The 244,037-nt window shown below is 38.5% G+C and overlaps 7 protein-coding genes across 11 annotated transcripts in view; 5 read left to right on the top strand and 2 right to left on the bottom strand.

Annotated features, from left to right (window-relative positions):
- Positions 1 to 10,905: 10,905 nt before the first annotated feature.
- On the bottom strand, positions 10,906 to 68,678 carry BLTP3B (bridge-like lipid transfer protein family member 3B; the record flags this gene model as incomplete). 2 transcript variants are annotated; one of them, XM_080622309.1, is made up of 21 exons in its annotated part: positions 10,906 to 11,031; positions 11,722 to 11,891; positions 13,558 to 13,666; positions 16,596 to 16,852; positions 21,074 to 21,224; positions 22,650 to 22,786; positions 24,187 to 24,362; positions 25,173 to 26,665; positions 28,598 to 28,791; positions 29,610 to 29,751; positions 31,590 to 31,696; positions 31,799 to 31,981; positions 36,205 to 36,288; positions 37,628 to 37,808; positions 39,117 to 39,287; positions 39,846 to 39,986; positions 45,050 to 45,239; positions 46,786 to 46,877; positions 50,007 to 50,045; positions 51,047 to 51,209; positions 68,635 to 68,678. In XM_080622309.1, 21 exons carry the CDS (start codon positions 68,676 to 68,678, stop codon positions 10,906 to 10,908), a joined length of 4,350 nt encoding a protein of 1,449 aa, XP_080478435.1. The 2 variants fall into 2 exon arrangements, with proteins under 2 accessions (XP_080478435.1, XP_080478436.1); XM_080622310.1 differs by lacking the exons at positions 10,906 to 11,031; positions 11,722 to 11,891; positions 13,558 to 13,666 and having other exon boundaries at positions 16,496 to 16,852; positions 22,650 to 22,777.
- Positions 68,679 to 74,283: 5,605 nt separating this feature from the next.
- Positions 74,284 to 85,095, top strand: ACTR6 (actin related protein 6). The gene is made up of 11 exons (XM_080613168.1): positions 74,284 to 75,785; positions 76,335 to 76,452; positions 78,146 to 78,214; positions 79,536 to 79,659; positions 80,485 to 80,620; positions 80,711 to 80,767; positions 81,454 to 81,552; positions 81,740 to 81,818; positions 82,479 to 82,650; positions 83,518 to 83,656; positions 84,688 to 85,095. The coding sequence occupies exons 1-11, from the start codon at positions 75,718 to 75,720 to the stop codon at positions 84,815 to 84,817; spliced, it is 1,191 nt and encodes a 396-aa protein (XP_080469294.1). The 5' UTR covers positions 74,284 to 75,717; the 3' UTR covers positions 84,818 to 85,095.
- A 2,657-nt stretch (positions 85,096 to 87,752) lies between these two features.
- DEPDC4 (DEP domain containing 4) lies at positions 87,753 to 100,812 on the bottom strand (the record flags this gene model as incomplete). Its single annotated transcript, XM_080639155.1, has 9 exons — positions 87,753 to 88,609; positions 90,944 to 91,022; positions 92,466 to 92,591; positions 92,836 to 92,978; positions 95,711 to 95,937; positions 98,039 to 98,225; positions 98,737 to 98,891; positions 99,417 to 99,843; positions 100,728 to 100,812. 9 exons carry the CDS (start codon positions 100,810 to 100,812, stop codon positions 88,395 to 88,397), a joined length of 1,644 nt encoding a protein of 547 aa, XP_080495281.1. The 3' UTR covers positions 87,753 to 88,394.
- Positions 100,813 to 100,976: 164 nt separating this feature from the next.
- Positions 100,977 to 137,773, top strand: SCYL2 (SCY1 like pseudokinase 2). 3 transcript variants are annotated; one of them, XM_080625497.1, is made up of 18 exons: positions 100,977 to 101,092; positions 106,053 to 106,257; positions 111,488 to 111,645; positions 114,747 to 114,891; positions 115,500 to 115,649; positions 116,238 to 116,459; positions 117,325 to 117,441; positions 119,360 to 119,485; positions 120,932 to 121,108; positions 124,376 to 124,498; positions 125,727 to 125,840; positions 126,313 to 126,445; positions 128,269 to 128,387; positions 129,076 to 129,176; positions 129,942 to 130,008; positions 130,140 to 130,229; positions 131,123 to 131,242; positions 131,815 to 137,773. In XM_080625497.1, the coding sequence occupies exons 2-18, from the start codon at positions 106,081 to 106,083 to the stop codon at positions 132,460 to 132,462; spliced, it is 2,787 nt and encodes a 928-aa protein (XP_080481623.1). In that variant the 5' UTR covers positions 100,977 to 101,092; positions 106,053 to 106,080; the 3' UTR covers positions 132,463 to 137,773. The 3 variants fall into 3 exon arrangements, with proteins under 3 accessions (XP_080481623.1, XP_080481624.1, XP_080481622.1); XM_080625498.1 differs by lacking the exon at positions 100,977 to 101,092 and adding an exon at positions 101,444 to 101,453; XM_080625496.1 differs by lacking the exon at positions 100,977 to 101,092 and having other exon boundaries at positions 105,989 to 106,257.
- Positions 137,774 to 150,157: 12,384 nt separating this feature from the next.
- SLC17A8 (solute carrier family 17 member 8) lies at positions 150,158 to 178,455 on the top strand (the record flags this gene model as incomplete). The annotated part of the gene is made up of 12 exons (XM_080634339.1): positions 150,158 to 150,300; positions 157,263 to 157,515; positions 160,044 to 160,162; positions 165,165 to 165,279; positions 165,735 to 165,822; positions 168,484 to 168,570; positions 169,496 to 169,635; positions 171,164 to 171,313; positions 174,443 to 174,575; positions 175,917 to 176,027; positions 177,377 to 177,504; positions 178,117 to 178,455. The coding sequence occupies 12 exons, from the start codon at positions 150,158 to 150,160 to the stop codon at positions 178,453 to 178,455; spliced, it is 1,806 nt and encodes a 601-aa protein (XP_080490465.1).
- Positions 178,456 to 201,464: 23,009 nt separating this feature from the next.
- NR1H4 (nuclear receptor subfamily 1 group H member 4) lies at positions 201,465 to 234,613 on the top strand (the record flags this gene model as incomplete). Of its 2 annotated transcripts, none has more annotated exons than XM_080623189.1 (9): positions 201,465 to 201,549; positions 211,319 to 211,681; positions 216,491 to 216,631; positions 220,219 to 220,352; positions 220,862 to 220,960; positions 222,021 to 222,120; positions 223,636 to 223,782; positions 232,958 to 233,071; positions 234,375 to 234,613. In XM_080623189.1, the coding sequence occupies 9 exons, from the start codon at positions 201,465 to 201,467 to the stop codon at positions 234,611 to 234,613; spliced, it is 1,422 nt and encodes a 473-aa protein (XP_080479315.1). The 2 variants fall into 2 exon arrangements, with proteins under 2 accessions (XP_080479315.1, XP_080479314.1); XM_080623188.1 differs by having other exon boundaries at positions 216,491 to 216,643.
- Positions 234,614 to 241,240: 6,627 nt separating this feature from the next.
- Positions 241,241 to 244,037, top strand: part of GAS2L3 (growth arrest specific 2 like 3) — a gene marked incomplete at both ends in the record, with an annotated part of 10,678 nt that continues 7,881 nt past the window's right edge. The window contains 3 exons of the mRNA XM_080635711.1: positions 241,241 to 241,270; positions 242,192 to 242,360; positions 242,743 to 242,861. Coding sequence (XP_080491837.1) covers positions 241,241 to 241,270; positions 242,192 to 242,360; positions 242,743 to 242,861 — 318 coding nt within the window. The remainder of the gene's footprint in view (positions 241,271 to 242,191; positions 242,361 to 242,742; positions 242,862 to 244,037) is intronic.

Genomic DNA, 244,037 nt, shown 5'->3' with positions numbered 1-244,037 from the left:
TCTGTAATTTACAAAATCCTTACAATTTCTAAATTATTCTTAACACAAATGATGCAGCTAGCTGACTTTATATGGGACTCTTGGGTCTAGCCAGGTTTGATTTTTTTGAATAAACATAACTATTTGGGGTGAAAAAGTAGTTGGATTTCAGCTACCAGGGCCTTTTTTTACAGACCAATTTTGAGGAGTCAGCTCAAGCTACAGTCCCATAAGAAATTTTTTTTTTTTTTTTTAACAAATCAATAAGTAAAACCTGTCTGGACCAGATTAAACGGTTTGAAGGAACCTCAGATCCAACATTCATGCAATTACAATGCTGAGGTACAAGGTGGTGTTTCAGTTGACCTTGGTACTAGATGAGTGGAAAGTACCAAATGTGATGCTAGGAACAATTAAGGGTCTTGAAGCGGGATTTGAAGAGCTAAGTCTGATTTCCATGCCTGGCAAATAGGTAGACACCTGTCTGCACACAGTAGTGAAGATTCAGCACAGCTTCTGGAGAAGCAAGTCATGTCTCATATCTGTAAGTGTTCTTTCAAGAAGTCAAAAAGCACATGTGAAATGGCAGTTTTAAAAACCCTAAACTGTTCTTCAGTAAGGACAATTCTCTTGTGAATGGACAGTCAGTTAAAGGAGGGAAAAGAAAATGGACAAATGGCCAGTTTTCACAGTGGTGACAGGTTGTCAGGACAGCAGGTGTAGGGGTCTCTCCTAGGACCTGCACTCTACAGCAAACAGTCTCTGAAGACAGTAAAAAGTGAAGTAACAAAGTCTGCTAGCAAAGCAGCAGGTTTCAGAATAGCTTGAACTAGAACTGAGTGTGAAAGTGTACATCATAGCATTATTCTAGCAGATAGTAAAATAGAAGGTGGAATTCAACATTGACAAAGGAAACTAATAATTTTCTGTCACAACACAGGAGGGAGATTTTGGATTTCTGTTTTACAGTTCCAAAACTGCTTTCACATCTCCATAATCTTGAGTTTCTATGAAAATGTCCATTTAATGCTTACACGGCAATCAAAATGGTAAGTAAAATTATTGAGAACTATTAGGAAAGGAAATTAGCTTCATTATGGCAATGTATAAAACCATTATGTTCATCCTGTCTGAAAAAGATTACATCACAACTAAGCAGGATACAGTAAAGAAGAAGAGGTATAATCAGATGTACAGTACAGCCTTCATATAACCTAAATAGACTACAAGCCACTTCAGCTTAAAAGAAAAAAAGATAACTATAGGGAGATTCAGAAAGAAGGATATAAAATTATAAGTTGTATGGAAAAGGTAAATATAAAACCATTATCCATTATTTTATCTTATACAAGAACTTTATCTTATACAAGAACTAGGGAAATGCAATGAAATTGTCAAGGGACAGGATTAAAACATATTAATGTATTTTTTCATTCAGACATTTTAATTTAGAATAAGCTTAGGGTTGCTTTTTATTATGTGTGGTTGCGTGTGCTCTTATTCTGATAAAATACCTTTTGGTGTGGTGACTGTTACCTATGAATACACACTGATAGTAAACAGCACAAGCAATAAGTATTTGCTTTGCTCATCATCTTGCTAATCTATTTTAACTCGGGATACTGCCTTGTGTAAGAGTGTAGTTGAATATTGTCTTCATACGTAAATTAAAATACACAAGAGTATTGCTTACTATGTTTTTGTGCAGTACATATACAACCACACAATGATTCTGATATTAAGCGTTCTTCTGCTACCTGTCAAGAGGAACAATTAATACCAAATTTGTCGGAGACAGTGATTTTGTGAAGCTGATACTTTGCTCCTAGCACAAGATTAGGGACCCTGACATATTTTGTTCAGTTAGCCCAACAGTAAAAAGAGTCTTCATTCTTAATTACTTTTCCAAGCCCCACAAAACAATATTCTAGAGTGTTTATTAAAATTTAAAAGCTAGTCCTGTACTGCCTAGGGAAGAAAATTATTGCTTTTTGCATGAGAGGATGTGGTTATGCAGTGAATTTCTAAATCTCATTTATCTCTTGTGTAACTGGATTGCAGAGGAAAACATTAGTATGAGTAATTTGCTAATGTGATGACTCTCTCATTTTCAGCCTTCAGACAATACAATACATTTTGGTCAAAAATAATAATTGGTAAATTCTATAGCCAAGCCAGCAAGTTCATTTGATTTATGTTTATTATTTATCTGAAATGAAGGTGATTACTGACCTCAGGCAAAAAGCCCTACTAATTTTAATTCAGCAGCTAAGTAGCTAAGTTACAGCTACTATCTCAGAGGCAGAAACATACACAAAAATGTATTAAATGTAAGATAAATATTTCAAGAACACACTAGTGTACTGACCTACACCAGAGCATCAGCAGCAAAGGTAGCAGAGAGGATTACAGAAATGCCAGCGTATCCCTGACACTTTTCTAGCTGGTGCGGATTCAGCAAAACACGTTTAGGAATTAATCTTTGGATTCTTTTCCATGGGAAGAAAACCAGTACGGCTATTTGTAATAGATATTCTATTTCCACATTAAGAGGCTAGAGAGTACAGAGACATACTGTACTACAGCTATGCAAACAGGCTGGCATCATCCTAGAAAAATGTGCAGTAATTAAAGCAAAGTAATCTTTAATCAAATAATCAAGTATACCACAAATTGGATCTAAAATATCTACCTCCAATAAAGAGATGCAGTGTAAGAAGAGTGTATAAAACTGTATTAAAGCAGGGTGAATAACTAAAGTAGGATGAATAATTCAAGTAGGAAAATTTGAAGTCACATAAATCTGATAACTGCTGTGACAAATTTTTTTTACGCTTGTTTCTCCTTTCACACCTTAGAACCTGCCAAACACTGTGGTTTCTTGAAAATAGGTTTTGTAATGGCAAATTTGTGAGCTTCTGTGACACTACTGTTTTATCACATCATTCCTTTTCATGATGAAGATACCATAAAAAATGTTTAAAATTGTAACAGCAAATATGGAACTGCCTAGTTTGTTACCATTTCATCACACTGTTGCTTCTCTGAGGGATATCCCTGTGAAGACACTACCCTCCATTAGCCTAATACTTTTCTTATGATGCAGTTTATTTCCCCGCCACTGCCAGTTTAGCAAAGAAACAACAATTCAGATTTGCTGTAGAAGCCAAGTCAATTTGTTTTGTTTCATATAGGATTGCTTTTACACCACATCATCCTTTCCAGTTTTTTTTAATCTTTTGGTGTACTACACTTTAAAATGTACCTCATCTAATGCACATTGTGTACATGTCTTCATGCTATGCAAATACCCTTACCACCCTATTCATTGTTCAGCACATCTCCATTTGCTGTGCATTTGTCTCTTGCCCCAATTTTTAAGCCTCCTTTCATAAAAATTCTCTTTGTTTCTTTTCTACTTTCTTCTCTTCCTTACTATCACTCCAGGTTTCTCACACCCTGTTAGGATGGTTGTAGTGAAAATGTAGATCATGCTTAGGACATGTTTGACTTACAGCTCTGCCTCATCCTCTTTTAAGTATGTTAACTTCACCTCCACTGCTTCAGTCTCAAGGTCCTTCTGGCAGGACCACTGCCAGTCGATCTCAGAACAGTACTATGGGTGAGATCTCACAGTATCTGGTATAACTAAGTCTCCTGTTATTCATAAATCTCACTTGATGTAGGTTCTTCTGATTGGCATAAGAAGTTTCCAAATGTCCTTAAAGTGGGGGGACATCAGCAAAGTGGGAGATTATGGCAGTGTTGGCAGTTGTCAGTTATAGCTGACTACTACATACAGTATTGTGCTGCTCCATGTACAAGTTTCTATCACCAAATGGGGAAGAAGGGGGGGGGGGAAATATTACTGTGTATAATCACTAATTGTTGCTAGGTAAAAATCCTTGGTTTTGACTCCAGCAGCTGTAGATTTAAAGGCAGCCACAATGACACTAAGGGTGACAGCTATTCAGCCAATTAGGAACAAGTTTTCATAACTCAAGATGCCCAGAATTTGTGCTAGTGTACTGTTTTCCCTACACTTATTTCAAATACTCCTTTTTCCTCTTTCCCGGCAGCAGTAACTTGCAGTAGCTAAATAAGGGACATGTTTTACATAATACAAAGACAGAACAGATTAACTCTGTGTTGTCCACCAAAATATTTTCTCAAGTTCCATTTCAAGGACTCTTTTAAAATCTTCTTAACGTTATGGCTTTGAAGGAATACTTTTCTGTTTCATAAGCTGAAAATGCTTCTGGTAATTGCAGAGGAAGGTTTAAAAACCTCGCCATTCAGGTCATGACCACTCTCAGATATCTCTTCAGATGAGTTATGAGTTGGAAACTTAGCTCGCAGTTTTCCATGAGAGTTACATGTCACCAGCTGTTAGTGATTTGGAAGGATTTAGGATCCAGATAAACCAAATAGCTCTTATATTGCTTTGAAGAATTTCTCAATGACTGTTTGCAACTTACCATATTTCTTACATAATCCTTAGATAGGAAATGAAGTGCCAGAGATTATATATTTTTCATAATTTTTAAGAAAGCTGTTGCATAAATATTTTCAAGTACTCAAGAAGTCTGTAAATAGATTTGTGTGTGTGAATATTGCAGAAATATTAAATCTTACGGTTTAGATGCAAATTATTTCTCGGGAGTTTTCTTGCTCAGTTTGACCAGAGAAGCCTCATTTCTACACCAAATCCTGTTCAGGTAAGTGGCTGGGATCATGTTGGTGTCCAGAATTGTCATATTCTGTTACATGTTCTAGTATGTGGCATCGCAGGATGACACCATAAAAAAACCTCTCCATCACACCTATTCTGAGTTGCAGTTTCTGAATTAGAAATAAAAGATAAGTGGAAGGGACAAACCACATTAAGATTCCAGAGGAATGAAAAGACATCTGCTTTCTGTGCAGATGTTTCTATGTTTTTTTCTCTTTTTGACAAAAATAAAGTGACCCCATTCCCACAATAAATTTTATATAGATTGCTTTTCTGTTTAGTCATTCTGCCTGTAAGTTTTTGAATAGCCAAAGAGGATATAAAAAGAAATTACTCCAGATCACTTACCACACACTATAGTGTTAATATAATCTGTCTTGTTAGATTACCATCTGGTGAAGGTGGATAAGGATTACATTTGGTTATTCCCAAAGAAACATAGGAAGCCTCTCTATATGCTGCTTTCATTAAAAATGAGTAGAATAAAATCAGATTTTTTTCTAGTTAGCAAGGAAATGAACAAATAGATTGATGCTATCAAGGTTTATTTGTTCATCTCTGCAATGATAGGAAAACCAGAAGAATTTCCTAACCTTTTTATTTTGAGATGAAGAACAACAAATATGATAAACATTTTGCTATAAAAGGGAAAATATGTACAAAAATGTTTTTTAGAATTTATTTAAAAGGGGAAGAAAGCCCTTCTTTTAACAATGTACAGGCAGATCATATGATTTATTTAAAGAGGACAAAATTAATATGCCATAAAGAAGGCAGTAGAAACAAAGGTAAGCTAATGTAAAAAGTGAAAAAAGCCTGATCTAAAGTTATGTTATGAAATTAAGCATCAAAATTTATAAAACCTCCAAATTGTATTTCGACATTTTCCAGTTTAATGACACTGTTCATCAGTCAAAAGACACACACTGGTACTGACTAGCAAATGAAGCCACAAGTGACTTCTAGGACTGCCATCTAGCGGTGCCACGGCGAGGAGAGCTCTGTTCACCGGGTTTACTCGAGTTCAAAAGAATCAAGTCATAGAATGGTTTGGGTTGGAAGGGACCTTAAAGATCATCCACTTCTAACCCCCCTGCCACGGGCAGGGACACTGTCAGCTAGTCCGGGTTGCTCCAAGCCCCATCCAGCACGGCCTTGAACACTGCCAGGGATGGGGCAGCCACAACTGACTGAAAAATTCCTAATTCTGAGAAGTATTTAAACACTGTTCTTATTAGTAAAATATTAACCATCACAGATTTCAATACGATAATTCTTATTGCAGAAGTATTTTCCAGTGCTCAAAAACCTCAACAGTTACTAGTACAATATAATTACACTGTGATAAAAGTATTTCTGACAGTTACATCTTCCATGGTAACGGGGTACTGAACTTTGCAGACAACATGAAGACATCCAGGTTTGTTCCATAGATAAGCTTTTTAGAGGCTTCTTTATTCAGCACTTACTGGCTCAGACTGCCACTTCTGCTGTGCTCGTTTGTTCACATGTCTCAAAAGTTTAAAATGCTTACTGATTATCTAACTCAAATCATTTTATGGTTTAAAACATACTCTAACCTAGAACTTCTGGCAATGAGAGGGATGTGAGACACATACTTGCAAGGCAGTCTGTAGTATTTGAGAAAATGGAATTCGCATATATATTTTTAAAGTATTAATTTTGGTGTTCAAAAATACCTTTCATAATTAAAATTGTTCTGATATTTTGTATCCAAATACATAATATCCAGTAAGCAGACAATTACACCCACAAAGCGGTTTAAAATGCTTGAAACTTGTATACATCAGTGATTACTTCAGTAGTGACAGCAAGTTTGGCCCTCTACATGCAATGAAGAGACCATCAAATTTAAATAATTCACTAAAATAAATTTCAAAGAGAAAATAATTTTAGAAACGTGAGGTTTTAAACCTTAAGTTTTTATATAAGAAAGCTAAAAATTGCATAGAAATTAATCATACATCTTCTATTTACTACTAATCTTAAGATTTATGCTTTTCTTAACTTTATTGAAAAACAGCTTTGTTCTGTCAGCACAAGACCACTATTCCTAGTGTTTCACAACACATTTTCTGCTCCCCTTACTACTGATTAACAGGATCTTTGTGCTGCTCACACTGTAAGATTCCATGTTGTTGAGAAGTAATACAAGATCAGGAGGTACGCTACCTAAAAACTAAACAGAGTGCATCTTAGTGCAGATTGCCTGCACCATTCAAAGCTACGTTTGCCTCAATACATGAGAGATGTGCTTTGGCAATACAAAGCCTGCTACTAGGTTCACAGTGACAGGTATCTTTGCTGAGGCAGAGGAAATGGGGCTACTCTTCAGAAGCCAGTCAGCAAAAGTGAAGCAGTGCGGGTTGGAATTAAAAAAAAAAAAAAGATATGGTTGTGTTGCAGGGCTGTCAAAAAACTCATTTCCCTGCTGGGAGAGATGAGTGAGTGGATTTCACAGCCAGTACCCACAACTTCTTAATGTATTAGCAAGGTCATTTTCTGTTCCTACAATAAATAGAAAGATGTTGATTTACATCCAACAGCTGAATCAGAACCTGAAGTACCCTCTAAAATTTTCAGATAGCAACAGTAAGCTGAAAACTTACTGCAAGCATTTTGTGATGAATGTTTTCAGAACTGTACAAACATGAGCACATTTTTTATATAGAAACCAGTTTTTCTGTTGTTACTTACCTGAAATCCAGTCACTGTAAGGAGTTTGCTTCTGTGATACATTCACATATTTTGTACTCTTGAAATTGTAGAAGCTTGATAAAGACTTTAGCTTTATTATCACATTTCCTTTTCACTTATTACGAATTTATTACTAATAAAGGTAACCATTATCATGTCAGACTTAGGAAATGTTCTGTAGCTAGCAATTATTCTTTAGCAATCAATTATGATCCCAGTTTAAGACTCCAGGTCAATTCCTAGGGGAGATCGTGTACAAACAGACATGACTAATGGGACCAGGAAATGACTTAGGCAGGAAAACAAAACATAAAACAAACAAAAAGGTGGTTCCCTCCCTGCCAATACTATGCTCCCCTGTGCCAAGAACCATGATGAGTTTAATCCAGGGACTGAAATAATCCAAGAATAGGAATAATCCAGGGACAGTAGTGTCATAAAACTGGAGCAGGGAAATCAGAGAACAGGCATTATGTCTACAAAGCTATCTCTCCACAAGGCCTTTCGTAAGTAATTCTGTAAGGCCACAGAATTATGATTTAAAATTGGTGTTTACCAATAATATTAGAGTTACTGTGACAACTGGAACAGGGGAGAGAATACAGCCGCTCACCACCTGCCAACCCATACCTAGCCCAACCCGAGCAGTGATACGGGCCTTCTGGGTAACTTCCCCCAGTTTATATACTGGGCATGACATGCTGTGGTATGGAATACCTCTTTGGCTAGGTTGGGTCAGGTGTCCTGTGTCTCCTTCCTCCCAGGTTCCGCTCTTCCCTGGAAGAGCATGAGACTCAGAAAGTCCTTGGTTGGAGTAAACATTACTTAGCAACATCATTGGTGTTATCAGCGTTGTACCCAGGCTGAAAGTGAAAAACACAGCACTGCACCAGCTACTAAGAAGGAGAAAAATGACTGCTACTGCTGAACCCAGGACAGTATGCCAAAATGATTCCATGACCTAGCCTGGGAAAGGGCACAGCCTCTTTAAGGTGAGCTAACTCACAAGCTTTATTAGACATTGCAGCAATATTTCTAAAACAAGCTGAATGAGCATTAAGGTAATCTGTAGCTCAGTTTAAATTTCCACAGAAAATCCAAAATAAAACTTGGTATCAGTTTGCCTGCAAGACTTCTGGAGTCAGTTTTCTGTATACACTAGAAGAGCCCTGAGAATGAATTCAGCCTTTTTATTTAATCTGAGGACTTTAATCGCTATGTTTAGTATACCCTGTTAAAGCTTAGTTTAACTTTGTACTTTCAAACATTAATAAACTAACTCTCCCTCTGCATTTTTTCAAAAGCAAAACTCATTTCAGAGTGACGCAGTACTATCGCTCTCGGTAATGTCGAGTCCACAGCCAAGCACATGCATCTCTTCTGACCTGTCCACAGATGATGCTCATTACTGCAAAACTGCCATGAAGCAGAAATCTATTCAGTTATGAGAAAGAAAGTGATCTCCTGAATTTCAACATCTGTACTGAGAAAAGCTGGTTTGGGTGGTTGTTCTGGGTTAGGTCTGGGTTTGGTTTCTTGTCAAAAGCAGCAGGTAGTAGCTTGTGCAGTAATAAAGACAGACATTTGATACTGCTGTTTATTTCTTTTTAAAAATTAGACAATTCTCAATGTATTAATCCAGCAACATGCTACTAAGCACTCTATACATTCCTTTCTTGAGAATAATTCTAACTAGATCTTGGCAGGGATAAACTGCAGAAGAATTACCAACTTTAATAGTACCGATCAGAAGTAAACCAGTTGAGAACTTCTCCCCTGAATCCGACATTACATTTGTGTGAAATTGGCCTACTCTATTTAATGCTGTGTTGTCTTGAATACCTTTTGAAATATAAATAGTTATTAGTTTTTCTATTAGAAACAGTTGTGTGTATATTTTTTCATCTTATTCAGAATAAGAAGATAAAAATTTCCATGAGCATTAAAGGGAGTTTCAACTAGGGCTTCGTAAGGCAGGCTTTAAAATAGTGCCTGAACCAGTTCTTCCATGGAGTTCTTGATTAAAATCTACATACTTTCAATAACTATTTTCAGCAGTGTAAATTATGTGTCCTCCAAAAAGTTTTAATGGAAACCAATTTAATTAAAACTAGTTTGACAGCCTGAATATGCAAAGTCAAACCATAGGATAATAAATACTTTTTGAGATTGGTCTGCGTATCTACAGGCAAAACTTCCTTCAAATATCCCATGGAGAACAATTGTGGTAGCAATTGAAAGATTTTCAGTTGTCAGATTCAAGGTCACTAGTTAAATTATTCAGACATTTTTTACTTCTAGCAAAACCAATCTTACAGGCATGTATGGTTTTGTATGTTGTTTCCTAGATTATTTAAAGCACACTTTTATATTCTCTATTTTACAGCATTGTGCTTTTTATTTATTCATCTGTACCAGGTTTAGCTGAAAATTATTGTTCAATTTGTACAAACCACCCATTATTTCAACTGTGTAATTACATTTCATGTAATCTCACAATTTCATTGGGTAATTCAATGATTCTCTACAGCCTTTTTTATCAAAAAAAGCAATATACAACTAAAGAATCCTTGAAGGATTTCTGCCCTCCCCCCCGCCCCCCAGCATTGACATTACATATTTAAATACATTGGACCAAATCCTTGGGCATGTCTGATGAGTTGTGCTGAAGTCAGACATGCATGCAAAACGGCTCTAAGCTCACCTTTCACAAAGGGCTGGATCCTATTGCAGGGCTGGATCCTCATCTCAGGAGAAAACTGAGGTGCGAATGTCTAAATTACATCAGCTGTACATACAGAGTGGACCTTCATGCAGAAGGAAAGTCCAGTAGTACGCCCTTTTACTTAAATTCTCTAGCATTTACTGTGGTATTTTAGGAGTCCATATGGAAAGGGCATATGGAACTCTCTGGGTAAATTACACTGAATTTAGGGTCAGGTTAGGGCTGGTATTTTAATTTTCAGTAGCTATACTATTCTAGAGGAGCTAGCCCATATCATCATAGTGCAAATGTAACCTCTTGTACAGACACCTTTTGGTAAGAATAAACCAACACAACCTTAACAAACAGAGGTACAGTTGTTAATGAGGCATGGTACATTTTACTCTGTAATGCACCTAGACATTCTTTCATTGCTGAGCTGTCCACTTTTCAGGAAACATTTTAAAAAGAACATCTCCTTTGATAATATTAAAAGTAGATGATATGATTTTTTGCCTTCAGTAAATTAAAGTACAGTATAAACTGATTTTTCCAAAGTTATTTCAGTTTAAAATGGACTGAAAAAAGTTGCAATGTTTAATGATAATTTCAGAATAGTAACTAGTTCACAAACATTTTGTTTGTAATGAGAAAACTTTGTCTGTGACAAAAAAACCCAACTGTGTCTTCCAGCAATTTAACAAACAGTATTTTAGATGCCACCATCACCTGCAGTTCTGTTGATGATGCACTGCACCAACAGAACACTCTCCTACTGATGATCAACATTCATCTTCTTTATACGATGAAGCAGAGCATCTTTTTCCATTTGGATCTCAGCAAGAGCCATTTTGGCTTTGGCTAGTTCCTGTTTGAGACATTCATTTTCTTCAATAAGCTGAAACGATCACATTAGAAAAGAGCTTTATTAGTATTCCTGCATACTAACATTTTCCATTACAGAAACTTTTACAGTACCATATGCTCACATTCACTGCTGAGTGCAGGCTCGTTGGGGCTGAGTCAATTGCGACTGATTTCCAGTCAATAACTGCAGGACACAGAGACAGTTGATGCAGTTACCTCAGAAGGCAAGATACCCAATGTTCTAGCTACACTACTTCCATTCCGTAGTAGATTGGAAATGACACCAGGTTCCGAGCTCTAGGAATGGTTCCTTACCCAGTGGAAGTTAAAAAAAAAAAAAAAAAAGCCAAACTGCTGTGTGAGTTCTGTCATCATCAATTCAAAATCCAAGTGTGACTGAGAGAATGGTACAAGTCTGACTTAACAATCTAGTCCTTTGTCTTTGGCAGTTGTGTTGTACTCTGATGTAAAGGAGAAAAATCAGTCTACGGTGTACTATTACCATATTTAGAAGGTAGTATTAAATTTATTTTGCATGCCTAAGTACTGAACCACACTATAATATCCATAATTCATATTGTCCATATCAGATAAGATTTCTAAGCAGAAGTAACCCCCTAGCCCATCAATAGATCATCTAAAAATTATAATGATTAATGATTGTAATATACTCAGGGAGGGGGGGACATGGAAGAAGAGTGTCAAAAGCAGTTCTTTGTACCTCATTTTTAAGGAAGTCAGCTGAATCCTTCTTTGATTTAGGAGATCTGGGAATTTCACAAGTAGTCTGTGTGGCTCGGTCCTGTGTTTTATGTCCAAGAGGTCCAGCTACTTGCTGCAATGAACTACTTGTATTCTTCATCTTCGACACATCATTTACTCTTTGATTGTCTGTGTCACAGAAAAGACACTTAAGAGCACTGCTTAGGGGTTTTGCTGTCTTTTTCTTTAGGTTTGATTCCTAGCAGCACAAAATTAAAACCAACTAAACAAATATTTACCTCCCAAGATCAAGTTTAAGAATAAAATAAAAAAAAATAATCATACTATTTTGGAGGAAGAAAGAAAAGGAGGCATGAGAAGAAGCAATATGTAGCTTCCAGCTTGAAGAAAATTATCACATATTTATACCAACCAAGACAATCATCACTGAATATGCATTCTGAATAACTAGAAGTTTAAGAACTATTAATATTGGTATTAATATACTGTCTCCAGGTCCAAATCAGAGCTGAAGACTGCATTTACATTTGGAGACATACGGAGATAAACCTATGGATCAAGTTTTTAAATTAGAAAGTAACTTAAATGACTTTGCATTGAAGAAACTTTGTAGCCTTTATAACTGAAGTGTAACTGTAACATCTCTTAAATTACACCGCTGTACAGGAAGGGAAAAGATGAGGGTCATGGTTCTTGGCAGCCAAAAAAATAGTCTGGGTTGGGTTTTTCTTTTTTAAATATTTCCTTCTGAACAAGAGGTTTCTGTTCATAATCCCCTTCTCCTACCACACACACACAAGGACTCAAAAATCTAGCACTGCAGATACATAAATCACAGCAGTGCAGATAGCATTTGACCTATGCCTTTGAAGTCACTGTACCTGAGCAGTCCATGACAAGAAGAGGGATCAAAGTACTTCAGCAAAAAGGGGGAAAAAACAATGAGCTGAAAGAAACCTTAAAACTATGTAACTTCTTACTAAATTACTATTTCTTCAAATGTTTAGTTTAAAAAGATGACCAAAATGCACTGAACATCTTTAAACACTCAAACAATATATTAGATAATATAGAGTTGTTTAAATACAAGCAAATCATGCCATAGCATACCTCTGAGAAGTCTGGCCCACCTTCACTATACCTTTCCATCAGATAGGTGAAGGGGCTATTAAGACTACCCTGCAGCCTCCTCTTCCTCAAGTCATACAACACATTCCATATTGCTGGATTAATATACTCAGGACCTGAATAAAAGGATGGGTGCACCCTCTGCAATTATGTGAACAATACCAAATGGAAGGGTAACTGACAAGAGAGGGGCAAGCCTGTTTTTCAGAGGACCTGACATGCTGGAGAAACAGGCTGACTGGAGCCTCATGAAGTTCAGATGAAGCCAGTGTGAAGTCCTGCAGCTGGAAGTAAATAAACTCTTGCTCCACTACCAATTGGAGACCAACTGGACAGAAAGCAACATTGTAGGAAATGTCCTGTAAGCCTTGGTCAGTGAGAAGATTCATCGTAAGTCAGCAGTAAGTTCTGAAAACAAAGCAGGCACATACAGGCTGTACTAGGAAGGCTACAGCTACCAAGATGAGGGAAGTTATTATTCCCCTATACTCAGCACTAGTGAGACCACACCTGGAATACTGGATCCTTTATGTGACTACACTTAGAATTAAAGCACATTGCAACACAACTTTCACAAATTATCATCAGATATCTTTTCATTATTAGCCACATATTTGCACAAAGGAAAACAAACAAAAAAAGAAACCAGTTTTCATCATAATTAGATTATGATATTGAGATATCAAGATGCTGGAAACACACAAACCTCTAATGAGAAAACAGCCATCATCATTTCTTTCTATCCAGAGTATGTCAATATGAAGTTTTATGGGTACCAGCTCAGATGCCTTGAAATTTTCACGTGGACTGTCATCCTAAAAAATATAAGCATTCAAAAATGAGTTTACTGCGATAAAAAAATAGCTAATCAAAATGTTCAATTAAACATCTTGATTTAAAAGTGGATTTAATGAAACTTGAAAGGGAACACTTCAGAGTAGAATTTTCTAATGGGATTCACCACTGAACTTTTGCTCATTTTTTTTCCCCAGGGATCATATTAAAGGCACAAATTTATCTCTGGAGTAATTCTGCTGAACTCTATATATACAGTCTGACTATACTTCAAAGTATTTTCAAAGACATCTCAATAAGATTATACCCCAACCCAAGACATTCTTAACTCAGGAGCTCTCAGAGTCAGAGATAAGAAGCCTGCACTATGCAGCATCTGATTTTTCCCTTGAACTATTTAAAGATTGAATGGGTACAGCTAACATTCTTAAGCAGATTTTGTCTTTTTAGAATTTAGTTTGGGATGGCGTCAGCTGCAGTTCAGTTATATTACTGTACTCAACAGAAGAGAAACTTCACACATTATTTCTTTTGGGGTCTCCCCAGGAAGTCTTTATATTTCATTATTCCTGTCAAGCAGAATAACACAGCCAGTGTAATCAGAAACTGTACATATCAGCATAAAGCATGTAGTGAGAAAGCTGTTAAGATATAACTGCCAAAGTTTCTTGAAACTGCACTGATATTGCAGTAGAAAAATGCAAAAAAATAAAATAACCTTTCTTAAATTCCAGCCCCACCCAATGCAACACACTGCATCAAGTCTCATGCAGAAGAAATACACTATTTCTTCAAATTTCAACAGAATATTGAATGGGCAATGCAGCATAACCTATGAACATATCCCTTCACTCATTATTACCCTGCAACTCTAGAAATGAATCATCTGTATGTCAAACTTGCAGTTTAGTCAACCATCACAAGCAACTTCACTGTGACTCGTGTGCACTGCTGAGTGAGCACTCTGGGGCTTTCACTGCCAAGTAGACTCCTACTGCTTGTTTATTAATGTATATTCCCCACCTCAAACAGCTGCTTTCTCAATAACATTTTGATGAAATCTGCCTTCTTGCCCATAAATCAGGACAATCCATTTTTAAATTTAGATGTCTATATGTGAAGACTTTCCTTTTTGCAACCATTCATGTGGGCAGGAACAACCCCAGGTTCCAGTATAGGTTGGGGAACGACCTGTTAGAGAGCAGTGCAGAGGAGAGGGACCTGGGGGTCCTAGTGGACGGCAGGATGACCATGAGCCAACACTGTGCCCTTGTGGCCAAGAAGGCCAATGGCATCCTGGGGTGTATTAGAAGGGGGGTGGTCAGTAGGTCGAGAGAGGTCCTCCTTCCCCTCTACTCTGCCCTGGTGAGACCACATCTGGAATATTGTGTCCAGTTCTGGGCCCCTCAGTTCAAGAAGGACAGGGACCTGCTGGAGAGAGTCCAGTGCAGGGCAAATAAGATGATTAAGGGCGTGGAGCATCTTCCTTATGAGGAAAGGCTGAGGGAGCTGGGTCTCTATAGTTTGGAGAAGAGGAGACTGAGGGGTGACCTTATTAGTGTATATAAATATATAAAGGGGGAGTGTCACGAGGATGGAGCCAGGCTCTTCTCAGTGGCAAACAATGATAGGACAAGGGGCAATGGATACAAACTGGAACACAAGAGGTTCCACTTAAACTTGAGAAGAAACTTCTTCTCAGTGAGGGTGACGGAACATTGGAACAGGCTGCCCAGGGGCGTTGTGGAGTCTCCTTCTCTGGAGACATTCAAAACCCGCCTGGACACATTCCTGTGTAACCTCATCTAGTCTGGCAGGGGGATTGGACTAGATGATCTTTTGAGGTCCCTTCCCATCTCTAGCATACTGTGATACTGTGATGTTTGTGATACATTGAAATGTGAGGAACAGATCCACAGCTCTTACAAAAAATCCTTGTCCTACTCCTGTAGTAGAAACAGCCCTAAAGGAGTGCCTAAGGATCATCAGGTGGTGGAAACGCTGCATCACAGAGGGAGGGAATACTGATGCACTTTGAGTAAAACACTGCAGAGATAATAATTGCCCACTAAGTCAAGAATGATCTCAGCAGAATCAAGGCCTTAACCCCAGATGCAAAACTGGAGCTGCTATTCTAGTCCTCAATTTATTCAAAGTTTATATATATGGGTGATTATCAATTTACAAAGCAATGCTATAATTATCTTATCTTTACTTTTGCTTGGGGTTTTGTTGTGGTCCCTTCCCCCAAGAAAAAGAAGTTCTTATCTTTATATTCAATGGCTGTGCAGCACAGAACTCACCATCTCCTTTAAATGTCTGAAAGAAAATCCCCTAGGAGACTTGAGCAGGAGTGTCCTCTTAATGTTACTATTTTATGCTACAGTGGTGAGAAAACTTGCATTATTTAGTATCTGTCTCTAGGTAGGGCAGAAAATGAAATCTCGCTTCTAAGAAACAGTATTCACATGGCTTGAACTGGAATTCCTGTAACCTTTTTCCTTCTTTTGTATGGAACTTTCATTGTAAGAAGGATCCTCTAAGGAGGAGAGAGAATTAACCTCTAAAATCTGTTTTTGTAATTAGAAACCCATTATTGTGCTAAGCTAAAAAGCCCAATCAGAAAAACCCACATGGAGCCTCTAGGAATTTGGTATACCTTACCTATAAAGTTCCCAGTCACTCTACAAAAGAGACTAGGAGTGGAGAAAATAAGTATAAAATATTAATTAATATAAATAGCTTGGTCATGCGTAGAATTCCCCTCTAAGCATACAACAGAGCTAACCAAATCTATGGATTTTTAAATTGTTTTAGTGTTATCTAAAGACCTTCTAGAGGACAACAGCAGTTGCTTTGAAATTAACTATATCCAGATTAGTAGTTTATCATCAAAGAAGCAAGAACACAGTTTTTACAGAGCAGCCAAATGGCTCATTGTTAACATACTTTTAAATTAATCCTTGCATTAGAAACTTTTATCTTCATAGGCATCACTTCTGCGACAGTTTCATCCTCTAGAAAATGCTGAATGTTTGTAAGGGAAGATGTTAAAAATTCAGCACTGAAGTTCTCTACATGACACTGAAGAAAACCGTTTTTTACAGCCAGCAGAGAATGTATCACAGCACTAGGCCCACTTTCCCATCTCAGACTAATCTCAGGTGACGAATTAACTGGTCCAGCCACAGATTTACAGTCAGAACCTGTTGCAAAAGGAAAACAAATTTGCATTAAAATTTTGCAATGCACAAAAAAGCGATTATGATGCAATTACTTTTACCTCTACTGTCCAACTGATTTTCCAAAAGTATTTTAGAAGTAGTATCTACAAATTACAGCATTGCAATTACAGAACTTCAGAGCCATTTTCTTAATCTATCATTTCAAAGCACTAAAGAGAAATAAACAGTATATACAGTACTAGAACCTCACTATGACAACAGGAAAGAGCAATACAGAAATATCACTGTCCACAAAAAAAAAAAAAAAAAATTAGTGTTTCCTCAATATCTGGACAATGGAAAAACATTACTTTGTAAACTTTTCCACTAACTCCTTCATTTTTAACTCAGAAATACATTTAAGTCAGTTCCTTCTCTCAGGAGAGCTGGTATTCTCTTAGAAAGACAGAATTTCCTGACCTAGGAACTAACTTGCTAACACACAGGAATATAAACAGCAATGCAGTAAGATGGATAACATGATCACATGGTGCTTCCATTATTTGGATGGCAGGAGAACTGAACCTTAAAAAATCCCCTAGCAGTTTCAGTATCTTTAACCAATGACAACTGCAACATTGAACTGAACCATTCTAAACTAAACTAAAAGATTTAAGGTTAAACTGCTGGGGAAGGGGGGCAATATTACTTTGTTGTACAAAAAAAGAGGGTTTGCCACCAGAAATAACTACCCCATGGGTCTCTCAAGTAATTTGCTGACTCTGATCCACAGAAATTATTTGTATGACAAAAAGCATATCCACAGTAATACACAGTTGTTATATTAAGAAGCATCAACGCTGTCATTTCAAAGATAGCTGAAATCAAAGTAACCCAAGTAAAATTAACTGAATTACGTCCATTTATATTAGTAGAGCATCTAACTTTCAAAAAGTTTGAGAGAATTAAAATAAAGAAAAGTTTCTTGGTTTAAACTCTGCTCCCCTCAGGAAAGGCCAATGTTTACAAGTTTAGAAATTGGAAAGATTAGATAAAATTAAAAAGAAGACACCTTTTTTTCTATTTTTATTTCTTTAATACTATTCTTTCTCCTTTCCCCATATTATTGGCATGCAGTTTATTGTAATCTCTTCTTGATTTCTGCTTATGCATATATTAGCAATTACAAGGAAGCTGAAGAGAAGGCATACGGGAAATCTACTAGCAGCTTTCCAATATATACGATGAGGTTATAAAGGCAGAGCCAGGCTCTTCAAAATGGTGCTCTTCAGGAGGTTAAGAGACAACAGTTCAAACAAGAGAGGTTCAAACTGAATATAAGAAATGAGGAAAATGTAGCACTGGTGCAGGCTTCCTGAGAGGTTGTGCAATCTCTGCCCCTGGAGGTCCTTTCTTAGACCTGATGGGATAAAGCCCTGAGCAACCTGGCCTGATGTCAGAGCTGACCCTACTTTGAGAACAGGATTGGACTAGAGATGTCTTCACATCGCCTTGTCTCCTCTCCCCTCAATTATCCTGTGATCCCATGATGTGCAGGTTTCCTCTGTGGTGGCTTCTTTGCTGTGTACTATCTACTGATAAGTAATAATGCATGCTGTAACAAATGCAGCATGCTATACCGCTCCATTTCAGAGATAACCTACTCTGAATAATCTGACATGTAATGTAAAAGAAAAACACAGTATGCTGGTGGGCTGCACACTACGTTATTTCTTTTCAGTATATAAAGGTATCCAGGCTAAGCTTTAAAGAAAAACCATCCTGCTTCACAGAACTGGTTTACAAGGCACTTGGTTAAAACTCCAAGGCATCATTGCTGAACACATTACATTTGCAAGACACAAGCTTTCTGATATATGAAGTCTCTATAGATATACTCAGTCATCCTCTTACAGACATTTGCAGCATGTGAGCATATTTTTTAAAAGTATCATTAGCATATTGTTAATTGCTACTGCAATGCTCTAATAACTGATCAGAGCATTAATACTTGAGGATTCAGGTTCTTGATAATTTCTTTGCATGGTTCCTCACTTTACTAATTACAAATGTTACTTCAGCGCTTGAGTAAGTTTTATTAAAAGGTCTTGGGGGGGGGGGGAGATTGCTTTTATTGGGATATTTTCTTTTTGCTTTTGCTCACTGGTTCTTCTAGTTGTATTTTTTTACCATTAACTCATTTAAATAGTTTCTTTTGATCTAATTCCCCAGCTTTTTCCCAACCTTGATCCCCTGGATTTAACTATTTTCTTCCTTAGTTCTTCTATTAGAATAAATGTGGGAGTTGGGGAAGACCAGTGCCCACAGAAGATGCCTAAGTACAGAAAACACAGTCCTACAGTGGAGAGAAGAACAGTAGAGAGTAAAAAAGATGTACATTACAGAATGGAAGTGACCAGCAATGCACAAAAAGAGCGCTGTTGGCCTGTGGAAGCATGGTTAGCAAATAAAGGTCACGTTTCCATGTCTGAGCTTAACCAAGCACAGACCCTGTGAAAGTGACCAAAACTCCAGCTGTGTACAATCACCAGCGGTGGAAAAACCCTGGAAATTAACCAATAGAGATAAAAGACAAGCTGGCCTTGTAGTTGAAAAATTGTCTATAAAGCAGGAACAAGGACCTTGAAAAGAGGATGTACATGTAAACAAAAGAAACCACAGAAATGTACCTGGAATGTACCCAATGCCGTGTATACCAACCACTCACTATGGGAAAACATGTGTACGTGGTAGCTTGACACTATATATATCCATCGTTTGAGCACAATAAACGGATCACTTTTATCAATCACATTGATTGTGTTTGTGTTCCCTCCGTGCGTGACGACATTGGCCTACCCATCCAGATACCCACCAGAAAGAGAAAGGAAGAGAGATGAAGTGGAAGTATTTGGATAGTATATCCAAATTTAGAAGTATATAGAAGTATTCAGAAGTATAATACTATCGTATTATAGTCTTTTGCCCATAAAATAATCAGCCAGTGCACAAGCGTCTCAATCAGCTGAACAAGAGGAAGCGGGTTCTAGTTTTAGACACACATAAGACCAGGAAGGTGGCATGTTATTACTATTTACTCCCTCTTGGTTTTACAGGGGATGTGACAGATAACCAGAAATCAGTTTGCCTGCATATGAACTGAAGGTCAGCCATGAGTCTTCCCTGCTGGACCTCCTTCTTGCCATCAGATGCCTGAATGCAACTGCAACATCATGTAATAGCTGCTCAGTCCGCAGTCTGCTAGCAACTGCTCAGCTTACCAGTAAATGGGTTTTTCAGTTAGGCATCAGAAGCTGTCCCACCACGTACAGCTTCCTGAAGAAAATCCTGCTCCTGGAAGGCTGGAAGTAAATGGCAGCCAACAGCTGCTATAGCTGTTTCCTGGGAAAGGAGAGGAACCAGAAGCAGGAAGCAAGCGCATCAGGGATCTGCCCCAAAAACCCTACAGCATCCAGCAATCCATGTGGAAGGCTGGCAGAGGGAGCAAAGCAAACTGTGACATGAAATGGCATGCTAATACATTGCGCCAAGAAAGAAAACCTTACAGCATGTGAACTAGGTTTTCTGGCAGAGAACGTATACGTACTCATGCCCAGGAAAAACTCTGATGACATACTGGTTGATCTAGTTGTGCAAATATCTGCATGAACCTACACCCTCTGTTCCTATCAAGCTTTAAAAAAGGAAAGGAAAAAACCAACGAACCAATCAAAAAAACCCACAACACCCAAAAACCAAAAAAAAAGCTGTCCTCACAGCTCATCCTTCCTGACACACAGTCAATTTTTAAGTTTTCTTAAACCACAGATTATAAATCGTTTGAACTGTGGGTGTTAAATTAATCTAGAGAAATAGATAATGAAGAAAAGAACCAGCCCTTCAAACCAAGGTACATTTAGCAAAGTACCATTAGATCAGTAAGAGAGTTCTATCTTCATAAAACAGTAACAATGTAATGCAAATTATTTGATTTTAAAAAGAGCAAACTAATGACCAGAATTCAATGCAATGCAGTTTATCCACAGTACCAAAAACTAGTTCCATTTTTATTTCCTTCCCTTATTGTGTATGGCAATCAGGAAAGAAATCAGAGTAGATATTCTAAACCAGCATAAAAAGTATGCTATTGTACTAACATAAAACTGTTTTTGTGCTTTAAGGCTACTCCTGAGTTTTTATTTACTGAGAAAATTGTTACTAGCTCCAGCTTCACAACACTGAGATCTCATTGTTAGTTCTTACCAACAGTTCTGTTGCAAAGATAGTGCCGAACACTGATATTTCCCAACTGATGTGGTATCACTTGGTTGACCTGTAGGCATATTTCTGTATCTTCACCTCTGATGTCAATTTCCCCATTAACACCAAATATTTGGAAAACCACAACAGACATCTACCAACAAAATGAAGATAAAACAGTATAAGATTATAAATTAAATTTACGGTGGTTATTATTTTTTAAAAGTTCTTTCTAAACTTTTTCTCTACAAAAGGAAAAGAATATTTGTACCCATAACCCTTGCTCACAGAAAAGCACAAAGTTTTCTCATTTCTTTTTTCTTTTTGTACCTATTGGCTTGACAATGTACATCCCCAAAGACATACACTTGTATTTATAACCCACTAATATCAATTCAGCATTGGCCAGAAAAGCCACAAGTGAGGCTTTTTCCTCACTCCAACAAAGAAGTTTGTGACCTATGTGACACCTGAAGCTTTCTAAGGCCGCAATCAACTTCATGCATATTATAAGCACAACCAAGCACTTGTGGTGTCGAACTAGAGCAGGTTAAAGAACCAGGCTACTAAACTTTGGCTATCAGCATAGTAGTCAGCCCTTTTTCCTCCATTGGACTGCAATATCTTTCAAAACAATAAGTAGCAGCCAGTTTCAAAGGTCAGCCTTGGTAGCAGAAGATCTATGTCCATCATCATTAATACTACTAAAATGACTTCAGTTATATTCTGCAAGTAGAAAAAAAACCACTCTAACATGCATCTGCATAAAAGTCTGAATGCATTCTGATTTTTCCATGTTACCTATTGCACAGATGATTGAAAATGCATTTAAAAGGAACCAATCGTTTAAGTGAGCTGCTTTTTCTATGTATTTTTTTTTTAAATTAACATGATCTGCAAATATTTTAAAGCAAAGGCAGGATTACATGACTAGCATTAAAAAAGGAAAATACATCAGCAAGAACTCAACAGATTTCAGTCAGCTGAAACTCTTAGGTTGGACCCTGTATGGTATATCAGGGGGGAATCTCTACATATTTCTGTAAATACTGGGCATTATCCTGACATAGTCCTGGACAAGAGGCATCTCTGATCTGATCCAGTAGGGCAGCTGTTTTGCTCCTATTTGCAAATACTACAGAATGCTACCAGTGCTAAGGAAACATCTCCACATCAGAGACATCAGAGTTTTGTTACTTTCTTTTATCCATACATAATGATGTTAAAAAGCTCATTTTAAATATTGTATTCAATCAAGCATAAAAGAACATGACAGTATTATAAAATATTGCTGGGTACTAAAGCAGAAATATTTTGTGACATTTTAAGTGGCTACTGTCATTTATCAACAGTGCCTATACAGGAGATGACAAGGACAGAGAATACTCAGTGTAACTTGGATTGTAATCTTCATTTGTATTTAATACAAGTACACTACACCTACAGGCTTACATAATGCACTAACAAAAGCTACCAAAAAAAGCTACTTGAAAAATCACCTCTAAAAGCATTCATTGTAGCTCTATTTAGAGGTATAATTTGCTGAAGCATGTATTCTAATGGAATTCAACAATATTACCATTTCTTCACTAGGCTCATGGGCATTCTCTGAAGCAGCGCTCATGGCATCTGGAGATGAGCCACCACAATTTTCAATCACTGTGCCTCCTTGATGAGCATTTTCTGATGGGCTTTGATAGTTTGTGGCTGTAATACCTTCCACATATATCAGAAAAAACCCACAGTTAGCATAGCAAAACCTGAATCACTCCTGCATCAAGAACAAATTCAGTATCTGTTACTGTGTGCTCTCTTAGAGAACTTAGTTCACTCTTTAAGATGAGTTGAATGGCTTATTAAACAAGTATTTATGATTGAGCTGCCAAATCCATGCCTCTTACAGAGAGTTCAAAGTTCTAGACACTATACAAGTAAGGCAGGATATAGTGACAAACCCAAAATGGCACTTCACATGCATTATTGAAAAAATTGTGAAAGGCCTTTTTAAGTCTTCCAAATCAAATATAAACTTGATCCAGCCATATATATAAAACACTGCACAGTGCCTTTGAAGCAAATGTTTGTGGATTTATGTTTAGAGAAATAAGCTATATATACTTTCATTAGAGTGATGATGGTAGTGTTTCCCTGACAACTAGAAAGCATGCAGACATAATCTACAGTTAAATATTGTTTAACAAGCTTAAAAAAGAACCATATAAAGGTTATTTAAAATGGAAAATGTATTTTATGGCATACTCCCACATAAGCACATGCAGGAATACTCCTACGATCCAAATATATAACGGGTTTGCAAGTGAAGTAGTATTCTCAAAATTGCTCTAGGCTGAAAAGAAAAAAAGAAGTCATTCTTTATTGGAAGTAAAATTTATCAGAGAAGAGGTACCAATAAAGTCTTATTGTATTTCCTGACATTAGATAATTATTTAATCAGTTTTTCTAGAGAGCTACTAGATCATTACAATTGCTTAAGTCCACAACATTACAGACTATACAGACATAATTACCATATGCCTGGATTCCTCCCTCAGACCAGGACCACACATTAATGCACAGATGAGCAAAAATTGGACAAATACCTGCTGTTAGACAGTCAATAGCTAGGAAAAGCTCCATAATGAACAAGCTGCAAGACTACTAAATCTATCTGCTTGGTAATTAGCATGATGAGTATTAGTGAAAATCCATTTCTTTTTCATCTATTTTTAAAATTAAAGGTTCTTTACCACTTCAAGCATAACACCCATTGAGGGTACAAACCTGTAAAAACAGCCAAAGCAATGGCTTTTAAGCAAAGCAGAGAACAGTGCTGCTTAATTCAATTGCAACGTAGGACTGCAATGCTTTTAGTCTCCTCCAGAGAGAAAAATTAAGTAGCGCTAAAATTAAGTAGCACTACTTAAGTAGCACAACTTACTGCTTTCCTTTGAAATAATGTGTTCTGAATATACTTGATACTACCGACTGGAGAACTTAACAGAAATAATGCTGTAAAGTATCCAGGATTTGCTGCACTACGATCCTTTTGACGGCTATTTTAGTAATAGATTACATTTTCATGTATTGCTTAAAAATATTTTGTTAAACCTACTCACCTTTCTCCAGAAAGCTTTGACTGTCACTTCCATCACTCTCTACCAAATGATCCTCCAGCATCATACTATCAATAGAGATGGTATCCAGAGAGACTTGTGATGGACTTCTCTTCATATTCTTGTAAGAAACAGAGAATGCAGGGAGGTTGGACGGGCAGCGTTCCTTAGGCTTTGCACTTTTTAAATATAAAGATATCAGGAAATTATTATTTCAAATTAAAGGAATTACATAGAAGTTGGTTGTTTTGGGTTTGTTTTTTTTTTTTAATTTATGTAAACCAGGCAACATACAAAAGAAAAAAATCTGATTATTCAATAATCATAGAATCATAGAATAGTTAGGGTTGGAAAGGACCATAAGATCATCTAGTTCCAACCCCCTTGCCATGGGCAGGGACACCCCACACTAAACCATGCCACACAAGGCTCTGTCCAACCTGGCCTTGAACACCCCCAGGGATGGAGCATTCACAGCCTCCCTGGGCAACCCATTCCAGTGCCTCACCACCCTTACAGTAAAGAACTTCTTCCTTATATCCAATCTAAACTTCTGTTTAAGTTTGAACCCGTTACCCCTTGTCCTGTCACTACAGTCCCTGACGAAGAGTCCCTCCTCAGCATCCCTACAGCCCCCCTTCAGATACTGGAAGGCTGCTATGACATCCCCACGCAGCCTTCTCTTCTCCAGGCTAAACAGAGAGAAGCACAGAAATAACATGCATTTTTGCACATATTTGTATCAATTTTTCTCAATACATATTTCATAACATTTAAACTAAAAGTAAAGAGTTCAGATCAGTTAACTAACAGTTCATTTTAGCTTTCATTAAAAGCCAGATATTGCACATCTTTTATCTTTATATTTTAAAAATTTTTATCTACTAGATGTCCATTTCCATTGACCATTACTAGAACTACATGGCCAACAAAATTGATAAATATTTTCAAATAGTAAGCAAACTGATTTAGTAGTAAGTCTTCTGTACCTTGATGCAGACTGGGATGCAAACATTCTAATTGAAGTCACTTTGTCTTTGTTGATTTCAAATTCATCAGTTTCTAAGGCAGTTTCTGTTTCCAAGTCAGTGACTTGGTTAGGGCAGCCTTCAGTTGTGCCTTCCTGTTCGTTTAACTTATTTGAGAATATGTTTTTATCTTTATCAATGATAAAATCAGTAGAATCTTCTCTCTTATTTAAGATGGATATTGAATCTTTAGGATGCAAACTACTTTTCTCACTCAGAGGTCCACAGACCTCCTCTGAATCGCTTCTACTAAAAAGTCCACTGCTTGCTCCTTCACTCGTATCTCCCAAACCTTTATCTGATGCATCATCTGAAAATGATGTTCCTTTCTGAAAGTCTGTATTACTGACTGATTTAAACAAAAGAGGATCTATTAAAATCCCTTTATTAACTTCAGCATTCAAAGGCTTACAGTCATTTACATAATCAAAATCAGTAATACCAGCTTGCACTATCTTATTGCCAACTAATTTTTTCTCTGAAGTAAGAGCTTCCCCATTTCCCAAAGGGGAGAGTTCTGATGCCACGGGACTTCCTTCTTCCACAACTGGAGACTTACAAGGGTTTCCCTGAGTCACTGGATGGAGTAGTAAGGCTACTTCTGCACTTTTAAGTAGGATCCCAATGCAGACATCTGTTTGCTTTGCAGGTTTTCCTGTCACTGCTTCTACATCATTCCTTACGTTTTCCAGGAGCAATACAAGAGATTCATGGAGAAACAGCAAAAAAAGGTACTGGTAATGATTGATCTGCATGCTTACATGTTTCTGAACATGGACTAGGACATGTACATCTGCATCTGTGGAAGAACTTTCAGAAAGCACTCCTGAAGTGTCTAACGTTTGAATGCCATTGGTCAAGGGCTCTGTCTCAGTGCTGTAATATTCCCTAAGAAGTTTTTTACGTTGCAGTCTATTAGCAAGATCACTAGATTCACTTTTTGGAATGTTCAGAGCTGTCTGATCATGGGATAAAAGCTCTTTTTGTGACTTTGCAAACCTTACTGGTTGGCAAATCCAAAGTGAAAGTGGAAATGAGTCCACAAAGCTTATTGGTCGGCCTTTCCCACTTTTTGTTCCTTCATAATCTATCCAGAACTGGGAAAAATGCAAGGCCCAAACATCAGTAGCTGCAGATGTCTTTAATGCATATTTATTCAATTGTGGTATGATATAACCTTTATAGACATCATGCATTTTAGTATCTTGTTCATGAGCATGTCTCTGGAAAATTGGATGCAAAAGATTAAAATTCTTCTGAGACTTGGGAAAAGTGGTGAAAGTTCTACTGAAAAATTCACAGTCTTTGAAGTTCTGAAATAAAGCTTCTAGATCAGAGTGTCTGCAGTTTGGCGAGTATCTTGTATTTGTAGCAATCATCTCTGAACTTTGAATAGAAAGTGCATGAGGTTGATCTTTATGAATTTCAGGTTTGTTTTCAGATGGGATGATGAACTGCAAGAGAAATATGTTTTTCCTTGTCAGAAAATTGTAGATTAAGAAAGTATACAATTAAAGAAACAAAATAATAGCCATGACAGCTAAAATAAAGGAATATAATTCTATGAGAACTCAAGTATACTAACAGGCTCAAAAATTATCATTTGTTTCCTTTTTTTATGAAGGATCTGTGGCATCTAAGACTCAATATTTGTACAAAAACATAAGGGTCTCAGGATTTTTTTATCTGAAGGATTTAGATTTAGGTCAGCAACATTAGCCTCATTTCTTCATTATTATGAGTGCCTCATTTCTTCAACACAGAAACAGCTTGGCAGAAAGTTTCTGCAAGTGTTCCAAGCATTTACAACTTTGAACTCCAAATTACAATTCTCTGCTTTTTTCAGTCTGATTTGTGAAACAGGATTTTTCACTACACTATTTTCTATGTTAAGATACCAGAAAACAACTAAATGTGCTAACACAGCTAATATTCCTAACATTGCAGAACACAGAGTAAGTATTTTGTGACCATTATCTGATAAACATATTTTTTTCATCATAAAATATACCCCAACTCCTAAGAAAACAAAATAGTTCAGTATGCTAAACTTAACTGGCCTATCTTTAGCACAAGTTTTAAAGGAAATACGTATTTTATGTCAAATCCTGTATCTGTTGTTAACATGGACATTGCCCGCATTAGTTTTGCTAGGATCAGCAACACTACCTTCTGTCACAACATCTCCATGATGAATCTAGAAAGATCAGAGTAAAAAAGTCATCCTAAAGACACTCAAAAGATGGGAGTGATGAAGCTTCTTCATGTAAATAAAATGACTCAGAACAAAATAACCAAATATCTAATTATATAATAACTATGGGATCTGTAAACATCAAGCACACCAGTAACAAAATATTCATAAATTGCTAGAAATAATGCAGTTAATACAGGGATGAAACAGTTAATATGAATCAAAGTTTGAGGGACATGAGAATGCTTTTATCTTCTCTTAATTTAGTGGGCTATTCATATATTGTAATTTACTATTAGATCAGCCTGTGTTTGTAGTTGCCTGGTTGTTAGCTCTCAGTAAGTGTTTCCATTCAGTACAAACTACTATTTTAAAGTTCCATTAAATATGTACCAAGAGCATTAGAAGGACAGCCATCTCCCCATATGCTGACTTTAGGACCTTTGAAACCTCTCATGCAGGCACCATCAAAGAGACTCATTGTTTTGTTTACTTCTGAACCTCAGAAAAAAATGCCCAATGCAAACTGGGGGGAGGAGGGAGGGAAGAAGGATGAGGAATTCGTCTGCTCAATAATCCTTCTCCTCCAAAGAAAAAGACAAGGGAAGCAAAAATCTGATGTTCCAATGCACTAATGAGTTCCACTCCTCTGGAGTAAACATATAGAGAACTTGTGTACCTGGACTACAGCCAAGGGCCAGCATGAAACAGAAAATGGTGAGAATGGGGTTTGGAGGCGCAAATAAACCTTCAGAGGAACTGCTTGCTTTACTCTAAGCATTCAGCAGCAAGACAAAAGAATTCTGATATACTACAACCAGAGAACAAGGGAGGGCCCTTGCATTAATTGAGTGCAAATATGTTAGTTATTTTTATTTCAGTGCTCATTTTTCTTTCTTCTGCTATGTCAGCTTCATTGAACACAGTGAAATGATTTGTGAATACTTCCATTCAGGTCTTCAAAACAAAACCAAAATACCCCTAGGACACAGATGAAGTAGTATGTAGGACACACACTTGTATTCAAGCCATCATATTCAGCACAGTTTTCCAGAGGATCATTATTTATGGCATAGACTGCTTGTTCATGTATTTGTCCACATTTTGTTAAGCTGCTTTGCTAACAGCTTTTCAAAATAAGACAGTATTTTCTTCCAAGGAACCACAAAACCCCTCCTCAACAACAACATACCTTTAACATTAATCCATCAATTCTAACATCAACATGCTCATCTGATTTTGAATTATCATTTAACTTGTACATGGCCATGAACTGAATAAGACTCTGTTTCAAATCCAACACAAACTGATTTAGCCAAAGAATACTTCTCTCATCCAGGGTGAACTGTAAAGCATTCAGCTGGCCATATAAATTCGGACATGGAACTGAAAGAGAAAACAAAAAATATCATGAAAATAAGTAAAGTGTTTTGGGGGTGGATTTTTAATTTTTTTTTTTTTTTAATGAGTGCAGACTTACATTTTCACTGCTATTTTACATCAGAGAAAGAATGGAAACCCACTCCTTTGGTCTCAAGGACAAATACATTGTTAGGGGATACCTAAAGTAATGATTATTTCTCACTCAAAGCAACTGAATTTCTGAACGGAAAACCTAATATTAGAATAGAATGAAGTCTGAGGAGAGGGGGAGAATGCTCTCATTACAGAAGGCAGGACCAAGGAGTTTTGCTGTCCTCAAGTCCCATTCTCAAGAAATCCACTGACATTTCTGTATATATAACAGGGCCAACCCCATAACACATTAATAAAAACAACTCCATCAGATCTGCATTGCGTAATAAATACTACTGCGATAGTTTGAGTTCTTTTATGTAGCTAGACAGTGCAACTGCAGAAACAACACATATATGTTGACGAATGAATAACTTGTGTCATTAAAATGCTGTGTTTTCTGACATAAAAGCTGTATTTATAAAAAACAGTATTACAGGAGATTACCAGGAGCAAGGACTGTGCAAATGGAGCAGTGTTGCACTCTTTCCATTTTAGAAAGCCGTTACTTATTTCCAATTGTCAACCTGGAACCAGTATTAAGCTTCATAAAGGTGAAAGTAACACACAAAATTTATGGTACAGTAAAAAAACAAACAAAAAAACCCAAAAAAACCTCCAAAAACCCCACAAAAAAAACCCAAAAAACCCAAACAAACCACCCCAAACCAGAAAATTGAACTTCTTACTAGGAAAGTCCTTTCCATCTGGGTAGTAATATTCAGTGAATTCAATATGAATAGCTGGCATTTCTGGTGGAAGATAAAGTGACTTTTTATTGCAAGAGATCAGAGCTTTAGGGGAAGAACGACACTGGTCTGCTGTTGAAACCTGTAAAAGACCAAAGATTAATTTCATTGGTACACTACATTTTTATGAATTGCTATACATTTGTAGTTCCAAGACATATGCCTAGTAGGGTAACATTCCACTGCTGTTAGATGTAGAACTCCAACTACACAAAGTGCTACGAGACAGACCTAGTCACCTTGTAGTAGAAGCAATCTACATAGAAGTTTCACAAGAAAACTATATAGCATGAACAGTACCAGATCACCTTCCTTCATGTGAGGCAGGAGGCAGCAGCTTACTTTCAAAGGTGTTCAGTAAAAGCCTAAAATGATCTGATATCTTTATTGCAAACACTAAAGTTCCTGCATAAACAATTCTGCTCAGACATGCTATATTTGCATACTGTTTTTCCTTAAGGATCCTCTATCTAGATGATAGAGGATAGATAGCTAGGTTAAGTTTATAATGTCAATAAAATTAGGAAGTGGTTGTTCTGTCACATAAGGACAGATTCCAGTATGTGGGCCCATTCTAGGCTGCATACTGCTAAGCAAGGTATTTAGCATGCTTGGCTATGCCTAAAGGTCTGCTTCACAGGAGAATCAAGACACTATAGAACAGTAAATCCTTCACTTCTGGTTCCTTGCAGCGTAAAATTATTAAGCAAGGAAGAGATCACTTTTTGATATATATTTGGCCTTAAATTTCTTGGAATGTACCCTAGTTTAAAAAGTATGTTGTCAAAACAAAGCTGTTTCATCCAACACTTAGTAAGTCAGACTGCTACTTTGGAATTAGCCAACATACTAATACTGATTATATGATGATGTCTACTTGTATGAGTTTCACTAGAAATAAAGAATATATAACCTTTGTAAGCCTGCTTCACTCTATGTCGTTGTTTCCAAGCTGCAAACAACTCTGTATCAACACTCAAAAAAGTCAAGTAATAACATCTATTTAGAAAAATAGTTTTTTGTAAATTGTATAGAGGTAATGAAAATTTTAAAAATCAAAAATATATTTATGTAGGGAGGTGGAGGAGACAAGTATCTGAGGAGGAGACAAGTACCTGAAGAGTAGAAAGCAACTGAAAGCACCAACAGTACAAAATTATATAAAACCACTTCAAACCCAGATGAAGGCTCCTGGCAGCAAGCTGCAACCTCCCACTCTACCAGAAGCAATATGGCCGAAAAGCATTGAAAAATGGAACAAGAGCAAGTAGAAGTCACAATGACTAAGGGCTCACACTAACCATTTTTGTTAGAACCTGAAATTTAGGGTAGATCCTCCTGTATCACTACCATTCTGCCTTAGAGATATACTCCTTCTCTATTCCAGTTGCCTCCTGTCTGCATGAAAGACTGAATCTGGACCACAACTGTCAAATAAACGTACTTAAACAAATGGGGAATGGGGGCAGAATAATTAAAATGTCTACTCAAAATATCATTGAGGGAGGGAAGGGCTGGAGAAAAAAAAAAAGTAAAATACCCTCTCAATTTAACATCTAAAAAAATCCCATGTCCTTTGAAAAAGGTAACAATAAGAAAAGTATGAAATACAAAACCACATATTAAAATATTGGGTACCTAACACAGTACAACGAAAATATGAAATTCCAAATGTCAGAATTCAGGAAGAACTTGGATCTGAAATATACCTGTAATCGGGTATCATCTAATATAAAGTCAATAAGAAAATATCCACCAATTTTAACAAAGCAGAAGCAGGACCATAAAGGTCTAATCCAATAATGAATGAAAATACTTCTATTAATTTCAATGGTCTTCAGATTTGTCCCTTAAAAAAACACAGTTATTTAACAATCCAGGGCAAAGTAGCCCCAGTTTTACTAACTTGAAGAAATGTACCTGATATATATTGAAATCTGCAAGTCTAACCACAACAGGACTAGACATCAGTTTGCCCTTTGGTTGTTGAGAAGCCCTAGGTGTTCCTTTTGGTATCTGTTCCTTGCCTGTGGGAAAGAATAGTGATGGAATCATTGAGAAGAACAGTCTTTTTTAGAATAGTTTTAACATTTCATAGAATTGGAGCAGTATTGATGCAAACAAAGTACCTGTTTGTAGGTTCTGAGGGGATACAGCAGGTGGTGATTTGGGAGGAGAATCTATAACCTGGTCCTTCACAGCCTGCTTAAGTAATTCAACATTGCTTTTGAATTCATTTAATAATTCTTTGGCCCATCCACTTCTGGTTTTAGTTGCATCACTATAATGCATCCAGTGATCACAGCTGTCTCCTGCAAGTAAGAGGAATGTGGGAAATATTAACTCATTTGAAAATCTGCTTTTAAATAGGTAACAAGTTTCCACTATTTCACAATTCTTCTTCATAATACAATCTTATTATTACATGCTGTAATTGCTGAACAGAATTTACAACAGGCATTAAAACAGAAGCTATATTATATAGAAACACATCTCACTGCTTCACAAAATCACTCAGAAAACAATTTAATATGGCCACCTGCCTTTTAACACCATTAACATGTTGAAAATAGCACTGAATATTTCAATTCAGAGAAATCTGATGACACATTAATGTCATATGTGAGAACATGCAAAAAAAAAAAAAGTTCCAAAAAAAAGAAGTGAGAGCAAGTAACAGAACAACGTTCTCATGCTCACTTTTTCCAAGCTTATCTTTCCTGCCAGAACTGTGTCCTAAGAAGTTCCTGGTCCCTTTCCAGAAAAGTATTCTTTTTGTGTTGGCTCTCTAGCACCTCTACGGCACACAAACAAGAAGGTAATTTCAGTCAGTGCTGCACCATACACAGCCTCAAAAATCAAGCCCAGTAGAAATTCTTTTAATCCTAACATGTTTCTGTTGGTCAGACACTTAAACCTCTGAAAGAAATTCAGATCTCTTCAAATAGTCCCTGTAAAGACAGTCTACCAATGTGTTTGATACTAAGCATGCACTACAAATAACTTCTATCAAGTGATACACCACTCTCTAAATACCACCATGTGAAAACTTAATTTATTTGAGACTTAATAAGGTTTTGGATACTTACACTGGGGATGCGCAGATAATTAAAACAGGTAATTGCTTTTGGAAAAAAAAAAACCTTGATTTCAAGCCTAAATGCGAAGATTTCAGCATAGAAGAAACTATAAGGGAGGGGCCCATCACAAGAGATGACATTTTTTCCCCACCCTCTTGCCTCACAGCCTTTTGATGGTTATTCACATCTTTCAGGGTAAAGAAGATGAGAAAGGAACAGGGAAGAAAAAAAAAAAAAAGAGAGCATGAAAGAGGGCAAAGATACATTAAAATCAATTCCATAAAGTTCGGATTCTCCAAAACAGGGCTGAATTGGGATCACCCCAAGCATATGCACATAAACTCTGAAGTACCTACAGGACTGCAGCGTAATAGGGAAAGCTCTCCTTCCCTTTCTGGGAAGTCAGTACGGGCAGGCGTCTCTCTGAAGTGGCTGCACATTAACACATGAAGCATGAGGAACATGCCAGAGCAGGAGGAATTAGAGATCTGCATGCAGTTGCAGGGCTATGATCTCACTAGGACCAAAGAAACATAGTGAGATAGCACACACAACTAACATGCTGCAGAGGATGGACATAGGCTCTTTGGGAAGAACAGGACAAGGCGGCAAGGAGAGTGAGTTGACCCATCAGTGAGATGAGTGAGAACACATGGTGCTCTACCTTGGGATGGATCATCAGCCAGCTGAGCGCTTACAGGTAGGGATTAGATGGCAGACCAACATGGAAATGTTGCGGCAGATGTCTGCTACAGACCAGCTGATTAGGAAGATGAAAAGGCCTCCTTCAGACAACTGGAAGAAGTATCATGTTCATAGAGCCTGGTCCTCATTAGGAACTTTAGCCACCCCAGTATCTACCGGAAACCATTAGTCTTCAAGGGTCGGGACTAGCAGCGTGAAGTCCAGCTGGAGACAAATCTCAGCTGCAGAGTCTCCACCCTTGGTGCTATTCAAAACCTAACTGGACACAAGTCTGGGAAGGTAACTTTAACTGACATCAGTTTAATCAGAGGAGTTGGATTACACAATCTCCAGAGGTGCCTTCCATTCTCCAACTATTCTACATTTCTATATATGGAGATGTCATTGCCACATTTATCTATGAATAGTGAAGAGAAGGCCAGAATGTAATAAAACAATATTTTAGCGGAGCTGGCACTGATGTTGCTACCATCTGAATTTATTGCTGGTTGCCCAGGAAAAAAAATGCTTTTCAATTTCTCATATTGTCTCAATATATCAGCTTGATCAAGAATTTCCTATGCTGCAAAATGTCCTGCATAATGGCAAAGCAGCAGCTTTCTCTGATCATCATCCAGCAACACATCAGCTGCACAGATAATGGATCTGGATAAAAGCTTGGGTGAAAGCAGGTCTGGGAAGACTACTGGAGTGATGGATTGCTGCATAGACAGGTTTACAACATCCAATAAATCTGGCTTACGTTAGGGTTATCACAGTCAATGGGCATATAACCCGCTTCATTTCTGTTAAGTACTATGAAAGGCTGTTGTTGGAAGGCTTGATTTTCAATGGGTTAGAAATTTATCCTACAGTGATTATGCCTCAAACTCCCTTTAGAGTCTTGCTGAGCAGGGTCTTTTACAAAAACAACTCCCAGCCCCCAAGAACTCAATCTGCAAAACAATTAATTATTGAGGACTTCTTCCTAGCGGATTAACCACAATTTCCAAGACTAAACCCAAAAGCTGTTCCCTAAATATCCCACAGGCCAGAAAGGTACAAAATCAGAAAACTGGTCACCAGAAGCTGTGACCTTGCTGTTAGAAAGTATTAATGTGGTGTTGTCCTTCACTATGCAATATTACAGGACTTCAAGGTAGAAATGCTCTGCATATCAGGTTGATTTGAGCAAACAGACTGTCCCCTCTGTGACAACAGTTTGCCCATAGAATTGCCACACTCTTCTAAAACCATGGGAAAATGAGGACCTCTTAAGTGGAAGAAGAAACTTTCTGGCATGTTCCTTCCCCCTCCACACATACATCCTATAGGATCAACCACCACCACCTTTGGAAGCTTTTTGTCATACCCTATTAGTGAGATATAGATTTCTGTTACTTAAACTTACTTGTACAAAACACTGCTCAAGACTGGAAGGAGAACACTACATTTAGAGGCACCACCTCCGATCTGCAGATGAGCTTTTCCATTTCTGGTTTCACGTAGTGAATTATGTCGCATGCAGTCACTACCTAAAAGCACTCAGTTTGCTTCTAGCCTGCCCATCCAAGAGCCTACAGTGCATGGTTCAATCTGGCTAAAAATCTTTTCAAATGAAAAAATCAGTTTATTTTCCTGATTCTCTGAATTTCCTCTGAGGAGAGCTCACAGAAATCATAGATAGATTGGTCCCTCACTTAGACATTGTAGGAATCAGAAGTGACAGTAAATGAAAAACATAGGACGGGCATGTATTAAACCTCTGTAAAATAGGGTCCTCTCCCTTTTATAGGACAGGAAAGCAATATCACAATTTTCAGAACATATTAGGCCCATAGAAAGAAAGAATACTGCTTAAATGTATTTTTTCTGTGGCTTTGTACGTTTATTTGACCTATACTAAATTACATTTTTTAATCTACAAAAATTACACTTGCTACCTATGAAGGAAATAGATTGACACTACAGGATTCCACCTGCAACCATGACAAAAAAGGCATGAGGCAGGCTATGGCTAATTCACATCTTTAATCTATGTGGATAACCATTCCAAAATGACTGGTCTGTGTTAGTAAAAAGCAAAACAAAGCACAACCAGTTCTGCCCACCAGTTGAAAAACCCTCCACTGTGCTGGGCTGCTTTTGAATTCAAATTCAACAGCAAACTTATTTTGTCACTTCTACATTTTTTAGACTTCTGAAAACTATTTGTAAGAAATGTTTCCTTGGAAATTGCTAACATCTGTTTAATAACAATTCCTTAACAAAAGCCTATACAATGGAACCTCTACACACTGGGATTCCTTTTTAGCAAAATAAAAACAAAAACATTGCTTGGAAATGGATATAAAATGATAGACTTCCACGTGGAAAAAAAAAAAACAACTCAAAAAAACCCCCTAAAACCCAACAGATTGACTCTTGTGAATACCCAATTTGTGAATTCTCAATCTGCCATACTGCCTTCCTCTGTCAACACAGAAATCTTTCCATGTCAGAAACGTCTAAACACTGTTTTGTTGACCAAACAGAACAGTGAAAAGCGTTTGGCCTAAAAGAGCTCATCCACAGAAATTAAATTGGTTCCCAGGTTGTTGCTTTTGTTATTTGTTTTTGCATATAAAATGAAATAAAAATGAGTGTATTTGAAACGCTCAGAACATTATTATCCATGCCCTATATATGTACACACACACCAACAAATTCTTTTAGTATTCAAGGAAGACAGTTACGTTCACAGGTAATTCACAAAATGCTCACTTTGATACCTGCTTTGTGAAATGGATAATAGTCCACTGTTAAATAGCTGAAGGAAAGCTGCATGGCTCCTCCTGTAACACGTCTATTTGAGTCTGTAAAATAAAACAATACTCAGCTCTATACACATTGTATTTAGCATGTTAGTTCTCATGTTGCTCCACTTCTTTTTTAAAAATGAAACAGCTGTTTCTTCCTCCCCTTCACTGACTTTCCTTACAACCTCATTATCTTCCCTTAAAATTCACATACAGGTAGTAGTCACTGGTTTCTGAACATCAGCTAGTTGAACTCAGTGTTCTGTACTCAGACACTCCTAACAACTTGTGTATTGTTTTAAATGCTATTAAAAAGTAAAGACAACTCTCTGAATGCATATTACTGCAGTTTTTCTGAAACAAAACTTTTCATACTGAATGTATGGTTCTGATCAGTATTCAAAGTCAACATTTACAGCATTCTTGAAATTAAATATAATTTATTTGACAAATATTATTGCAGTGAAAAGGTCTTCTGAGAGTTATCTGTTATGATTTTTCCACTGCTAAATTTAAACTTCATGGGCAAAAAATAAATGACTAATAAAGACATCTCACTAAAAATGATAAATCAAAACTGCAGTAGATATACTGCATGTAAGTAAACACATCTCTAGCCAGTGAACTTATGCGCTGCTGTTCTCCAAGTGTTCTCCCTAATTAAGGAAATATTTAATAATAACCTAAGGTTTTCATACTCTTCTTCAGGAGACCTTGTATGCCTCTAAGTTTTTTAGTGACTAGACAGCCCCTTGGATATACACTGATACATCACTCTCTCTGATTGCTTTTAAAGGCATTAAAGAAGTGTCATTTTTCTTCCTTTGTTCTGATTCTGAATATGGCTATGTGCAATAGACTTTCATTTAAAAAAAACCCTGAAGTATCATGCACAAGAATGTAAGGACACAGAACACTTGTTTCATTCTTTCTATGTGCTGCAGAGCATACCAAATTCTCTAAATTAGTAACAGAAAGAGAACTGCTCTTTTATTAGTCTGTATTTTGTAAGAGTATTACAGAAGCAGATCATATAGGACCCTTTCAAGCCACAGTAATGTTGCCACTGCATTCTCCATAACCCAGTTAACTTGCAATATAAAAGAAAAAAACAGCAGGAACAATCAGACTGGACAGAATCAGTTTCTAGAAGATGGAATAAGCACTGATGCTACTAACACTCTCACCAGTTTTTACTGCATTTATTCTACAATAATCATATTTAATAATGAAATGTTATTCTCATAAAGGTATCTAGCTGATTTTAAATCTGTCTACATAGAGTGAAGACAATTCTGAATATTCCTCTAAAATAAAGACTCTTGATTAACATTAATGTATTCTGCAAAATGTATTCTAAAGATGAATATGGTTACTTAAAAAAAAAAAAAATTACCTCTTTCTTTAGAATGGATATCATCACATATATGTAGGTCCAAATGGGAAATTACTAAGTGATGAGAAGTTTCCTTAACATCAAAATCATTAAACAATTTTACTATTGCATCATTTTGATCAGATGCTGCCGTCGTCTGGGGCGCTTTCACCTGCTGAGAGCTGGGTGCAGGGGCAGAACTCTGAAAAAAAATTCAGTTGTATCAATTTATAAAGTTTATCCTTCCTTTCAAGCATAAATATCCTCTTCCTTATTCAAAACAGGTCTCTGAAATAAGGAAAAAACTGCACCAAATGTATTCACCTTGTGTTGTTACAGAGATCTAAGTGTGCTGTTTTGGAATACAACTAAGATGAGCTAATGGCTCAGCATCACAGCGAGGAAATGCCCATTCTCCCCTACCCCTACACTTCTTTACACCCATCACTTGCAGCACTGGTATTTTTCTAACTTCTGAGCAAGCTGCTCAGGGAACTAAAATTGCAGAAAACTCTTTTTTTTTTTTTTTTTTTTTTTTTTTGTTGGGCTCATTTCTGCTAGTTTAGTTCTCCAAACTATATAACAAAAGGGTGAAAGATGAGACACTGCCAGTATCAGGTAATTGGTGAGATGCAAGTACAGGGAATTGAAGAATTGGAACCTCCCTGCTTAAGTAACAGCTAATGGTTAAATTCTTGTAGCTAAACTATCAAATCCCACTGTAAATCATGCAGACCACTGTAAGAACTGAACTCTCCATTATAGTACACTAGCTTCATTGCAAGGGATTCAACAGAAATTACCTTACTCAGTCTTAGTAATAAATTATGTTTTATTTTAATGGGACTACCTTTTATCAGTTTATTTGTTCTGCTTTTTCACTGACAAGAGGTCCCTCCTGTTATGCTCACATAGCCCAATTGGCCTAGTCTGCTTTGCTGAAAAACGAAAAATGTTTACGTAAGACTATCTTATGTGCAGCATCTATACTACATCCATGCCAGCACAAATATGTTAAAAGTAGAATTTTTCACCAGGTATACCAACAAGAGAGCCGCATGATGGAACGCTCCTACTAAAAGCAAATTTTTTGGTACCATGAAAATAAACTCGATAAGCACTTTAAGCTGTTATAGTAAGCATATCTATCCCCACATTAAGGTTACTTTAGTGTGTCTTCATTATTACTTTCATTAATTCATAACCAGAAAATGTCTGGGGAACAAATGTACTAAACAGTTAATCAACTTAACATGTAAGTCTACATACTCTGTGCATGGATAAAGAAATCCAACTTTTCTCTTTCCTGCAATTAATATGAATACACAAAATGTTGTATAATAGTCTGTTACATTCATTCATAAGTAAAATAGCCTGTGATTCATTCCTAGTGTAATTTAAGTTATACAGCTGCATGAACATTCTCCAAAATAAAGTAACACAATTAACTACACTGTGTTGCATTTTAGAACACCTGTTAATTATATAGTGAGACAATCAATTCTCATACCTGTGCTGTTTCAGAAGCCAAGCTTTTTCTCTGTTCTGTTGATTTCTCTATGGCTTCACTAAGAGATTTGGCATACTGCACCATGGCCTTCAACTGGGAATCAGTCAAAACCCACAGCAAATCATCCAGAATCAAAACCAGTTTTGATGCCACTACATTACAATCCTTTAACTGTATAATAAAAATTTAATCAAGTTAAATGGGTGAACTAAATACTTAAATTTCTTAAATCAAATCAAAGAAAAAAAAATTTAATGCAAAAGTACACTTCCTCCAAAATGAAATTTCTTCCACATAAATAACAAACATTTTTTATTTCAAATTGTATTCTTCTCATTAACTAAAAAGTACCTAAGATACAGTATATTTATACCCCACTTTTTACTTGCTTGGAATGCATTAGATATTAAATTGATGCATTTCCCTAAATGTAGGTAATGTTAACATTGTGTGAATCTAGAGAAGTAAAACATGCCTCATCATAAAGAAAGCTCTGCAGATCAAATGATTTCATTAGTAGGACCTGTGCAAGGTCTGCATCTTCAAATTCTGCCTGCTATATTTCTTGTAAACTCTACAGTCTTACTAATCACATTAGTAAAAACTGAGTTCCGGGAATTTTACATTTTATATGGCCTAAATTTAAAACCTCTCCTATGTCCATGTATGCACTAAGAGCATAATTAAAAATTAATTCATAAAACAATGAAAGACGAAATTCAAGTTTACCCTTCTTTTAAGTGTGACCCTAATTTTTGATTGGTTAGTAATCAGTCGAACTGGAGCACTCATGATTTCATGCTTAGAACTCTGGATTGCATCTGCCTCTATTCTGATCATTTGCCAGTTGATTTCTTTAAAAGTCAAAACCTTTAAAGAGAGAGAAAAAGAGAAAAAAACACCTTCATGCAATATGACAGCTTGTGTCTAAGCATGTGCATGTTTATATCTGCACATATATATACACATACACACTCACATACATCCTTCATGCAGAGTCATATGAACAGAACAAATTCAAGTCACTTGTTATTCTACTTAGAGATGTCAGGAAGTAAAGCCTGGATCCTTCTCTCTACCTCCAGAATGTCACAGAAATGTTAAGCTAGTCCCAAGCAGACAGAGGTAATAAGCAGCATTTCAAATATTCAGAAGAAAATAAAGGTTACAATTTTTGCATACTATGTTGCTTTTGAGAGAGGAAAGAAAGAAGATTGTGTGGTTTTGTTTCAAAAAGTTAAATCAGAGTATATAGGAAAAGAGTGGGGAGGGAAGCAAAGCTACAGGATGGAAGAGGTTTTTGGAGTGTTTTATTTCAAGTAAAACAGAAAGTTAAACATTGAGTATGCCATATAGACCCTGCAAGCTTAGAAACATTACATGGATTTCTAGAAGACACAGCAAGCAGATATCCCATGTCTCATCATGGAGAACATCAAATGAACAGGACATTAAAAGGGAAAAAAAAAAACCAACCAAACAACGTTATTTCTAGTTTCCCTAAAACTCCTTCCTTTTTTACTCTCTGAAGAAAAAAAGATCAGCCACGAAGAAAGTGGAACAGGGAAGAGTTTGTTTGGTATGCGTCTTATTTTTCAACTGCAATTCTCTTGTCAATTTGAAAAATGTACAGCCTATGTTCTGCAAATATAAGCACAAACTTAAGTAAAACACAATGTCTTTGGGAAGGAGGCACACACAAAGTGAGCAAGACAAAAAGGCACAGTACAAAGTAGCTTGAAAAACACTATTTGCAGAAAAGCAGAGTAAATACCCTCCTCATCCAGGAGATACAGTATGAATGGAAACTTCTAAAAAATTCTGAGGAGATTTCTTACTACACCAAGAGTGTAACTACAGCGCAAAGGTAAAAGCTTACTCCTTAAAAATATAGTTTAGCACAAGTTATAGTGCAGCACTGGGTTTATTTTTTCCACCTTTTCATGCCATTTACTGCTAACAAATCATTCACTACAGTTTCCAGAATTCAGTGCACTAAAAGACACCACTCCCCAAAGGAAGGTCTGCTTTATATGGAGCAACTGATAGGCATCAAACTCCTCCTAAGAAGCACAGCATCAAAAGATACGGCAACATAAAATTCCATCTGGTCAAACTTTAACTCTTCCTCTTTAAACTTCATTAACACATGAGCATTAGAATACAGATAAGCTGCAGGAAAGATAGCCTGTTAGAAAAATAGTTTGATTTATTGTCCTGGGTTGACAGGGATTAGTCTTTATCACAGGAGCTGAAGTAAAATCAGCTCTTCCACTCCATCTGGGAATCTGCTCACCAGAGACTGAAGCCACAGCTTTCATGGGGTGATCAGCCTTGACCCTTGTTCTCCTCTTCAATTCACACACCCGTTCCTCCAAAGCTGAGGCAGGTTTTTCATCCCACTTTGTCATGTCTTCTCTGTGGTCCCACAGGTAAAACCATAGGGTGGCCCGTGGCATATACCTTCTATATCTTCTCTCTCGAGCAGTAGGACGCCTTCTGTTAATAGCTGAGATGTGTGTTAGTACACATGAGGAGCTGAATAAATCAGATAGATCATCTCTCAATTGTTTGAGATCCTGGGACAGTTCTTCCACAGCTGAAATGATGGAAGAGGTGAGACTGTCTTTGAACTCTCAGAGTTTATGAATCATTTCATCCACTGTTAGCGGTACCATGTCATTCCAGGTTACTGTTGCCAACGAATGGGCATATGATGACGGTGCATTCCATGTAAATTTCCACCACATGGGTCATGTACATTCGACTTCATCTGGATCTATGGGTACATTCCCGTTATTCAGCTTGATGTGATAGACCATCTCTACAACGGCTGATTCCCTCAGAGACTGGATGCCTTTCTCTAGAGTAGTCCACTTGGCCAAACAACTCATAACATCATCCTTGTACGGAAACCTTTCTTTCACAGCTGCCAAGAGCCGCTTCCAAAGGCTGAGGGGCTGTTTCTCTCTCACAATTGCTTTGTCAATTCCCCCTTCCCTAGCAAGTGATCCCAGCTGCTTGGCTTCCCTACCTTCTAGTTCGTGACCATCCCCATTGTCCCAGCATCGGAGCAACCAGGTGATGATGTGCTCCCCTGGTTGACGGGTAGAATGTTTTCGTATATTCCGTAGCTCGGTTGAAGTCCGAGGTTGAGAAGTCACCTCTTCTTCTTCTTTGTCAGGTGATAATGACTCCTGATCAGATGCTGTCCCAGGTAGTAAGTGCATTGCCACTGCTCCTTCATCTTGTTCTTTCATCTTTCTTGTTTTTTTTTCGCTTTTCCCCTTGCATACAGGGCCAACTGATACTGGTACAAATTGGTCCTCTGGTTTAGCTGCACTGATTATTACTGTGGTTGGAGGGGCTGCAGTATCTGTCGTCGGGGTTTGGGTAGCTGCTGTACTTGCCACTGGGGTAGGCGTAGCTGCTGTGCTTGTAGCTGGAGTAGCAGCACTGTCTGTTGTGGTCGAAGTTTGAGTAGCTACTGTACGTGTCGCTGGGGTTGGCATATCTGCTGTGCTTGGAGCTGGAGTAGCTGTGCTGTCTGTTGCTTTGCCCTCAGATCCAGGGACATTTTTTTCCTTTTGGAGGTGCTGGATAGTGTTGAACAGGGCCCTATAAGCATAGGCCAAGCCCCAGCACATTGCCATGATTTGTCTATCTCTGGTACGACCAGAATGACAACACACCTCATTTAAGTGTTTTACTAATTCTTCTGGATTTTGCACTTGTTCAGTGGTGAAATTCCAAAGCGCTGGAGGGGCCCACTGACCTAGATACTTGCCCATACTATCTCACACACCCTGCCACTCACGACTGTCCAGCCTCAGGGGAAATCTCTTGGTCCTCCTATATCGTCACCTAACCCTAGACAAGACCCAAAACTGACTCTGCTTAACTCTTGAGACCAGACGAAATGGTCATGGTAAAACACGCTCTGTATGTGTGCCAACATGGTGATCCTCATCACAATCAGCAAGCAGGTCTCAAGGGTACCCAAAGGCCATTCAAAACCTTCAGGATTCTCAAATGATGCTGTAAATGGTCTGGTGGGGGGGCTGGGAGCGTAAGGGAATGTCTCCTTCATGGGTTGACCACCCAAGGAGGAGAAAAAAGATGTGTAATTGTTAAACACTTCTATTATATACCTCCCAAAGTATAGAGGTGGTAACCACACTGGGAATGCAAGCCAGATCAGTTTCATGATCAATGAGTCTATTGTATTACAAGTCATTAACACAAAATACAATGAAACAAGAACCTTAGCCCAAGGCCCCCAGCCAATAAATACTAACACAGCAAATACTGGCTGTAAGTAAGGTACGACGTGCTGACACCATGAGATCAAGAGCAACAACTTTGAGAGCCAATAAATCAGTATTGTGACGAGTAACTATTAATCCAAAACAATGAATGCTTATCACAAATACAATTAGACACACTTTGGTCAGATCTGTCGTTATCTCAACCCTTTGGGCCCCACATTGGGTGCCAAAAAGAACTGTCATGGTTTAAGCCCCGCTATGCAGTCGCTCTCTCACTCCCCCCCAGCTCCCAGAGGAATGGGGAGGAGAATCGAAAGAACATAACTCCCACGGGTTGAGATTAAGAGCAGTCCAGTAGCTAAGGTATAACACAAACCACTGCTGCTACCACCAATAATAGTAATGATAAGGGAAATAACAAGGAAAGAGAATACAACTGTTCACCACCCGCCAACCGATACCCAGCCCAACCGAGCAGTGATCTAGCCCTTCTGGGTACCTGCCCCCATTTTACATTCTGGGCACGACGTGCCATGGTATGGAATACCTCTTTGGCTAGTTTGGGTCAGATGTCCTGCCTCTGCTTCCTCCTGGCCTCCCCTCCTCCCTGCCAGAGCATGAGACTCAGAAAGTCCTTGGTCAGCCTAACCATTACTAAGGAGCAACTAAACACACATCAGTGTTATCAGTGCTGTTCCCAGGCCGAAAGTCAAAACCACAGCACTGCACCAGCTACTAAGAAGGAGAAAAAATGACTGCTACTGCTGAACCCAAGACACTTATTCTTTTTGTGGTATTTTTAACTAACATTCTCTTGGGGTTTCTTTTCCTACATAAAAAGCAACTACCAGACTCCTTATCTCTGAGTAAACTCTATTCTGGAATAATCACCTAGAAACGGGCCAACATCAGCAAAATTTCAAATACTTATCCCAGGCCAGATGCATGCTAAAATAAGTCTTTCTCAATACAATATATTACAATATAATAATAACAATATAATACTTAAGATCAACCTTGCACTCTACACATTTTACTCTGCTTACATGGGAGAAAGCAAAAGAATGGTGTACAATAATCTAAGACTTCCATGTTAAGCTCTCACAGACAGTAGAAAAGTATGCACTTAACTGCTATTACTTTTTTGTATACATACAATTTAGTTATTCTAAGAAAAATAGTTAACTCTTTATTAACATTCATTTGAAACTGCTTAAAGAAAAATCCTTATTAGGCAAATCCTGGCAAGCAAATAAATAACAGTTAAAGTTTAAAAATAGTAAGAAGAAAAACAGCACAACACCTTATCTTTCCACATTTAATATACCATTCTCTTCTGTTCCAGCACTCCTCAAGTCTTTTCTAGTTTGCATTTTAAAATGGTCACAAGCTTGGAGAAAGTAAGAGGGGAACAGTACATATGCTTGCCCTGGTCTTCACTCTTCCCTAAGCATTCACTTTGCACACCATTTACAGACATAACATTTGATCTGACTCACATCCCTCATTTTTATAACCTTGTGTTCCTAGATTAAATTACTGAGCACAGAATGTCTCTATTCCCAGTAACAGCATGTTTCCTAGACTGTGTAAGGTTGCAATTCAACTTCCTTCTCCTTTACTCCAAAAAAAGAGGAAAAAAGGTTACCAAAAGATAGTAGTTACCTCTCCACGTTGAGCTTCTTGTATTCTGGTAAATCTGAGGTCAGCATGTTCCCAGTTTGCATTTACACTATATATTCTCAGCTGGGAAAGTTCAAATGAAGCATTAAAGGCTTTTGCACCAATCCTTATTATAATGGAGTTCACAGAAACCGAAATGCCTTCTACCACTTTTTCAGCAAAGCCATATTCACTAAAAAGTGAAATGCCAACATATTAAATACACGCCTAATGAAAGGACACAAAGTTTAACTTATTGAACAGCTGAAATGCAACCTAGAATCACAGAATAGTTAGGGTCGGAAAGGACCTTAAGATCATCTAGTTCCAACCCTCCTGCCATGGGCAGGGACACCAACATGAAGCAAACTATAAGATCCTAATGCATTTATGAATTTCTGTAAATACACTTGATCTAGTTTACAATAATTTTACACCCTATGATTCTAATCTCAAAATAGTTACTAAAGAACGTATTTTGGACTAAGATCAACCTCCATGAACTATAACAATAAATGCAATTTTCCATGATGAATATTTCACACATATATAAAAATGCATAAATTAATAGTACGGCATTACATAAAAATCTTACTCTCATGTATACATTAGGAGTAATTCATATCAAATTAATTATTTGACAACTCCAATCTGGTTAGTACTTATCTCTATAAACTGCATTATTCCATCCATTTAAACTAGTGTCTTTCATATATGCAAAACAGTATGAAGTATTTGTTTTGTTTCCTTTTAGAAAAGAAAGGCATCCTAAATGGCAGTTACATTTCTACAAGAAATCAACATGCATTCCAGTATTAAAAAATATAAACCAGTTGCAATTAATATTTAATAAAAATCTTATGTGTTCAGAATGTTTTTGATTAGTGAATGGAAAATTGTATTTTAAATATTCCTTTAAAATCCAATTTTTTTTTACTTTGGATTTTTTTTTCTGCTTTTTTAAAAAATACAGTTTATGCAGTTTGTCATTCCTTTTCCTTTTTATAACTTCCATCCTACACAGAATCTCTATGGCAATGGTTTTCAAGCTGTACCCTAGGAGACAGTAAAGGCCCGTGGACACATTCTACATATTACGTAGAAATTAAAACAAGAAAAGCAATAGCATCATTAAATTAGTTTCTCTATACATGTGTCCCTATGCCCACTGAAAAACGTTTTGGGTCTGTAAAAAGGAAATGATTAGTGCGGTTGTGACAGTGGAAATCCCTGATGTAATGCTATATTGTCCCACCAAATTAATAGAGTTTTGGGCTATAAAGCGTGCACAAATTTCTTCAGTAATACTTGGCTGACACAATTTAAAAAAATGGAACTTTAAAACATCACACTAATAAACAGCCCTTAATACTGGGGTTTTTTAGGCAAAAGGAAAAATAAAAAACAACCCATCACGCTATGTATTTTTTAATGGGAACAAAGGCAAAATATGTTAAATTCTCAAAAACCTTAACATCAACTGAATTTGATGTTTCATGCAGTAGATGCACCCATATGAAACATTTCTAGGAAGTTCCACACACAGTTCAGACATTCTTTCCAGGCCTGTGTCTGGATAGTTCCATTTGTACTATACATGCTACTCCACCCACAGGTAAAATTTTGGAGACATGGACATGGCAAGCTGCAACTCTATATACCTCTTGAAATTTGGAGTTGATCTAACTGCTTTATAGTCATTTAAACTTTTATGGATCAATGTAAATATCATCACTGACCTCTGTCCAGATGCAGTTGCTATAGGAGAGGGTCCATTAGGGGCACGTGGCTCTTCACATGTGCTCATTTCCATTACAACTTTATCCAAGGACTTGAAAAACAAAACAAAACAAAAATTGGAGACCTAAGAGGTAACAAAGTAAATAGATGACATATGAAGAACAAAAAAAAAAAAAACCACCAAAAATAAAAATATTTTGAGAATTTTTTCTGAATTATACGTAGAACATTTCTTACCATGTCAATTTTCACATAAACTTTAATAATGTATCAGAATTATCTTTTTTTTATTTTGTTCATATTAATTTTTATATTTAATGAATTCTAACAGACCTTTCCAGTCAAATACTGTATTACAGAATTCTTGATCCCAACTACTATTATCACACACATTTTCAAAAACTGTATTTCAAAAAGAGCATGACTTAACGCACACACATCTGGGTGCCTGCATGGTTTTTCTGTCAGTAAAATATTTAATACCACTGGAGTTTTCTAAATGGTTCAGTAAGGTCAGGAAATTTTAATGAAAAATATTTGAAACTAGTCCATTGAAACTTGTGATAACAGATGCAATATTTACGCTGCATCTTTAAAACAAAATGTGAATATATATAATATATACATACATAGTATGTATACACTTGTGTGCATATACGAATCCTCAGAAGATCTAGTAAAACAAGTAGTTTCTAAAAAGATATATTCTAGCATAACTTGTGATATGTCAAATTATAGTAAAATCGTAAGGTATTACTGTATTCTTTGTAATTCTGGTGGGAACCTTATAAACAACACTGGGAATTAAGGAAATGGGACACTTAAATCCTATTTTAACTGAAGGCTATATTTAAATAGCAGAACTGTAACACAAATCATAAATAATGCATACTAACAGGGGGACGAACAGAATGGGAACAAGCCAAATGCAAAACCGTATTCCCAACTACTGAATAAATCCAAGATTATCCTAACTTACATTACACGGGTTGTGACCTCTATTTATTGTACAGTGTGGGAAGACTTTTCACTTAAGGCTTATAGTTCTGAAATCTTGTCCCACTGGAAGTTCATTCAAAACAACACCTACTTCCTATCTGGCTTTGTACCACTCCTTCTGAATTCCTTCATTTACCCTCTCTTAGGTCAAACAAAGCACACTGAAAAGCTTCGTCCTCGATTTTAGATTTTTCATGATTCAACCTGCCCTACCTACTGGACTTTATTATCATATCATGTTAATTGTGGATGTCTTCATAACCTACTTGCTCCACAAACATTTTTCTATGCTACTCTTACCCATGAAATGCCCTGACTACCATCTAGAAGTTCATAAATTCTCTACTCTGGATTTATTTATACTTCATTATGTTTTGATGCTCAGCTGTCTCAATGAATAACTCACATTGCAAAACAACAGCAGAAGAAAACAAGAAGAAAACCCCAACCAACTAGTTCAAAGATCGTGGGAGAAAGACAAGATTTCTCCCAGTTATCCTAACATTTTTGGATGTTTGACCACTCTTTTAAGGTGTCTTAAACTGAAACCTTTGGAACAATTTCCCTCACTACATGACTAGCTGAAAGAACAGTACGGCAGTGATTTAAGGAGTTTGTGTAATATAAATAGGAGTTAACAAAGAACAGCTGGATGTAGGTATCTGTCTATTCTTTTCTCATTGGCAAATACTGTACTTTGATAGAGGAAAAACTGATGCATAGCATCCTTGGGTCCCCAAAACACTCCTATAAACTATACTATCATATAAATATATAATGTAAATATATAATATAAATATATTAGATATATAAAATCTAAAATTACACTCTTTATCATATAGAAACAGAAACTGATTATGAGCAAAGATAACTTACTATTTGCCACTATGTTAACAGACAGATTTTCACAAAGGGCAACTCAGCTCAATGACAGAACCTTTGGCTAGACAAGTGGGTTCTAGTTACCCCCTAAGCTATGCAAAGAGGATGCTATTCCAATTTCATCAAACTCTCAGTAGGAATAAATACCCTCCAAAATAGAGGAAGTTCAGTGATGTAATAAGGGGCTGAAGTTGGGACAGTTAAGCCATTGAATTCCCCTCCTTTAGAAGTCAAAAAGCCTGCTGTACAGTCTACCATTGAAAAGTGAACTTTTGTTATCTATGTAATGCACTGTTCAAGGAAAGCCTTATGTAAAGAAGTGTAAAAAAGGTGACCTTGAAAGTTATCTTAGCCTCTAAGATCACTAATGTAAGTTCAACAGGAGCAAAGTAAACAATCAGGCCTTGCTATCTTAAGCCAAAGTATGTAATCATTAAGAATAGCACAGCTTAAACCGATTTTCTCAATTTGGCAATTGCATCTTGCAGTCAAGAGGTTGAATCATCCCACCTCAGCATTACCACACTTTAAGCTCTGTGTGTCAAGGAAGAGGCAGCACAAACACTGGCACATTACAACTAGGTCACTAGCAAATCCATCAAGTATTTAAAACATGTGTTTCCTAAGTCTGATTTAGAACTAAGGAATTGCAAACACATTCAGGAATTCATGGCAAGACTTGGAAGCATGACAGTTAAAGGACTTCATTCCTAACTAAACACAATTAAGAAAGTTTAGCCATCATCAAGCAAATCACTTCTGGTGCTAGCACATTTCTTAGTATACTTAAAAATAAAGAACAAAATTAAACAAATGCAAGAATTAGCATTTCTTCTAATTATTATTGAGTCCTATTTACATATTTTACATCCTGTTTATATCCAGGATGAAACCCAGGCTGTTACAGAAACCCTGTAAACGTTATGTGTATCAGACCTGCAGTAACTGAGATCATTTGGGTGAGTACAGATGTAGAATAAAAACGTCCTTAAAAAAAGATAGCTCTAAAAGACAGGCAGAAACTTGTATAAAGGTTAGACTGACTATTAACTACCCTTCAGGTGAACCCAAATTAAGATGTAACGATTGAAGAACTTGACATAAATTAGCTAACAGTCAAACATTATAGTGATGACACCCAAACCCACAGATTAAGAAAACAAACCTACCAAAGAAAACATTAAGGCATTTTGTCTCAATCTGCCACTACCCAGAAGGCACTTTGTAATGGCCTGTTAATGTTTCAGTTATTTCTAGAGTCAAGTCAAAAGAACTATATAAACATTTGAGACAAATTCTGCTACACAGAGTATATTTAGGAGTTGATCTAAGAACTTACCAAAGAGATAGGATGTGTTTTCAATTTTGTCCATGGTATCTGAAAGGCAAAACATTATTCTAAAGCAAAATAAATATTAAAAATACAGTAAAATAAATATTTTGTTTAGCATCTGGTTTATGCATACAAATTATATTTGCAACTCCTGAACTCAATTATATTACTTTCCAAATATTACATTTACCTTAAAATACTGTAAATTTATGCACACACATAAATTTTAGGTGTTAAAAACGGAACTTCAAAATTTATTTATCACTGAACAGAAAACAGAGGAACAAAATAGAATCTGTGTCTTTAATACTGAGTTGTCAAGCATGAGTAGAAGCAACACTGTCTTCCACATTCTTTCCTTTAAAAGGAAAGAAAATCCATGTATGCGCTGTTGGCCTACAACTGGATGCCAAAGACTAAAGAGATGCCAAAGTTTGACCAGATCGTAACTGCTGTCAAAAAGAAGTCATAGCTTCACTTCTTACTCTCGTAACCTAGGAGAAATGACATACATTGCTTCAATACCTAGCAGCCATTAGGACCAAAACCACAACTTCTTCTAGAATTAGACTGCTTCCACATTTCCCAGAGACCAGAATCCTTTAGAAAAATATCTTTGGAAATATGAAAGGAACAGGACAGAAAGCAATAGAAAGACGGCAGCAAAGAGAAGAAATAATACATTAAAAAATATATATATAATAATAATAAATACTTATAATAGACCCATTACCATGAGCAAATACATGCTTTTATCTCTACCCCTATTTTAGAACATGCAGTAATAAATTCTACTCAGACAATAAATAAATAAATAAAATAATCACTCTATATCTTCATTGTTTCCATACATATTCAATCATCACAGCACTTTGATAGAAAAATTAGTAAGAAATCAGAGCTGGTAACTAATTCCTCAAAAATTTTATCAAGCACTCATCACAATTTTCTCTGAATACAAAGTTGCTTGAAATTTTACAGGGACAGAAGAGAAAAAAGAAAAAAATATTTGGTTCATTACGATTCTGGCACAATAAAATACTCACCCTAATGGATGCTTTATTGCAAAAGACCTTGTTTATAGCAAGCCATGTTGGAAGATCCAGCATGTTCTGAAGTACCTCTTGATCCAGCTCTAAATTGGTCAGCTGACCTTCCCCCTTCAATGTGCTCAGGTTGATCTTGTCAGGTGACAGATTTTTGGTGAATCTAAAAACAAACATACACCTTAAATAAATGCAGATAAAGCAATTAGAACCGTTCCACACAGAGCTGACAATTTAACTTAAAGTAATGGTAAGGAGTGTAAGGAAATCATCTTAGGTGCAATTTCACCCTGAAAAGAAATGCTACCATTAAATTGCTTTGCCCCTCTAAAGTTTTGCATCTCATTAACCCCATTTGCAAATACATGAGATATGAGGCATCTTCTAATTTTTCCATCACCCAGAATAACAAATCCTTGATTCAAAATATTTAACTATTTATTTTAAACTCTATAAGGTAGAGGTGAATCTATTTCAGTCTTCTTTAGTTTTTCAAAAGGAAAAAAAAAACAAAACAAACAAACAAACAAAAAACCTCTACAACTTATACTGTCATCCTTAGAGGAAGCAGGAGTGGCTAGAATTCACTCAGAAGGAGTAAAAAAATCTACTCCTTGTAAACAGTATATTTTTATATATATTTACAGTATTCATTAGATTTAACCACAGAATTTAATCATATAAATTAGAAAAACACACACATATATTTACACACTCATAACAGCATGGTGTATATAAAATATTGGTTGAAAACTTGAAGGTCAATCTGATATACAAGGGCTAAAAAATTTAACTATTTAAAAGAGTACATATGCAATACATTTCATTATACTTTACAGGTGTTGTGATTGGCTTGTTGTTGTGATCTATGTGACTATGTCAGACAGTTCACATCCTTGGGAGATAGCACAGCAAAAATCATGGGTACCCCAGCTGTAGCATTATATCTACCACAAGCTAAAGAAAAGGCTATACTTAACCACACTTGCATTCTGCTATGGAAAATTGTTTCTGCCCATGAACTGGATCTAATTTAACAAGAATGGAGACAGCAATACCAATCTAGAGATAGTTCCAACATCCTTCAAACAGACAAAATATGAGCCATTCCCTCCCAACACGGAACAGGACAGGGAAAGCAATCTCAAAAAAGGTGCATAAATTCTCCCCTCCCCCCTTCTCCATATTTTTATTAATTCTTCTGAGAGTGTTGCTTTGAATTTGTTACCTTTCCTGCAGTCAGCAAAAGCAAAAATGCTCTGGGTGCTGCTTCATTCAGCATAGACCAACATAAAAGGATTTCCACTTGTAGGACTAAACCCTTCATTTTGAAAGTCACAGAAACAAACTCTTAACAGGTGAATTGTGAGAAGGTATTTCAGGTGTAGGCACCTCTAGCAGCAGATCTCTTCCTTCCACTTCCACAGGTGAAATGTGACTGATGAGTGGATTCTGAAAAGCCTGTGGTGTTTCCCCAAAACCCATAGTAACTTCATAATATACAAACACCACATCTGCTTCATCCATCTGCTTTGTCCAGAGCCAACTTTCCATTGATGATGCCAACCCTTCCATTTCTGTTCCAGTTTCCTGCTCCTTCTAAACTCAGTTGTTCCATAGAATACACTTTTGTTTGTCTGTTGGATATTTTCAGCACTTTAGAACTATTTGATACTATTTAATATAACAGGATAACCTTTAGTTTTATAAAGCAGCCTCTAACTTCAGAAATAAAAGATTAGAAGTTGGCCTATATGGGCAGCTAGCCCTACAAAACACAATGTGATCATACCCATTATCTAGAATTTACAAGAATTCAGATCTTCATGCATAAAATTAAAAGAAGAGCCAAGTGACAAAAAGGACAGCATTCTGAATTTAAAATAAATAAATAAATAAATGGCAAGCCTTAGGGCAACCACAGCCTTCCAAATGGTATTGTTCTAGGACCCCATGGTACATCAAACTAGGACATGCCCCACTGAGCCAGAGTACTTTGACTTTTTTTTCTGGTGTGCTTCACAGCTAATGAGAAACTCAGGCAAAAGATGTGCCACAGACACACACACACACTCACTGATAAAATTGTTGCCCAGATAAAATCCACTATTTAGTATTTTAGTATTCTTAATTTTCAATTTTATTATTAAATGTTAATATTATTCTAAATATTATGGTGTTGGAGACGTTTTCTAATATTTATTGCCAGACAAAATCTGAGAAGTCAGCATGGCTTTGAAGTTTGGCAAGCTATCTCTGTATCTAAAGAAGCACTGTACCTGTTGGCCAGTACTGTAACCTAAAATGCTTAACTGCTTGAACTATGACAACTATCATATTTATGATACAGTTTTATGTAAAGCAGAGAAGTACTTCCCATAAAGTTAGGGTAGAGTCATGTAATTCTGAATATGCAGTAATTAGAAATATTTGATTGTATCATGATGCTTCATGATTAGAAACCTTTGGGGAAAACCATTTTAAAATTCTCTATGAGTTTTTCTTATAACTACTCAGAACTAACTGTCATCAACTTCATGATATGCACACATTCTTCTCTCCAACTTGGCACATGCAAACAGCTCCACTCCAGCTTGCCAAATGATTTTCACCCTGGTGTTCATTCCTCAGAGCGAGTTAATTACTCCTGAAAAACTGGGTCAAATGGGAGCAGAAGCCTCAACAATTGGGCCAGTTCCCTGCACAACATCCCATGAAATCCTGACCAATATTTCTTTTCTGGGGAACAGACCAAATATTAATATCCACTGCTCACTACATGAAGTAAGTAAAGCAGAAAAGAGAAAAATGAAAGGGAAGGGGAACAGGAATGGAAATAAAGGACATGGTCAAGTTCATCAAAGCTTTCTGTTTCACTGTTTTGCTGTGCCAGTAAGACATCACTGTTATTGAGGCAATACATTCTCAGTTCGCTAATACCACAAGATAATTCTTAGCAAAACTGTTTTCATGGATTTAGATTCAATTTCATAAGCTACTCTTCCTTTCTCAAAATATACGATTTCAGGTTTGAATTACTATATCCAACAGCATGAATTTCAATTCAGATTTAATATTCAATTTCATAAGGTAGACTAATACTATAAAATATTTTACACTTTAAATGCCAGAATACAGAAAGCTGTGAATATCACAAGCAGCCTGACATATCTCCCTTGTGTGTATATATATATATACACATACATATATATATATAAAATCATATGCACTAAATATTACTATGCAGTTAGATTGATGGTTCAAATTTAATTTACAGAGCACAGACTAAGAGTTTAGTGAAAAGCACAAAAGACTGCACAATAACAACACAGTAGTAAGAATATGTACAGTAATAAATTAAAACCATTGTATTTTCTCAGGACCACAACAGTTCTTTTAGTACCTTCAGTTCTTTTCTCTTTAAAGCAATTAAAACACCTACACAGAAGATGCATTCTTATTTTCCTTGCCCAGTTTTGTTTGTGACAATGCAGGCTTGAAGCTCTGAATGGAACACTCCACAACGCTTGCAGAGAAGATGGCCAAGAAGTGAAACTAGAAATAAAAAAACAGTAGAGAAGATCGGAGAAACACTTCTGTGAAAGCACAAGCTTATGGTTTGCCTAATGAAGGCCAAAGACCACATGAAGCTTGGAGCAGCACGCCACAAAGGTTTAGAGAGAATACCAGATGCTTTGTCAAGTTCATCAACAGGAACTCCAACCTCTGGATTTAACAGAGAAATTACAAAAGTCTGGATCCCATTTGGACATGGGATTCTCAGCTGTTTTGTACATCTAATGAACATACAATCTTTTCCACCAGGCTCTACCATCTGCCTCCCCTGCTTTTTAAATAAAATTCCTGCAGGGATCCTACATGTACGCTCTAATCGTCACAGACTATTAAATCAGAATATGTGCCACATGTTTTGCTTATCATCTTGTTATGAACTAGAACTCGTTAAAAAGATGTGCAGTCCAAAACAACCAGCTCTGAAAAAGGGAAGCAAGCCCTACCAAGGACTAGCAACTGTATCAATAATAAAAGAGCAGAAATGGAACAGATAACTGGGGCTTTTTTCCTGTTAGAGTTGGATTAACCACGTTAGTAGATTACTAAGGAACTCTATATGACTTCTGAAGCAAGAAAAACAGTCATTTTTCAACTGAGCTTCCAAGCAAGATACTGGCCTTCCATGACTGGGTAACAGACAGAGTAAGGTCTACTATCGTTCTGCTCACTGTACCACTTCAAATTTTAAGATTTACCGCTCAAATAGAAGAGGAACAGAACTAACTCTTGTCAAATCTGCCACAGAAACAAAGCATTGGAATCACCAGTGTATGTACTGTTATGGATTATTTCCTCTCATCCCATGTAACACCGCAAATCGAAGCAGATTTTCAGTAATTTGCCTGAACTTAAAAACAAGCAAACAAACAAATTAAATCCCTCCCACCTTTAAATAAGGAGGAAAATACCAGTGTCTCAGAAACAAAACATCACCTGCAAATACTGAGTTCAGGAGCACTGCTATACTTTTCCCCATGGCAGTACATCACAAGTCCAAAATAGCAAGATGCTTTGATCTACTTACATGGCTGCAAGTCCTAGATGAGAAAAAGACAGACTTCCTAGATTAAAAAACAAGTCTAAGCACAATGACATTCAGAAGAGTTCTCAGTAGCATTCTCTTCTTGATCGAGGTATGACAAAAAAAAGAAAACAAAAGGTGAGACAGACTATAGTCATACAGGATTAAAGATTCAGCTGCCGTTAGGTGAATGGCAGACAGATGAAAGACAAGACTTCATAGATGAAACAAATGATTGACCTGTATTCAAACAGTAAGGCACTAATGAAAATTCTGCATGAATGTAATAGACCAGGTGGGAGGGGAGTGGGAAAACACAAACCCCAAGCTTCTGTAAAATATGTCTATTTTAATCTTTCAGACCTGTGAAACAAGATTAGAATGAAGCAACTCACATCTTTTCTTTGTAATTTAACTACTTCAACCAAAAGGCATCACAAAAGCTTCAGCAAAAAAAAAATAACTATACAGTAAAGGCTTAAGGTTAGATGAAGCAATTGGTTAGAAGACTGCAAGAGCAACAATATCTAGTACATCTGAAGGCATTGAATAGATTTAGTGATGCCCTAGAAAAAAATCGGTGAAATAACAGAAATAACAGAAACCTGTGAGTGGATCCTGGCTGTCGTAGGAATATTCTTATTTTAATGCAGTATATAAAAGTAGCATTTCACACAGCAAGAAAACATTACCTATGGTTTATGTAAGATTTGGAGTAAATGACTTTTAGCTCCACCGGCTGAGTTAAAATGTGTAAAAGTTGACAGGTAAGATTAAAGTCATGTTTATCTAGTGCACAGAAAACCGACCTTCTGAGGAACCCAAGACATCAACAAATGGCTCTGCAGCAACAGCTGACTCGATGATGCAAGATACTGAATATTGGAAGATATAATTCATGGAAATTACTGGGTTCTAATTGAAAGATATGTTTTTAGGACATAAAGGTCTAAGATAAGAGACAGATGATGAAAAACTGCCTGGGATACATGAAGGCTAAAGTACTTCTACGCATAAAAAATGAATGGTAAGTAGTACTAAATATCACCACAAAATAACAATGGCATGCTCTCATCTTGGACATTATATCCATTTCTGAGAATTTTAAAACTGACTTAGAAACAGAGGAGATAAACAAAAACATTAATGACAAAGTAAAGAGCACTGCACAAAAAGCTAATTGGATGCTTATTTATCTTAACATAAGAACAAAAACACACTCAAAACTAAAAAAGAGCACATTTAAAGCCAGTAAAAGGAAACACTCAGAACATTTTAATGCCCATGAAAACATCAGGATAGAATACAGTACCAAACCCAAAAGCTTAAAACAATTTAAAAAGTATATCTTTATGCCTACAGCACAGTAGGATTAACCAGACACACTCTGACACAGAAATGCTTAAGTTTTTTACTTAAGAATAGTATATTGCACTAAAAAACAAGCAATTGTGAAAATAAATTTAAATATTTCTGACAAAAAAAAACTCCCACAAACAATGGCACTCCTACAGCCTGCACCAGAAAGAGAGCATCACCATAGCATTGTCAAATCTCACCACCACTGTTAGCAGCCAGTGGGTAATCAGTACGCAAGTCTATAGAGAACATAACTCTGGTGGTCTGAGAGGCTATCCTCCAGCCTTTATCCAAAACCATCCATATCAGCAATGCTGTGACCTGCGTGGATTCTCAAATACCATGCAGTTTCCTCCCAAGAAGCCCTAACAGTAGAGGAGCTACTATAGTTACCCGGGTAACTATAGACCGGTCAGCCTCACCTCCATCCCTGGGAAAGTGATGGAACATCTTATCCTTGGTGCCATCTTAAGGCATGTCAAGGATAAGAGGGTTATGAGGGGCAGTCAACATGGCTTTACCAAGGGGAAGTCATGCTCGACCAACCTCATAGCCTTTTATGAGGAAATAACACGGTGGATGGATGGCAGAGCGGTGGATGTGGTCTACCTTGACTTCAGCAAAGCATTTGACACAGTCTCCCACAGCATCCTCATAGCTAAATTGAGGAAGTGTGGTCTGGATGATCAGGTAGTGAGATGAACTGCGAACTGGCTGAAGGAAAGAAGCCAGAGAGTTGTAGTCTATGGGGCAGAGTCTAGTTGGAGGCCTGTACCTAGTGGAGTGCCTCAAGGGTCAGTACTGGGACCAGTATTATTTAATATATTCATCAACGATTTAGATGAGGGAATTGAGTGTACTACCAGCAAGTTTGCTGATGACACTACGCTGTGAGGAGTGGCTGACACGCCAGAAGGCTGTGCTGCCATCCAGCGAGACCTGGACAGGCTGGAGAGTTGGGCAGGGAATAACTTGATGAAATATAACAAGGGAAAGTGTAGAGTCCTGCATCTGGGCAGGAACAACCCCAGGTTCCAGTATAGGTTGGGGAACGACCTGTTAGAGAGCAGTGCAGAGGAGAGGGACCTGGGGGTCCTAGTGGACGGCAGGATGACCATGAGCCAACACTGTGCCCTTGTGGCCAAGAAGGCCAATGGCATCCTGGGGTGTATTAGAAGGGGGGTGGTCAGTAGGTCGAGAGAGGTCCTCCTTCCCCTCTACTCTGCCCTGGTGAGACCGCATCTGGAATATTGTGTCCAGTTCTGGGCCCCTCAGTTCAAGAAGGACAGGGACCTGCTGGAGAGAGTCCAGCGCAGGGCAACTAAGATGATTAAGGGAGTGGAGCATCTCCTTTATGAGGAAAGGCTGAGGGAGCTGGGTCTCTATAGTTTGGAGAAGAGGAGACTGAGGGGTGACCTTATTAGTGTATATAAATATATGAAGGGGGAGTGTCACGAGGATGGAGCCAGGTTCTTCTCAGGGGCAAACAATGATAGGACAAGGGGCAATGGGTACAAACTGGAACACAAGAGGTTCCACTTAAACTTGAGAGAAACTTCTTCTCAGTGAGGGTGACGGAACACTGGAACAGGCTGTCCAGGGGGGTTGTGGAGTCTCCTTCTCTGGAGACATTCAAAACCCACCTGGACACATTCCTGTGTAACCTTATCTAGGTGTTCCTGCTCCGGCAGGGGGATTGGACTAGATGATCTTTTGAGGTCCCTTCCAATCTCTAGCATACTGTGATACTGTGATACTGTGAGCTGCAAGGGCTACCATTCCCTCATTCTGCAGACTATATGGAATCACAGGGAACTCCTAAATGGCAATACCAACTGAGGAAGCTATATCTGTCACCAGACTTTTCAAGTACACCCCTCACTACCTGTGATACCTGACTAGTACCTTCTCACACGCTTCAATTTGTACAGGAGAATACCACCCCTTTAGTCACAGATAATGCGGCCACTCGACATGAATGCCTGTGTGCTCTATTTAATCACACCTTGAACTTCTGTAGAATTGTCAGGTGTGTATTTGATGGCTAGGTCCAAGATAGAGAACCCTGGATAGCCTGCTGGACGTCCAGCATGGAAAGGATCTACATGCTTTGCTGCACATCATCTTGAAGAGGCACTCAGGGGCATGCCAGGGCATTCCTGTTCGTACACCGTGCCTGGACCTACTGGTCTCAGATGGCCACGAGTTATAGCATACTAGACAAGTCCAAAACTCCACCTACCACCCTACAGCTTCAGAAAGTGGGACTTTCCAGGCTCTATACAGGATCTGAACCACCTAACACTCATGAGACCCTTTGACTTACCAGGGTCTAAACACAGATTTTCCTTTCCAGACAAACCACAAATTAGGACCCTGACTCAACAACCAGCCCATACATGTATAACAAGCCTTGTGCAGTGTCAGAACATCCCCCTTGTCATTCCTACCCTAGGAGGTGAAGCACTGAGTAGCACATCTGCTCTGCTGATACTTTACAAATAAGTGCTACCGTTTCATCACGACACAGGAGGACTTCAGCATGGACTCCTACTCCAGCTGAGTTCCTAAAGACAGCTTAGTACACTCATGTATTCACACCAAGGCCCATTCCATACCTTCTCAAATACTGATATCCCCACCAACACTCTTGACAGTATATAAAGCTACAGTTAATTCTGTAATAATATATACAGGAGATTATTTTCTATTTGGAAAAACTACTGGTTGCTCTTTGTGAACAGGCAGAACTGAAACAGCTGCTGTCATCAATGACTATTATCTAATTATGTGTCATGCAGATCTGCTCAGACATTTATGCACATGCTGAGCACTGTGCATAAATTAGGAGCTTACAAGATGATCATAATTCATGCAGTGTAAGTAAAATATTGCTCTAGCAAGACCAATATTACCTTTTCTATTCTGTGAGTCTTCTTACATATTACACAAGCATAGAAACGGTCAATATTATCAAACCGCAAGAACTTGTTTCAAACATGACAATGCTACACAGCAGACCTTAGTGCATATGCTGAGTGTAAGATAACATAAAATCCTTAATATGCTAAACCATGCATGGCAAGGTAATGCACCTTCCACACTGTAGACAGCAAAAATAACACCTCGTGCTGTAAAAATTTGCTTATTCTTGATGACTAATAAATTCCACTCAAAATACAACATTCTGTATCCAATGTAAAGAAAAGCCACTTGATGCAAAATAATTTTCTAAATTTAAAATTGAGAAATAATGGTGCAATGTAAAACCATAACAACATCCGCCTTTTGAAAACTGCATCATTTATTAATGTGACATTAGCAGATATCTTTTTAATGCTAACTGATCAGATATCACAACAAAATATTTTGATAAGACTAACTATAAGGACAATTACAAATTCAGCAGCTGCTCTCTTATATGAACTGAGTAAAAAGCTGACCAATTCTTCAAGTATCAATACAGAGGTAATAAATATCAAGTTAAGAAAAGGAATTAAGTAGGTGTAACTTATAAACAACAGAATTCAAATAACCTAAAGATATTGAGAAGATGATTACCTTTAGAAAATAAAACATAAAGATATGTTTACAGTATTTACATTTATAACGGGATTGTTGATTTACTTCACAAACCAGTTTTGCAAATTTAGTTTAGGACTTCAATAATAATAAAAAACCCACGTATGTGCATAGCAAACAATTATTTTTCCAGAGTTGTAAGTTACAAAAAAAAAAAAAAAAAAAAAAATCCAAACAAACCAGGGGAGAAAACCAAGTAACATTTTATAGAGCTCATTTCACTCCCGAATTTATATAAATGCATACCTCCTCTTACATGTAATCTTGTAATCTACAAACGTGGGAGAAGGGGAAGTTACCTGAGGACAAGGTATTCAGACAAAAGGTCCCTATTCCTGGTGAAAGCAAGTGGTCAGTTGCCACGGCTTCCGAGAAGCTTCTGGTACTCATTTTGGTAGTAAGGATATTCACAGCAAATCAATCTCCACCAGAGCCAGCTGGGATCGCTGCAGGGAATGGGACACAGGGGACACACAAGGGATCAAGTTCAAAGGGAAAAAGGAGTGATACAATAATGTAAGAGAGTTTTAGCTAAAGGTAACTGCAGTACAACAGTTTGTTACACGTCATGACATTGTAGAACTGAAAAAGAAACAGACTTGTGTAAAATGCTAGATTCCCATAGGAATATCCCTTGCTGTCTGATATAATACTGCAATCACGGTTAAGCAAGCAGCTTATGGAGAAAATTTTAATCATGCAGAAAAAGCCTATATAATATAGTCAAGTGGCTTCAGAGATACTCAGTAAGTATATTTGGAATGTGAGAAGGAAGATAGCCTGGAGATACAGAATATATAGGGTTTTATTTTATTTGGAAGTAGGAGATGACTTTTCAGGTTTGTTATGCCTAGCCCAAGGTTTCCTCAAGCCCACATGGATTTCCATCCATGTAAGCGTTCAAGGCTGGGTTGGAAGGGGCTTTGAGCACCCCAGTCTAGTGGAAGGTGTCCCTGCCTGTGGCAGGGGGGTTGGAGCTAGATGATCTCTAAGGTCCCTTCCAACCCAAACCTTTCTATGATTCTACATGATTCTGTGATTTGCTCCTATTAAAGGTGTCTCAACTTCATCTATTCAAATTCACATTAAAGAAACATAACTCTACAGGCATAAGAGAACAGGACTTCTTGGATTTGTTTTTTTTATTTGGGGCAGTGCTAAAAAGACCTGCACATACTTGACATTCTGATTTTGCAGGCTATGAAATTTTAGCACATTAAGCTTCTCAAAAATTAAAACTTAGAATCTTTAATTTGGGAAAATATGGTAACCTAAATTACTTTTTTTTCATTAACTGTCTTTACTTTGAAAAGATGCTTCAGCTAAAATATAATTAATTCCTTTTGGCTACAGGAAAACACAAGCATTTGGGCAGTGCCCTTGGTGGGCAGTATGCTGGGGTATCTGAGCAGTGTTTAAAAGATGTATCACTAAATCAAATTACAGATACCTTGTTAAAATTATTTTTTTCATGTCTCCAGATCCCCAGCAATGGGAGCAACTACAACATGAGAATTGTTCCAGAAGTATGCAACCCAAGTAACTTCCAGACTCCTGGGTAGCTGATCCCAAGGTTACTTCCTTGGGAGTCAGACAACAGAAGAAGCCAGCTTCTCTGAGAAAATAGAAGCTCTGTCATTCTTAAGCTATATGGCAAGCTGCATGGCAGAGCTGCCACAAAATCTGTGCTGGGGCCATTCTTCACACAGGAAGGCCTATATATCCATGCAGGGGAGCCTGAAAGTACTAAAAGTCGCAGCCTGAATTGAAGCTCTTTTCTTACTTTCCTCTCCTGCTTCTTTTCATGAAGAGAGGGGACAATGAAGAGATCTGAACCCTGATTCACCTGGTTTGTGGAACCAGCTCCACAAAGGTGTACAGAATGATTCCTGCAGGAGCTACCGCGTGGTGAAACCGGAGTTTCTCTGCAAACAGCCAAAACATCAGTAAGTTCTGTAATGACTTATTAGCAATTATTCTCATGATTCGCAAAATTCTGATTTTCACCGGAAATTATCTAATCTCCTTTGGCCAATCTGCTTGTAGAAGAAAGGAAAAAAAAAAAAAAACCAAACCAACCAACCAACCAAAACAAAACAAACAAACAAAAAAAAAAAATACACTTTAACATGCACCCCTCACTCTGGAAGTTTAGTACCTACTTTTATACCCCTCTGTATATCTTATACCATTCTCTGTATTTAAGAAAACAAATGCAACAAAGAAAGACCACAAAACATCAAGGCTTCAGCAAGAGAAATAACAAATTTCAAAACATGTAACTGTAGGCTTTGTTTTTATTCTTACATACTCCATAATCATTTGAAAATAAGATACAGTTTTATTACTCATAGGCTTTACTCAAATACCCTTTCTTCCTAAGAATGCTACACACCAGCATATCAAATACTTGAACACAAAGTAATCTTTAAAATTATTTTTATTCTGAAACTTATTTCCCAGCAAAACTATTCTGAGAAATGTTTAAAGAAAATGATCCTATACTATACAAGTAAAATGCTGCTAATTCCTGTTGATACTGTAAATGCATTAGTTTTTATTTTGTATAGATACGAGTTATCTGACTTCAGCAAAGCTCCAGCAGAACTTTAATTCTACAAATAAAAAGCCTGCAGAATCAGCATCCAGATTTATAATACCTTTGCAAAAATAATGTAATACAAACTGAAAACTAGAAATCAAATTCTGTGCATTTATTTTATTAACCCAAATGCCACTGAAAGCTTAAGACATCTTTCTGAGACGTAACACAAGATTTAATATTAAATCTTAATAAAAGTAATGATTAAGAATTCTACCAGTAAATAAATTATTGCTCATTTATCTCCAAAATACATTTATAATTTCATAAAGCACCACAGCAATTTCAGTTTGGCCTTTCGGAAGACATGCTGTTACAGAAGCTTAAAATGAAATACAATGCATGCAGCTACAAAAAAGAAAAAAAAAAAAGAAAGAAGTTTTTTACTGTTGTTGAAAGAAAAGCACTTATTGATTTCCTTAAGCTCATCATAGTATTACCAACACATTCCCACAGACAAAACTGTTGGCATGAAGTCTCCACTTAAATACAAAAAGTACTGAGTTACAAACAGAAGGGAATTTCAGAAATACAGGATTATAATGAAACTTTAAGTTGCTTTCTCCTCCTTCTCTTCTGCTGTCTCAAGCAGTTCTGCTTCACTATCTGTCCTTTTTCAAAGTCATTCTTTCACTAGGAGCAGCATTTAAAGATAGGCATTAGGTGAACACGTTCTACAAGCATCCAGATTCTTCACAGATTCATTCAGAACAACAGATTGTTAAGTCTACACTGTGTTTTGCAACTTTCCCACATACTACACAAGCCAACAAAGTCACGTTGAATACACTCTGTAAAAATCTTAAGTACAAGCAAAGAGAGAAGCTGGTTTACGCTTATTCAAAGAAAAGTACACACTTTGTGTTGTTTGGCTGTCACAAAATTAAAGTGACATAGAAATGGAATATACAAAACTGAAAATAAGCTAAAAAATCTACTTCTTTTGCTACCAGTAGAAGTTTCAAAGCTCATCCAAATAATTTTAAGCATTCAGTTACAGGAAGTAACAAGCCCATTCTGGTCAAATAAAGGTGTTATGCTGGTAAATTGCTAAAAGGAGTCACCTCAGGTCTCTTGAGACAGCAATATCCCTCACCAAGCAGGCATGTCTTACTGGTGTAAAGGCAAAGTGATATGAAGGTCATATGTGTCATATGTGTCAGTGAAGTTGTGCCAGATGATGTAGGATATCACTGTTTACAGTAGAATCAGCTGATTCCTGACAGTCACGCCATTAGTATGCTATTCTCTGTAAAACCAATTTTCATATGTGTTTTAGAATGATTTCCAACTATGAGGTGAAAAAAGTTGTCCCAATAGAAGAAAATTGCAGTACATTTTGAAATCTTACTATTTTCACATCTATTGCTTCAGGTGAGCAAAAGAAAAGAAGGTCTAAGTTCACGGAGAACATTAACTAATGACACAAACTGAAAACAATTTGGGTTTCTGTCATATCAAACACTGTAAATCTTCTGTTTTCTTTGTGAAAATAGCAAATAAGATTCAAAGAAAGTAAATTTAAAGGTTGAAATATTTAAAAGTGAAATATGTATGAAAACACCGGTAAATTTAAGAGATTGTATCTAATTGAGATGAAGAATGTCATAGTCAGTGGAGCTACTTAAACTCAATATAGAAGCAAAGTTTGTAAACTTTCTTTCATGCTTCTTAGATATATATTTTGAGAAACAAAACTGGTTTTCACAGAGAGGCATGGATATTGCAGATTCTTACACAGGAGACTCAAGACTACACATTAACTAGAAACGGAATTTCAGTTGATGATACTAAAAGCCAAAACCACCCAACCTCTATCAATACCCGCCCTGCGGTGGATGATCCTCTTATAATCACAGACAGCATACAGGAACACTATTGTGAACTTGCATAGTGCAATGTAGAGTCCTGGAAATTTTTAACACTATTGTTTCATACAGTTGTCTACAAAGGCTAACAGGAAAAAGAAGTAACGCTGAAGGCTATGTGCTTCTATCATAGCAGAGCAGTGCACAGAAAATCCTGCAATAAGAAGCGTGGCTCAAGAAGAAATCTCTCACCTATGAAAACATGTAACCGCACATACGAAGATTCAATAGGAGTTTCAGTTCACTGGGGAAGACCTTGACACTACGTGATCCCAACACTACACAGAAGACTCCTCAGTAGAGTATCTCATTCCTACCCTCGTAAAAGATAAATGCCCCTACCCAGACAGACACTTGCTCCATTTTAGGGCACATACTTTATGAAATAAAGACACTCCACCAACCACATTCACACAAAAAAACCTCTCCTCACACAATACGGAGCTGACAAAAATTCAAGCCTCCAAATGACAAACTCATGTCTTCAGCTTCGCAGATATCATTCAGTTTCATATTCTACACCAAGCACCACATAATCTGAAGAACAACAAAAAAATTTTGTTTGTCAGCTTCCCTCCTTCTCATTTTCTACCACAGCCTTGGAGAAGAGCAACGCATCTTGAAAACATAGGTCATAGCTTATATTTTAGAAGTTTTTAAAAGACTGTGAGAAAGCTAAAAATTCATACCAGACCCTGACATAGGACACAGGTTTCTTACAAACTGAGCAAATAAACTCTACTACCTTCACAGTTCTTAAGATGCAATATAGAGAAAAACCTTTTGTAAGGGTAAAAGGTCATTTAGATAACAGAATTGTTCCAAAATTCAGTTTGGGTCTTCTTATTCTCAGACCTTAAAGACTCATACCTATGTAAAACTTTTCCCTAGCTAACAAACATAGAATGATAAGGCTCCTTCCCAACATCAGTGTCCATATCAGTTCACCTAAAAGCACCGCAAACTGATAAATGTGAACTACACTGCTGAATGACATAATACTTTCAAATTTGCATATACAGTATCTAGACAGTAAGAAAGCTGAAAATTGCTAACACATGAGTAACAGATATTTCAGCAACCTTCATAAATCAAGGATTATTTGGAGGGGCTAGGTAAGATGACCAACAGAAATCACTTCCAACCTCAACCATTCTAATATTCTGTGATTTGTGGCAGAAAAGTACATACTTCCCTGTAACTGAAAGTACAGCCTCACATCTTCTATTTGTTCTCTGAAGTACATATTAGATTTGGCTTTGCTCAAACACAAAGAGAAATGCAAATGTCAAAAATGAAAGGAAATTGCGATAAAAGAATGGAAAGACTTGTCCTGCTATTATTGTTATTATTATTATTATTATTATATTATTATTATTGCAGTACATTGTAATCCTGCCACTAATACCTGCTTTGTTGAAGATGGCAAACAAGCATTAGTTTAGAGGAGCCATGAAAACTGCAGAACAGGCACCAATATAGTTATAGAGCAGAAAGTGAAAGAGTCCTTTGGTATTAAAGGAAACTCCTTATGTACCTGGCTCCACACTAAAATGAAAGAGTGTGTGAAGCCTACCTTCATTATGTTCTTATAAAACATATTAAAGAAAATTCTGAAAAAAAAGAACATTATCATATCTGTTGAAAAATTAAGTTCCTGAAATTTAAAAAGCCAATAGATTTACAGGTGCTCGTGTCACTTGAACTCTGTTTTCTTGCGTAACCAACTTCTACAACCTCTGAAGCACCAGTTCTGCAGGAAGAAAAGGTATTATCTGATCACATGATTAAGAACACCCGTAATAATGAGCTTAATAATAACAGTGTGTATATTTTACACAGCAAACACACTCAATGTCAGCATAGTGTGGATCATGAGCCTCAGCTTCAAATTGCACACCTCAGATTGTGAGACATATCCCGTGTCGCTTTTTAAAAACTATTAAACTTGTCACAATCATTTGATGTAGTCCAATCAAATAAGCATTATCACATCACACACGAAAGCAAACACAAATCTGCCAACATTAAAAAGCACTTAATCTTAATCTATTCATCTGTTTTAAAAACTTGACAAAAATCAGCTCACATTATCATGCCTAGTTCACAGGCACACTGTAGACTCTAACCTGTAGCACAGAGACTAGAGACCATATCTTTTCCATACAGCTTGCTCAGTAGTGCTATAGGAAGCAAGCTGTACCAGTTAATTAAGTCCAGTGATTCCAAGCACATTTCTGATTAGAAAACTGACTCAAGGCTGATGACATCTTTGTGTTGCATTTCCATTCCCACAGTGCTCAGCTATTCTCATGTGAAGACAAGATTTCTTTACCAGCATTCCCAGCTACAAACCTCACGAGTAGGATGGAGAAGAAACATTATTCTACTACTGCTTCATATGGCATCTTTAGCGCACAGATATCAAAGGAATGACAGTTATATTTTCCCTGTGCATCATCCACAGATTAGTCAAGTCAGAATTTGTCATGTCATTTAGGGCTTTTTTCCTCTCTTTATTAGCACTGATGAAAATAAACACTTTTCAGAAGTATCACACATAAACAGATTAATACCTTTTTAAAAAGGCAAATAAGGAACCAGTACTTCAGGTTGCATTTTTTAATATATAAAAGTAAGCTCCAAAGAATAACAGCACTATGGTATCATGACAGATCAAGTACTTAATGGGTTTTTTTGTCTCTCTTTAGAAAATGGGAGAAATGTAATGTGCCTTTTTAAAATTGTATCAATCACACTGTGTACTTTGTCCAGATTTTCCTTCTTTCAAGCACACGACGCAGACAGCTACAAAAAAAAATTTACAGTCGGGGGTGTTGTTTGGTTTTCTGTTTTAACCCACGAGGCACGTTAGTTATGATTGCAGTCACCCAGAAAACGTGGAAGTTACTTCGTTCGGGCATCGGAACGCATCCTTTTGTTCCAGGGCCTCACCTACGCCTGCAGGAGCTCAGCCGTCGCGGCCAGACGTGGGAGGGCACACGCCGAGCTCCCGCACCCCAAGGGAACGGGGACGGATTGCATAAACCCGCCGCCTCTGAATTACGGCGGCGTTTGGGTTTTCCCCTTCCTTTTCCATGCTGCTTCGCACAACTTCTCGCCGCCACGGGCTGGTCGGGGAAGCACCTGGCGGGCCCCGTCAGCAGCCCCCGCCGAGAGGCTGCGCGGCAGGCGCCTCCCGGGACCGGCGACCCCGCTGCCGCGGCAGCACCCGCCCGGCTCGGCTCGCTCGACGCCGTGCAGCGGGCTGCGGGGGTGGCACCGTCTGCCTGGCGGGAAGGCGACCGGAGCCCGGCTGTGACTCACTCGGTGACTCCGTTCTGCGCCGGGCAGGCCGAGCCCCCTCCGCGCCTCAGGCTGACACCGCCGGACAGCTCCTCCGCCACGAAGTCACCCCGAGGAGACGGCTCCTGCTCCACCCGCCGCGGGCTGAAGGAAGCCCGGTACCCCCGCCCAGCGCCAGGCCCCGTGGACCGTGGCACCAGGAGCTGCCACCGCCCTCCTTCACCCTCCCCCCTGCACAACCCTCAGCCCACCCGGGGCACGGCGCCCCACTAACCTGGAGAGATGCTTCAAGATCTGCTTCTTGATAATCCCCGCCATGGTGTCTGCCAGCCCACGCCCCTCACGACAACCAGCCGGGACAGGGGACGCACCTCATCCCTCCGCCTCCCCCTGCCCGAGGCGGGGAGACCGCCAAGAGCGCAGCGGCTGCCTCCACTTTCCCTCACTCAGCGCACGCCGCCATCTTGACTGCAGCATCACCTAGTGACGGGGGGCGGTAACGGGGAGGGCCGGAGCCGCAGCCACCACCCCACACAGGCGGGACGGAGGCGGGGTAGGAGCTTTCACACCCTCCCGCTTGCTAACAGACCCCTCCGCCTGCCGCAGACCCCCTCAGTACTCTCAGCCCTTGCTCGCCCCCGATCGCAGCCCCCACCCTTTCTCTGCTCTCCTTCGCTAGCGTGTCTCCGCCTGTGGCTCCGTCCCTCCTCCCGCCTGTGGAGTGTGTCCCACGTGGGCCGGTTGTTATTTTTGTTGAAAGTCTGTTAAAGTGCCGCTAAAAGGCATTGTAGCAACAAGAACGAGAACAAAAAATCTAGTTCTCGTATGTAGCGAGAGTTCCTTTTGCTAAAATGCGTAGTTACCTACGTGCAGTAACACTTGGCATTAGTAGCTGCAGGTCATGCTCTTACCCGGTGATCTGCTGAGCTCGCTCACAGAAACAATGTTTAAAGTTAACTTTTTCAGATAAGCACCATTACTCTAGCTATGTTGTAGTAAATTCACCTGATTAGCCAAGTGAAACATTTACCCTTTTTATACTACTGTTTCATGAGCAATATTAATTTCCAGCCAGAAAAAGCAATCCTCAAAGATGTTTACAGCTGGGATCCCCAAAATTATTCCCAAAGGATACTCCAAGCAAGCAAACAACACCAGAAGCAACAAATTCAACATCTGTTCTTCCAGAGGAAGGTGGAAGAGTTGTTCAGGCAGCAAGCCCTGCCCAAACAGCAGCATGCCTTCTGATCTTGGTGGAGCTGAAAGCCAGGATGGCTACTGTTCCTACAGCGCCACAAAAAAGGAACAAGGTCAGATAAAAAGAAGAAAAGCTTACTGACAGACTTATAATGATATAGCAATAAATCCATATGTATATACACATATATTTTTCCCTTAACCCAAATTGTTCAGCAATTACTCAAACCCACAAGCTTGTGAAATCAGGTGCTTAACATTTCACTAGGTATCTGTGGCAAGTATAAAGCCAAGAAGTTATTTTAATTTTGAGATAACATCTCATGCTGTAGCAGTATTTTCAAGTCAGTTAAAAAGCAAATGTTTGGTATTAGCTTTGTTCATCAAGTTACCCTCTTCTTTAGGGATCCCTCATTCAGAAAAGGTATCTTGGAGAATTTCAGTCATGGTAATCAAGTACCCTAAAAGTAGTGTTAACTGGAAAAGAAGAAGAAGAAGAAAAAGCCACAATTGTAAAACTAACAAGCTTTTCAGATGTGTTCTCTTTCTGAAGAATGGTTTGCTGCCTCTATAATATAGCCTAGAGCTGCAGAGGAAATACATCAGATATCATTTTCTTTGCTTCTCGTATACATAACAGATTAATAATTTACATGAAATGAAAGAAACCCCCAAGGACCCTTAAGCCAGAAATATGAAGCAGTAACAGAAAAAAAAAAAAAATAGGTCAGGAGATGAATGTTTTTGATTGATTTTTCCAGGCATTTAGAAATTAGTCAGTTGTGTAATACTGACCTCATTATACTCTTTAAAGAGATTTAGAAAGTGGGAATGAGCTGTGTATGAAGCTAACATTTTTATTCTGGTTTTAAGTTCAATTTTTCTCAACTAGGAAAAAAAAAAAAGAATCTACCAGTGTCTTGGAGAAACTGTTCAGCATCATTATAGATCACCCCATCAAAGAAAATACATGGGGCAAGGAAAGCAGGACCCATGATGTGTGTTCCCTTTCAAGTGTCCTGCAAGTGTAGGTCTGACAGAAAAAGGGAAATCCAGAGGCTCTTCACTGACCTCAGAACTGGAAACCAGACATATGCCTGTCTGGCAGGGTTGATCTGAATCGTGACCCCACATCTCCTGAAGCACATTGAATGGAGGAACGGGGGGAAATGCACAGATCAACACCCCAGGGATTAGAAGGGCCTGTCATAAGAAGCCCTGTTTATCCCTTAGTTTGAGCAGAGTGTCTGACACTTCTATTTAGAGCCTTGTGCAATTTAGCATCAGGACAACCCAAGACTGTTTCTTAAGACTTTGGACTGATTCCCCAAATCACAGTTGCATGTTTGTCAGGAAATGAATTTCTGCTAGCATGTTCATGATAATTAGACCACCACTATGTGAAGATGATGCTTGATACAAAGTCCCAGAGACTGACTTCTGCTTTGAAGAGAGGAAGGCGATAATTTATAAATAACCTGTGAGACTGTCATCAGCTGTTACCTTAATATGATAACTTTGCTGACTAGTTTGTAGGATTCCTTCATCTATCAACCAAAACTCTTTGCTCTTGATTTACAAAAATGACTCCTCACCCAGTGAGGAGAAACTATGTCACAGAAGAAGAAAAGGGATGGCTGTAGTGGCGGATCTCACATAGAATCATAGAATAGTTAAGGTTGGAAAGGACCATAAGATCATCTAGTTCCAACCTGCCTGCCATGGGTAGGGACACCTCCCATTAAACCATGCCACCCAAGGCTTTGTCCCACCTGGCCTTGAACACCGCCAGGGATGGAGCATTCACAACTTCCCTGGGCAACCCATTCCAGTGCCTCACCACCCTCACAGTAAAGAATTTCTTCCTTATATCCAATCTAAACTTCCCCTGTTTAAGTTTGAACCCATTACCCCTTGTCCTGTCACTACAGTCCCTGATGAAGAGTCCCTCTCCAACATCCTTATAAGCCCCCTTCAGATACTGGAAGGCTACTATGAGGTCTCCACGCAGCCTTCTCTTCTCCAGGCTGAACAGCCCCAACTTTCTCATATGGGAGGTGCTCCAGTCCCCTGATCATCCTCATGGCCCTCCTCTGGACTTGTTCCAACAATTCCATGTCCTTTTTATGTTGAGGACACCAGAACTGCACACAATACTCCAAGGGAGGTCTTTCAAGAGCAGAATAGAGGGGCAGGATCACCTCCTTCAACCTGGTGGTCATGCTCCTTTTGATGCAGCCCAGGATGCAGTTGGCTTTCTGGGCTCTGAGTGCACACTGCTGGCTCATGTTCATTTTCTCACCAACCAACACCCCCAAGTCCTCTTCAGGGCTGCTCTGAATCTCTTCTCTGCCCAACTTGTAGCTGTGCCTGGGATTGCTCCAACCCAGATGTAAAACCTTGCACTTTGCATGGTTAAACTTCATAAGGTTGGCATCAGCTCACCTCACAAGCATGTCGAGGTCCCTCTGGATGGCATCCCTTCCCTCCTGTGTATCAACCGAACCACACAGCTTGGTGTCATCGGCAAACTTGCTGAGGGCGCACTCAATCCCACTGTCCATGTCACCAACAAAGATGTTGAACAAGACCGGTCCCAACACCGATCCCTGAGGGACACCACTCATTACAGGTATCCAGCTGGACACTGAGCCATTGAGCAGAACTCTTTGTGTGTGGCCATCCAGCCAGTTCTTTATCCACCAAGTGGTCCATCTGTCAAATTGATGTCTCTCCAATTTAGAGACAAGGATGTCGTGGGGGACAGTGTTGAACGCTTTGCACAAGTCCAGGTAGATGGCATCAACTGCTCTACTCCTGTCTATCAATTCCGTAGCCCCATCATACAAGGCCACCAGATTGGTCAGGCATGTATTGCCATGGGTCCTTCTAATCTGGATCCTGCTGACCTGGACCCCAACCCACCAATTTTACATGGTGGTGGTCCCCATGGACATGCCTGGTGATCCCTGCACAATGTCTGGCCTTTTTCATCCCACCAGACCTGATCCTGACCCTGACTTGAGGATTGACTTATGTGCTTGACTCTAGGCTTGCTTCATCATCACACACCTGCCTGATGACCCGGGCTCTGGGCTGCCCTTCCCATCTCTGCCTGCCTTGCTCCCTGGCTGGAGGTGGTCGGTTAGGCTCTGGCTGGCAGCAGCATCCCTCTCAGCTCCTGGCTTCCCTCCCTTACGAAGCAGCTGGCACCAAGAAAGAACCCCACTTCTGAGAGTATCCAGGATACTAAATGGATCTCAAGAATAATTTTGGTTTGTATTTAGCACATGTAATTTCTAGGGCCTATTTGTGAACACTTTCAATTTGATAGAAGACCCAAGAACCCAAGGATTACAGTTTCCCATCAGGCAGTCATGTCGTCCATCAGCCTGCCCTCCACCATCACCTAAACGAGGAAATGTGCATGGGGTTCAGGTGATGGATGCTAAGCTCAGGGTAATGCGCCCCTGTGTCAGGGTCAAAGAATGCAGCGACTTCTTCCTCAAGGGTAACTTTCTTTGGATGCTCTAGACAGCCTGCAAATTCTGTCACTGGCACCATTCAATCATCCTGAAGCTGCACGTTCCCACAGAGCAGAGCAAATAAGCATCTGTGTGCTTTGTATAGACGGAGTTCAACTTTTTATGTGGTGGATTCCTTAACTGTAAAAACTGTAATGGAGTTGAGAGGGGAAAAAAAGCAAATAACAACAAGAGCCCAAGTGACTTCATGAAACATGAAGGTCAGACAGTAACAAAAAAAAAAAAAAAATTTGTTTTTCCCATTAAATAAAGCAGTAGGAAATGTGTAAAAGAACAGATAAAATGTGACCTAAGAAGTTCTGATTCAGTTTCAGTGAGTATTTTGTTTCATACTTACAGAATGAGACAACCAGCATGGTCCTTTGCAGATAATGCAAAAGATAGAGCAAACATGTAAGATTCACATAATCTGACAGACTATTGCTCAAAGTTAAAGAGCATTACTATCAATTCTAAGCTCTTGTAAGGGGCAAGGTACGAGGTTTGCTACCACCTGGACCTTTGAAAGTTCTATCCATGTTTCCTTGCTACATTACTGACTTTGTGACACACTCTGTCAACATCAACAGAAAGTACTATCAGAAGTGTTATTGCAATATACGAGTGAGTATGTAAACAAACTCTGAAACAAATATCTGAGTTGCCCTCAGTGAGCAATGACAGTAAATATATCAACTGTAGTTCCCAGAGATTTTAAATATTTACATAAATCAACCACTACACATAAATCTAAGCGAACTGTTAGAAGCCTGGTGCTTGTCCTGTGGGTCCTTAAAAAGAAAAACAAAACACAAACAAAAGTAACTCTGAATTAAATTATATCAGATGAAGTCTCATAGAGCTGGAGCACGTATCTGCAAGAGAAAAAGTAATCAAATTCTGGCTTTCTTCTTTATTTTTACATGGCAAAAGTTAGCAATAATAATTCCTTATGTCTAAATCATTCTTCTAAGAACTTACTATTAGTAATAAAATGATAAACATTTTGTGATTTAGGAACAATATTTTATATTTCTCCACAACATTGTGAATATCTAGAGCATTTATCACAATTCTATGGTTTGTATACTTTGGGTTTTAATTACAGACCCAAAATTGACTATTACTATACCTGTCAGTGGGTAAAGAAGGAGACCAACCAACACTTTACAGTGTTCTTTAAAACAATCCATAAACTCCTGCACTGGAAAAACAGTGTTTTATTAATTCCTTTGACCTCTCCCTAAAGAACCAGAGAATGCATCTGCTAGCGTGGGGATTAAGGAGGCTCCCCTTAAGACACTGACAAGCACATAAAGAGGATTGGTTGCAAAGCAGATTGCCGTGTGTTCTACTGAACATCCTGGCTCATAGGAAGACATTTGCTACTTGCTAAGGTTAAAGAGTCATCATACAGAGTTGCTGTTATCTTTAAGTTCTGGTATTTCCCGGAAAACAAGTTACATACAGATACAATTACATACTGTAATGCAATTTATGTTTTATTGGATAACAACAAAAATAGTAGTAACGATAAGTTAAAACATATAAATAAAATCATAAATCATAGAATGATTTCTTCCTGGAGAAGGCTCAGTGGGACCTCATCACATTATTCCAGTAGAGTGGCTGCAATGAGGATGGAGCCTCTCTCCTCACAAGACGACAAGGGGCTAGAGGCATAAGTTGCACTAGGAGAGGTTTCATTTTGATATAAGAAACTTTTCATAGTAAGACCAACCAACCACTGGAATAACCTCCCCTGGAAGGTGGTGAAGCCCCTATCACAGGAGCTTTTCACGACAGATTGCTACATCATCTCACTTTGGCTCCCTTTTCCATGGAAAGCTGGACCAGATGATGTTCTGAGGTCCCTCCCATGGTTCTATAAGGGTGCATGGTATTTGACACAGAGTCCAGTATAACACCTGCTCAGTGCCAGCGAACACCAGCAGCACAGGGGTTTAGGCTAGTTATAATTAGTGTTAATTACAGCAAGGTTAGAACAAGAGCAAAACGACGATGATGGAATTTTAAGACCCTTCCCCCTTTCCATTCGGTATCATCTTTGCACGCTATGTTTCTGCGTTCCGCGGTTCGCTCCTCCCCACGCCGCTGTGTTCCCGTACCCCTGCAGCTGCTGCCCCGAAACGCCACGGCCACCCCCGGGCAAGGCGCTCCCTCAGCAGAGGGGTATGTGACCTTACACACACCAGAGAAAGACATGCCTCTCCTTCTCTCCCCGCCGCGGGCTCTCGCGGTGGCAGGGCTGGGGCGGTGCGGGGCTGCCCATACCCGCAGAGCGCGGCACTGCCCGCGCTACGCCCTAGAAGACCGGCACCACAACGCCAGCAGCCGCAGCACCTCCCCGTTACCTCCCCCGCCCAGCTCTTTGGCAAGCGCTTCCGGGTCACACCCGACCAATAGCCTCGGCGGCTTCCCGAGCGTCACCGGCATGCGTCACGGTGCGCGTCACGCGCCAGAGGCGGGTACGCAGCCGGAAGTGGTGCTTCTCGCCACTCCGACATCCCGTCAGGCCGCGCGCGTGCTGCCTCTGCACTCTATGGTAACCATAGAGCTCCACGGCGGTGGCGGATCAATACTGGGACGGCGGCGGCCGTGGCGCCGTGGGGAACATGGCGACGCTGGTGCTGGATAACGGCGCTTACAACGCCAAGATCGGCTACAGCCACGCGAACGTCAGGTGAGCGCCTGGGAAGGGGCGGGATGGGCGGGCGTCCTCTTAGCGTTGCGCCGGCACCCGCTCGGCTCGGCCTACCCGCACCGCTGCCGCTCCCCGCTACTGCCCCGCAACCACAGCCGTTCACCGGCTCGCGGGCCGCCAGCGCGCCTGCGCCCGCTGCGGACAGCCCCGGCCTAGCCCCGCCCCTGCGGCACGTGGCGGCCTGACTCCCCGCGGGGCCGCGGCACCGTCCCCTACCGCGGGAGAGGCGGGTCGGAGCGCAGAGCGGTCCCCGGCGCTGGGGCGGTGTGGTGGTTTGTGGTGGTTTGTGGTGGTGGTGTGGGTGCGCGGTAGGGGGCAGGGGAGAGTTTATTTTACCAAATGGTGCCTTATCTGTACCTGATGTGTCAGAAAGGGCGGGTTTTCCCTCCTAACTGGCCTCATTAAATGGATTAAACCCAAAATACGTCCCCAGAATACTGCTGAAAGTATGTTACTTATGACAGTAATGTAAAGACGGTGAATGTGCCTCGTATTGTGATGAATAGGAAACTTTCCAATCTTTTCCAGCGTTATTCCTAACTGTCAGTTCAGATCAAAGACCGCACGCTTGAAAACCTTTACGGCAAATCAACTGGATGAAATTAAAGATCCCTCTGGGCTTTTTTATATTTTGCCCTTTCAGAAAGTAAGTAAGATACCCTGAGTTTAACATTATAGACAAATGCAAATTGTTTTAAGGAATAGTTTTCATACAAGGTGTCCCAACTGCAGGGTTTTATGTAGTATCGTGCAAGAATTATATTTAGCAGTGTGGAGTTCAGAAATCATGGAATTAGCCAGGTTGGAAAAGACCCTTAAGATAATGTCCAACTGTTACCCCAGCACTTCCAAGTACACCGCTAAACTGTGTCCCTTAGCCACCACACCTACACGTGTTTTAAATATCCTCAGGGCTGGTGATTACACCACTTCCATGAGCAGCCTGTTCCAATGCTTGATGACCTTTTTGCTGAAGAAATGTTTCCTAATATCCAATCTAAACCTCCCTTGGCCCAGCTTGAGAACATTTCCTCTTGTCCTGTCAACCTCCTTTTAGGTAGTTGTAGAGAGAGATGAGATTCCTCCCCAAGCCTTCTCTTCTCCATACTAAACAACCCCAGTTCCCTCAGCTGTTCCTCACCAGACTTGTGCTCCAGACCCTTCACCAGCTTCATTGCCCTTTTCTGGACCCGCTTCAGCACCTCAATATCGCTCTTGTAGTGCGGGTCCCAGAACTGAACACATCATTCAAGGTGCGGCCTCACCAGTGCTGAGTACAGGGGGATGATCGCTGCCCTGGCCCTGCTGGCCGCACTAATGCTGATACAGGCCAGGATGCTGTTGGCCCTCTTGGCTGCCTGGGCAGAAACTGGCACCTCCAGGTCCTTTTTCTCCAAGCAGCTTTCCAGCCACTCTCCCCCAAGCCTGTGGTGTTGCATGGGGTTGCTGTTGCCCAGATGCAGGACCTGGCACTTTGCCTTTTTGAACCTGATGCCATTAGCCATAGCTGATTGACCCAGATCCCTCTGCAGAGCCTTTGTATCCTCCAGCAGCTAAACACTCCCAGCCAACTTGGTGTTGTCTGCAAACTTCCTGAGGGTGCACTCAATCCTCTCATCCAGATCATCAGTGAAAATATTAAACAAAATTGGCCCCAATTCTGAGCCCAGGGAAACACCTCTTGTGACAAGCTGCCAACTGGATTTAACTCTATTCATCACCATTCTTTGGCTGCAGACATCCAGCTGGTTTTTGTCCCAGCAAAGATTACACCTGCCCAGGCCAGTTTCTTCATCAGAATGCTGTGGGAAATGGTATCAAAGGCTTTACTAAAGTCTAGGTAGACAACATGCACAGTCTTTCCCTCACCCACTAAGTGATTCACCTTGTCATAGGAGATGAGTTCAGTCGAGCAGGATTTGCCTTTCATAAACCCATGGTGACTGGGCTTGATCACTTAGTTGTTGTGATGTGTGATGGTACTCAAGATGATCTGCTCCATAACCTTTCCCAGCACCAAGGTCAGACTAGCTTCTGTCAAAGAGAATAATGTATACAGGTAACACAGTTTGGTTTTGTAGTATAGTGACTGATGTATTGATGAGAAATATTTATAACATTCTTTAGCTTATGTAACATTTACTCCTTAGCATAGAAATGTGAATTCAGACATGTTTACTCTCAAATTTCTTTATATATCTATCTATATATAAATATATATATTTATATATATTTCTTTATATATATCTTTATATATGTCTAGAATTATTTGACTTTTTTTTTTAAAGCATGATTTTTTTTTTCTAAATAGTGTATTTTTTTTCCCTAAATTCCTACAGGGTTACTTGGTGAACTGGGATGTACAGAGACAGGTTTGGGATTATCTTTTTGGAAAAGAAATGTACCAAGTAAGAGCCTTTTTTAATTATAGATTTTGTGTGGGCTTAATACTGACTAATGGAATTAACATAAGTACATTGGGTATTAAACAGAACTGGTGAGCTTACTGTTCTCTTTGAATGTGCATTCAGTTAGGAATCACAAATTTTTTTTTTTGCAAACTTAATTTTTACTTTGAGCTCTGGTGTAGGAATTTAAAAAACATTTAAATTTTTTAGTCTTGTGTGTATTTGTACTGAGTTCAGCTCACATGTTAAAGTCACATCAAGATAATTAAAAGTTCAAGTTAGTAAGAAATAATAATGAAACAGATAAAATGTGGTTTAGAGATTAAGAGACTGTTGATGTAAAAGAGAGCTGTGAGCTAGATCTGTAGGCCATCTTTGGCAAAACATTTTCTACCTATGAGTAAGTTGAATGTATAAGATACAAATATCTGATGCTTAATTTTTCTTATTTAGCACATGAACTGGATTTAACACAAAAAGTACAATAAGGCTTCCCTTTTATTTTTTTTCTTAAAAAAAAAAAAAAGTTACATACTCTGAAAGTTTTTAGTTTTTGTAACACCTAGGAGAGAGAATGGTACTGAAAATGAAAGTAATGCCTCAAAAATACTTTAGGCTCCATACATAAACATATGCAGTGCTGGCTTTTGATACTTAGCTTTCATTTTAGTTTTGGAACTGCATTCAATTTACTCATGGTTTCAAAGAGAATTTGTTTTAATTCTTTTTCATGAGTGAAGAGTACAGAGAGATACAGCAGGTGAAACGTTTAGGGCCATATCAGTTATGACTGAAGCAACCCTATGAAGTCCTCCCTAAAGGAGTTTGAGATATCAGTAAATACAGAAATTCCAGGGTCTTTGGCTGGCCTCATTAGAGGTCATTGGAAGTTTTATTATTGATTCTACTTCATGCAGGACTTCATCTTTGATTATTAGGTAAATAATTCTGTGATGCAAGTGCTGAGCTGTTGAGGAGACATATCTTTCTGTAGTTGACAGGATTAGCATGAAGTATTATATATTAGTATTGCACTTTATGGGTATCTCTTTAAACTGTTGGATTATGATTTGTAAGGATGGTCAGGAGCAGATTATGCAGGTGTTCCTTTCTATTAGATTTATACCCATTAATTTGATAAAGTTGTATCACTGCTCATGAAGTCTTCAAAAAACCTAAAATTTTCTAAGCCTAGTTTCTACAAACAGATACAGCAAGTGGTAATCATGTTTTCAAATTTACATGATCTTCATCTGCTGCAAAATATGGTAACAGAGTCTTAAGTTTTGTGTAATGACCATCTTAATGTATTTTTTCATAGGTGGACTTTGTAGATACCAATATTATTATTACCGAACCTTATTTTAACTTTACTTCAATACAAGAATCCATGAATGAAATTCTGTTTGAAGAATATCAGTTTCAAGCAGTTCTTAGAGTAAATGGTGAGTCTGCCTCCTTCTAGTTTGTATTTATATATTTTGAAGGTTAACCAACCTTGTGAATAAATACATGAATAATCATGCATACATATGCACACATATGTATATATAAAGGTAGGAAAAAAAATCACTTCATGTCCTTTCTAGCTTTTGAGTAATATGCTCCTGATATGTACTCCAACCGGATTAAAGGATTTTTTTTTTTTTGTTAGAAATTTCAGCTATACTCTTATACTACTTTCTAAGGGTGTCATGGTATATAACTAAAGAAAATTTGAGGAGAGTCAGGATGATAGAGATAACAGATGGATTTTGAAACAGAATAGCATTTGAGAGAGGCTACCAAAAATTTGCATGAAGTCTTAGATAACTTTCCTCCTTTTTTTGGGGGGGGTGACTGGGAGGGAAGTGAAAGGGGGAGTAGGGTGGCTTTTTGTTTGTATTGGCAAATAAAATGCGGCATTACAATCATGAAATATATTGTATCTTTGAGGCAATATGTAAATAACATCATAGTCCTTTTGAAAGATAGCTGGACATACGGTACTCCTTTAGATAGCTTTGATAAATTGTGGTGTGATCAGTCTGCTTGGACTTCAGGAAACTGAACATGGGCTGGCATTTTGAAATAGAATAAATGGGGGCATATATGATACTCAGTTTTATCTATTGTCAAAATTAATTCATGTGTTGGCTGTAGTATTATCAATTGAAATCTCTGAAGTCTGTCAAAGGCATTTAAAATAAGAAGCAAGTACATTTTCATGTCAATGTAAGTTCTAAAATGTATATTCATATAAAAATTGAGTGAAATTTTCTGTATTTCAGCTGGAGCTCTTAGCGCACATAGGTATTTCCGAGATAATCCATCTGAGCTATGTTGTATCATTGTGGATAGTGGATACTCTTTTACACACATTGTACCTTATTGCAGAAGTAAAAAGAAAAAAGAGGCAATCATCAGGTAAGCTGCAGTGTATATTTTCTAGAAGAATTGTTTCCTATGCCTGAAGTCAATAATGACAGAATTCCTTGTGTTACTCCTTTTCTGTAGGATTAATGTTGGAGGAAAACTCTTAACCAACCATCTCAAGGAGATAATCTCTTACAGGTAAAGCATGCTGATCATTATCTTGAGACCTGTTGTGAAATGAGCTAGAAGTTTGTGAGGATATTCTTACTGGTTCTGTGTATTTTAGATTAAATACTGTTTAAAGGATAAAGGAATTTTTGCCTGTTATAATTTGCTAGCTGCCATCTTGAGCTTAAGATCAAGATGAATTAAGATGATCTTAAACTCTTTGAAAACTCATAGCCTAATTCTTCAAAGTGCCAGAACATTTGAAGTTCTTGAGGTTACCCTTGTGTTCACAATTATACAGGACCTTACATATTTTCTGAGATGTCTCAGTAGATCATCAGTCAGTTTGCTAACTGATTCTATCAGTACCACAAATAAAATTCAATAGGACCAACTTTTCTTTAGGATCCTTTAGTTTGGAACTTTAGATAAAGGTCTTCGCTAGTAGAGCTAGTTGCAGGATTATGGCTACACTTGTTATGAAGACATTGCACAAATGCAGGTAGATGTTTGTGTTTACTGAACTGTGAAGTAGGAAAGTATTAAACTCCAGCAGGCCAGGAATGCTTTTGTAAATTGAATACAAATTTTAGATATTGAGACAGTTGCTTTCTATGATTTGAAAGCTATGGTTGCTCATCTCCAGTGGAAGACTGAACAGGTAATGCTAAGAATTATTCTTTAACTTCTGTGGTTTTGGTTTTTGTTTTTCATAGGCAGCTACATGTTATGGATGAAACACATGTAATTAATCAAGTGAAAGAAGATGTGTGTTATGTTTCTCAAGACTTTTACAAGGATATGGACATTGCCAAGTATGTATACAATAGTACTATATGTACAAATGGATTATTCAGAAGTACCAACTTTTAGAAACAAATAAAGCTATACTCTTAATCAGAAATTTTCCCAGTTAAGTCAAAGGAAGTCTTGTCAATAGAAAATAGTTGGAACTTAGAACTTGTTCTTTATTCTATTGTATTTTACATTTTTCTCTTTCAGATTGAAAGGAGAGGAAAATACTGTAATGGTAGATTATGTTTTACCAGACTTCAGCACAATCAAAAAAGGATTTTGTAAGGTAATAATGGTGTGGCTTTTGAAGTATTTTTTTTTAATTGTTCCCCTGCACAAGTTTAGCAGAGAGGTTGAAAAGACTTAATTTTTTCTAATGCTGTGTTGTAACTTCTAACTTAATTGGTAAAGATTTCCTTAGGAAGTTGAGATGAAAATTAAATACTATTTTTTCAGTATACCATTTTATGTTTATTATTTAATAATTATTTCTATGGTTGTGCTCTGTCATACAACAAGTTAAGTTGGAAAATGTTTCCTCTGCTTTGATGCTTTTTTCTAAGTCTCTCTGAATTTCATGTAGATACCTTAATAGGTAGAAGGTTGAAAGTCATGTTGTAGAAGACCCTGAAAAGTCTTAATACCAGTGAAGACAGTTTAACAATTTTATTTCACTTACCAAGTTTGACATAGTTTCAAAAGCTGTCCCAATACTGCGTCTTGTGCGTACCTATTTTATTTTGCTTCAGGCAAAACTGTAGTTGATAAGAGTAAAGTCACTGCAGATTTAATACCAGAGTATGCATTATTCTTAACATTTGTTGATAATACAACTTTACATAGAATATACTGCCTGCCTCTGCAGTACATGAAGAAAATTAGCAGAATACTCCAGGATGTGGCTTCTTTTCTTAAGCAGTGGCTACTATTCATGTCTTTAATTTAGCCAAGAGAAGAGATGGTGTTAAGTGGAAAATACAAGACTGGTGAACAAACACTTCGTCTAACAAATGAAAGATTTGCAGTTCCAGAAATACTCTTCCATCCTTCAGATATTGGTATTCAAGAGATGGGAATTCCGGAAGCCATTGTCTATTCTATTCAGAATTTACCTGAAGGTATAACCTTAGAAGTATTTTGAAAAAGTTGCGTGTGGTTTGGTGTTTTTTGTTAGGTTTGGCATTTTTTTAAGTATCTGAAGCTGGTACTGTCAATATACCACTTACTAAGTTATGAACTGTTCTGTCTTCTGGTGTGTGTCGTATACTCTAGACCTTATTGTCTACAAGACTGTCTGTTAGGGAAACAGTTTTGTGGTGATTCATGAATTGATTTCTATTTTCAACTAATCACTGTAGACTTAACTCTTCTGAACACCCTTTTCTAATGTGACCTATCCGTCTTAGACACCAGTGATGGAATATACTTGAAATTAGCTTTAGTTATGTTTTAAAATACCTTTCTTTACTTGGAAAAAAAAATTAAACTGATGAAAAAAATGAAACTGACCAAAATTAGTAATTTAAGCACCAAAGTATAAATCCTTTCTGACTGCTGTTTGTCAGGAGTAATACTAAAGCTTTCATTTGACAGATGATGTACATGTAATTAATGTTATTACTACAAAGAAGACTTTTGTAGGTTCTGTGATGCCACATACTTATGGCGGCATTGAGGCTATTATTTTGTACTCTTAAAAAATTGTATCATTTAAAATCCCCTTTGAAAAGGGAATTGTGTTGGCAGACATGGAACTTAATAGGCAATATAAGAAAACAGTAGTTGTGGAAGTCAGATTCTAAAAAGCACAAAGAACAGGGGGATTTATCATTTTCATTTATTTCTCAATATAAGTATTTAACTGATGTAATCGTTAGATGATCATAAAATTCTTCTGTGCGTATTTTTTACTTCTAAGTGGGGAATAAAACTTGAATTTTTAAGTACATATTCAGTCTGTAACTACAGATTTATTTCCTTTACAGAAATGCAGCCTCATTTCTTCAAGAACATAGTCCTGACTGGGGGAAACACCCTTTTTCCAGGCTTCAGAGACCGTGTTTATTCTGAAGTTCGATGTCTTACTCCAACTGATTATGATGTGTCTGTTGTTCTTCCTGAAAAGTGAGTTGTACACTGTATAGAACAAGCTTTGTTCTTCTAGCAGAACAAACTATGAAGTAGGATTTCTTTTGCTGGTTCAAACTATAACAGGGGAAGTTCAGGTTAGATATAAGCAAGAAGTTCTTTACTGTGGGGGTGGTGAGGCACTGGAACAGGTTGCCCAAAGAAGCGGTAAATGCTCTGTCCCTGGCAGCGTTCAAGACCAGGTTGGACAGAGCCTTGGGCAACATGGTCTAGGGTGAGGCATTCCTCCCCATGGCTGGGGAGTTGGAACTAGATGATATTAAGGTCCTTTCCAACCCTTAACTATTCTATGATTCTATTCTATGATTACAAAGATAAAGGGGTTAATTTAAATATTCACTGAACTAGAACTGTACAAGAAGAATGTTTTAAATCAGTGTATTTTCAGACAAACCAGTTAAATTAGGGACCACCTGCTTGCCCTGTACTTTAGGTAATAAAGTTAAGCATATAAGTGTTTTCAGGATCATTCTTTGGAGTGTAAATGGGTAAATAAGACTGTATTGTGGATTACGTGGATATATAAGTATGCAAGATAAGAGTTTAGTCTTTCACTTAGAAGATTTGACAGCATATGAATGCTGCCATGTCATTATTAATGTAGTCACTTCAGGGATTTGGAAGGGGTAACACCTTAGCAGTTGAGACAAAACACGCGTATCTTGAAAGAACAAAGAAATCTTTACTTTTTAAAAAGTGTTATTGGAGAGTACTTTTAAATATTATGAAGAATCATTATCTGTGTAACATAAATGCAAACAACATCTTCCTATCCCGCCTGCTTCACACCTGCCTCCAAAGAGGCACTTGTTGTTTATAAAAAACAGTCAGTCAGCCTTGCTAAAATTTCAGACTGTGTCTCAGAGCTTGTCTGGAGCTGGATGGTTTGATTTAGCAATCAAAAGTATATTTTTAAATAGGATAAATAAAAGTCTTGGAAATCATCACTGCATACTTCTATTTGAAATGTACTTACTGTTACTCATCTATAACTGTTCATTTTTCAGCCCTATTACTTATTCCTGGGAAGGTGGAAAGCTCATTTCTGAAAATGATGATTTTGAAGACATGGTAGTAACTAGAGAAGATTATGAAGAACACGGACACAATATCTGTGAGGAGAAATTTGACATATAGGCAGTATAATTGGATACGTTGTTATTCCATTGTTTCAGTCAGAATGGAACTCTTTGAAGTACAACCTGTTTCCTGTCAGTTAGGATTGTGTTTTAGCTTTCCTGTATTTAAGTGGGTTGGGGAAAATAATTTTCCCAGTTTAAAAATGAATTTTACAAGCCTAATACTATGAAGTAATATGTTCACTGTCATTTCACTGTGTTCTCATCTTTTACTGATAGCTTCATTGTATTCTTATTGCAGAAAACCTCAATGCATGGGGCAATAAAAATACTGAATGCTTATGCTGGTGTGGCTGGTGTGACATTAATACATAGTGAGAAGAGACTGAGTTGTTTGGGGGTTTGTTTTTTATTTGGGGATTTTTGTGTTCCCAAATGAATATTATTCCAACTCATGTATGCAGTTAAATGGACATTAAACACATCTCAAAAGTTCTCTTCTGAGATTGCCTATCCTGAAAAGGATATGATGGTTGGAGGCCGTCTTGGGAAAAGCAATCACAAAATGATTGAATTTTCAGTCCTTGGATAAGTCAGGAAGAAGGTCAGCAAAAGCTCCACCTTGAACTTCTGGAAAGCTGACTTTGGCCTGTTGAGTATCCTAGTTGGAAGAATTCCTTGAGAAACATTCTGAAGAACAAAGGGGTCCAGGAAGGCCGGACACTCTTCAAGAATGAAATCCTTAATGCGCAGGAGCAGATACTCCCTATGTGCCAAAAATCAAACCAGCGGGGAAGACCAGCCTGGCTGAACAGGGAGATACTGCTGGAACTTGGGGAAAAAAAGGAGAATTTATCACCTGTGGAAGAAGGAACAGTTACCCCATGAAAAGTGCAAGGATGTTGTTAGGTCATGAAGAGAAAGTTAGAAAGGCGAGGGGACAGATGCAACAAAATCTGGCCACTGCCATAAAAGATAAAAAATACTTTTATGAATATATTAGCAATAAAAGGAGGGCCAAGGAGAATCTCCATTCTTCACTGGATACTAGGGAAAACCTAGTGACCAAGGACGAGGAAAAGGCTGAGGTACTTACTGCAGCTTTTGCTTCAGTCTTTAAATAGTCAGACCAGCCATCCTCAGGGTACTCAGTTCCCTGAGTTGAATGGCAGAGATAGGGAGGTTCTCAGTGATATGATTTAGTGGTGGTCTTGGCAGTCCTGGGGTAATGATTGAACTTGGTGATCTTAAAGGTCTTTTCCAACCTAGCTGATTCTGTGATTAATGTTCTATGAATGGAAGCAAGTCTCCTCACTTTGAAGGTGCATCACTTGTTCTGTGATTAAAAGCGCACTGGAAAGTACCTCCAGACTAAACTCTTCACTCTAAGTTTTATACTTCAAAATAAATTCATACTGACAATTGATAGCTCCATGCTAGAAATCATAAATAGAAATGAGCTCCAAGTTTCCCTTCCAGATGATTCTGTGTCAAATATGGTTAAAAATAACCAACAGAACTTTCTAAGGTCCAGTAAAGTTTTCCTGATTTTGGAATGTAACTGAAAGTCTAACAACAAAGACCAGTAATCTGTAGTTCACTAAATTTGTACTATTCAGTAGGCCCTTATAAACATAAAACACCACGTTTCTTTCAACAGAAGACTGAAAATTAGTAGATCCTGCCGTCAGAGTGAGTAAGGCAAGGCTCCTTTCTTTTACAGAACTAGATCTATCTTGGCTTTTTGTCCCTGAAGGAAACCACTTGGCAGCTGTAAACTCCTGCTGCCCACTTGAAGCATTTCCTTACTGCTTGATACCTGGTTCTACACCCACTGAGCTGCCTCTTCCTTATGAAAGCACTATGAAATGACAGACCAAGTCATTGCTTTTACGCAGTACTTTATTATTACCTTTAAATTAGTACAAGTCTTATCAAGTCACAAAGTGCAATAATTTGTTTTTTAAAAACAGTTTTTCCCAAAGCAATTCCCAGTCCATCTAGCCTACAAATTGCCATGTTGCCATTCCCCCCTATTACCAGGTTCAGTATTTTGAGTGAGACCCAGTAAGGGGACTGAAGAGAGAAAAAACCCACACAACTACCCAACAACAAATAAAATCCAACCTGAAAACCCCTTTTCCCACACCTCAACACCAAAAGCACTTAATCAGAAAACTTTCCCATTTACAATTCTCAATAACCTACTTCTGTACACACTTCCTTTTCTGGGAGAGTGGCCAACCACCCACTACAGGGCTAGAAAAAGAACTCATGGCCCTGTAGTCTAGGGCATTCATCTCTGAAAGACGAAACTTGGTAGCACTTGTTTTCAGAAAGCTTTGGTATCCTGGTAACTTCACCATACCTTCGAAGAGCAGTTGAGGATGTAGCTATCCGAAGAAGTATATTCACAATAAAAAAAAGTCATGGTCATAGGGGGGTTAGTCCGGCAAAAGGGCCATGAAAATGATAAAGACTGGAGCATCTGTCATGCAGGGAGGAGGCTGAGAGCGCTGTGACTGTTTAGCCTTCAGAAGAGTAGGCTCAGGGGAGGGAGTAAAGAAGACTGAACCAGTCACTTCTGGACCAGACTCAGCTGAGCAGCTGCGGCATCTCCAACCTTGGAGATGCTCTAAACTGAACTGGAAAAGGCCCTGAGTAACCTGCACTAATTGACTCCACTTTGAGCTGGGCAGTGGGACTAGACCAGAGGTACCTTCCAATCTCAATTCTACATTTCTATGTCTAATATGTGATCAAATGTCTGTCATGAGAATGGAAGAAGTAATTTAACCCCATAACATTATATTGCATATTTAATGATTTGAATCAACATTTCCTTGTCAACATGCAGTTAACCATCAATGTGTAAACAGACCAACACGCTTTCTAGCTTTGCCCTATGAACCATAAATGTTATCAAAATACTTATGACAAATAACTGGACACTACCAAAGTATCCTGATATTAAAATAAGCTGCTTAAGTACACCAAGCGATCTAAACCAAGATTATTATTTCTCAGTTTTTTTGAAAACGTAATTTTACATCTGCTTTTGTGTAACTGCCAAATAAGCAGCAGCTCAGTCTGCCAAAGTGAGGAAAGAGCAACAGGCTGTAATTACTGACTGCAACACACACAGCTCCCCTGCCTAATGAATCTTGCCTGCCACAAGCTCCTAACATTTTTGGTGCACTTCGTACACTTTTACAACACTCATAGGAGTCATAATCTACAGTTTATTATTAGATTAAGCTAGATTATGGACTACAGATTGGAAAGAATAAAAAGTTTATGATTATCAACCCAAGCATGGCTCAGAATGCAGACTTGGCTCAGCTAGAAAGCTATAGGCTTAAGGACACATGGAAAAGAGCACCGAAGTCTGAACTCATAGCAGCACAAGCAGTGTGCCATTATTACTAACTTTAAAATAATTAAGAACATTTTGCTTAAAAAGAATCATTAGAATTAATGCTTTTTAGCAGCACAGCAATTTCAATAGTTGTAGTTTTCTGTAACTGAAGACATAAGGACATAAAACAGTCTGTACCATTTTCATATGCATCCTCCTCTTTAAAATGAAAAAAAAAAAAAAAACAAAACAACACCCAAAAAGGCTGTGTTGATATCTAACCATTCGGAGCACAAAATTCACATTTAGTTTTACAACCACAATAGGCAAGAGAATGGTATTTCTTGAATTCTTTAAGTAATTTCTTCTTCTGCTTCAAAGGAATAGCAGGGTCACTGTCAATCTCTTGAACCAATGCGAGAAGATACTGATTTGTTTGCTGGTTTTGATCTTCATATTCTTTAGTTGTCACACGCTGACAGAAGGTGAAGCCTTTGTGAGAAGTCACAGGTTCAGATTAAGTTTAATGCATTATGTAAGAGCCTCATTAAAAAATATGATCAGAAACATAAGTATAGTGATATTGTGGTTCAGATACAATTATAGTTTTCTACAATGTGGAACACAGCCCTTCACTCAGCATGGATGTACATCTAAACATTAATTGCAAAACTAAAATTGAAAAGCAGTGTTATAACTGCAATATCACAGGCGTTTCCATATTGCAAACAGGCCTGCAAGAAAAAAGCCAATACAGTTTTTACAAACAGAAACCATAACGAAGAATGCTACACAAGAAGAATGTCATCTTGTACTTGTTATGATCCAGCAATTCCCTGGGAATCAATCAGATCTGTAGCAAGGTCCAGTACATAATGCAAGTGAATAAATACTTTGGAGGAACAGTTTCTGAAATCAGGAACAGAATTCAGGAACTTCTAGGTGACCAGATAGCTCATCATGGTTTGCGCACCAGAAGCAGAGGTGATGAAGTGGACTCAGAGATATGCAACTCAAGCACGACCTAGCTATAAAAAGGTTGTGGACCTATGCAGTAGAGTACTGCCCTGCAAATACTCAAGCCCTGTCATTAGGCAGGTGAATCCTAGCTACTCCAGACACTTTTTCCTCCTATACACATTAGGGAGCAAGCTGGCTGAACAAGTACAATTGCCTAAAGGGGAAAAAACTCTTACTCTTCCTTCTGTACACCACCATCTTCTTGAGGCTTCACATCAAGAGTTGTAATAACCCGAGCTACCAGATTTTCACATGGACTTGTCCCTCCCTTCTTTTACACCAAGTCTATCAAACACCAAATGTGAAATACTTCTTGTGTTTTAGTAAAGCCAGGTCAAGATTGTGCTTTCAAAAGGAAAAGCTTAACAACTTCTGGCAAAGATAATAATTCTTAAAACTTCAGGGTGGATCCTTTAATCCATCGGTTTCAAGTGGTTACTAGATTAAAGCCAACCTCAGAGTTCCCTCTTTTTAGTGTTTTATATTTCCGGCAGACCTAAGGATTACCCTCCTGCATTAGACTGACCCCCTTTCTTATCAGGGTCCCACAGCCTTCCCTCTTGCTCCTACCTGCACTTCAGAAGTTCACCAGCTGAGAATGCTCAGCAGCTCCCAGGAAAGACTTTCCTCCTGTCTCCTCCATGAGAAAAGGGAAAATGTCACCAGAATATGAGGCACACAGGAAAATAGGGAAGTGCCATGCCGGAGTGCTTACAGTCAGATCAAACTAGCTACTTCAACAAGTAGATAGAATCTATACACATTTATAGATTGAAACACCAAAACTTTGTAGGGAGAATACAGCATGGGGTTTGTACTTCACTTGTCTGTTCAATGGGCAGATGGAGATCACACAGGCTTCAAGAATTCTGCAGACAGGCAACTCCTTCCTCTGTTGCTCATCTCTGTGGGCTACTCAATACTCAGAACACTGAACAGGAAGCAATTTTGGCATATTCAAAAACTCAACACGGACAGTAACAGATTCTGTACCCAAATTACTTCTCAGCCAGCTGCCATATTAAATACAGTATTCAACAGCACAGTAACTTGCAGCGTAATTCAGTTCCCTAATGGTTTCTCTTCAGTGTTTAAGTACATAATGCACTGGCAATACAGAAATCAAAAGGAAGACAGAGTCAGAGATAAATTCAATTATTTAAGCCAACCCTTTTAATCACAGTGCTGAAAGATATTTTTGGCAGCAAGGCCAGATGGAATGTTAGCTCGTAAAAGAAGTGAGCTGGAAAACACTAATCTCACATGCACGCCAAGTGTTGGATGCCTGCCTTTTAAGCTACACTACCCTTCCCCAAGTCTTACACTCTTGTGCTTACACAGAAAAGGGAGAGTGTTCTTCAAAACACTAAACAATCAAAGTCTGTGCTCAAGACATCTATCAGAACCTCGAAGTACAGAGCTCTAAGAGAATTTTTAGGTCTTCTGTGTCAGAAATAAGAATGCTATTCCTAAATATAAAATCACATCAAATTCACAAACCAAATTATAAGCAAGTCACTTCAGGAAGTACATTTCATGCTGATCTCTCCAGAAGTAATTATTTCATAAAAAGAACTTGTAATGCGTTCAAACTAGATAGTTAATGGAATTCTTGTTCTCTATATTCAGACATCAGTATTTTGCTTATAGCAGATAATTCAGTTATTTAGTGAATTAGCTGCTAATACTTTAATGCTTCACTTCTAATAAAGGAAAAGAACCTAGTCTATGCAGAATTATAGTCAACTGATGATAAACTCATTTTTGTAAAATGGGTTATATAAAAATGCAGATCACATCATCTACCTGAATTGGTATCTGGATCTTGTCCTTCTAGCAGACTCTCAAGTCTCCTACTGGTTAGCTCCAGAAGAGTTAAAGGAGTCTGAAAAGAAAACCCAAAAAAGAAAAAAAATGACAAAAGCAATTCTTCTATATTTTAAGAATGTAGAGCTTTCAGATGATCAACTAAAAAGAACCCCAAATATTTAATTAGCTGCAGAACTCAATGCTTACATTTATTCAGGTACATGGTCAAAGTCTCTCATAGAATTGCACTAAACCACAGTTTTACTAGAATACATGTTTATTTCTGGTATTTCTGACCAAAGAAATAGGAAGCAGGATATTCTAGATAGTGTTTTCCACTGAACTATGGCGAACAGTGTAGTGTAGACCTTAAACTTATTTCAGCTTATATAATACACAATGCTCTCAACTGCTCTGTGGAGGAGCAAGCTACCACCCATTCTACTGTGAAGCAGTGGGCACTTCATTTGTCAGATCTGGCTCCATCTGCAATCATGTAAGAACCCTCAATAGCAAACAAAACTCAAAGAAACAAACAAATTATTTTGGCTGTATAGTAACACATAAAAAACTCACACTGACCACTTGATACTTGCAAACTAAACTGGAGCTAATTAAACAGATCTCCCATGTGTCTTTGGCTGAGGTCAGAAATGGAAATAAATGTGTTGTGTAAGAATTAAAAAATAATATTTTACTGAAACCAGATCAATGTTTCTGTGAAACTTATTTGTAACTGGACAGTAAGTGCCTGAGGAATTTTACAGGTATATTATAACAGCTTATTATTCATCTAGTTCATCTCTATCTTGTTTGTTTATCTCTATCTAATTGTTCATCTCTATCTAGTTTAATATCTTAATGAGGTGTTTTATAATTAAGCAAAACAGTAGAGAAGCATCACAACTTTTATGCACTGGTTGAATTCAGAAAGTCAATATAGGGTCTGGGAAGGCTGCATCTTCTCACATGTGTGACAATGATGGAATATAAAGGAGACTAAAATATGCCTGCATATATACAAAATTAATTATGGTAAAAAGAAAGACCATTTAATTTTGCATTCAATTTAAAAGTTAAAATTTGAAAACTCCAAAGGAACTGTTAGAGTTGTCAAAGCTGTACATGTACACAGGGACACCAGAGCATGCCATCTTAAACCCCACTCATGTATGAGTACGTCAGCTGACTGCTAAAGGAGAAAGACACTATGACACCTAAAATTTCAGTAGGCTGCCATCAGAAACAGGGTGCCAAGAGGCCTCTATAAAGATTTCTTAATACTTTAAATATTTTCTTAATAGAAATGATGCAAGTAAAGGGAGAAGATATTATATATAAGGGATTATAAGCTCTCAAAAAGCTGTCCTCCATGGCTTGAATAGCTTCTCACCCTGCTTCACTGTACCATTAAACTGTAATGAGAATATTAAACCCTGCTCCTCAGACGTGTCATCTCCAAAATGGCGCTTCATGGCATTTTAAACTGACAAAACTAATGAGGTGAGGAAAATGCTACCTTCAAGAGGTCGGAGTGGTTGTCCATCAGAAACTGAGTCAGCAGTTCTGCCTGTAGTTTTGACAATGTCTTACTTTGTAAGATGAACTTTGTGCAAGTCTTGATGATCACCAATCTGTTCCCAAACTAGAAAAAGAACCACTCAGATTTGGCGTTAGGTTTACCTACAGTGTGTTAGCAAAGACTAAGTATAACAGGATGCTATCAGTGGAAAGAACATTTTGATACTTGTCTTAAAACAATTGTACACATTGTAAGGCAATAAACAAAATACTTGTAACTCTTGGGGGGGGGTGTGTGGTGTGTGTGTGTAAATTAGTTTTCTTACAGGAAAATGTTACTTCCCACACTAAACATAACAGATACTTACTTGTTTTTGTAATTTGTAGCCATCAGATTCTGACGCAATTGCTATGAATGTCAGGAGTCTATGTAGCTCTTCTCGGATATTTGGTGCCAATAACTTTAAATAAAGTTGTGATGCCTCTAGAGCTTGATCTGTTTTTCCTTTTTCTGCAACGGAGTAAAACAGTGCATCCAGTGAAACTGTTAACTTTCAGAGTCAAGAATACATATTTTAAATCCAATATTAATCCAGTTTTTGGGAGGTTTTCTCTCCAAACAAAACAGGTTATCTCAATGACTTCTAAAACCTTTAGACAACACTTAATACAGCATTTAATCAATGTAAGCTTACAGCCTTTGTCCCATAGTTAATCAGGGAACAGATGTACTTAATATATACAGGACATTACTATGTTTTGTGTACAATTGCAAACATCACTTCAGTGTTTGCACCTGTTTGTGTTTACATATCTTTATATTATATTCCAGGATTCATCTCCAAATAATTAGTGAGCTGAACAATTCTAACTTACTCATTGCTTTGAGGGTTCTGTTTGGTTTTTTTGTTTTGGTTTGGGATTTTTTTGGGGGTGGGAGGAGGAGGGGTTGCTGGTAGAGGTCGATTTGTTCATCTACCCCAACCCTTCCCACCTTCTAAGCCATTAGGTTAGGAGTTTCTCAAGGAAATGTGATAAGGCAGAAATAACTTCCAATAAAACCCCTTTAGATAATTCTAGTTATCTTTGTTTTGAAAGTAAGAAAGTATTGAAAAGTCACATAGCCTTCTTAAGGCAAGAGCAAGATGCATGATTTTCTGGTCTCTGTCCTATTATAGGGGACAGAGGTTATATGTTATAAGAAATAATCCAGGACTTTAAAGAGTGTACAATGGGCCATTTGAAACCATCTTTGTTTAAAAAGAACACCAAGAGTGAGTGATCCTTTTATAAAAGAAGGGTGAACAAAAGAGCAGGAAGGAACTGCCAGAACACATTGATCAAGACAGGTAAAAAGTATAGATATGAAGACATGAAGTTAAATCACTTCTAGAGAAAAGCTCAAGAGTTTCCCTGGTCTGATAAAAGCTTTATTGAGTTGCTTTAAAAGACCCTCTGGGTGTGGAAGTTCAGTAAGCCCAATGGACTCATTTAACCAACTGCATTCATCTTTAGTGTTAAGTACTCTAGGTCTGTTTATTTTAAAGACAAGCACAACACATTTGCCTTCATAACAGATGGTGGTATTATCAGCCATCTTAAATCAAATTGTTCAGCAACTGAGGAAAATACAATTATAACCATATATACATTGATGACAAAATGAAGTGCCACTTTAGCTATCTGCACCACTTCTCAAATTAATTTTGAAGTGTTTTATATATGCAGATGTTTATAGCTAGCTCAAACTCTCTCTTGCACTAGAGTCAGAACAACAGTACTTTATCAATGTAAGGTTAACTGCACTGCATTCTACTTGATAATTATTAGTAGAATCCAAGTTGTTAGGCACTGACAACTATAATATATTCCATAGCATTGAGAAGGAAAAATGGTTGGAAAATAGTTAATCACGATCTCCTAACAGTGATCTAGTATGAACTAGACCACTGCTGAGGACCCCCGAAAACAAACTAATATATTAAAACATAAAATCACTTCCTAATGATAAAGTTATAGGTACCACTTCATCAAAAAGAAAGGCATTAGAAACTGCTTGTGAGATAGTCCTACTCAAGTTGGAATGATGACAAAATTAAAGTAAGAGTAAGAAAGCAGAATAGACCTGGACATTCACAGGTCATATAGTTTAGATCAAGCAGGTACTTAATAAAGAAAAGACTTACAGGCAATGAAAGCATTAGAGTTATTAATCAGAACTATGAAACTGTCTTTTCTCTCGCCTACAGATTTGGCCGGTTTGATTCTCTATATAGTCTATAAAATTGGTTTGTATCAGTTTTTCATTTAAAGTGCTTTTTAATTTAAAGTTTGTAAATTTAAGTAAACATTTACCAGAAGTTACTTGTGTTTAAGTCTGTTATTTCAAACTGGCATTCTTTTCTTGTGGATGGGTTATGCAATTTTGCAATAGTTTCCTTTTCATGACTTCCTTTTTTTTTTTTTTTTCCTGTTTAGCAAAATACTACTGGAAAATATATTGCCTTTCATATTTTTGTGAAGTTTTGGCCACAGGATCTATCCCTCTGCTCCAATTTTCACACAGGCCAACTCTGCTCCTATGCTAGTAAACTGCCATAGTTCTCTAAAAACTGAAACATTTAATAACACTCCATAAATCCTACAGAACTGAAGAAGCAACAGGGTTATTTAGGTTAGGATTAATCTTATATTTAAATTAAACCTTTCTGTTTTACTTGTGAGCATATGTAGGGAGGATTGGGAGTAATGGTGAGGGAAATCACAGCCTGAACCATAATCTCAACAGCCCCTTTTATCATTTTAAATAATCCATATTACTAAAAAAGTCTTAAGTACATAACTTACAAAACCTTATTCTGCTTAACAAGAAAAAAGTAAAATAATTTCTATGAAGTATTGTTATTAGCCAGAAGTAACACTAAGGGAAATTCTGACTAGTGGTAAGAAATGTTCACAATGACAGTAGTTATATTATTGAAACAAGTTACCCACAGAGGTTAATGAATCTCTATCCTCACATTTTCAAAATCCAGCTGTACCTAAGCAACTCGCTCTAACCTTGAAATTTGTTCTTGCCTTGAGCAGAGGTTCCAATTAGCAACCTCAAGTGTTCCCTTCCAACCTATAAAGTGCATCTGCAATATCACTGCAAACGGTGTTATGATTTAGTCAATTAATGCTTAGCAAGTTACATCCTTTATGTAGCTTTCACTTACATTTTTTGTTCCAGGTTGCTCTTACCTATAAGTTCTATAATTCCTGAATGAATATTGAGATCCTGAGTGTCAAGAAGGGAGTCTTTCTTTTGACTATAGTACTTTATTATAGTGTCAAAAAGAATCTTCTTATACGTATTCAGACTGCAGGGTTTGTTAGTGCTTTGAGGCAACTGCTGACTAACCATCACTATAAATTGGTCTGGAAAATACTCCAAGCATTCAATTGCAGCATAGAGCCATTTGTCAATCCTGTAGAAGGAAAAGTTAGCTTTAGTCCTTCTTTTAAAATGCTCTGCCTATTCTTACTTAATCCTTTAAAGAAAATTAGATAGAAATAATCACAGAGGTATAGTCACATATTTGAACCACAGCATTAAACTTGGTGCTTATTAAGGAGTTTATGTAATTTATTTCACCACAGTAGTTCAAGGACCTGCTCAAAATAAGCAACTTCCATGGTTTTCCATTGCTACAGACAGTACGGCTGAGGTATGTCCAGACCAGAACAAGCTGCAATCATGCCAGACTGTCACTGACCCCAGGATACTTGCCTGATTCATCTAGTATTTAAAAACCAAACACAACAAACCCCCCCCAGGGATAACCAGGGTGGAAAAGCAAGGGACTGAATATTTACAGAATAGAAAACAGAGAAAAATAAAAATAGTTTAAATCTCAGAAGACTGTGGAAGCAGTTTATTACATGACATACTACAAAGGCATGAGTTTTCTTAAGTATTTTTTTACCTGTATGACTTAACTAGAAAGAGAAAACATAAGGAGAATCTAAAATTCAGGTACATAACTACTTTTCCAAAGACGAAGGTCAGAGGAAAGTCACTAACTCAACCATTTTGTACACAATAAATCTACAATTATAGAACTGTGGGGGGCATAGGGACAATTAATTTTATCTGGCTCTCTGGATATAAAATAATTTGAACTGAATCACAGCTTGTGAGAAGATGCAAATATTATTTAAGATCCACAGAATCGTATTTTTACCATGGAGAGAAGAAAAAGATTTTGATCCTTCTGCTGTAGAGGTAAATAAACAGGAACTTTCGTTCAAACTGCAGGGCCAACAAGGATTGTATAAACACTTGGATGCATAAATGGGGCAATACGGTAAAGCAGAAATAGGATACTGAGCAACCTTTAGTTATGATCCCATGAGCAGTGCAATCACTGCAAGCAGGATTTGATTACAGGTTTTAACTAACTGCAATGAGAGCAGGTATTTGATTATTTCAAGCTTAACAAGACACCATTTGAAAACTGAAGGCAGAAAGCTAGGCATACTCCTTCACCTTCATACTGGGGACAATTAATCCTACAACTACTTGTAATACTGGTGGCTGTTCTTCATACCTGGAATTTTCCATTGTTCAGACATGCTATATGCCAGACCTAAATAATATGCTGTCTACAAAGATGCTACTCTACTCCCCGCTTAAGTAATCGTAGAATAATGAAGTAAGCATTTAATTTTCTTCACAATCACCTGATATATTATCAAAGACATAATGTTATATACACTTAAGACAGAATAATACAGAATAAGAACCAAATGAGATTATTTTGAGAGACATAAGCCCACCAATCACCCCAGAATCAAGTACAACATAAGTATAAAGCACAAAACCAGTGTTCATTAATGCATTCTTGGAGGAAAAACCCATAGAGTTAAGATGCTATCCAGCAACAAACCTAGCCTGGAACCAGAAGTTTTGTTAGCTTATATAAAACTATGTACACTTGTAAAAATATTAGTGTTTTCTCCCTAAAAAAAAAATACATTAAAACTATAAAAAAATCTTTTTTTAGAGACCTCAATCTCACAAATAGATTGTATTGATTTGTCAGAAATAAGCATCAGTAAGTCATATGCAAATGCAGAGACATGCCTTAACATATTCATTAAAAGAACATGTTAAGATAGAGATCAGCCCAAGTGCAATTAACACAAACACTACAAAAATAAGAGAACATTTAAGGAAAATAGCTCTGAGACACGCGTATTTTCCCTTTTGTATTCTCATTGTATAAGCATTCTTCAGTGCTACAGCTTAGCTTCTCCTTTTCTTGCTGTTGACAATGAATGCCTTATTGACTTTTTAGTCTTTACAGCACCACCAGGACAAACTGTGACAAACATGAAGCCTCAGAATAAATATTTTCAACTCACTTTTTGTGAATTTGCTTACCACATCTTAAGTCAGCAAAAGAAAGTTCATTAATGCCACCTCTGCCTACAAGCATAAAGTATAACGATGTGTACTTAACACAAATCTCTGAATAGTAAAATAAAGCATTACTAAGAAATCCATTTTATAGATGTATAACTTACTCAGGCAAGTTTAAGCTACTTGCAATCTCTCTGTCCAGGAAAGTATTTGAGATAATCAGATCTTCTTCTTTGCCAAAACAGTCTGGTTTTGTCTTCCCTGAAGACACCAAGATATCTTCTAGGAATGGAATGTCAATTAACTGCAGGAGTCGTAGCAGGGTTTGCTGTTTCCAGACATCTTCTATTACTGTTACCATAAAACAAACAAAACCACCCTCGGAAGTAAGATCTTATGTAAAATATTAACTTTTGCTTTTACTCACTCAAAAATGTTTCAAGTGTTCAAGAAGGGAACAAAATAGGAATGCCAAGAAAGGAGGCTTTAAAGAGAACCTTTTCTCCCCCCATCATGCTAGAATTAGTAATAACCTACTCTACTTAGCAATATATAGGAGACAAGTGCGTAGCAAAAGAATCCTGTAATACACATGTACTTAAATTTTATTTTCTTCTGAAGCGACATTTGCATAAATAGAATAGCACCATACTGCAAAACCTCAATCTTGTTTTGTTTCTATCAGTTTGCTTACTACAAGCATTTGTCCATTTAGCACTCATTTAGCTATTCTGTCATTACCGACATGTAATGTCAGTACATTAGACTCTGTAGGAGTAGCGTTTAACAGAAATGAACTACTCATTCCAAGTAGATACAGTGAAGAATAAGAAAGTTTTAAAAAGAAAAATTCAATCCTCACCTCTTTTTGAAAGCAGATGAGTTGCCTCACTAACCATGATCTTTGGAGGTAAAGATGCATGAACATTTATTGATTTAAGAAGCTCCTCTACCCTCTTTTTATCAGCCACTTCTAATGCTAAGGGGCTTGAAACTGTTGTTTCAGTCTTCGTTCTGCTTGCGGGAGGGAATAAATTAAATGTGTAACAAATATGATCAGGGCACATTTATCTTTCTGTCGCTACCTAAATTGCTGTCAAATCAGGACTTCAGGGCTTCATTGTATCCGGGGTCTATCCTGCTGCTAGAAAAACAATCATCCACATCTGCTTTGTGGAAAGGTCAAGGATATTGGGTCCAAACGCTGTTTATTAGTTCCATTTCTTTTACCAGCTTCCAGCAAGTAGCTCAGTCATGACAATTCTCAGATTTCAGCACAACTGACTGCAAACCAAAATGATTCCTAGGCTTATGCTACTGTGCCAGACTCTAGCTTCTAAATAGCAAAGAACAGATCAAAACAACTTAACATTACCAACAAATATCAGGTAGCATCTACCATGTAGCATGCCATTTCTCAAAACTGGCATGCATTTCTCAAAAGCCTCCAATCCCTAGGTTAGGCAGACAAAATTTCATTTACAGTTAATCCATACCAAGTTAAAAAAAAAAATAAAAGCAAAATAGTTCAGAGTAACTCACTTGGAACATCTCTTCATCTTCTGTTTACAGATTTGCTCAGGAGACAAGCTCTCATTGTCTTTATTCTTTCTCAGAAGAAAAGGAGTAAGACTACTATTTACAAATTTATAGAGACTAGTGTTTGTGTCTTCAAACTCTGTTTCTTTCTCATTCTTAAATAAGTAAAGCTTTGCTCCAACTGGCTCAAACACCTTGTGATCCATCAACGCTTGGCATACACGGACTCCCTTCAATCGAGAAATATCATTGCAGCTTAGGTACATGCTTTGCATAAGATGACTCAGTACCACATCAACGGCATTGGAGCCAGTGAAACAGTTTTTGTATGTTCTCAGATGCTGCCTACGTCTTTTGATTTCTACCTGACTATGAAGAGCATGAATAATACTATTCCACAGCTGAGTTGCTTGAAAAGGACCATCACAATCTGCAAAATAAGTATATGAAAGTTTTACAGATGTTTATAAAGCTTTAACAGTAAAATACAATTTTTTACTCTGTGAAATTATTTGTATAAGTATGTTGAAAAATTCTTCAGAAATCAGCTTAATTTTACAAAGAAAGAGAAATATAACAGGTCATGAATCAGTCCTTCTTGTAAGCTGACTCACACAACGGTAGAGTCAACAGAAGATAACAAAAAGACAGTAAAAACAGGCGAGGAAGGGGTTTTTCTGTTGCTACCTCACTTGTGGCATGTATGTACACATACGCATTAACTCAATACAGAATCACAGAACGGCTGAGGCTTGCAGGGACCTCTGGGGTCCATCTGGTCTAACCTCACCTGATCAAGCAGGGCACTCAGAGCTGGTCACCCAGGACCATGTCAAGAGAGGTTTTGAGTATCTCCAAAGGTAAGGCATTGATGAGAATCCCCCGAGCTTTCCCATCTCCAGACTAAGCCGCCTCAGCTTTCCTAACCTCCCCTAGGAAAGATGCTCCTCCAGCCCCAAGTTTCTCCTCCATACATCACTCTCAGCTTGGCACACGACAAACCAACATTTGCAATATATTAAACCTCTCTGCCCCCAGCCTTTCGCTCCGACGGTCAGCCCCAGCCCTAGCAGCGGCGCTCCCGTTCACCACGACTCGTCGGAGTACAGCCTCCTCTGACCGCCGCACTTGCGCCTTCCTCTCAGGCCAACAGCCCCTCCCACGGCACCGGCAGCCCAAGGCACCAGTTCAACAGGCGGGCACACGCCAGACCCTCAGAGCCCGCCCCACTCCCCCGAAGCTGCCGCTAGCCCCGCACACGCTGCAGAAGAAGCAGACGCATCAGAAGGGGGGCGGCCGTAAGTCTTCCCCCACCTCGCCGCCGGCCGCTCCCCCACCGCGGCTTCAACTCGCTCTGACTGCGGAGTCTCCTGAACCGCGGAGTCAAATAAACCGCCATCACAGCAGCTGGTACCGCCCGCGGAAGCCGGGCGAGTGCATCACTTCCCACCCTCCTCCACCTCCTCTGGCCACCGCTCCAGCACCGCCCCTTCAGGGCGGAAGTGAGCGTGCTCAGGCCCCCTCCTCCCCGGCGCTGTGGCTGTCACTATGGAGTAGCTGAAGCGGGACGGGGCCGAGCCGGACCGTAGCGAGAGACGGAGCCGTCGTGACAGGCGGCGCGCCGAGCCCACAGGGCGACAGGCAGCCGGGTGCTGAGCGGCAGCTTCCCGCGGGCTTAGGTAAGCGGCCTGCCCCTCCGCGCCTCGGGGCAGGAGCGGCTGCTTGTGGCCTAGTGATGGTGTGCGGGGCGGGCAGGGCCCGCAGGGGCACGGGGCGGTGGCCTCGAGTCTCGGGGGCGCGGCCCAGAGTGGTGGAGAGGAAGGGACCGCTCAGGAGGCGCGATTGTTGCGTGAGCGGGGCCTGAAGGGGACGGTTGAGCCGCCCGAGCCGGTGGATCGTCTGCCCGCAGACGCCGCTCGCCGCCGCCTGCCTCAGGCAGGATCCATTTGGCTGCCCCACGGAGCTGCGAGGATAGCCACTGGCCGTTCGGAGGCCGGGAGTCCCTGCGCGCCGCTGGCGGGGGGTTCTCGAAGGAGCGGTGTGAGTCCTGTCTCGCTGAAAATAACAGCTGAAAATACTTTGTCTGGAGACTCTCCTAGAGACAGTCCAGGGATTTGTGCAGCGGTTAGGTTAGGTTCCACCTGTCAGCAAGCGCCAAGCAGATCTGCCTGCATGGATCTCATGTCGTGAGTTTCTGGTGGGGTTTCAGTTGCAGCTCAGTACCGAAATGATGAAGAAAAATTGTGAAGGTGGTTTGCAGTGAGGGCAGCTACACCGTGCACAGTGCATCATTGCATTTGGTCCTTCAGTTGTTCTTCTAACAAGTGCAAGAGGTTGGTTGTGTCTGAAAAAATGTGTTCGTTTGGTGTTTTTGGGTGTTTTCTGTTTGTTTTCTCTCTGAGACTGAGTTGTTCTGTGACCTATTTCTTCTGTGAATTCATCGTTGTTTGGGTCAGTTGGATGGAACTGAAGTTTAGATTGGGTGGCATGAAGTACTCATGCACCTGCCTGCTGTCTTGGTCCACAAAGGGAAATTCTAGTTTGTGATATGTCAAAATGCTGGTAGAGTGCAGGATGCACTGCCCTACAGTGTGCACCCGTATCCATGAAGCTGTTATCCAGGTGAAGCTATGAATTAGTTATGGATTATTAGGATAAATTAATAGTTTTAAATCATGCAGTTGTTTTACATTAAGTGAGAATGGTGAGGAATTGAGGAATCTTTATTTTGGATTTACCTTTATTTCACCATTTTGAATGTTTTGCCTTGTTTCTCATTGCTGTGCTGGCTGTTTCCTCCTGCCTTGCCAAGTGATTAGGTTGTCATCATTCTGGCATATTGTTGCTGGTGTACATCAGCATAAAGGCCATTATTGACTGGGAGGGGAATTTCTGAAAACAACACATTGTCCATCCAGATTTCTTTCTAGGATTAGTTCCAGGTTTCATGGAGCTAGTATCAGTAGCATTAATATTACCCATGAAATTCAAACAGGATGAAATCAAAGTTCTCAAATTTATATTGAATGTCCTGTGTTGCTTGTCTGAACACTGTTACTCTTAATGTCCTGTACTTTTCTCATTTGTTACATTTTAACTTGAAATAAAAGTTTCATTGTGGGTGACTTTCTTTATTGTCCTGTGGTTGTTAATTTTTTGGTAAGAAGTAGTTCGATTTTAAAAGAACTGAACAAACCGAGCTTTGTACAGTTGTGAACTAAAATTTCATATTTCAGATATGGTTAAATCATGATGATTTGTTGCATGATTGATACTACCCAAAATAGGTGTATGGGTTGTGTTTGATTTTTTTAGCATCGATTTTCCAGGTACCTTTTACAGTCCAAATGCTGATACAAAGATTTCTACAAATATGCAATTTTAAATGGACATGAACTTAAACCAGAAGCTGCTTATTGAGAAATAAGTTTCTCAGTACTCCTTACTTGGTAGCTAAATTAAACAGTAGTTTGCATACTGTCAAGCAGGAGAGGAACAGGTTGGACAGGGCCTACCAGGCTTGATTTTTAAACCCTAACCCTTCAGACACTGGAATGCTGTTAACATTCTTACATAGTGGCTTTTCCAGGCTTCTCACTAGAGTTAGACTTTCACCCACAGCAGAGAGCACTTCTGATTTAATCAAGGCTACACTGTTTTTCCACCAGCTGTGTAGAGAAGCTCCCTTTCAGATTTATACAAAGGAATTTAAACGTGCATGTCCATTTTCTTCATAATATTTCCACAATTAATTTTGCAAAGTGTCTCTTCAGTTTTCAGAGTTTTAATATAAGATTGTTTTGCATTGATACTGGAGAAGGTTTAATGGCTGGGAGTGAATGAAACGATGCAAAAAGCACAAGATTTAAAACCAAATAAATTAGATTTGTGGTTACCTTAAACTCATTAGGATTGATTTCATAGTCCTTTAGCATGTCGAGTTTGCCCCATGGAATAGCTGCAGAATAAAATCTCAGAGAGCTGGAAATACCTCCCACTTTGAATACTCCATGATCCTTGTTTCTGTCAGGTTAATGAATAATTTCTTTATGCAGAGGTATTAGCCAATGTCTAACAGCTGTTTGGTCTTGGGCTGCGGAGTTAGGAATTGTATGCATTTTTCCACGGCACAATTCTTAAAGTAAAGTTAACATATTGTTATAAAATGTCACATAGTGTAATAAAATAATTAAGAAATCCTATGTTCCCGTAATTTATTTCCAGCTATGTTCTCAACAAAACACTTAATACATACCAAGCAAATACGTACTTATTCTTAATATTATCTCATCATATTCAGACTCAGCTCCTCATCTGAAAGTCACAGTCCTCATAATTAAGGCCAACTCCACCTTGAACATGCTTGCAGTTAGACCTGGTTGTGCTCCTGTCCCTTTTGAAGCTATAACTGATATTTCTGATTTTGAAGTTGAGTATTTTCAAGATTAAGATCTGTGTAGCAGGATATCTTCCTGTTTTATAATACATTTTCTTAAAACTCCTGCTCTGGTTCTTCATTTAGTAGCACAAATTTGAGTCTCTCAGCTGACATGGAAAATGGAGAAATATCTATGGGGCTAGAGCATTTAGTGTATTTCTGCATTGCTCTATGGAAGAATACTGAAGGTGGGCTATAACTGCAACAATATGCTGGAGTGAATTGTTCAGTAACTCATACAACTTTTTAAAAAGTTGTTTAGTATATCTGTTACTGCTTTCAGAAAATAAGTCTATCTTTCCAATTTAATATTAATCAGATTATTTGTCCTGATTTCTAATGGCATCAGATCTATGGGAAGGAGGGTATGCATGCCAGAATAACTTTAGTGTGGTTCATTTCAGTCAAGCTGTAGAGGTGTCTAAAATAGGTTGCTCCAGGTTTTGTGAGACTAAAGAGCTGTGAAGAGGAAACAAACTCCATTTGTGTCTTGAATATGGAAAAAACTGTGGAATAAATGTAGATATATAGACCAGACCATTGCCTTATAAATGTATATAATACAGTGGGAAGAGCTGTAATTCGTACAAGCAAGCACCTCATGTAATCAGAAGGACATTGGAACTGATTAGTCCCAGTGCTCACTGGATTATGTGTTAATGCCTTTTGCTGCTTTTGTCCTTGTTATAATGATTTGATAAACATCATCTTTGTCACAACAGAATCTTGTCTTTGCCATTTGAATAGTAATGACTTTCTCTGTTTTTCAAAGAAGTACTTTAATACAAATTATATGCCAGTGAGTTGAGTATATGACAAATATGGCCATAATTGAAAATAGTATTTCTGCAGATTTCAGTACATTTCCTGATGTGCTATCTTAGGTTTATTTTACTGTAGGTTGAAGAAATAGTGCTCTTCATACCTTATTTGAAAGAAAGAATAAAGGCATATCCTTCAATGTTGCTTTTGAATATACCACATAATGCTGATTTCAGGAAATAATTTCTTCTTACATTCTCTCTTCATCTTTGCTCACACTAATAAGGAAGATGAATGTCTGTCTCTGTTTTTCACTGCTTGTTTCCTGTATTCATTCTTTCTTGTGTATCCGTATCAGAGACGCAATTGTATAAATGAACACAGGCTTCAGAACTTCTGTCTGGCAGAATAGGCAAGTCAGATTTTTTGAAACTAATTATGACAACTTAGGAAATTATGGAAGTACACGCTAAGGGGAAGATGAACTGAATTGTAAGCTGCCACAATCCTTAGCTCATAAATTTACAAGGTGATGTAAAAAACTTCTGTGTACAATTTTGTTAAAGCATAAAAAGGTGGTTTCTTGTTTCCTTCCCTTGCATCACCTTAAGCTCATTAATACTTAAATCATACAAATAGTAATGTCAGCAATCTGATGGGTAAAATACTGAATTTTAAGCTTTGACAAGCACAGTATAGGAAAGAACACATTTTTCTTCTGTATATAATGCACATCTATTCTTCTTCTGATCTGGAATCTTAAGCAACCCCTCTCTCCAGAAAATGTGCAGTTCCATGAACACTGGAACTAAAGTACACTGGTTTCTTTTAGATTTGGTTTTCTTTGTTGGTTGATATTGATATGCCAGGTGTGAACCTTTCCCTTCATGGGAGGAGTTTACATATTCTCTGCTTTATTCAATTTCTTGCTTTTAAGAAATGGTTGAATTTCTCAGTCAGATCTAATGAAGAATGACCAAGAGATTTAGAAGTTTTTGAGGAGGCGTAGAAGCAATGACATAGTGAGGTGGGAGCCAGTCTCTTCTCCCAAGTAACAAGTGGTAGGATAAAAGGTAATAGCTTCAAGCTGTGCCAGGGGAGATTTAGATTGGATATTAGGAAACATTTCTTCACTGAAAAGGGTGGTCAGGTTTTCGAACAGGCTGCCCAAGGGAAGTGGTGGAATCACTGTCCCTGGAAGTGTTCAAAAACCGTATAGATGAGGACCTCAGTGGTATGGTTTAGTGGTGGTCTTGGCAGTCCTGGAGTGATGGTTGGACTTGATGATCTTAAAAGTCTTTTCCAATTGAGTTGACTATGTGATTCTATGACGTATAATCCCCAGGCGTGCACATGCAAATAATTGTATGCAGTATGGATATGTATAATTGCGTTAACAGAAATTGTGAAACTTCTTTTTTTTTTTCATGTCTTTGTAGGATAATACGTTGGGGCACAGTTGAGACAATGGAGTCCATGCTGAATAAATTGAAGAGTACTGTTACAAAGGTAACGGCTGATGTCACCAGCGCAGTCATGGGAAATCCTGTTACCAGGGAGTTTGATGTTGGCCGACATTGTGCCAGTGGTGGTAATGGTCTTGCTTGGAAAATATTTAATGGAACTAAAAAATCAACAAAACAGGTGAGTGACCAAGTAAAGACCTAAGTTTATAGGTTAATTTGTAAGCATTAGATAACAGCCTATTAGGTAGCAGTTGGTAAGTGGCATTTAAATACAAAATCCAGCTGGGCTGACTAATGCTAAGGGTAGTACCATAAGTAAAATGAAACGAAGAACTGAACATCTTTTAAATATAATTTCCTCAACTACATAGGTGATAAGCCTTCACTGCTGGAGGAGGAAGTGGTTTTGCATTCATAGCATACAATTCTGGACCAAGGTCTAAAAGAAGAAAGGAGCTTGTTTTAACATGGTTTGTTTCCTCCATTTATTTACCTTGCAGCTTTTTTTTTTTTTTTTCTGGCAACAGTACTGGCTTTTTATAGTTTAAAATAATCATGAAATGTGCCATCATTTTTTTCTCAGCGACAGAGCCTGTAGTTTTTTGCTCAGCTTAGTTGTAAAGCTAGCAGAATTAAGGAGATAATGGTTTACACTTCAGGACTCCTGTAGTTGGTTTAACTTTTATTGTGGTAGTTCTAAATGTATTAATGTTAGGTAAGTCAACTTTCTGTTGTTTTGACTGTGCATACATTAGCTTTGAAATGAAAGCTTCCTACTATTTGAACTATAAAGGCAGATTCATTTTAGAACTGAAATAGTTGTATTGTGTACCTTATGGATGAAACAAATTGATAGCAAAAAACGCTGACAAGCTTCCAAAAATAAAGCCCCAAAAAGCTGGAGGAAAATCTTTTCCTGGCAAAAGACCAGAGTAATATTGGAATGATTTCAGTATTTTAGTTCAGAGACTGTTTTGCTTTGCACAGTGGGAGGCTTTGATAAAACATGTGTTTGCATATTGAGTTACATTTGAGTATTCATTGAAAAAAAGCATGAGTGCCTATGGGTAAAATAGAGAACAAAAATGAAAGGGCAAACAAAGTTTCTAAAATCAAGCACTCAACTGCTACCTTAAAATTTCCCTTGCTTTTATATTCATGACTTAGTCTTTAACATGATCACATTTAATGGTTTTTTTTTTCCACTACATCATTCAGTTTGCAGGACAGATGGTGAACTGTAGTCATTAAATATTTTGGGATTGGTTTGTTTTGTTTTTTTCTTTTCTTTGTTGTTGTTCTGTGCCTATTCTGTGGTATTATTCCCCACACTGTTCAAAATGTCATTGAAAATAGGATTTGAGTTTCTGCAGTGTTCATCACAATAGGGCTAGGATGTTTTACAGGTGTTGTTAACATGCTTTGTCAGTATGCAGTAAGGTAAATAGGAAGAGATATTGCTATTTCATTATTGTTACATTTCCAAAGCTTTTGAAGTCTTTAACTTAGAAATAGTTTCTAGTTTTGTTTGCATCTTTTACGACACACAAGCCCAGTGAGAATTATTTCTGTCTCCTTCCCCCCCCCCCCTTTTAATCAGTTACGTTGGCTAAGATAGGAGCAGGATTTTTGCATTCTCTTTGGTTTATAAGGTGTTTATGTGGGTAAATAAGGACATATATTTTAAACTGTCAGTGTGTGTTTCAAACTGCTCTGTATTTAATAAGAAATGCAAGATTGCAAATGGACTTGGAGAATGTGGTGGGTTGACTCTGACCAGCAACAAAGCACTCTCACAGCTACTCACTCATTTCCCCACACCCAGCAGGCTTTGGGCTGAAAATTATAAGAAAAGCAAGAAAACTCATAGTTCAAGATTTTGATAGTTTAATAGGTGAAGGAAGGGGGGAGGAAAACCAGGTAAAGCAAAGGAAATTGCTCACTACATCCCACAGGCAGACTAATGCTCAAGCTAGTCTCCAAACAACAGCCACCTTGGAAGCCAAGAGAAAGAAGCCTTCTTTCTCTACTCTAGTTTTTACCACTGAGCATGATGTTATATGATATGGAGTAGCCCTTTGACCAGTTCAGGTTGGCTGTCTTGGTCATGTCCCATTCCAATCTCCTGGCTACCCACAGCCTACTTACTGTGGGAGCAGAGTAGGAAAAAATTAAAGCCTTGAGCCTGTGCAAAGACTGTTCAGCAACAGTGAAAACATTGGTATGTTATCAGTACTGTTTTGGCCACAAATCTGCAACACAGCACCTTATGGGATGCTATTAAGAAAGTTAAATCCAGCTCAGCTGGACTCAGTACAAAAGAAAGCTGCCTAAAGAAGCTGCAAATAGGCAACTGGGGTGTTTAGTGATTAAAAATACAAGGATAAAAAAGCTTTATGAAGGTGTATATTAGTGAATACCAGGTCTTTGTGACAACAGTCAACAGGATTCCCGTAAAATACACAAGCACAATCGAAGAGAACTGTTTGACACCTTTCTGTTCAGTGTTTAAGAGTGTTCTAGATGAGTAAGTATGATTATAGCCCAGTTAAGTCCATCCTGTGTGTTCCATGTTGTGGACAATGCTTACTACTGTTGGCACAGGTGACATTCAGTTCCTTGGCAAAAGCAGTGTAGAACTTGAACACTGATATTTTTTAGGTGATTCATGTTAAAAATCTAAATTCTTGACAGTAACAACAGATGTTTTCTTTAAGGTCTTAATCCTGGAAAATATTTACACAGTACACATCATAACATACAGCTGTCTCAGTGACATCACTGGGGTTTGCCTAATATCACTTTGAGGTAAATGAGTATCACTTGGCTTAAACATGTGGGAGGTGAGACAGAAGGTGCAGATGGTCTTATGTTTGTGAACAGAACTGAGGTTTGAACTTAGATCTCTTGAGTCGTCAGTCTAGTCCTCTAAATACTTGTCTATACTTACTAGCCCAACATTACCAGTATATTTGTTGAGACAAGAGCATGTAGAACAAGGTGTGTATACTTCCTTTCACATAATGAATGAAAATCTGTGTTGTTAATGGTAAAGATTGTTTTGTCTCTACTTTTTCACTTTCTTTGTGGAGACCAGTCTTATTTTTCTAAAATATATTTTAGGCTTTTTATGTTAATTTTATATCATGAAGTCAGAATTATGCAGAATTAAATAACAAGTAGTCATCTGCAGGAGGAAGCTACTCTTCCTTCAAACCTATGAAATGAAAAAAAACAACCAAAGTGGAAGCTTCTCTAGAGCTTTCTGTGGAGAGAAGTGGTAACTGTGTAGCCCTAGAAGGCTTTCATCTTGGTAAGTTTCCATGGAAGTAATGGAAGGAAATTGAATCCCTATCAGCTGTAGTTAGTAGCCCCCCTTTTCGGGCTGAGTTACTCGAAGCTTGAATTCTTGTAAAACAGGAAAGGAAAAACAGAAATAATGTGTTCATAGTCAAAATGTGACAGGTCGCTTTGGTTCACAAACCATAATACCATGAACACTTAAATGTTTCCAAGCATGCTATATTGTTTCAATAATTTTTGAGCATTGAGAGTGTGTTCTATGGCCCAAGGCTCAGGTGTCTCTTCATTCTTCTGTACAATAATATCTCGTAACATATGGGGGTTAAGATACTATGTTGTTGATACAGCATTCTGCATATAAAAATCAATGTTGATTATGGAATTGAATTTCAGAATGCCATATTTTGAATTACTAATATCAAACGGCAGTTAACATTTTAGTGTCCATGAGCAGAGATGTCTGTATCAGGCGTTACATGAAAATGAAGGTATTGAAACCAAGGTGTCACACAGCTCAAATTATTTTGGTTCTTCACACTGTACAGTAACTAAGTCTACAAAATCAATGTGATAGAAATTATTTTCATACCTAGAATACTACAATTTCATATACATATTTATGGTAACCTGATTTTGTATATGTAAAAATTTGGTCAAACTTCAAACAAACCATGAAGGATTGCAACAAGCACCAACAGAACTTATATATAGCCATCATAAAATATTCATGCCATAGCTGATGTCACATACTATGCAATTTAAAAATTAACTTCCTGAATTCTTTTGACTTGTCGTTAAAAAGAAGTGCTTTCAGAAGTGCTGTATTAGTTTAAAAGTTTGTTATTGGTCACGTACTACTCAGTACATTCACATTTGTAATGGAAAATGTGTAGTTTTTTTTAAATAGTGGGTATTGCATGTATCTTTCAACCCCTGTCACTGATTCCTGCCTGCCTTGTGCCAGTGTTAATGTTTGATCCATCACACTTGTTGGAGTTGGAGCAGGGAGCTCCAATGGATAGAAGCAGGAAGAGTGTACTTAGTTGAGTTAGCTGTAGATGTTCGCCTGCTAGTGGCTTAATGAAACAGGTACCAGCTAAAAGGTGTAAACCAATTTTTTTCTGTGTTGGACTTGATTTCTTTTTTTATATAAATAGTGTAATTGTTCCTGTGAGGTTGTAATTAGAATAATGATTATAAAATGTGCAGTACAAGAGCCTAGACTTCCTCTTGGGACTGAAAATTGTGTTTTCATATTTTTTTGTACTCGTTTCTAACCTTTATTATTATTATTTATAACACTATTGTAGGAGTACAAGAATGTTTGTTTCATGATTTTTTTTTTTTTAATTTCCTTTCTTCTTGAATTGATTTATTTCTTTTTAATGGCTTCCAAGATGGAGATGTAATCTAATTTTTAATTTCACATCTACTTTTGTAATTTCAAAGTCACATACAAATTTATTAATTTTCTTCAACTCCATTTGCAGAGATTTGACAGAAGAACTATTTTCTTTGGTTTTATTGTCTACTGCATTTCTGGGACTTCTTTTTACACATGTTCAAACATTAAAAATTCTTAATGTTTTATCATGGTCTTATCAAACTGATTACTGTGACTAAATTACGTTTCATGAATGTCTAGTTTAATATAGATTGTACTTCTTAGGAGCAGATTGCTGAAACAAGGTCTAATTTAATAAAGCACCTCTTGATATATTAAATGCCAAATGAATGCACATCTGCTCAAAATCTTTTAATTGCTCATAGTTGATGTAAATGCTTTCATCTACTTCAATTTAAGCTGATATATGTCCTTTGGATCTGCTGCTTTGTCACTGTGTAGATAATGGTTATAGTTCATGTATTACTGTTAGTAATACATGTTAGTACCTTAACTGTTAAAATATATGTCCTGGAGGTTCTCTACGGTAACATGTGATTATGAATGGGACAAAGTAAGGACAATATGTATATATACATTGAAATACTTATTGCATTTGTGGGATTGTACTGTTTATTCAAAAAATGTGTATGCAATTGCATACAGGCTTGGGTTTTTTGGCTATGTAATATACTGAGTGAATTTTGTTGCTTTTTTCTAGGAAGTGGCTGTTTTTGTCTTTGATAAGAAGCTAATAGACAAGTATCAAAAATTTGAAAAGGATCAGATTATTGATTCTCTAAAACGAGGTGTTCAACAGCTAACCAGACTTCGGCACCCTCGACTACTTACTGTTCAACATCCATTGGAAGAATCCAGGTAAGCTGTAGTAAAGTTGAGGACGGACTTTCTTAATCATTGTTTTGTTATTGGATGTACAATATCTGGAATATTCAGCACATACATCTGTCGTGGTTTAAGCTCAGCCGGCAACCCAGTACCATGCAGCTGCTCGCTCACTGCTGCAACTGCTACTGCTAAACCCAGGACAACATCTGATGAGATTCAAGTTCACTGTGTTTACTTATGTGAGAACAGTATTTACCCCACCCTCAGATTTCACCCACTGTCCCCCAAGCAATAGGATGCATTTCTGGTGTGAATCTGTTGCATGATCTTACAATTGCAGCTGTAAGGCTACACATAACCCTTACAGCATGAAAATCTGGTAGTTCAATTAATATCACTTCTAAAGAACTCCCTGAAACATTGTTTTCTTTCAAAAGGTTGTTTATACATTTGTTCCATTTATGAGATGTATGTAATTAGTGCATGTGTGACTGAAGATTTTTAGTAAACTATGTGTGTTGTGACCACATATATGTTCAGAAGGTCCTCAGATGCCAATCAAGGGAGAGAAAATTCAGTGTACTCTTTGTAGTGCTTATTTGATTTATTTAAAGTTGGTCATTAGGCAATAATGGGTTAATTAATCAAGTGTAGTGATAACAGCACACTAAAATCTAATAAAATGAAACCTGAAAATAAAATAGAAACCTGATCCTCCTGAGGAAGATCATGAAGGTTTTAGATGATTTTTCCAAATAGTTTTTCTAAATTATAGCATACTGAAGATTCATGTACATTGCCTTTCAAAATTGTACATTTTTGACTGTGTCAGCTTGCATTCTTCAAATGTACTGGCTTCTAGGAGCTGGGAATACTGTAGGAATGCTTCTACATCTTTGTGACACCTACTTTGGGAAGGATTTCTTGGATTAAATGACACTTGCATACTCATATATATATTTCCTCCAGTATTAAACACATTTTGCATTAACAAAGGTCCAAAGCTGTCATTTCGCTTGTTTCAGTATGCTCCTCACAAAAGCCTAAGGATCATTAATTAGGTAATTGAAGACAGCTTTGAGTACCCTACAACAGTAAATAAACTATTACGGACTAAATTGCCTAGGGTCACCTCAGTGATAGTGTATGCCAGTGAATTCTGGAGTATACACAAGACTTCTTATTAATTAATCGAGTATCTCAATTGACTCAGCAGCTAGATCTTTAGTTATTTTTCCTCTGAACTCTGCACTACAGAAGAAAAGGCTAAGATTCATACCTTGGAGTGTTAAGAAAGCTTTAGTGTTTTTGTTGTGAAGAAACTGAGCCTTTTCAGTAAAATTAAGAGTGTAGTTATGTCAGAATTCTCGTTTGTGAGATTTTAGTGATGCCCTGTGCTTTGTTGCAGTGGTGGTTCTTTCCATATTCGGTGTGCTCAGTTACTGGTAGAAACACCAGTTGCGCAAAACCTGTCCAGTTGCTTGCTGTACCAGAAACTGATGTAATGGGTTTTGGGGAGGGTTCATAAAAGAAAAATTTGCTTAGAGTATTTGTGTGTGTAACCTTGTGCAAGCATGCTGTAAGATTTCTTTAGAATTGCAGATCTTCCCAGAGTGTTTATTCTTGAAGAAATCCGTCATGGGCTTCTGGCTAGACTGTACCTGGCCTTTTTTTGTGTCTCCAAAGTATCATACAGTTGTGTTGAACTGCTTGCAACTTACCCTTTGTTCTGTCTTCGTGGGGCAAAGTGATGCTTGATGTACCTGCACTGCTGAAGTAGATGCAGCTAGGAAGGCTGTATATTTAGGCCCTAGTGTGTAAAGTGGTAGCTTTTCCACTATTAATAGAATGTTCATAGTCCAAATTATTGGCATTCCATGTAATTATATTTCATATAAATATATATTATACATATCATAATGTATACATTTTTACATGCATTTGTATAGCAAATAACCCTTCATTTATTCTAAATATTTCATATAAATACATTTACTTACAACTGGTCTTGAATTCCAGTAACAGCAGAGATGAGTAATATTATTCTATATTTAATTCTTGTTGGAGAAAAGGATAAAAAAAGCCAAATTATAAATTCACTCATAATGTCATTACTACCCATTAAAAATAGTAGCAGTTTGAGGAGTCCCAGATACTTAATTACTAGGTATTCCATCTGTTGCAGTTTCTCCCAAAGCGTATGCTTTTTTAGCCATTTTAAACTTGTTTTCTTTGTATTATGTTACTCTGAATTCCATTTTGATATTATTAAGGGAACTGATAGACAAAGAAGCTTTACAGTATGGAAGATACCAGCTTCTGCAGTATTCAGTTGCTTTAACTACACTTGCCCTATCCTTCCATTACTCTGACTTTAGTCCTCATTTAATTTGCTTCTAAAGTGAAAAATAAACTGCCATCTTCTTATTCCCTCAAAACAACAGCAATCAGAGCAATTTTGAAGCTCAGCGTTAAAATCAGTGTACTTCATGTGTAGAAGTTTGCTTCATCTGTGCTTTTCAAATACTGTTGATGCAAAAATGCGTAAGCAAGATATGTAGTTTTTCACGAAGAAAACAGTAGATAAAATAATTTAGAAAACAGTCACTTCACATGCAAACTGCAGTGCATACATCAAGGTTATTTGTGTTTGTACTTCTTCTATTCATTTGCAAAGCAAAGGAATATTCAGGTGCTACCTTATGTTTTCTTCATTTTGTTTCTGATCGTTGTCTGACCACAGTAAGTATTGCTTCAGTCAGGGATGTGTCTGTTTTAGGCACAGCTAAAAGCCTGATTTTACAGTTTTAGTAATAGTAAGAATTGTTTAATTTTCCTGGATCAGGACAAGAACAGCATTGTTTTATAAGTCTTTTTATGAAGCATTGTGTGCATTGTTAGTGACATATGTGAATGCTGGAGAATAAAATCACTAATATTTTTTGAATTTTCAAATATTTATATATTTCTCTTTAGTATAAGTCACTTATAAGAATTCAAAACCTGAAATAAAACATGGTTTTAGATAACACCTAAAAAGTATAGTCGGATATTTGTGTAATTCTTTATTCACAGTAAAGAGATATATTACATTTATTTGCAAGAAACATTTCTATGTATATCCTCTACAGGGATTGCTTGGCATTTTGTACAGAACCAGTCTGTGCAAGTTTAGCTAACGTTCTTGGCAGCTGGGACAACCTACCTTCTCCTTTACCATCTGACATTAAAGAATACAAGCTTTATGATGTGGAGACCAAATATGGTTTGCTTCAGGTAGGACACAGATTGTCGTTATAATTTTCTTGCACTTTTGGTATTAATGATTGATTGTTTTATGAAGTTTGTAATCTGCCAAAGTTTTGTCTGCCTATAGTAAATCAAATCAGGAAGTGAGAGATGGTGATGCCCTGATCACTGTAGGTATAAAAGAGGATGAATGCTGGAGGCTCTCTAAGTTGTTACTGGTTTTGCTTATTCCAATATGGAAAATACAAAATCAAGTTAATTTTTATTTTCCATATATGTGGAATATATGTGTATGCTGCTGCTGTCTCTCTCGTATGTAAATCTTTTCTTTACCTTCTGTTGAGGAACAGTAGCTCCTAGGTTTTATTTGTTGAATATGTTGATCAACTTTGAAAAGCATTGTTGTTCTTATGCTGTTATGGTTAATCAGCATTAATAATCCCATCAGCTGATTACCTATCTGTGTTAAATTTCACTCCTGCATAACTTTTAAGACATAGCCTAAAATAATGGTGAAGAATTGTTTCTTAGTTAATTTACCAATTGAACCATGACCACAGGAATAGGATTTTTGTAAATGTCTTGCAGGATATTTGGGGAAATACTTGACCTGAAATAATAATCTTTATTAACAGGTTTCTGAAGGCTTGTCATTTTTGCATAGCAGTGTGAAAATGGTCCATGGAAATATTACTCCTGAAAATATAATTTTGAATAAGAGTGGAGCATGGAAAATTATGGGCTTTGATTTTTGTATCCAGTCAACAAATCCATCTGAGCAGGAGGTAATAGATCTTTACATTTATCATCATTAGATTTCAGATTCAGAGCTTTGTCTGAAACCGGTTTCATGACCTTGCCAGTTCAGTAGTAAATAATTTATTTAATATACATCTCTGTATTTTGTTGGCAGGAAGTTTGAACATATGGCACAGGTCTGGACTGAAGTGCTGCCTTTGGTCATCACAGAAAAAAGAGCCTGAGTTGGCTCAGTGAAGTCAAAATAGTGACGGTTTCAGACAGAGGCTGAAGCCTGTGCCACTTCTGCTCACCTGCATGTTGGATGGTGTGCAAAGCTACCTAGTCTAGTCTCTTGCATCCACTTAATGCCTGGTTGCTACCTCCTAAAATTAATTCCCATCATAATTCATGTTTCTCACTTAACAGCAGTGCTTCCCAGCTCTAATATTCAGACTTAACTGCATCAGCTAATCACTCTAAGCTACAGACACAGATTCTTAACTGTTGTCTTACTCTGTTTCATTTATAATTGAATTTGAGTGCATTAATTTTTTTGTTGCTGCATGAGTTTCTTATTTCAAATCTTCTTTAAAAATCCCTAATGAATGTACTTTCTTTTACTTCTCTTGTAGCCAAAGTTCCCTTGTAAGGAATGGGATCCAAACTTGCCTTCCTTGTGTCTTCCAAATCCCGAATATCTGGCACCAGAATATATTCTGTCTGTGAGCTGTGAGACAGCCAGTGATATGTACTCTCTAGGAGCTGTTATGTATGCAGTATTCAATAAAGGGAAACCAATTTTTGAGGTCAACAAGCAGGATATTTATAAAAGCTTTAGTAGACAGCTGGATCAGGTATTCGTTCTATTTGTGACTGTTATTTGTTGATTTGCATATTTTAAAAGTTATTGGTTCAAAATAGGTTTAAATATTTAGAATACAATACCAGTGCTCCAACATAAAAAATCCAATAATGTATCCTACCGTGCATGCTATCTTTGTAACAAGAAAGAGGAATGCTAGCAAAATATAGGAAATAAAAATATATGTAGAGAAGGTTACATTTACCAATTTTATAAACTACAAGTTTCATTTTTCACCTGATTTCTGTGTAAACCTGTTGAATGCTGGTCTTCTGGAGTAAGTACTTTAGCTGTTGGGAGGGGGTGTGAAACACAAGGCAGTAAATGACCTATGTAGGACTGCTGAAGATGGCTGAGTTTAGAGCGATGTGATTACTTGACATTGCAATTGGTATCCACTTAGCTATCAGCTCTTTCACATTCTTTGTGGACTATGAATATTAATAGAAGACAGTCACTTGGATCTGCTAATGTAATGTATGTTCACATGCAAGTTTCTTTTGCCATAATTTCTTTGGAAGCCTGTTGCCTTGGTTGTATATGCTGTGTTTTAATGTGTGTAGACAACACCTCGAATAATGACATGTATCTGTTTAAAAATACTAGGTTTGTGTTCTCTGCTAACCTGAACACAATGGAAATAGGGGAATGTAACCTGAAGCAGGTAGGCTGTTGGGAGACAGAAAGACCATGAGGGATGAGAAGCAAATGGGTTAGAACAAGAGGGAAAGGAGGCATATCAAAGGTGTGAGTAGAGAAACATCAAGAGGACTAAGTAGAGTACTGTTGTATATTGGAAATAGTTACATGCAGGATTTTCTAACATCATGGTCCATGTGCTTAAATTACTTACACAGCTGAGCCGTTTAAGCTCCAGTACTCTTCAGAATATACCAGAGGAGGTGCGTGAACATGTAAAGCTACTCTTAAATGTAGCTCCAGCAGTCAGACCAGACGCAGATCAAATGACTAAGGTCAGTTCATGGAAAATACAGTAGCCTTAGGAAAGAGGAAAAATAGTGTTTGATTTGTAGAAACAATAGAACAATTTTAAAGTGTTTTCCTGTTAATAATTTGAGTTACAATGTTACATACTTTTAAACTATTTTGGAAGTAATGATGTTAGTTGATGCCAAAAATTGTCCTTATGCTGACCTTTATTAATATGGAAGAAGTGAGTGCTGAGACAGAATTGAGAATAATCATTCAATGCAACGCTGTTTTGTTGGTTTCCAATATTGATTTTTTTTTTTTTTTATACTATGTTTTTATACAATTCAGTCTTTAAAACTGTATTGGAAAGATTTTAAAGCCATAAAATGATAAAGGGCGGTAAATTCAAGGATTAAATTTTGGCTTAATGATTTTTGATATATTCTTAAATATGCAGAGGAATAGCTTAAAATTTATTTGGAGTTACTTGCCATGATAAAGCAAGAATTAATTTCAAGTAGGATAATTGAAATTTTAATTGACAAACTCTTCCTCCACTTTCCTATCTGAAAGTAGAATGTAAAAGCACTGTTCTTCCTTTGTCTTATGCCCTTTTTTCTCATATCTGATAGCCTTTCTGGTTCCTGTTTATAGATTTGCTTAGCTAAACAATTTTCTTCTTTTCCTGTCATATAAAATCAGTGTCTTAGCAGTTGGAAGAAATAGTGAGTGAAGAAGGGAGGGGAACAAGTAGTAGTTCTGCAAACATATATGCTGAAAGATGGGAAATGAGGAAATTGGCAAATACTATGCAGGTATCAACTCACTTGTCTGAAGGACTACAATTAATAAATCTGTAAATGGTTGTATTGAGCAGTATGGTTTTATGAAGATGTTGAATCTTTTTTACCATGTTGTGCTTCAGGCTGAAGTGTAGGGTAAAGGTACTGGAACTTAGTTCCAAAAGCAGTTTGTTATGGCTAGCATGAGATGAATGAAAATGGAGCTTGACACGGGCAAGTTTACCTACTATTTTGTGTTAACCTGCATAGAATTCCACAATCACATATGTTTTGGTGTGTGATATAGAAAACAGAATTTAAGTTCATAGTACAGACTACCTTGAATTCTCTGCTGACAGATTCTTTTAATCTGTATTGCCCTACTCCAGTCTGCTTGTCTGATTGTCTTTTTTCTTTATTACTCTTACTGGCTTCTCTTTCTGCTTTACAGCAGAGCTTCTTTAAATGTTTTTATATCTTTTCTTTTTGCACAAATTTTTCAATGGAAAATAAAATGTCTAAATAGTCTGAGAGACCATGCTTTGTCTTTAACTATTGTGAGCCCATGAAGTTTGATACATCCCTCCCTAAAGCAGAGCTAGCATGAAGAAAGAATTTTACCCATGCAGTATTGTTACACAATACTTAACAAGGCCTGTGCCGTCTTTGCTGAAGTAATGCAAAAAGGGGAGATTGTCTATGAAATTATAGTGGACAGGATTTACAAGTGGGTCTGAACATCGGAGAGAAATTTCTATAATTAACATTTATTGCATATAAATGCTTGTTGATACATTCTATTTTCCAGGGGTGGTAGCTAGATCTGAGTGACCTAGTAGGTAATTTTAATCAAGGTTTTTACTTCTCTTTTTTTTTTTTTTTTTTAATTTTTTTTAAACCGAACACTATTTCATGGACAAAAAGTTAAATTAGAGACACATAATGTGCATGGGTTTCTCTAAAATCCTAGGAAAATTCCATCTTAATAATCAGCCTTTATCTCTGAATATTATACTACATAGTATGAAAAATGTCTTTCTAATTGTTGCAGGCACATCATCGTAAAGTTTTACTGTAGTGCATTGAAAAGATAAGTAGATTATTATATTTTGGAATCTTTGTTACAGTGTCAATGTTGTCTCCCTTCAGATCACAAGCTTTTTGATCTTATTTTTAGATACCATTCTTTGATGATGTAGGAGCAATGACGCTTCAGTATTTTGATTCATTATTTCAAAGGGATAACCTTCAGAAATCGCAGTTTTTTAAAGGGCTACCAAAGGTTCTGCCAAAACTACCTAAGGTATGTCTGTATGATGTCTTGAAATAGTGAGTTTAAAACCATGTGAACATCTGTTAACATATCAGATCTTGGAATTTGGACTTTATGTAGCATCCTACCTAAAAGACTGCCATGAGACTGTCAGAATAGAGTAGTAGGAAAAAAGGGGAGATCAGCAAATCATTGGTATGGAAATACTCCTCGCCTATCACTAATTCTTTAAGTGGAAAGTGGCAAGTTGTGCTGTCAGTATGTATAAGGAACCATATCCTATTGTAGTTCATCCCACTTTGGGAGTTGTCTTCACTTCCAAGGCTTTCCCTTTGCTTCCAGATGCTGTCATAGCTCTTTGAAGTCCTTTTGCCACCTTTTCTCCCAGTAAGGTTGCTTCAAGTTTTTTCATAGCAAGGCAGTGTTTCAATGCTGAATGATGCAAAACTTCCTTCCCTCAACAGACTAAGTGCTTTCTTCTGCCAGCAGTGCCCAGAAACCTCAAAGGCAAATGTCTGTCATTACAGATTTCTCCTGTGTAGTGTTAAGACGCTATGTCTAGACTGACTCCTTTTCCTTTTGTGTTACTTAATTAATGGAAGTCATAATGCATATGTGGTAGAAAATGTAGCTGGATACGTATGTAGTTTAATACATAATAGTTTAGCTTCTCAACCATTGCATTAAATTTCTTTATTTTTAATTCTATTTTTAACTACACAGTGCTAAATTCAGATTTCATGTTTCATACTCTGTTCTTTTCACTTTGTTAATTTTTTCCTTTGATCAAAAATCATTGATGCTCTGAAGTTGAAAATAGATGGGATGTATTTCACCTAACTTAAGACAGCCACTGACTGACCTAATAATCTTTTTTATTTTCCTCTGTCTGAAAAAGTATATTTTATGAGGAAATGAACTGTGCCCTTGAATTGTATATTTCTCTTTAAGGACTTTAAAAGCATATAAGGATGTCTGCAGTAGACATCTGCAGTGTAAATACATATTTCATCAGCAGAATCCCATTTAGGGAATGTATCTGGAGTTTTACAGGGAAGTAGTAGGGTTATCTGTTTTTTTGATGAGTAATGGGATATTGAAGAACTGATTATTTTTTTTTTTTTTTTGGTGAGGTGATAAGGTCTTTTTTTAAGGTCTTTTTAAAGAAATTGGGTAGAATAAGGTTTTCATAGTTCACATATATGGCTGAAAATCCTATTTTCTGTACAGTTAATTGCTTTTTGTTGACCTTCACAGTTATAATCTTCAGTTTTGTTTTGAGTGCAAACAGGGAAAATTAAGCAAAGTAACATAACGTAAATTAGCTAGACTGTACTGTGAAAATAAGAGTTCAGAATTGAGGATTGTCTGCTTTTTTGTTAGAATCAGATTAATACAAAAGCTGTTGAGCTGGCACAGTAGTAACTTACTGCAGTGCAGTACAATGTGATGCATGCTTCGTTTTTTTTCTTTTAGCGTGTCATAATTCAGCGAATTTTGCCCTGCTTGACTTCTGAATTTGTGAATCCTGATATGGTACCTTTTGTCTTGCCTAATGTTCTCCTAATTGCTGAGGAATGCACCAAAGAAGAATATGTCAGGCTCATTCTGCCTGATCTTGGTCCTGTTTTTAAGCAGCAAGAACCAATCCAGGTATGTTAATATTGTTCAGATTACAGCTTTTCTCTTTGTCATTTTTTTTCCCTGAAAAATGACTAATTGTTCTATTTCCCTTTTCCAGCTTCACACAGATTTCCCAGCCTGCTCTGTAGTTGTCGAGTCAGTCAGTCTTTATTTGTAGATTTTTTTTTTTTCCAGGAAATTCACAAAGTCTCTGCCTCTGCTTCTTCATATGGGTTTTCTGAGGGTATATCTGTATTTGTAGATGAGATTAGCGAAAAAGGAAGAATCTAATTTACCAATCAATTCTTATTTCTGGTTGGTTGTAGGAGGTATATTTGTAAGCATTTTATAACTTACCTAGCTGATCCGAACAGGGTTGTACAGTACAATATTTGCACATATTCTAACAGTAGCTGAACTCATGAGTTGTTTGGGTTTGTTTTTTTTTTTATACCTTGTATCCACATTGCTAACACTGGGTGGAGTGGATAAGGTGCAACTTTGACACTTTGACACTCTCTTAAGAGCACTGTTTGTTGATAATAAACATTGTGCCTCCACAGATAAAAGGCAGCTGTGCATTCCTTCTAACTCACCTTGTTTTACTGTTGGATGCTATTAATTCACTGCAGAGCACTAAACGAGCAAAATAAATGTAGGAATGAACGAGTTGACCTTTTGTTTCTGGGTTTCAGAAAACCAGATCAGAGAACTCTCATTGTACTGGGGAGGAGGGAAAGGAGAGAACTGTGTAACTGGGAATACCTCAGAAAATTAGAGCTACTTAGTGCTGTGTACTTTGGTACAATGAGGCTTCATGTTAGCTTTGCTGTTGTATTGAAAAATGAAACATTTAACTATTCAAAAGCCAGTGAACATCCCATTTGTGCTGTTTCATCCTAAAAGGTAACATTCTGTTTTGCTACCTTTAACATCAGATTTGTGAGATGATGCTCACTGCAAAATGTTTTTCTCAAAAGTTTTGCATTTGGAGCATAATGGGCACAAGAACTGGTTTGTTTCTTGGGAAATGAGGGAACCAAAATACAGATTTGAGGTCAGCTCATAAGGAGCAAGCTTTGTGATGTTTTTCTGTAGCTTTCTAGATACTATATATTAAATCCTTTTGTTGACATTTTTAATGCAGACTAAGTACTGGATAACTTATTTCACTGTTACTCTATGGTCCTTTCAGTAAGGCAAAATTTAAGTAATCTAGGACAGGTTTTGAAAGTTAATATACTAGTAAAAAAAAGTGTAAGGGTTCAGAACCTTTGGTGATGGAACACTGGAACAGGCTGCCCAGGGGGGTTGTGGAGTCTCCTTCACTGGAGACATTCAAAACCCGCCTGGACACATTCCTATGTAACCTCATCTAGGTGTTCCTGCTCCAGCAGGGGGATTGGACTAGATGATCTTTTGAGGTCCCTTCCAATCTCTAACATACTGTGATACTGTGAATGCCAGAGGACACAATTCCAGGTCTGACTGTGCAAGGCAAAAATATTCTGTTCCTGTGTGTTTGTAACTCGTGGAGAGGGATAGACAGAGAAGGTGCCAGTGTTTATTCCAAACACTCTCTCAAGATGTTCTAGATTTGTATGAGGGGCTGGCTTTCATAGGATACTTACGAAGTGAACGTATCATAGGGAAGCTACTGTAATTCAGTTTGAACAAATTGTTATCCAGTGTTCACAATGACTTTGTATGGGGGAATTTATAATGTGAAAATGGAATATTTAGTTAAACTGCTCCTTCATATCATATTCTTGCAGACTAACAGGTGTGCTGTAAATTAACATCCTAGCTTACTCTGGCATACCTTCCCAGTGTAGACAAACCCTTGATTTATAGCTAAGGAAATCCGTAGACAGTTTGCATATGCTTTGCTGCAAATTTATATTCTAATTCAGTACACCAAAGTGTACATTGACAAGTACTGGGCTTGGTATTAATGAATGAAGTAAATCTTTAGCATTATTGTTCAGAGTGCAACTGCTGCTGCTTGCTTATTAGATGGTGTGTGTGAATCTGTGACTGTAACATCTTACTTTTTAACTATTTAAGTAAAAACTATCAAATACTACCCTAGACAGCTAAAAATGAAAGAGGCTCGATGGAACAGCATGAATGCATTCCAATTGAAGACAAGTAGAGTAAGAAGTCAAAAATGATTCAGCCTTGTTATCTGAGTTGAAAAGCATTGACTGCCAGTGAAAAACAGCTGGGCTGCTTCTATGTAATCTAAATTACCGTATTACTACAATGTTTAACATAAAACCAGTCTGTTTTATGTTCAAACATCTGGTTCATATTTCAAAGGAGCTTTTCTTATTGTTAAATAATGGGTTTCATTCATGTCCTTTTCAGATTTGCAAAAACAATTAAATGCAAACACTGATTGCTACATGTTTTTAGTCTTCAAAATAGAAATCTTTTCCTCCTATGAAATACATGGCTTTTTATTATTCCTGTGATAGAATTCACTGCAGTTTATCCATCTAGTCTAACCTGTTTTCTGAAATCAGTCTAGATTATCAATGGATAGTCAATGTCACCTATAGCAAGTTATCTCACCTATCTGAGATGAGACACGAATCTTATGAGTTATGTAGCTCTCTGCATTGGAGAGTGAGCCTGGATAAGTAACTAACTTTCAGATGGCTGAGCCTAAGCAAGGTGAATCCCAGTATGTAAAAGTGCTATCCTAGTTTTGATTTTTAGGTTAATGTGATGTGATGGGGGGAGAGAGGGGATTTTATGATACACAATTTCCATGTGAAATAGAATAAAGGTAGTTTGTGTCCATATAGTAGCTGTAATATTCTTTTCATTGTGTCCCTATTTTGATTCTAGATACAGAGGGAATAGAGCTTTTATATGTGGAGTTGTGATCAAATGCTTTGAGGACAGCATTTGAGCCATATTTTTTTGAAAGTTTGGCTTTTTCAACAACAGTGTGTGTATAAAGATATTCTATGGGTGGATTTTAAAAGACCATGTTGTAAATAGAAGCAAGAAATCCTCCCTTAGGTTTATGATTTCTTACTTCAGAAGGATTAGTCTAGAACATGCATGAGTTTTTTTTATTTGTATTTGCTGTTTTTAAAGTACAATAATATGTCAAAGTTCTTTTTGTCTTCCATGCCTTCAGGCAAGCAACATGGTAAGTGATCACATTTACTGAGTTACGAGAAAACTTTTGAAGTGCTTTTGATATGATAATCACACTTTAAATTGTAAGTACATGTTTCTGGACTTAAAATTTCTGGATTCTAAATTGTGTTCTTTCTATAGATCTTGTTGATTTTTCTGCAAAAAATGGACTTGCTTCTAACCAAAACTCCACCAGATGAAATAAAGAACAGTGTCCTACCAATGGTTTATAGAGCCTTAGAAGCACCTTCAATTCAGATCCAGGTATAGTAATTGCAGCCTTTATTTTAAAATAATTTTTTTTCTATTTTCTTTAAGCTGCTGTGTCTACTTTTTGTATACGTGTTTGTTTACTTGAAAAAAAGAAAAAATAAAGCTGTGTAATATTTTCCTGAATATTGACAGAAAATTTGTTTTCTTAAAATAAAATATAGTTCCCTTATTTTCCAGGGAATGACCACATGACTCTTGTTCTAATCCTCTTATCTTACTAGCTACCATAGCAAAAAGTAGGATGCGCATTTAAACTACATTTCTGATGCAGCAGAAACTATGCAGGCATGCATGCTCTTACCAGTCAAGAGGTGGCTCATTCTGAGGTTCTACTGGTAAGAGCATGTGTGCTGACAGTTACCTTGGAAGATTTGCTGTAAAATCATATTAATATACCTCCTGAAAAAAAATTATGTATCTATATTTTAATGTTTGTTTATGCTTTCTAACTCTTTATAAGGTTCTTTTTTAAAAAAAAGTCATTCTTATACTGGAATTAACTTCCAGCTACCCAGAGGCATTGAGGAGTCGGAGGGGGAGATAAACAAACAAAATATTCCTTCAAGAAGGATTTGGATCATCAAATGTGACTTTGACCTTTGCAAAGCCTTTGCAATGTTACGGAGAAAGGGTTTTGTTTCTAAGTATCTGGCGTTAGGGTTTTTTTCTGCATCAGTAGTTTTGATTACTCGGTCATATACTTAATATTGCTGTCTCTTATTTTTTGAGATTGGGCTGAAATCAGTTCTGTTTGGTTTTTTTCTCTGTTGCTTAAGTATGTTCGATCTTGATATGCTATTTTATCCTTTGGTCATTGTGCTGCTACACTGCTGTTGGTAGTCTCTCATTCAGACTTGCTTAACTTACGTAGGAGAATGTTGTAGTGTGATGTAAAAGTTGGGTTTTTATGGAAAGGTGTTACATGAAAATCCAAGATATTCCTGCTATCCAAATATTTTATTATAAACTTATCCTCTTTTTGAAATCTGTTTTCCATTTTTGTTCTATTTACACATCATGATGCTTTATTATGCTAGCTATTTTTAAATCAGTGATAGATTAAGGTCAGCTTATCTGAACATGGTATTTCCTTAAATATTTGTTTAAAGCTTAAGGAGATATTTTAAACTAATTTTGATCTTGAGTAATATTAGTACTAGTTTTATAATAAATATGCATGTTTCTTTTTAAACTTACAAGGTTTGGGTTTTTTTTGTAGGAGCTTTGTCTAAACATAATTCCCACATTTGCCAATTTAATAGATTACCCATCAATGAAAAATTCATTAATTCCAAGAATTAAAAATGCCTGTTTGCAAACTTCTTCTCTTGCTGTAAGTATCCTAATAATTTTCTCTCAGTCCTCAGATAATGTTACCTTTAATTACTTTGACTTTTTAGCTGTTGAGTCTTTCAAGAAAAGCCTATTAGTGTGCTCTGATTTCTTTTTGAGATTTCTCTTTAATTTTTACAGATACAAAAGCACCACTTGCTTTTTTACTCTAACAATTTTTTTAAAGTGCTTAACAACTTACTGTGTTAACAATACTGTAAAAATGTTGGTGTCTTCCACAATAATATATGTTAACAGTGTTTTTCTTGCAGAAAAAACAAGATGTTGTGAGCAGCATGTAACTTATATATTGTCCTTTCATGACGCAAAAAGGATCTTTTTAACTTGTGTTGGATTTTTGGATATGAAGGTTGTAGTTTCAGTAGCTCTTGTTTTCTTCTGAGTTTTGTAAGGTTGAGTTTTCTTCTTAGGCAAAAATACAGTAATTATTTCATTCTTGTCATACTTCACAGGTCCGTGTAAACTCACTAGTGTGCTTAGGTAAGATTTTGGAGTACTTGGACAAATGGTTTGTGCTTGATGATATTATACCGTTTCTACAGCAAATTCCATCCAAGGAACCAGCAGTGCTAATGGGAATTTTGGGTAATTAATACTTTCAACTTTCTCCTCTTTTGTGCTTTGATGTTGAAAATCTGAAAGCTTTCTGAATTATCATTGGTAATGTTTACATAGTGTATTGCTAAAATGATTATTAAAAACTTACAGTTTGTGGTTCTTTTAAGTATGCCTCCCCGTTAAGTTGCTTATGTACTGCTGGCACTTCTGAACACTAGTACGTACATTTGTAGTCTTCAAGGCACGATGCAGTTCTGAGTACTCATTACAGTTCTTGGGCTGTGACACTGTCATGGACTGTATGGTTCACACAGTCAGAGGGGCTGCTGAGTATATGATCCATCTTCTTTCAGATGCTGAGCACCTTGCTGGAGCTTTTAAGGTGTTATTGTTGCCTTCTCTTGTCACTCCTGCATGTCAGATGCTATAAATGGTTGTCTACAAATCTACTGCTCTTTACTGCAGATTTAGTTAGACTCATTTTGTTGGACATTAAGCAAACATGGATGCCTTTGTACTGAAAGAGAGCATAGTCTGGGTGAGGTTTCACAAAAGAGCAAACAGAGCAAGAACGGCTTGTTATATGGAAAAGAAGTCCTCACTCCCAGTGTGCTTTCCTAGTGCCACTCAGGTGCTTGTCTAATTAGGGATGTGTGATTTTTAATGTCTTGAATGGGCTCAAGGAGACCAGATGACCAGAGCCACTGCCATGATAGAACTAGGACTGTGTGGCCAAGTCTGAAAACCAGTAACGATTTGTCTTTTTGACCACAAAGTAGGAGACAGAATACCATTTGTAACAGTTTAGCTGTACCAGCAACTCATTAAATGGTGTAATAATGTGTGATGGCAGCATTATTTTGTTTGGCTCAAAAGCACAAGAAGGCATCTCTCCATACTGACTTAAAGCTGCCTGTCTTCCTCAATACTTGCAGCTTTGACTTGTATTTGCTGCCTGAGAATCGGGGACAGTGTGCCTTTTACTTTAGTTGTATTACTCCTGAATTCTACTTGGATACAGTGGATAAGTGAACCCTGGTTTGGAAATGATGGGCTGTAACCAATTTTACATACTCAGGCTCTCCTTTTTTTCTGGAATCATACCTTCCATCTTGTATGTGGTATCTTCTTTGGCCAGCTGACAGCTTTGTTCTAACACTAACCATAGAAAGTGAAGAAAGCTGCTTCTTTTATCATTGTATGGTCAGTGTTTGCCACCAGAGGTGGACTATTTAAGCAGAGGAATCTTGTCAGAAATGCTATAGAACTTGTAGGCTTAATACTGGATCACTCGTGCCTGTCAGTGTTCTTTTTTCAGTGATTTTAGAACAGATAAAGACGATGCATCATTTCTGATTCTGTGTGTAACACAGCCCCAAACTTCTAGGTAGGAGTCTTTGTAAAATGCAGTCAGAGAACAGTGTTAAAATTAAAATCAGCCATTTCACTGTGCCAGGAGAGAACACATCCTTAGTTAACGCAGCTGATTTCTCAGTGGCAGTTTGTTGGTTTGTGGTCACTCAGTTGACCGTAATCTGTTCAAAGATGCATATTCTTGGATAATTGACTGGAACAATGCATTGACTTGTATCAGTTTTCATAGCTGGAAAGTATTACTTTGGATCTTCTCTTGTTCTGAACCTAACCTAAAGCCTCTTGCTATAACATATTTCTGTTATGGATGAGTACTTAGCTTTCTTTTTTATGCTCTTCAACATGTTTGTCCCTGCTTGCACACAGAGCCAATGTACATTCAGATATCAATACATATTCAAGTGTGTTACTTGGAGTTTGCTCACATTGTTTACTAAACTTAGCAAATTTTTTGCTGTTTTGATGTTGTTTGTCAGGTATTTACAAGTGTACATTTACTCATAAGAAGTTGGGAATTACAAAAGAACAGCTTGCAGGAAAAGTATTGCCCCATCTGATTCCTCTTAGTATTGAGAACAATCTTAATCTCAATCAGGTAGGAACATGATGGTTTGTATGCATTTACTTGATAATTGGCAGAGAATAATTTCAAACTGTTGTCAGAGAAAAATCCATAAATCTATACATTATGGTACGCCCGCCTGTTGTAAAAACAAACATGCAAACAAAACCTTCCACTACTACTGTATTTGCATGTTTAAAGCTTGTTATTTTTCAGTGGATTTAACTGATCTGGTATAAAATTGCAAAAATGAATACTGTCACCTTCCAAATATCCTGCAAAAGCAGTTATCTGCTAATGTAAAGACAATTCAAATTAAAAGCTAAAGTGCAATCTTAATGTTCCTTCCCTTTTATTTGTAAATGTTGCAGGTAATGTGGGATTGCAGTCATGTTGCTTTGAAATAATAGGAAATGGAATACCTAATAGGATTTTTTTTTTTTTTTTTTTTAATGAATCTGGTAATACTCATCTGTGGTTTTTGTCTGCATTGCCCCTTTTTTCCTTTAGTGTCATGTATTTTTCACTGTTCCAGTATACACTCTGCTTGTAGTTGGGTATCTAATGCCAAGATAGTGAAGGTGGATTATAAATTATTTTGACATCTGCATTTTATCTAACATTGTGTATTGTAAGTTTTATGAGGTGTTGCCTTTTAAGTTATATGTGTCTGAATTCCATCACTGCAAAATCCAAACTTCATGTATTATTTCTTTTCCAGTTCAATTCTTTTATTTGTGTTATAAAAGATATGCTTAATAGATTGGAGACAGAGCATAAAACAAAACTTGAGCAACTTCATGTCATGCAAGAGCAACAAAAGTAAGTGTTAGTCTATGTTTGCTTTAGAGAAGGAACAAGTGAGCAGCGATAAATCTCAGTTAATTTTTTAATTTTTTTTTTTTTTTTTTTTTTAGCAAATGTGAGAAAACTTTAGCCAAAGCAGTATAAAAATATAGGTAATTCTTAGTTCAGTACTTGAGAACTACCTCAAATAAGCACAGTTGTCAGAAGGTTTATTAGTCCTAGAATAATAATAGTGTGATATTAGCAGTTTATATTATAAAGTCCTTCAATTTTATTCTGTTTAGTCACAGTTTATTATGTTAAGGCAATAATTTTTCATTCATTAAATGGATTAAAAGTGTACTGAACTCCACTAGTACAGTTTATGTCTTGATTCTGTATGCTAAGTTGCTTTTCTGTAGCTGCTGAGAAAACTGTATTGGAGAAACATAAACATTGTAGCCTACCAGAAGGCTGTGATATTTGAAGATATTTAGAGCTCTTTTATGGAGTCAGATATGAGGTGAGATTTCTGAGACAAATTAACTTGGACTACCTGAAGTCTGTGTCACCCTGTTCAAAAGGAGGAACTAAAACTATGTGAAACGATCAGTGGGAAACCTTTACAATGTAGAATACTTTCCAGTTTCCTGCAGGCAATCTATAAAAATGGCAGTGCTCTCATAATGTAATTTATTCATATTGATTAAATGCGGAAGAATAGTCTGCATTGCTGAATTAGTGTTGTGGATGTGACTGCAAAATCATCTTTTCTTAATATGTATACTCTGCCCTATGTAGATCCTTGGATATAGCTAACCAAATGAGTGTGTCTGAAGAGGCAAGACCCAATACTACAAGTAATCAGGTAAGCAACAATATGTTATAGCATTACTTACATATAGCAATTCAGAATTGAAAATTACTTAGTCAATATTTATGTTTCCTTAAATTACAGCATTTCAAATAACTAAGTTTTGTTTCTTTGAACTTAAACAGATTGACAAGGTATTTAATACTAGTGGAACTGACCTTCTAACTGGTGGGTCTGATAGTAAAGAGAATGAGATGTCATCAAAACAGAAAAAGGTGCGTTTCACTTTGGTTTGGGATTCTGTTACATCCGTCTGTCTAATACAAGGCTCATAGGGTTGCATAAAGAGAGTGTGTGTAAATATTTACCATATTAAAAGCTTTAAAAGAAAAACTAACTGCTTTTGTGTAGCACAGCACTGTACATAGTCACATGTAAAGATCCACTGAATGGACATGTGTTCAAATGTTCAAAATGTTCAAATTATATTCTTGAATTTCTCTGAAAACGTTTCCTTGAAAATAGCTTTGTAAAAAGTAGGCAGCAATTAGGATGATAAATTTTTGATCATTTTCTTTCTCCTTTTCATGCTATTAATTATGGAAGTGGCTCCCCAGAATCTATACATTTTATTGTTTCTGTCTCTAGTTGTCTGAACTCTTTAACTAACTTTAGACTATGGGGGAATTATTTTATGATTCTATCTTTCATCATTAACAAAAATAGAGTCCAAATCCCGAAAAGCCTCTTAAACAATCTTAAAATAAAATTCCCTTTCCAACTCCACGGTAGGTTGCAGTTCTATGTAAGTGCCAGCTGGTAACCTTATAAACCCAAAAAACAGTGAAGAATACTTTTTTCATATGTCCAACATTAAGAAGACAAAGCTAAAATGGTTTTGTTGTGATACCTTCTTATTTGATATCTGTCCAATTCTGCCAATTTCTCATTATGCTACTTTTAATAGTGTATTCATTTGCTTTAACTAATTTTTAGCTGAATGGTAAATGTTATACTAGATTTTGTGCTTAGCACTTTTCTCTTTTGTATTAATAGTATGTATTGTTCCACCACATGTTATTGAGATGACAGTGCTATTTATGAAATAAATATCTATGTAAGACTAATCATTCTGTGCAACTTAGTGTCAGTACTTTCCCTTTTAAAGGCATCACTTACACTGGAAGAGAAGCAAAAGCTAGCTAAAGAACAAGAACAGGCACAAAAGCTGAAAAACCAGCAACCTCTTAAGCCACAAACAACTGCAATAACACCTCCAGTGAAGCAGGTGAGAAAGAACAAACTACTGCACTGTTTCCATTGGAGTTGTGATGCTTTCTCCTTTCAAGTGTGTTTATTTTCTCTTATGAGTCACCTTTTTCACTGGTAGTACAATGGCACAGCTGAGGAAAAACTTAAATAAATTTTCATCTGTCTTCCATTTTCATCGTTAGCAATATTTCACACTTTTTAAATTGCAGGAGTTTCCAAAGATGACGTTATTATTGGAAGGCCATTGTTCTAGATAAGGAAAAAGCACATATTAAAAAAGGTTTTGCTCTGAAGAGTTTATTAACCGAATATATAAAGGGCTTGAGGATATGTAAGCAAATTGTTACAGTAGTACTTTGTGTATAGTTTTAGTTGACAAATTAAATCTGTGTAACAATAAATTCTAAGTAGAAAAGGAGAAGTACAATCTTAATTGCTCTTGTGTATAACTACATTTTGTGTGCTGTTCCATGCAGTGAATTTTAATTTCTGAAAAATGAATGCTTCTTCCGCAGGAGCAATAATAAAGACTGTTGCTAGAATGTTTGCACAGGAAAAGTATTTAACTGCATTTTATGTATTTTGCAGACAAAAGACTTGACAGATACCTTGATAGATAATATGTCATCTTTGACTAGCCATTCTATCAACAAAGCTAAAGTTGCGTCTTCAAACAGCTTCTCTTCTGTCCCTTCTATGGGTGTTGGAATGGGATTTTCATCACCTGTTGACAACACAAAGAGAAATGTAGCAAACGGACTAAATACTAACATGGGGTTTCAGACTGCTGGATTCAGTATGGGACCTGGTCTCGCCACTCAGAATTTCTTCAGTCCAAGTGCAACAGGAACAACCACGATGAACATTGTACCAACTGCCAATATGCCAAATTACAGTCCTATGAATGCCGCATCTGCAATCTCTCCGCTAACACAACAAAACAAACCCCCAGATATGTCTGCTTTAGATAATCTTTTTGGTCCTCAAAAACCCAAAGTTAGCATGAAGCAGTTGGCTCAACAGAAGTCAAGCCAGTGGGTTAATCAGTTTGTACCCCCACAAGGCTCCCCAAATGCAAGCAGTTCAGTCTTGGGACCTCAGATGAACATGATAGGACAGCCTGGTTTTGGTATACAGGGTAATCCTTTCTTTGCTCCTCAGAACTTTGCACAAGCAGCGAACACAATGACAAACAGCAGCTCAGCTAGCAATGACTTAAAAGATCTTTTTGGGTAACATGTATTGTTTTCTTCTTTCAAAGACTGATGAAATTGGATCATGGGTAAGCTGATTAACATCTTTTTTCTTTAATTAGTAAAAGCATGACTTGGGGAAACTTTCAACCCAGCAAAGTAAAGACTTTTGCACTGGAAAAAAGACTGATTTTGCATTCACTTGGTACTGCAGAGAATTGTATAAGTGCAAAGTCATCTGACATGTTAAAGAATTCCTGTTTCTTTATTGAACCTCAGAGCACTGAAGGTAGAATGAATATATTCAGTCGAAAAAGAAGTTCGGTATTTCAAAATTATTCAGAAGTGTACTGCATCAACTCCTATGAAGTTACCAACAGAATTTTGTTTCTTAAGTTCAACAGAAATGTTTTAGAGGGGTAATAATGCTGGTGAATGGAACCCTGCAGCCCAGTCCTTTCAGTGTCTGCTAAATTCTTATTGATGACTTGTGTTGCCTGAATGTGTCACAAACTGTCATTTTGCCCTATAACAGTTTGCACAAAGTAAATTCTTACACTGCCTCAAAATTTTGATAGCCATGTTACATAGAAGACTCTTTTAACCTGTAACTGTGAGAGGCTAAGAAGAGAAAGTAGTTTAATTTCTTCTCTTACAAGATTGTTAGAATTAACATGGTAGTAAACTACAACAAGATTCAGGAGGTGTAAGAAGTTGCTTTAAAATTTTGGGCAAGTTTGGGACAGAGTAAGAACACTGCTTCAACAGTCATGCTGGTTTACAACCTCTTTTATAATGCCAAATTCTTGTTACCAGCCCCACTGCTTAAGCAACATACCACTTAAGCAGGATTTTAAAATACATGTGGTGACTTAATCACGTTTATTATATATTCCACTATTTTGGTTAATTTGATACTGCTTCTAACTGGTGTGAAAAGAAAGAATTGAGTAGTTACCTCCTAAAAAGAATGTTCTCTGTAAAATTCACATGTTGACTACCCCAACTGTGTAACTAAACATCTCTATGTAACTAAACACAAGAGTGTTGAGTTATACAGACATATCTTGAATTATTACTTCATAGGTTTTGGCTCCATTAGGAAGATGGAGAAGGAGAGCCTTTTACAAGTTGCACATGGTTGTGTGAAAAAGCAGACTGCCATAAATTGCCTTGACTAGAATAAACTTTCATTTTAATTTAATTTTAACTCAAGTTCTTAGGAAGGATAGATTAATATGAAGCGGTTTCTCAAATACAGATTTATAAGCTCTAGAATATATGGTAAATATGCAGGTATTTCAGATCCTTCTTATTGTATTGCTCCAAATTCAATAAAGCTCTCCAGAAATCCATAAAGTAAATAGTTTCTTCTACTTCCCAGAAGGTTTATGTTCAGCTTGCCCATGATAGAATCTCTACTCTGTCAGATACTATGTTTGGTTTTAACTTTTTCTTTCCTAATAATTTCAGGAGCTTTCTTACATGATATTTTGAAGACTATAGCTGGCTATTTTGAGAAGGAAAGAACTAGTTACCTTTTTTTATGGAAAGCCTACATGCTTTGTTTTTCAAAGCCTTTCACTGAAGAAGTTGGTCTTTCATTTGCTGCTTAAGAAACCAAAGGGCCTTATGCTGTAAATGTGACTTCTATTTTGTTATGTTTCCACAGTTCTAAGCGGTAATAGCATTAAGCATATTTCTTCAAGAATTGTTTATGTGTTATAGCTGCTGCCTTAGTCCTATTATTTTAAAATACCTGGGACCAGTGAAATTGTGGTTTAGAAAACAAGACCTAACACATTGTGATGCTTATGTGCTGTTAATATTCATGGTAAACATTGTAGGTTATTTTAAGATATCTGTAAATTCAAGTACAATACTAGAACTGTTATACTATTTAAGTTCATGTACGGTTACTAGTACTCTATACCCTCAATCACACTAATGTTGTCTTTTATGTCAACTTTTGAAAGCTACGGTTGTTAGGGTAACTTAAGGCAAACCTTTGAAGAATTACTTGAATCTGTATTCGTCTAAATTATTTGTAAAATAAGTTTATATTGAAAATAGCATCTCTTAGGACTCTACAATGTATTAAATTAATACATGCATAGTGAAGGCAGTCTTAAATGTCAGTGTTCTGATCTGGGATTTCAGTCACTGATCCCCTTGGGCTGGGGTTTTTTTCAGAACTGGATTTTAATTTGACCTAATGGAGGGAAAATTAACTGAAAAATTTTGGTTTGATTTTATATACTGAGTCTCCTAAACTGTGGGGTTTGGAGTATGTGCTTTTGGCATGGGCTGTCTGAGAATATAATCTAGTTTATAAGAACGAAGTAAAAAAAGTCCTGCAAGTTCAAATTAAGAGAGAGTCTTCTATGCAGTGGTAATGTGATGGAATAAGATCTTTATCTAACTCAAGCAACATGATTTTTTTTTTCTATTTATATTTGAGAACATGATTTTGATTTTTCATTTGCTGCAATTTTCAGAATGACCAGAGTAGAAAAACTGAAAGGGGTGCTTATGAAAGTTTTATCAAAATATTTCCAGTTACTTGAAAACAAAAAAGAGAAAATTACTTCAGTTAAAATGAGAGGGTCAAATCCCGCTTCCTTGTAGATGCAGCGTGCTTAGTGTGTCAGGAAACTGGGTATGTGTGAAGTTCTCTGGTTATTTCTACTAAACTTAATGGAAAGAGGACTTGCAAGAGGTAAGTTACCAAGGCCATGAGCCACCTGGCTCCTGCTACAATAGTTTTTCTTTAGGAAGCCTTGTCCAGTTGTCTCTCCACCTAGAAAACATCATTCTGAGGCCCTGCAAGAGGCTGGAAGACTGGTGGCCAGAGCAAATACCATTTTTGGAGAATAGCGGTTGTACTTCACATCCAATTTGTTGTTTGGGAAAGAGGAAGATGAAGGGACAATGTTACAAAATGTGGGCATTCCAGGGGCCTTCTGTTTCTGAACTTGGGTGGAAAGCAGTGTTACATCTGGCTTGGCCTGAAGCAGGGGGTCTTGTCGAAGCCCTAATGCAAAACAAAATGGAGAACACAGGTTTGAAACTGGTATCTGATTAAGAAATCGCAAATTCTGTTACTGAAAAAGCAACCTGATGCAAGTTCTTTTTATTGCCTTGAGCAGTACTACAACACAAAAATTTATCTCTTTGTATTCAAGTATTCAACGTAATTTAAAGGAAGAAATGTGGAAGCCTGGCAGGTTATCATAATGTTACAGCCGACACCGTGTGTACCCACTGTGCTTCATTGCAGTGTGGAAATGAGAGCAGGGTCTGCACTGAACTGCCCAGCCCAACTGGTTTATTTTACATTCATTTGCAAAGGAGGGGTAAAGGGCAGGGAGTAAATTCTATTCTTAAGTTGATTTATCTATATTATGTTTACTAGAAAGGGAGAGAGGAAGTGGAAATAGCTGCATATCTTAAATATAAGTATCAGTTGTGCTTTAGCTGCTCTGGTGCGTGCTAAATGAAAGTAACTGCTCCAAGACAGGATTTTCCATATTAGAACTGTTGCTTCCTTTTGTTTCTAAGTATGAAAATCTCTGAAGCATCCTTTGAAAACTCAGTCTTAGAAAACAAACTAATCCTTCTAGATGGAAGGGTTAAGAGGCTGATGTTTAGGCTGATGGGGAGGAATCTTGAAATAACTGAGTTAGAGATTAGCTTAGAATCCCCTAGGTCTGCCTCACTCAAGAGGAGAGAAACTGGCAGTGAAATGGCACAAGTGGCATTTCAAGGATGGAGGAGGGAACAGATTTTCTATTTATTTTCATCACACAAACATTGGGAATAAGGCACAGAACAGCCTGCGGAATCTGCAACACAGAACAGTAGTATCAGAAGAGTCTTTTGAAGGATAAAGGAGTCCACCAATTATTTGGAGATGGGGAAAGAAAACATGGGTAGAGTGTTCTAGTTTGTTTTAATGAAGATAAAATTGTCTTCCTCTCTCGATGGTGATGTGAGTTAGAAATGTTGTGGGGAAGTTGTGGCCTTACAGGTCTGCGCAGATGTTGAGTACTCCAAGTAAAAGGCTGATTTTTTTTTAATGTATAGGTGCACAACATTTCGAGTCTTTTTATTTAAAACTTTCTTTTTTCTGTTAAGTTTTGTCTTTTTAACAACATCTGTTTCACATTTATGTGGGACTTCAACAAATACCCCAATGGCCTTTTAAAGTAAGAAAAATGTTTTAACTTTTGTATTATAACCCCTGCTATAATGTTATCTGTGGCTATATGTATATATATATATAGGTTATATCTATATATGTATATATCTATATATAGATTACAGGATTTTAGATTTTTCAGTTCAATTGCACCAAAAGAGAAAAGATTAAATGAGAAGTTAGATTTGAATCAAATTCCACAAGGCTTCCATACAGGCGAAGAATGATATGATTGATATATGATACTTTTGTTATCTGTTAAAAATTTACCTGCTTAGTCTACCTGTATCTATATGGCTTGAGCAGAAAAGGAAAGTTTTAAAACTTAAGTTTATGAACGCTGGATCTCTCATTGCTGATGGAGTTTTTGACTTTGAGTGACCTTTGTTTATTGACTAGGAGTTTTTTATTGGGGGTGGGTGGGATATCACTGATTTGTGCCATTCCCAATGGAAGAAATATGGGGAGAGGGAATATAGAAAAAAACCCCTGTTCTATATGTGACCCTTTTTTTGTTCTTTGTTAAGAGATATGCTGCATTTTATATACTCATTGTGAACTTTTACTCTGAAATAGCTGTGAGAAACCTGTCTGGAGGATTTCAGATGGGTTAGCTGATTTTTTTTAAGTGAGGTCCTGCCTTGTACTTTACTTTCTATTAGGTTTTGACTGCTTTACAAGGAAATTACACAAGGCAGTAAAACCTTGGACTTACCTATCAAATCCTCTTGCCTTCCAGGCCTCACACTTCTATCAACAGATCAAATAAGCCCCTGAAGTTGTATTGTCTTTAAGTTCTCTGCAACAGTTCTATCTGCTGTACAGATTTCTGAGATGAAATTGTAAATCAGAATGTGTTATAGTGAACTCAGGCTTTGTGCAAAATATTTAACACTTGTTTATTTGTCTAATTGTACAGTCTCTGTACTAGTGGCAGTTTTATGTTTTGATTGTAAAGCATTAAAATTCTCATGAGATTTATAAAGTGATGTTACTGTAGTGTCAGCTGTGATTCATAAATGGAACTGTCATAGCATGGCATTAGTGTATATCTGGTTTATTGGACAGCTCCTCAAAACCAAGTTTATTCTTGTATCAACTTTTAGATCAGCTACTTTAAAATATGTAAAAGGTATAGTGATAGTTTTGAGAAATTCATATCACTTTGTACTCTGAGGTTGCCTATGGAAATAAATGAACTTTTCATATTTTCATGTCAGAAGGTATTTTTATTCAAAATTTCAGTTAAATTAACTAATAATGACTTATGAAGAAAACTTTATCACTCTGTTTTGTTTGAAATACATTTTATATCACGTAAGTTTGATTTGATTTCTTAGAGTGGATGCTGACCAGACATCTCTAAAATGTGATTGCATACTGCCTTCATGCAAAGAATGAAAGTCCTGGGGAAAAATCATGCCCTACATGTCTCTAAAATTAGCATTTACTGAAAGCATACTAAGCCCATGTCAGAATCTGGGGTTCTGACGCCATATAGTGACCTCACTTTGTATTTTCATTGCTCATTTACCAAGCAACCAGCCCTCTCTCTAAACCTGGTCTTCAAGATGCACTGCTTTGTCAGGCTTAGAGTTTGCCAACACTCTGAAGGAAGCTAGTTCTCAGCTTTTTGTCTGGTATAAATTGATCAAGAATGAAACAGCTATGATCTGCTTAGAAGCGTCGTTGGCTGGAGATATTATGGGAGGAGACAGTAAAGATGGATTAGGTTGAAATAGAAAGATAGCATCAGATAGCTCCAATTCCTTCTTCATTTTAATTTGCTGAAGATGACAGCATCCCCATTCTTCCCACACAGCTGTATCCATCAAAGGAGTACAGCCTTGTTATATGCCTGCTTTAGGTTGTTCAGCGGATCACAGCCTTGATCTGACTTGAATGTCCTTTTCTGTGGTAACGTTCTCTTTGTCCCTTCCATTTTGTAACATTGCTAAGATCTGTTAACTGTTACCTGTTTCTTAAGCTGGAAAGTCTCAAGCACTGAAATCCAGATGTTCTGGGTTGGTTTGTTGCGGCTCTAAAATTGACAATTTTATAAGCTCTTTCATAACCTAAGACTTCAAACAGGAAAAGCTGGAAATCTTTGCAACTGGTTGTTCTTTGCCTGGAATATTTTGATATTGGCATCTACTTCTCTCTGCTTCATCACTTAAATATCTCTAGTCGCTCCTTTAGGTATGCCATACACTAGAACGTTAGGTTAATCCTTTTTATATCAGTGTCTGTAGAGCTGTGTTTACCCTATTGAGTTTGCAGCTGTGAGGAATGCAGATCAGGAGGTATAGGAAGTGAGCTGTTTGTGAGGAGTTACGCAAAGAGAAATGGTTAATTTGATGTTCTCTTCCTATTGCCACACATAAATGCACTTTTATCCTGCACTCATGTGACCAGCTGGAGACTATTGCAGTTGCTCAGTAGATGGAAAACTGGCTCCATGGATGACAAGGTGGATTCCAATTTGTTGTGCCAAACTTATAAACCAGAAATTCAGAAATAAACTCCTACCCATGCACAAACCCAAGAGCATGTCTGTGTAAAATCACAGAAGGACAACAAAAATCAAAGGGCCCTGACAATTTTGTTTCTAGTGATACTTGTTAAGAGAATGCTGAATTGAAGACAGTGGCAGCCTGTACTTTGTGACTTTTGCTCTTCAGCCGGAGACTATTACTTTGCCATCGGGGCAACAGAAAAGAACATAACCTGAAGCTTTACGTCTCTGCCTGGTGGTGCAGCTCTGGCAAGCTGCCAGACTGGTCGATGGGGGTGGCTGATGAGTAGATGTGTGTTTCCTCTGCTCTCTGTCCTACAGGCAGCGTGAGACTCAAGGAAAAATGTTAAAAGCAGCTCCAGATAAGTGATCCAGAGGATTACCAAATCCAGATCCCAGAGTAATAATTCAGAGCCGTCATTCAGAGTAGAGAGGCAGATTTCAGGGGAAGAAGAAAGGAGAGTAGAAACTGCCACCTGCCAAAATGACAATAGCTAGCACCAGGCCCATAGGCATGGACCCATTTTCTTTGAGGTAGTCCCCACATGCTCTGCCCAAATTCCTAAATTTCCTGTGCAGAGGGTGCTGGCTGCTGCAGCCTCATGAGGGAGCTTAACTGGTCCTGACAACTACTGCCGCTGACAGGCAGCTGCTTGAGCTCAAATTTAATTTAGACATAACCCTAACTGGAATGTTTAATTTCTGTGTGTTTATTTTTGTTAGAAATGACTACTTTATTAGATTGAACGACTGCGATTAGAAAGCTGAGTAAGTTGCCCATTTTCCCCCCCATTTTGCTGTAGCACACGTTTTCTGGTGAAAGGCAGATAAAGTATTCATTATATAAAACTACATAAAGATTAGATTCATAAAAAATGAACTTTGTTAAACCAGTAACTGTGCGTTACTGGTCACCATGTCTTTCAAGGTGGTGCAGTTGATGAATTGCATCTTTCTACAGTTCTTTTGTATGCACTGTAAGGGAGGAGAATGCTTTGCTTCTTCAGTGTTACTCAGTTTCTTAACTTTGAAAAACCAGTGATTTTAAATGGAAAAGGGACTGACATCCTCACTACTTTTTCAAAAACACTGCAGCTGGTGCTAGGTGCTTAGCCAGTGACTTCAGGTACCTCAGAATGATGAATATCTTTTGAAGTCTGGCAAAAACAGGTGGGTCTTGAAATTTTTAATTTATAGGTTGTAAGAAATGACTTTCTATTTAGTCACTGACATAGGTTGACAGGAATCAAAATACCTATTTTAAACAGACTTAATTCATTCAATGAGATTAAAAAAGTTGCATATTTAGATTTTTAGCTCTGTTTTTAGGATGAATGCGACTGCTCCGTCATCTTTCTGCCTCATTCCCTCTCAGCCCTTTGCAACTTTGAACCTATTGCCCACTTTCAACACTTGTTTGATGAGAGTGTAAGGAATTCATATAAGTTTTACAGAAACAATTGGCTCACTAGCGAGACAGCTTTGCACTGCAGCTGAGGGAAGCGCTGTAAAGTGAGAGAGCTCCTATTAGACACTAGAAAATTCATGTAAGGGAGAGGCCCAGGAAGGCAGGATTTACAAACTGTGCTCTTCCCATAGTAGCTGGTTTGATATTTACTTACATATCCCACAGGTTTATTTTTCAACAGTATTTAAAAGGACAGAATTCTTTATTGACTTCTATCATGATCTTTTCTTTTAAAGAGTTCAGATCTGGGATTAAAGAAACACAATGAACTACATGCTATACTTTGGTCAATCAATCCAGTAAGACACTGTACTCACAAGTTGCGTATCGCCACAGATAGTTTTAAATAGCATGTTATGCATGTACTGTCTGGCATAGATTACCTGTTAGACATGGAGAGAAGACAAACACTAAAACCCCTTTAAAATGTACTTTCCTAGTAAGGGTGAAAGGGAAACCACAAATTTGAAGAGATGGAATGGTCTTTTGAGTGAAAAAAAGTATTTCTAAAAACATCAAAGCAGATCCTTGCTGATAGTGACAGGATGTAAAAAAAAGAACTTTCAAAACGATCTGTAAAATATTGTAGAACTGCCATAAGGTGTCACTATAACCCAAGCAACTTTCGAATAAATTGCAAACATTACAGAAATGTTCTTCTCCAGCTACAAGGCTTTCCTTGTACTGCCTTGGGAAAGTGAAAATGAGCCTATTTTTTAAATAACATAGTGTATTCCTGTATGCACAGAAATCATCATTAAATATATCTGTAAGAGTTGCTGTAATGACACAGAACTCTGTCCTTTTCTTTGTGGGGAAACAGATGTACTTCACATGGTAGCTTGTCACAGAGAAATGCTTTAAAAGCCTTCCTACTTATTGTGTGAGATGTAAGAAATTACAACTTAATTAGCAGTTTCCAGTAAGTAAAACTATAAATAAGAATTCCTATTTCCATTATTGTGTAATTTGTTGTGAGCATCCCAGAAGCCTTTATTTTTCTTTCTTGTCCAACTGTGATCAGATTTCTTTCCCCAACAGTTATCTGATCAGGAAGCAGAAACTAGAAACTAAAGATGAGGTTTTTAACCATTGGAAACTAGTGCTGGTGTTGCTACTGATGTCAGGGAAGCAAGCAGAGCAGCTGAAAATTTAATTTGGGCTGACTCAGCACAAAGCATTTTGACATTGCAAGAAAGGAGTCAGTTCTCATATATGGTAAACTAGAAATCAGAATCCTGAAGTCTTTGAATCCATCTTCGTTTACGGAGAAAAAGTGCAGACATTGTAAAGCCATACATTTCAAAACCTGGAGAACCATTTTGATCATTTAATCCAAACCCTCATGTAACATGGGATCCTAGGTCACCCCCTTTTGACGTCAGATGCTGTAGGTCTTGAAGGCTGAATTCCTATAGTACCTGCTTTTATGTAATGTTACAATGACTCTTACAGATGTTGATAGAAATTGGGTATCCAGTATACTAGGCACTATACAAATACAAAAGGAGAAACAGTGTCACCCAGAAGTTTCATGTTTAATGACAAAAAATGCTTGTCATCTGAGTGAAGCTTTGCATGTACAAAGTCATGGAAGAAATCCGTTTGGAAAGTAAGATGTAAACTCACCTAGGAGCCCTGATCTCACCCTCCGAACCCTGAACTCAGACTGTAATGGTGACAATCCCCTGTTTCCAGGGAGCATGTAGATGACACAGGCTCCTGCAATCAGGTACTGTGGCAAGGTCTGTGATTTGGAAAGTGTTATCACCGAGTATTAACTCTGGTTGATCAACACTCAGTTACTTGATGAATGAAATAACCTCCACACTTCTTACGTGGCCGCTTCTGTGACTTGTGTTCTTTTTGTTGTGTCTGAAGACTTCTTTTCTTGTTTCTTTGATTTACTGTATCTACAGTTGTGATTTCTGTTGGAAATGTAATGCATGAAAGTGACTCTTAGGTGAAAGCTACAGGTAACATTTTTTTCTTCAGAAATAATTGGTTTCAGGAGAAAGCTAAGGCTGCTGCAGTCCCCTCCATTGAAAAAGCTGACCATGGGCAAGTATCACATGAGCAGTTTTGTTCCCTGAGTGCTGCGTCCCCATCTCAGAAGTGCAGTGTTACAATTCTTGTCTCCTACTGGAGGATTTGTGTTCGCTTTATTTAATACTCTGCCTCCTGAGTTGACAATTTTGGCTTTGAGTGACTTCGATGCTCCCTGAAACTTTGGAAATTAAGAAGATGAAATAACTTTGCTGTGTCCCCCCTTAATGTTTGAGCTGATTTCAACCCTTTTTACAGGAGTAAAAAATTCTAGGATCATAAGTGGCTACGTTTATTTAAAAAAATGGCAGCAGGACAGCACACAGTTTACAAGATACCAACAAGATACCAGGCCAGATTTGAAGGAGGAAAGGGATAAAACCAGGCTCACTAGAGATGAGCCTGGGGGCAACATGCCAAAGTTTGAGGGATGGTGTGCTATCAAGGTCCTTCAGTCTGCTGTCTCAGTGGAAGTAGAGGATGGAGATCCATGGGGCCGAAAAGATGGAAGAGTTACTGATGTGTTAAAAACCACAGAAGCACCTGCGAATGATCACGTAGGAATTAAGGTTTCTCCCCTCAAAAAGGTATCAAGATCAATAGCTGAACTGAAGTGCATCTACACCAATGCACACAGCCTGGGCAACAAATAGGAGGAGCTGGAAGCCATTGTACGGCAGAAAAACTATGACACAATTGCCATCACAGAAACCTGGTGCAATGATTCGCACAACTGAAATGCTGCAATGGATGGCTATAAACTCTTCAGAAGAGATAGCAGAGGTGGTGGGATAGCCCTGTATGTTAGGGAGTATTTTGATTGTCTAGAGCTTAATGATAGTGATGATAAGGTTGAGTGTTTATGGGCAAAAATCAGAGGGAAGGCCAACAAGGCAGATACTGTGGTGTCAGTCTGTTATAGACAGGATGAAGAGGCAGACAAAATATTTTATAAGCAATTGGGAGAAGTCTCAAATTCACTAGCCCTTGTTCTCATGAGGGACTTGAACTTACCAGGTGTCTGCTGGAAATACAGCACAGCAGAGAGAAAAGAGCCTAAGAGGTTCCTGGAGTGTGTGAAGATAACTTCCTGACACAGATAGTGAGAGAGCCAACTAGGGAAGATGCTCACTAGACCTGTGGTGTGTGAACAGAGAAGGAGTTGTGAGTGATGTGATGGCTGGGGTCTGTCTTGGGCATGGTGATCATGAAATGATAGAGGATTTGATTCTTGGAGAAATAAGGAAGGGTTTCAGCACAACTGCCACCTTGGGGTTCCAGAGGGCAGACTTTGACCTGTTTAAGAGGCTGGTTGGCAGAGTCCCTTGGGAGGGGGTCCTGAAATGCAAAGTTGTCCAGGAAAGGTGGATTTTCTTCAGAAAGGAAATCATAAAGGTACATGAAGGGACTGTGGCCATGTGTTGAAAGAAGAGCCAGCACAGAAGAAAACTGGCCTGGCTGAACAGAGGGCTTTGGCTGGAACTCAGGGGATAGAAAGAAGTTTATGACCCTTGGAAGAGGGGGCAGGCAACTCAGGAGGACTAGAAGGATGTGATCAGGTTATGCAGGGAGAAAATTAGAAGGACCAAAGCCCAACTAGAACTTAACAAAAGTGGGATGCAGGGAGAAACTAGTAATGAAGGATGAGGTATTTGAAACTTCCAAAGAGACTTTATTTTGAAACATAAAAATGTTTGAATTAAACTTAATTCTATTAATCTCTAAGTTAAGGAGACAGAGCACCCAGGATTTTCTAGTCCTTGAACTCTTGGTAAGAGCAAAAAGACAAAGTCACCAGGGAAGCCCAGATCCATGGATAAGCAAGTCGCTTTACCAAGGGAAAGTTCCTCCAAAGGACTAACAAGAGCAAACTCATCCAACATGCAGCTCACAAGCACAGGGATGTGATCACATGGCCTTGAACTGAAAAGAAAATGATTAAAAATTAACAAGGTTATTCTAGCCTGGCCACGACTGCCCAGGCTGTGACAACGCTTTCAACTTTTGTGTGTTTCCACTGGAGGACCCCAGCAGCCCTTAGTTATTGTTAAGGCTGATTACACAGCATAAGATAAAGCATCTTTATATAAGCTCAGCAGAGACGCTAAAAGGTTAAATTGACTTTCTCAGGATGCTGGTGTCAGGGTGTGAATGACTCTGATGGTTAAATATCTGTAAAGTGTTCACAACTGTATTTTAGGAACACTGGGAGAAGTGGCTGCTTTCAAGGCTGTACGAGGAATCACAGTTAACAGAAGCACACTCTCTGAATGACATCTCCACATGAAATATGTACACTATCCAGTCTGCACTGATACCAGTAGCAAAAGTCTCCCTTTAAATGTGGTGAAGACTTTACCCCAACAATTATGTTGAGGAAGCAACAGGAGGAGCAGCAAAAAGACGATTTTTCAGGCTTTTCAAGAGAAATACCTGTAACAATTAGGTAGTCTCTAGGTGTGCATTTACTTGCACCCATAGAAACCATTCTTTCAGGTGAGAGGTATGTTTATTGCCAGCTGTGACATTTTCATGTTTAGTTTTCTTAAGGGGATGCTGCAATCCCAACTCGAGCCCCATGTCTGCAAGGCACAATTATTGTTAGAATGGTATATCTCCCACAGGTGTGCTTGACCAGTTTCCAAGTTTTCTTACAACTCTTGATATTCTTGAACACCTGAGGTAATGAGTATATACAAGTCCACAGAAGTGGTTGTCTGCATGCTGGTTTTATGTCCATATTGGCTTTAAAATAGAGGTTTAATACAGCCCTACTAGGGGTCTTTGGGGACACGAGTCTGTAGTTTCAGTGGTAGCTACAAGTTTAGTCAGGAGTAGTTTTAATTTTGCAAAGTATTTCTTTGCAAGCACAAACCTAAATAATGTTGTGTCTGGGACTTAGATTTCAGTAGCAAGCAGCAGACTTACAATGGGATGATATAATGCAATGTATTTTAAGGTCTCAGACATCACAAAGAGAATCACAATGGGATAATTTAATTTATGCAAAAAAGAATTAGGGCATAGGGTTAAAACAGGAAAGCAAAAAGTAGGAACAATGACAGCTGGGTCCATATGCGCTATCATGTTAGGTCTTCTTAAGGAAGAGGTTTCCTCAGCTGATGCTTCTGAATGCATACTGGGATTATTCACATAGGGATTGCCCGGCTTTACCTAGGACATCCTTGTTGGGAGTTGTGGATGGTGCCCCAGGGCATGCAAAGCTGCTGTGACACACTCTGCAGCAGTGTTTTGGATTCTGGGCGTTTTACTACTTTATGAACCTGAGGAGGAGGAAGCAGAGAAGCAGAGCTGCTGCTGTTGAGTAGTGTCCCTGCAGAGAAGCAAGAGTGAGTGGCACCCTTTCTCTAAGTCTCAGGGAAAGGGTCAGTGAATTTCAGAAGGGGCCACCCCTGCAGCACTGGTGAACGGGATGGGTGCCCTGGTGACAGAAGATACTGAGATGGCAGAGTTATTGAATGCCTTCTTTGTCTCTGTCTACTCTGCCGGAGGCAGTCCTGAAGAGCGCTGTACTCCTGAGACCTCAGATGAAGCCAGGTCACTGGAGCAGTTTGCCTTAGTCGATGAGGAATGGGTTAGAGACCAGTTGAGCAATCTGGACATCCATAAATCCATGGGTCCAGATGGGATGCACCCGCGGGTGCTGAGAGAACTGGCAGAAGTCATTGCTGGACCGCTCTCCATCACCTTTACCAAGTCCTGGGAAATGGGAGAGGTGCCTGAGGACTGGAGGAAAGCAAATGTCACTCCAGTCTTCAAAAAGGGCAAGAAGGAGGACCCGGGTAACTATAGATCGGTCAGCCTCACCTCCATCCCTGGGAAAGTGATGGAACACCTTATCCTTGATGCCATCTTAAGGCATGTCAAGGATAAGAGGGTCATGAGGGGCAGTCAACATGGCTTTACCAAGGGGAAGTCATGCTTGACCAAACTCATAGCCTTTTATGAGGAAATAACACGGTGGATGGATGATGGCAGAGCGGTGGATGTAGTCTACCTTGACTTCAGCAAAGCATTTGACACAGTCTCCCACAGCATCCTCATAGCTAAACTGAGGAAGTGTGGTCTGAATGATCAGGTGGTGAGGTGGACTGCGAACTGGCTGAAGGAGAGAAGCCAGAGAGTTGTAGTCTATGGGGCGGAGTCTAGTTGGAGGCCTGTATCTAGTGGAGTGCCTCAAGGGTCAGTATTGGGACCAGTATTATTTAATATATTCATCAATGATTTAGATGAGGGAATTGAGTGTACTGTCAGCAAGTTTGCTGATGACACTAAGCTGGGAGGAGTGGCTGACACGCCAGAAGGCTGTGCTGCCATCCAGCGAGACCTGGACAGGCTGGAGAGTTGGGCAGGGAATAACTTGATGAAATATAACAAGGGAAAGTGTAGAGTCCTGCATCTGGGCAGGAACAACCCCAGGCTCCAATATAGGTTGAGGAACGACCTGTTAGAGAGCAGTGTAGGGGAGAGGGACCTGGGGGTCCTAGTGGATGGCAGGATGACCATGAGCCAACACTGTGCCCTTGTGGCCAAGAAGGCCAATGGCATCCTGGGGTGTATTAGAAGGGGGGTGGTCAGTAGGTCGAGAGAGGTCCTCCTTCCCCTCTACTCTGCCCTGGTGAGACCGCATCTGGAATATTGTGTCCAGTTCTGGGCCCCTCAGTTCAAGAAGGACAGGGACCTGCTGGAGAGAGTCCAGCGCAGGGCAACTAAGATGATTAAGGGAGTGGAGCATCTCCCTTATGAGGAAAGGCTGAGGGAGCTGGGCCTCTATAGTTTGGAGAAGAGGAGACTGAGGGGTGACCTTATTAGTGTATATAAATATATGAAGGGGGAGTGTCACGAGGATGGAGCCAGGCTCTTCTCAGGGGCAAACAATGATAGGACAAGGGGCAATGGATACAAACTGGAACACAAGAGGTTCCACTTAAACTTGAGAAGAAACTTCTTCTCAGTGAGGGTGACAGAACACTGGAACAGGCTGCCCAGGGAGGTTGTGGAGTCTCCTTCTCTGGAGACATTCAAAACCCGCCTGGACACATTCCTATGTAACCTCATCTAGGTGTTCCTGCTCCGGCAGGGGGATTGGACTAGATGATCTTTTGAGGTCCCTTCCAATCTCTAGCATACTGTGATACTGTGATACTGTGGAAATGTAGGCAGTGGAAGGATGGCAAAGTGTAAAGAGGAGGGAGAGGTGAAACCTGCTGGAAGAAATGTGCAGTTCTGCTGGTGAGGAGGTGGGCAATGTTGCTGATGTGAGCCACTGTACCTGTGAGGGGAAGGTACCCTGCCAAGTGCCAGCTAGGGGTATCTCTGAGGAAGCTGCTGGAACCATTCCCAAATGAACAAAGGGCAGACTTCAGTCTTCCAGCTAAATGCAATTTGAGAATGTGTGGGTAAGTGAACAAAGCACTAAAAGTTGAACGCAGCTCCTTTGTTGTGTCTGCTTTGCATTCTTTTCAACTGGGGCAGGACCAGAAATCCAGAAAGAAAGGCAAATTAAAAACCACTGTTCCACAGCTACTAGGAGTTATGGTTTTTTAACACCACTTTCCAACCTGAGCCCCATCTGCCAAGGTGAATACCTTGCGCTGGAATTTGCACCATTTCCATTTTAGAGCTGGGTTCTTATATGGTGGCAGGTGTTCAGCTGCATTCTGTGTTCAGAATCACAGGATCATTAGGGTTGGAAGAGACCTCCGGAGATCATCCAGTCCAGCCTCCTGCCAAGGCAGGGTCACCTATAGCAGGTTACACAGGAATGTGTCCAAACAGGTTTTGAATGTCTCCAGAGAGGGAGACTCCACAACCCTCCTGAGCAGCCTGTTCATTCAGGAAATTATCCCAAATACTACCAAATACACGTTTGTTTAAATGGAAAACAATTCCATCATACACTTCTACATGTATATATCCCTAAAAACATTCATACCTGTGATGTCTGGCAATTAGCCTACGGGAGTTCATTTTCTGTGTGCCCTCGGAGAATGGGAGAGCCTGTTTCAATGCATGTGATTGTGCTGGACTTGTGCTCCTTTCCACAGAGGTGCCGTTGCTGCTCTGGCTGTCTGCAAGCCCTGGTGGGCCAGGAGTCTGGAATGAGAAACCAGGAAGAATTGCCTCCTCTTGCTCAGCTGTGGAGATGGCCAGATTCAAGCCTGAGCCATGTGAGGAGGAGGTGCAGCTGCTCCCAGGGCAGTAAGACACCCTGCAGGGAGGGTTTACCGGGCAGTCCTTGAGTTAGCAGTGAGAGTAGTTGCTGTTCAACCTAACTGGGTGGAACTGCACACAGAAAAGCTCTGCTACAGGCATAGAGGTACGTAATGCTGGCAGCTGGCTCGCCCCATGGTCCTAGCTGCACTTACTGCTTGCTATGGGAGAACTCCCTGCTAGGACAAATAGTGCTCTACAGAACCTGAATTATTCAAAGCGAAGAAAGAAACTGTAACCAGTTCTGCAACAAAAGAGACTCCAGCCAAGCAACACTTCCTCAGTTCCCAAGTTCCTCTCCTCTCTATTCCTCTCCTCCCCTCTCCTTCGTTACATACTTTCTGCCATGCGGGGAAAAGTGTGCTGTGTTCATGAAGTCACGAAGAATCACAGAATCATTAGGGCTGGAAGGGACCTCTGGAGATCATCTTGTCCATCTCCCATCAAGTCACATTGGGTTGGACCAGCAAACCTCTTTCAGCCACTCTGTGTTGTAAAAATGCAACACATTTAATTTATAGCTGGTCTTGAATTGCTTATTCAAACAGCATTGCAACAGTGCCCCTCTGCATCTGCCTGCCCAAGAGCCTGGGAACATCAATAATAAATGACTGGGCTGGGGAAGGTGTCTCTGGGTTCAAACCAGCAGGTGCATTGGGCAGGGGAGCTCAGCTGGGCAGGGGGTACATAGTGAATGGAACCAGCCTGCAGTAATTCCCTCCCTGCAGAAAGGACTTGTAAATGTTTAATAAACTTCTTGCCTGTGCCATAGATGAGGTCTTATTAATGAACTGGAGTGGCTGGAGGACAGGTATTGTGTCCGTTACTATAGCACCACTTTGCACAGGATCTCGGCTTGAAAGAGGCAGGGGAGGGAGCGAGGGAGGGAGGCACTGAGGATGAGCCCCAGCGAGCCAGCTTGAGGCTCACCCGTGGAGCAGGCAGCCGTGTCCTGCGCAGGGACACCGGCCCTTGGCAGCACCTCCAGCTTCTGCTTCCGGGCACGCTGCCTCAGCCAGGTACCTGACCCTGCACAGATGCAGGCAGAGCTGCTGCAAGTGCGATGCTGAGTCCCTGAGTGCTTCTGAGGGGGTTTGCTCCAGACCTCTCTTCCCAACCAACTTCTGGCTTTGAAGAGAAGATCTGGTTGATTTTTCTTATTTATTTTTCTTCTGTGCTCCTTTCTTGAGCAACTGGTTGTTATTGCAGAGGTCACCGAGGGGACCAGCGAAGGCTCCTGTGTCTGGCATCGGGAAATATGACAGCAGAAGTGAATGCTTGTTAGCGTAAGGGATTTACTGAAGGAGAAAAACAAAATGCCTTTGAAAGGATTTGTTTCACTGAAGGAAAGATTCTTTAACCCAGGAAAAGAAGAGGTGAAGAACACCATTAGTGACTCGCTGGGGAATCTGAGAAGGTAAAACTCCAACAGTAAATTCCTAGACAGGTCCATCAGCTCAATTTACTAAAGAAAAATAGTGTAAATAAATGTAGTATAAATAAAGTATAGAAAAATGTGTAAACATAAAACAGAATCTAGAGTTGCAAAATTAATATTTAAGTTCAGATAGTGAGAGACCTCTTTGCAAGACAGAAGATATAAAAGGAGCCTTGTTACAACAGCATGTGACTTACAGATGATAGAATATTTATATTAAACAAAAAAGGTGAAAATAAGTTATAAAATAATGCTCTGATATTAGAAAGAGCATGAAAAAGTGTTTTAATAAAAAACTTTCAAATAATTAAATGTGAATAATTCTGTGATTTAGCTTGCGTAAAGGAAAACTGATGATTTAATGGGAATTAACACTCCCAAATGATGCCATTTTTGAAATTAGACTTAATGTTCTTAAATTACAGGGGCTTTTTTAAAAAATCTTGTTCTGAATCAATAAGAGAAAATGTGCTAAGTAGAGATGGGCATGTGTGTGTTTGCTGGGACTAGGAAATTAGAAAGAGATAAAGGAGAAGCAGCTGTTTGCTGACAAAAAGAGCAAAAAGATTAAAGATTTTTGTCTTAATCTGACAGTTGATGAAAGAACAAAGGGAAAGATATTTATTTTTTGATAAGTGAAAACACAATGTAAAAAATGATGATTTTCATAAAAGGAAAGAGATTTTTAATTTAAATGAGGAGATTATCATATTAGGAATGATCACTGACAACATTTATGTGTGTAATCAATAGATGAGAGTCAGAGAGTTCAGTGTCATTTCTTGCATGCTTAATGTTAAGTGTTTTAAATGTCTGTATGGATCATGCCAACATTTTACCTGAATGCAATTTTAGTGACTGAATATATTTGCTTTCATATCCACCTCTTCACCTTTTTTGGGGAATGCTATTTTGAGTCAAGATGCAGTGCTTGTCACATATAAACATGCTTTTGATCACAAGAAAATGTATGAAAATGTACATGTATATGAAAGAAAATAATCACATACACTTTCAAAGAAGTTACTAATATGCACTGGTACATTGCCAGTTACACTATTTCTATACCATGTGAACAGAGTATCTGTGTTCCAGAGTTTCAACATAACTTTTCTTCATTTATAGTGTTACAGAGGAGGTCTGACATTTTGCTTCTTTTTTTCTTTCATGACACTCTACAGTCATTCCTGGGATTCCATTTTTCTTTTAAAACGTCATGTTAAGTCATTTATTGAATCACAAGTTATTTTTGCTGTGTGCTCTGCTGTCTGATGTGACCCAATACATGTAGGGTTTGTATGCAGTGAATATGAGATGTGTCACTGCCTTGGGTTTGCTATGTGGGAATGGTATGCAAATTTCAAATTATCCAGATTACTCTCCTCTTGTATCAAGGATGTCATGCTGGTTCCTACACAGCTGATGGTATTGGCATCCAGCTTCAGCAACATTGCTACTGAATCAAACAAAACATAATCTCAGTCGTGACACAAGAAAGTTTGCTGGACTTCATTATTTTCTGTTTTCAATGTATTTAACCAGCACCTTTCTTAGATGTAGTAGCCGGCGGAGGAAATAATCCTAACAATAGGGGTTTTTTTACTGTGTCTGCAATCAGACCTAAGTAAGAATTGCTGCAAGTTGAGCAGTCTCTTTGGAAATATGAAGTCATATTTAAAGGATTCTGTAAGGAATGAAACATGCATGTCTTTAACTTGAACTTCATTCTCTATAGTTTACCCTACAAACAAGAGCATACACTTCTATTTTTACATGATGGTCAGTATGTGTATTACCAGCTGCAACTTTGACTTTGCTCTTCATCCACTCCAATTGGCTCTAATATGGTGTAAATAGGCAAGGAATTTAGTTTCTCTGCTAGTATTTGACAGGTGATTAGTTATATTAATGCACATCCTTGATTTGGTCTCCAAGTGTGATTTCACTGACTGCCATATGTTGATGTGGGATCAAAACTAGCAAAGTGGGTAGAAAAATCCATCTTAGCTTTGGTAAATATGATGAGTCCAGGCTTTCCTATCACATTTCCTCTGTTGCAAACAACAGAGCATATCCAGATGCCAGTGCCTGGCAAGACCAGCTACCAGGTAGTGGGTGCTCCATAGCGATTGTCCAGAAACAAGTTCAAGTGCTAAAGAACAAGCAGCATAAAGCAACTTACTGCCTCCTTGCAGGTGTGTAGTAACCTCATATTATTCTGTGGATGCTGCAAAACAAGTGTCTTCCCACAGGACGTTACTTTAGGCCAGCCAGATCCTGGAAGGGAGGTAAGGGGAACTGAACTGCAGAGACCTGAGAGGTGTCCTTCCATGATGCCGTTGCCAGTGGTTTCATTTGTAAGATCTCAGATGATGTTTTAGATGTTTCATATAAAATATTATTTTAGGCAAAATTGGGTTTGTTCTTGGTTATTTCCATACATTGGGGTAGAAAACTCCCATGAATTTTAGAGAATTCAAGGCCTGGGTGAATGTGTATCAGAGCTGAGGCTCCGCAAGCCTCACAAGTTTCCCAGGAAAGAAAGCTTTTTTCCTACTGAGCTTTGTGACCAGCACAAATTGGAAAGTGACCAAGTAGGTTTACAACTCAACAATGTCACTGTTAATGTGGAAAGTCATATGGGCCACATCACTGTTGTATGTATTCTGGGCCCTTGCATTGGACAAGGCTCCTTTGCTTGAGCTGGGTGATAGAATTAGTCCTCTCAAACTATTTTTGCACCGCAGACACTCCAGTACTGTGAACAGTGTGGGCTGCCCAGACTCAGTTGTTCTGCGAGTTGTGCGACACCCCTTGGACAGTGGTGTTAGTGCAAGGGCACAATAAACTTATTCAGCATTGCACTGCAGCACCCAAGGCGCATCCCTCCAGAGCATTGAGGCTGTGCTGGGGAGAAACTTCAAGGCTGCCCTACAGCCTGGGAGTGCAGCACCTGTGAGAAACAGACCCGTGGTGCATATGTTTAAGGTATGCCTCTAGTTTCAGACAAACACCATGCAGAAACCAGCCAGAGAGCTCCAGGCACTAACTTAAAAAGGTTCTCCTGTCTGCTCTGTGGTTTTATGCCAATATATCCATTGCAGGATTTGGTACGGAAAATCATCGCCTGGGCAGATCCCTGGGGAGTAAATGAGACCTCGAAGATTCTATTGGCTTTTGGATAAATGATATTTTTTGATAGTCTGTGTGTAGGTTTCTGAAGTTATGCCAGGAACATCAGTAATTATTGCATGTGATGACTGATGCTAGGTTTATACGTGTGTGAGGTTTAAACATTTTACGCGATTGTGCTGCAGCTCCCTGTGAATGACAGTACTATCTGGTAAAAGTCATTCTACAATGTGCTGTAACATATGGCAAGTATTAACATTTGCCTGTTACTGTAGAATCTATGTGGTTTTAATCAAACAAAATTAAATGGTATGATTCTAGTCCACCTACCTTATCATTTGAAGAAATAATTAATTCAATGCTAAAATCCCATAAACACAGGTTACTGAATGTGTATGTGTTCTAGGAATTTTATTTATTACTGATGGGGTTTTTTTGATATTTATTTCATTCTTCCAAAATTCCGTATAAACCAGAGTAGTCATCCAATACAGAAATTTTGCATGCAGTTATTATGACATGTGGGCACAGAACGTGCCTTCAAATAGCTTAGCTCTTCTTACTTGCCAAGTGTTCCACGTTTGCTGAGAAAAGGAATAAGATTGATGTAAGGACTGAACATTTCTTGTAAAGCAAAATGCTCTCCTGCATCAGTCAGATAATTAGAGGAGAGCACTGGTTCTGAAGCAGTTTTCTTCTAAATTATTGGTGTATAACACGTGAAAATTTTCAGTGGCACTACCAAAATATATGGATCAATTGAAAGATACATTTCTCGTATTTTCAGAGTTGTCATATGTTGTTATATACAAAATGAAGTCAAAATCTAGGTCAGACACTGGCTCTTGTGAATGTCTGCGCTGCTAATGCTTCATCCCAGCTCCAGGTTTTGGACTGCCAAAAAACAGAATAGTTTTCTTCAAGACAAATCCACTATAGAGGGGTTTACACCAAGCTTTGGGGTAATGAAATGTCCTGTGTGGATCTGCGGTCATGGATCAGTCCTTAGCTTGCTTTTATTAATACTAATAATTAATAATAGCGAAGTAATTAATTTCTCCACAGAAGCAATGTTGGCCCATAGTGCTCATCCTGGCTCACTACTTTTAAAAGCGAATTCGGAGCAGAAGGTTGTTTCATGCCTATCTGAATTGACAGCCAGCTGAAAATGTCCTGGTTGGAACAGATGTTTCGGCTTTCCTTGGTGCGTTTAGTCTTTGCCAGCTGCCCAAAATAATACACTAATTGACACCTAATGTCTCCATTATAAATAGAAAGCCTGGTAAAAGTATAGAAAATTGAGGAATTGTGCTTTCATTTCATTCATTCAATATCTTAGATTATCTTAGAGGAAGACATTTTGGTTTGTTAATAACTCTTTTGAAATTACAATTCTTAAAATTTAGTTCTTAAAATTATCTTAAAATAATTATTCAGTGGTCTTTTCACTTCCTGAGGTCTTTATTTTTGATAATTTACCCAGGTTCTACCTATCTACGTTAGCACACAGAGCATGGAATATATTGTGTCTTCTTTTTAAAGTCTGCATTACTCTCTGTATTCTCATTTCACTAACAAATGCTGTTTCCCTGCCAGTGAATCATAAGATCTCATTCACTTTCAATAACACCACAGTAATATCACATTTCCTGTGTTACTTTGCTTTAATGCAAAGTCTTCCCTCCAGCCTGACGGGAAGCTAATTATCCAAGTTTGCAATTAGCACTGCTTTGAGCAAGGGATCAAATCAAATAATCCTGGGAGTTCCTTTCTGGTCCAAGCCACTCTGATTTTGTTGTTTCTTGGACATTTGACCTGATGGACTGTAACATACTTTTATTCTTTTTGCTAAGACTAAAGCTAAAGTAGTGGTTTTACGATATTATGTAAAAAGGAATAATACAGTAAATGATGCACCAGTTATACCGCAGCTCTAAAGCCTAGAAATGCTGAGATTTTTAAGTGAAACTTCATATTGGACAGATAAATTTAAATCTGTAGGAAGCATGAAGGAAGCCATACTTACCACCTATATTTGCAAATCCTTTAGTATAGAGTATTATCCATAAGATTATTACATTGCTTACATTAGACTTACAGCAACTAGAGAAAGCTGTGGTTAAATCAACACTGTTCTCTCAAAAGACCCGATCAGCTACTATGTACATTAGTGAGGGGTAACCCATCCATGTGTGCTCTGTCGGCATTTTTTATAGATGATCTTTATATAGAAAACCAAAGTGCATCAGATTTCATATACACCCTGCCAGATGTGTGAAAGAAAGAAGTAAGTTACTCTTTATCAGGAAAGAGTGAACGAAATCATTTCATCATCTCATATGGCAAGCTGGGCTTCCTTTAGATTAAATAACTGTTCATATTTTCACAGTACTGAGAATAGCTCCATGGCAGACACAAAAAGAGCTAGATCCTGAATTTATTGCTTCAGAGCAATGACAAAACTGAAAGGCTTTGTAATGTAGCCACTGATTTAAGCCTCCTTTAGTAAACACTTAAGCTTGCGGGTAGTGGTCAATGAATTCACAGCTAACTATGTGCTTAAGTGTTTCAGCATCTCAGAAACCCCATTTAAAACAAACGCATGGGAAGTTAATGTTAGGAAAGGGTGTACTTAGCTTTAGTCCACAGGTGCTTGTTCAGTTCTCTTACCTCACCTTTTCTACCAGAGACATTCCCTATTCCGGCAGCATGGGGTGTTAACAGTTCTAATCAGACTGAGAGACCAAATCAACTTTTCATGGCACTAATGGTAAACTTCCAGATTACATGGAAGTGCCATTTTCTTCAACATGAATCTCTCACCTGGGGTGCTTGTAAGAAAAGGGAAAGGCTGGATATGCAAAACTGGAGGAGCTGCACTCCCATATTAGTGGGTAGCTGGTGGGTAACCTCTCACAGGCTGAAATGGCTGAGTACCATTTGCTGCTATCCCAAGTAAATGGGAGAGCCTGCATTCCTGGCATCTTCTGCCCCAGTTCCTCCCAAGTGCTCTGCGGTTGCCACATCAAATGTGATCCCAGGTAAGGCCCTTTCAGTCTCTACTGCTGAGGAGTGGTGAATCAGCAGAAAGACACTCTCTTCCTTCGGGTCTCATTTAATATTAGGTATTTTACACAACATATGTTCAACAATAGGTGTTGCAGGGCTTCACTTTGCAATGACATAAGTCCTTCTGGTGAGAAGAAGCTTCAGAGAAGAGGGGACATGTGGCTTCAAATCCCTTCAAGCAGAGAAAGTCTGGGCTTGGCTCTTTAACATCTTAAATGGGGGCTCTAATGCCAGAGCTTTTTCCCCTCTTCAGTTTAGTCCTAATTTTTGCCTCACAGGTGATAACAAATTCATTTTTGGGCCGAACAAACCCATGCTTTTGAAGTATTTGCCCTTTTCTTTAAACCTACTGCCAGCTCTGCTTAGTGGATCTAATTAGTAATTATGATTAATTTCTTCATATGCATATTTTCCTAACAACCAGAGCAGAATTCACCACAACAGAACTCAGCTTAGCTCTTACAGTTATGCTCATGAATAGCCTGTGGACATTTTTGCAGCCAGCTGTCCTGCTGGGTGTCTCGAATTCACAAACTTTAGAGGTCATTCATGCAAACAGTGCAGTCTATGCTCACCTTTCAAAGCCTGCCCAGCATTCACCCGTCATATCATCAAGAGACAAATGCCTCACAAGGCAGTGATTTGGCAGTTGACTGGAGCATGTAACTGCCCAGAGGTATTTTAGCAAGTTTTACTGGGACAATGAGGTATTTTAATTTTCTCTCTTTTCATCCATTTAGGAAAATCGATGGCACCAATGCAGGGGAGGATCACATTGAGCTGACAGAAGAGGGACAACCTGTGCAGGCAAGAACCCACAAGCCAGCACCATGCAACTGCTACTGCTGTGGGCTGCCCAAGCGCTACATCATCGCCATAATGAGCGGTCTGGGCTTTTGCATCTCCTTCGGAATTAGATGCAACCTGGGTGTTGCCATTGTGGAAATGGTGAACAATAACACTGTTTATATTAATGGAAAACCGGAGCTGCAGGTGAGAAAATATCCTCCTTTCACTGTTCTGAGCTGACCCCATTGCAAAATCATTGAAGTGCCACATATCCAAGGACTATGTATGCATAGATCAAAAACTGAGGGATGGAGACACGTGTGTCTCAACTAACGTGGATGTGTAGGTGCTATTTAAGTGTCAAAGTCACATTAAAAATAGTAAGATATGAGAATTTGCAATGTCATAGAGGATGTAAGCAGCAGAAATGAGAACTGAATTGACTTGCATGTCTATTGGGCCCCTGATCTTTCAGTTGTAGACAGATTTTGCTGTAGTGGCAGAAGCTTTTACTATGTACTATCTCTCAGGGAAGTATGGTCTGGTGCTGCCTCAGAAGGAATTATTAATTGCTGAATGTAGTGCTGCACTCACTCTATTCAGATCAGTAGATAACTTTTCAAGACCTTAAGGAAGTCACTGGCAATAAGGCAACAAGATTTTACAGGTTATTGACAATGCAGACTGCTGTCTAGAGATATTCAGAGCTAGGTGCCAAGCTGTTTTCACATTTGTAATAGATGGCATGTGGCTCACAGCAGATGCTTGCAAACCTTTGACATCGCATCCAAGGAACTGCGGCTTCAATGGATACTTTATTTTCCCCAGTCCTGCCTTGCTATATGGCTGTGATACCATGAGTCCCTTAGTTTGTCCAGCCTTGAGAAAAGAAGGCTCAGGAGAGACTTTATCACCATGTTCCAGTATTTAAAAGGTGGTTACAAAGAAGGTGGAAACTCTCTTTTTACAAGGAGTCACACGGAAAAGACAATGGGCAATGGGCATATTACATACTCCTGGGATATTTCAATTGAACATGAGGAAAAAGTTTCACAATGAGAACAATCAACCACTGGAATAATCTCCCCAGGGGACTGGTGTATTTCCCAACACTGGACACTTTTAAGATTTGGCTGGATAGAGTGTTGGATCATCTTGTCTAGACCATGCTTCTGCCAGGGGAGTTTGGACCAGATGGCTTTTTAGGTCCTTTCCAACATGGTATTCAGTGATTCTAGTTCTTCCCCATCTGCTATCTCCTCTGACCAGCTCCTGCTGCTTAGACTAGCTGCTGATTTGTATTTATTCAGTCTAATTCCTGCTTCCTGTGGTCCTATTGGGAATTCCTGGTTCCATACTTCATGCTGGAGAAAGGATGTGCCTACATACGCTGGGAAGCTCAGAAGAGGTAGTTTGATGAAATTCAGAAAAAACTCTTCTCACAAATCTCAGATTATTCTGTTTGGGAATAAGCACCTGCTGACACAGGAACTTTTCCTATGTCTCATAGTGTTTCTGACCTCATAAATTGACACTATCTAGAAACTAAGCTGGAAATCACTAGTAGAAAATAAGGTATTTAAAGCAGAAATATAACTCAGCACAGGAAAGTGGGTCTCCTGTCAGAATGCATATTGATGTGGAAGGAAATCCTTTAGCCCTCTGCAAACATGTCTGGCTAATTAATGCTATCATTCTCCCTGCAGGTCAAATGATGAGCTGGTTTTTAGTTTGCTTGTTTGGGAAAAAATAAAGCAACCTACTGGGGGAAACTGATTCTTTGTTTTACACACAGAAAGTAATACAGAAAAAAGGAGACATTAAGGCTTATCACTTTAGTCTTCATTTTTCTGTAGTGTTTTAGTGACAGTTTAAATTCAGAATCTTAAAAGACATAGGTGCTGCTTTTTCACATGATGCTTAGCCACCTTTCTCTGCCATGTGATTAGCATAAAAATGATCATGAAGCAAGACATTGTGGCTTCTCTTTGCTCCCAAACTCTTCTTCTGAACTGAGGGTTCTAGGAGAAAATGTTGACATTGATGTTACATTAGTGTGATTATATACAGCCAGGCTCTATCTGGCATCCCAGAATGGAGGGCAGGAGGGCCACCTTGGCACCACTTTTAATAAAAGATAAACTAGTCAGCTAGCACCTGTTACCTAGTTCTATTTCCAGATTGCCTTGTTTTCAAGTGTTACCCATCCCAAACACAAGCAACACTTTTCTGCTTCCTGCCATTTAGTGCAGACGGTGGATGATCAGAGCTTGCCCCTGACAAGGAGAACCATGGATAAGCCTGACCAGAAAGCTGATAAATGCAGAAGACCTAAGCAAGCTTGATAATCCTGGAGAAATGTGTATGTCCATTGAAAGGCATTAGATCCTTGTTATAACACTGAGCAGGCTTGAAAACCAAGGTTTTAGGATTAAGCAGTCCAGGGGGAAGCAGTAACAACTGGCAAAGATGAAGGTCCATCCTTCTAGATGAAACCTTTCCCTTTCTTATACACTTGACTGAAAGCTAAGAGCAAAAGTAGTAATCTCACAAGGGAATCTCACATCCTTTTGCCTTAACTGGTAGGTTTCAAGCTCAGCAACACCAACCAGCCAGCATAAAGAGGCGGCCTTGATTTGGAGGATGGGATGACTTGTGTGGGACTTCCCATCAGTGGTTTTCTTACAAGGTGTATTCTTCATCTTACAGCATCTTGTTTGTTTCCTTTATAGAAAGCCCAGTTCAATTGGGATCCAGAGACTGTGGGACTCATTCATGGATCTTTCTTCTGGGGTTACATTGTGACACAAATTCCAGGAGGCTTTATCTCAAACAAATTGGCTGCTAACAGGTAAGGAAGCCATAATTAGAAGAATAAAGATTTACAGCCTGATGGCTGTTTTACACTGCTTAAATGTTGATTACCAAAATAGTGAATTAATGTGTTTCAGGAATACACATCTGAAACTGAGTGTTAAGTATTTCTGTCTACAACCAAAAATGGAAATAGATTTCTATTATGGGTCTATTGCTGATTCTCCCAATTTAGCTTGTTCATCTCAAATATTTATACATTTCTTCTCTAAACAATAGTGCTTTCTGAAGAGTGCTGGGAAAATCACACCTAATGCCTGTCAATTATTGTAGCATTTGCCTTTCAGAAGTTACCTTAGTGCTTTTCAGCTCAACATAGAATTTTCTAACAAAATTTGACCTTTCTCCTTGAAAAATTCCAAAGGGTGGGCACGTAGGAATTATAGAACTATTTATGGTCTGAAGACAGAAATCCATTCTCATGCACATAGATGTCCTTGCCATGGCTGGATACAGTATTGACTGTAATTAGGATTGCCTAGAACTTCTAATAGAGCCTTATGGTTTCTGTTTGATAACAGAAACATCTGAGCATCTATACATATTTCTTCTACGCTCATTGTGTTTGTGGGCTGATTTTTTTTTTTTTTTTGTTAATTTAACTGCTTTTGAAAGTGAGAGTAAGAAAAGGAGTGAATTTTGCCAAAGTTAACTTTGGTTTTGGGCTTTATGTCAAAAAAGTTTTCAGAATTGGAACATGGTCACAAGACAGAGGGAGATTGCCTAAAGACAGCTGTTTGTTAATGAGCTCATGGGATGTGCATGTTAAGGGCATTTGGGATCTTCAGATAAAAAGGTTGTTGGTAATCATTTCATTCTCTGCAAACAAGACATGACTTACGTACAAACACTTTCAGAATTGGAAAAGGTCTTTAAGACAAGTTATGTATTGTTTTGCCCCAAATAAAAATGCTTTGCTGTCTTCATTCTCCAAAGATCTATAGGAGTTACAAGACTGTCTGGACATTCTTTGTACCCATATGCCGTTATAAAAATTACTTTAGGACAGAGACATCCCATAGAATTGCCCAGAAGTTCAGGTCCAGCTCCCCTCTGTCTGTAACCAAAAGTTACTCAGAGCTCAATTTGCACTGCTGCTTCAATGCTACTAGCATCCTCAATTATTCCTTCCTCTTCCACACAAAAATGCCTAAGCAGAGTGGTTTTCCATCTGCCCAATAAGCCAAACAAATGAGCAAAGCTTAATTATTTCCTCAGCCTTTCTAGTCTTGCCAGCAGTTTTTGCAGCAGAAAGGCCCCAAAACACAGATGTACACACTGTTGGCTGAATAATTCAATATATTATTAGTTCGGCTTTTGATTCCTTTCTTTTCTTGCGAACAGTAAAATCAATCATGTTTACATTGTAACTCAGTGTATTCTGTCAGTGAACTAATTCCTTAAGTACATGTTGAGCTTCAGACTCAGTCTAATGCTGTACTACAAAATCACATAATGGATTTGACTATCATAACTGGGTTTAGGAGTAGAATTGTCTGAGGAACAACAATAACCCAAAAGCTGAGCTCAAAGAGTATTTCTGTTTGCAGTAATAGGATTCCCATGTCCGGCTAGCTCTGTGTTTTTCCTTCATTACTTGTTTACCCAACTGATTTCAGCTTGGGTAGATCCACCTGTGGTGTGAGTTTCTGTTTCAGAGGGGTTACTTGCTACCAAGACACGGGACAGGAAAACAGAAGGGGCCAGTCTGTGAACCCACCAGTCCTAGAAGGACAAATGCTTTCTTTCGTCCCAGCTGCACTCTGAAAATGTTGAGTACTATATGGTTCTGCACCAAAACCATCTAACATCACATAATTTGCTTTGTACACTCATCTAAATTTCTGTAGGTCTGCATTCCACCAAAAGAATTTCGTGAACCATTAAGTGACTCTATCACTTGCTGCTTATCTTCAAATATGCATCTAAATGTAATTTCATCATTGTTTGATGGTGACAAAGACACATGAAACGTAAAGCATGTCCTGATAATGGTTTTTAGTAATAGCACCCTGCTGGGCAGAGGATTCCATTGCTGAAGAAGGCTGTTTTGATAACAAAGTGGCAGCTGGCCAGAGATCACAGTTGTGAGAAAAATACACAAATGAATTGAAAAGAACTGGGATATTTTTAGTCATGATGGGGACCAACTTCTTTGGGATAAATGGTAGTGAACTTCTGGAAAGATGCTGCCTCTTTGTGGAAACATTATTCAATCTCTTTAAGAGTACCAGAAGGGTGACTGATTCTAACTCAGTACAAATGATGCATTTACAACGTAGGTATATTAAAAGTTGGCAGTAAATGAAGTAGCAGAGATTGGAAACAGTCTTCAGAGCTAGCTGTTTGGGTAACTAAACACATTCTTTTTCTTATGGCTTACTCTTTTGTGTGCTCATTAATTTACATAATTTGCTGTAGCTCCCTGCGACTGTCAATAGCTTTGCCATAAAAGACCTGATATTTCTATTGGCAAGGAAGCAAGGTGCAAAATTCTTTTCTTCACTGATCATAATAGAGAGCTAAGTAATACTTATTTCTTAGTGAAATGCTTACTTGGCTTTGAAAGCAGTCTCCTAAATGTCAAGATATGACCATAGGCTTTTTATTCTTGCTCAGATTTTCAGACTGCTTTCTATATAAATCCGTTCCTTTGTCACTTCTCTCCGCCAGTCTACTCAGCCTCTTTGCTTTTGTGTTCATTTGTTGAGTGCTTTCTTGTCATTCAGATTATGACTGTTGCTTTTGTCAATAGATGTAGCGAATTTAGATGAAATAGTGTTGAGCTTCAACTGGAGATTCTTCATGTTATAATACTACCATTAATCCTACTGTGAATAATCAACCAGATTCAAAAAAATGAAGTGATGTATATTTCCTGTGAATAAGTTTTCAAAAAGGGACTGAAACGTAAAGAATTGAAATCCTTACTAAAAAAAAATGGAAAAAAGAAGGAAAAAAATGGCAACAAAAGATTTTAAAAGTTTATAAATATTTTGAAGTGGAGCATGATAAACAGCTATGCATAGTAAGATCTATGTATGTCTTTGGCAGAAAAATCAAAAGGAAAAGAAGTACTGCTGTTGTCCAGATCATATGATTTCTGATCAAGTATTTGTCTAATACCAGTCATATATCAGGATGAAGCTTAATGTGTCTTTCTGAAACGCCACAGACATAACTTGACAATTCAAAGCTTGTTAAACGTCACTGAATTTGAGTAGTTTGGAAAAGAAACATGAATTATGGCCCACAAAGAGCAGCATGCTGCTAGCTAAGGTCAGCGTAGCTAGGAGTTGAGGGCCGTGAACAAAACAGGCTGCTTTATTCCCAGGGTGTCACCTTGAATCTTGGAGCAAGACAGGGCAGCTTTGGGCTGACCTCACACATCCCAAGTGCTGTGGTCCCTAGGGCCACCAACTGGGGAAACTTTCTATATGAGAATGAAAGATCTTTCACATAAAGGCAGTCCACAGGGAGCCAGAAATGGTTGCTTTGAATTGCAGACAACACGAAGAAGACAGTAAACTACTGAGGATTAATAGTAATCCATTCAATTTAAATGGTGCTTGGCAGTTGTGGAGAACTACTGCTAGTTCTGATATTTTTCAGTGCTGTTACAGGTTCTTAGAGGGGATCCTCATGTTTATCAGTTTCCACAGATGCTGGAGTAATGAACTTTTGATATTCAGAGAGTGTATGACACAGCTCTTGAACTCCGTTTTTTCAACAGAACAAAAACCTGAGGCTTCAGTCAGCCAGATGTGAAGATGTATGAAATCTAATAAATCAAGCACAGCTCATTCCTACTAATCATAGAAATTTCAATGATTGTTCCAGCTGGTTGTTCCTAGTCTCTTTCTTGGTTTCTAGGAGTGTTTTTCATGGTGCAGAAGCCTCAGTTTTCAAATGAGGTCCTAGATGCCCTTTTACGAGCTAGGCACCCAGGAATGCCTTTCACTTGCATTGCCACCTCAGTGCCTGGCAAACCTGCAGCCCATGTCATATTGAAATGACTGCCCTTTAGCCCAGCTGTTTTTCATGTCTAGTGCCACTGTTGTTTATTATTGACACAGGGTGATAAATGTGCACCACTCTTCAGTTAAACATAAGAAATCCCATATCCATGCTGGGAAAAGCTCCCACAGACTTCAGAGAGTGAGGCAGACACAGCTTCAAGTGCTATCTCAGGGCCTCTAAATGGTTTGGGCTTTCAGGGCTGCTGCTTTGATCCATTACCACTATACAGGTTTCTGCTGACTGCTTCTCTGGGTGTTAACACTTCTGGGTGTTAACGTTTGGGAGGCTACAGCTGATTTCCCAAGGGCACTGGGCTCCAAGCGCATTTAGAGCCTTGACTGACTTGTGCCTAGCTGCAGCAAGTACCCTTGCCAAGCAGGGTAATAAAATGTTTAAATCATGTTTTTCACTGAAGTTGTATTGTTGAAATGCCCCTTCTATGTCATAGTCACAAAGGACGCTTGTAGCTGTTATTTAGAAGAGTGATGTTGGAAAGTATTTGATCTTCACCAGCCCTATTATACATTCTAGCAGCAGCAAATGGAGCTAACCCATACACTCCCATGTTCAGAGAGGCACTGAAACTGGACTTTACCTGATTTAAACCTTATTTATATAACTGGATTTAAGTACTTTCTAGACTAGGAATGCTTCTGTCAGGTTAGGACTCACATAAACAGCTTAGCCTCCAGTACCAACACCTGCATCTATTCCTCTGATACAAATTAAAATACAGCAACTTTATTTCAGTATGTATAAAACTTCTGTTCCATTCAGAGATGAAAATGTATTGATCGTATGGGGATTTATCCCCTTTTGCCAATAAGGGGACTTTACAAGTATTTGGATTGATGAGATGGAAGTAGGTGAGATTGTCTTTGAGACTGTACTTGAGAATAGAGTTACTTCTGAAAAGAGGGCAGTAATTATATTCCCTTTCATGTTACTTTTTTCCTTAGGGTATTTGGAGCAGCAATCTTCCTAACATCTACACTGAACATGTTCATCCCTTCTGCAGCGAGAGTGCATTATGGCTGTGTGATGTTTGTAAGGATTCTGCAAGGTCTAGTGGAGGTAGGAGCAGTCACCGTTTTGGTCTTTTCATACATCATATGCTTTTGGGGAATTGGCTCTAAAAGTTGTAGTCTTTTGATCAGGTTTTGCTTTTTCTATAGTTTTATTTGTTACACAGTTTTAGATGAAAATTTTTTAATCATACTGATTTACAAGTTGACTTAAAAGGAAATAAAAAGGTTAGGTTCCCACTGCTGCAGTTTGAGCTATTTTAGTTTATTTGTGCCTGCCACTGCATGTGCTAAACAGCATTTTTACCTCAGAGCACATTACTGTTTAAGTGATTAGCCAAATTAGTTTGACATCTTCATACCCAAACAATAGAGCTCTTCCAGGCTTACCTAACCCTTCCTACATCATTCCATGGTGACAAACAGCCAGGCAGGTTGGACAGTATCAGCTTGAATTAGGAATGCAGTGAAAGTAAATCATATGATGTGTGAAATGTCTGCCAGGGCGTCACCTACCCAGCCTGCCATGGGATGTGGAGTAAGTGGGCTCCTCCACTGGAGAGAAGCAGGTTGGCCACCACATCATTCTGTGGTAAGTTGATAGGCTCGTATGCTTTGTGTCAGTGCATGTTCTTATTAGACATGTTTTATTCATTTTGTTATTTAAAAGAGAAATGCAAAGCCTCTGCCCTTTGTTGCATTTGGCTTGTACTCTGAGGCCAGGAACCTGAGAGTCTTTTTGCTTAATATGTCCTCATTTTATCATTTAAAGCCAACCATCAGAATGACTCTCGTAACAAACTAAAATGGGGGCAGAGGTGTCACATGAGAGAAATTACACTTTTTTTGTGTTGTTTTTTTTTTTTTTTTTCTATTTTCTCCATCCTCAGGTATCCAATTTATTGTACATATTGAATTGGCCCTCCTAAACAAGCACACATTATAAAAAATACCTTAAAAGGGCTTGAGTATGGTAGCCTGGGTGCTCAATATACTGCAGTGGAAGTGATGTAACTTCTTACCATTAGCTGTTCTGCTTCACTCTGTTTTGAATTATGATCAGGCTTGTAATTTGCTCTTTTCTGGGTCCCTTTCCAACACTGACAGCTGGCCTTCTGGAAGACGGCTTGTGGGAAATTTCAGAAGACTCTGGGGAGAGGAACACAGTGGAAATATAGGAGAAATCCAACTCTCTCATTCCCTTTGGCACGTTTCTAGCCTCTGGCAAGAGCTTAAAACTTTTCATGAAGCAGGGAGCAGGAAAAATACTGAGGTTTTATGCCTTGCTCCTCAAGGAAATACCATCTTCTTGCTTCCAGCCACACTAATGAAAAGGAAGGAAAAAAAAAACCCAACAAAAAAAAAAAACAAAAAAAGGTTTTCTACTTTTAATTCCATCCTCCAGGTAGCAGATTTTGCCACAGGTCACTCTATAATTCCAGGGGAAAAATGCTAGTATTTACTTACCAGCTCCAGGCTGGATTTGGGTAGATGGCTAAATATAACCAAGGTAAAGCATAATTCAAATGTTCTCCCTCTGTTTTTTTACTCTAGAAAGTCCAGATATGTAGCTTACAGGGTAGGAATTTCAAGTTGGGAGTGAAGGGAAAGGCACCGTTCATTACTTCAGTCTGTCATTTCCCATCCTCTAAGACACCCTCATCATCCATATTGGGATTGCCCTTTCCCTTGTAGCTGGGAAATTGGAACCGTGACTGGATGTCTAATAGTGCTGAAGGAAAATCAGAAATAGCAGGACTTTGAAGAGCAAGCAGTGTGGAAAGGTGGAAGAGAAAACAATGAGAATAAATACAGGTGGTAAGGTAAAGCCAGCTGAAGGTGAATGCCTGTAAGAGAAAATATTCAATAGAAATTTAAGTCACAGGAAAATATATTCTGTCCATATGAAATTAAACTAAAAGGCTAGGGAAAATAACAGCACCGAAATACAAGTGGAAGATAAAAACAAGAGGAAAAAAGCCCCACCAGGTTTGCATATTATGGGAATTTGATTTGTACTACAGATGATTCCAGGATTTACTGATTATTTAGGTGTTTCCATTTTCAGAACAAACCAAAGGAGAAGCCTGTCCACCCTCCATGCTCTCTCCTTGAAATCTTGGCACCTGGTAGAGAAAGATTCTGCAGCACAGCACCCATTTTAGTGGCTACAGACGACCAGTGCTTGCACTTGAAAGGTGAACAGGAGCAAGGGAAAAATTAGCAAACTCCATGATAACCAGGTTCCTGGTTTCTCTGACTATATTCTGGCCTGGGGCTTTGCTATTCCTGTAGCAAAAACGAGTTCCACAAAGACACAAAGGAGAAGGGTCACTGTGAACCATTGCAAAGAAGTATTTGCTAAAGTGTGTTGACAAATGTTCATTATTAAAGTATGTAATACTCTCCAAAACACAAGTATCTCATTTCCTAGAATAATTTAAAACAAAACTTCTCACATGTGAAACCATTGGCACCATCTTACACTGAAACCAAATATCCAGATTGCATGAATTCTCCCTAGGGTCTTCATGGAAATTCCTTTCCAAGCACTTAAGTACTCATCTCTTTCTACAAGTCACTCAGAAATATATTTCACCAGTATTATATATTTCCCAATCAAAAACTTCTACTTAGGCCACTTTTTTATCCTTTTTTTCCCTTGTCAACTTTTGCCTATTTATTCCAGCTGCTCATTCCTCCTACTGATATGAACTGAACATGGTTAAGCAAAGCAGACTCAGGGTTGGTCTGGACACCCCCTCTGCTACCAGCATTTGTGGGGTCATGGTGCTAGAGCCATGAGAAGAGCCTTCCAGCCTATCTGCGACCATCAGGATTTTTGGATACCAAGGCGGCTTCTGAAACTTGGACCATTAGGTTCTCCAGAGCTCACCTCATGTGCCACGGGGATAGATGGGATTCCCCACTTAATTGCATACATGCAGCTTATGCCGGCAAAATGGTTTGCCATCAGTCTTGGACTTTCAAATCCCACTTACCTACAGGGCACAGCCCTTCTAACTGCAAAATGAGACTGGTGATCCCACACCACTGAAGGCCAGTCCTTCCCACCACCCCAAGCAAAATTGTAGACCTTCCATCTCATTCCCCATGTTCACAAGAAATCATGATGGTTCCAGCCAGATGTGTCCCTCCAGTTCTTCCCCATGAGAACCTGTCTGGATCATCTGCATTGGAAGATGGGTGCGCCTATCACAGCTGACATCGTATTAATCCTTTTTCTCCTCAGGGTCTTACGCAGGTGCGGTGGTTGCCATGCCGCTGGCAGGTGTGCTGGTACAGTACATAGGATGGTCATCAGTCTTTTACATATATGGTGAGTTACTTAACATGAAGGTTCTCTGCGACTAGACTGGTACTGCCAGCCATTTTGTTAAATCTGTAGAACAAGTATGGATCAAAGTTGTTTTGGTGAAAGAGGTTACAAATGGGCATTCCAACTTAATCCCTACTTATTGCGGCTTTTGAGAACTTTATTTTGTAATCATCTGCTATAAAATGTTTTAATATGATAATGACCAAGCTAAAGCCCCTGGTCACCCAGTGACAGGGTTGGATGCAGTTGCAAAGGTTGCTCTGCAACACAAACACTTATGTGACATGTGTCCTAGACTGCACACTAGCAGCGAGTGCTACAGCATACACTGCTGATGGGGAGCCAAATGCCTCTAAAACCTTTTGCCCTGAGAAATCTGTCCCTTGCTGCCCACCCTCAGTAAAGGAGTGCCACCTTTACAAAGTGGTCCCATCTCATGGGTGCAGTCTCATGACTTATCTGCGGTGCCTCGTGCTTCCACTCACAGTATGTGGCACAGCTGGCTCAAACCCAGCCTTGCACATCAGCAACCCAGTTAAGATGGGTTTTCTCTGTTTTCTCTGAAGACACAGGACACACCAAAGGTTTGCCATTACAACCTGACTGTGAGGTCCTTTTACACACATTGCGACCATGTTATGACTGCTCTGCTTTCTTCCTTCCTTAGGTCTCACATAGAGCTTTCCTTCTGCATTTTCTCTGCTCCATGCATATCATGTAGTACAAGTGGCAAAATGCTCAAATGCTTTGTAAAGAGTCACACAATATACAGAGTTGGTTACCATATTTTCTTACTTTCCCAGGCATAATTTTTATGCAGATTTGGTTTAACTGACTCTTGGAAGCAAAGTTTGAGGCCTGCAGATACTTGAAGGTGGCTTTATTGGCTTTTAAAAACCAAACTTTGCTTTTTCTGCCTCTGCAGGTATGTTTGGGATTGTTTGGTACATATTCTGGCTGCTTCATGCGTATGAGAGCCCTGCTGCACATCCAACAATATCCAGTGAAGAAAGGATATATATCGAAACAAGTATTGGAGAAGGAGCCAGCCCAGCTAGTGCAAGTGTAAGTAAAAAGGGCATTTCTGGTTGTAGTTTGTGAGCACTTCATACAAGATCAGATATGATGGGACATATACTATTAGCTGCATAAGAGCAGCATAACTATTTTCTGTTGATGTTTAGGGGCTTTTTCCTTTACGAAAATCAAAAATCAGGGTCATGCAGCTGGACAGGAGGAGCTCAGCAACAGGCAAAACACACAGTGCTGTTTCAACTCTTGGCATATAGGGCCTCCCCAATCTAGGGAAGGGAGTGGGGAGAGAAGGGGGGCCCACACACTCTGGTCTCCTGCTCTTGAGTAATTACTATGCATGTCTGAAATAATATTAATGGGAATAGCTAAATAAGAAACTGGTTGCAGATGTTAAATTATCCAGCTGTCTTTTGAGCTCTTTTAAGGATGATTGCAATTCTGAAAGCTTAAGGACAGGGTTTCTACCCTGTTAACTCTCACAGCAGCTCAACTCCTTGTTTTAAGACTTCTCATCTTCTCTCTAAGAGGATCCTGAAAGATCCTGGAAACTTAAAGCTAAAACTTATTTTCCCATCAAACTCCTCTCTATTTTTTTAGGTAACTTATTTTTGCTAGTGATGAAAACCAAAGCTGCTTCTTCATAAACTGTTTCTTCTCAGCTTTTATTCTTAAACATTCTGGAACAAAATATCTCCAAACTCTTTTCTCTACATATTTTGGGTAATAGCCTTGCTGAGAGTGTAAAATACCACACTTTCCTTTTGGATGCTCCTCAAATTTGGCTGAAGTCACTCAGGTCTTGGCTGGAGACACACATACTTGTTCCAGGTCATGGTTTTCCCTTGTTGTACAGTGGGTTTACTGCAGAGGACACCATCATGCATTCACACATGACTGCAGGCATACAGTTGCCCATAGAACATAACGGCTGTTTTATTAAAAAAGGACAATGTCAATGTACATTGACATAGTTACATATTTCAGCTTCTGATTTGAATTCTAAGTGAATAGGGCTCTGAGGTGTTTTTTGTTCCTGTTGTATTGAAGCATAAATAGAAACTGGAAATGCCAAAAGCCAGTTACATAAATTTGATCATCCACCACAGACTATTTTTGCTGCATGAATTGAATTAGGTTGAAGCAGGTAGCTGCTTGTTGCTGTGCTACCGCATGTTTCTTGACTTGGATAACCCTTTTTTCTCAATCATTTCAGTGGAATGTCTCGAACTGCATCATGTCTAAAAATGGGAAAGGCACAAGGTTTCCTTTACTTTTATTTGAATCTGTTATTGATCCTGTTATCCCAATAGCATGATTCAGGAAGACTTTTTGTAATTTCAGTAATCAGGGCAACAGTAGTATGGTGGTCATCTTAAAAATCCTAACTATTCTAAGAAAGATTCTCAACCTGTTTTTCTGCCGCTAATATTTTACTTGCATTGTAAGTGATTTGCAATGTAAATTGGATGCAATGTACTGGATATTCTGGATACTAAAAGATACTGGTTCTTTATTCTGCCTCTGCCTACTCAATTTTGTTTTTTTTTTTTTCCCCTAGAAATTTAGTACTCCATGGAAGAGATTTTTCACTTCAATGCCAGTTTATGCAATCGTTGTGGCGAACTTTTGCAGAAGCTGGACCTTCTATTTGCTCCTTATAAGTCAGCCTGCTTACTTTGAAGAAGTCTTTGGATTTGCAATAAGCAAGGTAAATGTCTGAGATGGATCAGTGACCTTCAGACCTCACCCTAGGAGATGCAGAGTGCTTGAGGAACTTCTGATCCCCCTGGAATCATTACAGTAGATTATTCCCAGTAGTTGGGATGACATACTTCCGGTGATCTGATAGAAATAAAAGCTTGCCAACATCAAATTGTTAGAAAAATGAAAGAATTGAGAAGTTGTTTGGGGAAAGAGTTGATTAAAACTGCCACATATACTGAAAACCGCAAAGTAAGCAAATAGAAATGCACATTTTGTTTACTGATGGACATTCAGCATTGCATGTCAGCTAATTTTTATCCTCTTTTTTTTTTTCTCATTACTTTTCCTTGACAAATTTTGAATAGATTTGTATTTCCTGCCTCTGCCACTTCATTAAAGTAAGCATTGTTAGCCTCCCTCTTTAGAACATAAATGATTGTTCCAGAAAAGCTTTCCTAACATTCCTTTCAATAATCTACTTGCTACTTTGTAAGTAATTTTCAAACAAGTGTAATACTGTAAACCAATAACAAACAACATTACCACCTGTGTGGTCTGGGAGCCTGTGCACCTGTGCACCGGTTCTGTAATGCTGGTGCTGTAGCAATGACACTGAATGGCCAAGCACAGCATGGAGATGAAGAACAGGGATATTGGGACAAATTAGGTTTGTTTATTCTGAATCACCTTTCATTAATGCTAGAGTTTCACCTCTGTGTAACTCAGTAATTAAAAACTAATGTAAAACTGACTGTCAATGTAAGTAGGCTGCACATCCTTGAAAATGAACTCAAACTTCTCACTAAACTGCTACTTCAAAGAAAAGCTTCCAGAGGATGATGTGCTGATCACTAAAACTCCGCAAAATAGTATTTTCACATATCTGGGATAATTACCAGAGCTAACAGAGAAAGTAATAACCTATTGGCAGAAAATAATCCAAGAGAAGGTCATGATTGGCCAACTTGGTAAACTTCTATGATGATGTGGCTGGCCTGGCAGAGAAAGAGAGAATAGTGTATATTGTAAGGCGTTTGATGCTGTCTTCCATAAGATCCTCATAGACAAAGCTGTTGATGTATGGGATGTTTGAGCAGACAGTGCGGATTGAAAACCGAACAGCTGGGCCCTGAGGGTGGTGATCAATAACACAAAGTCTTGTTGGAGGCGACTAACTACTGGTGTATGTACCCCAGAGGCCATACTGGGTCTGATCCTTTTTGTTTGACATAGAATCATAGAATCATAGAATCATAGAATAGTTACGGTTGGAAAGGACCTTGAGATCATCTAGTTCCAACCCCCCTACCATGGACAGGGACACCCCACGCTAAACCATATCACCCAAGGCCTCATCCAACCTGGCCTTGAACACCGCCACGGATGGAGCATTCACAACCTCCCTGGGCAACCCATTCCAGTGCCTCACCACCCTCTCAGTAAAGAACTTCTTCCTTATATCCAATCTAAACTTCCCCTGTTTAAGTTTGAATCCATTACCCCTTGTCCTGTCACTACAGTCCCTGATGAAGAGTCCCTCCCCAGCATCCTTGTAGGCCCCCTTCAGATAGTGGAAGGCTGCTATGAGGTCTCCACGCAGCCTTCTCTTCTCCAGGCTGAACAGCCCCAACTTTCTCAGCCTGTCTCTATCTTCATTAATGATCCGGATGATGGGGAGGAGTGAACCCTCAGCAAGTTTGCAGATGACACAAAACACTTTTTTACTGTGTGGGTAACCAGGCACTGGCAGATTGCCCAGAGGAAACTGTAGAATCTCCATCCTTGGAGACATTCAGAAGGTATCTGGACACTGTCCTGGGCAGCCTGCTGTAGGCGATCCTGCTTGAGCAGGAGGGTTGAAGAAGATGACCTCTTGAGGCTCCTCCTAAGCTCAACTATCCTGTGATCCTGTGAAAATTAAAAGATAAGCATCAATCTGTCAGCTTTAATCCCGCAAAATTAAAAATATATGCATGACTTTAAATATATGCTTAGTTAATAATTTGTGAAATTCTATTATAATGTCAAGTTTTATTCTTATGTTTTTCAGTCCATATATAATGTGCAGGTTCTTCCTTTGCACAGTGGCAGGTAACAGGAATAAACTTGCTATTCAGAAAGGAGCTCCTTAAGAACATGAATAAAAGTATATATAAAAGCAAATGAAAACCAAGATAAAGCACTCCGTTATCAGGACACATAAGACAAGGCTTTGTGATGTCTACAATAGAAGTTAATATTAACAGTCTTCTAAGCAACTTTTTAGTGTAATCATGTAAGAGCAGGGATATTGCATGATATTTCTAAGGTGATATTGTCACTTGTGCTCTGGCTTCTCCCTCTGTCTCCTAAGGAGTATTCCTTCCATCACCTAGATTTGGGAATCTATTCTAACCAGCTAAATTAGAGCAGGTTTTCTGTGCTCATTTGCCTGTCATTGGAGAGACGGAATACTCCATCAGAGCATCAGTTCAGCTCAGGAAGGAACACCACCTTACCCCCCAAAAAATAAAGGAAGGTGCCCAAGCATTTTCCACTTCACTGGTGCTCTAGGCACTGGGCAGCCAAGTGATGCTCTGCACAGATCCAGCATTTTGACAGGGTCAAGCTGCTGACCACCCCTTTTGGGCAGGGCAATGTGTGAACCCAGCAGTGAACAAACAACCCTATTTCTGACCTTGTCTGTCAGCGATAGTAACTGGGCAGCATATGGCACCATGAAGAGGATCCCGCAGGCTTCATATCCCAGCATCTTCCTGAGACCCACCTCACAAGACCCAGTAGGGATGGTGGACTAGGGCTTGTGAGGTTGGTAGCTTTTGGCCATGCCATGGCTTACATAGTGCCATTACTGGAAAGGCCTAGGATAAAAGCTTCTATGACCTGCATGAGAGTATGCTGGAGTCTCTCAAGCTTCTAGAAATCCCTAAAGATGGGACAATGACAGCTTAAGGTCACCCACGTCTTGGTTGTAGATCCTGTTTGACCTGTCTGCAATCTTTGTACAGAAGGAACCAGGATAAAAAACTGTCTGATGGGGGAAAAAAAGAAGAGGTGAAGAATGGGAATGGTTCCTGTTCTCTTCCCTCTAAATCCTGAAGGAGGATATGAGCACTTATTTATCTAATTGCAGGTTGGCCTTTTGTCGGCAGTTCCTCACATGGTTATGACAATCATTGTACCCATTGGAGGGCAGCTAGCTGACTTCTTACGCAGCAGGAAGATTTTAACCACTACCACTGTAAGGAAGGTCATGAATTGTGGAGGTACTGTTGGATTCTGAAAATATAATATTTCACTGGTGTGCTGCAGTTGATACAAATAACATAGTTTTGTCCATGTTTAATTGTAACAAGAGACGGATTACTCTAGATTACATTTGAGGCTGGTTAATCTGAAGCATTCAACGGAGAATTGATATTAGATATCCTCATGGTATAAACCCTTACCCATATAAGCATGCTTTTAAACAGGGAGGAGGCAAGAAGACTGGTTAATAATTAAAAGGACATTAGGGACTGGCTCAGAAGAATAGTATGATGAAATAGGCCTCATCTTGCAAACTCATGCAGACAAAGTTAACCCTGAACCATGGTGCTAGAGAGATCCTTTCCTAGTGGATACAGTCTTGAAATAACTGGCCATGTTTCCAAGTGCTACTTCCAGCAGAACCCACTGACAAGTTTAGGCTGTTAGGAGTGGATAAAAAAGAATAAGGCAAGGGATGGACAGACTAATTTTTACTCAGCACAAAATAATTCATTTCCAGTTCAGTCACTGAACTGAAAAATCAATGACATCTACATACAGGGAAGATACTACATTAAGAAAAAAAATCAATCCAGATAGTCTGTGGAGTCCTTCTCCACTACCGCTTCCTGGCTTACAGTATTTATGGATGGCACAGGCTGCCTGAAATACAGATGCCTGCCGTCAGAGATGCCATGCAGCTTGCCTAGGCATCTTCATAAAGGATTCTCAAATTCAGTGTATTTTCAGAGTGCATTTTCGGTGTCATTAAAAAAGAGAAAAAGAAAAAAAAAAAGGAAAAACCTACCAAAACTAAAACCAAAAAAGCCCCAGAAGGACTGTAAATTTATATATTAGGAAATGTTAATTTGCAGTAATGGCGGAGACTGGAAATTCCCTGTAGTGCTCAGGGACGTCCTATTGTGTTGATGGCATGCCTCTATATGAAATGCTCTTCTGTTCTATTTACCAAGAAAACCTCACATTGCTACAACCATGGGAAATTGAAGGCAAGTATTCTTCTCCTTTCCCTGTCATGTTGGTGTGTTTGTGAATTTTTCAGAGCTTTTCACAGAGTCATTTTCTTGTTGTTTCCCTGTCCTGCTCAATGAGTTAACTGTACCAATGGCTTGGGTCTTTTACACAGCAGTGGGGAGAAAAAAGTATATTCTCAGACAATGAATATTCATCTTTTTTTTTGTGCAAATCCACACAGCTTCCAAGTATGTTCAAGAATAGCTGTAAAATAAAAAATACTTTTGTCTCATTTCACTTCGTTATTCTGGCTAGACCTTATTAGTACCTCCATGACCAGTAGTAATTGAAATTGAATTCATTCCCACGTGTTTCATTTGAAGGCTTTGGGATGGAAGCAACCTTGCTTTTGGTGGTTGGTTATTCTCATACGAAAGGTGTGGCTATTTCCTTTCTGGTGTTAGCAGTGGGCTTCAGTGGATTTGCAATATCAGGTAAGTGTTTATCTTCTTCTTGGTTTTACTATTAGTGATAAAAGTGATGTTGTTATCCTCACTGTTGTTATTGTCATAATTTCCATTATTCTGTTTGCTCTTAATGTAGCTCTTTATGAGGTATTCCTTATTTCTTTCCATATCAGAAATAATTTACTTCAGTATCTATGAAACATATTGCACATAGGACATGAAGTGTTGAGAGAAGCTGTGCTTTATTGATTCCAGTTTACATCAGCTTTGTGCTACTATTTTTTAATATATTTTTACAGTGTCAGCCACTTTTTCTTCTTGCATAAACAATATCCCTAAAAGAAGAAAGAAAGAGACTTACTCTGAAATTAATAGTAGCTCAAAGGCTATCAGTTGCAGCCCGGTTCCCAGCCCTAGCTTCCAGTTTCTGCTTTTTAGGTCAGTCCTTTCTCTGTTGTGTCCTATAACCAGCCTTTCACCAAAACAGCTGGTTTTAACACTTTCATGGGTCTCACCAGTTCAGAATGACTTTTGTAGCGCCAACAGTACCACCATTATTATAAACCCCTGTTTTGTTATGAAGATGGAAGGCCATCAGCTAGCATACTGCCAAGAATATGAATCTATTGAACAGAACTGACCAGCAACATAACTGCTGGTCTTCAGTTGTTTCAGGGTATCCATACAGGCAGTAGTTTTGCTACTCAGTTGTGAGATGCTTGCATGGCAGGCCATTTCTATGAATCAATTTTTATTGCAGGATTTTCCCAGCAGTCAACTTTTTACTGTATTCAATCGCATGTACTTGGAATTCATCATCCATAGCTCATATGACTAATTTTCATTACCTAAAGCATGATAATTAACTGAGCTGATTTTTCCTCTTTTTTGTCTATTTCTTAATAAAATATATACTCAGAAGATGCACTACAATAACAGTAATTATTTTTCATACTAGTCTATAGTCTGTTTTTTTTATCATGTTGTTAAACTGCTATTTCAAATATTGGAAAACATGTATTAAGCACCACTACTACCTAAATAAAAAGTTATCAGACATTTGACTAACATGAGGCCTCCATTCCTTAATTAAAAATATTTCCTGAGTGCATTAAGAAAATGAGAAGCACAGCTACTTTAAATGAGTCCAAAACAAACTACATGATCCCCAAAGGTGGGCGAAAAGGGGGTTTTGAAAAGGAATAAAGAGTTGCAACGTATTCTTAACACCAAGAAAATACTACCCTTCTTTCTGATACATGTAGTAGGGGATTTCCTACCTTTTCAGGCTTCTTCAGCCAGAATGGCTGTAGGAAGCCCTGTTGGCCAGATGGCACAATTCTATGTAGTTGACCATTGTCTCTCATTTGCTGTAGGATTCAATGTGAATCACCTGGACATTGCACCACGTTATGCCAGCATTCTGATGGGAATTTCCAACGGTGTGGGGACACTGTCGGGAATGGTGTGCCCGCTCATTGTTGGTGCAATGACAAAACATAAGGTAATATTTCTCCATGTTTTCTAGGAAAAGGTTTAGGTAATACGGCAACAGTTAAGGTATTTCAAAGTTTCCTGGGAAGTCCATTTCATCATCAATCTCTGCAGCTATTTTCTGTTGTCATAACCATTCACTTTTATAATATAGTAGTGGCATGATTCTCAGCTATCATAAACAAATTATTTGCATGGGGAGATATTATTTAATACTGCCTGCAGCTGAGTCTCTGCAATATCTCCATACTACTGCTTATAGGACTTGGGAAACAATTCTACATTGCATCCGTGGTGGGATTCCTAAGCAACCACTGATCTACAATAAGATTATCTTAGTTGTTAGAGAAATCCTTGCATTTTCAATTCCAGGAGTATTTCACATTTGAGAGAGAAACTTCAGTGTCAGAAAAAAAGAAAAAAAAATGAAGTTTTATTTAATTAGCCATTATTATATGAAAAAAAAATAAAATCTTCACAATGACTCTCATAAATTGTGCTATCTGTAACATCAGGACTCAAACAGTGGTCATTGTTCAGCATGTGCTAATTCGTGGTCTAATTCAGAGAATAATTTTCTTTTTTTACTGCAAACTTATTGAGACCTGAACCATTCTTTCAGACTCGTGAAGAATGGCAAAACGTCTTTCTGATCGCAGCCCTGGTGCATTACAGTGGAGTGATATTCTACGCTATCTTTGCTTCTGGGGAGAAGCAGGAATGGGCTGACCCTGAAAACCTCAATGAAGAGAAATGTGGCATAATTGATCAAGATGAACTGGCTGAAGAAACAGAAATGAGCAATGAAACTTTTGTAAGTCCAAAGAAAATGTATGGTGCTACCAGTCAAAACAGTGAAGTACAGAGAAGAGAATGGAGAAGGCAAAAGCAAGTGACTCAAGACATGGAAGAACAGAGTTCTTACTATTATGAAAATGGCAATTTTCAAGATTTGTCATAATTCTTGAAATTGTAAGGTTTGTATAGCAGCTACTCCCATCTCCCCTTCTGCCCAGCTGCCCCAAATCATCAGGTATCCATATTTATTGTCTTATTAAATTGTGCAACATCTGGCCATGTGACTAGATACAAGAGGTGGTAGTTCTCTTCTAATAATATGGAAGAGGGATAACAGCAATGGGACTGGGAGAAGTGATACCAAATCCTCACTCAGCCATTGCATACCCCTGGGATGAGATTCCATGCCTGTTAGGAGATGACCTGTCCTGCCAGGGCTCCTACCTGGTACAAGCTGTAGGATTGACTGTAGGACTGACTGTAGGAGCAAGGAATGCCCCCATCATCTGAACAGAGAAAGGACAAGGTCGTACCAGATGTGGATCCACTTTGGATCCACAGTGATCCGTGTAATTACTGGGGCCCAAGTCATGTTATGGTCTGCTCTGAGTGGCCCTTCTTTGCCTTTTTAGGATTCCTGCAGGTTGGCATTTGAGCTGCTTATTCCATGCCAAACTACAAACTGTTAAAAGATTAGGGTGGAGTGAAAAGCAGATTTATGAAAGCAGGCTGTGATTAGTTACTAAGGATCACTTAACAACAGGATGAGGAACAAGTAGCGGAGATGGCACAGCATTGCTTCAGCAGTTCCTTCATATCGGTTGGCAGCCTGCTTTATATGCATAGCCCACACAGCATGGATAAGGCAATAAAATGGATACTTTTGAGATTTGTCCCCCTTCAAAGATTTTGTGCTGGCATGAAATAATTCTGAATATAAAGTCATCGTTAGTGATGCAATATTATTAATCCTTATAAAAGGAGATCTTAGTCCTGTTTGGATTAGGTTTCTCACTCAATTCATTATGGTCAAGTAATTAAAATATATTTTTCTAGTATTGTACTGATAGTTTCTGGCCTCAACCCCAGCAGTTCTCATTTAGGTGAATGACCTTAATCACATGAGTAGTCTTTAGTTCTGGATCTGTTACTTTTCAATGCCTCAGTCTTGGCTGTTGCTGTAAATGAAGTATGGTATCATTTGAGAGTTAACAGAGTACCTGTGTCTAAAAGCAATTTTCTTTTAGACACAGGAATATTGGTACATATATTGATATATGTTTGACAGTATAAAGTGGCTTTTCTACCATTTTTAGAATCAACCAGTGGAGCATGCTGTATCGTCTCAGATAGTTGCAACTCAGAGACTCATTGTGGCATTAACACTCTTTTCAGAATGGAAAATTTCAGTAAGCTGTGATTTAATTTGTCTTTTATTATGATTACTGCCTCATTAAATTCAAGTGAAAGCTATCCTGTGTAGCGTACAACGTGCTTTGTGATGTTTCGGTATTATTGTTCTGATGTACCATATATAGCCACTGTGATGCTCACGAGATTTGAATGTTTCTAACATGCATTTTGCCATTTTGTTGAAGTGCAATTGAATACCATGAGTGGAATTACACTTGTATATTCATTTGAATCCATGGGTGATTTATCTTTCCTACAAATATAACTAAAAAGGAAGACCGGGAAGTTAGCTGATTCTCTTTTTCCTTTTCTACCCAGAAAAATCCAATCTGCAACTATGTATGGATAAGAAGTGAGGTAAATGGATGCATGCCTAATTTTACTACAGTGAAAACTTTTTAATTGGTATCAGCAGATAATTTAATGATAGGGGTATTGTGGGGTATTGTTATGGTACAGCTCCATCCTACCTTGACACAATGTAGTTTATTAATAAAATGCTCAAAAAAAAATATAATCTTATTGTTTTATTTTGTTAGGACAGAGAAAAACTCTTTTTTCAAAATCCTAAACTTTGCTTCAAACTAGAGTTGCTTATTTCTCTACTGACATTTAGGACAAGTATAAGAAAATATCTTCATTCTTGCAGGTTACAGTCAACATTTGGGAATTTAAGTGGCAGGAGCTTGAGTCTTTCAGAAAAGATGGTCCAGATGCTGTCAAACTATTTTGCAACATCGACCACAATTTATGAAAGATAGAGGGCTACTTCTTTGCATATGCACAAATAAATCAGCTCCTTCCTCCCCCTCTGATCACATAGCATGCATATGTGGTACTGCAAGAACACTTAATATTGAAAATCATATTATGAAAGTACTTACTGTAAGAATCTGCAAGTATAATCTGGCAGAGAAGAAAGAGAAGACCAGACAATTCTAGACTATTCTGGAAACAGTAAGGTTTTCTGAGAAGTGTCATTATTTTTCCAGTGATGAAGGGTAACTTCCCTGCCTCACAAAGAGGAACAAAAAGGGTGTGAATGTTATTATGATGAAGAACTGCAAGCATCCCAAAAGCTTGGGAAATGGCCAGCTGGCACAGAAAAGCTTGTTTGCCTCTCTGGTGAATGTAGCTGCTATTTCTTACTTTAACAGATATGCGCCACAGCTGTCACAAGTGGCACATGATACAGTGAGGAGCTCAGTTTAACAGGATCATTTTGTATCTGCAAACAGACCACACTGATTTATTTCAGCGGAAGTTAGACTTCAATAGATATTTGAGCATTATTTAATGCACTGAAAGAAATGGTTTAAAAACATTTGGACAAGTTTTTGCCTTTAAATAAGCACTTTCTATCTTTTCTAAATTTAACTGCTTCCGGAGGCAGAATATTATCTCAGACTAGTGAAGTTATGTACAGTCCACAATGCTTTTCCAGGCAATTGCATTCAGATGTTTGGGCTGCCTATTTCTCTTTCTTTTTCATCTGTTTAATTTGTTCAGGTGCATTGCATGAAGTGTAAACGTCAGCAATGGTTGGAATCAGTTTTCTTTCCTGGAAATCTTTGTTACTTAATCAACACTTTGATATGCACAGTGGCTTCCACAATACTGTATGACCAAGAGTAAAGCCAACTTACCAGGAACAAACAGGCCTTGCAACTCCAGATTTGTTGGATATCTCTATATGCAACCTGCTCCAACAGCCTTTTCTTGTGTGAACTGAGAAAGCACAATCACTGAGGGTGTTTCTGCTTAAACTGACTTCTTAAAACGTGTTAGATTTTGGAACATTCAGGCAAAGAGCTGGAATATCCCAACCTGACTCAAAAAAGGTCATGGCTGTAATGCCAGTGGATGCAAATAACTCAAACGATACTCTCTAAGGAGAAATATTAGTTTGCTTAACTTTATTTATTATTTTATTTGCATTTTTTTCTGTCCTCATGTCCAAAATAGCTTCTGCATATTTTCAAATGTAAGACATTGCTCATTTCAAAAAATCTCAGAGTTTTATTTGAAAATGGTTTTCCGATTGCAGAAGGAAGCAAAAGTTGGCTTATATAAAAGAGATCTTAAGCAAGCTAGGGGAAGAAGAAACAACTTCACATAATGTGAAATAGTAGAACAGGTAGGCCACAGAATATTAAGCCTGAGGAGAGAAAAAGTAGGACAGTAACTCTAGGTATATGTTATTCAGTATTGTTATCCACTGATCTTTCTTAACAAAGCAAATTGCAGCTTTTATTTCCTTACCCCTGATGTTTTATAGGCACTACTAGCAGAAATTTAATGGTAATTCATAGTCCTTTTATGTAAGAGTTAAACAAAACATTCCTTGTAGTGAGAAAGGGAAAATTGACAGGAACAATGAAAACTCAGCTGAATAAAAACTTACACAGGGAAATAATCACTTAGTCCAAAAGAATATACAGACTTTTGGATTAAAAAATATAACAAGGGGATCCAGATGTTAACAAAGTGCCAGGAGGATTATCATGTGTGTAACATAATTAAGTTGAAAGTAGCAAGGCAAAAATTAATTCAAGGTCACGCAAAATGTATCATGGCTTCACATGAATGTTTCCAACTGACTCCTTTTGTCAGAAACTCATAGAGATCTCTAAATTTAGTCATTCTTTTAAGGAGAATTTTACAAACCCCCTAAATTTCCTATCTTATTTTTATCCCCATTTTGTATTAAAATCCTTAAATTGAGACTGCTATTTAACTATTTATATTTTAAAAGGGGAGTATTTCTTGTGGTTAAAAGAACAGAAAGGGGAAGGAGAAAGCAAGTTGCAGCGAAGAGCTAATGCATACAGAGGGCTGAAGATGAATAAGAAATCTGCTTCCAAATCCTGGAAACAGAACTTGGAGTTCTGTACATTTTTGAGTTAAAAACTTACGGGATGGTCAAGGCCTGATATTCTGCATCATCCCAAGGTTCAGGGAGTTAACTCAGGTCTCATTGCAAAGCTTGACTCTCATTTAATCAGGAATAAATAAATGGAGAGATTAAAACATCCTCATTCTTATGTCATACTGTGTTGGATTAGATAGCACTACTAGTGAGGTAACACTACTAACACTACTGCAGCTCTTATATGTACATGCAGGAGACAGTGTGGCAGGCTTCTTTACAAAAATGCTTTTAATTACTCACATACTGATATCAATTATTTCTTAACTTCCATTTGATAACAATGTTTAGTTGTGACAGGAAAAATTGTCCCTTTTTTATCTCAGCCTTTCTTTGTTTTAGTATTTACACGGCTTGCAATTTTCCAGCTCTTCCATATGAAAAATTACATGAGTAAAGAAAATAATGTAAGAAAGAAATATAGTAATATTGTATTTCTTTATGCTGAACTATTTTTAAAATAACATAACAAGAGCCAACACATTTTTTCCCCAAGAGCATATCATTTGGATATTTTAAGTGTTGATCATAATAAAAGCTAAAATTTTAATTAGTGTATTGGATATCTGTAGCAGTCAACAGATTACTTTTTGTTTATGTATAGCCATATTTATCCACTCAATAAAGTCAGTGCTCAGCCTCTTGCTGGACAAACTTTTAGCATCTACTTTGCTGCTTGTTTTAGGCTCACTTCTGCCTGCACAACAAATTCAGAGCTCCTTTGAGCAGGTCATGGCTGCTTTGTTTAAGTATGTGTTAGGAAAACAGTGGAACTCATGAAAAATACATTTCTGTTGGCTCAGAGTTGTGGTGGTCAAAGAGGTGTCTCATGAATCTTTGGAACACCAAACTCAGGAAGACAACTTTTGAAAACCAGGAAATATTTAAGGTACCAAATAAAGACAGCTCTGCTCTCAGGAGCTGGCAGTTGTCACCAGAAGCATCATGACAGGTGGTTTGTCTCTGCTGGGCATAGCAGTAACAAACAGCAAGGGAATTAGCTGGAGAAACTTGGTGATGCTATGATTAAGATAAGGGGAATAAGATTTTCTCTTGTTATAGGGAGGGGGCTTTGATCCCACCTGATTGTTCCCTGATCCCTCCCCTGTGTGTAATAAAAAGAAAGATGACTGCATGTCCTGAGACGCCAAATCTATATCATGATAATGATGAGTTCTGTAGTTCGTGCTGGTAGAAATCTGCAGGGACATAGAAGCAGCTTTTGGGTCCCTGCTGATTCACGGTGGGCAAGGGAAAATCATACCACTAATGTGCAACTTGAATGTAGATGTGAAAGACAATGTTAAGGACATAAACAAGTGAACAACAATCAACCTGAATGGGTGTAATGCTACTGCTGTGGAATAATACCGCCCTATGGGGCAAGCAGGGGTGACTGGGAGTAACCCCAGCAGGTACGTTTTCCTCAGCAAGGGAATGTAATGTCCTCTGTCCTGCACTGTTCACTTCTCATTTCCCATTGCTCTGTACTGGCGGCAGCTTTACCTGTTAACAATGCTTTGGGCATAATAGAGAAAAAAGCTACAGTCGCACTGGACTCCTATCTTTACTCTGTATTTTCTTCTTTTCACATGTGGCTTCTCCTGACCCCTACTAACTCATGGAATGGTACACGAGATCCCTGAGCAACACAGTCAGGAATAGCAAGGGTTTTCTTCTTAGCAAACTCCTTATTCATATTTTTGTGATAGAAAGAGGGACACTGCATGCTGAGGGTACTGCTTGCAGCAGCAGCTGGAACAGCTAGGCCATGCTGGGTAGCTGAGGTGTTGCCCTGGCTGGCCAAAGGTCAAAGCTGTGCTGTCCTGCTCTGCACACACTGCTCTGCCAGAGCACAAAGGAAATGTCACACTTGGACAGAGCTGGAGGGCAAAGTCGCTGGCAAAGCTGTGAGGGAAACCAGCCAGGATCTCTGTCCCCTACTCTTTCTGGCTGTGTTGGTCGCAGGAACTGTTGGAGCATGAGAAGCAGACAGAGTTTCCAAGTCATTTTATGCACCCCTCATCCACATTCATACTGTTTCCAAGTGACCACCTCTACTCTGATTTCATGAATTGCACTGATCAGCTTAAAATGCCCCTTGCTGAACTGGCACCCTTTGCTGTTGCATTTACTTACAACACAACTAATTCTTCTGTCTCCAAAGCTGTATCCAGAGCCCAGAGTCCCTTCTCCACAGTGCTCCCAGTCCATCCCTCCTTCAGTGCTCTTGAGCTGTGCCTTTGGCCCCTGCACCCCTCTACACCTAGCCCCCTCCACATGACGTACATGATGTAAGCCAAGGACGTACTTTTATCCTTGCTATGCAGAAGCTTGAATGAGTTCAGCCAGCTCTGGTGACTTCTCAGCACTGCAGAGTCCTCAGTAACTACAAGTATGAGGCAGGGATGAGGGCAAGCACAAAGCCCACTTACCTGCTGGCTCTCTCATGCCACCCAGAGGATTAACTAGCAGCTGTTCTTCTCCAATTCGTCTTTCAGAAAAAACACCGTGCTTGCCTGTGCCAATTATTGGAAAAGGCTTCTCCAAAGTTTAACAAAAGAATCTGTCCCTTCGGAAAGGCACGTTAGGAGAAGTTTGCTGACAGGTTTTTCTCTGTTTTGTGTCAATGGTTGGGATTGGTTTTAGAGGACATAGGTACATGTGAGTTTGAAAAAAATAATCACAGGGTGTTTCCTTGAGCCATCAAATTTCTGCAACATTTGAAGGTCAGCAAACCTTCCAATCGAACACACCACATATGCATATTTCTTCTTCAGGAACACTTGATACAAACACTTCTAGGAAGTCTAGCATTTCCTTCAGTACTATTTTCATTAGTGCTTCCCCAAAACACTATGAAATAGGATGAGCAACTAAATTCTGACTAACTTGCATAGATTTTGAGTTTCCACACGTGGTGTGCTCCCCAAAGTCTGAGTAGGCTCAACAATTTATTTAGTCATGTTACATTTTGTTCAGGAAGCTAGATTTCTGTAGTTAGCGTCTTAGCGGAAGGTGCCCAGGTTAATTTGGTTAGTCCACAACACATCACTTACAGCATCACGGAATAGTTGATGTTGGAAGGGACCTCTGGAGATCATCTAGTTCAACCGCCTGCAGCTCGAAGCAAGATTAGCTAGAGCCAGTTGCCCAGGGCTGTGTTCAGCTAGGTTTTGAACATCTTCAAATGTGGAGATATTCCAAATGTGGAGACTTCACAACCAGTCTGGGAAACCTAGTCCAGTGTTTAATCAATCTCACAGTGGAAAAAAGTTTTTGCATATATTTAGATGTTTTTTTCCCCTGTATTTTAGTTAATGTCTGCTGTCTTTTGTCCTATCACTATGTAGGGTGTGCTCTGTCCCATCATGTAGGTTATTCATGAATATATATTGGTCCCAATATTGACCCCAGGGATACACCACAGATTACTGCCTCCTGCTGGGCTTCATGCTGCTGATGCCAAACCTTTGAGACCAATGGTTTAGCCACTTTTATATCCAGCTCACTGTGTAGTTATCTAATATGCACGTCATAATTTTGTCAATTAATTTGTTATGGGAAACAGCGATGAAAGCCTTGCTAAAATGAAGAATCAGGTCGAGCAGAGCAGGTCCCCTCTTCAGCTCCTCAATCACTTGTTATCAGTTACAGCCAGTTACTAGTACATCATCAATGACGTACTTGAAACTACCTGTATTGCTTGTCCCTGCTGTGTTGTCCATCCAGTGGGTATCGGGGTGGTTAAAGTCCTTCCTGAGGACCACAGGCTGCACACAGTAGACTTCTTTCAGTTATTCAAAGAAGGTCTCATCTACTTTTCCTCTTCAAACAGCCTGTAGGAGACACCCACCACAACATTGCCCTCATTGGTCTGCCTCTAATCCTAACCTGTAAACTCTCAACTCCCTGAAACTCCATCGCAAGGCAGAACTCCATGCATGCTTGCTGCTGTCAGCTACAGGGCAATTCCACCTACTTGATGACCCAGCCTGTCCTTCCTAAAGAGCCTATATCCAGCCGAGGCAGAACTCTAGTAATATGAGCTATTCCACACCTCCATGATCCCAATGAGATCAGAGGCCTGCAATTGCACATAGACTTCTAATTCCTTTTATTCTCCTCTTAACCTCCATGCCAATGCATTAGGAAGCAGCTATTTTTTTCAGTGGCAAGTACATGAGTATCCAACATCTAAAAGCAAAAAATAGAGGCACTCAAATTTTTGATTAATTTATAAAACTGGACTAGGAAGAAGACTGCTAAAATACTCTTAAACTGTGATATTAAGTGGAGGGATCAAGGGTAAGAACAGGAAAACAGTGCTTTTTCACACCTCAGTTGCTGCCTTGAAGTAACTGAAGGTCAGGTGTAGATGCAGTCAAGGTCTCTTGTCATTTTAGCATCTCCTGGCTGACATTCCCATTACAGAAATTGTCATGTCTCTGCCCACTTTTATTGTCAATCTCAAAAAAAAAAAAAAAAAAAAGGACTATATCCTGGCCATTTATAGGCCAAGTTTTTCCTTTTGAAGAAATGAGGAGCAGTATATTTACAGAAGAGGGATTTATTACATTCAAGAAGCCTGAAGTATCTGGTTAATTGCAGGTAAATTCCTGGAATAAATTGACAGTATTCCAAACAGGACTTTATCAGCTTCTTTGCAATAAAGTCCATTTTACTGGCATGCTGTTCAAAGGTTTCTATTGCAACTCATATTTAGGAGAGTTACGTAAAACTTGATGTAGGAATGAGTGACAAAGGTTTTATTTATTTCATATTATTATCTGTTGACTTTTAAAGACCCAAGTAACAAGACAGGTTAAGCAACAAGTTAATGATTAAACTGATGAGTATCAACTATGCAAGTTTTAAAAGAGATTTAGAAAGTATGAAGTGTAAAAAATACAGTTCTCTGAGTTTTAAATAAATTGAAGTACTAAATTTTTTCTGTTCTACTGCTTATTTACAGTCTCTGATATTTATTTATTATCCTCTTTCTCAGGAATTATTTTTTGGTTTTTATTTATTTATTTCTTTTCAGAGGAGAGGCGTTTGTTTGGTAAATTCAATGTTTAGATCAACTTTAAAACACTACAGGGTTATGCTTTGTCAACTTTTCCATAAAGATTTAAGAATTGATGTTTCTTCAGAGCAAACATTTTTTTAATACAGAAGGTACCATGCTATAGCAGTGACAAGGTATCATATAGTTAAGATTACTGTTCACCAACTTGAATAGCAGCTCAGTCACTGGGAAAATAGCAGTTCCCTCACATTTCCTAATTTTGAGTTCTTGGGACTAAATTGAAAGCAGTAAGAGCTAAGTATACCCTTCCTTGGCCTTCTCTGGAATGAACTCGATGTGGAGGACAAATAGTGCAGTTCCAGGGTGTATGTACATTTTCCGTTTGATATTACATACCCAAGAGAAAAATATGTTCTCTTTCTAAACACTAATGTTGCTACGTGCATTTTTTTTTTCTCTATCAATTTTTTATTTGGCAGGATGTATGTTATTGGCTGCACATTAGTGAGACACAACCTGAAATACAGAATCGTTTGCTAGTATCTGGGTGATTTCCATTCATACAGGAAGGAATCCCTTTCGCTGTGTTCACATGAGGGTGACTTTCTTGCAGCCTGCATTACATGTTGGAAGTCATCAGTTTAATAACATTAGAACAGCACCAGTTTTATCTAATATTCATACTAATACTCCAGCATTTGATACCTTTGATGCTGCCATCAACTTCTACTGCTGTGTTTATCATCATCAGACATTACAGTGGAAAGACAAACAGAAAAAGAATAGAGCATGATTTTTGCCCCTCAGTTGCCAATGATGTTAATTTCTTTGTCAGTCACATGAACAGATTCCGTTTCCTTTGAGTAGAAATAGCAACACCTACAAATAGGCACACACATATGCTTCAGCCAAAAATATTTCATGTGGAAGTTTGCTGAAGCTAAGGCTCAGCTGTAGTCCTCAGGATAACCAGAACAGCAGCTCCCTAGTTATCGATCATTGGTGCTGTTTTGTTTTAATTTTTCACTCAAGAGATCAGAAACTGGAACTTCATTCTCCACACTACATGGCAGCTTGCTCTTCTGGTCTGGGGATATTTTTGCTAAGTAGTTCTGTCTGAAGCCCACTTCTCTGCTAGTTCATGAGAAAAAGAAGTTAAAACAGAATTAACATCAGGGCTGACTGCTTGGTCAATCCCTTGCTCTGAAGAACTTCCTATCCAGTATTTCTGGAACAGTTAACACCCTCCTTTCCCCTTTGCCATTGCGGTAATCAGTTTCTATGACCAAGAAATACAAATATGGCTAAAATAGGCTGGTGAAATGCAGAGACTGATCCCACAGTGTCGTGAGTACTTATTTCACCATGGGTTAGCAGCTGAGAAAGGGTTGTATAATGTTATGATCACGGCACAAACTCTGGGTGAGCAATTCCATTGCTCATGGGAAATATCAGTTTTGGGACAAAGTTTGTAAATTCAGAGTCCCCTGCCAGCTTAACATAATTTTGAGAAAACCTTGAGGGAACAGATAGAAACCTCTGAACAGGCTCCATATTTGTGAGGAGACAGTTCAGAGGGAGAACAACGACTTAACGCTGCAGAGCAGGTGAGCTGCCATTGCTTTGAACTGATTTTTGACCTTTTTCACACAAATTTTCTCATCCTACACACCTCTTTAAAGAAGCAGTTAAAGCCTAAAATTCATGATTTTGTACGACTTGTGAGGGTTTGGCAGGAGAGATCATCAAAGGCAAGAAACAGAACTGGAAAAGTTTCCCATGCATGTAATCTACCCTATCACTATTCTCTAGATAACCTGGTTTTGTTACACATTCTCTGTTGTGGGGTGAGATGGAACATGAAATGTATCTGCCAAGTGAGATTTGAGATAAATCAGGGATCTGCCAATGCAAATGATTCATATTTTGGGATATGACCCAATTTGGGACAAAAAGGTATTCAGATTAGGTTCTGATAAATAAAGGTTTTCTTCAAAGTAAGCTCAAATTAATACTGCCCTGAGATAAGTAACCTCTCCATTTCCTGATTTGTGTTGTTTGAATTAAATAAACTTTTTACTGCATTTAATTTCTTTCTTCCAAAAAGGGAAGTAATTTATTTTCAGAATGCAGTGATGTAAACTGAAGATTAGGAAAGAAAGGAAAATCATTTTCCTAATTCTAATTCTCCTGAGGTTTATTGTTTAACATCCCCTTAACTTTCTCTTCAACCACCACATTTTTCTTTGGCCTTCAAAGCCCTTTCTCTCCTCAGTCCTGACTGTTTTTAATTTGACTGAAACCAAGAGGATAATCTGACTAATCTGGGTCCTAGTACATAAAATAAGGACCCTGTGCCCACTTGTCTGCAGTCTGTATTCCTCACCCACCTCCATTTCACCTCTGTGTTTCTTAACCCCCGCTATATGGGCACTATCTGTTCACTTACTTGTTCCTGCTAATTATGCCAGTAAGTACCTTGTGTTTTCTTTGCAACTCTGTGGCTAAGGAGATGATTGTCCTAGGACAGCTGGGGCCATTTCACAGCTGTTTTGTTATAATGTGCCTAGGAGCTGTGCACTTAGGAGTGTGATGTGGTCATCCCACTAGCATCTTCCACAATGAAGTGGGAAGGGTCCCACCAACAGAGTCATGGCTGACTTCGCTGGAATTAAGGTAGAAGAAATTGAAAGATAGTATCTTTCTGAGTTTAACAGTATCTCAGCTATGTCCAGAACCCAATGTTATGTAATTTCTAGCCCCCAACAAGCTTTAACAGCACTGACCAGCATCACTTGGGGTCTGCCACATACCTTGCCCATAGACTCAGGATGTTATTTAAGGTCAAGCCTGGTCCTCTGGTCCTGGGCTGTGATGAACTGAAGGTATGGTTGGTGCTGCCTTCTCATGTCCTGGATCACTGGTGGATTTGTCCCAGGTGAACTGTAGGTATAAGCTGTAGCCTGCATTTTCTCTAATGCTGCCTCTGTTTCCTGGGTGGACCTCAGGCTGATGCTATAGGTACTGTGTCTCCAGTCCTGCACATGGCCTTATCTCTCTCTTCTGCTCTTGGCTGATTTCTAAGTGGCCTCTCCTCCCAATCTACTGCCTTGCTTTCTCTGAACTTATTGCTATCAGCACCCTGATCATACTTGGGTACTGTGGGGCTATCCTCAGCTCCTGGGTAATCCTCCTCATGGAGCAGCCTTGCTCCTCCTTGATGTGATGGTCATGGACTTCTTGGGGCAGAATGGGTCAGTTCCCTTGGGCTTTCTTCTGGGTATTTGTCTGGGATCTGATGCCTGCTTCACAGTTATCCCTCTCAAAAAGCAATGACAGCAGTTATCCGCGTGCAATGCTTCAGAGCATGGTAGGGCCTCCTTTAGAAAAAAGAAGAATAGAACTGAGGGTTTAAAAAGCTACCAGTGAGTGGGTTACCAAATAGCATTAGCAGAGGTTTGTCTTGTACCTCCAATGGCTCACACTATCCATTTTGTGTGATGGTTAGACTACATTTCCTCTCCCATCCTGAAAGATGGTTTCTTGTTGGCTACTGAACTAGTCCTTTTAAACAGCTTTCTTTTTGACTTGACACTAGACCCAATATAAGAAACAAGCAGAGGTTTAAAAGTTTGTAGAATGAGTTTAGTTAGTGTGAATGTTTTAGCAATTCAGAAGCCCACCTAAAAATAACATAATATTTATTTATTAATAGTACTTTACTCATCACCTTTGACATTTAGTTTGAAAGACCTACTTATTAATGAAAGGACAGTGCATTCATTTACTGGAATAGATCAACATTTCATAATATTTTAATCTTTTCAAATATTTACACAAATGAAGGCTAACCCTTATTGAACTCAATCACTGTCATACTGTATAACATCAAATGTCAAGAGGAAAAAAATTGGAAGAATAAAGTATATATTTACTCCGAGGCCTCTAGGAGAACTTCTTATCAGCTAATGCTGTGCAAACATGTTTAACTTAAAACTGTGATTCCTCTAGGAACTTTTAAACTTGTAACCCCTAGCAGGAGGGGGAAAAAAAAAAGGCATGTAATATCAGTGCCTTAATTAAAATTTAAAATAATGTTAAGAGAATATAATGTGGAATAACCATAACTTATTGGTAGAAAACACATTCTGAATTTCAGTTGGTCAGCTAGAAGGAGGTAGACCAGTTCCGCATGCTGAAGCTTTGTACCTGATACGGTAGCTGATTCCACATACACTCAGCTTTCCTCTTGCACTCAGGCAGCTGTAAGATGCTATCTTGTTAATAACATATATGCTTTTGCTAGAGCATGTTGGCTAACTATTAACTGCCTGCCAAAGATGCTTCCATGGTTGTTTTACCCTTCATGACACTCCAAGTATGTGAGTGATAGAGACAGAATATTGGACTCATTAGGGCACAATATAAGATTGTTGAGCAAATTTTGCCCTGTTCAGAAACCAGATGGTCAGAGAGCAACCTATAATGGAGAGGCTATGATTAATGAAAGGCTTATTTGATAAGCTAATCTAATCTTCAAAGTGGAGTTATTCTTCTGCTTTTGAAATGCAGCAGGAAAATCAACAGCTACTAGAGTTAACTCACTGAAACTTTGCACCCCATACCTTTCCAATTTTTTAGTCCATACAGAAGCATCCTTATCTATTAAGATTGCTTGATTATCTTCATATAATAAAATTTATTGTAAGCTGGTGATAATTTTGGCCATCCTTCAAGAAATTAAAAGCTTCCTTTATTCATTAGAGTGGTGAATAGTAATATTTCTGAGAGTGCCCAAGCGCAAAAACTGGCTGGTCTGAGGAGGCAGACTATGCCCCAAAGTGGTGTAGATGATATGTGTCTTCTTGTGTAGCAATAATAAATAACTGGTGCTGCAGGGATGAAAGAAAAGCTGCAGGTGACTGGTTTATAGTGGCAACTCTTTATAACCAAGTCGGGAACACTTTACAAGCTGTAACTGATGGCTGGTGCTGGGGCACAGTTTGGATAAGATAAGCCCCTAGGCGTCTGCTGAAAGCTGTCCACACAGAGGAAGGAGGTTTTTGTGCACAAGTACATCTCAGCCAAGACACGTAACTCAGCCTATCAAACATAGACCCAAGGTTTCTCACTGGTTGTGACAGGTTGTCGTCTGTTCAATGCTGCCGAAGCTCCAAGCAGCTGGCTTGGCGAGTAGGCAGAAAGATGTGCAGCTGTTGACGAGATTCTTCTATGCAAATGGAGAAGGTACTGGTCATTTGTGTGCATTATTTTCATTTTTTTAAATGTGTAGTAAAGCATTCATAGGCGTGTTCTTTACCCTAACCCTGAAGATGAATGCCCAACCTACCTTTTCTTCCTTTTCCCCTATCTCCTTCTGTGCTAGATTTTCCCATGCACACTTTTGGATGACAAACTATTTTGTTGCCATGGTTTATCTTGCCCTTACATGGCTGAGGTCATGGAGCTACCTTGTCAATGCAAGTGTGGGATGGCAATTATTTCAGTGGAGAAAAGGCAGGGTATCAGGAGGAGGAGCAAAAGAGCTACAACACCACCTCCAATTTGTTGAGGGAGTTTGGAGTTTATGAAGCAGGAGAAAAGCCTTTATTTTCAAGGCAGAAAGATTGCTAGCCCTGAACGATTTATAGATAGATAGATAGATAGATAGATAGATAGATAGATAGATGTTCCTATTTTTATAGTAGATCATGTATTTGCACTGATGATGGCATGGATGTATTTTAGGACATGTGCTATTTGTCACAGAAGTAATGTTAGCACTGTCCAGAGAAGTTTTAGGATGTCAATTTTCTGAAATTTTACAGATTACAGCATGCAATGCTATCTTTAAAAAAGGTGCACTATTTATAAGTAACTGGATTTGACACTTTTCCTTCCTCTTCTCTCCCTTGATGATGTGTAGGTAGTCTTTTGTAACACTGCAGAAGATTGATTTGATTTGCTGTAATTTCTTCCTGTTCAATATTCACTTGTACATCAACCTCAATAAAATATGAACACCTGGCTTGAAGTAGTAATGCCACATGTTGTTGCTACAGGCAACATCCCCTCTTTTGATCATGTGGATCTTTTCTTTGCTTTTTCCAATAATGTCTTGAAAATATTGATTGGTGGACCACCAAAACACCACTTTCCTTCCTTACAAAAATAGAGGCAAGTGGCAAAAATATTTTAGTGCAACAAATTCAATAGCGAATAGGGATATTAAATCCAGTTTCCTTTATGGTGACCTCTTTGCTGCCTGGCAAACAGCATCCTCACAGAGGAAAATGCTATTTGGGGAAGAGACTTTATTGAAGGTTGGTCTCCAGGGACTTCTAAACAGCAATTTCTCTGTGCCACCAACTGTCCGGGACCAATGTTGCAGGAGGCTGAAAGCTGAAAAAAAGAAGTAAGATGTTCAGAACAAGTCAAGAGATGGAAAACTCCATGAGACACAATATGGCATTTGGTGGACTTCTTGGCTCAGCCACCACTTCTTCACCTGGTAAGGGATAAATCCCATCACTGGCCTCAGGGTGACCGAAGAGAGAGGGTTTTGTCTTTTTTTCAGCATATGTTTCCTTGACACCACTGGAACGGACATTTATTGGAAAGTGACAGATGGGATGTTGACTTGGACTTGTGGAGACCATGTATAGGGTAGGGTTATCTTGGAAGAATTCTCATATTTGAAATTATTTTGTCTGTTTTGCTAAACATGAATTTGTAAACCAGAAATCTCAGTGCTTACAATAGTGATGGCTTTCAGAGAGTCAGAAATGAGGACTGAAGGAGCCTTTGTGTTAAATGTACTTAATACAACCAGTGCCTGATGGAATGAACTGTAGGCATAACTCCCTGAAAACAGTACCACCTTGGGAGTGCTGGTGTCCAGACAGCCTCATGGCACCTTTCTCCTGCTGATCTCTTCAGAAACCTGCCATACCGTGTGTGTTTGGCTGGTTACCACGTGAATTTTCAAGGGATAGAACACATGAAGTACCCTTTATGAATCCATTTTGAAGAGAAGGATGGAGTTTATTTCCTTTGTATAAGCTTGAAGATGAATATACTATTCTGTTTGTTTATTTGTTTGCTTTTTCTCTTAAACTGGGGTAAAACAAATGAATTTTACTCTTGGTAATTTCAGGGCCAGCAGCTGTCACCTTCCTTCTAGAGAGGACTGTGTTTGTCCAGTGCTTCTCTTTTCTGGAGTAGAAGGTACAGATTGTGTCTCTGTGTATTCACTCTTGATCAGACAGTGCAAATATGTAGAGAAGGATGGAGAGCATATACCATGTGGCAGGCATGAACCTGCTTACCATGAGTGATGCTGCCAACTGTCCCCTCTGGCTGAAATTTGCCTCATCAACTCATCCCCACTGGAAATGTTTAGCAATGCAAAACAGGTAACTATTGCCCTTACTGTGTAGGTGGAATGTTGAAACAGAACAGCCTGGATTCATTGCACTTTATTTGAAAATACAGGGTAAGTGGGGATGTAGTGGTTCAAGGTCCCCTTTCTGCCAGTGGCAAGAGATCTGCATTTTCAGATGCAGAGCAGCCTACCCAGGATGTGATTCACCATCTACAGGTACCAAGTTCTTTCCCTTGTGTATAAAAGGTTTGCAGGTCTACTAGGTTTAAAGTTAAGGGTGTCAGTTCATGCCTAAATCTTTATGGGATGAGCTCAAATCAAAATGATGCTGTTCGTTAGAGTATGGCAGATCCAGAAACTGAACTTTAATAAAAAAAACCTTTAAAACCCTGTGATGCTGCAATTTGTAGCCCATTCTGCTTCTTCGGTATTCAGCGTAATGCTCAGTTCCCCTAAAAAATGTAAATAACAGAAATACTTTAAAGTCAAATATATGTCTTGGAATGACATCTGTGCTCCTCGGGTAGGAAAGACAAGGAGGCTGAATGTCATAAAAATGTACATGTGCAAGAAAAGTGTTACAGTCAACAAGAAGGTACTATCACCTCACTATTTGAGCCAACTTCCCCCCTGCACTCAGCCAGAGTATTAATGGGCATCTCAAGCTTCTGTGCTGATGAACAAGCTGGGATTCACAATGTTCTAATACAGCCTGTGTTTAGAGAGTTTCGCAAAGAAAGAATTGTTAATGAGTAATCTTTGTCCATTAGGGCACTGAGCCAAAGAGCCTAAGCTTTGATTCATTGTGTTATCACTACAGGCTTCTGCTAAACCTAAAAAAGAAAGAAAAACAAACCAAAACAAAAATTTCCTCTGTGAGAATCATTAGGATACTGAACTGAGTGCAGAGCTGTCTTACATCCTGCTATCCGCAGTCTACCAGAAAAGAACAGTAAGTAATAATTCCTTAAACTGATAGCTCTTGCTATTGGGTAGTACAAAAGCAATTTTCTGACCTGAACTGTTAGTGAACGTTAATGAATTTTTTTACAAGAGAAAAACCCCAAAACATTTTTAATGCTAGTAGTTTATTAAAGAAGAATAATATAAGAAGTCATTTCATCTACAAAATTAGTGCAACAGCAGGAATGCCCCTTGGGAAGAAATCTTAAGGTCATGAAAAATACTGACAGTGCTGGAATTTGTCTATAGAAAGCTGGCTTCTGTGTATTACTGGTAAAGAAAGTGCAACTTTGATACCGAGTCTTTCCTGCAATAACATGATCTAGTTAAGTCTGTGCATCAACTTTAAAATTGTACTGGTTTGCTACTTTTTTTGTACTTTTAGGAACAGAAGCTGTTGTAAACATGATTAATGGGAGAATTACCATTGAAACTTCTGGAAGAATTTTCAGTTCTACTTTGACTTAAAAGATATTTATTTGCATTTCAGAATTGAGCTGTAAAAATATCCTGTATTTTTTCCTGTCTCTTTGCTGCTCTGACTTTTAATGTCATATAGAAAATCTAAACCAGTAATTTTTAAACAAACACAGTAGCACCAGTCCTCCCTCTGCTTCTCAAACTTGCTTATTTTGTTGCTTGTATTTTGCATCAGCTGCTGTGTAGCTGCCCGTGGTGCCGTGTGTGCCAGAATGATCTGGCAGCAAAAGGCTAGAAACAAGGATCACGAATCTTCCTAATGCTTTCATGTCTCTTTGATATACTTTAAAACAAACAAGCAAGCAAATAGAAAAGCCTCTCAGAGAAGTGAGGCACTGCATTAAATATTCTATAAAAAGGCTATGAGACCAGATCAAAAGCCTGTGAACTAGATGGAAATCTTGTCATTGATGTTAACAGTGTTTGGATCAGGCCATAGATAGATTGATGATGTTACTGAAATTTCTCTTTGAGCAGTCGGCGGCGAGATATGTAAAGAGTAGGACAATATCATGGGCCAGAAGGAGGGAAACGTACCTCACTCATATTTGTGAAAAATTTTGCCAGTGCTTTGATACATCTTCCTTCACTGAGTAATTAAAATAGTTACAGTCATTCTTCTGAATGTAAATGCAATTAAAATATCAAGGAGCTTTTCTGATGATCAAACATTTTTATTTTATCTGAAATTGTGGGGCTACAATGCCTTTGTATTTCAGTTAATTTTAACTTTAATTATGTGATTTAGAGGTTTGGCTGTGCTTAGACAGAAGACAAGGGAAGCTTCACTATTGACCATAACTGGGTCAGAGGTAGTCCACTGGTAGAAGCCCACAAAAAATCTGAAACCTACACCCACATGCATTGTGTACACATATATATTTGTATACTCCCATGAACAGATGTCCTGTAAGAAAGCTGAATAAATATGCATGCATGCATGCATGTACATATGGTGAAAAACAAGCCACATATATAATATACCTCTCGATTTTCTCAGTTAAACATAAAATGCATGCATTGATTGACTGTCCTGAAGTATGCTACAGGACATATTTAACAATAAATTAAGTCATTCGGAGCTCTTACTACACAACTGATGAAAAAATCTCAAGCAATTGGGCAAATATTTTACTTTATACATATTAATCTCTATTTTATTTTGCTGTATATTTTCAGCTTATGAAAATATTCTCAAAATGAGGTGGAGAAAATAGGTTTATTAACAAGTTAACTAAAATACTTGTTTGGGGAAAAAAGCTATGTAACTTATCCCATGCCTTTTAATTTCTCAAGAGGGGATCTTATTTTGGAGAACAATATTGATTTCTTCTGCACCTATTGCCTTTATTTCAGCTTTTACCTATCTGATACATCTTTTTGTTACACCTCATGATGGAGTATCAGCCAAGTTGTCTAAGGTAGTCTAGATTCATATTGATAGCAGTAGGTAAAAGGTACACTTCATATAAGGAAGCAAGCATGAGGTAGAAATACCTATGAATGTTTAGTCATACCAAAGGTGTGAGAATATTAAGAAGCATTCCACTATCACGTGGTATGGGTGGATAAAGATATCTGAATTGAGAGAGTGGTTACTGGTCCCAGCTCATGTAGGTTAACTTACTCCGTAAGTGAGATTACATAGTTTCATGTTACCAGCCAAAAAAATGCCTCAGACCCTATAACTTTGTAAGGAATACTTCTGCCAAGAGGTTCTGTGCACAGGTGTGCTGCACATGGCACCCTTCATCACCCGGCCATGTTGCTACCAGTTTGGATGGCTGTGTATGTCTGCTGGGTGTGACTATCCCACTGTCCAGAGCAATGTTTCTGCTTCATGGCAGCTGCAGCCAGCTGGGACCACAGTTGTTTAACTGGGAGGATTAAGCTGAGAAGATGCTGATGATGGGGTGTGTGCTGTGGAACTGGCTCTTTGAAAGTAGAGTCCGCCCCTGGGTCTATGATGCCTTGTGACAATGACTTATGGTGACCTATTTCCCAGGACTGAACAATGTATGGAATAAGTGGTGCTTAAATGCTCTGTATTGTGTAGGTCTGAAGGCAGGAAATCAGTAGCTGCTGCTTTTAAATACTGGTCAAATTAATTGGATAAACCTAATGTAGGATAGATGGCTCACAGCAGGCTGGATTCGGAAACAAATCAAAGCAAAATGTCAATTAGAATTTAATGAAGAGTTTGATGTCCAGGTACATTTACAGTAGAAAAGCTACATGTAATAGAAAATACATTTCCAGCCTTTTTAATGGTGATTATATTTTGTGTCTTGCAGAAATCCCCAGAAGATAGAATTAATTTCTTCCATGAAATCCAGTAAATGGTCTACATCACCTGAATATATTAAAGAAAATGAAGTATTAAAAAAGGTAGGAACTGTAAAATAATCCTGAATATTTGACTCCATCAAGATCAAAATTAATGTTGCAGGAGGGGTAGAGTCACAGAACGTGTAATGTCCTAGCATACCGGGAGGTTATGACAAATACATACTCAAGTTTCTTACTGTAAACAAGGCAGTATTAATAGCACCAGGGGTTTCTTCTGTGTGCATGTAAAGTATAATAGATTCTAAGATGTCTATCTTGAGGTTAAAGAGTGACATTATCTAATGACATGCTAAAAAATGCAATAGCCTCAAAGAAACAAGAAAGAAGTTTATAGACATTTCAAAGACTGCAAAAACACAGACACTTTATTAGCATTTAAAAATATGGCTTGCTTGTTTTCGCCTTTATTTGCACCACAGGCTAGACAGATGTAGTATATATCCTACAAGATACTAAGAAGCTATGCATTGAAAGTCTGACCGTATATTGACAGTCTAACAAAATACTTTAAAATGGATGTCATCTTGGGACAACCTTTAAAGCATTTTGATATAACAATATTCCCTAGGAAAATAAGTTCTAGGCTTTGCATGAACCTACAGAAATTCACAGTCCCAAAGCTGACATGTTAGATGTTGGCAGTGTTAGCTTCTTATACAGGGCCTGAGGAGGAAACATGAGAAATGCTAGTAATGGTGGAACATAACCTTCAATTCTAGCTGCAGGGAGAGTTAATCCTGCAAGGAAATCCCGTGGGCTGTAAGAAAGCTATTGAAGAGCTTGGAGAGTTGAGATGGCCCCTCTCTTCTGGTCTTCATCAAGAAAATCCAGAGAATCACTCAGGAGCCTTCTGAAGATGCCTCATTTTGATGTTTTTCTTACTGACCATTACCAGTGTCCTGACTGCGCAGCTCTCTTCTCTCATTACAGAACCCTTTTAATGGGCTGTAAAAGGAACCCCCTCTCAGGCATAGTTCATGAGAAAACTGGTTGTCAGGAGTTGTAAGACCTTTGCAGCCATGTGAGCAGCCCCCCCCTCTTGATTCCAGCAGATAACTTCCCCAGCAAATGTGATAGTGAGGTAGTAAAATGGTTGGAAGTAAATGTAGGCCTACTGGGGTGGCTGGGCTGGTTGCCAATCCACATCCCAAGATATATGGAGACTTCTGCTGTTGCAAAACTGTGTTTCTCTGCTAGATTTGCAACTGTGTGTTTACATGTTATTTACCACAAGAACCCTATCTGCTCTGTGATACAAGTAGCTTTTGACATTTCCGAGTAAACTGTTTAAATTATCTGTGGGCAGACATTTAAAATGCATCTGTCTAATTAGAGGGCCTTTGTTTATGTTAAGAAATAACTTAATGAATCCTTACAGACAAATCTGAATATAATTACACAGTGTGCTTGCCACTCTTACAAGATACTTCTCAGTCTGCTCAGCTTTGGGGCCTCCTGCTGCATTCACATTTTTGTCAGATGACTTCATTTCTGCTTGAGAAACATGCTGAGACCTCACTGAGAAGCAGACTGGACTGTAACTCTCAAACACCTTCAGCGAGTGGAAACACAGTCCCAGTAACAGTCCCACTGGGAATAAAAGTGAATAAAGAATCAAGACTTAAACAAAGCAAAACAGATTAACTGTCAACTTTGTGCAGAATCCCCTTGGTATCTGCATAAACCTTAGAGCTGTTTCCTTTCTGGACCTGTCTGTTCTCCTGTTGTTGATAGTCCTGCCTCAATGCAGTCTTGAGTTACCCCATCCCACCTACATGAGCCAAATGTGGGCAAGGGAGCCTCATGCACACCTTCGTCTTGGATGGAGTGCGCTCTAGTTATAGCCTCTGCTCAAGCAGGAGGCATTAGCAGGTCTTTTGCCTCTTATTTAATAGCCAAGTGGGAAGAAGAAAACATGGGTACAGTGCCACTGTCAGCCTCAGGCAATGGAAGCAGCTCCATCTGACGGGCTAGGAAAGTATACTAGTGAGAGGACACAAGCATCTCCCATCCTCCCCAAGAGAGAGTTACATAGCTGCTTGAGACCATAAAGGGAGTGGTTGGGATTGGGTGGTTATTAGACCAAGGCTTTGCTTTCTTTTCTTGCCACTATTTATCTTGTTTGAACAGTAATTACAGAAGGAAAGATAAAGAGCCAGTCTCTGGAAATTAAACTCAAGTTTCTTGGCATGATTCTTCTGATCTAACCATAAGCTTACACTTTTTCAGAAAGAGCGCTCAAAATATAATGCAAACAACTGATATTCTCTGAAAGGGGCACTATGCCCTCAGCAGGTCAGGCTAGTGCTTCAGTCTGAATATTTGGATAAGGTTGAGCATAAACTGTCACTTTTGAATGAACAGCAGAAGGGTGGAAAATAAAATATACCACAGCAAAAAAACAAACAAAGTAGACACAGCATTTTATTTAAGGGTTAAATTAGGTATTATAACTTAAAGCCAATGTTTATTACAGCAAATATTGAAACAACTTCCTTAATACCGCCATACAATAGCTACATGAAAATTATTTATCCTGTTTTAAATATTCTTTTTTCTTTATATCTTTCAGGGTCTCCTTTCAACCTATTTCTTAATTAGTATAACCATCCTGAAGAATAAATGGGATCTGAAATGAATTTAATAGGACATCACCAGCTAGCCACTGCTGATGGATTTGCTATTGCTGAAGGTCCTCATCTGTTTGGTAAGTCACTGAATTGGTCAAAATAGCAAGCTATCCACTACTCAGAAACCTAGAATAAAATGCACTGAAATCTGAAGTCAAGGATGTGTGGTTGACATGTGCCAACTTTCTTGAATCTTCAATATCTATGGAAGGAATAACAAATAAAGGGTCTGTGGTGTTAACGCACCACTGCATACTATTGCTGTCATCATTGCTTATAACAGACCTTGTAGGTGGTTTTTGTAGTGCTATTCCAAAACCTGAAACCATTCAGCAAAGACAGACCTTTTATGTAGGCTGGATGCTATCTTCATGTTATCCATTTAAATCAAGCTGAACAGATATACTTTCAGTTAATTTGCAATAAAATTATACCGCAATGTATCTGCATTGTCATATTCTGCAAATTTAACCTAAATTAAACCATTGTCTTATTGAGACTATTAAAAACTTATGCTATTTACTTCAATGCACAAGAAAACTTATAATGAAGGCTGGAAAATTATCCTTGCTCCAGTTCCACTGAATTTTTCAAGGCTAAGCATGGATTTATTAATGAAGAATTCTTGGTCAATATTTTATAAGCATGGGGAAGCTGTCTTCTCTTATATGTACTTCTAAGGAAAAAAAAAAAAAAAAATAAATAATTTTCTAGCCTTTCTTTTGGCAACAGAGGGGGACCTTCATTAAGAAACATGACACATTCAGGACCTCACACACAATATGGACCTCCCCCTGAAAGCTGCAACGCTTCAGGAGTTTCCAGTCCAAATAAGACCAGAATTCTGTCTTTTTGAGTGCCAGAAAAATAGAAGACATTTCAGTTTCATCGCTCCAAAACAAGAATGGTGGCTTGGGTATGGAGGGACTCTGACATGCACAGCCACTCTTGCTGCAGAGCTCTAAGAAATTGGTTCCATTCGAATCAGACCACTTCTAGTGTCCTGGCCCCATACAGCTGAACCGAAGTACTATTGCTAATGATAAGCAAACCCCATTGCATGACTGTGTTATTGATTCGGTTTTTTTTTTTCCCCTAAATGGTTTTGGGTTTCCTGGGAAAGACGTTTTTGCAGTTGTAAAAAAAAGTACATGTAAATAGCTAAAATGTTTCCTTGCTGTTAAATCCAACCTCAGGCCATGATATATGAGGAAGAAAACAATTATCAAATCTAGGGTGCTGAACTTTGTATCTAATCATGCCCTTGAAATTCCTGCATAACTGAACTTTTTTAAATTTTTGTCAAGGAGGTTTTCCCCCGATGTCTACTTTTTCACTAATTATCTTATTATTTTTGAAGAGTAATGATCAGGTAACTTCAAAATTCAAGGAAACATGTTAATGTAAAATACTTCCCCTCCACGCTGAAATCTTACTTGGAAATTGTGAGGTCTTCAGAAAAAGGATTGTGTCTCCCATTATAGGTGTTCAGAGTTTAGCACATGGAGATTTAATTCAAACTGACATTTCTGTAACAGAAATAATGTATTAAGGGGTTGAATCAGGGGACCTACTAGAAAAGAGACTTAGAGCTCCTGCTGTGTTTCACTTAAGCTGACTTCTGTTTTGTATAGCCACTGGGTCCTGTTTTGCAGGATGTCACTCAAGTCTCAGAAGCAAACTCTTTACAAATTTGGTGTCTTTTGCTTTTATAGCTGGAAAACATCAGAAATATCAGAAATAATATGCAACTGATTACACAGAGGAAGTTACTCATTGTGAAAATATGACTCTTTCTTCAGAATGCTTGTAGGAAATGGTTTTGCCTCTCAGTTCTATACTTGTACACTACTTGCATCTTTTGACATTCAGTTTTGGCAGGTAGAGACTTTGAACCCAAGGAAACAGGAAGAAAGCTTTTCCTTTAAATGACCCTTAGAATATACATTTCTCCCAGGACTTTGCACATATTACAGCTCTGATGCAATACAAATGAGAAATTGCTGGCTTACAAACATCAGCCTTGATACAAAACAGTCTTCTTTTTTCAAAGATGCATACTTATATTCCATAAAAAACCTTGGAGATATCTTTTCATTATGCTTCATTCAGCCTACAGGGAGAGTGTTCTTAGAACTTCAAAAACAAATCTAAGTGCATCTCCAAACACTAGCACCAGGTCCAGATCTCTCAAAAGAAATGTCAATTGTAAGTTTCTTGTACTGTGAACCTCATCACCATGGTAATCGCAGGGTTCTTCTATGTACTCACCTTCAAGATTTCTGTTTCCGTCAAGTTTCAGAAGACCTTAGAGGGGAAAAAAAAAAGTTTTCTACCTTTCAGTAATTGCAAATTGTATGTTGCTATTTTAGCAGTACAAATCTAAGGTAAAGTATCTTTTTATGTCTTTGGAGTTGGTGTGTTTTAACTGTAGTTTTTCTCTTCTGTAATTATGAGACCCTTCAAAAAGGGGCTTAAAATGCAAATGAAGAAGAATCTTGATCCTAGCAGAAGTGAGGGTCTTTCCCTTCCACCCTGTCTTTCTGGAAAACAGCTTCTATTTTCCTACCTCACTACTCAGGTGATTTAGAAACATCCTAGATCTCTTTACAGAAAATATCTTTTTGATGAAGTGGCCAAAACTGGATACATGAAATGATACATCCTTTATAGCATCTGCATGGGAGATCAACTTTTTCTTCCTTGCATCTCTTGTTTTCTCAGTGAGGGAAAGTGAGACTTGATGACAAGAAATCCTGGAGGTGCATGGGACCTGTCCGGTTAAGATACTTCTCTTCCTCAGTCAAACCCTGCTTTTATTTTACAAGCCCCACTGAGCTGAACGGGGCTAGCTATGTGAAGACTGATCCAATTTCATATCCTGAACTAAGAGGAAGTTATACACCTACCAATCTGCATTTTTGAACCCATATAATTTAGAACTGAAATCCTGGTCTCCTTCAAAATCTTTGGAAGCTTTGTAGCTCACTGTAGAGCCATTAATTTAGTTTATCCTGTAGATACTTCTACTATGATAGACATAGACTCCTCCACTTTGCTCTAAATTGACCAGCCACAAGCTGTGACCCAGAAGATACTGAGGTGCATTAGCAGAGCATGGTGTTGATGCTGACAAGCTTTGCTTTAAGGCTTGAGAATTCAGCTGGGACAGTAAGACTTGCAAAAAGATATTTGATTGTATCTTTCAATTGCCTTTGCAAGTTTTTTGTATTTGGGCCAGCACATGTTAAATACCTCTATCTCCGTTATCTTATTTCTTCTAACGGTTATCACTTGCTCTTTTTTGTAAGGGACTGAATAAAGCTTCAGACACCAAAGTGTGTTGTTCATATTTTAAATGTGGAGGGTAAGCTTATATATTTGTGTGGCATCTGAAGTATACATGGCATTTATCTGTCATTTATATGATAAGTAAGTAGCAGTCCTTTAAAGTATCAGCCCCATTCTGTTTTCTGTGAAAGAAGCTTGTAGAGGGGTTATTAATATGCAAGATATTAAGTATGAAACTTCAGCTATCAGACATGGAATTATTTCTGAGAGTCTGAAAAGATAGGTCACTACTATTATATGTTTAATTTGAATGAAGACCTATTTTAAGTATTTTTTGTGGCCTGAAAATGTTTTCTTCTAAAGTGACATCAGAATATAACAAGACAAGAAATGCTACCTTCATTGTACATGTCCCTAGCTGAGAAAGAAGGTTTTTGGGTGACAGCTGTGTTGAAATTGACAAGGAAGAATAAACAAAAAATGACACATAACAGAAGGGATAACAAAGTGCTACGTCTAAACTTTCCTTACATATTTGACAATGTAAGAATAATAAAATGCCACTAAAAATTGTTATAGGCATAGAACAGTGCCTAAAATGAGCTTCTAAGTCTCTTCTTTCAGAAAAGTAGTAGGATCAAGTGTCCAAACTGATTAAACAGCTTCAAGATCATAAGATATGTTAAATAACTACTTATCGTTAGCACTACCCGGCAGATGATGGAACATCTGGCTTCATCCCTGCAGAGAAGATAATTAGGCCTGTAACAAGCCCCCAAATCAAAATGAAACAAACCAACACAAATTAAAATAGAAAATGGTGTATGTATAATAATTATGAAGAGAGCCAAACCAAACTGAGCGGCAGTCTAAAGAAAAAAAAAATAGCAAAAAGGCCAGGTTGGATGGGGCTTTGAGCAACCTCCTGTAGTAGAAGGTGTCCCTGCCCATAGCAGCGGAGGTTGAACCGGATGATCTTTAAGGTTCCTTCCAGCCCAAATTGTTCTATGTTTCTACGAGAGGGAATACAAAATCAAAATGCATTTGAGGATCTTAGCCTGGAAAGGAAACTGTTTCATGAAATGAAGGGAATCTTGTGGTCTGAGGCTTGGTTCTCTGCCTACTTTTCTTCCAGGAGTGATTCTTAGACATCTGGTCACAAATCTGATGTTGAGTCTTAGTGGGCTCATGCACAGTGCTAAATGAAAGAGTCTGAAGACTGAAAGGCACAACATCTTTATTGTCCATCTTGACACTATTCAATTCCTGTATTGCTCTGGGGCTCTGTTTTGGTAGGTGTCTTTAAGACATAGGCTTATTCAGGGACTGTTCCCAAAAAGACAGCATGGACAAGACTACAGTAGGTTTGGGTCCTTTTTCCCCACACTGCTCTTTAACACTGTCTCAGCAGGATTTGTATCTTCTGACTTCATGCTGTTCCAGTAGTGTTGTGGTGGCATCCAACACAGCCCTTACAATGTTTCTGATGCTTAGAATTGCAATGCCATATATTGCTAATATCTGAGAGCCACGGGGAGGATACATGGGCCTTAAAGAGGTCAGCAACAAAGATTACATAGCACAGATGCATCTTGTTAAGAATTACCTCTAATCTACATAGATGAGAATCGATCCGTGACATTTGGCCTTGGGGCAAGGACAAATCTCTGGCATTCTTTTATCTTGTTATACAGATGTGCCTAGTATAGCCTGAGAACTTTGGTCTTTTTTTGAGAATACATTTCTGTGACTAAACACAACTGCTAATCCAGTCAGCTAAAATATGCTTCTTGTGATATTGAAGTAGTTAATCTATTGCACAGAATCACCTGGCATTACTAAATATTTGCTGATAAAAATTTTGTTGTAAATAAACCACAATAGGTACAAAATTATAATGGCTGGGCTACTTGGAGGCATCCTCTTGAGCAGCAATCAGTCAAATTTTATCCAGTTAAATCCACACTGGGAACAGACATTTGTATTGTTTCAGACATATTCAAACAAGTTTCTCTGTTATGAAGTTAATCAGTAAACTATATAACCTCTGGCCTGTGTCACTCCTTCGCTAATCTTAAAGAAAGTTCTCACCATAAAGGAGTCAACAGAACACAGACAAACAGGACTTAAGAAGTTCTATTTATACGTAGTTTGGGGGGCTGGGGAGAAAAAAAGAAGGAAAGGAGGAGTGGGTGCCGTAAGGAGAGTATTTTTCTTCAAGAAATGGTCAGACTGAAGACAGCCTAAGGTAGGATATTGTTGTGTTCTCTCTTGGACATGTTTGCCATTTATTCTTGCATTATTCCCTGAAATGGGATGCCAGAAGTTTGTTTAAACCAAATGATCTTTAAAGATCTGTGAATAATTTGTTTGGAATTAAACCAGGATTTCATTAATGGTTATGCTATACTTTCCAAATTACTTAATCCTGAATCATGTGTTTATTTCTTTAGGTTTCTTTATTAATAACCTACAGCGAGCCAGAGGTTTATATTTTAAACCTGATTAGAAATTTTTTTTCCTTTTCAATTTTTTTATATTAGTGGAACAATACATTTTACATTAATATGTGATTTCATTGTAATTTCTATAATAGTGTGAACAAAAGAACCTTCAATCTGCACATAACCTCAGTATAATCTCGCAAACTGAAAACACTTTCTTTAGTCCTTACAAAGAAAATTATCTGTAATCTCCAAAAGTGGTTAAGCCTATGTCAAATATTTTTTCAAGTCTCATATAAAATATTCTGTGTAGAATTTAAAGGAGTGCAAGCAAACTCTGAGTTTCAGTTGCAAGTGCTATTGTGGACAAAATATTTGTCAAATGATGACCATATCCACATGAAGGTTTCACTTTGATATTAGGAAGCTTTCCAGATTTCTGTAAAATGTTTTTCATTGAAAAACATTTATTTGCAAAACACAATCTTAAAGAGCTACAGCTGTAAGTAGCATCACATCTGTGTGTGCTTAAGTTGTCTTTCATTAAAAATATAAAAGTATGCTTCCAAAAGAAAGAAACCCAGATGTTTCAAAAGAGTTAAGACCACACAAACAAAATATTTCTATATTCCAGTGAGCTTATTTATGATTTCACTTTCACTGCTTACACTGCTGCAACTCCTGTGATTTCATTGGGCTGGCTCATGCATTACAGTGGCTTGAAACCAGCCCATCTCAGGCTTCCACTATGTATCTGGGTAAAAGCATATGTACGTTCTGGTTGGCAAGATAAGATTAGTTTTCTTTTGAGATAAGAAACTATTTGGTCTAGACTCACATATACTTTGCAAAGCATAATTTCACAAATCAACGTGGCTTTTAAATGTCATGCAGGGCAGAAATGTGCACACTGTGCCCCTGAAAGCAAAACACCTTCAGCTTTAGTTGGAAGCCTTGTGAATGCAGAGGGCTGAAGCAGATCACACTTTTTGGATCAGGTCATAGAAATACTTTGTCGCAGCAATTTCAGAACATTTAGTTTCTCTTTCAACCTCATCATAAGTTTCAATTTTTTAAGGTAATATTTCAGAGCAAAAAGACATTACAACTAAAAAACCTGAAAGAGTTTAGTTTTAAAATCAACTTTATGGAACAGATCCTCAGTTTTAAACAATTATTTTTAGTAATTTAGTTCACTAATGCTTTGGAGCACACCATTTCTTGCAATGTTTAATTCTAGACTCACTGACAATTTTGCGGAAAAAGAAAATTAAAAAAAAAATGAAAACTCTGTTTGATCTGCTCTGGGTAGAGCAATGTGCCTCACTGAGGCAGTCCAAGTTGGCTGATTTCTAAGGATGAAATACACATACCCACCAAGCCCTAGCATTTGAGCACTTTCCACATTTTTACCTGTAAACCTGTTTTACATAAAACAAGACCATGTTTTCAGTTTCTCTTGACCCTGCCTGTTCCTTTTCCTTTCCACTGCTCCGAGCATGGACTTAATTCAGCTGAATGATTTAACTATGTGCCTGACACAGAAGGAAAAAGAAGGTTGGTTGTTTTTTCTTTCCCCATATTGAACGTCATGCATTAAGACTCAGGTGTTTTCTTTCCTCCAGAAACAGATAGATGATTAACGATTTAGAAGATTTTTCTAAACAGATCAGTAGCCCCAATGGATACACAGTAGTTTAAATCAACACCCAGGATGTGCTGCAGCTCTTTAGCAGTCCTGAGTTTTAAACAAACCCTGAGATTATTTTTTTTGCTGTAGAAGGAGTCATTGCCTTCTCTTCCTGCTCTTTCAGAGGCCCAAGCAGTTCAGAAACTTGTATAGAGCTTTTGTGGAATTTCCTGTGAATGGCATGAAGTTAAAAATCAACAGTTTCCTTCCTTTCATTTTGGGATTGTCCCACTTTTCTTTAGCAAACTCAACCAGCTAAGTAATTGCTAACTAGCAAAATGGCTACTTAGGTCTCCATGGTAAACAGATTCCTTTCAAAAGAGACTGAATGATTTGTATAATGATTATGTATTTCACAGCTCCAGTTTCTGCACCTGAAGTACCTTAACCAGTCTTAATGAGCAGCAGTCTCAAGAAACAGTAAATACAACTGAAAAAGACCACTTGATCATTAAATCTATACAGATCAATAATTGTCAGCATCAAATCATTGCTGTCCTCACCCTTTACACGTTTTGTTATTGCTGCAGCTGTCAGGCGTCGGTGACAGTTTTCATTTGATGCAGGAAGCTGCCACTTCCCTTCCAGGTTCTTCCATAGAGTCTCCAGATGCCTGTGCATCTTGCCTCATGCCTCTCTATATGTTTATCCTGTTTATTTAAAGGGCATAAATTTGGGTTTGAGGAGTGCATTCTGCTATTCTGCTTCTGCTAGAGTAGTACTTGGGGCCCTGGCCTCTTCTGCAGCAACTTAATGTGACCATAATTAAACTAATTGTCAACAATAAATGGCACAATTATTTTCATTTGGTTTTTGTGTCACATTTTTCCAGACCTAGATCTTGCTGCTTATTCTGGAACTGGAACCTCAACATTTGTTACTGGCAAAAATGTGCTGTGGAAAACGCAGCAGTTACAAAAATCCAAAGCACTTGCATGGCTTCTGCAGCACAGTAAAGTAGGAAGGGAGAAGGCTGCAGAGCAAAAGCAGAAGACCTTGAAAGTGGAAAAAGTAGGTGAAATGAAAAGTCTCCCTTCTACCACTAATTTAATGAGATAAAAGAGAGTGAAGAACTCCCCACTACAGATTTTATTTATTGTTGTCATTATAGATGTTCCCTCTTGACTGTTAGCATTTCTTCATTGTTTCTGATTCCTCAGAAGGGTAGGAGACTTGCCAGGGAACCCATTTTATGTCAGCAAAAATGTTTTTGGAGTGCTTCTGAAGCGCTGTTAATGATCACTAGTGAACATTAGTCTATGATTTCCTTGTAAATACTACTGTTGACTCCAATATAAGTGAGAGTCAGCATCTTCCTGGAAATATGTACTATTTTTCTTCTATTCTCTTCTTGGAACTAATGAAGGAATTGTGTCAGTGTTTTCGTGAAACAGAAGGATGTGGCTTTTTACAACAGAAAATATGAAGTAGTTTGCAAATAACTTTTAAATAACTCTTTTCAGTTACTTTACATGGGCTTGATTTTGATTACACCATCCAGAGACTGCTAGATGTGGTTGTAGTTGTAGTACAGAAAAAAAAACCCAAACTTATTTGTATTTTTAAATCTGATATTTAGTAGGCAAAGTTAAGGTAACCCCCAGGTACCGTGTCAATCCCAACAGGAAAGGTTGCTGTACCTTGTACCACTGCCAGGTTTGTTGTTGTCTCAGTGGTGAACAGTGCTGGCTTATAGAGGTGCTTCATATGAAAACCGCACACCTTCACTGAGTGGCACAGGCCTTTAGGAGCTAAGGACCAGGCTGCAGAGGCTGGCTGGGTGGCCACTGGAGGCTGGATGGTGAGAAGGTGGTATTTCACCATTTGTATTAGGAATATCTTCCCTAGTCCTTCACTTTCCACTTTCAGGCCCTTCTTGAAGGTTTCTTTTATGTTCTTAGTCTTCTAATTAAGCCTAACTCTTGTTGTCTTTCTTTAGTCCATCTTTTCCCTGTCATGGTGTATTCATTCAGCATTAAAAAAAACTAATATGATGTTTGTGTCTTGATCTAACTTCCACTGCTACCATAAAGTTTTTGGCTTTTGTTTGGATTTCTTTCATTCTGCTGCAAGACCTAATTTGGGTTTCTAGCTTCTCTGTGGTGTGGATTGCTCTTTCTTGTGAAGTGAACATTTCTATGATTAGCTGCATGGTATCTTTCAAGATTTTCTTTTAATACAAGTGCCAGCACCGTACATTTCTACCAATAATAAAGGAGTGGCTGGGAATGGCTAAACTACTTTGAAAGTATTTTGCAACATATTTGTGTAGGACCAGGACCACAGGAAATCTAAGCTCAGATAATGCAATCTTTACGATTGTGCCTTGTTTTTGAGATGGATGTCTGGAAGTTGAAACTTCTCTGATAACTGCAGTTTCACGGTAGTAATAGAAATTGATTTTGCGCTGTTATGTTGCAGGTGTCCTTTCAGAGCCAATGAGTTCTCCAGTGCAAGAGGCAGATGTGTCACCTTACACGCAGTACAACAGTGTGCCATTTCCCCAAGTTCAGCCTCAGATCTCGTCACCGCCTTATTACTCCAACCTAGGGTTCTACCCACCGCAGCATGAGGAATGGTATTCTCCCGGGATGTATGAGCTCAGGAGAATACCATCAGAGACCTTTTTCACAAGGGAGACAGAGATAATGGATATCCCTGCAGCCAAAAAGCCTAGGCTGGGTCACTCCACGGGAAGAGTGAAAGGAGAAGAGCTCTGTGTGGTCTGCGGTGACAAAGCCTCTGGGTACCACTACAATGCTCTTACTTGTGAAGGATGCAAAGGTAGGATGAAATCAATTACAGAATGCAATTCAGCTAATAAGCACAGCAGTTTCTGGTCTTCTGTTTTTCTTTTTAATTTTATCCGAGTCATTAAGCATTTCAGACATTTGCGTTTGGATCTGGTGTACACTATACTGTATTTTCCCCAAGACAGATTGGCAGCATCATCCACCATTGTCCTTGTAATTATAGAGCACACTTGGCCAACCTACAGCTCTTGATGCACCATTAGCTCTTGTTAAACTGAAGAACAGCTTCCATGTGGGACCCTGGCAGCCTGGTTCTGCTGCCTTGGAGGCTGTTCATGCTGATCTCTGCCTGTGGAAGGAACCAAACCCATGGAGCCCCCTGGGAGTTTAGCATGAGGCTGCCCTTCAAATCAGCTGCAAACCCAGCCCAGATGCCTCCTGTAGTGTGCAGATAGGAAGTGAAAAGGAAAGTGAAAGGAAGTGGAAGCTGTCAGCTTGCCAGCTCCCAAAAGATATAGTGTGTGTCTTCAGGTTTGTGAAATGAAAGGATTTCTAATTCTAGACTTTCTACTAGAAATACCCCTTATTCCTAGTGAGAGAGCTTCTTCAGGAAGCAGATGCTATCCGTAGGATAAATATCTTGCTTCTCAGAAGAACAGTTTTTACAAGTTGGTGTCAGGATAAATGGGATATAGGAAATTGTTGCCATTATTGGAAATAGGATTGCCAGCTATTTTAGCAGAGAGAGACGAAAGGTTATGCTAATGGAATAACTATTACACCTAAAGATGGTTACTCTGTCACAGGGATGAGGTACCTCATAGAATGAAAATGCCCTAGTTTTTCATTCTATTCTGTGAATAAATATTTTGTTATCATTTCTGTTCTAGGGGTAAAGCATGGAGATTAGTGAAGCACTGAAATATTTTATGTGGAACTCTCTGTGACTGAGAGTGGACTTTGAACTAATTGGGGGGGGGTTATCTATTACAAATTCATTTCTGAGGGCACAACAGATCAAACTAGTCAACCACTCTAAACATGAACACAGTCAAGGGTCATATAGTTTATCTCAATTATTCTAATAAATGAGATTTGCTTCTTTCAGCTGTCTGTTTGAATAGTCCAAATTAAAAAATACAAATTAACTCATATGAAGGCTGTCATTATAAACCAGACTAAACTCAATTTTCATGTGAAGATTCCAAGAAATTATACATTTGTTAGTTACTCTTTATTAATTTAATGATTAAATGTCAGCAATTTTTCAAAGACTTATAATTGCAAACTATGGAATTTGTAAAGAATGTTACTAGGAGAGAGGTTAAAACCACCAGGTAAATACCCAGATTGAAACCCATGGTGAAAGGAAATATGTGTTCATCTCTCTGCTGATTCAGTTTGAATCACTCTATGTAACCATAATTTTACTGCTTTATTGGGACAATCTATTTTATGTTTTCACTCTGTTTCATGACTGCAACATCAATTACAAAGAATAGTACCCTTGATCAAACATAGTAAAAGTTGAATTATTTAAAGATAATGCATTCTGTTTCTACAATAAACTTCAGAGGTGATTAAAGCACCAGCTGATTCAGTAAAAAGATGTGCTGAGGATAGTAATTCTGTTCAACAAGGTGAAAGGGATACTATGTTTTCTAGATCCCTGATCTTGTGTATCTGTGGTGTTTTTTACATACATTATCCTCAAAGCACAGTGGCCAGAAATGGGCTTGGGTACTTCAGTTGTGCTCTTATCAGTGCAGTAGAAGAGCTACCTCACATGTCTCACATCCAAGTATGAGATTAGCCATTCTTTTTGGCAACAAGACTCTTAATTCATGCTCAATATATATGCAGTAATATGCAGATCCCTTTCTGCAGGACTAGGGCTCACCTTGCAGCACCCCTGCTCCACTGATGCCAAAGACACTCTTATTCAAAGGGGGAGGCTTTGCACATATTTTTTATGTGATTCAACACTCTGTGATGAATATATTGGGGTTTTTTTTCATTTCTTTCTTGGGTAATGCATTCAGCAACACCCTCCATTCTTTTTGTCTTTCTTGGGCAGAAGAAACAAAATTAGATACTATTTCCCATCCCTCGTGAGAATAATAATGTAAAGATATGGGCAGGAGTATACACTTTTTCTTTAAATACATTGCCATCCATCAAAAAGTAAGTATGAATTATTCCATTAGTATTTTACATATTAAGCAAAGGCAGATTAAACAGAACATTTTCTCTCATACAGCATTTGCCCATGGTCCTATATAAAAAAGAAAATGCTTCCTTGCGACTTCTCTCAGCTCTAATATATCACTTTAGAAAATGCTGCCTTGATTAACAATAATAATCAGTAACATTAGAGCAGCTGTAGCCATAATTAATCATACTCAAGAGTAGCCAAGAGAACAAAGCAAATTCAACATTTCCAGCTAACATGAGCTTTTTGTAATCTGGCAAGATCATATAAAAGACTGTGCCAGAAAAACTTTCAGGTTTGGGGGCTACCCCTTCATTATTCTAACAGACGCCATATATAATTTACCTCTGAATTTCTGTAAAACTCCTCCTGGTATAAAAGGTTACACATAGAATATTTTAAGCAGTTGAAGTTCATTTTGAATTATTAGGGAATAATGTATATAGAAATTCCATTCGTAACAAAAAGCTAATTTCAAAATTAATTATGAAGAAATCTGTTCCAGAACACAATGATTCAAGAGTCATTTTATGATAAAATTGAAGCAAGAGTAGGGTTAAAATTACTTTTTGCCGGAAAAATATTTCACTTTTCATTCCACTTTTTCAGAAAAGTTGTTTTCAAGAGAAAATATTTGACTGCTTGAATCTGTTGATTCCTAGGTTTTTCCATCCATATTTTTGCATACTTCTTTCACCTTGTTACATACTTTTAAAAATTCATTTACTAAAGCTTTTTTCTTTGCTTCTCCATGTAAAAGCAAACGCACACCTTCAGGGGAGGGTAAGTGATAAAGTCATCAATCAGACTTAGAAGTTATAAATATATAAATATTTGTACAGAGTATTTTGACATTTACTATTAATTAATGTGCATTAAATTACAGGATTTAAATTTAATAAATAGAATTCATAAATGATGTAAAGTTGATGCATTTGCCTTTAACTGACACTGAAAACCTACAGCTTAAATCCAGGCCTTTTTCTCTCTTCCCAGACCAGCAAATGTATTAAACAACACCTGAATGATGAATAAAAATAATGCCTGGGGCTGCTGGAGGTTCTAAGCAATCTGCATTTCAAAAGAGACTAATGCCAGTCAACTGTATTTATCTGAAAAGCAGCCAATAAAACTGAGAGCATAGAAAAGATTTCAAGCAGGAATTAGAGCAGATTTAGAGAAATGACAGATTTTTTGTGACTAGATAGTTCAATTGTTTTACTGGTAGCTACACATTGGTGCTTGGACGAGATTGTACAACTATAAAATCATAAGCCAAAATTGGGAAAGTTTCATCTGACAATGGCAAAATCATGATGTTATCTGTTATCTTGGTGGATTTAGCACGACAGTATTTTAGCTGAATGCATTCTGAAAACACAGACAAATCCTGCAACGGACAAAAATTCAGATTCAAATCTGAATTTGTCCTGTGATTTGAGTGTGGCAGACTGGGTCTTATCTGGTGCCTCTCTTAGTGCCTCAAAGTGCCAGGCTGGAAAACGATGGTGGTATTGTATCAACCAGTGCCTATAAGAAAGCAAAAGCTTTGTGAATAGCTCTGGTTAATATAAATTCAGGCAGAGCTCCAGTTTGAAGTGCACTTTAAATCAGTGATGTGCCAGCTGAAGCTGTCAGGAGTCTATTTCAGAACCTGCCCTCAGATAGGGAGGAGAACTGATTTCCTCTATGTGTGATGCTAGATTGTCTCTGTCATATGAAGGACAATGTAAAAAGATTATGATAGCGCAGTGATCCATACTAAAATTCAAGTCATCATTGGCAGCAAAGACTCTGTTTGTTTGTGGTGACTCTTCAATTACGTTTAATACATTTAGCACTCCACATTTTGTCCACAGTGCCACTCTCGGAGGTGTACTCAGCAATAGCAAATAGGAAATTTGGGCAGGCTGAGGAAAGTTCCTCTGAATTTCTAGTATTGGTTGCTGTTTGTAGTTACCTCTGTGCAAGTTTGGAGTGAATCCAGTGACGATAGCAGTAGAGCTGCCTGTGCAGCTGTAACTAGGTGACTGCTTAACTCATCAAGTGGACAGTATTTAGTGAATGAGGCTGGAGTATCTTGTAAACAGGGGAGGAGGCCACATGTACAATAGGCAGATATGATGAAGCTTCCTTATTAAACCTGGGGGGTGGGTAAGCAGACCAGTATGTGGAGCTTCTGCAGCTCCCATTCTGCAGCTCCCAGGAGCTGAGGGAATAGTGATGAGTTACTCAACTCTGCGCATCTTTTACCTCAAGAGACTTGTAATTTTTCACTGGCTGTTTGTGTGGCATCACCCTACAGCTCTAGCGCTGGTGCTCACCCTGCTTCTGGCAGGTTTCAGATTTGTGTTGGAATTTTCCCAACATTCACAGTTCCAGAACCTGACTTCGGACTAATGGCTAATGTTTGGGCCTGTGATTTATTATGTTGATTTATTAAGTTATATTACTTTGATAATGCTGTCAATACAGATATAAAGAATATAGTCATCCAGGCACTGAAAAAAACTCATGGTAAAGCACAATGTGTGTCATTCAGAAAACCAGTGGAGATGGAGGTGCTCTTCAATTGGATTACTTTTGCTTCTTTCAGTGTTTTATCTGTGTCACTGCTGTCTTATACAGGGTTCTTCAGAAGAAGCATCACAAAAAATGCAATATACAAGTGTAAAAATGGAGGCAACTGCGAGATGGACATGTACATGAGGAGAAAATGCCAGGAGTGCCGTCTAAGGAAATGCAAGCAAATGGGCATGTTGGCTGAATGTATGTATACAGGTATTTGCATCACATAGCCAGAGTGTGCCTATTTGTTTAATTAAGCTGGTTTTAATAACAAAGCTATACAATATGTCATCTGGCAGGTGGAAGGCACATTAAAGATGGTGCCATGTGCATCAAATCCTCTTGAAAAAGTCATACGCACTTATAGGCAATGGGATTTAGTTGTTGGACAGGGACATAAGGGTGTAAGAGCTGAGCAAATCGTGAAGGAAGGGCTGTCCTGCACTAGATAACAGCCATTAGTCTGCTCGAGTAAGAACAAAAAGCAGGCAGGGGAAGCGAGTCTAAGGGAGACTCCCCAGGAACTTGAAGTTTACAGAGCTGTAGAAGCCAGAGAACGAAAATCCTGGTGCTTCCCCATGTTACTCTTTTTGGGGCTTTCCCTGTAAAGTTCTTGCTAGCCAAGTCCAAATTTTGGCATTCCAACAATGTCATATTCAAGAAAAGAGGAGTGCTGCTAGCAGGAAGTTTCTCTGGACTGGCTAAGTGTATGTTCCCAGACCTCACCCAGCAATCAGGCAAAGCCTGCTAAGGGCTAGCCCTTTTTTATAGTCTCATTAGCTCTGCTTGTGGCACTACAGATTTTCCTGGGTTTCATGTAGGCACATAGGTAGAACTGTCTGCAGAAATGAAGCTGAGGGACTTTAATAATGTTTCATATTAGTGAATATTTTATTGAGAATAACAGCTTATAAACTTCATTGACCTTCACACTTAGAACATCAGGAATATTGGAGTGCAACTTTAAACACATTTAAAACTAATTTTTGAGTAGAATATTGGACAATCCATTATTTTTGCAAGCTTGTTCCTGAAAACAGTCTGTAAACATCTGCTCTTGTGCCTTCCATGAACAGGGCTACAATTTATTTTTCTTGATGGGTCCAATTATTTTAGCACACACATATGTGTGAAACCAATTTAGGTTCATACAGGAAATTAATCTACTTGGAATTTTTAATATACTTCTATCCCTCAATCTGATCAGAAGATGCTATATTAACTGTTGGTTTTGTGTGAAACAATAAGCTCCATCAGTATTTGGAATGCATTGGCAGCATAATGTAATTAATCTTTCATTCTGCAAATTGAACAGGCTACAAAGATCCTGAGACATGATATATTCTCATGCAATATGTAAATATATGAGCAGACACCACCACTGTGATGACAGCACTCAATATGTCCCTAAGTATCAGGGGAAAATAACTCCCCTGTGGTGCTGATCCCAGATCCATTGTTCCAAAATTTGGAGGGTTCAAAATAGTCTGAGTGACTCACCAGACCAAGAAAACCAGCCCAACACTGAAAAATATAGGTCAGAGTAAACAATACTGACTGGGCCCACATGAAACTTTTAAACTGGCCTATCACTTTCACAAACTGGCATATGTGAAATAAAAGCCAGTGAGTGGCACTGCCATCTGACTCTCCCTCTGCAATGGAAACGCTTGGCATCCTGTGTTGCTCATGACTTAACCATAGGTGTGCTCTAGTGCACTGCAATGAAGATGTTTAGCAAAGTACTATTTAATGGCTTTTAAGGAGGAGTGTGCTGTATAATCGCTTTCAGTTCAAGGCAATCCGGGACAGTAAAACACAAAGCTTCTTCTAGTATAGAGCATTTATTTGGAAAAGAGTAGGAAATAAAAGGTTACCTTGAACTTTGTTTCACTTATTCATTTTGTAGGATTGTAATTGCAAGCTCTGTGGATTCTTTTTTCCCTCTGAACAAGGAGGTAAAGTCTAATAAATATTTATGGCATGGCTACTCAACAATCCTACTCTCACCTTTTATACACAAACTACAGACAGATCAAAATTACTAACCATCAGTTTCAGCCATTTGCTGTCATTTTGATATAAACTGCAAGTTTCTTGGGTGAAATGTCTACCTAGGTTCTGCCACTCTTCCTGGAAGGTAATACCCATTTAATACCCATCGAAACCTATCTATTTCTGAGGTAAAAAAACTAAAGTCCTGTCTCTCACACAAGTATTCCAGCTAATTTAAATGAAACCAGAAAAAGATGCCAAGGTAATACTCAGTAACAGAAAACATGAAGAAAATCTGTCTTACTGCTTAAGGCAAATGTGAACCAGATTTTCCCTAGCAAGGTAGTAGACCGGATCATAAACTGGTGGGAAACAGTACAAGGCCATTAACAATGCCAAAAGATGCACTGAATAATTTAGAAAAAAAAAACTATGATGCTGTGCAGCAGCACAAATTACATGGCTCGATACCAGTTATTATCTCCATCATTCTTACTCCCCCCTTTCAAGGTATTATTTGCAGGTCTTATTTTAATCATGTAAATTTCCTCTTCTCTCAGCAGTTCAGGTAGGTTATTTTATATAGTGCTTAAACAGGAAATTAAAAACATTCACAAAAAAAAATCACTGTTTTCATGGTATCTTCCTCCACCATCACATACTCACTGAATGAGCCTCTATTCCTACCCTGCATTTTCAAAGGTGAAGAATGGGAAGGATACTTGAAAGAAGCTCAAAAGAAAGAAAAAATCCCTGTGCTGATAGGTTTATTTTTAGATGAATACTTAGCTGTTTACTTTTTCATTTGTGCTTTCTGGCTGTCTTCCACAGGCTGTGCAGGGTACCTATTGTCCCTGTCTTTTGTTAGCACAAGCAAATTGCTAGGTTTTATGATATCCACACAAGGATGCTCCCTGGTTCAAGGTACTGAAATGTAGTCTAGAATGAAAAAAACCCAAAAGCAAACAAAACCCCTGCCAAACACAAATGTAAAACTACTTTCCTTGGGGCAAGTGAAAATCTATAGTAAAACCCGGGCTTTATTCAGTCCTCTAATACAATGAAATGCAAAATAGCTAGAGCAATTAGGTAACAGTTTAAGTAAATACATTTTAAAGGTACATTTTCCAGCCTGAGTTACTTATGAGCCTACATTTTAAGCTGTTGGTTTATCTGTATAGTGACACTGTAATGGCTAAAGCCCTAGAGTCCTCTCTTCTGAGTAGGCTTTCTGTGCAAAGATTCTTCTCCACAGCCATAATATTGCTTAAAGATTACTGAAAACATCCCGTGTCCTTTCTGTAAGAACAGCTGCACCTTGATTATTGTTTTGAATCAGACGAGGAGCACACTTCTGATGACAGTCTTCCAGATGTTCCCGTTGACTGCTCTTTTGGTTCAGGTCTTCAAGCACAAGAAGGGCTTTTCTTTTGGATGAAACTAAACCAAAGACACACTTCAGTGTACTCCCATGGCTAATGGGTTTTCTACCTGTGAAATCAGATTAGAGCTAGTCCAAAACAAGACCCCTGACATGCACACTGTGTGGATGCTGGGTCACCAGAACCAACCATTTCGCTCTGAAAATGGCTCCTGCTTAACTAGATTGCTCATTAGTGTGTATTTAGTGTCTCATTAGACTCACACCAAAAGATAATGACAGGTTCAGGAGATATCCGCACAGGTAAATGGCTTTGTTAGTGTAAAGGGCATCCATAGGCATGTTTATGTACCTATTCAGTGCCTGGGGCAAACACAAATCAAATTGCTATCTGCTGTATTATGTGTTATAGGTCTACTAACAGAAATACAATGCAAGTCAAAAAGACTACGGAAAAATGTGAAACAGCCTCCAGATCAGACAGTTAATGAAGATAACGAAGGCCCTGACATGAGACAAGTGACATCTACAACTAAAATGTATAGGGTAAGAAAATTCTTGTAATAGTTCATAAAGTAGGGGTGATGTCTGAGCTAAATGTGGCTAGTACAGTGAATATAGAATACTTGCAAACTCTCTGGAGCTGTCTGTATTAATGAAAACTCCATCTCCCACCAAATCAAGGGAGTACCTCAAGTACAGAAGTAGTTTTGATATTTTTAGTCAAAACTTAGTAAAACATCAATAAGATCCATGAAGTACTTTTTGTCAAGTATATATCAGATATGATGAGGTGTGAAGTTTGAACATACCTAGTTATTTGCTATTTGTTTCCTTATTTCTAATAATAAAAAATACAAACTCATTCAGTTTAGAAGCATTATACACCTCTCTTCTGTATACTTCTATAGAAATCCCAGCGAAAAGCAAACCTCTTGTCTGCTTGGTCTCCAAGTGCGAGAAATAGATGTATAGCTTTTGCCTAAAGCAGGAGATGCCAGATCATTTCTGACTGCATTGCATGATAGGATTTTTTTTTTTTTTTGCCAGTGTAGGAGAAAGTAGAATTTACCCCAGAACAGCAAAACCTTCTTGATTACATCATGGATTCATACAGTAAGCAACAAATACCACAGGAGGTGTCAAAAAAACTGGTAAGTATGTTGATTAATTGATTTTTGAGATGTGGATAATGAAGCTGAGGATTACACAGCAGCAAATATTTGTACTTAGCATAAATAGTTGTAATAAGTAGTAGAGCAAACTATTGATAAAAACTTACACTTAAGACATGCTGGAAGTGGGACAGAATCTCTTCCATTCTATCAACAGACCACATGTTTGTTTATCAAACTTGAATGCAAAGAAAAAGGTTTCAACTCTGGAAATACATTTTCATCCTCAAATCTAACTTTTGCTGATTGGGAGTTTCGATTTTTACATTGTTAATATAGGCAGCGGTTTGAGTCTGACTTGCAGCCAAGCTTCCTTTCCATAAGAGCACTAGCCTGGAAGCTTGAAAATGTTTTTTTTTTTTTAATTTTTTTAACTCAAATTTGCAACATTTTTGTTTCATCCCCTCTTCTTTCCGTTTCCTCTCTAGCTTTTAGAAATTTCATTTTTCCTTTAAGATCTCCCAGTTTTCATGATAGGATGGAAAAAAGGTTGGAAAGCAGGGAGAAAAAGAAAAATAAGGCTTAAAAGAGGTGGTTTTTTTTACATAACTGTCATGTTTAACCTTAAAAACAAACAAGCAAATCCACAACAAACCCCAAACAACTGTAAGAATCTATTTCCTAAGTCATCACCTTTGAAAACTAAAAGGAAGACAGTTGCAGGGGGAGGGTTGACTTACCCATAACTAATATGTTGAACTTATCTCCATGGGAGGTTAAGGAGGTCAAAACAAAAAATATACTAAAAAAATATATTATGGCACCCATAGAACTTCTAGCTCAGGATGTGCCTAAATCATTGATTGCTAGACATGACACTGAAAGTGAGACAGACATTCCAGAGGAGAGGACACTGTCTACTTCTTTTACTTCTTATGTTGCCTTCTAAAAAATACGTGGTTTTGAAAACCATTGGAGACAAATTACATTGTTAGATGGACCTCTTGCCTTATCCAGTCTATAAGTCTTGTATTTTATGCTCTTCAATGTGAAGTGACAATGAATAGTAACAGATTTTGTTTGGTTTGATCTTTAACAGTTACAGGAGGAATTCAGTGCTGAAGGGAATTTTCTGATTTTAACAGAAATGGCCACCAGTCACGTGCAGGTTCTTGTGGAATTCACTAAAAAACTACCAGGTATATCCAGTGTGTTGGGGCAAATTTTGTTATTGCAAAGTTTACATGCCTTTCGGTTGCCATTTGGTGATTGTTGTGTATATTTTGAAGACTATATAAAAATTCCTCCTCCTCTAACACATATGAATTCGTCAGACATTGTCTAAAGAAAAAGAACCTTGTGATCAGAGGAATGATATGTTGAATAATTCAGACTCTGCCACCCTGAGATGTGGCACTCTTTACTTATTGACAAACAAAATGCCAGAGAAAAGGTTGTGTCTCTAGAGAGATTTTATTTTTATATATCACTGTAATGCTGAATAATCTGCCTCTAAATTGCCACAAACGCTTGCCAGATTGCTTCACTCCCTTTGCTGCCTTTCTAGCAAAGTCTCTAGGTTATGATATCCACTGAGCTGTGAGTCCTAAACAAGAACTTTCCCTAGTTGGTGGCACCAGTGTCTATGGTCCTTGCATGGCATGTTATGGACAAGCACTCAGGAACACCTGAGTTTATCATTAGTATTTTTTTAACTCCCAAGTTCATGTTACTTCAAGAAGTAACGTTGGGCATAGTACAGGTTCCTTTTTATTAAGGAAGGTGCATTGTGATGCTTGGCTGTATGAAAACATTATTTTTCTTGCACTCCCATAATATGGACCCTTCCTCTGTGTGTTACAGGCTTGCTTCAAAGCCTAGCACTGCAGTTGTAACTATATTTTTTATACTAACTGGGATACTGGCTTGCAGGAAACGAAGAAAGGAGGAGCTTTGTAATTGAATAATCTATTATTTTCAGTGTTGACTTAGGATATATCTTGCAAGATTTATCACTTTTTTTTTTCATTATCTGCAATATTTTCTGTGCTTCCTCATAGAATCAAGCGGTGGGTATAAAGTGGGCACCTACACTGGCAAGTATGAGGAAAGTTTCTGATGATTTTTAGGTCACCATTCTTCAGGAGCAGCTGTGTATTCACACAAGTCACCAAATTTGTTCTGACTTCTTCAGTGGGTTTTACAGTCTCTTCCCTCCAAAAAAAGAAAATACATATTTAAAACACAGCAGGAAGCCTCTATGTAACACAGTATATTATTCCAAAGGCAAAGTGAAATATTTTAAATTAGATGCTTCAAAGGCTTTTGCATCAGAGCATGGAAAGAGCTGAAAGCAGCACAGGAGCGTGAAGTCATATAAAAGGCTCTGATGGAAAGATGGCAGATGTTAGGGAGCATCAGGCTAGACAAAATTCCTGTATTGGTTACGCTACATCACTAGATTTCACTTGCCAAGTTTCTCTCAAAGTACTATGAACACTGAAACACAAGTCTAATTCTCCTAAACTTTGTTGACATCCAAATCTGTGTCATTTTCTGGAATCTGGGTTTCAATTTCCCAACTATTTGGCAATCCTACTGACACCAACACCAAGGTTATACAGATGTGTAGCACCTCATGTGCAAGAACTTCAGGATAGAAAATAGGAGGGACTTTTGTGTTGCTGCCTTTCTTATTTCCAACATCTCCCCAGGCTTCCAAACCCTTGATCATGAAGATCAGATTGCTTTGCTGAAGGGTTCAGCAGTAGAAGCTATGTTCCTCCGTTCAGCTGAGATCTTCAGCAGGAAACTTCCTACAGGACATACTGTCCTTTTAGAAGAAAGAATTCGCAATAGTGGTAAGTATCCTGTTTAACAAGGGAAAACCAAGCCACACCATTGCACTTCTGAGTCAGTATTTTGCCCTTAGAAAGCTAGTAAAATTGTTTATTAGCACTGAAACAGGTTTATCTGAATAGTGTTCTTTATATTGACTAGAACAAATCTAACTCAGCCTTGAGGCTAAAGGTCATAAAGTAAAGGTTTATTTATAAATACATTGCAAGTATTACAAATAACACTGTACCAAACAAACCCGTTGCAACTCTCCAATGATAAGCATGAAAGAACAATGAAGAAGAAATACCATAATTCTAAATTATTCACATAAAATATCAATATTTATGCTTTCAAAGGTAATTATTATAAGAAGAAAAGAAAAAAAAAAGATTTTAGGGTGTTACTGAAGATGACTAAAGGGAACCACCTATTATTAGGGTCATTTTGGTAGAATTGAATCACAGCACAAAGTGCATTGAAGAATTATAAATGTGACATTCTCAGTGTGTTTTCTACATCTTGAGGTGCATCAAAGGCTCAGTGGCTATGACAAATTCTTCTGGTTCTGGACATAAATCTTTATAATTATGAAAAGCCAAACAGGGCTGGATATGGTTTGTTCCTTAAAGCAGGCAAAGTGGTGTTTTGCATTGTTATGTATTCTTTGTGCTCCACTAATGCAATACTGAATGTTTTTCCTTCTTTATGTATTAACCTGCAAACTTTATCCAACCCACAGCCACCTATCATTCAAACTTCAGATGTAGCAACAATTCTGAATCAGAGTCTGTCTATACCTTATGGCCTTCCTTCTTTAATTGTCAGAAGGAGAAGAGACACAAAAACATCAAACCTCAATACTAGTCATAGAAATAGGCTTAAACTCATTTCCGAAACTCTTAAAATCAGTTACATGAAGATACTATTGATATATGTAAAATTAGGCCAATACTTTTATATTTGAAACCTGAAAAGAAATCTTGAAAATAATGCTATTGCTGAAGGTATGCATTTGGTTTGGCTTTAACATACTAATTTCTAAATTTATCCTTTTTTTAATATTTCTTTCATTTTTATTTATTATAAGAGGCTATTGTTTGATGTATTGGAAATGGTGACTTCCAAAGTGATATGAACGACTTCTGGTCCAGATCCCGCAGGCAGAGAAGTATGCTAAGAAGGCCATTAATATTTCCTGGAAACTGTAATGAGTTGGCATGGATCCAAATGTCTTCATTAAGAGATTATGAGCTAAATTTTTGATAAAAATAGGTCTTAGAGAAATGAATCCATATGAACACATAATAACTGAAAGCTTTTCTAATCTATACAGTGAGTATCACTCTTCTTGTTCAAGGTGTCAACTGTTCATAAAAAATAGAAGCAGGAAATACTTTGATCCAGAACGTTACAAAAACCATCGTGTCATACTAATAATTTTCTTCTTAGTCAGACTTTTAAAATAGCCTGTTAATTCTCTGTAACTGTTGAGTCCAGATGAGATGCATTATTTTTTGCAAGTTTTTACTAGACTTAGAGATAGCATTTCATATAATAACATGACTATCTGGAATATGACACTGTATCATGCAGTAATATTATTTACCTGTCATGCAACAGATTAACAAAATAGCATTTTGTACAGAAATTTTAAGACAAGTAACAATTTTAAATATGGTACCATTTATTCCAAAGGAAGATTTCCTGCAATTCCTTCTTTTTTTTTTTTTTTTTTTTTTTTTTTTTTCTGTGGAGAAAAAACCCCTCCAAGGTAGATTAAACACGAGTTCTAGATCAGAACAAAACCTGGGTTGAATAGTTCCCAAGAAATGAAACACAGTCACTTTTTTAAGTGTGCATGTATACAAATATATATCTTATTGCTCTTGGAAAAGGCTCTCTAAAACATCTTCCCTCAAGCCAGGGTCAAGTTGGAAACACAAAAGGAAAAACTGTTGCTAGAATTTCACCCGCCCTGTATTACAGGAGGATAACGTATTATCCAGCTTCCTTGCTTCTGGCTGCATTCTTTCCTTTCATTAATATCCAGAACAGAGGACAAAATATCCGTTTCCATGTATTTAATTTCTCCACTCTGTGCAAATTCAAGCCTACTTAAAACACGTTTTCCTTGGCTGCACTTCACAGGGCTGTGACAGTAGACAACAAACACAGCTTGTAAATCTCTGTGATAGTGTTAATTGCTGCTACTGATGCTATTTAACTGTCAGTGCTACTGCACAGACCCAGAAGCCACTCAACATTTTCAGTCTCTCATTTTGGACTGACATTGCTGCCTGCTAGGGTATTTCAGTCAACCTGGCAATGTCCCTTGCATGAAAGGGCTAAAATGTGTTTTTTAATCACCCCTCTGCCTGTGTTTTCAGTACTGGTAACTGCCTGTTACTGGTATCACTTCTTTTGCACCAAAAATGCAAGCAGATTATTTTATAAAAGGAAGGACTTTTACTAGGTTTGACTCTTTCATGCTTCCCAAGTGTATTTTCAGTGAATTTTCATAGGAATCCTGTTCATCATCGCACAAGCTACCAGAGTTTTTTAAGAGCCCTCATTGGTGCAATTTTTCTGTGCATTTTGTCTTAGTTCAGGGTAAATTCCAGAATTATACATTTGGGCAAATCAAATAATTTCAAATTGTTTAAAAAACATAAATACCAAACCAGATTATTTTTGTGGTTTAAATTCTGCACATTTTCAGGCGTCCTGAGTTTAAACAAAATGTGAGAAAGGCATCCAAATTATTCTGTTATCATCTCTTACACATACAGCTTTCAAAAATATTGAATACACACTTCACACCTCTGCACGTCATAGGGCTTTAAGTTGAATAATCACCTGTACCAACTGTGATATTAGGGTAGAAACTTCAGCAGCCTCTCACAGCCTTAACCAGTAAGGACAAATGCTACCCAAAGCTGCAGCTGGTCATTACCATGTTATAGACTGGTCCAAGAGCTAAGACTGGCCAAAAGATATTAATCCCAAGTCAAAGAAGAAAACTCAAAAGAATTACGCATAAATTTGGATAGGTACTTTTTTTTTTTTTTTTTAAATACACTTTACAAAAAAAAAAAAAAAAAAAAAAAAAAAAAGAAAGGATAAATGCAGCAAACTGAAACACCCTGAAAAGGCAATAGAGAGAAGCAGAGGAAATGCAGACAGTTGAGTGAGAGTTTAGAAAATATATTTATAGGTAATGAATAGCTCTTAGTGAGGTCCTAAACACTGTTGGACCATCAGCCATATATTATTGCTGTTAGTCAGATCTTCTGTCCACATAATTGTAGGTGCAGACATATTTCTGAATGTCACATAAGACCTATTGTCAAGCCTTGATGTCTGTATCCATAAAATCAGGGAGGGCAGTGGAGATGACATCCTGCCTAAAAGTCACAAGCTGTCCAGCCTTCTGTCATCTGCCACCATGTCACTTCGAAGCTGCTCTCACCTATTAATATTTATGCCTTCTCCAGTCTGACTCGAATGGATTTGCTTTTTTCCTTTCTTTTCTGATAAAGAAGCCAGAGATCTGGTCATGATGACCTTTGAGCATTAGCAAAACTCACTTTTATTCTCATGCTGATGAGGTGTATTTTTATTTCTTAGCTTGCGCATACTGCTCAAATCCTGGTGCATCTCAGGGGCTGCCTTTTTCTGTTCTCTGGTGGTCTTCCTTATTAAAGTGCTATGGAAATTCTTTCATTAGCTTTCATTAGCTCCTGAGACTGAGTTCCTCTTCTACTCACCCTAATATTGAGACTTAATGAGAAATACATACATTTTATTTAATGTTAATGAGAGCTTATGCCACTTACTCGATACTTCACTACGCACATACTATGTGTGACTAATTGACTCATTCCGTGAAAGGCTGACATCTTAGTAATTTAATACTTAGTTTCTTTGTGTTATTTTGAAAGCAAATTATCCCCATTATCAAACAGTACAATATTTTTAAAAGCAGTGCTGAGACACTTTGATGTGAGCATTTATGGCTTGTATTCCTACAATATAGCTTTCAGTAGTCATGAAGAGACGCAGGTGTCTATTTTGTCATTTTATTCTATACAGCAGCTCTACTAATTTCAGTACTGGGAAATAAGATACTATCTGATATGAACAGAAACAGAAGAATCTGGATCCAAATTTTCAGTTAGCAGCAGGACACCTGACATTGTAAAACATACTTTTGTCTACCTGGATGGGTTACAGGTGCTGAAGAACAGTGAGATCCAAGGAATACAAGAAATAGACACTATTTCAAAGCACTGGCAACAGGCCCCCTTTTGCCCTTGAATGTGGGATACAAAGTTCACATTGATTTGGGTAAGAGGCTCCTGCAAACAAAAGCCAAATTTTGGAACCAGAACAGTGGTACCTAATTACTTCTGTTGCCTTTGGCTTTTATAATTTGATTATTAGTACTGAGTAACAGTAGTGCTCCAAAACCCTTCTGCTGAAGTGTGTGCAAAAGAAACAAAATTATCTTCGCTGGCAAGTCCGAAGTGTTCAATGCACCAAATGGTCATGTGCATCCACAAGGAAGGAGACACCATCCTATGACCTGACCCAAAATTAGCACACTGCCCCAGGCATTTAGAAATTAGGAACACCTTAAATTGCAGAGTACAGGAAAGAGCTTTTCTGTTTGCATACAGTCTTGTACAATCTACTGCACTGAGTTAGCCGGTCCCATGTTCCTGAATTACTAACGAAGTTACTAGAAGTGTTTAAATCATATCTACAGAGTTAATTTATACCCATGAAAAAAAGAACAGACGTCAGGGGATCCAATCGCTTCCACATAAGTGTACTGCCACAGGCCAGAAACTTACTTAGACTGGACCTATAAAGTCTAGCTCCAGGCAGTGCAGGTGCTGCTGCTGTGTGCTAGACCATACTTTGCTCCTGACTGTAGCTACTCAGGCCACTGCCGAAGGGTGGTGTGTGGCAATGCCATTTGCATCCTCCTTGCAGGTCTGGTTTATTTGTTGTTTGGTTTTTTAACTGAGGATTCTTTGCTTTCAATGATGGCTTCACAGTGGTCCTACTGATTGCTTTTGAGAAGGTGGGGTTTTGCTATCCTGATTGTGAGTTCTTCTTGGCACATGCTAACCTCTCCTTCAAGTTGGACATTTAACGTCTACGAGATGATGACAGAGGAGAGGTCAAGTGCAGATGCTCTGGTATATCTTCTCTACTAGCTCGACTTTCCCCTTTTCGGCTCTCAGTGTCAATAGGGTGAATTTGGTCAGTGTTCAAAGGGCCACTGATGCATTTAAACAGCTTAGCAGGTAGACCTCATAAGTTGGTGAGAAAGCTTTTCTGGTAGATGAAACACTGTGAAAGATAAGAAGTAATTTTGCAAGTAATTAATATATCTTATTTTCATAAAACAACCCTTGGTTTCATATCCACTGGCACTTCCATATTTATCAAGAAAAAAACCTCTATATCCATATTAATCACACAGTGCTAGTTACTGTTAATTAGTAATTACTCTCAAGCTTTCTTCTTGCAATAGATTAATCTATTCGGTTTTACTGAACAGCTAAAATAGAAGAAAGAATGCTGTCTCCAAAAGCTGGCAATACTGACTCAATATTACAGTAAAAACATTTATTTCAGGACTACATTAGCCAGATAATTATTTACAGCCTGCAACTCTAAACCTTATGAAAGCAACAGTCACCTTCAGTGACAAATCCCAGGAACAAAACCCTAAAAAAGGCCAGGTCTAAACCAATGCTCTCTCTTAAGCTACGGTCAGGAATGAAATTGTACAAGAAGTGGTGCTGAGTGAATAATGCTCATGGGTTTAAATCTGCTCCAGTCTAATGCTGCAAGTACTCAGTAAAGCTAGTATTTCCCATTGACTATGCTGGATTTTATAGTCAGTCATGCATTAACATAGTGAAATAAATCAAATTAATTGCATTACCTTCTGCAGATGATAGAGTTAGGCTGGTGGTTAGGTAGAACTCTGTGTAATTCAGAATGATGCACTCTGTGAATGTGATGTGAAGGGAAAGCATGTTCTTATCGCTGTAATGCTGCATGAAAGAAAGTTTTGAAACCTTTTTGAAAAGAAGAAAGAAGCACTGTTAACAGTGACCAGGAAGCTCTGCCTAGCTGACATAGTACTCTGCAGGGCTCTTGTCTGATCTAAATAGAGGGTTAGATGGGGTTAACTTTTCTGTTCACAGGTGAGGCCAGGAATATAACTTTATCTATTTTATTTTTTCTTCTCACTTTTGGAGTATGATTTGTAACAATGACATTAGAAAAGTCATAGAGTTCATTTCTCCTCTAGCATTTCCACTTATGAGCACCAAATCGCCTTTAATTCTTTTTCTGATAACCTGACTTGAAGTGACAACATTTTTTATAGTAGATAAGAATAAAAAAAAAAAGGCAAGAACTATAAACATCTGTTTCCTGCTTTTTTGCTTTCTGGAGTAGCTCATTAAATCCAAACTGAAGTTTTTTAAATCACGTTAGAAAACAGCCCCCTCTTGTGATGGAACACTGGTTTGTGTAACGTGCATATGAGATGATGAAGTAACAGGGAAAATCCAACACAGATGGGATGATAACAAAACTAGTAACCAAGTAAAAAAAAAAAATAATCCATTATCCTAGCCTCAAATTTTGCATGGTTTTAGTCATAATTGTCCAGTGACATATTTCTGTTTAAAAATTTCAAAGTTCTATTTTCTTTAGTAAAAGCAGTAAATCAGTTGCATTGTTGAAACATCCCTTTTCACTTACTTTCACCTCTTCTGTTTTATTTCTCTCTTTGGAGTACAGTAATCCAGAGAGAAATTCTCTGCTGCAATTTCATTTCCTTCCACATCTATACTCATTTTTTTTCTTCAGCCATCCATGCTTTATTTTCTTAATGTTTGACTATAAGCTTTCTGGGGGAAGGATTATTTTACTGCCCGCTTACACGATGCCCAGACCAATGAGGATCTGAATTAGTCATTCTATTCGCTGTTCACCACCATCATTTTCATCTCACATCTGCTGTATTGACAGCAGGACTTGAAGAGCTTTGTGGTCAGCGAAACAATAAATTCATCCAGCTAAAAACTAATCTGCCTTCCACCCACCCCCTCCCAAAAAAAAGAAGAAAAAAAATATCAAACTATGAATATGGGAAGGGGGGTTGGACTAGATGATCTTTTGAGGTCCCTTCCAACCCTTGGGATTCTGTGATTCTGTGAGTCTTGGTCACAACCCACTTCCTTCCATTTCCTCTCTGCTGCCAAGATGATCATGCCCAGCGTCACGATACCTTGCACAGACTTCTAAAAATATCCACTTTTTCTTGGGCTTTTCTCGTGTCATTCCTGAGCTATTCACCTCCCTGAAGGAAAAACCTGGAGGTTTTTTTTCCCTGTTTCTAGATTCATGTGACCTTTAAGACTTTGGTGCATCACATGTATGTGTTCCTTACATACGTCATATTGTAAGGAACTTGGGTATTTATGTCTGCCTGAGAGAGACAGGCGGTTCCCCTAAAGTTAGCAATAACAAGAGTTTAAAATTTTAAATACTTAACGCAGATGACTAACAACATAAACCTCACAGAACATTAGATGACTATGCTATTGTTTGCTCTGTATAAAGCTCCAGCTGTGTTACTAACTTCCACACGATGAGCTGACCTGCATTACATATGTCTGCTTAATTGACTTAGACTTTTCTCAACAGTATTGAACTTGTTATAAACCCCAGATTTGTGGCATGTAATCTGAAGTGAACACAAGTTGCTTATGTCATATGTTAAACACATCACTGAGCCACAAAATAAACCACACCCTGCAATACCATACTTTCGCTGCTGGGACACGTAACTATGCCACTGACTGAAGTAAGTTCTCACTGTCACAGCAAAATGTGACTGTTTCTTAGTTAAGTCAAGTGACTTTATGTTTCCTTCCTTTGAGTTCCGCCTGCTGAGTTTCAGTTGAATTTCCCCTACTGAAGGCAGTCCAAACCTCACCAATCCGGGACTTCAGCTTTGTGTTCTATACAATACTCAAAACCGCATTATTTCATGTGGTTTCCACACCAAGATATCAAGGCTTCTCCTAGAACAGTTCAAAATTAAGAGTAAAATTACAAGAAAACCTATGGCCCTCATCTGTGTGAACAGAGGAGGTTTCGATCCTTTCAGCCAAGGAAGGCCAAAAGGCTCTTGCTGCAGAACCACTGATTTGGATGTGTACACCCCATTGGTGCCACCACTTCAGAGCTGCAAGCACACATCGCCAGCGGTCTAGTGGCTGCTCCAAGTGACTCACGCAGCATTTAAAAAAAATAGTAATTGATGTCACAGGATCTACTTCTCTTTTGCACCAAAAAGCAGAACGAAGCACATCTGTAATTTAAGGCTAAGTAAGAACATTGTGACTAGATGACAAAGTCAGTAAGAAGAAGCCCCATCCACATGCCCCAGTTCAGTAATCCCAAAGGGTTTCACTGATGGCAAGAGAATCACAAAATCCCATCCTTAAATTGGGCTAGGTTTTATTTATGGCTCTGTACTTCATAACACACTAGTTTATACTTAAAAGTAGTAGCAGTTGCAAGCAAGTTGATCTTGGACTACAGGTAATCCTAGACCTAGGTAAATTTTCAGGCAACATAAAAGATGCAGTTAAGTCTTTTTATGGAAACAACTGAAGCAACTGCCCAAGGCAGTAGCAGTAGTTAGTAGAGTACAGTTGGGCTAGAATTAAACCATACACCCTGAGAGGTTTCCATATAACTAATGTAAAGATAGAGAGCATGGGGACTGTTTCACAAACTGCATCCTGGAAAGAGAAGACAGCTAGAATATCAGCAGACAGCAAGAAAACCACCTATGAGGCTTGTCCTGAAGACCTAGATGGACAAACCTGTAGAGGAAAAGGAATTGCTTGAAAGACAGACTTTGAAACCATGTGAAATTTCCAGTGCTTGCTGGTTTCTACTCTGAACTGAAAAACAAGGATGCGCTTGCAGTTTTGCAACTAAGTGTCTCGCATCAGGCCCATTTGCGTAGTAATTTTCCCCCACGAAGACAGCCAAGGCTTCAAACACTAAATAATTGCTCTGTGGCAATAAACCAGATTATTTCAATAATTTCAAAATAATATAACTTTTTTTTTTTCCCTCTCACAGGTATCTCAGCTGAATTCATAACTCCCATGTTTAACTTTTATAAAAGCACTGGAGAGCTGAAGATGACACAGGAAGAATATGCACTGCTTACAGCCATAGTTATCCTGTCTCCAGGTAACTTCTCATCCAGAATTAAATATTAGTGGTTTGGGAAAGAAAGCAGGAGGAGTATGACCTGGGACTTGTAAAAACTTACATTCTACATAGAGTAAGTGACCATACATGCTTATTCAGTATATTCAGTTGTTAAACCAGAAAACAAACACACAAGTCCAAGCTCCAAATGTCCTGCTACACCATCTGGTTTTGCATAGAAGGGAAAAAGGTGCCTAAATGCTATGCTTAAAAAAAATACTGGTATGTCTTCACTGCTTACCATGACAGGCTTTTTCCTTCAGAAAATCCCAGTTGTGGTTACATGCACAACACTACAGACCACTGTGGAATGTTACCATTTTTTAGAGGGAAATTGGGAAACTCTGTAACTTAGATAGAGAATAGCAGTAAAGGTCTTCAGCCTTTATCAAACAAACACTAGGGTGTCAAGAGCAGAAGGACAGTAGCAAGTTGGCCTCTTGATTATAAAGTGTTGGAAACTGACCTTTCAGAAGTATCAGCACAATAGCGTCTCAGCCCTGTTTAGAGGCTTTGCTGTAAAAACTCTTCGACAACACAAAACTAGCTCTGCCTATGAAACACGGAGTAATTGTATAGTGACTCAAACAAATTGACTGTCATAGGAATAGGAGAAGCTGATGCTTCAGGACAAAAGACAGACACTGCGGTTTCATGGAAGATGGGAAGGTGAAGCAATTCCATTGTTCATTCAGTCAGTGTGGCTCAAGAAACTTCATCAAAAAATTTCAGTGACAAAAAAAAAATTCTCCTCTTTTCCTCCCTCTCCAAATACCCAAACACACACAAATCAGTAAATTAAAAGAACAACTTCTAACAAAGAAGTTTCACTAGAGGATGAAGATGTTTGATTCTCCCTGGTGACCAGTATGTACGCTCTTCTCTACTGGCCAAATTCCCCAGCTGTACAACACCTCCAAGAACTTATGCTGTGCTGTTCAGCAGCTGCAATGCATCACAGGCTGTACTCAGGTGCAGAACTGCACTGAGAGATGACAATTCAACCCCAAAGAAACATTTCCAAGTTAAAACTGTTCAGTTTTTGACAAAGTCGAAATTGTTCCCTAGATAGGAGTAGGAAGCTTACATGAAAACTCCAAACAAAAAAAAACATTCTTAACTATTTTTATTCCCCCTTACATGAATAGAAATATTCTGTGTGAACACCAGTACCCAGTGTAAATACTGGAATATTTTTATATTCATTTATCAGTGAAAATATTTACATTGTATCAGAGCATATATTTGCTAATTACTTCTTTCCTTTTAAAACCATAACCAGATCGACAATACATAAGGGACAGGGAGTCCGTGGAAAGGCTTCAAGAACCATTGCTGGATATACTACAGAAATTCTGCAAACTTCACCACCCAGATAACCCTCAACACTTTGCATGCCTTTTGGGCCGTCTGACGGAATTACGGACATTTAACCATCATCACGCAGAGATGCTGATGTCATGGAGAGTGAATGATCACAAATTCACACCTCTGCTCTGTGAGATCTGGGATGTGCAGTGATGGATATTTTTATTTTAGAAGTATCTTTTTAAAGGACACATAACATTTATTTTCATAGAACGATATCCCACAGTACATTAAATTTTCTTTACTGCATTTTTATAGAAACATGCCATGGATTCGTAAAAGTAATTCTGTTCACTGTACACAGAATATTGCATAGCTTTCAGATCTTCATACTTAAGTACAACTTTCTCTGTATTTATATTCTCTGATCAGAAAGAGTCCACCAGCTCTTCAGAGGAACCCTGGTAATTCTGCTGCAATTAAGCTGATTGCAGTTACAGTTCCTCTTGACGAATGGGGATAGCAGGTTTCCATTCATATTTTTTCATGGCAGTGTTTTTGTGCTTGGCCTCCATTATATTCCAGATACTTACTTAATAAACCAGCTGAAACGGTTAACGCCAGTCATTTGCTGTTCAACTGTGAAATGTGTTCATGTGAGATGTGCAAGATGTTATTTCTTCCTAAGATGAAAAATGATGTAATGGAGAAAAGCCTCATACACACACAAAGAAACCCCAAACAACCTTTTCATGATATAAACGCGTAACTTCGTTTGAATTATTATTTCGAAGTAAAAATTATACAGTACCTAAACTTTGCTAAAATGCATCACAGGTCATTTTGCTTTAAGACTTTGATTGTTGGTGTTCAGTGGCTCTGAACAATACTATCACCAACATCCCCAAAACAGGTAAGTGGTCCGAATGCTGTGTGGGGCTGCAGGCAGGCTGAGTGGTTTCCTTGTGCCCGGCTCCGCTCCCAGAAACCCAGACAGCTGGGGTACTGATGTGACTGTGTTCTCCTCCAAACGGTGGCCCTGCGCTGCCGGCAGCGAGAGCTGCACGGTAAGGCGTTGGGCGCAGAAACAGCTCTTCGCCCTGCTGCTAAAACGGCAAGCTCCTCCGCGGGCCGGCGCTTCCGAGGCCGCCGCGCAGCCAGCACCGGGCTCCCGCCACTCGTGACCAAGCCTGCCACCGCGGCCCCGCGGGAACAGAGGCGCTTAGTGACACAAGGAGGGCATGCTGAAGCAAGTGACTTCACCTCAGCTGGGGCGGCCGGTGGGCGGGAGGGCCATCTGCCGCAGCGACCGAGCCAGCAGGCCGGGCACCGACGCCAGACCTGGCCTCCGGTCGATGCGGAAGGGGGGAGGGGGTGTGCCTTGAAGTGGCGCCCTGGCTGCCAGAGGAGCCGTGACCCTGCGCCTTGCACCGCATCCCGCGGGAGGCCGGAGGACCGGCCCCGCTACTCAACGCCTTCACTCGAGCCGGCGCGGGTTGCAGTGGAGACCCCCCGAGCTGCCCCACATAAATCGGGTATCGCGGGCGGAAGCGCGGCGAGGGCTAGAACTCGCCTCGGGCGCAGCGTGCGTGCGGTACCTCGGCTCAGGGCCAGGTGCGGCAGGCCCGGCTCCGCCCCGCGGGCGCTGATTGGCCCTTTCGAACAGAGCGGCCGGCGCGGGGCGAGCGGGGCGAGTGTTCTGGTGCGCGGCGCGGTGACGGCTCTCGGTCCTGGTTCCGGTGAGTACCGCGGTGCCACAGAGCAGGGTGGCAGTAGCAGTGGCAGTGGCAGTGCGCGGGTCTCCCCGCAGAGGGGTGTGGCTGGGGGGCGGCAGTGCCCCGGACACGGCCTGCGGGGGCGGTGAGGGGCGCCCGAGAGGCGGCAGGTCTGTCCCCTCGTGGGGACCGGGGCGCTGCTGCTGCTGCAGGGTCACACTTGCGTCGGTGCATCGGGCGCACAGGAGCCGAGCGGTGGCACTCGGCCAGTTACGCCTATCTATAAGAGGTAGTGCTGGAAACAGGCTGAGCACCGCGCGCCTCAAGGGACGGATCCCGGTATTGGGCTAAGGCTGTCACTGGGATGGGTCACCCTTCCGAGGGCAGCAGCTCTCGTCTGGCCGAGTCAGCTTCTCTGGCATAGGTGTTGGAAGTGAAGTGCAGTGAAACTAACCTTGGGGAAGGGAGAGGGGAGAGTTTTTGCATAACAGCCTTTAAACCAGTCTCTCCTGTGCCTCACACGAGCATTTGAGGATGCTGTGCTGTTTTTGTAGGAAATCTGCCCTAGTGCTGTTGGCTAAAATACTCTTTCATATTATTTAGTAAGCTGAAAAATGTCTGTCTCCTTCATTTGCTCAAAAGCTGGCTGTATTCCAAGGATGCTGTGTGTCATCTTTGCCATACCAGAAGAACAAGGAATGGGGAAAAAGGGCATGTATACCTTTAGAACCATTAAGGGTATAGCTGGCCTATGCATTTGTAATTCTAAATGTACTGGGTGGGTCTTTCATAATAAGACAGGATTTTATATTGAAGTCAAAACAAATTCCTCCTCCTTATGGCCAGCCAGCAGCTTGTTCCTGAATATCAGGTGATGCTCCCCTCAGTGTTGCTCTGCTGGGAAGAAGTGTGGGGTGTAAATGGGAGGGAGAGGAGAGTTTGTGAGCATTAGAGTGGCAGGGGTAGCAGGGTGGTGTGTCTCCTGTTTAATCAGCCTCTCCCCAGGCTGAATGCTCCTGTGGTAAAGGAGCAGTCTGCACGTCTGCTGCGGAGATGGTGGCTGTTGCGGTGAAGTGCTCCTCCCTGATTTCAAGTGGATTTCTCTGCCCTGACAGGTGAATCAGGGCCTTTGCCACCTTTTGGAAGGGCAGAGTGGTCTCACTGCCACGGAGAGGTACAGAAAGGCAGTCCTGGAGGAGAGCAGTCAGCATGCCTTAATGTAAGTAGTTTGTTGCCACCTTAAAGCCCATCACCTTGGACTGACTAGTCTGGTTCTTTCTCTCTTGTGCCTTTGAGGCCTCCCCAGGGAAATAGAGCTCCTGCTGACTCAGTAATGCAACAAAAGGGCTCTATAATTGCTTAGTGACAGAGAGTAGCACTCTGCTCCAGGGGTGTCTCTTGTGCCTACCTCTTCTGCATGTTAGGATATGTGTACCAAAAAAACCCTTGGCTATCCTGTAGTAGGTTTCAACAGATACTGACTTGACAGCTTCTTTCATTTCAGAATGTTTGAAAATGTGGGTCTCAGTAGGTACTGTCAAAGCTAATCTACAGTTTCCAGCTGCTCTGGAAGTTAGTCTGTTGTGACTGCCTTTGGGTGTTGATGGAATAGAAGATGATGCGTTATATATCTTAAATATAGGGTGAAGATGTAAAAGTGTTTCTACCTAAGTTTTTTTTAATGGGTCTGTGCATTCAAGGCCTTTTAATCAGTTTGTGAATCGCTTTAGGTTCCATTTAAGCTAAGTCAGTGGCTGCTTCATCTATGTTTTAGGCACCTCTGAATTGTGGATTTTTTTGTTTGTTTCTTTGTAAGCCGTGCAGCCAAGTAAAATGGTACGTGGACTCGGTTCATCTTGTGCTACAGAGTGTAATTAGTGTAGCATGTCTTGCTGGTTGGGCCCCAGTGAATGGTCTGTAAAACCTGATACAACTGATACTAACCAGGCTATCTTGCGTGGTATCTAAGAGCATGTGTTCAGCACCCTGAAGTATTTGTATAAAATGTTTTAGTATTCGCTGACTTTGCTGTTTCTCAGCTTGCCTGAGAGCGCAGTGGTGGGCATCCCTTTGGAAAGCAGAGGCAGACTATGGTCTTGCAAGGCTGTCCTGTGCAGGTTCATGTCCAGGGTGTCTGCACTCCTTTTTCTCAGAAATGCCTGTCACTGTGCCACATGTCAGTAGATAGCTACATTTTTCTGTCTTTCCTAATGCTGTTCCATAGCTCTAGTCGTTCATTGGACGTTTGGCAGTCAACCAGACAAAGGCAGCTCCTGCCTTCCTTTCTATATCATTCGAGGCTGACCTCCTGTCTCGCAGTAAGTCGGTGTTGTTGCATTGTTCTAGATGTAAGGTACCACTAGGACTGGGCAGTGTTTCTACTCTTCTCCTATCCTGTGGAGCCTGTTGGCAACAGGAGTGCCCACAGAAGTGAGGTGTTCTCTGAGTGGCGGGGGAATTCTGTGTTTACTGAGCTTGGAGCTAGGCTGGTTGTCCCCCTGATTGGGTAGTGCTTGCAAGTTTATGATGCTTCCCCTGTTTTAAGGGATGACGCAGGTACAGACTCCTCCTAGGGACCTTGGTGACATCAGCTGGCTGGGAAATGGGAATGGTATGGCCTGAGGTTATGCATGGGACATGATATGATATAGTCCATTTTCATTCTGTGGTATTTTCTTTCAAGCTGTGATCCCTGAACACCAAATGCCTGTTGAATGAAGGTGAGTTGATAAAACTGGTATGTACAGAAACTGATACTGTTCTAGCTGGAGCTGCCTGAATTCAATATCAAATACTTGATTCATTCATTATGTACAGCTTTTTGATGCAGGAAACCCAACTGGTTTTAGAAGTTGTCAGATTTGCTTATGACTCCTCACAGTATTCGCCTCACCACAGCACATTCTGCACCCTTGCAGGCTGACTACTTGAAGGTGGCAAACTTCTGGGTCTTCTCATCCCACTTGCTCTCCCTGTAAGTGATAAGGCTACATTAATCTGTATTCTCTGCAGTCTCAGAGCTGGACTGTTGGGGCTCTGAAAATGGGTAATTTTTACTCTATTTTTCAACTCAAAATTTGTGCAGGGTAGTCTATATCATCAAAGGGTCATTTATTAAGTGTTATTCAGATGCCCTGATAAGTGAATCTGTTTGACTTTCTAGAGAGCCCTTTGGCATATGGGCTTACAAAATAACTTACTTTAGAAGGGCAGGCTCTTAAAGTTCAAGAGCCACTATTTTCCTCAATCCCTTTTCTTTTTCCTCTTTTTTTTCTCTTTTTTTGACTAGTTTTTGTTAGGCATGCCACAAAACTGCAGATGCTGAGCATTCTTGTGATAGCTGCTGCGTGAATATTTTGCTTTGTTCATGTTTTGAGTGTTCCCTGTGAATTAGGCTGCCTTTTGTTTCCCTGGGCAGTTAGTATGCTAGAGTGCTTGTTAGCCTATATGGAGCTCCTTATTTTAATGAGACCAACTTCTCTACTGGCTGTTCTGCTGTTGTTTTATTTATTTTTTTAAATCAATGGAGCCTCTTATTGCTACTCTCTTGGGACAATAGCTTTCTTATGCTAAAGGAAAATGTATTGCCCTGGACAAAGCTGTGGGAAGCATAACATGCTCATTAGTAATGCTTGGTATATACACTGCCCTTCTCTTGTTCTTTCATAGAAGAAAAAATGACATCAAGGAGAGAATGTATTCTTTTTCTTTTTTTTTTTTTTTTTTCTTCTTTTCCCTAGAAATAAAAGGAAGGGAAAAAATATCGCTTGGAGTGTCCCTGATAAAGCTTAAGAAGCACTAGCAGTCCTGATACAAAGAAGTGGCTTCAGCCCGAAAAGAAACTGATTGCTTGTTAGCTGGTCATAGGGGTAAGTTGGTTGAAATGCCTGATGTGTGGTCCTATGTAGCATGAGAGGGAAAAATGGGAAGGAAACAGCACCATTCTGCTTTCTGGCTAACAGGAAGGGGGAGAATTTTTGCAAGAATGCGGTCTTCTGTGATGGGCTGTAGAGCCTTTTGTTATAGGAAGACCGAGTTGTACATCAGGTGGAGAGGAATGCCATCTACATATCAAGCTTAAACATTTGTGACAGGAGAGGGAAGTTATTTATTTTTAAAGGAAAACAGATGTTTAAACTGTCTGACAGTGTCTGCAATCTGGTTTCCAGCTTCATCAGCAAGATGAAGTTTGATTGCAGCTATTAAGTGATGGAGAAGAAAGTTGTTTCTAAGTGGCTTCAGGACACAGATAGGTACATTTTGAGGTCGTAATGCCCTCCACTACCACTTTAGAGAATTATGCTGAGGAAATTCCTTCTGGTATGTGTGTATGCAGCTATCCTGGTAGTACTGTGCACTTCTAGACCTGGAGCCTACATTAAGAGACTTACTGATTGATCCCAAGCCCGGTGTAGAGTTTGTGCTGAATTTTCCCATGATTGAAAGCATTGCTGTAAAATACTGTGTTGGCTTCAGGAGAGAAAAGCCAGGGAAGTGACCTGATAACCATATTGCTGCAATAGCTTGCAGCGTTCTGTTGAAAACATAGGTGTGTGCTAGTTGCCTGGAAATACAAAATTTCAACAGACATTAATAAAAATATTGATATCTCTCATGTATCTGTGCAAGAAGAAGTCTCATTCTTCAAAATTATTCTTTGCTTTAGGATTTTCATAAACTTAAAAGTATTTAATATAAACTCAGGATACATAGATGTGCATGCGTGTGTGTACAAGATACACTTATGTGGTAGCTTTGAAAGAAAGGGTGAATGCCAACATTGTTACATCCAAGAATGGATTGGAGTATTTATATTTCTCTTTGGTAAAGTAAATGCCTTACAGCTTCTTAAAATTATGCAAACTTTTGACTATTATTTATGCATATGAAGTTAGTTGCTTCTTTGTTCTGTAATAACTGCCCCTTTACTTAAGGGCAGAGAGCTGACATTGACCGAATACTGCATCAAAACATTAGCTACTAAGATACTTGCCTCTTTCCTCCTCCATTCCCAATAAGACTTGTTCCTGTTTTACCAAAGCAGCACTGGTGGGTTTTTCTTGAAAGCAGCAGGGACTGTATTAAAAATACTCTTCTCTTTTTCTAGGGGTAGCAACTAATGTAAATGCAGGTAACCATGCAGAATGCAGTTCAGGTAAATGGCTTTTGTAATGTTTGAATCCCCTATGATATTTTTTTTGTTCTAATGCAAATATGTACCCTGAAGCAGGTGAAATGCTAGAACCCCCCCAAGTTATCTCTATTAAAAAAGAGTAATTATTTTCCTGTTTTGCTAGTGGTGCAATGTGAAAAGATATATAACCTGGTGTTCTCTTCCTAAATGCTGTTATCTAAGGTTTTGAATTCAAATGCTGAGTTATTGAAGAACTTGTTTGTTGATTAAGAGGTATTTTTAAAACTCCTATTTAAGTGTAAAAAATTATCTTTTTTTTTGTACACAGCTGAACTGAAGGAAGGTATTTAAGAATACCAAAAGGCCTCTTTGTCTTCAGGAATTTTGTGCATCAAATTTTGGTGTGGTACTTTTCTTGAAATGTAAGGTACCTCTCCAATATGAAAATATGAAATCCTTAAGGGAAATGCTAAGGATTCATGTTCAAGAACTGTGCTATGTTCTTGCATGGAAATATATTTCCTCTTAACGTCATCATTTTAATGATTTAAACACTAAATGCTTCTGAAATGAATGTCAGAGAAATCAGAAGGCTGTAGTAAATTATATGACAAACTTCAAATTTCATTACTTAAACTAGTTGAGAAAAAGAAAAAGAAAAATAAAACCACCACAAATTTAATGCACATTTTCTTCATTTAATATTCAGGAAAAATATGTAATTTTAAATCCAAAGAAGTCAAGAGAATGAATGTAGTAGTACTTTTGATGCAGGAGTTATTAATGAGAGTTGCACCATCGTGACTACTGCTGTGTTGGTGTATCTCTCTGAAGGGGAATGAATACTTACTGTTTGAATAATCTTCAGCATAATTCAGAACTGCAAATTTTTGCAATATGCCTGCAAATACTAGGTCTGCAGCTTCCTGACATCTTCTACAGGTGTGGTTTGGAGATGACCTTCCCTTAAGTCCCCGAAGTCCTCTAACTCCCAGACATGGGCCGGGTTTGGCAGATGTGTGCCTGTATGACCGATGGATATCTGTGCGGCACGAAGCAACTTTGGTGCCTATGCAAGAAGATCTGTCAATTTGGCTGTCTGGCTTGCTGGGTGAGGTTAAAAATCACTGTCTAATAAATTTCAAAGCACTTTCCAATATTCCAGTCAATGCTGACACTTAATATCTATAGTACTGTTAAGATCTGATATATCTGAGCCTGGATGGCTGGGAGAATTGCATTAAAATGCATGTTTTGGTTTCGGATTTAATGAGCTGCCACTTCTTATAGGTAGGATGATGAACCATTCTAATTTATTTGCTGAATCTTGGTAGTCTAATTAAAATCTAATTAAATGTAAATTTGATTTTAGTTAACTTATATTTTCATATTAATTTTCAGTGTTTAACACTGGAATGCTATTTGAATTGCCTCTAAGTTCATATGAAACTTGTGTACCTTCATCAGAGTAACTCTAATATTGATTTTTTTAGGAATAGAAGTCAAAGCAGAACAACTGCTAGAAGAACTTGATAATGGGGTACTACTCTGCCAATTGGTTGGTGTTCTTCAAAACACAATTAAAGAATGTTGTAGCTCAAATAATTTAAGGGTAAGTCATTGCGATTTTTTTAATGCATACATAAACTTTTTAATTGTAAGTAGTAGTAAAAAGAGGCTGATTAACAATAATGTGGCTTACAGGTGGGTAAACTTTGTGCAAAAAATTACTTATATGCTTTGTTAGTAAAATCTTAAAGTCCTTACCAGGTTTTTAGTTTAATTCCAGTAGAAGTCATGCCTGAGGAAGATCTAGTCCAAGTCTGGAGTTTGTTCCCCTGACATCAGTGTGGGTTGGTAATAAGATATCCATTGGCACTTGGTGGTATGTTTTATGCCAGAAACTGGTAGCTAAACTCTAGAATGTAGGTCAGCCATCAAAATATCCACGCTGAGATGTACCTGGACATGGGCTGTAGTGTTTTTGTTGGGAACCAAGGCTGAGTTAAAATGTGAATCTCAAGCAACTTTGGTCTGTGTTTGTCCCATGAAAAATACTGATCTGCCTCTTTAAAGTATAAAGCCATGTAGGTAGCGTATGTTCAATGTACAGGGGTATAGATAGCTACAGCTGTGCTTCCAATTGTCAAATAGTAGATCACCAGCTAATGTGCCCTGATTGGTAGTGTTTCCCTTGGGGGCAGGAGGAATTGCTCACCATATCCAGACCATTTTTATTTTGTGTTTACCTTTTACTGTTTTATTTAGTAAAACAATAGTTTTAAATAATGGATATTTACCAGTAAGTAATATAACTGCTATTATTAGAATTATTATTAACTGGGGGGACAAGTTTTAGGATGCCAAAGGGTATTTATTCAAGAGCCATATGAATACTCCAAATCTTTACTTTTTTATTTTTTTATTTTTTTTTTTTTTTAAAGGAAGACAAGATGCATAACTTGTGTATCTATGAACTGAATTTTTAGTTCTGAAGATACCAATTTAAAACCAAATAAGTACTGAATTCCTTTAAAGGAAACTGCCCCTTGTTCCCTTCTGTTTTCCTCTGCTTTCTAGAACAGGCTCTAAAATGAAGTCTGTCAGCTGAGTATATTTTAGTTTAGTTGGAGTTCTCTGTGCTCATTCTGCTGCTGTGAACAGAACTTGGGAAGGGGGAATAATTATCCAAACCTGTGAAACCACCATTAAGATTTCTACCCCAGCATGTGGGGAAATGGGGGAGCAACTGTATCGGCAGCCTTTGGGAAAGGCTGCAGAGCTAAGG

Source organism: Psittacula echo (assembly GCF_963264785.1).
Source record: "Psittacula echo genome assembly, chromosome: 1".
NCBI classification, from domain to species: Eukaryota; Metazoa; Chordata; class Aves; order Psittaciformes; family Psittacidae; genus Psittacula; species Psittacula echo.
This window is presented reverse-complemented; position numbering and strand designations above follow the sequence as displayed.

Coding starts and splice junctions, on each gene's coding strand:
- ACTR6 (XM_080613168.1), top strand. CDS start 75,718: ATGGCGACGCTGGTGCTGGATAACGGCGCTTACAACGCCAAGATCGGC. Junction 78,215..79,535: donor TTGGAAAAGAAATGTACCAA/GTAAGAGCCTTT, acceptor ATTTTTTCATAG/GTGGACTTTGTAGATACCAA. Junction 82,651..83,517: donor TATTCAGAATTTACCTGAAG/GTATAACCTTAG, acceptor TTTCCTTTACAG/AAATGCAGCCTCATTTCTTC.
- SCYL2 (XM_080625496.1), top strand. CDS start 105,994: ATGTATAATTGCGTTAACAGAAATTGTGAAACTTCTTTTTTTTTTTCA. Junction 116,460..117,324: donor TTAGTAGACAGCTGGATCAG/GTATTCGTTCTA, acceptor TTACTTACACAG/CTGAGCCGTTTAAGCTCCAG. Junction 131,243..131,814: donor TAACACCTCCAGTGAAGCAG/GTGAGAAAGAAC, acceptor TGTATTTTGCAG/ACAAAAGACTTGACAGATAC.